The sequence below is a fragment of the Bos grunniens genome, chromosome 18, assembly GCF_055505025.1.
Source record: "Bos grunniens cultivar Pamir isolate PY7600 chromosome 18, Bosgru_T2T1.0, whole genome shotgun sequence".
Classification (NCBI taxonomy): domain Eukaryota; kingdom Metazoa; phylum Chordata; class Mammalia; order Artiodactyla; family Bovidae; genus Bos; species Bos grunniens.
The window spans coordinates 8,187,074-8,453,946 of record NC_141182.1 but is presented as its reverse complement, the minus strand read 5'-3'; the positions used below and the strand labels follow the sequence as shown (position 1 = coordinate 8,453,946).

Genomic DNA, 266,873 nt, shown 5'->3' with positions numbered 1-266,873 from the left:
GTGCAAACCACAAATACCCTAAGCTCAGCTTCCTCATCTGTCAGACAGGATCAAAGTCCCAAAAGTTTGTTCTAGGGAACATGGAATACCAAGAGAACTGACCTCTCGTTTTCCCAATGAGAGATTATTTTATGGCTCACTCTATAAACTTCTAAGCATATAGATGACACCGCCAAGTGCCTAGTGATGGGATTTAGTTGATTCATTGAGCTACACCAAGCCTATTTCAAGTCGCATATTGTATGATGTAACATATTCTTTGAGAAATATTGCTCTTTTCCTCTTTCCTGTTTCACGGAGCTGTTTCATTCAGACCTTTCATATGCATCTTGGACGTGTCCGTTGTGACGAGAGCCAGCCTTTCTATCACCTATAGAGCTGTCAGGACACGTCAGGTTCTACTCCTGAGCCACTTGACTTACAGCATTTTTTAAAAATCTATGAATGTTGCTCTGGCATATTTTCAGTATGATATCTAAAGCCACAGGGCTCATGTGCTGACTTTAGGCAAGCTGGACTCATTTGTCACTGCTCCTAGCCCAGGGTGTACACTTGCTATTTCCTATAGATCACTTATTGCACGGCTTTTTAAAGAAATCCTTGAAACCACTTGAAACCATGGGACCACCTCCCCAGGAATGATAAATCTGGGTTAAATTTCTTTGCTTTTTTTTTTTTTTTTTTAAGAACTTCAGTTTATATTTCCATCAATCCTTTTTATCATTTCTATTTTGGTACATGTTACCTAATGTACATGATACAGTGGTACAACCGTGTATGTATAGAATTTATTATTACAAAGTCCATGTGTATAGTGGACCATGTTAAATTTCTTGCTGATCAGATGAAACTAAAGGCAATTGGCTTTGGAAACCACTGTGGGAAGCCCTGGCTCCTCTTCTCGGTCCAGACAGGTGCTGATTGGAGATCTCCCTGGTCCCCGGGAATCAAGCAAGAAAGAAGAACACGGAGCACCTACTTCAGCTTACTTTTCTTGTGAGCCTACAGCATTTTTGGAGTTAAAATGTCTGTTGTGTTTGAGATAGCAGTTTGATTTTTTTCATATTTTTAATTGCTTTTCCTCTTTTTCACGGTTTTCACTTTTTCAGGTGAACAGCTAAAGGAATCCAATGCGATGAATGGGAGTGTTTGGGGCTCCACATCGCCTCTTTTTCTGCAACTCGTTTGTTCAGAATAAAGTCACTGAGATAGTAGCCCTGGTTCTGGGAAGGCTCAAATACAAAATGACATTTCTTCTCCAAGGCATAAGGGGTGGGGGGAGAAGCCACCCTGTATATTCAGATATACATGTGGTGGAAAGTCCCCATCACAAGTTAGCTATTCTAGGGCTCAAGGGCATTAAATGGGGGCGTGGGGGGCGGTGGAAGCAGAATTTGAACCCGAGTCTGTCTGGTGCTGGAGCCCGTGGGCGCACAGGCCTGTGACCCATCCCCGGCATTACTAGGAGGAATGCAGGCGGGGAGAAGTGCGCGTGTAACCACTCCGCTTAGATTCACAAATGGGTCAGGAAGTGACCTCAAAGGGTGGAGGGAACTTTCTTTTCCTTTTCATATAAAAAGAAAGAAGAAGGGGGAGGGAGGGAATAATCTGAAAGAAAACTGTGTTTTAATCAGCATTGTCTGGACTTGCTATTCTGCCCCCCACCAGTCCTCAAGGATGACCGTGTTTTTCTTCATAACCCTTTTCCATGTGCTAGCAGCCATGGCGTATGGGACCATTAGCACCCCCAACCCTGTGCCTCAGTTTCCCTCTCTGCAAAAATGGGTATAATAACTGTGCCTACCTCCCAGGGGTGATTAGAAGGATCAAATGAGACAACAAAGCGATAAAACAGGCAAAACAGTTCAGCCATCAGGATTGACTATTTTCAGTATTCTTATTGGAAGGAAGAAGAAAAAGGCCCATGCTGCAGTGAGAAAGTGTGGATTTGGAGGACATGGAGATCTGGGTTCAAATTCCAAGGCCACTTCCTTAGCTGTGTGACCTTAAGCTGGTCAGTTACCCTCTCTGAACCTTCAATTTCCCCATCATTCAACCTACTTTTGGGATACTGAGAACAGGCAACCTGTAGGGATGGAAAGTAGATTAGTAGTTGCCTGGGACTGAGGGGAACATGGGGGGTCTTGGAAGGGGTATAGGGTTTCTCTGTGGAGGGATGAAAATATTCTAAAATAGATTGTGACAATGGCTGAACAGCTCTGTGAAGATACTAAAGGCCACTGAACTGTAGGCTTTAGATGGGTGAACCGTATGTGATGTGAATTATGTCTTAATAAAGCTATTGAAAAAGAAAATAACCTACCTTAGAAGGCTGCTTAAAGAATGAATGGCTAACACAGCTTAGCACAACACAGCCTTCAATAAAGTAGCAGTTGCTCACATAATAATCATGATTAGAGAGTAGGTCTTCTGAACCTGGCCCTCCTCGCCCTGCCAGTGGCCACAGTGGCCAGGCCAAGGCCCACTGCCCTGCCCCAGAGCCTTGCCAGCCTCCTCCCTCCACCCCCACAGCCAAAAACAGCCGAAAACCCCTGAGAGGCTTTGAGTTTGGCTTCCTTTCCTGATATTGTTCAGAGAAGTGCATGTCCCCTGGGGACAAGCCGAGTCTCAGCTGCTGGGTGGCAGGACTCTGAGAGGAAGTACCACCCAGAACTGGCTTCCAGACCTGGTCAGGGTCAGGCCCGACATAGAAACTCCTGCGTGAGAGTGGTCAGACCCCCACACCCCATTTTTTCCCAGCTTTATTGAGGTATAATTAGTATACAAAAAAAAAAAAAAAAACCTGCACACAATCAAAGTGCACAATCTGATGAATTTGGACTTCTGCATATACCCATGAAACTGTCAGCGCATTCAAGGCAATAAATACCCATCACCTTCAAAATTTTCTTATGGATTTATTATTGCTGTCATGTTTTGGCCATTTTTAAAGCTGGTTCTTTGGGTTTTGTTTGCTTGTTTTTTGCTATTGAGTTGTAGGAGTCTGCTATTCAAATCGAGGGCTGCTTGGAAAAACCTCTGTTACTGTAGTTTTAATTTGGGCTTCTCAAAAAATAGGCAGGAGACCTAAATAGACATTTCTCCAAAGAAGACATACAGATGGCCGACAGGCACATGAAAATATGCTCAACACCTTTTTAACAGAGAAATGCAAATCAAAACTACAATGAGGTACCACCTCACACCAGTCAGAATGGCCATTATTTAAAAGTCAACAAATAACAAATGCTGGAGAGGGCATGGAAAGATGGGAACCCTCCTACGCTGTTGGTGGGAATGTAAGTTGGCGCAGCCACTGTGGAAAACAGTATGGAGGTTCCTCAAAAAACTAAAAATAGAATTATCATATGATCTAGCAATCCCACTCCTGAGCATATATCCAGACAAAACTAATCCAAAAAGATACATGCACCCCTATGTTCATAGCAGCGCTAGTCACAATAACCAAGATATGGAAACAACCGTCGACAGACGGATGCATGGATAAAGAAGACGTGGTCCATATATACAATGGAACATTACTCAACCATAAAAAAGAAGGAAATAATGCCATTGTTAGCAACATGGTTGGGCCTAGAGATTATCATACGAAGTGAAGGTAAGTTAGACAGACAAAGACAAATAGCATATGATATCGCTGACACTGTGCAATCTAAAATATGGTACAAACAGGGGACTTCCTCGGTGGCCCAGTGGCTAAGTCTCCACACTCCCAACGCAGGGGGCTCAGGTCCAATCCCTGGTCAGGGAACTAGACCCCACATGCCCAACTAAGAGATACTGCATGCTGCAGTAAGCCCCATAACAGCCAAATACATAAAATACATGTCAAAAATAATAATAAAAAATAACACATGACACCAATTAACTTATTTGAGAAACAGACTCATGGACACAGAGAACAGACTTGTGGTTGCCTAGGAGGAGCCGGGGGTAGGGATGGAGCGAGAGCTGGGGTTAGGAGATGCCCACTATTATCTATAGGATGGATAAGCAACAAGGGCCCACTGTATGGCACAGGGAACTATATTCAACACCCTGCAATGGGCCAAATGGTGAAGAACGTGAAACAGAATGTGTGTGTGTGTGTGTATTTATGTATGTACATGTATATATATTTATGTGTATATGTAGGTATAACTAAGTGAATTTGCTGTGCAGCAGAAATTAATGCAACATTGTAAATCAAATATCCTTGAGTAAAATAAATTATCAAAAACTATAAATAAGATTAACGAGGCTGTTTGGGCAAAGCTGATCAATGCCCCTGGAACAGCGGTTCTTGCCGTGTTGTTCTCAATTACAGTTTGGTGATTAACGTGAGGTGGTCACCCAGTGAAAATGTATGGGCCTTATGCTTACAACCTGTGCAATCTTATGTTAGATCTCAATTTAAAAATTAGCATTTTAAAAGGCTGTTCAATTTGTTAACAGGCTGTTTCTATGCTTCTGCCTTCTGTGTTTTCAACATAAGCTTCACTGAGCACATCTTAGCTATACTAGAAAAACAAAAGTGTTTCACAATCAAGGCCGTTACAGTCACAGGTCCAGCAGAGGTCAGTCTGGAAGGCGGTTGATGAGCATGAACTGAGGGGAGCCCCAGGGATGTGGCCACGTCCCGTTTTGGTGGGGTGCTGGCGTCACGGATGAGTTCTATGTGTGAGAATTCACTGAACTGTACACTTGTCTTCAGTGCATTTTCTTCATTATGCTGCGCATCAATAAAAACATTAAAATATAAGGCCTTTAGCTAAAGGGAGAAGGAAGCATTTAAAATCTTTGCAGTTGACCAAAATCGGTAACATTTATTGAATACCTACCTAGAACCAGGACCCTTCACACAGTAAATGCATTAAGCCCTCACAGCAAACTAGGAAGCTCAGTGATTTTCACATCTATTTTACTAATGAGGAAACTGAGGCTCAGAGGCGACAGATGATTCACAGAGGTGACCCAGAAGCTAGCGGCAGAGCTGGACACTGAAACCAAGTGCTTGCGTCAAGATCTGGGGTTCTTTCTGCCCCCACCAAGGACTCCTGATTCTCCTGGGGGCTCGCGGGGAGGTCTAAGACACACCCAGGGATGCCGCGAGGGTAGGGCCTGGGGAATCTGCATTTTAGCCACTCCAGTCCATGACTCCTCTGCACCCTCTAGTGTGTACATCAGTGCATTCTGCTGAAACAACAAGGAAGAAACACATCCTGGAGCCAGTGACGGGAGTGCAAAACGGTGCAGCCTCTTCAGAAGACAGCCAGGTAGTTTATTCTAACAAGTGAAATACATACTTACTATATGACACAGCAATCCCATATCTAGGTATTTACCCAAGGGAAATGAAAACATACAATCATGCAAAGATCTGTACCCTAATGTTTATAGCAGCTTGGGCCATGCTGGTGACTCAGACGGTAAAAAATCTGCCTGTAATGCAGGGGACCCAGGTTCGACCCTTGGGTTGGGACGATCCTGTGGAGAAGGAAATGGCAACCCACTCCGCTATTCTTCCCTGGAGAATCCCATGGACAGAGAAGCCTGGTGGGGTCCACAGGATCACAAAGAGTCAGACATCACTGAGTGACTAACACTGTATAACCAATAACTGGAAACAGCACTAAGGTCTTTCAGCTGGTGAAGGGATAAACAAACATTCATGCGTGGAAATAGCACCCATGGATAGAAGAAAACACTGCTAGATGTGAGACCAAGGGTGAATCTCCAATGCATTCTACTCAGTGAAAGACCACTCTGTCACTCAACAGGTATTGGCCAAGCACTCGCCACTTGCCGGCACTGTTAACAGAAGCTGGGGAGACAAGAACGGGCTGAAACTGCCCTGTGTCTCTTGCATTCTGCTGGTGAAGTGGCATGTGCTTGGCTAACGTCTGGGAGCGACAAAATGACAAAGTGCCTCAGCCAAGGATGTATGATGGTAGGCCAAGAACGTCTGGATAGGCCCTCCCGCTCTTAGGCCAGCCCCCTCATCCCACCCTACTGCTCCAAACCAGTTTTCCAAACCAGAAGCCAACAAGGTCATTCGAAAGTCCAAATGCCTGAGCAAGACTGAGCGGGCCCTGCAGAAATGGAGCCAGGCCTGCCTTCCCCTCCGGGCACATCCAGCCTTCAACTTCTGCAGAACTGAGTGGGTTCCTCTGCCTGAAATCCCGCCCTCTCTCCTTTCCTCCCGGTTCAAGTTCAACAAACATTCATCCTTTCTCTAGGCTCAGTGTGAGGACCACCGCCTCCAGGAAGACTTTCGGATCCTCGCTTCCCGTTTCTTCCCCAAACCTGCATTAATTATTCTTGGCCTCACCCTAGGCCTTATCACTTGTAAACATCTTTTTTTTTGAGTAAAACACTATTTACACTCAGTAAAACTCATCCTTTTGGGTACACAGTTCTGTGAGTTTGGGCAACTTCATTAAGTCCTGTAACTCCACCACAACCGACAATAAAACGACCCCACCCCACTCCCAACCCTGCAAATTCCGTTGTGCTGTTTGTAGTCAATCCGTCCCCCACAGAGCCAGGGTCCCACCGATAAGAGATTCTCGAAGAGGCATGAGGACCGCTTCCAACACAGGACCACAGGTTCAAGTCCCAGTCATGGAACTGAGATTCCCACATGCCCCAGGGGGCAGCCAAAAAATACAAAGAAATAAATAAAAACAAGGAAACACAGTAATAAGGTCACTGCAGATGACCTTGGGGTGAAAGGAGACAAATAAAATGGGGGAGGTGAGGGCGTTGTTAGATGAGGCACACAGAGGCCTCTGAGGGGAGGCAATGTCTGAGCCGACCTGCAAAGGAGGAGTGGCTCCAAGAGGAAGACGCCCCACTGCTGCCGAGGGTCACACTGGGGGCTCAGGACGTGGGAGCCCTCCCTCAAGCCCTGGGGTGGGTCTCCATTCCTCAGTATTTTGGAGAATAACGAGGCCCCGAGTGTGAGCGTGGAAGCACAGCCTGAGTCCACCAGGGCAGCCGTCCTCCCGGCCCTGAAGGTCACAGACGTGGCCACTGTAAACAGCGCCTGTGTTGACAGAAGCCGGGCCGCTCCAGAGGCGGGAGACGCGGGACGCACCTGGGGAGGCCGAGCTGGATTTTCATGGTTAGAACATAAGAGACCAGAGCAAGCAAACACACACCAGTGATTCGTGCGTCACCCGAGTCCCTTCCGTCCACAGAGCCAGCACCGCCCCCGTGTCTCCTGGCCCGTGACCTCCTTCGGCCACACGGCACAGTGTCCCCAGGCCTCATTCCTGCGCGTTCTGAGCCTCTGCATCAGGTCGGAATTCAGCCGCCAACCAGCCGGCCAGACCCTCAATTTGTCAGGGGACCAAATGTCACCGTCAAGTGCATGGGTCTCCTGGGTTTGCCGTAACAAACCTCCAACCGGGGAGCTTAAAACAACAGGAATGCGTTCTCCCATAGTTCAGGAGCCAGGAGTCCGGACTTAAGGGGTCCGCGGGTGGTTCCTCCTGCAGGCACTGGGGGCGGATCTGGGCTGAGCCTCTCCCAGTCCCTGCGGCTGCCGACTGCCCTCGGAGTCCTGGGCAGCTGGACGCATCCCTGCAGCCTGAGCCTCCGTTGTCACGTGGCTTCGCCCTGTGAGTCTGGGTCTGTACACTATCTTTCCTCTGTGTCCTCTCTCTCTTTTTATTTTTTTCAATATTTGTTTATTTTGGCTGCGCAGGGCCTTAGTTGCAACATGAAGGATCTTTAGTGACGGCATACGGGATCTAGTTCTGACCAGGTTTTGAACACGGGCATCCTGCACCGGGAGTGTGGAGTCTTAACCACTGGACCACCAGGGAGGTCCCTCCTTTTCTTTCCGTAAGGACACCAGCCACCCGATTTAGGGCTCACCCCAACCCAATATGATCTCATCTGAACTTGATTACACAGGCAAAGACCCTGTTTCCTAATGCAGTGACCTTCTGAGGTTCCCAGCGCACGTGGATTTGGGATGGACCCTACTCAACCTAGCACACGAGGTCACAAGCCAGATGGAGAGAACAGGGCTCGCCACCAGCTTCCCAGGGAGCTGGAATGACCAGAGAGCTCAGCTCATGGCTGAGAAGACAATCACAGGCGGTGAGGGTGAGACCCCCACCGCAGGGTACGCCCTGGTGGCTACACTGCCTTCCCGGGAGATGGAGGTTACCCAGAAGCCACCTGGGGCGACTGTGTTTTCCATCCCACCTGCTCTTCCACAAGCTGACACTGACTTTTCTCCTCTGGGAGGTGGCGTCCAGCTCCCCTTCCCTGGAACCTGGCCAATCTTTGTAACTGCACCCCAATAGAAGGGCGCAGAAGGGACAATGTGTGAAGCTTCTGCCCAGCTCAGGACACACACCTTAGGAGCCCCAAGCTGACTTAAGAAGACCAGCACCCCTGAACTCACCGTGCTGGAGAGTCTGCAGAGACTGCACCGAGATGCAAGGGAGCCCCAGCTGCCCCAGCCCCACTCTCCCAGCCTCAGTCTCCCCAGCCCAGCACCAGATATGAGAGTGAAGCAGCCTTTGAGATGGTCCCCAAACAAATCAGCACCCAGTTGCTGTTGCACGAGAGACTCCCCACCCTAGCCAGAAGTGCCCTGCCTCTCCCAAATCTCTGATCCACAGTGACTGTGACAGATGATCAATGAGCACTGTGATTCCAAGCCATGGGGACTTTGTTATGCAGCAACATATAACTGGTACAAGGGGTCTGCTTCGCTGAATGGGGCTCAGAGGTCTGGGACAGAGCAGAATTGTCCAAGACCATGGAAGCAAGGGAGGGCTTCGGAACACCGGGCTTGTGTTCAGAAGTAGGGGTGGGAGAAGCAGGTGTCAGAGGGCACGTACCTGACAAAGGCAGCAGCAGAGACACCCAGCGCTCAACAGCAGCAGGTCCAGAGGCCAGAGCCTCCGAGCCCAGAGCATCAGCTGTGCAGTCTGTGCCTGACCCTGGCGGGGGCAGCCCATCCTAGTTTTGCTTTGCTTCCTGTCATGTCGATTCTAGACCTAGATCTCTGCCCTTCCAGCGAGTCTGCAAGTCGCCTATTATCCTTCCATAAATGCCTTGGTGTTGCTAACATTGAACTGGGTTTGTCCTCCACCTCCTATAACTAATGGATACACTGTATCATCAGGATAACTCCTAACTATATAAGGAAAACTATGTAGAGCTGGAAGATAGGAAAGGAGAAAAAAGACTGGACAAGTGCCAGGTGCGAAGGCCAATACGCTATGCAGTTTAAGGGAAATCGACACGTATATGTTTATATGTATAGACCAGTTCCAAAAAAATCACCAAGAACGTGGTAACAGTGAATGTTCCTAGAAGGAGTTTGAGTGCCTGGGGTTCAGGGCAGGAGACTTATTTTAAACCTTTAGAAATTACTTGTGCAAATATTACCTGTCAGAAAATAAATACATAATTGATTAAAAGGATAAAGAAAAAAGGAAGCATTGGAATGGTTATTTCTTCACCTCTTTATACATTTCTCCATCTTTTGAATATGTTAGCATGAGAACGTATACTTCAATAGTCAGAAAATAAGATATAATGAAAAAGAACTGAAGCCCACAGAATGGAAGAAGATCTCTGAAAATCATATATCTGTATCTTGTATCAATAATAATAAGACCAATAACCCAATGCAATCTCAAAAGCGACAGAATAATCTGTTTCTTTCCAAGGCAAACCATTCAATATCACAGTAATCCAAGTCTATACCCTGACCAGTAATGCTGAAGAAGCTGAAGTTAAACAGTTCTATGAAGACCTACAAGACCTTTTAGAACTAACACCCAAAAAAGATGTCCTTTTCATTATAGGGGACTGGAATGCAAAAGTAAGAAGTCAAGAAACACCTGGAGTAACAGGCAAATTTGGCCTGGGAGTACAGAATGAAGCAGGGCAAAAGCTAATAGAGTTTTGCCAAGAGAACACACTGGTCATAGCAAACACCCTCTTCCGACAACACAAGAGAAGACTCTACACATGGACATCACCAGATGGCCAACACCGAAATCAGATTGATTATATTCTTTGCAGCCAAAGACGGAGAAGCTCTATACAGTCAGCAAAAGCAAGACTGGGAGCTGACTGTGGCTCAGATCATGAACTCCTTATTGCCAAATTCAGACTTAAATTGAAGAAAGTAGGGAAAACCACTAGACCATTCAGGTATGACCTAAATCAACTCCCTTATGATTATACAGTAGAAGTGAGAAATAGATTGAAGGGACTAGATCTGATAGACAGAGTGCCTGATGAACTATGGACAGAGCTTCGTGACTTTGTACAGCAGATAGGGATCAAGACTATCCCCAAGAAAAAGAAATGCAAAAAAGCAAAATGGCTGTCTGAGGAGGCCTTACAAATAGCTGAGAAAAGAAGAGAAGCAAAAAGCAAAGGAGAAAAGGAAAGATATACCCATTTGAATGCAGAGTTCCAAAGAATAGCAAGGAGAGAGGAAAAAAGCCTTCCTCAGTGATCAGTGAAAGAAATAGAGGAAAACAACAGAATGGGAAAGACTAGAGATCTCGTCAAGAAAATTAGAGATACCAAGGGAACATTTCATGCAAAGGTGGGCTCAATAAAAGATAGAAATGGTATGAACCTAACAGAAGCAGAAGATATTAAGAAGAGGTGGCAAGAATACACAGAAGAACTGTACAAAAAAAATCTTCACGACCCAGATAATCACAATGGTGTGATCACTCACCCAGACATCCTGGAATGTGAAGTCAAGTGGGCCTTAGAAAGCATCACTGCGAACAAAGCTAGTAAAGGTGATGGAATTCCAGTTGATCTATTTCATATCCTAAAAGATGATGTTATGAAAGTGCTGCACTCAATATGCTAGCAAATTTGGAAAACTCAGCAGTGGCCACAGGACTGGAAAAGGTCCGTTTTCATTCCAATCCCTAAGAAAGGCAATGCCAAAGAATGCTCAAACTACCGCACAATTACATTCATCTCACACACTAATAAAGTAACGCTCAAAATTCTCCAAGCCAGGCTTCAGCAAAACATGAACCATGAACTTCCAGATATTCAAGCTGGTTTTAGAAAAGGCAGGAGGAACCAGAGATCAAATTGCCAACATCCATTGGATCATCAAAAAAACAAGAGAGTTGGCAACCCACTCCCATAATCTTGCCTGGGAAATCCCAAGGACAGAGGAGCCTTGTGGGCTACAGCCCATGAGGCGGCAAAGAGCTGGACACGACTGAGTGACTGAACAACAACAAAAAGCACCAAGTGTACAACCCTAACTAGCTCGCTGATCATTTAGAAGTTGAGTGTGTTAAAGCCACAGAGAACCTGCTGATAGAGCTCGTTCAGTTAGTAACCTTTATCGAGTCCCATGTATGTTTGTTAAAAATAAAATAAAATTGAAAGCCTTTGTATAAAAAAAAAAAAAAAAGCAAGAGAGTTCCAGAAAAACATCTACTTCTACTTCATTGACTATGCCAAAGCCTTTGACTGTGTGGATCACAATAAACTGTGGAAAATTCTTCAGGAGATGGGAATACCGGACCACCTGACCTGCCTCCTGAGAACTCTGTATGCAGGTCAGAAAGCAACAGGTAGATCTGGACATGGAACAACAGACTGGTTCCAAATCGGGAAAGGAGTACATCAAGGCTGTATATTGTCACCCTGCTTATTTAACTTATATGCAGAGTACATCATGAGAAACGCTGGGCTGGATGAAGCACAAGCTGGAATCAGGATTGCTGGGAGAAATATCAACAACCTCAAATATACATATGACAACACTCTTATGGCAGAAAGTGAAGAAGAACTAAAGAGCCTTTTGATGAAAGTGAAAGAGGAGAGTGAAAAAGTTGGCTTAAAGCTCAACATTCAGAAAATGAAGATCATGGCATCCAGTCCCATCACTTCATGGCAAATAGATGGGGAAACAATGGAAACAGTGAGCGACTGTATTTGTCTGGGCTCCAAACTCACTGCAGATGGTGACTGCAGCCATGAAATTAAAAGACGCTTACTCCTTTAAAGGAAAGTTATGACCAACCTAGACAGCATATTAAAAAGCAGAGACATTACTTTGCCAACAAAGGTCCGTCTAGTCAAGGCTATGGTTTTTCCAGTGGTCATGTATGGATGTGAGAGTTGGACTATAAAGAAAGCTCAGCACCAAAGAATTGGTGCTTTTGAACTGTGGTGTTGGAGAAGACTCCTTAGAGTCCCTTGGACTGCAAAGAGATCCAACCAGTCCATCCTAAAGGAGATCAGTCCTGAGTGTTCATTGAAAGGACTGATGCTGAAGCTGAAACTCCAATACTTTGGCCACCTGATGCAAAGAGCTGACTCATTGGAAAAGACCCTGATGCTGGAAAAGATTGAAGGTGGGAGGAGAAGGAGATGACAGAGGATGCGATGGTCGGATGGCAACACCAACTCGATGGTGATGAGTTTAAGTAAACTCCAGGAGTTGGTGATGGACATGGAGGCCTGGTGTGCTGCGGTCCATAGCGTCAAGAAGAGTCGGATGCAACTGAGCGACTGAACTGAACCCAATTTAAAAATGAGCAAAAAAAATTCAAATACACATTTTTCCCAAGAAGATATACAAATGGCTGATAAGAGCATGAAAAGATGCTCTTCATCATTAGCCATTTGGGAAATACAAAGTGAAATCACATGAGATACCACTTCACACCCACTAGGACTGCAGATGTAAAAAAGACAATAACAAGTGTTGGCAAGGAAGAGGGAGCAATTAGAACCCTCATACACAGCTGGTGGGAATGTAAAATAGTGTAGCTGCTTTGGAAAACAGTCTGGCAGTTCCTCAAAAGGTTAAAAATAGAGTTACTATATGACTCAGCAATTCCACGCCCAGGTGGATACCCAAGAGAACTGAAAATGTATGTTCACACAAAAACTTGTACATGACGTTAATATAAGCATTATTCATAATAGACGAAAGGTGGAAATGACTCAGATATCCATCAGCGAGTGAATGGATCAACAAATTGTGGAATATCCACATGATGGAATATTTTCAGCAATAAAAATAAATTAAGCACTGATACATACTACAACATGAATGAACCTTGAAAACGTCATGCAAAGTGAAAGTCAGTCATAAAAGAGCACCCAGTGTGTGATTCCTTTTACATGAAACGGCTAGAATAAGCAAATCTACAGACACAGACGGTGAATTTGTGATTGAAGGTGGTTGGGGAAAGGGGAAATGAGGAGTGGCTGCAATGGGTGTGGGGTTTCTGTTTGGGGTGATTAAAAACGTTCTAAAATCGATCGTGGTGACGGTTTACAACCCCGTGAATACACTAAAAGCCACTGAATATACACTTCAAATGGGTGAATGGTATGGTATGTGAATTATACCTCAATAAAACTTGATGGATGGATGGATGGATGTGGTGGCCAACCTCCTAGATGGCTCCTCTGATCTCCGTCTCCTGGATTTATGACCGACCTTATGATGCCTCCCCCAACACTGAACAAGGGCTGCCTCTGCCTTAGCAGAATCCCGTGGGAGGGACAGTGTGTGACGTGTGAGGCTAGGTTATGAAGGCATGGTGGCTTTTGCGGTGCTCCCTTGGGCCATCTCTCAGGCCCAGCCACTATGTTGTAAAGACACTCAAGGAGCCCCTGGAGAGGTTCCTGTGGAGAGGGACTGAGGCTTCTCACCAACAGCAAGCACTGACAGCCGCTCCTGAATTCCTGACTCTTGGAAACCATGAGACAATAAATTACTGTTGTTGTTTACACCACAAAGTTTTGGAGTCAAGAAGCAATGGATTGCTGCTGCTAAGTCAGTTCAGTTGTGTTCGACTCAGTGTGACCCCACAGACGGAAGCCCACCAGGCTCCCCAATCCCTGGGATTCTCCAGGCAAGAACACTGGAGTGGGTTGCCATGTCCTTCTCCTACTAATAAAGATTTGTAAAGGGATGGATAGATGGATGATGGGTGGGGGACAGATGGAAGGATGGATGAGTGGGTGGATGGGTGGGTACATGGATGCATGGATGGCAGGATAGGTGACTGGTTGGATGAATGTATGGGTGGGAAGGAGGAGGGATGAGTTGGTGGAGCGGTGGGTGGATGTGTGGATGGGAGAAAGGATGGATGGGTGAGTGGTGGATGGATGGGAGGGGGACAGACAGAAGGCTGGGTGCATGGGTGGGTGCATGGATGCATGGATGGAAGGACGGGTGACTGGTTGGATGAATGTATGGATGGGAGGAAGGAAGGATGGAGGGTGGGTGGGTGGATGGATGGCTAGATGGAAGAAAGGACAGGTGGGTGGCTGGGAGGATAGATGGAAGGATGGGTGAGTGGGTGGATGGGTGATGGATGGTTGGAGACCGGAAGGAAGGACGGATGGGTGGGTGGACAGAATTTTCAATTCAGGTCCCTCCTAGAGATTTCCTTTTTCTTTGACTCCCACACAAGTAAAGATGCAATACTCCACCATGATTCTCATTTCAAAACTCTCCATTTCAGCAGAGTTCAGGCTCAGGGAAACATCCAGGCACCAAAGATACAAGGTCACTACACTTCCTACCACGCTTCCTCTTCCTCGCCCAAAGAGGCAGCGAGTGGAAACGCCTGGGATCTTGTACATGATCTCAGAAAACACGTGTAGATTCCTGGTGTGTCTGCTCCAGGTCCAGGCTTTCCAAGAAGGATCAGATTTGGTACAGATGGCCAAAGAAGCAAGACTAAGTGGCGGGATAGGGGGCAGGGGGGTCATTGAACAAGCCATACATCTGGTTCAGATTGCAGCTCCCTTGCTTGGGCGACTCACTGAGCCTCCCTGCGCTCCCAGTGCCTCATCTATGAGAGCCATGACACCCCTTCATGAAGTCAGTGACTCTTCAACACCAATATTAACAGAGATTTGGGTGAGACCTGGGTGCTAGGACTTACCTTTCTTCTTTCCCTGCCTTAGCTCTCTGCTTGTCCCTCCTCTGGCCCATGACAGTTATGGCATGGTCACCAGCTCTGGCTTCAGATGACCTGGGCTGGACTTCAGGCTCTGCTCCTCCCCTGTATAAACTTGGGTGCAATACCAAACCCCTCTGGGCCTCAGTTTCATCATCTGTAAAATGGGGATGGCAATAGCAATTGCCTTACAATTTTGCTGTGAGCATTAAAAGCGATAATCTTATAATCACTAAGGTGGATGACTTACACATAGCATGCTGAACGCTGGCCGTAATAACACAGACGACAAGAACATGGCACATCACGCCCACCCCACCGAGCTCTGTCTGAAAGGCAGGACAGGCGGTAATGAGTTATCTGCTGGGCCCTCCAGGGACAAAGCTGCCATCCACCCGGCCTCCCTGACTGTCCTGGACTTGGCCACCCGACACTTCACCCTGATGGAACAACGGGGGCTCCACCACTCAGCTGAGCACCACCCTTCTCAACCTCTGAAACCTTAAACAAAAAGCTCACCTTTCCTCCCAGAATTGCTGTCTCCTTCCCTGGTCTCCATGGAGACAAACTCCATGGACCACTCTGGAGTCAGGGGAGCACTGGGATGACTAGGGGCATCACCACGCCCTCACCCAGGGGACCAGGGGAATGACTGTCTTTCCATGGACTCGGAGGAACATTCTTTTCCAGACAGGCTGGAGCTCCGGAGGAGAGCCCCATCTTAGTGTCCTTGAGAGGTGTGCTCTGAGCTTGCAGATGTGGCTTCAGGAGCTTGAGGGCAGGTGCTCCAGTTACAGGCTCAGGCTGGGCTGGTCTCCCCTGGATGCCCATCTCCCTGCTTGGCGGGACAGTACCTTCCAACTTTTGCCAAGACTGACCCACAACCCACGAGAAGCAGGAGAGGGCTTTTCCGGCCTCGCGTTTACAGATCAGGCAACGGGGGCTCAGAGAGGCCAGGCACTGTGCCCGAGGACGCACAGCTGACTCTTTCCTCCTCCTCCACGTCCTCTCTTTGTGCTGTTGCAAAAGCACAAAAAAGAGATGGATGACCTTGACGAGGCGTCACCACTGCTGAGCCAGGCTGGAAAGTCAGCTCGACTCTCAGGGCAGAGTGCACATGCTGCAGTATACCTGGGATAGAGTAGGTGTTCAGTAAACATTTTTTTAAAAACACCCCCCTTTTTCACATAATTATTTTTAAAAATAACTGATTAAAAAAAAAAAAAAACTACAATGCAGTAACTAGGCAGCTTCTACATGTTATTCTGCTTAATCTTCATGGCCTATTCTATTTACTACCCCAGAGCAGGTATTAGTAATACCTGCTTTGTATTAGTAATCCCCTTTGGGGATTTCTGCAAGTATTTAAGACAGGCCTGGTTTTGACAAAGCTAGCGAAAAGTGTGTGGAGGGGGAGGGGTCCCCATTAATAAGATCTGCCAGAGGGCTGTGCAGAGTCACTCACTGAAGCAGGTCCTGAGTGCTGACTTCTTACAAGGGCCTAGACGCAGATAAACTGTGGATGCACTGCTCTGGGAATTTCCAAAGTACCTCCCACCCGGGAGGAGGTGACAGGCAAAGACAAACGGAGAGGAGAGAGGATACCGAGGAAGGCAGTGGGGGGAAGGGGCGGGCAGGGGGTTCCAGAGGCTTCTCTGGTCCCCCCTATTACAGGTGAATGCGGCAAACCTACAGGGGGTCTCCAGGACCTGGCTTCCCTGAGTCAACTCCCAGGCAAGGTCTCCAAGGACCAAAGTCCCCGGCCTGCCAGGTCTGGCCATTCCTTCCTCCTGTAATCACGCAGGTCAGCAGGGCCGTGAGGGGCACCCAGTGCAGGCCTGCTGGCCAGGCAGCGCCCTCACGGCAGCTTAGCCTCCAGCACAGGTGGGACTGTCCCGGCCTCGACCACCTCCTCTCCCTGCCCAACCGCTGCCCACCACCCGAGCCCCCCAGCTAACGCTCCTCAGGATGAGGCTCCAAACCAGCGCTCCTTTCATGTCCCGAGCGCCTCTTCCCGTCCCTGCCACCCTGGCTGTGGCCTGTCTTCATTCATCCTCCCAGGTCCCTTGTCCCCTCCCAGACTCAGGGCTCCGACTGGACCCGGGCATGGGGAAGGATACGGTCCAGGTTAAAGGGAAGAGAAGAGGGCTCCTCCTCACCTGCGCCAGGGCCCGCGTTGGTCAGCGCAGTGTCCCCTCCGGGTCCCCTCCAGTCCTGGCTCAGGCTCTCCCACACGTGGTCCAAGGCGCTGTTTTCTGGCTTTTGTCTTAAAAGGGTTAAGCCACGGCCAGGGAGACAGGGACTCCCTCCAGATGAAGAGAGATCCCAGGAACCTGGAAATGGGGAATAAGAAACCTGAGTCCTAGGGAAAGACAGAGCATCCCCCTAGGGATGCTCCACAGAGGAACCAGGCTGGTGCAGTGCTGCGGAAGCAGTGAGCCTGCAGGACTGGATCTCAGCAAGCATACACATGCACCAGTAACCAGAGCGGACAGTTACTAGCACTTTCTGGGTGCCAGGCACCGTTCCAAGTGAATCCTCTAGCCATCATCACAGCCCACGAGGCAGCGCCGCACATCCCAGCTACAGCGGAGGAAACGGAAGCACACGGAGTGCAAGGGACCTGCCCAAGGCCACAGCCCTGGTGAGCGGCAGAGGCAGGGCTGGCATCCACCTCGTCAGACTCCTCCTGAGTCCACCCTCTGTCCTCAGTACAGCTAGAGGGGCCTACCCAGTGACTGGGTCTGAATGAACACCTCAAGACTTTGGGCAACTCCTCAAAAAAGAAAAAATCAATACCATATGTCCTGGCCATTCCACTTCTAACTATACACCCCAAAAAATCAAAACGGGATTAAGAACAGATACTTGCACAGCAGCATTAGCAGTATTATTCACAATTAGCCAAGATGTGGAAGCAACCCAAGCGGCCGCTGATGAATGAGGAGACAAGCAAAACGTGGTCTAGACATAACATGAACATCACCCAGGGCTCCCCTGCGGGTCCAGTGGTTAGGAATCCACCTTGCAATGCAAGGGACACGGGTTCGATCCCTGGCCTGGGAGGACCCCACGTGCTGCAGAGTAACTAAGCCCTTGCACCACAACCACTGAGCCCATGCACTGCAGCTGCTGAAGCCCACGTGCTTCACAATAAGAGACGCACTGCGCTGAGACATTCACACACCCAACGAAGAGGAGCCCCGCTCGCCACAGCTGGAGAAAGCCCACACGTAACCACCAAGACCCGAGCACAGCCAAAAACAAAGCAATAAATCTTTTAAAAAATGTATTCTAGAAATGTTATCCAACCACAAAAAGGAGAGAAATTCTGACACCTGCCACACCAGGGATGAACCTTGAGGACATTATGGCAGTTGAAATAAGCCAGTTGCAAAAGACAAAATACTGTGTGATTCCACCTATACGCGGCACATAGAGCAATTAGATTCGTAGAGACAGAACACGGAAGGGTGGGTGCCAGGAGCTGGGAGAGGGGGCTGGGGGGTTAGCGCTTCCTGGGGATGGAGTCTAAATCAGGGAAGATTTAAAAAAAATAAAAAGTTCCAGAGACGGGCACTAGTAATGCCCGTAGAGCCATGTGAATGCACGCGATGCCACAGAGCTGTACTTAACAATGGTTAAGATGTTGATTTTATGTTTTGTAAATCTGACCACAAGAATTAACACAGGTCTTCCCTGGTGGTCCAGGGGCTAAGAATCTGCCTGCTAATGCAGAGGATACAGGTTGGTTCCTGATCCGGGAACAGCCCACATGCCACGAGCAACTAAGCCCGTGCGTCAGAGCTACCGAGCTCGATCCCTAGAGCCCGTGCTCTGCAACAAGAGAAGCCCACGCGCTGCAAAGGAGAGCAGCTCCTACTCTCCACAACTCGAGAAAGCCCGCACGCAACAACAAAGACTCAGCGAAGCCGTAAATAAACAAACTTAAAACAAAAAAAGAATTAAGATAGACCCCAGGCTTTGGCACAATACTGGGCTGGACACCCCAACAATAACTGACATTGATCTTTTTCCAGACTGGCTAGGTGGGGCTGAGATGCTGCCAACCAGAGAAAGGTGTCCTTCTTGTGGACCTGAGCTTGAGGCTGTACCGGCTCTGGGAAGGAAGCCAGGGCAGCTTCACGGGTGGGAGTGGAGACAGGGAGGCCACGAACCGGGCCGATGGCTGTGACTAGTGGGGCGGGAGGCATCCTGAGAGGATCAGGCCAGCTGCAGGCTCTGCCTAATAATGGGGCTTCCCTGGTGGCTCAGATGCTAAAGAATCTGCCTGCAGTGCAGGAGACCTGGGTTCGACTCCTGGGTCAGGAAGACCCCCTGGAGTAGGAAATGGCAACCCACTCCGGTATTCTTGCCTGGAACTTTCCATGCACATAGGAGGCTGGTGGGCTACAGTCGAGGAGGTCGACCTTTCTCTGACTGTTAATAGCTGATACCACTATTAAGAGCCTGCTGTGTACCGGGCTCTGTACTTAGCACACTGTACATGTAGTGCCTCATTTACTTCCTACTACAACCCTTGAAGGTGTTATTTCTGTCCATTGCACAGATGTGGAAACTGAGGCTCCAAGAAGAAAAGCAGCCTGCCCTAGGCCCCCAGCTAACAAGTGGCCAAGCCAGGCCTATGTCTCTGGGTGCCCACTGTCTTCCCAGGCTGCATCTCTCTGCCTCGGGGGGCAGCCTTCACTGCCGGAGAGCCTGGTGCTGCACCTTCACTTCTGTGGGTATCCCTCGGGTGGCGGGGATGTCTGGCCTCCGGGCAGGGGTCCTGGACTTGGGCCACATCCTCCACAGAAGCTGCCTGGAGCGGCTTCAGCCCAGGCAGAGCCTGAAGGGAGGGTGGGCAGCCCTGGGTCGGGGTTTTTGGTCCGTGAGGGAGCACTTGGGGAGCCCACCCACCCTCCACTGTTCTGGAGCTCAAGGCAGGACCCCAGAAGTGAAGGCAGAGAAGACCCCTAGCCAGCAGGAGGGCCCTTCCAGGAGAGCCTCCGAGGCCACTCTCTGGATAGCTGCCATGAGTGTGGTCACAGCTGCCTCCGCCCCAGGGCAAAGAGGAAGTGGTCAGAAGCAGCGAGAGAGGAGAGAGAGAGAGAGAGCCCTAAAAGAGGACGTGTCCCAACCCGCCCCGCCCCATCCCCTCGGAGGAAAAGGGGCCAGGCTGGCCCAGCGCTTCTTGGAACCTCTGGCCGGCCAAGAGGAAACCTGCTTTAACCCCACTCCGATGTCCTGAAGACACTCTAGAACCCTCCGGCCCTGGGGCGCCCGAGGTCCAGGGACAGAGGACCATGGGAGTCCCAGGGCCAGTGCCCAGCACCCAGGAGGCTCACGGCCACGAGAAGGGAGGATGGGCATCGTGGGGTTCTGGGTTCAAATCCTGCTCCCCCTTGTCGGCTCTGTGGTCAGACAGGCTGTTTCCTCATCAGCAACCTAGAAACAACAAGAGCCCCCAGCTTGTGGTGAGAATTCAGTGAAGCTTGAGATACCAAGTGCTAAATGCCATGCGTGGTAGGCGGTGAAAGTCTGACCAGTGTCAGCTCTTGTTTGGGGTTTTTTTGGCTGCACCAGATCTTCGTTGCAGCACATGGGATCTTTAGTTGTGGCACGTGGAATCTAGCTCTCTGACCGGGGATCGAATCCGGGCATGGAGGAGTCTTAGCTGCTGAGCCGCCAGAGAAGTCCTGTGTTAACCACTGCCATGTCAGGGGGATCTCTGAGGCCAGCAGGTTGCCTCTCCTCTCTGGGAGGCAGGGCTGAGGGCTGGCAGCAGGCAGAGACTGTACGTGGGGTGGGTTCAGAGAGAGGTAGCCATGCTGCTACCATGAATGGAGAGAGAATCAGAAAAATCTGAGGGACAAAAACAGATGGTTTCCATCTCTCCAGAGACCTATTCTGAATCCCCTCCGAAACACAATCTAACCCTGCACACCTCCAGACAACATGCTGGTATCACTCAGCACGCTGAACGGCATAGCACAAGGGGTCTGGGGCCCCATCTTGGGAGCTGAGCCCAAACTCTGTAGCCTTGACCTGCAGGCAGAATTAGTTGTGTCTGCCCCCCCACCACAGTGAATCCAGTTGAGCAGAAATGCTCAGCACCACCGCAGCCCTGAGTGAGGTAGCTGACGACAGATGGTTCGTGAAGTGCCCAGGACGGGCCCCCAGGAGTGAGCCCCTCCTTACCCTTTGTGTCCTGAAATTCTCCAACTCCTGAAATGTTCACTCTCAGGGTGGACCCGAGGCCGCTTCACTCACCCACCCTCGTCTTGACCTTGGTCATCAATCTCTAGTTCCCCCCACGCCTCCCTCTTTCAAACAATCCAACCACCCCCACGGTCAAACGCTGCACCAAGAACGCCCTAAAATTAAAAGGAAGAAAGAGGAGCAATGCTTTGGGCAGAAAGCTTCCTTATCTTCCAGAGCCCTTCATTTCACAGGCTAATTCATCACATTAAGATGGAGAGTGCCCTCTACTTCACGTTCAGAAACCTCTTTTCCAAAATACCCTCGTGAAGGAAGCACTGGCCATCTAAATAGAAACTCTTATGAGACATGGTACAGAATTTCACACTATTTGTATGTGACTGAACAGCAAGGGACAGTAACATTTCAGCAGTTCACACAAGAGGAAAAAAATTGGCCAACTCAAAAAAAAAAAAAAGATTAGTGAGGTCAACCTCACTAATCAATGAAAATAAAATGCCATTTTTACATTCCTGTCAAATAATTTGCTTTCTAATCTTATAAATTGTTTTTTATGTTTATTCAGTCACATATAGCTCTGTGTATATATGCTTTTAGCTGGCTTTCCCATCCCCCCAAAATGAGGTCATTTTTTAACTCACTATATTGAGGACCTCTTTTTGGGCCAGGAAACACAGCCAACTTCATGATGCTTTGCTTTGTTTAGTTTTGTGTTGAATCACCATGCCACTTGTCATTCCCTTGTGTGGATGGAGACCCACTGTGTTTAGCGGGTTGCCTTCTGATGGGCTGTTTACAGTTTTGGGTCTTTCTTTTATAAGCAATGCATCTTTGCACGTGTATGTTTGAACACCTGAGTGAGGATAATCATAGAAAAAACCAACATCCATAAGTTCTGGCTCATATAGCAAAACATATATTTTATACATATAATATATAACACACATATATGACACATATATAATACATAACATATAATCTATAATATATATATGTGTGTGTGTGTGTGTGCGAGCATTTGAAATTTTGACAGAACCAAATTGTCCTCTAAATACATTACTGCTGAATTGGTAACAACATCCATCTAATACTTTAATTTTTTTTTTAATAAAAAGACCACTTTAAGATTTAAGATTACAGAGATGGTAAAAACCAGCCCAGATGGGATCAGGTTTGAGGTTCTTTGGCTGAGTTAGCAGAGGTCCCCCAAATAAACCCCCAAACCAGTAATGCATGAACATGTAAATGCTTTGGACGCCCAGCATCAACTTCTGTTTCCTGCCTGGAGAGCCCCGCGTAAAAGCAGCAATGGGAAGGCAGCTGGGCTGGCATGCAGGCTCCACCCTGGGCCCTCTCCTGCCACCCCCAGCCCTCAGGGCTCAGACAGGTACCCTGGGGGAGGAAGGAGCCAGGCTGGGTCACTAGAGAAGACTCTGTTTCAATCCCAGCTCTGGCAGTGGCCTACCAGATGACTTTGCACCAGTTGCTAAGACTCTCCGAGCCTCCGTTTTCCAGTTTGTAAAAAGGGCCCAAGAAAACCTGCCTGGCTCACTTGTGATGAGGGTCAGATGTGGGAAAGGATGTGAAAGTAACTGGTTTTCCTTCCTTCTGTTTCGGGTTTGCTGTTGGGTCTACAGCTGGGGAATCGGGGAGCCCAGTCTGGGGTTTTCTGACCACAAGTGCTTTCCCAGAAACAATCTTCTCTGAAGTTGTTAGGTTTTTTTTTTTTTTTTTAATCTGAATAGATTATACATGCAATACAAAATTCAAAAGATATAGAAGGCTAAATGTGAGAAACATCCCTTCCCCCCTCCTGCCCCCTCACCCCCACTTCCCCTTCCCAGAGGCAGCCTTTGTCACCTCTTTCTTCTGTTTTCCTCTGGGGTCAGTCTTTGTGCTCTTTCACAAAAATGCAGCATTCTACACCTATTACTCTGCATCTTGCTTTTTAAAAAGTTCACCAACATTTGTTGAAGCTTTTCCCCTATCAGTACATATGGCGCTTCCTCTTTCTTTTTCCTCCCGACTTTCTACTTTGAAATATTTTAATGCTATAAAAAAAAAGTTGCAAGAATAGGAAAATAAACAATCATATTTTTAACTTCATGAGAGAGTCCCTTGGACAGCAAGATCAAACCAGTCAATCCTGAAGGAAACCAACCCTGAATATTAACTGGAAGGACTGATGCTGATGCTCCAATACTTTGACCACCTGATGCGAAGATCCGACTCACTGGAAAAAATCCTGATGCTCAGAAAGACTGAAGGCAGGAGGAAAAGGGAGTAACAGAGGACGAGATGGTTGGATGGTATCACTGACTCAACGGACATGAGTTTGAGCAAACTCCAGGAGATAGTGAAAGACAGAAGCCTGGTGTGCTGCAGTTCCTGGAATTGCAGAGGATTGGATGCAACTTAGTGACTGAACAACAGCAACAATTATTAATACAGGCCATGTTTGTTCTATCTTTCTTTTTTTTTCTAAGCTATCCAAGAGTTAGTATTTCAATCCTAAATATGTTATCAGGTATCTCCTGAGAAGAAAGATATTCTCCTCCATAACCACATTATGATGATCACATTCAGGAAACACAGTATCAATACAATGCTGTCATGTACTATACTGCCTATAATCACACTGCCCCAGGTATCTAATTTAAAAAACCTTTAAAAATACTCAGGTTTCAATGAAGGATTTCCCATTGCATTTATAGTCATGTCACTAAATCTAGAACAGTCCCAGCTTCTCCAGTCTTTTAGAACATTGACATTTTTAAGTATCCAGGCCAGTTTTGCAAACTATCCCTCAATTTGGATTTCCCCAAATCCTTCAGGACATTTTTTTTTTTTTTTGCAGAAATAGTACATAGCTGACATTACACCTCATTATTTTTTATGACAACCGAGTACCCAGTGTATACAAATTGTATAGCTAGTCCTCTATCCAAAGATGTCTAGATGATTTCCAATAATTTGTTTTATACAAAATGACGCAATGAACATTTTTAAAACTGTCATTTTGGAAGTTTCTGAGTATAGAGTAGGTCTATAGGATATATACCTAGAAGATAAATCACTGTACTTACTATATATGCATTTGTAATCCTGAACATTATTGCTGAATAGCCCTTTACAGAGCATATATTTATTAATACTTCCACTTACACTGTGAGGATGCTTGTCCCTGAAGCTTGTCGTACTTTCAAACTTTCTCCCTGTGTCCTGGCTAGTAGGCCACGCAGCCTTGCTGAGACACTGTCTGACAAGATTTCCTTACATTTTCCCCTGTGAGTTTGGGCTACAATCCAAAGAAAATCCCATCTTCCAAAGACAAAGCCCAAAGACTTCTCCTGGAGCAGAATTCTTGATCTTTGTTAGAAAACACATCTGTTCGTTAAGTAAGCTGCTAAGATTCAAAAAGAGGGGTTTATTAAGCAACACCTGATGTATGTCTGTGAAGTGTGCATTCTTAACACGCTCATTTTACAGAGATGCAAACAGCCTCAGGAGGTCATGCAGCCTGGTCACTACAGTTTGTGTGCTCAGTCGCTTAGCCGTGTCTGACTCTTTGTGACGCTATGAACTGTGGCCTGCCAGGCCCCTCTGTCCATGGGATTCTCCAGGCAAGAATACTGGAGTGGACTGCCACCCCCTCCGCCAGGGGATCTTCCTGACCCAGGGAGAAAGCCTGCATCTATTTAGACTACAGTTTGAGCGAGGAATAACCAACCCAGACCTGTCTGACATCCCAGAAGTGAGAATAGCCTCCTTGGATGTTGGGAGAGGTGGACAGATACAAAAAAAACAAAACCCAACAATGTAACTCCAAATCGCAAATTTGCCGATCTCTGGCTGAAGCTTTCTGCTCAGATGATGTCGTCTTGGTTTTCACCTTCCTGTTCTCAAGCTACCTGAAAACTACCTTCCCCAGAACGCATCACTCTCAGGGCTCTTTCGACCTCTGTAGACTACACTTCCCAGAATACAGAGCTGCCACATCCGCCGGCACGCTTCCGCTTCCGGCCTAGGTGTTTTCTGGGAGTTGTGGTCTCAAACGGTACTGGGGTTGAAGAGGTTGGAAAGAGTCCTGGTGGTAAGCCCACGTGGCACAAAGACTTGGGGTGGGAATAGATACTGTCTTTATAAACCGGAGGCACCAAGCAGGCCTAAAATCACTTTCCATTTCCCTTTATTCAGCAGACTGGCTCTGTGACCACACCACCCTGGGAATCTATCGGTTGCGAGTACTCTGACGGACTTCAGGGTCAGCAGAGGTTCGTTTAGGAGGATCATGGTATTCATTTCACTGCTGAGTCTTCTAAAGGCCCTGAGGTTCGGTCCTTTGGTTCCTATGGCATATTTCCTCAGAAGCACACCCTGTTTCTTCCTCCCTGAGACACCCGCACCTTCTAAGCAGTGAAGAAAAAAAGAAAAAAAGCACCTTTTAAAAGTTATCTGGTTCCTTCAGATAGTCAAATAGTTGTATTACAGGCAGGAAGTTCAAGAATAAAGTCTGGCGACCGAAGTCTGCTTCTGAATCAATAGCTGAAAGCAGAGTTCTCAACCTCCTCTTTGTTAAAACCCACATGCCCATGCCAACGGAGATCCGCTGAATCAGTCTGGACTAAGCTGAATCCGTTTGGAGAAAGCTCCTCACATGAGCTGCAGCCAAGGTCAAAGCCTCAGGTTTACAGGGGAAATACTAGATGCTTATATTCTAGATTTACCTGCATTTTCTTAAAGAAGCTACCAGACTGCCTGATTCGAGAGCAATAAATGTACGTGATTTATCACTGCATCCCCAGGACCCAGCCCATGCTGTCCTTGGGGTAGATATGCAGTTGGCATTTACCAGATGGCCAGTTGTCTGTGGAGAAGGCACTGGCGACCCACTCCAGTACTCTTGCCTGGAAACTCCCATGGACGGAGGAGCCTGGTGGGCTGCAGTCCATGGGATCGCTAGGAGTCGGACACGACTGAGCGACTTCACTTTCACTTTTCACTTTCATGCATTGGAGAAGGAAATGGCAACCCACTCCAGTGTTCTTGCCTGGAGAATCCCAGGGACGGGGGAGCCTGGTGGGCTGCCGTCTATGCGGTCGCACAGAGTCAGAAACGACTGACGTGACTTAGCAGCAGCAGCAGTTGTCTGTGGCCAGTGGCCATTCATACTTCAGTGCTCGAGTCTTCCTGGACGTTGAATATTTTGCATGCAGTTCCTAAAATTATATTCATTGTTTTGAAAGGGTGTGTGTGTGTATGTGTGTGTGCACAAGCACACTTCAGGGGGTGTAGGTGGAATTCAAGAAAATTCAAGCTGGGAGAGTCAGAGAATAGTCAGAGGCAGAAATATTTGATGGCAACACTCAGAGAATACTGGAACTCAGAGAAAACAAAGATCTATGTGGCCACAGGTCATCATGGAAGGCTTCTGGAAACCCTACCTACTTCTTGTAGGTCAGGACCAAGGAGGTGATCAGCTCATGTAATTAAGAGCACATGTCCAATCAGTGGGAAGAGGATGAGGAATGTCATTTTGGCTTAGACCAGCCAAGATTCAATCTCTGCAGCTGGACACCCTGGCATGAGGTCACAACAGAAGCAAGGGAACCTCTGACACCAAGTGTAACTGAATACAGCCCCTTCTCTGGGGTTCATTTACAACAAGCATTTAACGATTCCTATATTCTTCACCGAATGTTTATGGAAGGATGGAAAGTTTCACTGCACAATTCTTTTTAAAATCCACAACAGTGTTGGGGTTAAGATTAGACCTTTTTGTTCTAGAAAAAACAGCACTTTTTTGTATCTCCCCTTCCTTCCCTTTCCAGCTCTCCACATTTCTCTCAAAATTTAAAATTCCTTTTCCCGTCACCATTCAGAGCAATTAAAGTCTTTCGCAGCTCCTTTTCCACACCTGCCTCATCACCCCCACCACTACTACAAGTGACCCTTTAACAATGAGAGGCTTCTGGTGCCAACCCCCTTTAAGTCAAAAATCCGCCTATAACCTCACAGTCAGTTGCACCCCACCCCACAATCCCAGGTTCTGCATCCAGGCTTCCAACCAACTGTGAGTTGCGCGGTAAGTACATATTGACCAAAGTCAAACCCATGTTGTTCGAGGGTCAACTGCAGCACTTACGGAGACTACTGCTGTGCAACTGGAATCTTCTGCTTGCAAGTGAGAGAAAATTCAACTAAACTGGCTTGAACAAGAAGGGAGGTGATCAGCTCATGTAACTAAGAGCCCAGGCCTGTGGTCACAGCTGGACCCAGGAGGTCAGATGACGTCATAATACGCAGCCTCTCTCCATCTCACCCTGTCATTTCCCTTGATGGGGACTTTGCCCTCAGGCAGGTTGTCTCCCACAGTAGCCTCGGGAGCTCCAAGTTCCCTTCTCCCAGCTTTTCATCCACAAGGAGAGCTCCTGACCCACCAGATCAAGTGAAAGCCCTAAGCCCAAGTTCTCATCAGCTCCCAACGTGGACGAAGTGCCCCTGCCTGAGCCTGCTTCTGAATGGAGATGGAACAAAGGGACTAGCTTAGGTGGGATCAGATGATCACACCTGTGATCATCAGGTCAGGGACAGTCCGCACCATCAACCCACGGACCTGCAGTATGTGCGAACTTGTTCCCTCAAGGCAGGTGGGAGACGGACCGCAGACAGGAAGGTGGATGTTGGGTTAGACCGTGCCTGTCTGCTAGCATGCACACTGGGTGACACTTCACACAGATGAGCCAGTTAATCACCCAAGAACACAACCTCCACGGTGGTCCAGTGGCTAAAAGTTTGTGCTCCCAATGCAGGGGGCCGGGGTTCAATCCCCAATCAGGGGATTAGATTCCACATACCACATCTAAAAGACACCATATGCTGCAATGATGATTGAAGATTCCATGTACCTCAACACACAGCTGGCACAACCAACCAACCAAACAAAAATACTCACCAGAGGGATTATTACCCCATTGAATTGATGAGTAAACTGAGGCTAGTAGGGAGACAATGAGGTTTACACCCAGGCAGCCCTAGCTCCAGAGCCAGGTGCATTTGGGTGCTCAACGAAGGGAAGGGTCTTCCAGTCAACAGGACACCATCCCCCAACAGGCAGTTTAGTGGTCGCTGCCACTTGAACATAACTTCAGGGGTCCACCTTCCACCCTAAGCAGCTCAAGAAAGTATTTCTAATAAACATACAGGCCCTTTCCACTAGAACAGTTTATTTTGAAGATTGTGGTTAAAGGGGTCCATGAATTTGGATGCTATTTCTGATGAAAGTCTGTGTGCCCCTGATATCCTCCACATGATGATACTTAAGCGGGGGGGGGGGGGGGGGGGGGCGGGGGGGAGGTGCTTTGGGAGATGATTATAGTTAAAGGTCAAGAGGGTAGGACCCTCTATCATGGGATTAGTGCCATGTTGGGACACCGTGATAAAGCAACCGTTTGACAGCCAGGAAGTGGGTTCTTACCAGGAACTACATTGACCAGCATCTTGATCTCAGGCTTCCAGCCTCCAGCACTATGAGAAATAAATATCTGGCATTGAAGCCATTCAGTTCAATTAGATCAGTCACTCATCCTGTCTGACTCTTTGCCACCCCATGAAGTGCAGCACGCCAGGCTTCTCTGTCCATCACTAACTCCCAGAGCTTGCTCAAACTCATATCCATCAAGTCAGTCATGCCATCCAACCATCTCGTCCTCTGTGGTCCCCTTCTCCTCCTGCCTTCAATCTTTCTCAGCATCAGGGTCTTTTCTGATGAGTCAGTTCTTAGCATCAGGTGGCCAAAGTACTGGAGCTTCAGCTTCAGCATCAGTCCTTCCAATGAATATTCAGGATTGATTTCCTTTAGGATTGACTGGTTTGATCTCCTTGCAGTCCAAAGGACTCTTAAGAATCTTCTCCAAAACCGCAGTTCAAAAGCATCAATTCTTCAGCGCTCAGCTTTCTTTATGGTCCAACTCTCACATCCATACATGACTACCAGAAAAACCATAGCCTTGACTAGACGGATCTTTGTTGGCAAAGTAATGTCTCTGCTTTTTAATACGCTGTCTAGCTTGTTGGTCATAGCTTTTCTTCCAAGGAGCAAGTGTCTTTTAATTTCATAGCTGCAGTCACTATTTGCAGTGATTTTGGAGCCCAAGAAAATAAAGTCTGTCACTGTTTCCATTGTTTCCCCATGTATTTGCCTTGAAGTGATGGGACCGGATGCCATGATCTTTGTTTTTTGAATGCTGAGTTTTAAGCCAGTTTTTCACTCTCCTCTTTCACTTTCATCAAGGGGCTCTTTAGTTCCTCTTTGCTTGCTGACACAGGGTGGTGTCGTCTGCGAATCTGAGGTTATTGATATTGACTGAAGCCACTCAGTCTATGGTATTTTATTATGGTAGCCAGGGCTGACTAATACAGATGTGGGGAAAAATGACACCTTCATTACGCTGACCTTTAACTGAATTTCACATTTCCTTCCATGACGACTGTAGGCAAAGGACACAGGAGCATCAGCAAGGCCTGTGACTTCCTCACTCTCAGAGACTGCAGATGTCTTCACACCACACATAGTTGTTGCCGACATCTGAAGATATCATCGATGCTCATCGCTTCTTGGAAAGTCTAACATTATTAGACTGCTTGCTAGAGCTGGTTATTAAATATGTTACTAACAAGCATAGAATTATTATATCACAAATTTGGATGCTTTTTATCTTAACTGTATTCAATATAACCAGCGTCCTCAAGACTCCTTGAACTCTATTTTATACACTTAAAAATACTATTTGAAGAGCTTCCCTGATGGTACAGTCATTAAGACTCTGCCTGCCAACGCAGGGGACATGGGTTCAATCCCTGGTCCAGGAAGATCCAACATGCTGCAGGGCAACTAAGCCCATGCGCCGTAACTACTGAGCCCTCATGCCTAAAGCCTGTGCACCGCTAACAGAGAAGTCACTACAACGAAGAGAAGCCCATGCAACTGGAGAGTAGCCCCCACTTGCCACAACCAACAGCAATGAAGACCCAGTGCAGCCAAAAATAAATACACAAGTAAGTTAAAAAAAATGTTTTTAATTATTTGAAGGACATTATTATTCTAGGTGTGGGCCTAGAAGAAGCCTGGGGAGTAACTGTTCTCTTCCTTGTTACGACATCTCATGGAAAGAACCACTGATGGACTCACAAGGTTCTGCCCAAAGCAGATAAGCCCTGGGGACATCTGGGCCGCCAACAAATCCCCAGGGATAGTTGCAGTTAGGAGCGAGGGCCCAAGGTGGGGGTTACAGGAAACAAGCCTGGGGTTCCCACAGGCAGACTGCTCCTCACCATCGGAGAGACCCCACCCTGGAATGGACCTACTCCCACTCCTGCCCCCTCCAGTGAGGTAGGCTCCTGTAATAAGGGAGGCTCACTGTTCTAAGGCAATCTTTTGGAAAATAAATCGGATCATGTCAGTCAGTCACTTGACACTTCCACGGCTCTGCAGTGCCCTCGGGATCTCATTGAGGCTCTGTTCCACAGCCCACAAGGGCCAACCCGTGCAGCCTCACCTTGCTCTGTCACCCCATCACTCCTCCAGTGCCCTTGGCTTTGGGACGTGCTTTGCTCCCTCCAGCCTCATGGCTCCCGGCCCCGCAGGTGCCTCTGCCTGCACCATCTTCAGCTCCTTACCAGCTGACGCGCTTTCCTCTGGCGTCACCGAGACTCCCTCCAGGACACCAAAAGCACCCTGCTTCTTTGCTCAGAGACACTGTGATGGGACTGCCAGCCAGGGATTGCAAACCCAAAACACAACACAGGGACGATGAGGTACTGTGGGCTAACATGACCCAGGGCGGCCACCACCCCCGGGGCAGGAGGAACACGGGAAGCAGGTGATGATGACAACATGGAAGCTTAGAGGGGGTCTTGGAGCTGGGCCCAGGGCTCTGAGGGGCCGGCCAGCTTGGGAGCCGCAGTTGGAACATCAGCACCCTGGAGAGGGGCCCTGACGGTGGCGGCATCCCTGCCCTTGAGGATGCTGTCACAGGTGGTAACCTGGAGTGCCCGCGAGCAGGGGTGTACCTGCCCTGTCTCCCCTCCAGACCCCCAGTGATTCGGCCGTGCTGTGCCAAGTGGCCCCCACCCTAGAAACCTTGCCAACAATCATTCCTCAGGGACGGTGTGTCGGAAGCTCCTTTCCTGGCTGGACTGGGTGTCTGCCAGGTTATCTAAACTCTCCTTGATCTTTTTTGGGGGTGGGGTGGGGTGCTTGTGGGACTTTAGTTCCCTGACCAGGTATCGAATACCCACGGCCCCTGCAGCAGAAGTGCAAAGTCTGATCTCGAACCTGGGCTGGGACTAGAGTGTCCAAGCTAGGCTGCTGGCGCAGGATTTGGGGTGGGGTCACCTCGGAGCGGGGGGGCTGTGAAGGTGCAGGGTCAACCCTGAGAAGGAGCGTCACCTTAAACTCTTCACCTGAGTCCTCTCACAGCCTCATCTTGAACGCTGAGCCCTGCCTTGGACCCCGCCAGACACCTAGTAGGGGCCCCGCAACGTGTGTTGCATGAATGAATGAGCCCAGGCCTCCATTCTCCAGGGGCACCAGCCCACCAGGAGTAGTGAATTCTCTACCTCATCTTTTGGTATATCTGCCTTTCAAAATCCCCTCTCTTAGATGGTGAATTTTATATTATACATTTTTTAATGGGAAAAAAAATGCCCCCACCAATAGTAAGCCGCTGGGTGCTGTGAGAAGTACCCCTGCTTTGGAGCCAGACTGCCTGGGTTCAAATGGAAGGGATTCTACTTCCTTACTGTATGACCATGGGCAAGTCACTGCACCTCTCTGAGTCACAGCCGCCTCAGCTGTAAATACAGCAAAAGCCCCAGCACGATACCTGGGGCACGGCAGGTACTCTACACAAGTCTGTTTCCTTCTGTTGTGAGCCCTGATTGCAGCTCAGGCACAGAAGACCTGCCTCTTTGAGTGAGCAAGAGTGACCCAGTGTGGGGCTGGATCAAAACCAAGACTGGGGACCCTAGCCCATTGGAGAAGGGGACTGTCCTGCAGAAACCCTTCATGTCCTATGGAGCAAAGAAGGGATATGGATCAGAACTCTATTCAAACTTGTTTAAACAAAACAAGAGCATTAGTCTTACATGTTGGGAATCCCAGGGAGTACACGGGCTTCATGTTAGGCTAGACCCAGGGACTGAACTAGACCTTCATCAGGCTGGTCTTACTCACTAACCCAGCGACTTCCTGGGGCAATAGGGTACAGTGATTGGCCTTGCCTGAGTCAACATACCCCTTAGAGGAGGGTTGTGACTGACAGCCCCACTGAATCAGCTCCCTGAGGGATGGAGGCTTGACATCACAAGAAGGGGTGAAAGTTAGATAAATAGTAAACCTTCCTACCTGCCACATACTGTCTTAAGCACTCATAATCGTTAAGCTACTGAATCCTTAAAACAGCCCTACAAAGTGGGCACCATTTTCATCACTCCCATATTACAGAGGAAGAAACTGAGGCCCTGGGTGCCTCAGGTCACAGTCAGGGAGAGACAGAGTCAGTCTCCAGCCCCAGACCATCTGGCTCCAGACCCATGTGCGTCTACACTTCCCCAAGTCACTTCTCCCCATCAGACAGAAACAAGAGCTGGTCATCACAGGGACAGCCCCAGAAGGAGGCCCAGGGCTCCCCTGGAGTAGAATGAGGGGGCAGCTGAGGACCGCAGGGGGCCCAGCCTCGGCATGAAGCCTGTGTTGAGTGCCTCTCGATGTGTCTGAAAATGCCTGGAGCTCCTAGAGAACTTACCAGAAACCGAGGACACTCCCAGGCTCCACCCAGGGGCAGAAGGCCTAGACCCTAGCTTTGCACCACCACGAGCTGGCTGTGTGACTTGGGGCCAGTCACACAGCCTCTCTTTGGCCCAGTTCCTTCCTCTTGCAAGTGAGTAAGCTGGGCCTGAACCTCCGTCTCTGAGGGCCTGGCTCCCCCTGGGGAAGAGCTGGGGGGTGCACTGCTCTGATCTGTGGTCGGCCACAAGCTGCCCTGCCCCCAACAGCCCCCAGTGTGGGAAGCAGGGTGGCCCCGCCCAGCCCGGCCCTTAGTGTGTCACTGAGAAGGCCCAACCATGAACCCAGCTTCCGCCTCGACGGGGGCCCCTAGTCCTGGGCTGACCATTGCTGGGCGCAGCCCCAGACGCACCCATGGTGGTCTCAACCCAGTTCCACCGAGATGCAACCTCCCCATCTGGCATCTGAGCCTCCGAAACAGTTATCAACAGCTCACCAGGATGGGGGCTCTCGAATGGGTGATTCTGTCCCCAGGTAGGGTTTCCTGACTTAAACGCAATCTTTGCAAAATGATTCCACTAAAAATTTATAAGCTTTTTATCTGCGATGCAAATGTAACTGGGAAACTTGTATTTTATCTGGCAACCTTGTACTCGGGGGACATCTGTCCACATTTGGAGACATTTTTGAGGATCACAATGGAGAGCTTCTATTGGCAGCTAGTGGGCGGAAGCCCAGCAGCTGCTCAACTACCCACCACACCCAGGACGGCTCCGGTACAGGGAACGACCCAGCCCCAAACGCCCGAGGTGGACGCACCAGCCCTGGGTCCTTCCAGAGGCTGATACACATGCCCACCAGCGATCTCAGGGACTCGTCAGAGGAGTGGTGGTGGTTTTCCTCACGTGAAAGCCTGGGAAACCGAGGCTCAGTTTAAATGGCTTGTTCAAGTTCACCCAAAGTGGAGTCTTCTGCCTGTGTGTGTCCTCTCCTCTCTAACAACCTCCTCTGTCCCTCTAGACATGGAGCCACGCAAGGCCAGCGAGGAAGCACAGTAGGGGCGGGGGGACAAGTCGAGTTCTGCAGGGTCCCCAGGCCCCCGGGCAGGGCTGGCACTGTGGGCTCCCAGTGGGTGGGCAAGCCTGTCCTGGAGAGCGAGGCGCCCAGGAATGCTGTCAGTTGTGCCACCAGGGGGCAGCAGAGACTTGGAAATGAGTCGACGCGCCTGCGCCTTCTATCACTGGAAGGAAGCGGGTGTTCTTCTGGACTCCTGGGGTCCACCTTCAGAGGCGCTGCCGCTGAGGCAGGTCTGTCTGAACGGGCGCCAGCATCGGGTTTGTGGGAGTTTTTCTGTCTGTGTTTTACAGCTCCCAGGTAATTCTAATGGGCAGCTGGGATTGAGAACGAAGGCCTTCGTTTTCGTGCCTACTTTCACATCGGAATCAATTTGGAGCTTTTAAAAAATATCAATACCGATATGGAAACGACCCAGATGTACATCGACAGAGGAAGGGATAAACGAAATGTGGCATATACAGTGGATATTACTCTTTCATGAGAGGAGTGAAAGCTGACACCTGCTACCTGCATGGAGCTGGAACACACTGTGCTTCCTGTATTAATAGCTGGACACAAAAGGACAGATACTGTATGACTCCATTTATATAAGTTTCCCAGAGCAGCCAAATTCACAGAGACAGAAAGTAGAACAGAGATTTTCAGGGACTGGTTAAAATGCACCCTGCAATGTTCACTGCAGCACTGCTTACAACAGGCAAGACATGGAAGCAACCCAAACGTCCATCAGCAGAGGAATGGATAAAGAAGATGTGGGGTGTGTGTCAGAGCGAGTGGTGGTGGTTACCCTCCACCTGTGTGTGTGTGTTTGTGTGTGTGTGTATGAGCCGAGTCATTGGAAAAGACTGATACTGGAAAAGACTGAAGGCAAAAGAAGGGGGTGACAAAGGATGGGATAAGTAGGTAGCATCACTGACTCAGTGGACATGAAACCGAGCAAACTCTGGGAGACAGTGAAAGACAGGAAAGCCTGGCGTGCTCCAGTCCATGGGCTCGCAGAAGTTGGACACGACTGAGCAACTGAACAGTAACAACAACATAACATATGTAATATGTAAGATACATAATACGTAGTATATATAATGGAATATTACTCAGCTACGAAAAAGAATGAAGTAATGCATTTGCAGCTACGTGGATCAACCTGAAGATTATCACACTAAGTGAAGTCAGTTAAGTTCAGTTCAATTGTGTCCGACTCTTTGCAACCCCATGACTGCAGCACGCCAGGCCTCCCTGTTCATCACCAGCTCTCGGAGTTTACTCAGACTTAGGCCCATTGAGTTGGTGATGCCATCCAACCATCTCATCCTCTGTTGTCCCCTTCTCCTCCCACCTTCAATCTTTCCCAACATCAGGGTCTTTTCAAATGAGTCAGCTCTTCGCATCAGTAGTCAAAATATTGGAGTTTCAGCTTCAACATCAGTCCTTCCAATGAATAGTCAGGACTGATTTCCTTTAGGATTGACTGGTTGGATCTCCTTGCAGTCCGAGGGACTCTCAAGAGTCTTCTCCAATATTGTAGTTCAAAAGCATCAATTCTCCAGCACTCATCTTTCTTTATAGTCCAACTCTCACATCCATACACAACTACTGGAAAAACCCATAGTTTTGACTAGACGGGCTTCTGCTGGCAAAGTAATGTCTCTGCTTTTTAGTATGCTGTCTAGGTTGGGCGTAGCTTTTCTTCCAAGGAGCAAATGTCTTTTAATTTCATGGTGAAGTCACCATCTACAGTGATTTTGGAGCCCTCAAAAATAAAGTATCTCACTGTTTCCATTGTTTCCCCATCTATTTGCCATGAAGTGATGGGACCGGATGCCATGATCTTAGTTTTCTGAATGTTGAGTTTTAAGCCAAGATTTTCACTCTCTTCTTTCACTTTCATCAGGAGGCTCTTGGTGGTTCTTCACTTTCTGCCATAAAGGTGGTACCATCTGCATATCTGAGGTTATTGATATTTCTCTCAGCAATCTTGATTCCAGCTTGTGCTTCGTCCAGCCCAGCGTTTCTCATGATGTACTCTGCATATAAGTTAAATAAGCAGGGTGACAATATACAGCCTTGATGTACTCCTTTCCCAATTTGGAACCAGTCTGCTGTTCCATGTTGTTCTAACTGTTGCTTCCTGACCTGCATACAGATTTCTCAGGAGGCAGGTCAGGTGGTCTGCTGTTCCCATCTCTTGAGGAATTTTCCATAGTTTATTCTGATCCACATAGTCAAAGGCTTTGGCATAGTCAATAAAGCAGAAGTAGATGTTTTTCTGGAACTCTATTGCTTTTTCGATGATCCAACAGATCTTGGCAATTTGATCTCTGGTTCCTCTGCCTTTTCTAAAACCAGCTTGAACATCTGGAAGTTCATAGTTCACGTACTGTTGAAGCCTGGCTTGGAGAATTTTGAGCCTTACTTTGCTAGCACGTGAGATGAGTGCAATTGTGCGGTTTTTTAAGCATTCTTTGGCATTGCCTTTCTTTGGGATTGGAATGAAAATTGACCTTTTCCAGTCCTGTGGCCACTGCTGAGTTTTCCAAATTTGCTGGTGTATTGAGTGCAGCACTTTCACAGCATCATCTTTTAAAATTTGAAATAGCTCAACTGGAATTCCATCACCTCCACTAGCTTTGTTCATAGTGATGCTTCCTAAGGCCCACTTGACTTTACATTCCACGAGCCCATGGACTGTAGCCACCAAGCTCCTCTGTCCATAGGATTCTCCAGGCAAGAATACTGGAATGCGTTGCCATACCCTTCTCCAGGGGGTCTTCCTGACCCAGGGATCGAACCTGTGTCTCCTGCATTGCAGGCTGATTCTTTATACCTCTGAGCCACAGGGGAAGCCTTGAAGTCAGACTGAGAAAGACAAAATACTATATGATATCACTTAGGTGTGAAACCTAAAAAAAGTGATACAAACGAACTCATTTACAAGACAGAAACAGACTCACAGACTTTGAAAACAAATTTCTGGCTACCAAAGGGGAAAGGTCAGGGGAGGGAAAAATTAGGAGTCGGGGTTTAACATACACACATTACTACATACAAAATAGATAATCAACAAGGACCTACTGCACAGCACAAGGAACCCTACTCAGTCCTCGGTAATAACATGTATGGAAAGAACCTGAAAGAGAGCTAGTATATGTGATTGTGTAAGTGAATCACTTTGCTGTACACTGGAAACTAACACAGCATTGTAAATCAACTACAATATAAAATAAAAATTAAATTAAAAATGGTTTAAATGGCAACTTTTGCGTTGTGTATATTTTACCACAATAAAAAAACCCTACCACATACACACAAAAAAACCCATGTAGTGGGAACATAAATGCTGGGTTTCATGATTAAAGTTTGTTGTTTTTGCTCAGTCGCTCAGTCGTGTCCAACTCCTTGCGACCCTGTGGACTGCAGCGCACCATGCCTTCCTGCCTCTCACTACCTCTGTGAGTCTGCTCAAACGCATGTCTATCGAGTCCGCGATGCCATCCAACCATCTCATGCTCTGTCACCCCATTTTCCTCCTGCACTCAATCTTTCCCAGCATCAGGTCACAAAACAAAACACAAACGTCCACAGGTTTCATCAGACTGATGAGATGGTCTGGGGGTTGAGCCCTGAACACTGATATGTTCTAAGTGTCCCAGATGAATTTAACATACCGTCATGATGCGGGGGGGGGGGGGGGGGGGGGCAGGGGGGTCCCTGGTCTAAGATTATTCAAAGACTCCAGCTTCCAGGAGGACGAGTGGGCATGCCAATCCCTCTATGTGTTGTGATGGTTTTACAATCTGTCCCCAAATTCTCTGATGCCCTTCCTTCAAAAGATGGAGCCTAATTCCCCTCCCCCTGAGTGACTTGCTTCTAACAAAGAGGAAAAATAAATAAGAGGAGGAGTGATGGTGATGGAGAAATAGGCTGTCCACCAACAGCCCCAAGAGGGAGTCATCATGGAAGCGGAAACTGGGACTTCCCTGGCGGTCCAATGGTTAAGAATCCACCTACCAACGCAGGGCAAGCGGGTCTGATCCCCGGTCAGGGAACTAAGATCTCACATGCTGTGGGGGAACTCAGCCCTGTGCTGTAGCCAGAGAGTCTACGTGCCACAAGTCCTGAGCCTGGGTGCTCCAGAGCTGTTCACCACAACGAGAGAGACCCACGCTCCGCAACGAAGACCCAGCATGGCCTAGAAAGACAAAAGAAAATAAATAAGCGGAGGCTGCAGTCCCAGTCAAATCCCATCTGACACTCTGGTTGCAACCACAGGAGCGATCCTGAGTCAGAACTACCCAGTTAAGTTATTTCCGAATTCCAATCCCACAAAAGTGGTAAGACAGTGTCTGTTTGAAGCCAATAAACTTTGGGATAATTTGTTGCACAACAGATAGTAAACACATGCATTCAGGAGTCACTAAACCAACCCCTTATGGACAGCTTCCATTTACCGACCCGTCCACTCCCCCACCTGTCCATTCATTTTTCCATCTGTCTATCCGTTGATCTACCTAGCTATTCATTCATTTATTCACACACACACCTACCCATCCATCCACCATCCTAGAACACAGGGCCTAGCACCTAGAAGACTCATGTCAAGTGAATGAATAAACGATTTCTAAATGCGTCCTGTGTGTTAAGGCCTGAGATGGGCCAGAGGACTTACCGAGAAACACGACTCTCATATCATACGTGACTAGTACCTGGTCCTGCTAGACAAGCCTGCACCACCCGGGAACATACGCTGGCAACCACAGACGGCTGCCCCCCTCGTGAGGAGGGTCCTGCCCAGCTGAGCCCGCCAGCGTCATTTCCTCCTCTGAGAGCCACCCCCTCCCTCCCCACAGGAGAAGAGAGCTGGCGAGAGGTGCCAGGATGTAGGAGGTCACCACAACAGGTCAGGGACGTGTGAGCTTCTGGGAGTCCCTCGGGCACCGGGAAGCCAACAGGGCCCGAGACACCTTCCCAGCATCATTCCACAAGGAGACCTCTGTCCCCAGCCCCAGGAGGGAGACAGGCCGCAGGGAGAGGGGGCCGTAGGGGGCCCTGTGGGCTCCCTCACCTCTGCCCACACCCACAGGCGTCCCCCAAAAGCACATATTTGGGCTGCCCCGGTGACAAAAACAGGGACCTGCCATTTCAGTAAACAGAGAATGTGCCTGCCATTCTGAGACAGGGAATGTTGCCAGTCATCAAGCCCTGAGCCATTGCAGCTGACCAATGGTACACCCTGAGGGGATTCAAGATGGGAAAACACAGGACACTGGCCCTAGCTAGCTAAGCGCGTGCGAAGTCAAGGTGTTTGACGCTGCGACACTATGGACTGTAGCCCGCCAGGCTCCTCTGTCCATGGGGAGTCTCTAGGCAAGAACACTGGAGTGGGTTGCCACACCCTCCTCCAGCGGATCTTCCCGAGCCAGGGATTGAACCCATGTCTCTCACATCTCCTGCATTGGCAGGTGGGCTCTTTACTACTAATGCCATCTGGGAGGCCCCAAGACAGCTAAGATGCCTATCAAAGGAATTATTCCAATGAGCCTAGACACTTGCACTTCCCCATACATAGACAGACGCTAAAATCATTAACTTGAGATGTCTGCTTTTGTGGTTAGCAATAACCCTCTGTAGTCTTTCTACTTTTCCCAGCTAAAATGCCTATAAGTCCTGGCTCCTCCCTCTTTTCTCTGGAACAGTCCCTCAGAGCAATCTGAGAGGCTGCCTGTGTGGGCTCTAGTTCTCATTAATGTCCTCAAGTCAAACTAATTCTCAGCTTTTAGGTGGTGTTTTGTTGTTTTTTTCACTCGACAGCCCTGTGGCCACCCAGAGAAACAGCAATGACCAGACAAGGACAACGGTCCCTCGCCACATTCACCCCACCCTGGGGAGGAGGCAGGGACTCAGAAACCAGAAGAGGTGTGAAGTGAACACGGAGCTGAATGAGAGGCTGAAGTTCTCAGCTAGCCTGGGCATTTTGCCACTGAAGGTGTCTTTTAGAAACTGCAAAGAAAGATTTCAGAGAACAAGGTTTAAAGACGAAACACCATTTCATAGGTGCGCTTGCCCGTGAGCAGGCCAGTGTCCCTCGCTGGGATCAGAGGAGCTCACAGAGCATCTGACACGTGGAGGGCTCAGGAAATGGTTGAATGAGGAGGCATCTGAAACACAACAAGGGAGCTGGGAGTGTGGCGTTGGGAGGGGTCAGTAGAGGGAGCACACTCCACTCCCCCTCTTCTTCGGCTGCTAGGGGGAAAGGGCACAGCCTGAGCCGTTTCATACCAAGGCATGTCTCAGACTGCAGCAAAGGAGCATGTCGGGGGGCCTGGCCGCGGGCCAGATGGAGAGCTGGAGGGTCCCCTCCAAGACTGGCACCCCTGCCCTCTCGGGGACCCCGCTCAGGGGCAGGGCCGCAGGCCGGCGTGGTCCTGCTCTTTTCTGCTTCCCTCCACCCCGCGGAGCCTTCCCTGCCCAGGGGTCTCCAGCAGCTGCAACACGTGCTGATGGAAGCAGGGGTCTCCATGGCAACACTGACGTCACGGGCCTGGAGTCCTGGAACGCTGCCTCCCGCCCCCAGCGCCTGGTTCTGGTTCTGCAGCAGCCCGGGGCCCAGGGGCGTCGGAGCGGCCACCCTGCCCTGGCTCGTCCTGGCCACCAGAGGCACGCGGGTGTGAACTGGGCCAGCCAGGCCTCACCTGCGGCTGCCTGCCCGATCCTCGCTTCCTCAGGCCCCTCTTATCCTCAGTCTGCTCCCAGCCGGCTGCTAGCTAAACAGACCTTACTTCCTGTTTCACGAACAGGAAGCCCCCCTCCCTGGGAGAAAGCACATCTTAATACAATGTGGGAGGTGAGGTGCTGGCCCCTTCCGCCTCCACTGCATCTGGGGCCCTCGGTCCATTGCACAATAAAACCCGGGGATTCTGTCCTCCAAAAGGATCACGTACCCCCCTTCCCCCCACTGCCCAGCGCTTCCCATGCAGGAGGACAAAGACCTAAGGGACCTGGCCTGTCTCTCCTGGCCCCATACTTCCTCCTCCTCGGCCATTCCTTCCAAGTGCCAGGCCTCCGGGGCCTCCGCCGTTCCCTTCCCTCTGTCTGGAAGGCTGTTCCCACCTCCCTGTCTCCCTGCAGCGCTGGTCATTTCCAGCTTCTCCAGCTCAGCTCTGTGCTGCCCGGTCCTGGAAGGTGCTCCCTCCTGCCTGCACGTCCGTTTAGCTCTATACACTGCCCTTGTGAAAACGATGTGTGGGATTTGTGTAGTGGCTGGCTTCTCCGTCAGACTGTATGTAGTGGAGGACTGTGTTCACTTTTATCCACTCGTGAGCCCCTAGTTTACCTGGCACACAGTAGGTACTCAATAAATATATATATATATACACACACATATTTAAGTAGGCTATTGAGATAGAATTCACATACAATACAATCCATCCGAGTAATTTGTATAATTCCATGGTTTTTAGCATATTTACACAGCTGTGCAGACTTTACCAGAGTCAATTTTAGAACATGTTCCTCACCAAACAAAACCCTCTCAGGACTTCCCTGGTGGCCCAGTGGCTCAGACTCCACGCTTGCAATGCGGGGGCCCGAGTCCACACAATCCCTGGTCAGAGAATACAATCCCACACGCACAGACCTGGTACAGCCAAATAAATCATTTTTTTTTTAAAGAAACCTCTTCCCTTCAGCTCTCACCTTCCTGTCCCCCATCCCGTCCTCCCTACCCCCATCCCTCAGCCCTAAGCAGCCATCAGTCAACTTTCTGCCTCCCTAGATTCCCCTGCACTGGACGCTCAGACGGCTGGACTTTGGCTTATTTCACTGGGCAGTGCTTCCAGGGTTCAGTGTATATAAATTTTTGCTCAAGGAATGAATGAATGAACGGGTGATTGAATGAATGAAAGGCCATGGATAGCAAAGGTAAGGCGCTCCTCTGGGTGGACTGATGGGCAGTGGGAGGAAGAACCTGGGACTGTCATGGGATCCACAGCTAAGAAGGGACAGACTCTGAATGCGTCTGCAGCCTGGTTGCCCACACACACACTTCCTCGTCTCAGCGTGGAGATTCCAGTCTCGCTGCCCAGCTCCTGACGTAAGATGTAGGTCTGATGCCCACTGCCCCTCATTGGCACAGGCGCTTTCTGGTCTTCATATTGAAGTTTTTCACTCATTCATTCATTCATACCACAAAAATGCATAGCTATGTTAAGGGAACTGCTGACCAAAACTGCCCACCCTGGCCAGACACGATAGTCACCACCTGTATGAGTTATCTTACAACAGGAGGTCCTGGTAAGGAATGCGGAACCAACAAGCTACTAGCATCTGGAGGAATTCAGGAAAGGTCAAAAGGGTCTCACCGACCTCCCAGAATCCTCGTTGGGATCCATCTTGTCTGCGCACACCACCAGGAAGGACCCTGAGTCAGAATGACCGGCCAGAGACAACCCGGAACTGACCCCATTACCATAAACCCCGAGAATACGAGCCACAAGGCCGGGCAGTTCTCCTGGGCCCTCTTACCCTGCTACTCTCTCCATAGGCACCTCTTCCCAGCAAAGGCTCTTGCTTTGTCACAATCCATTTCTGTGAGTTAGACAAGAGCCCACTCTCGGGCCCTGGAATGGGGTCCCCCTTCCTGTAGGTTATCATATATAAGTTTTTTTCTTGTAAATGAATATGTTTCTTTCTTAAAAAATCAATTGAAATAGATGCTTGTTTTCCAGGGGGACTTAAGATCAGACCCACGAACCTAGCAGCTCTGGACATCAGTTCTGTAGGAGGATTCCCACAGGGGGTCCAACCCGGCACCTTTCCTGAGGGGCCTTGGAACTGAGTGGGACCCTGTGGGGTCCTCCCCCCTCCTTCCTTGGGTGTAGGAAATAGGCTTCATTCAGCCTCCTTGACCTTCCCTGAGTTCGAGGGCAGATCCAAACAGTGTCGGGGAAGGGAGGGGATACAGAAACAAGGGAGGAGCCATCAAGAAACAATAGTCCAGCCTTGGGGCAGGGTCCTGGTTCTTCCTCAAGAAAGGTATATAACAATCCCTCTCAGTTCTTCTGCGGAAACTAAGGCCCCCACCCAGGTGGAGGAAGGTAACTTCAGCTGTGGGCAAGATTCCTGGAGCAAGCCAATCAAATGAAAGTCACATACCCTACAGCTCTCCTGTCACATTTTGCCTATAAACATTTCTCCCCCCACCCGAGCCCAAAACCATTGGGGAATATGGGGTTTCTGAGTGCAAGCCACCCATTCTCCTTGCTGGGCCTGCAACAAACATTTCTCTGCTAGTCTCTCCTCACTGTGCATTGGGCACACAGACCTGTGTTCCGTAACAGCTTCTCATTTCACACCACCTCAGTAAAAGCCAGTATGGGTGTGTAAGTGCTGGCTCAAGTCCTGTCTTCCCGCTGCTCTCCCCACTTCCCACCAAGGTGCCACTGCCCCACTCCTGGTTTATGGAAACTCTGGAAACATGCCCACACAGGAGCCACTGGCTGCTTATGGCTGCTGCAGAGCACTTGAACATGACTGGTCCTGACTGAGATGCCCTAGAAGGGCGAATTACACACCAGGTTTTGAAGACTTTGCATATTGGGGAAAAAAAAAAAAGAATGTAAAATATCTCATTAATAATTTTTATATTGATTGCATGTTGAAATGATAATGTTGGAGATCCCCCGGAGAAGGAAACGGCAGCTCACTGCAGTATTCTTGCCTGGAAAATTCCATGGACAGAGGAGCCTGGTGGTACTGTCCATGGGGGTCGCAAAGAGTTGGATATGATTGAGTGACTGAGCATTGATTGATTTCATTGAGTATATTAGGGTAAAAAAATATATGCTATTAAAATGAATGTGGCCTGTTTTCCTTTAACTTTTTAAAATGTGGCTATGAGACCACTCCACATGTGTGGTTTGCAGTCTATTTCTCTAGGACAGCCGTAGTCTTGAAGAGACACCCACCAGGGAAGACAGCCCCTCATCTCATAGTTGTGGACACCAAGAGAACTTTGGGGCAGTGAAGGGCTTAAGATGCATTGCTGCTGTCCACAAAGAACTCACCTCCCACCCCAGCAAATCCCCTGCAGCCAGTGGGGGTGTCATGGGAGAGCCCCAGACAAGAGCTGTTAGGACCCAACGGGACGGATGGATCTTGTGGGACTCCTGGGCAAAGAAGTCTTTCTGTGGGGTGGGTGTGTGTGTGCGTGCGTGTGTATGCGTGTGTGTGTGCTCAATCACTCAGTCGTGTCCAACTCTTTGTGACCCCATGAACTGTAGCCCACCAGGCTCTTCTGTCCATGGGATTCTCCAGGCAACAATACCGGAGTGGGTTGCCACGCCCTTCTCTAGGGGATCTTTCCCACCCAGTGGTCAGACCTGCATCTCTTGCATTGGCAGGTGGGTTCTTTACCAATGATCCACTTAGGAAGCCCCAGGTTGAGGGATATACGTAACATTGCTGAGCTAAATCTTTACAGAACTGAAACCCCCAACAAACGGAAGATGTAAGCATTCTTTATTCTGGAGAAGCTCATCAAGAAGTCACCTGAGGCCAGATCAAGGGAACCAGAAAAGCCCATCAGGAGATTGGTCACCTGAGACCCTGATCCTTATCAGCAACCCAGCCCTTGAACCACTGCAAAAAAAACTCTCCATCAAATCCTCCCAAGTTGGACACAGTTTTTTAGGGCACAGACCTGCTGTGGCCCCCTTTGCCTGGCAAAGCAATAAAGCTATTCTTTTCTACTTCACCCAAAACTCTGTCTCTGAAATCGGATTTGGCACCAGCTTCATAGAGGCTGAATTTCTGGCATCAATGTGAGGGGTAAGGTGTGCCCAGCACAGAGCCCTCTTGGCTGAATCTCCTTCCCACTGGATCCCACAGCCCCTTCCCCTCCCTGGCAAATCCTGGCAAGTCAGAGATGAGACACAGCCCAGTGTTTAGGCATGTTTTAGGCTCGTTGTCCCTACAACAGAGAAAAAACAGCCAAGATGCCTGTGGCTAGGAGCTTGGCGGAGCCTGAGAAATGGAATGTTTCCTGTCAGTGACTGCAGCCCCAACAGAGGCAGGTAAGCCTGAGGGAACCTGGGAAGGAAAAGAATACCTGAGATCCAGCAGACTGCAGCCACTCCCTCCAGTGAGCCCGGAGGACACTAAAGGCAGGATGCTGGCCCCAGAGAGGCGAGGGGCCTAGCAAAGGCAATAAAGAATCTGCCTGCAGTGCAGGAGCTACAGGAGACACAGGTTTGGTCCCTGGGTCGGGAAGATCCCCTGGAGAAAGGCGTGGCAACCCACTCCAGTATTCTTGCCTGGAGAATCCATGGACAAAGGAGCTTGGCGGGCTACAGTCCATGGGGTTACAAAGAGTCAGACATGACTGAGCGACTAGAAAAGCAGAAATAGGAGACTGAAGCCACTTAGCATGCACATATCAAAGGAATGACTTCAGTGAGCCCTGAGTTTTCCCGTACACAGAAAAGCACTTACCTTGGAATATGTTTTTTTCTTTGATGTTCTGACTCCCTTTGTTACAAAAATCTATATAACCTGCCTCCTCCCCTCACCTCCTTGGATCAGTTCTCTCAGGGTTACTGGAGATGCTGTCTCCTTGGCTTGAAGTCCTAAAAATTCCCACCGAATAAAACGGAACTCCCAGCTTTGAGACTGTGAATACTTTTAAGTCCACAAGACCTTCTAGCCCATTCTCAACCCCCTGCTTCTGTGATGAACATAAGTGCCCTGGGGAACGTTTCGTTTCTGGAGGTGGCTCTGAAAGGCAGGTTTCAATGTACTGATGAGTAAACTAGGGACCATGTGGATTTCATCTCCCTGACAAACATGGAAGAGGCTAGTGTGGACCAGAGGGGAGGTCAGCCTTGAGGTACTCAAGGGCCCATTCAAATCTGGAGAGAGTGCACTGAGAAACAGGGCCAAGTCACCTGTCCCGCCATGTACAGCGCAGAAGAGCAACACATCGAGAAGTACGTATGTCTATTATACAAACTTGTGTGTTTACTATGATAATTTCCAGCAGATGGCAGTAGAAAGTCTTTTGAGGCGGGGACACAACCTTTCACCAAGAGGCTTCATAAGGATGGACAAGTATGGTTCTAACAGGCAATGTCATGGTGGCACTGGCACACTGCAGCAAAAACAGAAAAGAAGTCTTCCCTCTCTTGAGAGCAAGGAAAGTAAAAGGAAGAGTGAACGGGCTAGAGAAGGGACAGGACTTAATCAGAGCTAATCGCTCCTAGCTTAACTGTTGCTAATCTACAGTGTCTGTAACTAGAATTGTCCTTCACAAAGGAAACTTATCACCCCTGATACTATGTACATTACACCCTACACTCTCTTGTAGAAAATCAGCCCTTAGAATTGTTTGCATTTCAGAAAGAAGGTCGCAGGCCAATAACGCAGAGACAAACGGACAAAGCTGCCTAATGCCAGCTGTTACTGCTTTTAAGTAACGTGGGAAGAAGAAAAATGCAAGATGCTCATTACTTGGCGCCTTATCATTTATTTACTCTAAGCCTGAGATCCAGTCTACATAAAGCCTCTCGGTTCTCCTAGCGAGGGGGTACAGTCCTAGAGTCGCTGGTCTGCTGTGTCCTCCCCTCGCCCAGAAGAGGACTAAAGCCATCTTTCTATTTCCTCCAAACTCTGTCTCTGTATTTTTATTTGGCGTCGGTGGACAGGGAGCCAAGTTTTTGGCAACGGCCTCCCTCACCCTCCCCAGACCAGACAGAGCAGAAATGAGCAGCAACCACCTCTTCATTTAAAAAGTTCTGTTTTGATGCTGCTTTTAAAAAACTGGCACAAAATTCAAATTCAAGATATCACTTTAACATGGCATTTCGAACATTCACCATGTTCTGCCATCACCACCTCTTATCTAGTTCCCAAAATTTTTCCTCAACGGTGGGCTGCACCCCTCAGGCCTAAAAGGTTCTACAAGGCCCTACACCCCGCAGGCCCATAAGACCTGTAAGAACTGAACTTAAACAAAAAACCCTGCACTTGCCCAGCTTTAAAACAAGACAAAAGAGCCGGGAGTCAGCAATAGAGACGTGAAAAGTACCTGTCTGAAGTAACGGTCCTGGAGCAACACCCACCGTGTGCAGACGTTGGAGGCGGGCAAAGCATGGCGGCAGGCTTTGCTTCCGGGGTCAGGGCAAGGTCACCAGTTCCGGGGGGAATTGGGGTCAGGTGGGCGCCTTAGCTACCAGGGAAAGCAGTAGCAGGACTCCTCACGGCCCCTTTGAGAAGCATAATCACCAGCTGGGGCCTGGGGCAAGCGTGTAGGAAGGCAAGTTGTGTGTGCGAGCTAACGGTGAAGCAGGCCCAGGTCGGGCAGGGCAGGTGGAGAGAGCGAGGGAACCGCCATCGTGGCTGGCCTGACCATACGACAGCCCCCACATAAAACCCCACACCCATTCAGTGGTCACGCCCCAGGTGCTGGTAAATCCTAATCTGCTTTCTGTCTGTATAGACGTTCCTGTTCTGGATATTTCAGATAAACGGAACCTGTCTGGCTTATTTAACACACTGGTCTCAAGGTTCATCCATGTTGGAGCACGCAGGGGTGCTTTATTCCTTCTTACGCGTGGCTGAGTCCACTGTGAATATGCATCCCGGTTATTTATCTGTTCATCTATGAATGGGTATTTGGATTGTTTCTACCTGCTGCTGCTGCTGCTAAGTCGCTTCAGTCGTGTCTGACTCTGTGCGACACCATAGACGGCAGCCCACTAGGCCCCCTGTCCCTGGGATTCTCCAGGCAAGAACACTGGAGTGGGTTGCCATTTCCTTCTCCAATGCAGGAAAGTGAAAAGTGAAAGTGAAGTCTCTCAGTCGTGTCCGACTCTTAGTGACCCCATGGACTGCAGCCCACCAGGCTCCTCCATCCATGGGATTTTCCAGGCGAGAGTACTGGAGTGGGGTGCCATTGCCTTCTTCTTCTTCTACCTGCTGCTACTTTTTAAAAGCTGATGTTGAGGAACTTCCCTCATAGTCTGGTGGTTAAGACTTCACTTTCCAATGCACCCGATGCAGGTTCTACCTGACCCCTGATAGGGGAGCCAGGATCCCACATGCCTCGAGGCCAAAACACCAAACATAAAACAGAAATAATGTTATAAAACAAATTCAATAAAGACTTCAAAAATGGTCCACATCAAAAAAAAAAAATCTTGAAAAAAAGAAAAAGTTGATGTTGGGATTTGCTAGTGGGCCAGTGGTTAAGATACCATGCTTTCACTGCAGGGGGCACAAGTTGGATCCCTGGTTGAGCAACTCAAATCCCACTAGTTACACGGCATAGCCAAAAAAAAAAAAGCTGATGTGTACATACGCAGTAAACTACACAAGTCTTAAGTGTAGAACTCCATGTGTATAAATATTTGTGTATCGAGATGCAGCATATTTTCATCACCCCCAGAAGATTCCCTCCTGTCTTCCTGATCAACAATGCTCCCCACCCTTGCAGAGATACCACTTCTGTGACCTCTATAATTACTGATGATCTGTGGCTGTTTGTGAACTTTATATAAATGGAATCACACGGCAAACCCTCATTTGTGTCTGCCTCCTTTCGCACAATGTAACGCCTGTCCAGTGCATTTACCCGATTGTGTGTATCTGTCGGGTCATTTTTGATGCAGAACCCCATCATACGGATGTGTCATGGTGTATTTACTCTTCCTCCCGTCGATGGAGGCATTTGCGTCGTCCACTGTGTATTTGTTCCACAGCTAGTTTATTCATTCTCCTGTGAGTGGACATTAGGGTGTTTCCACTCTGGGCTATTATGAATACTCTGCTATAAACATTCTTGTTTGTGTCTCTGGTGGACATGTGAGCTCAGCCCTCTTGGCCGTCTCCCCAGGAGCAGAGCTCTGGGGTCATGATGTTGACAGATGTTTAGCTTTAGTATTGATTAGATACACTTCCCAAAGCAGTCAAACCGATTTCTAGTTCCACCAGCAATGTCCGGGAGCTCCCGTCAGCTGCCACCCCCACCTCTCAAAATGGGTGCAAGGTGGTTCTGGGGACCCTAGCTGCAGAGCCCTTCTGGCAAAGCTCAGCAGTGCCTGTGTCACCAAGGACGGGGCAGGAATACTGGGTGACCTGGTCCCCTTGGGAGGGATTTCTCAGTCTGTCATGGAGGCGCTCCCCTCCATCCCGGCCCTCTGTCCCCCGGCACGGTCAGGCACTCTTAATTTGGGGCTTCCCCAGAAGTTGGCTCTAAAACAATGATTTCCTCCGGCTCAGGTAAGCTTACGTGGGAAGTGACCCCAGAACCAGAAATGGAACCATGGGAAAGTGAGAGGAGAAGGGTAGGAAGTCTTAACAAGCAAGAGAACCCTGGGGGCAGCTGGAGATGAACCCCAGGGAAGGACTCCAGGGAAGGACAGGAGCCTTGGAGCTCTCCGCCCCCACCAGGACCCAGAGCTAGTGTTCACACACCAGCCCTGCCTGCCACGAGGGCTGCTGCCCGGCAGAGGTACAATTCTGGAGCTCACAGAGCTTCAGGAAACAAGGCAAGAAATTGAACTTCTTCCTTCACTCCTTGCTGGCCCTCCTTCCATACCAATCCCCACGTTCTGCAGTTTTACTCCTAAGCTTCTCTTGAATTTGTTTCTCCATGTGGTCTAAGCTCCAGCCTCAGCCCCATCCATTCACCAGCCAGCGGTGGATAGATCTTCCCATAATGCCTGGGTCATAAGCTTGCCTTGGTCCCCTGCTCCCTGCATGACCTTGACTGAAGGATGCAGCATCTCCTGACCTCCACTTCCCCAGTGGTCAAGAGGGATCATGTTAGCACCTGCCTCAAAGGTTTGGCAGGAGGAATGAATGGATTCAGAGTTACAAAACTGTTGCTGTGCCTGGCACATAGGAGGAGCTATATACATGCTTTGTCAGAAAATGAGTAAGATAATTGCAATGTCCTAACAGTCTCTCAGAGCCCTCGGGGTAAATCCCAGGCTTCTAAATATGACTAAGGAGACGATGGCTAGTCTCGCCCCCATTATGCAGCGTGTGGAATAATGGCCCCAGAAGGTGCCTTCACCTGGAACCAGTGACTGGGACCTTATATGGTAAAAGAAAAACTTCTTTGCAGATCAGGTGATGTGTTAAGGCTCTGGCGGTGAGATCACCCTGGATTATTCAGGATGTGACCCCACAGACTGCAGCCCGCCAGGCTCCTCTGTCCATAGGATTTCTCAGACAAGAATACTGGAGTGGGTTGCCATTTCCTACTCCAGGGGATTTTCCCAATCCAGGAATTGAACTCTGGTTTCCTGCATTGCAGGCTGATCCTTTCCCGTCTGAGCTGTGAGGGAAGCCCTGGATTATCCAGGTGGGCGCTGAACCAACATCAAATGTCCCTGAAGGAGAAAGGCAGAGGGAAGGGTGCGGTAGAGAAGAGGCAGGGCCACATGGGACAGAGGCAGAGACTGATGCGACCCAGCAGCTAGCCAGGGACTGGAGGAGAAGGAAAGCAAGGCCCCCTTCCGACATCTGGAGTTTGGACTTCTGGTCTCCAGAAACAAGAGAATACATCTCTGGGTTTGGGATACTCTGTGTGGTGGCCCAGGAAAACGGATGTACTCTGTCTCAGGGCTGCTGTGAGAAAGCAGCATGGACTAGGGGTGGGGGGGCACTTAAAATAAGAGAGGAGTATTCTCTCACGGTTCTCACAGAACACCGAATTCAAGGTGTCGGTAGGGTCTGTGAGGCCGGATCTGCTGCAGGCCTCTCTTCCCAGCTTCACTCCCGTCTCTGCCCTCATCCTCATGTGGCCCTCTCCCTGTGCCAGTCTCATCCGGTAGATTTCCCGCTGTGCATGTCTGCTTCTGGGTCCAAATTTCCCCTTTCTACAGGGACACCAGTCATATTGGATTAGGGCCCACCTTAATGACGTCAGTTTAACTTGAATACTCTGTAAATACCTTGTTTCCAAATACAGTCCTACTCTTAGGTACTGGGGGAGGGGGTTGGTTAGGACTTCAACATCTCTTTTTTTTTTTGTCCTCTTCCCCCTCCACATCTCTTTTTTAAGGGACACAATTCAGCCCCAACGATAACAATCCCTCCCGTGTCCCCCCTCACCCCACCATGCTCTCCATCTGCAGTTCCCAGTACAGATCCCGCTCATCTGTTGCCACGTCTTTGCACACTCCCCTTTCCTCTCTATTGACTTGACATACATCCTCATTCTTCACTGTCAACAATACCACCTCCTCCAGGAAGCCCTCCTGATTTCCAAAGCTTGGGTTAGCTGTCACCTCCTGCGCCTGCCATAGCTTCCTGTCATTGCTATTGCCACACAATATCAACGCTGACTCCTCACCAGCATGCTTCAGGTCACTGCGGCACCAAAGGGCAAAGGCCATGTTTCTTGCTTCTTCTAGCATGTTGTCTAGAACCTGCAAGCACCTCCTAGAAGCAGGTGTTCAACAAAGAATGGTTGAGTGCATGAATAAATGAATGAAGCCAGACCCTTTTCCAAGGCTCTCTGATCCCCTTCCCTGTGGGCCTTCAGAGAAACTTCTAGCACAGCTTAACTTTAGAGCAGTCTGGGAGGCACAAATAACAATGAGGTTCCCCCTTGGCACGACTCCAGGGTGTACCATTCACACTGTAGCCTAAGTGACTGGAAGACAGTGCCATCTGGAGCAGTCACCGTGAGCGGGGCATCAAGCTGACCTGTGGACTACAGAGTTCAGCTCCCACTAATCCAACAGCCACTCTCTTGGGAGTGTTTCTCCCTGTCCCTAATTCAGGATTTGCCCTGAAATTTCCTGATGAACGTCCCTCCCCATCTCAAGGGCCCATTGCTCCACTGGGCTCTTAGTGGGTGCTCACATCAGCTGTGGGGGTTGCCTGCGTGTTGGTGGAGGAAAGCAGGGTCTCTGCATGAAACATAAGGCCCACTCTGGTGGGCTGTGCAGTATGTAAGGAAGGGCTAACTCCTGGGGGTGGGGGGTGGGGGTGCGGGGCAGGGCTACCTGACAAGGGATGCTGAGGCCTGGGAACTTGCAGCAGGGGCTGCTTCCAACGTGCAGGTCAGCGGGGCAAAGGAAGACACCGTCTAACTCAGTTTCCGCAAGCGGAGAGCCTTCCAGTTCAGGGGGTGTGAGGCATGTGGGGTGGGTGGGGTTAAGAGCTATGAGTCACGTGGGAGGGCAGGGTCGAGAACTGTGAGTCACGCGGGTGGGCGGGGTTAAGAGCTGAGTCACGTGGGTGGGCAGGGTCGAGAGCTGTGGCTCACGTGGGTGGGCGGAGTTGAAGCAAGTGAGGCTCTTGGGACTACCGCAGATCCTGCCAGGCCAAGGTAGAAGGTGGGGGTTGTACTGGTAGCTGGAATCAAAGCTCAGGGAAGAGGAGGCTCCTGACGGAACAGCACGGGGGAGGAAACGCCCTCTCCCCCGACCCTGCCTCCGCCAGGTAGTCTGCATTCTCCCCGCTCAGCCAGAGGAGCCGAGGTGACAGCAGAGGGCAGAGGGCTGAGGTCGGTCGCTGGCAGGGTCCTCCCTTTCGTCTGGCAGGTGATGAGCGCCTCCTGAGCCAGGGCCTCTGCTGGTGGGAAGGTGGCGGGTTGCGGTGCCTCGCGGCCCTGCGTCCCGCCCTGCAGCTGGCCTTCCTGACGCCCGGCCCATCTGGCCTGAGCACCGGAGCTCCCGAAGCCCGTCCGCCAGCCCTGCCGGTCTGGGCCGTCCTGAGCCTCCCACAGGGCACCCGCTTTCCCTGATCGGCCGGAGGGCGTCCCGCGGGTCAGCCGAGTGGGGTCAGCTGCAGTGGCCTCGGGAAGTGAGAGCAGGTGTGCGGCGAGGTAGAGTGTCCTTGGGGCTTGGAAGATGGTGTAGGGGGTTAGGGGACAGAGGAGGGTGGGTGGAAGCATCCGTCGCCCAGAGCTCCTCAGAAATGCAGAGTCTGGGGCCCCACCCTGGACCCTGCATTTTCGCAGGCACCTCGCTGGACTAGAGCTTCCGCGGGGGTCCTGTGGCACAGGTGGACAGCCGGGCTGTCTCCTGGGGTGACTGTCCCCTATGGGCGCTAGGCACCCTCTGGAGACATTTTTGGTTGTTCTATCTGCTGGGGTAGGGGTGGGTGCTCCTGGAATCCCGTGGGTGGGGGTTGGGGCTTTGATGCCCAGGATGGCCCCACAACAAAGATCTGGCTCGCAAGTGTGCCGGGGTGAGGAGCCCTGGACACAGGGTGTAGAGGCTCTGCTGTGAGCCCCCCAACTCTTGGCCTAGGTCTTGGCCCTTCCTGTCCCCACACCAGGCCCCCTCAAAGCCACACAGAAAGGCCAGATGTCAATGAGTCACTTACAGTTTATTTTTGCCTGAAAGTTTTTCACATCTCTGAACACAGCTACGTGACAGTAGTATTAACCATCAGGAAAAGCAACAGTGCGAAGGGTAAAGGTGGCATGTCTCGGCTCTTCTTCTTTTTTTTTTCTTTTTAGATTTTTTTATTTTTTTTGCTTCTGCTTCTTCCTGCACCAGAGTGCTGTAAAGTATGGGACCAGAGGGGAGCAAATAAAACCAAACAACAGAAAACAACAACAAAAACAAAACACGAAACAGAACACATTCACACGCACGCACGAAATCAAACCTGGCACAGAAAATGAATTAAGACTGAAACCCAATTTCTTTTTTTTTTCCTTTTTTAAAAAAATGAGGGCATAGTTGGGGGGGGTAATAAAGTCTACCTAGCAAAGTATAAAACGACAAAAGCATGGTTTCCATTGAATAAGATTAAATATATATAAAACAATTACATTGACTGGGGGTTAGGTCTGGAGGTGCTGAAAGAGGGGGGTATTTGTGCTAAACCAACAGAAGATGGGGCTTGGGGGAGAGGGGACCCCAAGTAAACCATGAGGGCTGTTCTGTACAGTGAGGGCTTGTTTATAAAAGAAATGGAGATGGGTGTGTCTTTGGGGCAGGTCGGGGGACGGAGAAGGGCAGGAGGGAGTCTGCGTTGCAGTGGTCACATTCGTGGGGTGGGGCGGGCGGTCAGGCCGGTGGAGGAGACGTCTCTCTTCTCCCAAGAGACCATGCAGAGAGGCGGGCATGCATGAGGGACCACGGGAGGCACAGGACGGCAGGGAAGCCACGGGTGGCAGAGTCTCAGTCAGGAGGGGGACGGCAGAGGCCACCAGAGATGGCGTACTCCGCGGGAAGGGTGGGGGCAGCTCTCTTATGGGACGACGGGAGGACAGGTTAGCACCCCACCCCTCCAGATGTGTAAAAGGGGGCCGAGAGGAAGCTGGGGCCTTAGAGGAGCGAGACGACAATGTGGGGACCCCACTTCTCCTCCCCCAGTCTGACCCCCACCCCGTGAGGAAACTGGAGACATCTGGAATCGAAATGCACGGTGGCGTGGCGGGCAGAGGGACGGACGGACAAGAGAGCATTAGCGGACAGAATCCATTACAAAAAAAGCAATTAATTTTCCAAGGAGGTTCTTTTTTTTTTTCTTTTCCGTCTGTTTCCTTTAAAAAAATAACAAGAATACTACCACTACCAGCTGACTGGTTTGTACAGTACTACACGCCAGGGGTGGCTGGCGGGCAGGTGGGCGGGCGGGTGGGTAGGTCAAAGACTTCATAAATAACAGGCAGGTCCCAGACCTGCAATTTGTCAACGTTTCTTAAATAGGTGCGTTATTTAAATCTTATGTACAACAAGAATCACTTTGCATAGCAATGGCGAGGACACAGGACGGTGGGATGACGGGACTGGGTCTTGTCCGATGGCGATGGTGGGGCGAGTTCTCGGCGGGCCTTGGAGGAGGACAGGTCCTTCCTCGGCCTCTGGGCCCAGCGGGGTCACGTGAAAGTGGGGTCGGACTTGACTGTTCCCACGCGGCATTGAACACAAAGGCAAAGAAAATCCACAAAGGGTCCCCCTTCCCCAAGCCCCCCACCCCCACCCTCTCCCCGACCCACTGCCACTCCTCTGGTTGCTACGAAGTCCGTTTTAGATCAGGTCAAGGTTTCCGATTATGAAGCTAAAAGAATCAGGCGGGGGCTGGGCGTGCTTACGGACCCCCCCTCCCCACCCTCCCCCCTCCGCCCTCTGCCCCCAGAAAGACTCCCCCATCTATCTCACAGCCAGGACGGGGGTGGGACCCCGAGACCCGCTGCTCTACGGCTATTAGTCAGGAGTTGTGAGTTGCGGTTGCAAACTGCTTCCTGCCGACGGGAGCTTCACCAGGCTTCCGTGTAGCGGACATCCACCTCCTTCAGGTTGGGCAGCTTGGCCTGGGGGAGCAAGAAGGATCCGGTCCCTTCCAGAACCTGGTGGCGCGGAGCTCCCCCCGTACCAGTGACTACCGTTCCCACTTTGCCTGTCGGGGGCTCCGAAGCCCAGAGCTGGGAGACCTTGGGGAGAACCCAGCAGGTGGGATGTGGCCAGCCCCAGAGAAAGCAGGTGACGGCTGCTGGGGAGTCCACGTGCACACCCCAGAGGGGCTTCAAATCACTAGCTCTGGGGGTGGGAAGCCTGGGGTGTGTGCCCTCCGCTGGCACTTGCAGGCTACGTGCCCGTGGGCAGAGTCTGGGCCTCCAGAGCGGAATTCCTCCTCTGTGGAGGGACTCCAGGTCCAGTTGTGTCCAGATGGGGAGAGGGACCAAACACAGAGCGCCCTGTGTGAGACCACGCTGCGTGCTCAGCACACAGACTGTTCTCACTTGTCTGTGGAACTATGCGTCCTCAAGGCTGTCAGGACTTGGGCAGGGAGAGTGGAGGAGGACCCCCAAGTTACTTCGCACTCAGGCTCCCCTACAGGACGTGTCACTGGACTCTACAGTCCCACCTGAAGCTCCTCAGAGCGGCTTCCTGCTCCCCACCCCTGCCACCCAGACGCGGTCCTGCTCTGCCTTCTTTTATAAACAGCTGACTTTTTTTTTTTTTGGCAAGCCTTCGCTGTACAGAGAGGCTGCTGGTCTCCTGCCTTTACATCCTGTCTCCCCAGCTTCCTGCACACTGGCCTGCCAGGCAGGCTCACTTCTAACCCCTCCTTTCTGAGTAGGCTCCTTCAGCCCGATGAACAGAGCAGGTGGTCCCCTCCCTGCTGGCCCCTGAGCCCTGACCTCCCTTAGTTTGCTGTGCGTATCTGTCCACTGGGTCTGAGCTCTTTCCTGGGTAGAGGTAAACTGGCCGCACCTCCTTGCCCCCATCCTCAGCAGGGGCCTGGCCCACAGTGGGTGCTCCGAAGGCCATCTGGAGGCTTCACCAGCAAGTGAGCCCTGGGCTGCGGGTCTGACTGAGCTGGGGGGCAGGGGGCCACACCTGAAGTGGGCTTCCGGGATGCCCAGAGGCCGGTGCACTCATGGCACTGCGTCTCCTGGCCCAGCCCTTCCTCCCAGGGCGCTAGGCCTGGGAGCCTTCAGTCCTGATGAGACATGCTTTTTTAAACAAACGTGTCTGCCTTCTACCACTCAGATTCTGTCTTTCCCCAGTTCTAAGTTGCCAGCCTAGCCTGGCGGGCTGGTCCCAACTCTCGCCCATGTGACAACCCCAGTCCTGCAGACCTTCTCTATGGTGCTACCCTTGCTTATACTCTCCCTCAGAATCCCCGTTTTCCACCTAACAGCCAGAAACAAGCTTTTAGCATAACGTATTGCCCTTCTCAGAGCCTCTGCAAGCTTTCTACTGAACTCAGATGAAATCTAGGGGCCTGCCGCAACCTCTAAGGGCTGATGCAGTCTCACCCCAAGCTGTTCTCTCGCTCTCTAGTCACGTCTGCTTCAGAGCCAGTTCATGCCAACCTTCTCCACCTCAGGACCTTGGCACATGCAAAGGCAGGAAGGAAGGGGAAGAAGGGATTACCTTCAGGTCTTCGTAGGTGTCCGCCGAGAGCTTGGTGCTGTTCATGTTTAAGCTGCAGAGACTCTTCATGGCTGTATGGGAACGGACAGACAGACAGTCATCAGGTCAGTGAGACCCTGCCGAGGGTAGCTGCAGATATGGGATAGAAAAGCTGGGGGCTGGGTTGAGTTACCGAGGCCTCTGTTCAGGAGACAGGGCTGGGGAGTGGGGATTCAGGGGAGCAGCTGGGGTATGCGAGGTACAGAGGTCGTTTCAGGCAGGAGCTGATCTGAATCAGGCCCACATTCCCTCCCTGCCCTTGGGGCCTCCCTGGCTGCTGTCACTGCCTGTACCCCAGTGTCCCCAGAGCTCGCTGCCCACTGCCGACCAGCCCAAAGGGACCCCGCGGTGACCACGGCCCTCAGGGCTGGGACCACATGAGGGGACAGGCTAGGCCTCGCTCAGGTTTCCTGTTCTCAATGACACCAGCTCCACGAGGGCAGGGAGAGTCCCCTGCTGTGCTCCTGGCCCGAGGAGGTGCTCAGCGAGCACGTGGTGCCCCGTGTGCCATGGGGACGGAGAAAGGCCTGAGGGGATGGGCGTGTGGACTCACAGCTGAGGGCCAGCAGGCCGGCGTCGGTGACGGGCGTCTCGCACAGGTTCAGCACCTGGAGCATCGTGAGGTGTTCCGACAGGAGCCGCAGGCCGGCGTCTCCAAACTGCGGGAGAGACGCCCTCAGTCTGGGGCCTGCCTCAGGCCTCCCCCGGAAACCTGGGGCTGGGGCAGTGGCCGAGGAAGTGGCTGGGACCCGGCTCAGGCCTGAGGCTGCTCTCATTCGTTTCGGAGACTCCACCTCCCTGACCTGGGTTCACACCAGGCCAGGTCTGCTGGTGCCGTGGCCCCAACAGGGGCCCCGCTCGCCCACCAGAGTCAGTGTTGCCATCTGTCAAGGGGGGCTGTGAACCCAGCGACTTGTGGCTACCACTGGGACGGGGGGAAGCTGGGGGCCCCGGCTGAGAGATGAGGTGTCAGTGTCTGCACCTCACGGGGGCGTGCAGAGCACACGTGCCGGGGAGTAAGTGCCTAAGAGCCGGACTGGTGCGGGCAGGACAGAGCACGCTATGCCGCACGCTCATCACCACCTGGAGGAGACCCCCAGGCTGCCTGCAGTGCCCCCGGGCAGGGGCCTGAGACCCGCGTCAGCTCCCCCAGGCTCCGCCCGGCACGTCCCTGCTCTGGGCCTCGGCAGCTCCAACTGTGAGACGGGCCGCTGGGCTTCACAGGGCCTAGCCCTCCTCTGGCCTGGGACCCTGCCGGGGTGTGGGTGCTGGGCTGCAGAGGGGCATGGGGATCGAGCGGCTGGACCCACGGGTCCTGGGCAGAAGCCGGCCGTGGAGGATGGTGCAGGGCAGGCACGGAGGAGGGCGCAGTGGACAGGCCATGCATACCTGAGTGGACCACAGGTTTAGCTGCTTGAGAGAAGGCAGTTTGATGAGGTGCTCAGCGCAGGCACTGGTTACGTTGGTGAAGGCCAAACTGAGGTTCTCCAGGTTTCCGAAGGAGCCAGAGCTCAGCAAACGAGCCAAGTCGGCATCCTGCAGGTGGGTGAACGGGTAGGCGGGGTCTCGGGGGAGGCCTGGGGCCTCCCCACGAAGAGCTCTAACTGGGGGGACAGTATGGGCCAGTGGGTTGGGACGAAGTGGTGTGTCCGTGAGGGCGGGGCTGCCTCCACGTCTCTGCGGGTGGCAGCTACCTGGCTGGAGAAAGGCTTGGGAGTGCTGAGTCACACCCTGAGTCAGCACTGGGGGTTCCGAGGCCATGTCCCTCCCGCAGTGTGAGTGTGTGTGTCTGACCCTCTCTCTTTCCCAGGCTTGTGACCATTCCCCGCCTGAAAACACTGAGGTCCCCTCAACACTAAGGCCTGTGGGGATCAGCGAGTATGAGCACTAGATGCTGAGGTCGCTGAGGGTCCCTTCCATCTTTGTGGTAGAATCCTTGAGTGCTAGCTGCCAACTGGTTGCCCTGAATTAAGGCTTATGTCCTAGCTAGGTGGGGCCATGTGCTAAACCCGGACAATGGTATATAAGCAGATGTGTCCATTGGAACGTCCAGGAAGGTCCATAAAGGGAAGGGCTGGTGTTCTTTTTTGCCTTTTCCTCACGGCTTGAATGGAGATTAGATGGCTGGAGCTTGAGCAGCTCTTTTGGACTGTGAAGTGGAAGCTATGTGCCAAGGACGGGGGAGTGGGAGGACAGAAAAAACTAAGATCCCTGAAGACCTTGTAAAATGGGGAAGGAAAGAGGCATTGACCTGATAAGGTTTAGTGTCAAGATAAAATGAACTATTAGCACAGAATCTGACACATGAGCGCACAAGTATGTGAGCTATTAGTGTTGCTATTGTGAATAACTTGTAACATATTAACAGTAATCTTTATCACGTTTGGTTTCCTGCAACACAGTTCTAGCCTAGAAAAGCTGGCTTGTGAAGCACCACTGAGTCCCTGTTCACCTCTCCGCATCACCTGCAAGAGAGGCTGCCTGCTGTTGCCCCCAACCCCAGGGAGGACTAGCCCACCTTCCTCCCTCCACCCAGCCCCCAGGAGGAGACCAACTCACTGTGGACTTGGAGGGCAGTGTTAGCCTGGTGGGCCCGCCTTTCCTTTGCTGCAAACAGAAGCCAGCTGGTTACGACCCACTTTTCCCTGAGTGTTCACCCTGGACCGCCCCTCTCCAGCTAACACCTCTCAGGACGGCAGTGGCAGACAGCATGATGGTCTTGGTCTCAGGGCAGACCCCGAGGCCAGGCCTGAGTGCAGGTGGTTTATCAGAGAGGTGATTCCAAGAAACACAGGGAACTGAGACCATGAAGGTCCCTAAAGGAAGAGGCAGTGGCCAGCCCAGCCAGATTCTGGGACATTAGAGGAGTCAGGGAGGCAGAGGCCCATGGGGTGGGAAGGGGGTCCCGGGGCGGGATTCCCTGTGCGGAGCCGCGCGCTTACCAGCTCCTTCAGCTCCCGCTGCCGGTCGCACAGCTGCTCGTACATGCGCTTCCCCACGCCCGTGCTCTCCAGGGTCGAGATGATCTGCAGCTGCGTGTCGTTGTTGTCGATGATGTTGTACTCCAGCATCAAGCACAGGATCTGCCGAGACCAGGAGGCACGTCACCACCAGCCAGGACTCTGGGCAGGGCTGCTCTGCAAAGGCTGGGGAGCCCAACCCTCGCCTGTCCCGAGTGCCCCGAGAGCCCTGTGCGCCTGCGGAGGGGCTGGGGTTGGGGTGCCCTGCGATCAGAGGTCCTTCTCCTCCCACCCTCTGCGCGATGCTGGGGAATTGCCTGCCCCGGCACCCCCTGGCCAACACTCCACGCACGATGCGGCTGGGCTCGGGGGCTGGGGAGCCCGAGAGACAGACCACGCTCTCTCCCCTTGGTCTGATTGCTTGGTGCCCTCCCCGCCGATAGGTGAAGTGCCTTGCTGACTCCCTTCTGGTGGCTAGAAAGTGATGCTGCCTGACTCTGAGGCGGAGGCCAGAGGAGAGACGTGACGTCCATCTGGACAATGGCTCTGGGAGCCCCAGGCTGCTGGGGGCTCTGGGGGACAGAGAGGTGACTGAATGCCTGAGGCTGGCGAATGGGCAGGTTAAGGCCAGGGCTGCGCTGCTGACAGTGGCCTGGGAGCCCCAGCTGCTCCGTCTCCGTGGCCTGAGTCCCCTCAGGTCAGCGCTGGACATGCAGAGGGGGCAGCCTTGGGAAGACCCAGCCCACCCGCCCCCATCCACCACCACCCCATTAAGAGACCACAGTGAGAAGCAGTTGGCGGAGCCCAACCATCTGAAGACCCAGGAGAAAAACAGATGAGCATCACTGTTTGGAGCCCCTGCTTGGAGGTAGTCTGTTCTGTAGCAAAAGGCAGGACAGAACAGAAACCTGCTCAATCCCTGAGACCAACAGACGATCACGAGTTAAATGAAGGTGGAATGAGCAGACAGTTTGATCAAGGTCTCCTGCTCCGCCAAACTCGGGAGGGCTGCCTCGTCTGCTGCCGTGGCCCAGCTCCTGCAGTAGCTCTGTGCGCCTGGAAGCTCCTGGAAGGTGCTCCATCGGCAAGGATGAGGGCCCGGGAGAGTCGGCCGCCTGGCCAGGGCTTGGGGCCGGCTCCTCACCTCCACCATGGTCTGGTTCCCTCTCAGTGCCAGGAGCATGCATGGTCCCAGCTTGTTCTCCGCCAGGGAGAGCAGGAATTTTTTGGTCTTGTAACAGGAGCCCATGAGGATGTGCACCTGTGAGGAGACACGGGCCAGGTGAGGGGCCGTGACCGCCACGGGCTGTGCCCCGCAGTGCCTGCCTGTGGCCCAAAGACTGTGAGGCCGGAAGATACTGACCAGACGCACCCCACACCCTGTCTGGATACCAGATCTGAAACCATCACCAGACCCTCCCCGGGGGTTCAGAGGACCCCTCTCTGACACTGGCTCCCACGGGGATGAACCTTGCGGTCACCGCACTGCCTGAGGTCAGCCAGTCCCAGAAGGACACATCCTGCAGGGCCCACTCCTGGGAGGGATGCAGAGTCAGACCACAGACACAGAAGGGGGCGGGGTGGGGGCCAGGGCTGGGGGCCAGTGGGGAGTGAGCGATTACAGAGTGGGGCCAGTTTCCGTTCGGGAATATGAGGTCTGTGATGACTGCAGACTGGCATCAGTGCACTTGATGCTACAGACCAGACACACAGAAAGGGCTCAGGCGGGCGGAAATGAACACAGCCCTGTGAACCAGCTGTACTTCAGGAAAACATAAAAACGCGGTGGAGGTAGTAGGATTCACGGTGTGTACATTTTACCCATGCCCTGTACACGTACACACACACACACACACGCACAGGAGCCCCTCTCCCGCCGTCCTTGTGGCTGTGCTGACATCTGGCCCCCTGGGTTCTAGGTACGGTCAAGCCTGGCAGGAACTCCTGGAGGTGCGTGCTCAGGGTGCACAGGGCCCGGCCGCACACGCAGGGCAGGGGACGTTGTGGAGCCCTGTCTCCCCGTCCCCAGTGCTCTCTGAGGCCCCGAAGGCACCTGCCCCAGAAATCCAGGAACGGGTAAATTCTGCTCCATCTGGGTTATATGCGGGACAGCTTTTAAGAAAACTGTGTTTCTTGGATGGACCTAGAGATTGTCATATCGCGTATATGTGGAATCTAATAAGAAGAAGGTACAAATGAACTTACATACAAAACAGGAATCACCGATGTAGAAAACAAACAGTTACTGGCAGCGAAGGATCAGGGCGGGGGATAAACTGGGATATTGGGATTGACACTGCTGTATATAAGACAGCTAACGAGTGAGGACCTGCTGTATAGCACAGGGAACGCTATGCTCAGTACTCTGTAATGACCTAGTTGGGAAAAGAATCTAAAAAAGAGTGGATTTGTGTGTACGTGTAACTGACTCACTTCACTGTACACCTGCAAGTAACCTGACACTGTAAACCAGCTGCACTCCAGTACAAAGACCTGTTTCTTTCTAGCGCACCTGTGGGTGGGCCTCAGGGTCGAGGGTCCCCAGCCACCTGGTTTGCCCTTCCCGACTTCACAGTGGAGCAGATGCCCTTCCACGGCTGGAAGCGGCAGCCGCATCCAGGGGACAGCGTCCGTGCCACGTGTCTCCATGGCAACACTGCACCGCCATCCAGGGGCCGCCTGCTTCCTTCTCCACATAGACCCTTTTCCGCTCCATCATTAACAATTCTGGCTCACAAATGCAATCTCTCAGGCTGGGGAGCTGCCAGCTGCCAGCTTCTCTTGTTCACAGTCACTGCACTGGGGTGGGCGGGGCACACCACGAAATGTTGCCATGGTGACACTGTGACATCAGAGGAGCCCAGGAGAAGTGAGAGAGAGGTGGTGCAGGCAGGCAAGGCCAGCATTTCCAGGATGCACAGGGCACTCTGAAGGGGGCCTTCAGGCAGCAGGTGATGAGGAGTGGTGAGTGAGCGCGTAAGAAAAGGAACTTAAAAATAAGCCCCTTTCCAAGCAAGGATCCAGAGGCAGCGCTGGGGTCTGCTGTCACAGCACAAACACCACCCTAAGTTCACTGCAGAGGGCATGACAAGCGGCTCACTCCACTGAACCGGCTGCCCAGCAGAGACGAGAGAAACCACAGCCATCACTTGTGGGCGCTGACGGAGCGCCAGGCGCCTCGCACCTAGTTTCGCCATAACCATAGTAACCCCAAGACGCCGGGACTACGACCCCCATTTCACAGACGAGGACACTGAAGGCTGGAGAGGGAAGATACTGGTCCAAGGTCATCAGGCTAGCGTGGGGCAGGGCGGCGACCTTAGCCACGGCCGGCCTAGGCTTGTGCCTTCCCACGCTCTGGGACACGCGTGATTGTGGAACAGAGCTAGCTGTGTCAGGAAGCAGGCTCGGTGAGAGCACCGGCTGCCTGGAGGGGCGTCTGCCCTGGGGAAGGGGCGTCTGCCCTGGGGAAGGGGCGTCTGCCCTGGGGAAGGGGCATCTGTGCTCCCTCTGCCACTGCAAGGAGGGTGGCTCCAGACAGGATGGGCCAGCGCAGGGAGGGTCGTGTGTGACCTCGGGCACGCCCCTGCACCTCTCTGCGCTTGTCAACATAGAAGTAGTTAAGGGAATGGGTTGCCCTGAAGACGAAGAAAGACGGTGCGTGGTCAGGTGAGGTGATGGCCGCAGCGTGCAGGGAAAGGGGAAGCCACCAAAGGGTGTGCTTACTGGTTTGGTGACCTCTAGAGCCGTCATCTCCAAGGTGGGCCGCTCATCCTGACCTTGACTTCTCAGTGCAAGGATAAGACGAGTGGGTGGACCTGCAACGACTTCTGGGGCCCCTGTACCAGCAAGTGCTCAGTCCCCTCAACGTACACAGCGCTGGAGTGCAGAGTGAACCCACTAGCTTGAGCAGTTAACTCCTCGACTGTAAAATGGGGCGACAGGACGTGTCCCTCCTCACGTTTCTGGGGGGCCCTCTGGCTCAGTGCCCACTCGGGTGAGACATGGGAAGGTGACACTCAGGGCTGGCGTCACCATCAGCGTCTTCATCACCAGCATCCTTTCAGCCTGGAAATTTCAGGGCAGGCCCCAGCGGGCACGGGGTAGCTCTCTCACTGCTCAGAAGGGGTGAACCCAGCGCCCTCACAGAGCTCTGGTGCTCCCCATACCCCACGTACCATGCTGGCGAACAGCTCCCCGTCGTCGTCGCAGGCCACCCCTCCGGGGCTGTAGAGCTGAAACCAGCCGTCCTTGCCGGCTCGCACGCTCAGCAGGCACGAGTGGACCTGCGGCAGAGGAGACGCGCTAGGTCAGTCCTGTGCACCCACGATGACGGGGGCCCATGGTCCACGCAGGCCAACACCCAAGGCCCAGGCGAGCCCCGTGCTCATGCTTAAGGAAACTGTTCAACCTGGTTTAGCCCAGACACGCCCTGCCTTCCCCTAAATTCCAGGAAAGGCCTTTAAGGAAAAACTGATGACCACACACAGGGGGAACTCCAGCCATCTGCCACCAGCTCCTGGAGATGGACGGCCAGGCCCTGGCTTGTCTAGTCACCCAGAATGAAGCCAGTCTTCACTGAATGAAGCCAGACTCGCCCAGTCTGAAGCCCCAGTGAAGCTGGGGCAGAGGGGTGAAGGGACCCCCACAGCGCTCTCCTGTGCCTCTGATGGGGAAGCTGCTTTTCCCTCCTGTCTGGGCCTCTCCCTGCTCGTGTCTCCAAGTCCCCCCTCTTGCACTCTGCTCTCCTTTCTGGAACCTCCGCCCCGCCCCCTCACTACTGTGGTGTCTGCTCTCCGCATCCCTCACCCTCACTTTTGGGGCATCTGTCCCTCCAACCCTGGGGGTCAGCCTCTCCCCTGCTCTACCTTCATGGGCGCCATCCTCTGGGGTCGGCTCTGCCCCATTGACCCCCCACCCCTCTCTGGGACCCTGACACCCTCTTTTAGGAAAACCAGTCTGTGCAGAGCACGGGCAATCTCAATGCCCCCAGCTCTCTCCGCAGCTGTCAGCTCCCCTCCCAGAGTGCCGTGTGTCCGCCTGTGGGTGCGTGCGTGTGTGCAAACACGTGTGCGTATGTGGGAGGAACCCCACATCCACCCTGGCCCCACTGTAACTGCAGAAGGAGACAGAAACAAAGGCCTGTGCTGCTCCTCCTCCCCGTCCTCAGCAGAGAGCGAGGCGAGAGCCCCATCACTTCCTTCAGGAGTGAAGGCCAACCTGCTGCCAAGAGCCACTTGCTCACAGACAGTCCACTGATCACAACCCCCGCACAAGTAAACAGCACGCAGGGGCGGCCAGGCTTTGATTCCCCTCCGAACGTCAACTGAGCTACTTCAAAGAAACGAGAGATCCAGAGTACGGAACTCTGTGCAGCAGATCCAGCAAATGATTTATAAGCAAACAGCCACTGGCTCCATCTGAGATGGAGAAGGTGGGAGGAGAGGGGAGAGAGGGCGAGCGCAAGGAAGGTGGAGGGGCATGGGGGAGAGAGGCGGGTGAGGAGGGGAGAGGGGAGGCGAGGCGGGGCGGGGGCCTGCTGCGGGCCATGTCCTTGCGGGGCAACCCCGCCTGGGAGATGCCGCTCCCGGCACTTGGGCTGCGGCTCCGCCCTGGGAAGCAGTTGGCACCACTTTCATTCATCAACATCAAAGTCTGTTTGAAATAAAGCCTCCCTTTCCGGGAGGACTCAGACTCTGCCTCCAGCAGGGAATGGCTCAGGTTTAAGGGCGGCGGAGGCCTTCCCTGGGACCCGGACTCTCAGAAGCTCAGTCTACTGCTTCTGCCTGAGGACCGCTTTTGGAGTCAGGGTGGGATCATGGTGCTTTAAAATTAGATCCTTTCGGATCCTTCCAGAACAAGGCTTTACAGCGTGGCCTTGGCCCCACAGAGAATAACCCCCTCCTCCTCTGCCTTCCTTGTCCTCCGGCTCTGCTGGGGGTGCCTGGGTCCCCCTCTGTACCTGCCCGGGAGCCAGCCCCCTCATGTCCCAGACTCCATGTGCGGAGAAGAGGCCTGAGCTCCCCAGGGCGGTCCCCTGCAGCCCCTCTCCCCCTCGCCCAGTGTGCGTGCTGCAGGGCTGGGCCCTACGCAGGCTCCGGAGCCTGACTCCCGGGGTATGGTTCCCGTCCCGGCCAGGGCACCCGTCTTGTGACCCTGGGCAGGTACCTCCAGTTTCCTCAACTCCAAAAAGAAGGTGATTCTGGTGCAAAATAGGAGTGATAAAAGCACCTACTCATAGGGCTGCCATGAGGATTAAACGAGAACGTGTGTGCGCGATGCAGGGTGAGCCCCTCATGAAGGCTGGTTGTTGCCCTTACGCTTGTGTGATGGGAGTACGGCTGGGGTGGGCGCCCAGCCCGCTCTGAGTCCCCATTCACACACAGGGGCCCTGGGCTGCAAGGCTTCGCTCCCCTTGGGGCGGCCCTCGGCCACCGCGCCCGGGAAGCATCCCAGCGCAGTGTCATCCCTGGCCCGCTGATCATCAGAACGGCAGAGAGGATGTGCCATGATCTCAGATGCAGTTAGAAGCCCTGGTGCCGGCCTGGCTCTAAAGCGAGGCCTATGCTCCAAGGAGAAACTGCCTTAGGAAATACCTCTGGTGAGCCCGCGTTTACAGTAGAATGCTGGCATCACGGGCCGGGCTCAGACACGCGGGGCGGGGGCTGTGTCTGAGCAAAGGCAGGGGAGGGGGCCTGTGTGAACTGTCGTGATGCCCGAGGGGGTCAGGGAGGTGCCAGCAGAGCCATGGGCGCCCTGCTGCAGCTGGGACAGCATGCCCGCCAGGGACGGGGCAGCCTCACCTCTTGTCGAGGGTCTTCAGCGAACCTCTGAATCACGTACTTCAGTTCCCTGAAAGAGACGGGGTGGGGACACAGTCGCATCCGGGGTCCTGGCTGGGGGTGGACCAGGATGGGGAGGCTGAGGATGGGGTGGGGTGCCAGCTCAGCTGGCAGGATCAGAAGATGCCCGGGTGGGCCTGGAGGGACACGTGTCTCGGGAGAACTTCCGGGGGGCGCCATCCTCGCCTCCCTGGATGCACGTGCAGAGGACTGGCCAGAAGGATGGCTGGTCGCTGGGGGATGCCTGCAGGACAGGGCATGTGCGTACTGGAAGAGGGTAACGGGTGTTGCCCGAATACTCACTTGGTGAACTTCTCGTGCGCGAGAGCTCTGGAATAGAAACAAGGGGAAGAGCGCAGTGAGCGAGGTGCTCGCGACGACAGCACGGTGGCCCGCAGGCCTGCCTCTGGGGATGGCAGGCCTGGTTCCAGGAACGAACAGGAAGTTGAGCAGGCAACACGGACATCGTGTCCCGACTCGACAGGACATGGTCAGAACGGGAACAGGCTGAGCCCCGGGCCCCTCCCCGCTGAACAGAAGCGGCGTTCAGCGGCGTGCACATGAGCGTGTCTGCACGTGGGCACCAGGGACCCAGGTGTGTGTGTTAATCACTCCACCGCTGAGGCACAGCCGCGCTAATTGCCGGCTGCATCAGAGCGGCGGTCGGGGACCGCCCCTGGGGCAGAGTTGCATCATGGATTGTTGTCAGGTGCGTCCCCCGGGCCGTGGGGCCAGGGCTGCCGCCAGTGACGCCACTGCCCTCGGGAGTCGGATTTCTCCGGTCTCACGTCCTGGGGGCTGTGGGGACCAGCCAGGCCGGCAAATGGGGCAATTACCGAGGGTAATGTCCCCTTGGAGGGCCGCATTTCATAAACATGGCCTCTTTAATAGGCTCCGCAGAGGGCTCGGGGTGGCCTCCCGGGGCCCGCTGCTTCGCATCTATCAAAACAGAGGCCTGCAGGCATGTTAGGCCCTGGTTACCTCGTCCAAGGTAAGGAGCAATGGCTGCACTTGGCTGGAGCAGCCATGAAGAGATACCCCATGCCCAAGGTAAGAGAAACCCAAGTAAGACGGTAGGTGTTGCAAGAGGGCATCAGAGGACAAACACACTGAAACCATACTCACAGAAAATTACTCAATCTAATCACACTAGGACCACAGCCTTGTCTAACTCAATGAAACTAAGCCATGCCCGTGGGGCAACCCAAGACGGGTGGGTCATGGTGGAGAGATTTGACAGAATGTGGTCCACTGGAGAAGGGAATGGCAAACCACTTCAGTATTCTTGCCTTGAGAACCCCATGAACAGTATGAAAAGGCAAAATGATAGGATACTGAAAGAGGAACTCCCCAGGTCAGTAGGTGCCCAGTATGCTACTGGAGATCAGTCGAGAAATAACTCCAGAAAGAATGAAGGGATGGAGCCAAAGCAAAAACAATACCGAGCTGTGGATGTGACTGCTGATAGAAGCAAGGTCCGATGCTGTAAAGAGCAATACTGCATAGGAACCTGGAATGTCAGGTCCATGAATCAAGGCAAATTGGAAGTGGTTAAACAAGAGATGGCAAGAGTGAATGTCGACATTCTAGGAATCAGCGAACTAAAATGGACTGGAATGGGTGAATTTAACTCAGATGACCATTATATCTACTACTGCAGGCAGGAATCCCTCAGAAGAAATGGAGTGGCCATCATGGTCAACAAAAGAGTCCGAAATGTAGTACTTGGATGCAATCTCAAAAACGACAGAATGATCTCTGTTCGTTTCCAAGGCAAACCATTCAATATCACGGTAATCCAAGTCTATGCCCCAACCAGTAATGCTGAAGAAGCTGAAGTTGAATGGCTCTATGAAGACCTACAAGACCTTTTAGAACTAACACCCAAGAAAGATGTTCTTTCATTATAAGGGACTGGAATGCAAAAGTAGGAAGTCAAGAAACACCTGGAGTAACAGGCAAATTTGGCCTTGGAGTACGGAATGAAGCAGGGCAAAGACTGATAGAGTTTTGCCAAGAAAATGCACTGGTCATAACACCCTCTTCAAACAACACAAGAGAAGACTCTATACATGGACATCACCAGATGGTCAACACCGAAATCAGATTGATTATATTCTTTGCAGCCGAAGATGGAGAAACTCTATACAGTCGGCAAAAACAAGACCAGGAGCTGACTGTGGCTCAGACCATGAACTCCTTATTGCCAAATTCAGACTTAAATTGAAGAAAGTAGGGAAAACCACTAGACCATTCAGGTATGACCTAAATCAAATCCCTTATGATTATACAGTGGAAGTGAGAAATAGATTTAAGGGCCTAGATCTGATAGATAGAGTGCCTGATGAACTATGGAATGAGGTTCGTGACATTGTACAGGAGACAGGGATCAAGACCATTCCCATAGAAAAGAAATGCAAAAAAGCAAAATGGCTGTCTGGGGAGGCCTTACAAGTAGCTGTGAAAAGAAGAGAAGCAAAAAGCAAAGGAGAAAAGGAAAGATATATCCATTTGAATGCAGAGTTCCAAAGAATAGCAAGAAGAGATAAGAAAGCCTTCTTCAGCGATCAATGCAAAGAAATAGAGGAAAACAACAGAATGGGAAAGACTAGGGATCTCTTCAAGAAAATCAGAGATACCAAAGGAACATTTCATGCAAAGATGAGCTCGATAAAGGACAGAAATGGTATGGACCTAACAGAAGCAGAAGATATTAGGAAGAGATGGCAAGAATACACAGAAGAACTGTACAAAAAAGATCTTTACGACCCAGATAATCACGATGGTGTGATCACTGACCTAGAGCGAGACATCCTGGAATGTGAAGTCAAGTGGGCCTTAGAAAGCATCACTACGAACAAAGCTAGTGGAGGTGATGGAATTCCAGTTGAGCTATTCCAAATCCTGAAAGATGATGCTGTGAAAGTGCTGCACTCAATATGCCAGCAAATTTGGAAAACTCAGCAGTGGCCACAGGACTGGAAAAGGTCAGTTTTCATTCCAATACCAAAGAAAGGCAATGCCAAAGAATGCTCAAAGTACCACACAATTGCACTCATCTCACACACTAGTAAAGTAATGCTCAAAATTCTCCAAGCCAGGCTTCAGCAATATGTGAACCGTGAACTTCCTGATGTTCAAGCTGGTTTTAGAAAAGGCAGAGGAACCAGAGATCAAATTGCCAACATCCGCTGGATCATGGAAAAAGCAAGAGAGTTCCAGAGAAACATCTATTTCTGCTTTATTGACTATGCTAAAGCCTTTGACTGTGTGGATCACAATAAACTGTGGAAAATTCTGAAAGAGATGGGAATACCAGACCACCTGATCTGCCTCTTGAGAAATTTGTATGCAGGTCAGGAAGCAACAGTTAGAACTGGACATGGAACAACAGACTGGTTCCAAATAGGAAAAGGAGTTCGTCAAGGCTGTATATTGTCACCCTGTTTATTTAACTTACATGCAGAGTAGTACATCATGAGAAACGCTGGACTGGAAGAAACACAAGCTGGAATCAAGATTGCCGGGAGAAATATCAATAACCTCAGATATGCAGATGACACCACCCTTATTGCAGAAAGCGAACGGAACTAAAAAGCCTCTTGATGAAGGTGAAAGTGGAGAGTGAAAAAGTTGGCTTAAAGCTCAACATTCAGAAAACAAAGATCATGGCATCTGGTCCCACCACTTCATGGGAAATAGATGGGGAAACAGTGGAAACAGTGTCAGACTTTATTTTTCTGGGCTCCAAACTCACTGCAGATGGTGACTGCAGCCATGAAATTAAAAGACGCTTACTCCTTGGAAGGAAAGTTATAACCAACCTAGATAGCATATTCAAAAGCAGAGACATTACTTTGCCAACAAAGGTTCGTCTAGTCAAGGCTATGGTTTTTCCTGTGGTCATGTATGGATGTGAGACTTGGACTGTGAAGAAGGCTGAGTGCCGAAGAATTGATGCTTTAGAACTGTGGTGTTGGAGAAGACTCTTGAGAGTCCCTTGGAGTGCAAGGAGATCCAACCAGCCCATTCTGAAGGAGATCAGCCCTGGGATTTCTTTGGAAGGAATGATGCTAAAGCTGAAACTCCAGTACTTTGGCCACCTCATGCGAAGAGTTGACGCATTGGAAAAGACTCTGATGCTGGGAGGGATTGGGGGCAGGAGGAGAAGGGGACGACAGAGGATGAGATGGCTGGATGGCATCACTGACTCGATGGACGTGAGTCTGAGTGAACTCTGGGAGTTGGTGATGGACAGGGAGGCCTGGCGTGATGTGATTCATGGGGTCGCAAAGAGTTGGACGCGACTGATCTGATCTGATGGAGACAGAGCCTTCCCCTCGGGCCATTATCCATCAGACAGCTTTCTCTCTCTTCCCCAAGATAAAATTCAGTATTGGGATGAGGACCATCCACAGAGACTGAAGGGTCCATTTCTGGCCCAGCTCACTGTGGAGCGAGATCACAGTCACGGGGATAACAAGGGAGTGTTCAGCATCTGGCTGTACCCCAGACGGAGCGGTCCCACTCGTGTTATCTTCACTCTGGTCCTCAGAGACAGGAGGGGCAGGCGCCCAGCTCCATCTGATGCTCCGTAAGCATCGCTAACTTGACTGCCTGAAGGCCAGTGCAGAGAGCTTTGTATTCGTGGCCCAGTGAAGCCATCCAACCATGCAATGAGGTGTATCCCCATCCTTCGGGGTGGGGGTGTGAACATTCCCGGGTCCCCGGCCGAGGACCAACGCTGCCACCTCCCTCTGTCATCTGTGGTGTCCCCAGGTGCGTCCCACGACCTGACCAGTCCCCCACTAAGGCCAGGGTGGACGGTGAAGGTTGTTCTCTTAGGCCAAAGGTTTCCAGGGACATGTGGGGGACTTACTCTTTGGGGAATGGAATGGGTTGAAGCAGGCTGGCCAGAGACGGTCTCCAGTCATCATAGTCCGACCTGGAAAGAGAAGGGGTGACAGTCAGGTCTGGTCTGGACCTGGGGAGGTTAACGGTGTGTCATCACTGAGGGTCAGAGATGGGGCGAGAGTCAGGCAGGGACCACAATGGTCTGATTCTTCTCGGTCACCTTGGCTCCCAGGGACCCTGAGGGACAAGCACGTGCCATCTGCAATGTGGTGGCGGGGCCTGTCGAGCCTGTCCAGAGACTTGGCCGCGGCCACCGAAGGGGCCAGCCCCCCAGCTCCCGGACTCTACCTCCCGGCTGCTGCACCCAGCTCTCAGACCACCATTGCGCTGTGGGCTGGAACGTGCCCCTGCAGATTCACACGTTGAAGGCCTAACCCCGAGGCCCCAGACAGTAGCTTTACACAGGTGGGGCCTTCAAAGATGAGAGCAAGGTAAACTGGGGTCACTAAGGCGGGCCCCGATTCAACCCGACCAGTGTCCCCATAAGCAGAGCTCGGGACACAGATACACAAAGAGGGGTGACCGCCTCCCAGCCGAGCAGAGAGGCCTCAGGCAAAACCAACAGTAGCCACACCTTGATGCCAGAGTGCCAGCTCCCTCAGAAATGAGAGAAAATGCACTTTCGTTGTTTCTTAGCCCCCAGATCTCTGTGGGAGCCTGGCCTAGGCAGAGGGTGGCCCCAGACCCCAGACATAACTCTTGGTCCTATGGCCCCACGACTCGGTTGTGTATAGAGTTCGATGGTTTTTTGTTTTGGGGTGGTTTTTGCTGCACCCCGCAGCTTGTGGGATCTTACTTCCCCAACCAGGGGTTGAACCTGGGCCTGTGGCAGGGGTAGCACGGATCCTACCCCTGGGAATTCCCAGAATTCAGTTTCTCAACCTTCTTTCCCAGAGCTGGGCCTTCCTGTTCCCCGCCCCAAGGGGCTTTCTCAACACTTTCCCTAAGTGTGCTCCCAGCATACAGTATCTGTTTATATGCCGCGTGTCTGCCTGTACTTTATCCCCAAAAAAGGAGGAAGATCTTTTCACCCAGCACAGTGTAGATAACCCCTGTGTCGGAAGTGCTCCCAGCCCTCCTTCCTCCACACAAAGGGCGGTATCGGGGTCCAGCGCACACACTGCAGTGTGCTGAGGAAAAACACAAGCCCCGGACGCACGGGAACGGATTCCCAGACAGGCCTGTGAGCCTGAGGTAAGTCCTTGGGGTGGGCCCAGCTGAGGTTTACTGAGCCCTTTCCCAGGCCGTGCGCTGGGCACAGCCTGGCTCTCTGAGTCCTCAGGACAGGCTCCTGAGGACGGGAGGATCACACCTGCCCTCCAGGTGAGGAAGTGAGGCCTGGAATGCCTCCCCACCCAGCCGAGCTCAGGCAGCCGGGAGGCTGGGAGCAAGGATACCCAGCCAGGCCCTCAGACTCCAGTGGCAAGACTGGGTGTCCACTGCCCGGGGTGGGGGGTGCTGGGCTGAGGGAGCCCCTGTCAGGACGTGGAAACCCCTCTGACCTCAGACCTGCCGTCGCCGATTTCGGTAGCTGCCTCGTCTCCCTCTGAACCCATCCCCCCGCCCCAACATGTCACTGACTCACTCATGGTTTCTAGACAAATTTAAGAATAATCGGTGCAAATGCTGTAGACAGCGCCCGTCACAAGCCAGAGGCTATTCCAGGCACATGTGTGGATCAGACCTGCGTTCCTCCAGGGTACCCGGTGAGCTCATCATTCTACAGCCAAGAAGACTGAGTCTCGGTGAGCACAGGCCCAAGGTCACATGGACACTGTGACTCGGGAGCCTGGCTCCTGAGTCCGTGGTCCGGCCCACTGTTTCCATCTGCAGAGGCAGGCCCATTCCTGTTCTCAAAAAGGGGCACATACTAGTTTTTCTTGTGCTTTAAGAAAGATGATAAAAAACGCTCAGTGTGGAAAGGCTGCTAATACAGAAAATTCTAAGCAATGTTTAAATCCTCCATAATCAGAGTGGACACGGACTTGGGCAAGCTCCAAGAGATAGTGAGCGACAGGGAGGCTGGGCGTGCTGCAGTCCATGGGGTCGCAGAGTCGGACACGAAGGGGCAGCTGAGCAACAACCACAAACCAGAGTAGACGTCAGAGGCCCAGGCCAGGGTCGGGCCGGGACTGTGGGTGCCTGCCGGGCCCCTGGGCGGGATCTGCCTGGCCCGGGGCTCGCTCCTGAACGGAAGGGGACGTCATACCACTGCTCGGTGAACAGCATGCGTCACCTGGTGCCAAGTGGGCAGCTGGGCTGGGGTCTGGGTGGAAGCGGGCGGGACCAGGAGGAGAACCGGGGGCGAAGGACGAGGGGGAGGGCCTGTCCTTCCTGGCCGCGGCCCTGCCCAGCTCCAAGTCTGTGGCCGGCTCCTGGACCTGCTCCAAACGCCCAGTGTGACCAGTCTGGAGGCTCCAGTGGCAGTGTCAGGCCACGGCCGGGTGCGTGAGCCGGGGGGCTGGCCAGGCCCATGGGATGGGGGTGGGACTCCCGTGGTCAGCAGGGCGCCTGTCGCGAGCACCCTGAGAGCAGGGCCGGCCTCCAGGCTGGCAGGCCAGGCCGGCCTGTTGGGGGCAGGGAGAGCTGCCAGTCAGGCTGGGAGGACTGAGCCCAGCCTGGGAAGCACAGGACAGCCAGGCCTCCCCAGGCTCAGGGAGGGAGTGAGGGTGGACCAGGGGCCCTTAAACATCCTCAAGGCTTCTGGTGCGCCCTGGGGGCCAAACAGCATGCACGGACTCCCCTAACCCCTGCTTACAGAGGCGAGACAGGCCCAGAGAGGCCAGGACGCCTGCTGAAGGTCACGGAGCTGACGAGGGAGAAGCTGTACTTGAATGAGGCTCTCTGAGCAGCAGACCCAGGCCTCCGGCCCTGTGCTGCTCCACGAGGGGTTCAGCGCCGACGTGACCGAGGACTTCCTTTCGCGGGCGCGGGAAGATGGCGGGTGGGTAACACCGGGGTCAAGCTGGGCTGGGGAGGCGGGGGACGCAGGAAGTGAGGGCGGGGTAGCTCTGAAGGTGTGGACAACCGCCCTGACCCGGCAGGAGACGGTGCACTTTGGCAGATCTGCGGCCCAGCTCGACCGGTGCCATGAAACTGGGGCTCTGCGCCGCCCCGGACGAGGTGCCTGGGGAGACGCCCCAGCCAGAGACGCTGGGGCTACACGAGCCTCTCAGAAGCACAAGGGTCTGGGTCAGGCAGGCCTGGTCCTGATGGTGGCCTGCACGCAGCGTGCAACCCGAACCCTGGTCTCTTGCAGCCACACCCTGCAGGGTGGCTCCCTGGGGTGGGGGTGGGGTCCTCAAAGGGGCTCCGGGGTTGGGGGCGGTGAACTAGGGCAGAGCGAGGCCTAGGGGACTGGCGGGAGGTCCACGGCCTTCCTAGAGGACTGTGAGCAGGGCACCTGGGGTGAGGCAGACCAAGGTGCCAGGAGGGTGTGTCGGGAGGCTTGCCCTGCCCTGCTCCTGCCATCACACGCACAACCATCTGCTCTCTGAACAGGCCAACCAGCTGGCCCAGGGATTAAAATCTACAGTGAGAAATGAGTGGCCGTTATCTCTGCGGCCGGCGACCTGGGCAAAGCCCCATTCTCGGCCCCATCACCCCACTGGGGACCTTCCCGGGCTGCGGGCGGATCAGGGTTCTCGGGTGCACCAGGGAGCGTGTGGACTCTACTGAGCGGCCACGAGCCCCAGGAGTTTGGACCTGCAAGGTTCCAAACAGACGGGTCCGCCTACTGGAACACGTGCACTGCGCACACACGTACAGATGTGAGTTTCTGCTGCTCTGCCAGCAACATCTACAACCCTCGCCAGAGGCCCACGTGCAGAGACGCTGACTGTGGGGCCCGGGTTCCTGTCCTTGCCACAAGCCCGCAGATGCCAGGTGCTGTGGTGAACACGAGGCATGCAGGAATTCACTGAATGCTCAAGGCAGCCCTGGGGGCGGGAACACACTGACCAGGAGGACCATCCTCAGTTCACAACTGGAAAACCAAGGCCCGGAGAGGCAGACTCAGAGTCCTAACGCAGCTCATCAGTTAGATGTGGACTGATGTGCAATCAAGGAGGTGGTCCTTCCACCCCTGCCCCCCAGGGAACCCAGCTCGCGATCCGGAGTCCCACTGGGAGGACAGCGGCTGGTGGAGGGTGAGCTGGTAGTGGTCGCGTCTGGGGCCTGGGGACCCCCATGAGGACAGAGGATGCTGGCTGGGCTCTAGTCCACCGCGCCCCAGAGCCTCATCAGACTCTGTGGCTTCATCCTGGCCCCTCGCCTATAACAGCCCCTCTCTCCATCTCTCAGCCTGCCGGAGGCTATTTCAGCCATTCTTATGTCTCCAGTCTCCCCGCTTCCTTGCACCAAACCCTTGATGTTTCCCCTCTGCAGAGCTGTGCCATCCGACACGTCTGGCTGAGCAAGTTCTTCACCGAGCAGGGCTGTCCTGGGCCATGTCCCCAGCACCTGCCTTCTACATTCTGGTCACCAGTATGTTTCTTGGTCACTAGAACAACCCCAAGTCCATCTGCATTTTCCCTACGGGCCCCAGAAGGGTGAGGCATCTTCCAGCTGACCCCCAGCCCACTGAGGCCTCTTTCAAAATCCAGGTGTTTGCAAAAGTAACAAGCAGGCAGACAGGTTCGAGCTGATGAGAAAATGGCCAACGTGCCCGTCCAGCCCTCGTGACGGCAGCTTTTCTCTTCCTGGACAGAAGGGCATCCCTCGGCCTGCCACGGCACTTGTGCCTAGAGATTCCCACGCTCCACCCCACCGGGCGATGCCGCTGCTTTCAGCACTTGGCACTACTGGGACGCAGAGGCTTCGAGCAGAGGGGCCCTGGCATTTAGCACAGAACCCAGCCCCTCTGGGCGTGCAGTCAGTGTTTGATGAAAGAATGCATAGAGAGATGGATACACAAATGTGTGACTGCACACACGTGCCCAGCAGGCTAAGAGCTGGACTCCAGATGACTAGAGGCTAAAGCTGGTCTGTCTGACTCCCAAGTGCATGTTCCTCCCATCGTCCCACCCAGCCTGGCCCTCACACCATGATTTCAGTGTCAGCCCTGACCTGTGCTGGGCTCTTCCTTTGCAAGAGTCTCCGGGGAGCTGATTGTGGCCTATGTTCCTTTCTGAAGGTGTCAGACTCTAACGGTTTGCAGGCATTCCGGTGGGCAGACCACTAACCAGGACCCTCGCCCACTCTCTCAGGATAGAGAGGTGCCTGCTCCTTGTGGATGCGGTCTGCCAGGCTGGGCCCTGGCTCTGGGCAGGGCTTCTCTGGACCCCACAATGTGCTGAAAAGACCCCTCAATTTCACACGAGAGCCTCTGTTCTTTCATTGTCTACACATGACTCTCATCTAGCGAGCCGTCCTATTGATCACAGCAGTCCACTCTTACCAAGTCCTAAATTCTTCTCTCTGAGGAAAACACCCACTTTACAGATGAGAAAACCGAGGCCCCAAGAACACAGCAGACTAAGTCCTATGGCAGCACTTCCTCAATTCTCAGATGTACGTTTCTTGCAAACTGAGTCTGCACTGAATCCCATAATTTTTTTTCCCCTCCCTAAGTGCTGTTATTAAATAGATGATGTGTCTCAGTCCCAACAGTACCTTAAAATAGAGGAAAATACAGTTGTTCTTATTGAAAGTACAGTAACCCCCATCTGCCCAGTACTTGTGCCTGGGGGGTACTTATTCTGTGCTGTACCCAGGCCTTCTCTGCTTGGAGGCAGCTATGACTCAGAGAGGGTGTGTAACCAGCCCCCGGTCCCAAGTTGACATGGACATCCCCAGCCCCTGAACCCAAAAGCCTGACTCTGAATGTGTGCTTCTTCCAGCGGATCATACTTCGGAGGTTTTGCGGATTTGACAGATGTGAGGCCCTCTGGTGGGCCAGGGACTCAAGCAGGCGGCAGAGTTAGCAGAGGAGAGCGGCCAGGAGAAGTAATCAGGCCCAAACTGTGCTCTGAGCACCCCCATGGGGAAAAGGGCCTCAGGAAGTGTGCACCCTGCTTCGTGGAGACCCCCGAACTTGGCGGGAGGGGCTGCTCCAAGCAGCGGTCAGGAACACTGCCCGGTGGGCCCCCCAACCCCCACCCACGACCTGGCAGCTGGGCGGTATGGGCAGGCAGGAGGTCTGGAAGCAGATTAGGAAGAACAGAGTCTTCATTCATGCATGTGTTTACGAAGAAGGGAAAAAAAAATGAGTGTCAACTGTGTGATGAAACTCAAACCCTTAGTGCTTAATGAGAAATATGAGTCAGGGCCCAGGCCACCACAAGGCCCAGGAGCTCCAGGTGTCTGCAGAGAACAGTTGGACTCAGGGGTCCGGGGAGGAGACCAGGGCCCAGCCAGAGGAGGAGACGGGACCGCGCTGGTCTGTCCCTCGGAGGGCTGGCTGCCACCCCGGGAGGAGGTGGGCAGTTCTTCAGCCTCAAACTGAGATGCGTTCTGGGGGGTGCTCTCTGGGCGGAATCTGGGATTTGCTTTGGGTGGGGGCATTGCTAAATGCACGTGCACTCTGGGCTGGCCTTGGCTGCCAGAACTATGAGCCAGGCTGGGCTGAGCCCTGGGAGACCACTGCCTCCTCTTCGGGGCCAAAGCAAGGGCTGAGGAAGAGTCTGAGGGGGCTGCATTCAGTCGCCTCCAAATATGAGAAGCCTTTGCTTAACGTGTGCATATGTGCATGCATGTGTGCGCACAGGCGTGTATCTGTGTGCACAGGTGTGTGTGTGTGTGCCTGTGCGTGCATGCACGTGCTAACCCTCACAGACACCACAGGCTCCTCAGAGTCCCACAGCCGAGGCTCAGGAAGGGGCATGCGCGGGCCCGGAGCACCCAGCTCAGAAGCACCACCCAGAGCAGAACACGTCTCCTGGCTCCCGCCCAGGGCTCCTCCCACCAGCCAGGCACGCAGACCCTCATCTGCATGGCACACTCCTCCCTGCCCACCGGATGAGGCTACAGGACACAACACCACATACACACCATGCACACAGAGCATGCATAGATCACGCAACACACTCACGTGCCGGCTCATGGGCACCTCTGCACACATACACAGAGAAACACACACGTACTCCAGCTCTTGTGCACAAGTGTTCACACCCACACGTGAGCACTCAAGAGCTACGCATGCACAGAAGCAGCACAAGCACCCAGACACAACCACACTTGTGTACATGCACTTGAAACACACATACGGGCTTCTTAGAGGCATCCACATCCATCCCGCACCCAGCTCGTGTACGCACAGTCACACACATGGAGGTAACCACTCACACGCTGCCTTCATACATCCAAAGGCACTCACACGCACACGAGGACAATCACAACTCAGAATGAGCCCACACCTTACACAACACGCCGAGGTGTCCACACACAGACACACTCGGGTACCGCGTACTGCAGCACAGCCTGGGCAGGCGTGTGCACTCACAGATTCTCAGACTCATGGACACACGTGTGGACATCCTGCTTGTGCCATGCCTGACTCATGCACACAGAGCCTGGCCTGCACTCCCAACACTCCCAAAACCTGTGCCCTCATGCCCTGCGTCTGCATCCTGTGCACCCACACTCATGAGTGTGCACACTCAACTCACACCCCCAGCTGTGAGCCCCTCCCCCCACCCAAGGCGCCTGGCCGGCGGGGTCACTCACAGCAGCTTGAGGATCTCCACGTAGCAGCCGAGCGTGCGGTCGGCCTGCGGGCCCAGCTCGATGCTCATGGTGCTGCAGGCGGGGCTGACCATGAGGCAGTCGATGAGGTTGGGCTCGTTGTCGTCGCCCGCGCTGGCCGTCAGCGCCGGCTTGGCAGTGCTGGCGGGCTCCACCTCCACGTGGATCTCGCTGGAGGCCACGACCACTGACTTGAGCCGCGCCTCGGAGAGCGTGGCTTCCTGAGACACCAGGTCCGGGCTTGGGTGCAGAAGGCGCAGAGGTAAGGTGGGCTTCCGGTCGCAGGGCTGCTGGCAGCCGTTCCGGATCTCCTTCAGGCTGGGGGAGTTGTCACGGCTGCGGGAGAGGCGGGGAGGGCCGTGAGTGCAGCCCTGATGGGGGTCCCGGACGTCACGGGCAGGGCTGCACCTGCTTAGTGCCCCCCGCGGCCCCGGATCGGGTGGGGGGCCGGCTCCCACCCACCAGCGAGCACACAGGCCTGCTCAAGGCCTGCAGACAAGGAGAGGCGGAGGTTCAGAGGTGGCATCTGAACTGGGCCGCCTGTCATTAAGGCACATGCTGGTGTCCCCACACGCAGCAGGTGATTGACACACGATTGTGAATGAGTGAATGCTGACCTCTCTACTGACCTGTAAGGCTCAGTACTGACTCAGCGTCCACCTCCACCAAGACGCCTTCTGGACATACCTTGGAGACCTCCTAGCGATCTGGCTTCCAGTTGCTTCCTGTGGTCTAACTGTCCCCTCCGGCTGAGGCCACAAGGTTAAGGTCCTCGGGACAAGCCCCAAGCCCCGCCTCTGCCACCCTATCCCTGCCGGCTGAGAAAGCTCAGCGTCTGCTCTCCACCGCAGAACCCCCTTCCAAGGGACCCCAAACTCAGATTCCGGTCCCCTGTGGTCCGCAGGTCACTCCTATCTGCAGCACCCACCACTCTTGGCTAACTCCCCAGAATAGTCTCTCCACCACCTAGAGGAATGACGCGGGTGCAGAGGGTTAATAGGTGCTGGCTGGGCAAAGGGCGCTGTGGCATCACTGAGGTCACACGTGAGTGGGAAATGCTGGGCCTCTTTACGGCAGGACTTGTCAGAGCGTCGTGGAGGTAAAATGCCCCCTCCCTGGGTGCTTCCAAATACTGCGAGGTGGCACTTCAGAATGAAGGGAGCTCCAGCAGTGGGCGTCCTTTGTTGGTGCCCCTGGGCTGGCACGGTGCCGAGCGCTTTCACACAGACATTCTCAGGTATCTCTGAAGAGGAGGAATTTCTCTCTCCACATTACAGATGAGAAAAGATGCTACCAGAGGTCAAATGACTACCTAGATGGCACAGCTTCTTAGTGGGGAGGCGGGACTGGGATGTGAAACCAGGCTGCTGCCTCCACTTCTAAGACGCAGGATGAGCCTATGCAGGTCCACCTCCTCCAAGAAGTCTTCCCTGATTTCCTCCACCCGCCATTCTCACCCTTCCTGCCCCTGTACCAGAGCTCTCCATCCCTGGCTGGACACCAGTGTCCCCTGGGGCACTTCTAAACATCCCCAGGTCCCATTAGGTTGGACTCTCTGGGGTGGAGTCCGGACACCAGTAAGGTTTGGGGCTCCCTGTGTGTGCTGTCAAGGTTGAGGCTGCTGCTCTCAGGGACTCAGAGCACAAGGATGTGACCACAAACAGCTGCTTGTCCCAACCCTCCCTATGGGCCACACGCACGTGGCTATGTGTCCAAAGAGACGTGCACGCTCCTTGTGCAAGTGGGCGGGGCGTACAACTCACACCCACCGCATTCAGAGGACCCAAATGGTCTAGCACATGCCATGAGCCAGGTCTGAGCAGAGCCCACCAAGGATGTTTGATAAATACACTCTAAGCTTTGCTGCGGAAAAAAACAAAACCCTTGAGCTGAAGTCCAAGAATTCTATGGCTCATGGAACACTGTGTGTGGTCCGTGGGGGAGGCGCGCTAGCTGACTCCAGGGGCTCGGAGCTGACTTGCTACCCAAAGCCTCAGCTCCATCCCTTTCGCCTCTGCTGGGATTTAGGAGTGGATTTTCAAGGCTGTTTGGCTCAGACTGGGTGATTTTCCAGCGAGCTACGCTAACCTGGGTCAGCTTGTCTGTTCTTTTGTGTATGAGGACATTGTGTACCCACAGAGAGCGCCGCGGATGGCCCCGGAGGACGGCGTGGGGCTCTATCTTCCAGGGACTGACCAGCAGGGTGGGGGAACCTGAGCCCAGGAAAGGTCTCGCAGCCCGTGGCGTGACTTCCTGGAAGGGCTCACGGTGGCTCTCAGAACCCAAGCTACTTTGGGCCTCGAAGCGGGGCTGTCTTGAGTAGGGAGTTGGAGCCGCCCGTGTGGGCTGGGGAGGGCACCAGGGCCCGCTTCACCCTCCCCAGGCCTCCACCCTGGGCACCGAGTTGCAACCACTGCCTAATGGTATGCCCAAGGTTACGCTTGGCCTCTGCAGCAGTGGCGAGAGGGGATTCCAGAAACGGACATTAAGTCCTTTCTCTACTTAAAACCCACAGGTGACTACAATGCCCTTAGAAGAAAACCTCTAAGGCAGGCACAGCCCTGCCACTCAAAGAGTGGTCCCCAAGCAGCGGCCCCGGCGGTCCTGGGGGTCTGTCAGGTAAGCAGGCCTGGCAGGAGGACCCCAGGAGCAGCTCGGAGTGGGAGGTGGGAGACGCTCAGCAGTGCAGGTCCCTCTGTGGCCCGGCCTTCCTTTCCAACTTTGTCTTCCGCCTCTGTCCCTCTCTCTGCTCGGGTCACAGCCAGTTTCCCTCACTACCTTCCCTGCAGGGACCTTTCGCCTGAAGCAGCTCACCCGTGGAGCTTGCGAAGAATGCAGATTCCCGGGCCGGGCCCAGAGACGCGGCATCCAGGAGTCTGCATTTGAAATAATCTGTCCAGGGGACTGTGAAGCAGGCGCTTAAGGACCACCAGTAGAGGACACGTGACCACTGGCCGGCCCACCTGCTCCGCCAGGCCTGGGCGCCTGCCGGTCCCCTGCCTGGGTCCTCCTGTCCTGCCTCCAGCCCCGCTGACAGCCAGGACGTGTCAGTTTAAGCATCAGCGCTCCGCAGAACCCCTTCCTCTCTTTCCCCTAGAGCAGGGGTTCTCAGCTCTGGCCACACACGCCATTTGCCTAAGATGTTAAAAAAAAACAAAACACCAAACAGAACCTGATGCCAGGAGCATTCCAACTCAATCAGAGTTGCAGTGGGTGGGGCCCAGGCACCCTTTTTTCCTTTTCCTTTTAAAGATATAGCCAGTGGGACAGGAGAAAACAGGAGCCCTGAGGAGTAGTGCCTGCCGATTTTCCTGGAGTAAATACTCCCACGGTGACCGATTCAACGGCCAACGTGCCATCCCTGACTGTGGGATTCGAGCATGCCAGGGCTCCAGCACACCCCTGGGGTGACGTCAGTCCAGGTGAGCCCACGGATCTCAGGCGCAGTGCTCTGTGACTGTCACAAGTTCCGTGGTGTAACAGACAGCCATCAGACCAGGGTTCCTCCATGCGGACATGCCTGATATTTGCTCCCAGATGGTTCAGGTAACTCCTGGGAGGACGAGGGGGCTGCCCCATGCATGGCAGTGAGTTCAGCAGCATCCCTGACCTCCAGCCCCTCTTCCAGCAGCACCCTCCTTCTGCAACTCAGGATGTCTCCAGATGCTGCCAGATACGCCTTGGGGGTCAAAGCTGCCCCCCAGCTGAGAACCACTGACCATGGTCAAGACGTGAAACTTTCCTGAGGCCCAGAAGCTCCTCTCACGCCTAACTCCCCACCTGCCAGCAGCCACTATTCTGGCCTCTATCACCCTGGATTTGTTTTCCTGTTCTTGCACTTTAAGGAACAAGATTTAAACTCTATAGCTTCTTCTGTTCCACACTGTGTTTGGGAGATTAGTCCCCGGCTTGCCGGGTGCACTGGTTCGCTCCTGCTCGCTGCCCTGCGGTATTCCTCCGTGTGAACAGACCACAGCTTATCCGTGTGTCTGCCCTAGGACACTGGGCTCGAGGCAGATCTCAGTTTGGGGCTGTGACTAACAACACTGCTGTAAACCTCATACCTGTCTCCCGATGGATGAAGCCCAGCGATGAGAAGCTGCATCCCAGGGTTTACTTTATGCTTAGCTTCATGCAGGCTTCAGTTCGTAGCGCCCTCTCGGGTGACTGAAGTGCACCCAGGGTTGTAGACCACGTGAGTGATGCCTCTGGTTCCTTTCATCACAGCCCTGACCTCGCCGCTCGCTTTCTCACTCCCTGCCCCCTCCGTCCACCGTTTCACCAGCCACTCGGGGGGCGGCTGCTTCACTCTTGTGCCGTCAGCACCTGGCACCCCATGGACCCTCACTAAACAAGTATTGGAGGGCAGGGGATCTCCTTGTGGGAAGAGTGGTTAAGACTCCACGCACCCAATGCAGGGGGCCTGGGTCGATCTCCAGTCAGAGAACTAAGACCCTGCGTGCTGTGTGGCACAGCCAATAAGACCTGCCCCCACCCCCCACCCCCCCAAAAAAGAGAAAGGATGAAGGTGGTCACTGCTGTCTTCAGGTCCCTCTGTGTACAACAGTGTGCCTGGTTTGTAATTCTGGTTCTTTCTCCTGGGGGGCATCTGGGAGAGAGATTCCATTCTGCATCCCGAGTCAGGGAATCCCTGCTCCAGGGCACCCAGGCAGAGCCATGGAGACTCAGAGGGAAAGCTCTGGGAGGTGCCGTTTCCTGCTCCTGCCCCGAGACCTGAGCCCCAGCTTGGGTGTCTGTGGAGTGAGCCAGGGAGGGAGAGGCTGCGGGAGCAAAAGGAGCCTGAGAGTGTGTGACACCCCTGATGTGCCTCCTACTTCCTGGGGTGGGCTGCGTTTGACACGCATGCGCATCAGCTCCAGAGGCACAGGCTTCGAGGCCAGGGCACGTGACCATCTGTGTACACAGGGAAGCCGAGGACGGCTGTACAGGCTGTGGACTACTCTCAACCTCCTCCTCCTCTTTTTTTTTTTAAAAAAAAAAACATAAGCTGCTGTAGAGTGTGAAACAGGCACTCAGGAATGACCGGCAGGACATCTTCATGTTGCCCAATTCACTCAGGCTTTCGATGCTCCAATGCCTCTTCTTTAAGGACTGAAATATATTCCTGTGGTGGCCCCGGCTCTAGTGGTGCCTGGACACGATTTGGCCCTCCTGGAGTTGTGCAGTGCACCGCCTGAACAACTGGACAAGGCTGCTGCGGCAGATGCCATCTGCGCCCTGCATGTCACATCTTCCCTCGTGACCCCAGAGATCGCCATACGAAGTTCATGTGACTAACGGCACCTATGTCACTCTGCATCCTAGGAGCCAACCTCGACCCGGGAAGAATGGGAGCTGGCAACTACCCACCCTGGCGTCATCATCCCTCAGGGGGAGGGCTCTGAGAACGTCGCACGGTCTCCCGGGAGGCCCCCGAGGGTGTGCTCAGGGGCCTCCCGGGCTCCCTCCCACGGCTGTCAGGGGGTTAGCTTACTCACAAGCCGACGCACCCAAGCCCTGGGGGACCCAGGACAGTGGCTCTGTCACGCCCTCTTCCCGTCACACGGGCCCGAGGCTGAGCAATCTTCAGAATAGACACGTGTCCCTAAAGCCGAGCCAACACGACAGCTTCGGTGTCGGCTTCTCCCGTCACAGCCTGGGTCTGGGCCCTGGCACCAGGGAGCGTGGGGGTTTGGCAGACGCACTGGGGGCAGCTCCAGTGGAAGCCACTCCACCCTCCCGGCTGGCCAGGTGTATACAGACCTCCGTCCCTGGACAGAGCGTGTCCCACCCAAGCCCTCCCGAGGCCGAGGGCACTGACCTGTTGATGAACTCTTCATAGCAGGAGTAGATGGCAGCCAGGCACACGGCCACCAGGTTGGGCAGGACCCGGGGATGGGGGCAGTGCCCCGTGGGGCCATGCATGCTGGAAAAGAGGAGAGGGCCGGTGAGTGAGCGGCTGTGGGGGCGCCGCCCAGGGCAGGGAGGTGGGGGGTGGGACAGGGTGGCCCCAGTCCTCTGCAGGGAGGTGGCAACCCTGGGATCTGGGTCCTGGGCTCCGCTGTGCACAGGCATGAGGGCCAAGTTCCGGGCCGGGGATCCCTGGGTTCAGGGAGCCTGGGTTCCAGCCCAGCGGCGCACCCTGGCACACTTTGTAAACTCTCCACTCTTTCCTCGGCTCTGGAATGGGGACATTGGCCCCCTCCTCATTTCAGGACCCAATTCTCTAACTCAGGGGATGACGTCGCCTACAGGAGCCAGGCGGCCTGGGACCAACACGTTTATGCCCAGTGGTTCTGTAAATGAGGACTCACAGCACCTCATTTTCCTGTCCATGTGGGCTGCTTTGAAAGAAAAAGTTATTATCGGCATCCTGGCCTGGCACGGGGTCTGGCACACGATCCTCTGCAAATGCCAGCCACTGTTACTTACCACAGCTATCTCGTGTTTGCTTCCTCATCTGTAAAATGGGTCTCGTACCCCCATTCCCAGTGCTGTTTGGGGCCTGGGGACAGTACCCAAAACGTTGCTGGAAAAACGTCATGGCTGCTGGGGCTAAGAGGCCTAACCTGAACCAGTTTCATAAACCACGACTGGGTGCTGTAAGGGGGCCCTGGAGTCCCCAGGGCTCTGGCAGAAGGACAGTCCTCTGGGTCTGGAAATGCTTTGTGAGTTTCAGGTACTGAGGAGCTTTTGGAACCGGCTTGAACAGGCTATTGTAATTTTCTTAAACAAAATGAGAAGAGTTGTGACGATGATCACTAATGTTCCTGCCACACTTAGGCCCCATTCTTGGTGTTTACATGTGTGAGTTCATCGAGTCCTCACGGTAACCGGATCAAGTGGGTACCATAGTCCTTATCTTACAGACGAGGACACTGAGGCACAGAGAAAAGTTTAAAAAATTCAGAGCGAAAAAACCCCCCTTCCCCCACCACCCCAAAACCGGAAGTGACTCAGAGGATCTGACTTCCTCGAGGCCAAGTTTGGGAGGTGGCTGTTCAGTTCCCCATCGAGGACTCTCCGGGGCTACCAGGAGAAGGTTCCTCACACCCCCAGCACCCACAGGAATACTCTTATCATTTACAACTGCTGCCATTTCCCGAGTTCCTAGTGACCATCAGGCACTGTGCTAGGGGCCTCCTCAGATATTATCTGATTACTTGCACAAACAATCCTGGGAGATAACAGAGGAAAGAGGATCAGAGAAGTACAGCAACTGACTTGATGTCACACAGCAAGTGAGTGCCTCAGATGGTACATGGTCAAGAGGACCCAAGAGGCCCTTGTAGAAGATGAGGTGCCTGGGGCCTCTTAACGCCAGCAGCGCCTCTCCTGGGTGCTAGGGAAAGCTGGCCCGCCGGCCAGGAGAGGAGGGGCCCCAGACGAGAGACCCACCTCTGAATGAACTTCTTCACCACCTCCATCCCCGCGTTGAGCTCGTTCAAGGCAAGGATGTACTCCTGAGTAAACAGCCTCAGTCGCGGGCACTTCCCAAAGTCCTGCAGGGAGCGCAGAGGACAGGGGTTGGGAGGAGACCAGAAGGGGTGTGGGGTCCCACTCTGCCCCGGGTGTGTGAGCAACGAGGTGCTGCCAGCGACTCCCTCCTTCTAGAAGCACATACGTCTTCCACATGAAGGAACAGGCCTGCTCACTCCTGAGCTCACACCCTTCCATGGCTGCCTGCGGAGCTGGAAGATGACCTGGCACAGGAGGGTCCCTGGCCCTGGTCAGCCACCCTGCGATGGGGCAGGGGTCAGCACGCCACCCAGACGTGCTGGGAACACAGCCCAGCTGGGCCGCGTGGGGGCCTGCTGATGCCCAGCCGGCCTCCAGCCATGACCACAAACGCCTTTTCTGCAGCCCCCAAGGGATTCTGGGCCCCCTGCTTCCTGTGTGTGGGCATGCGTGCCTGAAAGCTGTGGCCTGGAAGGCAGGTGTGTGCCCTGGACAGGGAATGTGTGTAGGGAGGTGGCTGGTAAGTCCGGGGTCAGCCCAGCAGGGGTGGGGCAGGAAGGAGGAATCATGTGTCCAGAGTGAAGAGCAGGGATGGAGAGTGTGGGCCGGGCCAAGGACTGAGCCCCTTTCCACGTCATGTTAGGGACCCGGAGTCGCTGGGCTTCTGAACCCACGAGCTGGGGTGCCAACAGTCAGGAGGGCTGGTCAGGGTACGGAATGAGGTTGACCAGCACGACCTCAGCGGGGAGCCTGGAGGTCTCCAGCCTCCTCGGCTTCTCCTCCAGCCCCCACTCGGGGGAACCCACTTAACAAAAAGCAACCTGGGCCAGGACTCTAATCTAAACAGAGCCCCTGGGGACTTCCCCTGCGGATCTCATGGATCCCACAGGCCCTGGGCAAAGAGCTCGGAGTAGGATGCGGCCCGCCGCCTCCTCTGGCCAGCTCACAGGGTGGGTTTCCAGACCTGCCTGGTGCTCTGCACCTGCAGGGAAGGGCTGAATTAGGCTCCCCAAGGGGTAGGGGCTCATCTCCTCCCACCCTGCCTGCTAGAGTTACGCCTCTGCATGAGGAGGGCAGCAAAAGCCATGGAGAAAGCTCAGAAGGAATCTAAACACGTGCGTGTGTGTGTGTGCACATACGTACCTACGTGCACACATGCGCACTGGGCTTGAAGACGGGGCCCCTGCCTGAAGCCTGACTGTGCTTTCACACCGAGGTGGACGCCCGCAGTCCCCGGGAGAAGGCGGCAGGAACGCCCCTCCCTGGGCCCACTGTTGCTCCCTGTGCAACAAGGGCTCCAAGAAATCACCTCCAGGACCCTTCCACCCATGAGGTTTTATGATTCTATGAAAACTGCTTCCATTAAGCCATGCTAAAGATAACTGCCATTATCATCTCTATTAGATTTCTGCAGAGCCAAGGTCATTTTTAACATTATAGATTGGCCTGGTGGCCTTTGAACATGTGGGTGAGGGACATCTCGCCTCTTTGGCAAAGTTGAACACGCTCCCCTTGGAAAGCAGGAGGTCTGATCAGCCAGCGGCCCACTAGGACCATGGCGACATCTTCCTGCCACCTTGGCTACAAGAACATGCCAGTGAGTGGCATGTGGGCACAGGAACTAGGATTATTCTTAGGGACGCAGTGAACACATTGTTTAGAATCTCCAGGGGAACGTACTTAATGACTGCTTCCATATCCAATTTTTATTGCGGCCCAGGGAGCAACACTCTGAGATTCTTAACCTAGGTTAGGACTGCTCATCCACGAGATGGAACACGTGATATACCGACAAGAGCTGCACTCGCAGTATAGGAACTGCAGAGTAGGAACACTCACAGGTCCATGGCTGGCGGCCAGCTAGGCACTCACTGGCCAGTGAGTGATCAGGCGCTCCATGCCAGCTCCCAAACAGCGTCCCGGCCAATCACTGAGCTTTAGGGGGTGTTATGTGGGTGACACCGAAGGCTCGTGGTGCTTCCCACACGGGGCGTGAGCCACAGTCACATTTGCCTCTCCTGCAGGAGGGCCTCACTCCCGACCCGGTCCTGCCTACAGCTCTCCTCACACAGTTCGGTGTGTAATCAGTGGACTTCAAGAGCAAGCGGACTGTGAAGCTTTATAGCATCCCTGGACGCCGGGACCACAGGGGGGAAGTTCTATAAACATGAAGAGAGGGTTCTCGCCTGAGGGATCCCGGGCTCTGCCAGACCACAACAGATGCTATAAATTCTGAGTCTGCCCTGTAGCTGTTCTGATTTTTATCCAGAAAATTACATGGTCAACACTCTGGGCCCATAAAACTAACCAGACATAAGGGAGACGCTGTACAGTCAAGCCTTGGGAGGCTGCCTGAATTTTGACGTTTTCCCCTTTGAAGTCAGACGTCCTAAGAGAACCCTTATTAAGTGCTTCTGTACCTGAGGAGGGTGGACCCAGGCCAGGGACGCCCTGGGTGGGTGGTTCCGTCCCTGACAAGTGCGATGAGATGAGGTCTCTTCCCAAAGGAACTCCAGTACCTTTGCTCTGGGCTCCGAGAGAACGTGACCCTCACCTCACACCACATCCACAGTGACTTTAAAGTTAACAGTCAGGGACCCTTTTCTCCCAGCTGGCCAAAGCCAGAGAGTGCCCTTGAAATGATTAAAGCCCAAATCAGGCAGAACACCTCTCAACCCCCACCCCTCAGAGAACTTTCTTTCTTAGTCCTGGAGACAAAACTGGATGGAGGGGACCCACCCCCTGTGCTCAGAAAACAAGAAACACATGTTCATCTCAAACCATGGAGGAGAGCTCTGAAACAAGTGATAGTTCAACGGCGGTGTGCGATAGATCAATCAGAGAGAATTCGCACAGCACCAGCAGGGTTCCCCGCTCGTGGGTGCCTGGAGGAAGATTCTGCAGCTACTCTGGGCTCCGCGGGACGAGCGCTGTGATCGACTAAGGATGTCTGCCCTGGGAGTGGGATGCTGGGCGTGGCGCACGTGTCCTGCGTTTCCACCCCTTACTGGGGAAGGGGATGGGCTGCATCTTCCTCTTTGGGGGCCCGGGGTCAAGGCAGGAAAGCTCCCTCACAGATCAAACTGTGAGCAGGTCACCCTTCTTCAGAGCTGTTTTCACACCTGCCCACAGGGTCCCAGAGTGACCCACGGGACTCTCTGGGTCTCCTCGTCTGCAGGAGGCCACAGGCCATCAGGAGAGCCATGTGAGACAATACATTGGAGTGTCACTTGGCTCCGAGAGGTGCTCCGTGCGTAGCTGAGAGCAGGTGTTCCTGTTCCGGTTCCCAGCTGTGGTCCTGGGGCCTGTCGGCCAAGTCTGCTCAGCCCCAGCTTCCCCGCATGCAATGCAGAGAAAACAACCACATCCAGGGCTGTTCACACTGGCCCGAGGCGAGACTGCAGAAGGGCTGGCGGGTTACGGGCGCCTGGACCACTGAGTGTGCAATGAAATGCTGCCTCTGTGCTTTTAAAATGAACTACAGGGCAGACTTGACGCGGATTTCCCCACGGTTCCCCCAGGCCCTTTTCCTGTCCTGGGATCCCCTCCTGAACACCTGTGACACTGAGTTGTCAGGTCCCTTGGGGCCTCGAGGCTGTTCCCTCCTCTCAGACTCTCTTTATGTTTGAGCACCTGGCCGTTCAGAGGACCATCGTGTGGAACGTTCCTCAGCTGGGACTGGTCTGAGGCTTTTCTCACCATCAGACGGAGGCGGAGGGTTGGAGAGAGAAGACCCCCGCGGGCCGGGGCCCTCCTGCTCACATCACAAAGGGTGCCTGCCACACCATGACTTCTTACTGTTGGCCCCAACCTTGCCCAGCAGGCTGAGGTCACGACCGTCAGGTTCCTGCACCGCTCGGCCCTGCTCCCCACTTCCACGGATATTGCCCCCGCAGCCCCCTCCTACGGAGTGAGGGGTTCACCCCCCCTCCTCGAAGGCCCAGTTTCCCAGGTATTATCTGTGATGCTATACACACGAGACCTATCTCTTCTCCCCCGACCACGTTATTTTTGTCATTCTTACTGTGCAAAGATTCTTCCTGTTGCCTTTTACCTGCAAAGCATAGAGCCAAGCAGGGCAGGCTGCACGAAGACCCCAACTTGCAATCCCAAGTCCAGTCCCCTGGTCCTTGGCCGCCAGCCCCATCTCCCAGTTCTTTGGGAAAAGTGACAGACTGGAAGCTCGTGGCCCTCGGGGGGCTCTGCAGGGGGGGGCCCTGGGCAACTCACCATGTTATGCTTCAGGATCCTCTGGACCACAGGGGTGAACACCTCGATGACCACCATGGACCGGGGCCGCTCTCTGCAGTGCTGGGGAGACAGCAGCACATGGTCAGGGACGGGCCTGGTGGGGTCCGGTGGGGCCCCAGCGAGCCCTGACCGCGGTGTGCGGGGGAGGTGGGGACCAGCTCTGCTGCCCGGGGCTCCGGGAGCCCTGACCACCATGTGCAGGGGAGGCGGGGGCCCAGCTCTGCTCCCCCGGGCCCCCGGGAGCCCTGACCGCGTGTGCGGGAGAGGCGGGGCCCAGCTCTGCTGCCCGGGGCTCCAGGAGCCCTGACCACCATGTGCGGGGGAGGTGGGGGCCCAGCTCTGCTCCCCCGGGCCCCTGGGAGCCCAGCTCTGCTGCCCGGGGCCCCCGGGAGCCCTGACCACCATGTGCGGGGGAGGCGGGGACCCAGCTCTGCTGCCCAGGGGCCCCCGGGAGCCCTGACCACCATGTGCGGGGGAGGCGGGACCCAGCTCTGCTGCCTGGGGGCCCCAGGAGCCCTGACCACCATGTGCGGGGGAGGCGGGGGCCCAGCTCTGCTCCCCCGGGCCCCCGGGAGCCCTGACCGCGTGTGCGGGAGAGGCGGGGCCCAGCTCTGCTGCCCGGGGCTCCAGGAGCCCTGACCACCATGTGCGGGGGAGGTGGGGGCCCAGCTCTGCTCCCCCGGGCCCCTGGGAGCCCAGCTCTGCTGCCCGGGGCCCCCGGGAGCCCTGACCACCATGTGCGGGGGAGGCGGGGACCCAGCTCTGCTGCCCAGGGGCCCCCGGGAGCCCTGACCACCATGTGCGGGGGAGGCGGGGCCCAGCTCTGCTGCCCGGGCCCCTCGAGCCCTGACCACCATGTGCGGGAGAGGCAGGGCCCAGCTCTGCTGCCTGGGGGCCCCGGGAGCCCTGACCACCATGTGCAGGAGAGGCGGGACCCAGCTCTGCTGCCTGGGGGCCCCAGGAGCCCTGACCACCATGTGCGGGGGAGGCGGGGGCCCAGCTCTGCTCCCCCGGGCCCCCGGGAGCCCTGACCGCGGTGTGCGGGAGAGGTGGGGCCCAGCTCTGCTGCCCGGGGCTCCAGGAGCCCTGACCACCATGTGCGGGGGAGGCGGGGGCCCAGCTCTGCTCCCCCGGGCTCCCGGGAGCCCAGCTCTGCTGCCCGGGGCCCCCGGGAGCCCTGACCACCATGTGCGGGGGAGGCGGGGGCCCACCTCTGCTGCCCGGGGGCCCCAGGAGCCCTGACTGCGGTGTGCTGGGGAGGTGGGCCCAGCTCTGCTGCCCGGGCCCCCTGCTCCACACTGCTGTGTGGCTTTCTGTTCCCTCTGGGGAGAGGACGAAGAGTGGGCGGGGATGGGACCTCCTGCTTGCTCTCGGTTTTATCTGACAGTCTGCGGTTGTTGCCGGTGCTACAGACAATCCTATTCAATAGGACAGCCCTATCACACAGTCCTGTTTAACAGCGTGAGATTCCTGCAGCACGAAGGTCCAACGGAAGTCTCTCTTGAAAATCGGGGGCTGGTGTTTGGATGCCAGAACCTCAAAAATTCCGTGAGTCTTCTGTCGAGGGCTTTGAGAGTAAGCTTACTGCCGTGTGCAGGGCACACATGGCTCTCAGCGTATCTATCTCACGGGCATGGGATTTTGTTTTTCAAAATGAAATTGAAGGCCCTTGATTGGAGCAGATGGGACCCACTGCTCCAACACATTTAAACCTGCCGGGGCCTGAAGGTGCTGTTTCCAGAAGGCCTGGACTTGGGATGTGAGAAACCAGGGCTTTCCTGGATAATCCTTCATAAACAAACCCTCTCCAGAACTCAGGGTTCTGGCTTCCAAGAACTGGAGGCCCCAGGACCTCCCTAGCCATGCTGCGCCTGTCTCCCTGGTGCACACAGCCCACACCCCCACGAGCTTGGGGAAGAGGCTCGGCAGGAGGAAGACCAGAGGAGCTGGACGAGCAGCAAACCCAGGCCCAGCAACTGTCCAAGGACATCAGATCACTGCGTCAAAAACCACCCGGCCAGGGACCAAGCAGGACGGCCTGCTGGTCCGGCCCTGAGGCCACCAAGGTGCACTCTCGGGCGAGGGGTGACTGGTCCCGACGTGCTCTGGGCGTGTTCAGTGCGAATCCCACTGCGAGGCTGGTGCTGGGTCCCTGGGAGCAGAGATCCTGCTCCGAGGCTCCTCCAAGTTCACCTGCACCCCCACCACCCCATACTTGCCCAGCTCAGGGAAAGCCCCATGGCCAGGCTCCCACTGTGGGCCAGCCGGTGCTCACGGGAGACCTGGCTAATAAAAGCCCAGCTCTGATGTCAGGAGCCAGAAAACGTGCTGCAAACTTCTCTCAAGACGGCCAGGAAGATACTCCCAGGAAAGCTCAGTGCTCCCCCTTGACCTGCTGGTCTGGACCCTGGGCCTCACTTATCACCTGGCTGGTAGAGAGGAGGCCTGGCTCGTCTCTAACTCTGTCTGGGGCCCTGATCTGTTCGGGGAGGAGTCTGGGTTTCCAGGAAATTTCGCAAAACCAACCCCCACAACGCACAAATGGAGACAGTCTGCTTCCTGCAAACACAGCCCCGCTTCGGCGATGCCGTACCTTGCAGAAGAATTCACAGAGATCCGGTGGCGGATGGTTGTTTTCCAGCAAAGGAGCGATTGCCTGAAAGAAGAGGAACACACGTCAGTCGGAATCTCTCGGAAGGAATCGTACGGGGGTGTGTCAACCCACGAGGGCTGATTCATGGTGGAAAACCCGACCTTCTGGTCGCTGTCTGGGCAGATAAGGCCAGTTACATGAGCACCTCAGTGGGAGATGAAGCCATGGAAACTGAGGCTCTGTTCACAGCAGCAACGGGCAGGCTGACCCACAGGCGGAGAAGGGGCCCAGGGTCTTACTTGCCTGGGGTTGTGTTGTTCAATATAGTAGCCACTGGCCATGTGTGAATCTTAACATTTTAAGTGACATGGGAGAAAACTTTTTTTTTAGCCATGCCATGTGGCTTGCAGGATCTTAGTTCCCCAACCAGGGATCGAACCTGCAGCAGAAGCACAGAGTTCTAACCACCACTGGACTGCCGGGGAAGCCCCAAAAAAGTAATTTTTCAAGGCAATAAAAGTTCAGTTCCTGAGTTATGCTAACTACATTTCAAGTGCTCACCAGTGCCATGAAACCAGTGGCCACCACCAGGTACAGAGCAGACAGAGGGCATGCCCATCACCACGGGAAGCTCTCCCCCATGGTGTGGGAAGGGGGTGGTGGGCTCTAAGCTGACCGCGAGGCTGAGCCCACTGCCCTTGCGCCGCCCCCCACAGCCACGTGGACCAATCACCACACTGGTGATAATAACAGCACACCATGAGCAACATCCCAGCGGCCGCTGCTGTAACAGGGTGCTTGTCTGTGCCGGGCTCCAGGCTGTGTCCCGTCATTCACTCTTCACTACGCGCTGGCAGGCGGGTGTGTGTCCTGCCCTTTCCTTAAAGAGGTGAAGTCTGCAGCCCAGAGTCACATGGTTAGGAGGTTCTGGAGCCAAATTTGAACCCTCAAGTGTGACCCAAGAGCATGAGCTATTCACCAGCCGACTTCTCAGCCTGAGCTCTCCACAAGACCGGGATATAGGCAACCCATCTGGGGACAAAATGCAGAGGAGGGGAAAGGGGGTGATGAGAGACCCCAAGTAAGCCAGGCCCACGGTTTGGGCTCTGCACTTCGTTTTCAGAAGCTCAGCGCCTGGCCTGCCGGATGGGGATGCTCCTCTGCCCCATGTGGGTGACCACGGGAGAGGCCAGGTCGCAGCAGGGGGAGGGGACAGGGCGAGGGGTTCCCCCAGCCCTCGAGTTACCACCTGGCCCTCAGCACCGCTCCCTGCACTGATCTCTGGGAGGGGGGACCACGAAGCAGGGTAGAGCCCCTTGGCTCCAGCCCCTTCCATCAAGCTGGCCCCCCTCTTCACAGGAATGAGTCAAAGAATGAAGGAGTGGGAACAGATTAAGTGTCCACTGTGGATGTCAGGCGTGGGCTCCACGCTTCCACGGCTATTATCTCATTTGAGCCTCATGACAACTCTGTGAGGTCAAACAGGAGTGATTTCCACTCGTACAGATGAAGAGACAGAGGGTTGGGGAGGCTGTTACAAGCCCTGCACCAGTCACAGAGTAGTGATCATTTTAGATTGTAGTATTAAAAAGAAGAGTGTATGTTCTTGTGGAATCTTTCCCAGTCAATTGTTCCAGCAGCCCTGCAGGAAAGGCTGTGGTCACACCCATTTCACAGGTGAGAAGACTGAGGCTCAGAGTGTCAAGGCAGCTGAATGGAGTACAGGGTGGACCAGGGGTTCTCCCTCAGGGTTGCTTTGTCCCCCTCCCAGGGGGAATTAGCATGTCTGGAGACAGTCTGATCGTCAGGACAGGAGGATGTGACTGGCATCCAGGGGGTTGTGGCCAGGGATGCTGTGACATCCTACAATGGGCGGGACAGCCCCCACCATGAAGCACCATCCATGCACAAACGTCCCTAGTACCGAGGGCAAGAAACGCCAGGTTAGACGTGCAAGAAAGGACTTAAGAGAATCTCCAAGACATGTCGTTAAGTAAACAAACCAAACACAGAACAACACATTCAGCTTCACATCGTTAATGTTAAAAGCAAAATATAAACACACAACCGTATCTCTCTGTAGGAGTTTATCACCCCCTGAAATGCCCCAGGGCTGGGATGGGATGAATCTTTTCCTTTTTGTTTTTAAAAACAGTGAAAATATACTCATGAAATTCTTAAAGATATTCTTTAAGTAAAATTAAAAGCTCTTCATTATTTGCCCAAGGTCTCAGCTGGTATGAGGTTGGCCCAGGGTCTACACTTGTCTCTGAACTTGAACCATACTTGGCTTTAAGCCCATGCTCTTTGCCGGTATGTGGGAACCCTGCCAGGGTCTGGACCCCAGGTCCCCGCTTGTCCAGCGACAGGCCAGCTGTTACCAGCCAACAATTACCTACAGCACTGACTGATGGGTTGAATAAAACCAACTCAAATTACTTGTGAAAGTATTTCTGAAAACTAAGTACATTAAAAAAAAAAATACCTAATACCAATCCCCGTGGGGAGAAGACTCATCATCAGCAGGTCAAATCGGATAATGTAATCGCTGGGATGAAAAGGAGGCGACAGAAGGCTGGGTGGTTATTTTAACAGCACTGGTCACAGAGAACACTGGACACGAGAGAGGCTGTAAAACGGTGGGCTCAGGGTCAGACCTCGAGATCAAATTCTTTCCCGTTCTCAGGCTTCCCCGCTGAGCAGGGAAACTCAGCCCAGTGCAATTAAGGGGTCAGCTGGCCAAATTAGCTGGATAAACGCAGCCCAGATTTCTCAGATCAAAATTCCTTTCCCAGGCTCCTCCCAAGTCCAAGGCCCTGACCCCGCTTCGGGAGACAAGGTGCAGAGTGGGACCCGGGGTGCTGCCAGCCGGGAGGGGAAGACGCCAGCGCCTTGCTCGGTCACCGCCTGCTTCTCCAACAGACGGAGCTTCTTTGCCTTCGCCCGTGCTGGGTCCCCGCCTGGACTGCCTCGCCCTGGGAGCGTCCTATCCGTCGTTAGGACTCCAGGTCCCTCACCTCCTCCTTGAAGCCCTCCGTCGTCTTCCTCCCAGTTCCTCTGTACTCCCCTAACTCCCTGGATGCATCTCCAGCCCAGACCACGTGATTTCCAGATTATCTGCCACGTTCCCCCAGCACACAGTAATCCCTCAATGGCAGCTCTCTCAGTGGAAAAGAGACCAGTGTCTGGCACATACTTGTACTCATGGGTCAACAGATGTCTGTTAAGTTAAATTATTAATTGACAGTATGCCAGAGAAACGAGGTGGTGGGGAGGCCCAGGTCAATGCTGCCCCTGTTCTAGCAAGAGAAGGCGAGGGGTGGTCAGGGCAGAGCGTGGGGAAAACCTCTACATTCTGAGTGGACACTCAGCAAGCAGCTGCGGTGAGTGACTACATGGGGGGGACCTCCACAGAAGCTTCTGCCTTTGCGTTCTGTGATTAAAACGCAACTCAGAGGGGCATGGTGTCTGGGATGTTGCCCTTGTATGAAAAGCTGTACCCACGGGACCTCCTGGGCAGGCGAATTTTCTAGACCCTTTCCCAGGCATACAGAGCTCTGCCTCTCACTTCCATTTCAAGTTCTGCCTTCCTGCTTCCCACTGCCTTAACGTTTCATGCTCCAGCAAAGCTGACGTGCCCAGAATATCCCATGTTGCTTAAAATCTCTGTTTACACTTTGTTTTCTCTCTCTGGAAAGACATTCCTCTGTTTCCCCATCTGGCAAACTCCTATTGATCCTTCAAAACCCAGCTCAGAACCTCACTGCCTCTGGGAAGCTCTCTGGCTTCTTTCCCAGGTGAGTTCACCACTCTACTCTCCAGATTACAAGCCTCTGTCTTTGCAATGATCTCATTTAACAGATGAAGGACTCCTTGGGAGCAGGGGGTGTCTTAACTATCCATGAATTCAAACACACAGCACAGGGCCTGCTGCCCAGAAGGGGCAACTTCTTTTCTTTCTTCTCTCTGGTGTTAGAATCACCCAGGAAGGATGTTTCACCTCAAACACGCTTACAACTATCCCTCACTTTGCACGTCAGAGAGAATTATATCCAGGTTCTATGTGTGGATTAGGAGACAGGTCCTGGGGCAAGAAAGAGCAAGTTTACCTTTCAGCTAATGGGGTGACGGCTGAGAATACATCATACGGTCTCTGCCATCTCCTGCCTCTGACTCTGCACAGCAGACTCAGGAAGGAGGAGGCGATTAAGACACATTTGCTACAAGCCTCAGAGACTGATAATTACCACCCTCTCCCATCAGCTGGGGCTCTGACATGTGCAAAGACAGGAGGGAGGCATGTCTGGCCTGACAGAAGGGACGAAACTGAGCAAGGCCGCTGTGCTGGTAGACGGCACTCGTGCCTGGGGGATCCACTCGGACCCGGGTAGGGCTGCGGGTGCGGGAGAGGGGTGAGGGAGGGGGCCGCCCAGGACTTACCACGATGATGTTCTCGTGTTCCTGGGTGGTCAAGTTTGTGTTCTGAAGGGCGAGCAGGGACGGCAGGAGGAAAACAGAACAAACACACGGTTAGTAAGATGGAACATCGGTATCTCAAAGGGCCACATGGTTTCAAAACCGCTTTCAGCCTCTCGGACAGAGGACGGCTGTCACTTTTTCCTAATCAAATAGATCAGAAGCTGATCAAAGTCACAGTCGGGAAGTGGGGGGTGGGAGGAAGTGTAGCCTTGGGGCAGGGAGAAGAGAGCTCCAAGTCCCTGTTTCACCAGTGGAGTGACACGCCCTCGGGCGAGTCACTTCTCAGTGAGACGGTTTCTTCGTCCACGGATGGGGTCCACTTTGGGCTTAAACCTGTGCTTGGCCCTTTTCATGGCGACACACGCCCCCTGGAAGCCTGGAGGCAGGTGTATAATAAACACGTAAAACCCTCTGTCAGCCAGTCTTTGGGAAGTATTTCAGTGGCTCCCCAGCTAGGTTCCCAGGGAACACTAGAGTTCCACGATGTTGGCCCAAGATGGTTTAGCTATGTTAGAATTCTAGTGACCAACCTGCAAAAGTATTAAGTGGAATGGATTAAACTTGCTAAATTTTTAGGTTTTTTTTTCCTCTCCTCCCTATCTGAATTTTCTTACGTAACTGGTGCCTGTGACCACCATCCTGTGTATAAGTAAGAGGATGTGAATGAGGAAAGGGACAGATATGCAATAAACAAGAGACAGTCTCCTTTAGCGAAACAAGAGTCTTGTCTGTTTCGCTAGCATCCTGGTGTGTTCTGCTCTGAGCGTCTCTGTGGACACAGACTTCCACCGGTGTCGACTCTCTCCAACAGGTGTTCGTAACACACCTCCTCACTGGGCAGTAAATGGCAAGACCGACACGGTCCCCAGATTCTGGAAGGAGCCCCACGGACTGAACAGGTTTAAGGAGTGTCTGGTATCGAACGCGTTTACACCAGCCAAAGCGAAGGAAAAGCGAGGGAGCTATCCTTCTGCTTTGGTCCAGGCAGCTGGCTGCCAAGGGAGGCGGGGTGAGCGCTGGGAGCATCCCAGTTCCCATGGCAACCACCCGACCTGTGTGCCCAGGGTCCAGACCACGCAGGGGGGATGCTGTTTGGATTCTAACACCTTTCCTTTCTGTGGATGTGGGTGGAGTCTGAGCAGCCACGAATGGCAGACTTTTAACCACCAGCCATTTCTCAGCCAAGGTCAGGTAAAAAGCCTGGCTTTCGCAGCTCTGCTCACCACGCCTCAGGTGCTGTGTCAGGGCTCCGCAACACTCCTTCCACCCGCTTCCTGCGCCCATGACAGGTCCTACGGCCAGGGGCTCGCCCAGTGGTGGGGATGACAGGGTGGAGTGGGGCTGTGACCCCGTCTGCCCTGTCCCTGAGCCCCCATCTCCCACCACTGAGCTGCAGGGCTTAGGCCACACAAGGGCCAGTTCCCCCTTTTGGGCTGCTGTGGGCACACTGAAGGGACCACCGGGCCTCACCGCCCCGCGCATAGTTCCAGCAAGAGTCTCTCGAAGGTACGGGTGTGTCTCTTTGGTCCCCGTCGCCGGTGACAGCCCCTGCCCTTCTCAGGGAGCCTTCTCTCCACTGAAGCTCCTCCTGACCCTGGGTGGGGAGTGCTCACTAACAGCCACTGTGTTGGAGGGAACAACTGTATGCCACACAGAGTGGGCAGTCCACACACTCGACCCAACAAAAGCCCGGGAGGCAGGGGACACCGGCTTTCACAAGCCCGTCCTCGTTCTCCCTTCTCGGGATCCTGCCCGTCTTCGGGCCGATTTGGTGATGATGCCTGGAGCCTCTTAGGAGGAGGAGGTTTGGGCAGCAACTTAAGTAAAGAGAACAAAGAATCTAATCCACATGCTCGAAACAAAAAAGGGCAAGGAGTGGGGAGAGCTTGCTTTTCCAGCCATCCCCTCTACGTATCCAGCTGACGGTGCTGAAGGTCAAGTTCACAGCCATCTCCCACCATGAGAGAAATGTGACTGTTCATCAACTGGTCCCCGTATATCAGGCACAGAGCCAGGCTCTGTGTACACATGAGGACATCCAATCCCTAATTCTAGGAAACGGGTGCTAATCTTAGCCCAACGCACTGAGAGACCTAGCTCCTTGTGTAAGGCCCGTGAGCTCCTGAGGGTAGAGCCACGACTTGCCGACTCCGCACACTGCTGCCCTAGGGGCCTGGTCCCTCGCTCACCAAAAAGCCTCCTCCAGTTCAGGTAACATCCCACCCACCTCGCAGTGGGGCAGACCTGGGCCTGGGTCCTGCCCACCCCTCATCCAAGTGACCCTGGGCAGCCGACTTAACCCCGCAGAGCCTCCATTTGTGATTCCGTGAGCTTGCCGTGCAGGGTCGCTGGGAGAAACGTAAAGGGGCTGGTGTAAACGCCTGCCACCCTGATCATCACAGGGCATGTGCTCAGAGAACCTTGGTGTCACTGGCAGAGGCGTGAATCTCACTGGAGGGGGCGCCGTCTGGGCTGCAGCCCCAGCCCTGTCCCTTGCCAACGGCTGCTCTCATCAGTGCATCGGGGACAATATGGCCTGCCTGACACCCAGCAGGTGCGGAGGAGACACAAGCTCCTTCCACTCTTGTGTCTTTAAATGCCTTCGTCTCTCTACCCTAGCTCTTGGGGTCAGCTGACTCTGAGACCCTTGATCTAAAGCCTGAGAAGTGATGTGAAGTCTGTGAGACTGTGGCCACGGGAACCACATCTGAGATGGGCAGGAAGTCCCAGCAGAGGCCAGTCACAGGGTCACCTGCCACCGTGCCCACCACGCTGACCACAAGCCTGACTTAGAGATGGTGGCTGAGACCAGTGGGGCCGACAAAGTGGTCAGAGCGACTGTGCGGTGGGAGCCAGGCCGCCCTTCGGGGTGGACTTTCCAGCCCCACGGCCTACTCGGCAGGTCACACGGTGTCTCTGGGCCTCAGTTTCCCCATCTGTGAAATGGAGGCAGCGAGGCCCATCTCTCAGGGGGAATGTGAGTGTTAGATGGAAAGCTGTGTGCACGGCACCTGCTCGGCACATGAGAGGTGCGTCCTGAGGATGAGCCGCTCCGCTTTCGCCTGCGAAAAACCAGCCTGGGCCTGCCAACTGGCCCCACCCACCACGCTGGAGTCCTGGACTCAAGGCTGGGCTGACGGCGCCTGGCCTCAAATCCCAGACTGTGACCGTGATCCGTTCCAGAGTCGCAGTCTTGAGTCTCCCATGGGATGAGGCTGGTCTCCCACCTGACTGAGGACGGTCACACCCTCTGCCCACAGCCATCTCTGCCATGCACCTTTCACTGCCCGCCCCCACCTCCCCCCAGGGTGGGGGACCCTCTCTCTTCAGCAGACGTGGAAGGCTTGGGCCGGTTTCCTGAACCGATGGGCAGTGACCAGCCTGTGCCTGGGAGAGGGCGGAGGTTCTAGGTAGCAGGGACCTTGTGTGGGGTCTGGGGGGCTGCAGAGGAGCCACCCAGGGAACCAGGGCCACTCCCAGGGAAGAGGGACAGAGAGACCACTCTGGTGGCCATGCATAGCTGAGACCGGGAGTCATCAACCCCAGCAGCCCTCAGGGGCCAGGGAGCAAATGAAAGAGGGCAGCATTGACCTCTGTGAAGCACTCAGAATAGCACGGGGACAGAGGGGACAGTGAGACGCTCCCGAGTGCCCCTTGCTCTCCCATTGGGCAGACCAGCTAAGATCAGGCCTCATGTCCCGCCATCTTTCCTGCCCCGGGAGGGAGGCGACCACCTTTATCCAGGAGCCCGGGGCCACACCTGGCACACGGCACATGCTCACAGCCTGAGGCTGCCTGGTGAAGCCGGAGGCTCGGCTGGGTGGCGCTGCGCAGCCAGCTGCCAACTGCTGCTAGGCATTCTGATCGTTTCTAAACACGACCTGCAAAGTCCTACTTTGTGGTAAAGCCTCTTGATTTTTCAAACCCTGTGTGAGCTAAACAGTGTGGCTGTGGGTGCTGAGAAGAGCAGAAGCCACGTCTGCCCGGAACCCCAACGCTGGGTGTGGGGAGGCGGCCGGCGCAGGGGGTGGAGGAAGGGCGGTCTGGGGGCTGCACGATGCACTCCCACCCAGGATGAACGAGAGGATTCTGACAGCGGCCGCCAGCCCAGCTCGGGTCCAAGGCCAGCCCCTGCCAGGTCCTGTCCCAAAGCAGGTCCTGGGGCACGGTGGGGTGACAACCACTCTCCCCTCGACCTGACCTCCTTCTCAGCTCCCTCATGTCACTGGGGGATGGCTCACCTCCTCCCGTGATGGGGAGACACACAAACTCGAATTCAATCTGCCGCTTGACACAGGGTGGTGCTCAGTGGACCCCGTAAAGGAATAAAACTTCCAAGTGTTGGAGGGGCTGGGGTGGGGGCAGGTGGCACAGAGCGGGATCAGGCCAAGGGGCGGCCTTACCTCTGAGAGCAGTTTCGAGACGATTTCCAGTGGGGCCTGGTTGATGGAGTCGTCCTGCAGAGGGGACGTCAGAGCCATGTCCACCAGCGTCCGGATCTCCTTCAGGACGACCTCCCAACGGCTCGGGTTACTCAGGACTTTCTTGTATTTGTAAATCTTTTTCTGGTTGGGAGAGAGAAAGAGACCCACGCATGTGATGGACAGGCCGGGGGTGGGCGAAATACACAACACAATCGGTGACTCCGCTGCTTCAGGGTGGACGCCTCCCTCCCTCCCCATCAGAATCCCATCCCGGAAGAACAGAGTCTTGCCCCAAGTCGAAGGCTGCGGCTGCAGACAGCCAGGCCTCCTGACAACTAGGAGAGTCATTTCTACTATGCTTCCAGTGACCTTTTGAAAAGGATGAAGATAGTTATCCTTCAGATCGCATCTTATGCCAAACTCGTTCCCCAGGTATTCCAATGCAATCACAGCAGGAAGGTACTTTCTTTGTGTTGGAGGCAATGTTTCTGCTCACCCTGGTCCTACGAGGCCACCTGGAGAGTGTGAGCAGCTGGGAAACCAGACAGACAGGCTTGGCGCCTGGAATTCAGCTCCAGCCAGGCAGGGACTGAGCCCAGAGTGGTCCTCAGACTGCAAGTGGGGGGTAAGACAGTGCCTTATCGCCTCAGGACCCAGAGCTGGGGAGCGGCTGGGGCAGGGGCCAGGCTGGTTCCGCCCTCTGACATCATGGAAACAGAAGCCCTCTCTGAAGGCCGCGGTCCCAGCAGCTGCCTGCCTCGCGGACGCCCGGCTTGCCTGGGAGCCTCTCTTTCTAACTGGATAAACTCCTTCATTAAGTGTCCCACTCCCTGGGGAAAACCTAATTTTAAAGTCACGGAACCAGCAGCCAGCTGGGTGACACGTCACAGCCTCAGAGCCAAAGTCTGGACAAGGGGAGGAGGCGGCGAGAGTCTCACGCTGGCCCCCGAGGCAAGCTCGCAGGCCTCCAGCGTCTCCCTGACCACTGCGTTTCTGAGTTAACAAGGATGAAGGGTCTTGGACCCCAGGGCCTAGAACAGAACATCTGGGGGACAAAGTCCACACTGGACTGAGTAGCGCACAGTGCTGAGTGAGGCGTCATGGTGGAAACCCCCAGGCAGACTGTGGAATCAGACAGACCCGGTTCTTCCTATAAAGCATTCCACCTCCTGAGCCTCAGTTTCCACTTCTGTAAATGACACGTGAAAACAGCCTGTGGCCTCGTCCACTGTATAAGCCTTATAAATCCTGGACCCGCGTGGTCCCCTTTCTGGACGGAGTTGTGCTCAGAAGCACAGTCCAAGGATCACAACCACGGAACAAAGAGGGAACTCAGACACTCAGCTGGTCTCCTGAGAAACTTGAAAGGGATGAAACCTACGAGCCACTGCGATCCAGACATCACAGCATCCTAATTTTCTTTCTCCCGTTTTTGTTTTTTTCTCACACGCCACAGTGTTCTGGAGCCTCTTCCTTGCTAATCACGCCCGTCACCACCGCCATCCCCCACTCAGTGAACGCACACCTGGGAGTACTTCCCCGTCTTCATCCCAGCCCTCACTCATGTACATACGCGGTCTGTCTCCCCACTTCCCTCTCTCTCCACACACCCTCCACCTCCCCCACCTCCCTCTACTCTACACCCCCAGCTGCTGCTGTGAAGACAGCACAGTTCTCCTCAAGTGGGGTACGGAAGAGAGTGGAGACATTTACTTGTCAATCATGTTAGATCCTACAAGGGCCGGAAGAAACCATGGCAGCGTGCATGCGTGTGTGTGTGTGTGTGTGTGTGTGTGAGCGTGTGTGTGAGCGTGTGTGTGTGTGTGGTGGGGGGGCGGTGTTTATTGAACAGTACATACACCATAGATGGGGATGACGGTGACTGGCAGTGTTCACCAAACCGCGTTCTCTCGTGAGGAGGTGCACCCAGCTTCCAGAGGCTTCCCTGGGACGGTAACCAGCCTCAGTCCCAGCGACTGTCAGCCAGGAGCACAGCCAGGTCCAAGCAGACACACAGCGCCTGAAATCTCAGGCAGCAGAGACACTTTGCAAGGCAAGAACTTGACCCAGCCCTGAAAGACGAATGCTCCTTTGAGTCCTGGACGTTGCGGGTCGGTTCTGTGACCAGAGAATTGCTTTATTTTTTAAATGACCATGAGATGGCTGCAGAAACTTGCCGTATATTAAGCCCCAAAGAAAACCACAAGGACGCATGGGCAGGTCTTCCCATGGTATACTCTAGATGGGCCTACGGCCTGGGCTTTAAGCGCCCTCTCTTCTAATCAGCTGCAGGTTATTTATTTTGGAAAGAATAATGACTTCATTCTTTTTGTGAAAACGGGGCATGCTCACTGTGAGAAATGTAAACCATGCTGAAACACACAGACAAAAGGATCAATGAAAAAAGGGCCTCAGAGATCCCACCACCTAGAAATAGCCATCGTTAATCTTCGGTGATCACTGGTCAGCCAGCTCTCCTTCAGACTTGGCCCGTGGGGGTTGGTGGCCGTGAGCGTGCTCCCTCCGTCCCCGGGTACCCACACCTGGATGTCGCCGAGGCTCCGGGACACACGGCCCAGGGGGAGGGCCCTCCGGGTGCCCCCGGCCCCTGCACAGCTTCCCACGAGCCCTCTCCCAGGCACGCCCAGCCTCGGGCTCACAGACACAGCCCCCCTCAAAGGACCAGGGGACAACAGCTTTCCCACAGGCCCCTGCCTGAGAGGCGTCCCCGCTGGAAGTTCCCAGGGCCTGACGAGGGCTGACGTTTAATGAGCATGTACTGTGACCCGCCGGGCACCGTGCAGGGCACTTCCGGGTGTCAGCTCACGCCACCCTCCCGGTCACCCCAGGAGCCGGGGACCTGCCAGGAGCCCTGGGAGGTGATGGAGGGCGCAGGAGACCAGGCAGGGAGTGGGGCTGGGGGGAGCGGGCAGCAAGTCACCAGGGCATCGTGGAGCGTTAGGATCCGGCAGCCGGCATCGCCACCCCTGCGGGGACGAGACGGCCAGGGCGGATCACGCCAACGCACCCAAGGGCCAAGGAGGCTGGGCTGCTACCCACCAGCTTCCTGGGCTCCTGGCTGCCCTGTGCCCAGGCTAGAGTGCTTCCGTAGACACGTCCGTGGGCGGATTGCCTGGGCTTACAGGGAGCAGCCTTCAGGGCAGGGTGAGGCCGAGAAACAGGGGGCCTGCCGCTTCCACCATGGGCTCTGGTAGCCCCTTTACACACGTGGCTACTGCAGCCAGGAGGTGACATGACTCACACCAGGTCACACAACTAGAAAGGTGGCAGAGTCACAAGTACGAACGGGCTCTGAGGAACCCGAGAGGTGTCTTATCACACAGGTCAGGGCCAGAGCAGATGGTTCACTAGAGACACGGTCAGGAAGCCATCAGGAATGCTTTGGGGCCTGGGACGAGGGCTGGGACACATTTCCAGGGCTCTGGGGGTCGTGGGAGCAGCCGTGGGCAGGGTGGCTGTGACAGCTGTGGTTACAGGGTATGGACCGGCAGTGGGCTCCCAGAAGGGGCTCTGAGCCCTGGCAGGGCACGGCCACAGGGCAGAGGCAGGACCAGGGGCCTGGTCACTCCGCCTCGGGTGACAAAACGGCACGTTTCATCCCAGGAGCCAGTCTGATGAGCTCATGTGGTGATGAATCATGGCGGGGCTGGGCTGGGGCCGCCTCTGGAACCTGAACTCCCAGGCTCCTGGCAGCCCGGCCCTGGGCCCTGCTGCGCGGGACCCCTCCACCAAGCCCTCTTCACCAGAGGGGTGGGCGACCTCCTGCCCTGTCTCGAGTGCATGGGCCGAGGGGTTCCTTTGACAGGAGCCTCGGAGCTGTCTCCCTGCTTATTTTTGTGCAAGGAAGCCAAGAATGGTCTCATTATTTTTTTTTAAGGGTTGGGGGGAAAAAAAAACAGAAAAGAATATGCCACAGGCTCGTATGCAGCCCGCAGAGCCCCAGACATTTGCCATCTGGCCCTTTCAAGAAAAAGTTTGCTAACCGGGAGGCTGGAAAGGGTCAAAAGCCCATCCAGCCGAGAGGTCAGAGCATATGCAGCTCAAGCTGGGAGGCTGCCGGGGAGACGCAGGTTCCGACGTGGAGACGCCGCTCCGCACCCACCAGGCTGGACGGAACCAAGAGGTCCCACCACGTGCTGCGAGGGTGTGGATTCAGTGGGACCCTTGTCACTGTATCAGTACAGCACCACTGGAAAACAGCTTGACAGTGCCTCAAGTCGTTAAACGTAAATTTATCATATGACCTAGCAATTCTGTTCCTAGAAATCTACTCCAGAGAAACAGAGACAGACTCTACATAAAGACACACACATGAATGTGCACAGCAGCATTGCTCATAACAGCTCCAAACCGGAAACAACCCGAACGTCCATTAGCTGATGAATGGAGATGCAAGAAGTGGTCTCTGCGCGACAGTATAGTAGTTGGCAGCAAAGAGGATGGAACCTCTCACATGTGCTACCACACAGCCGAACCTCCCCAATATGCTAAGTGAAAGCAGACAGACGCAACAGACATGCTGGAGGACTCCTTTTACATGAAAGGTCTAGAAAAAGGCACATTTATAGAGACAGAAAGTGCCTGGGGCTGGGAGGTGGCAACAGGGACTAGAACTGCAAACAGATATGAAGACGTCTTGCAGATGATGGAACTATTCTAAACCTGCACTGTGACGGCTGCACAACTATAAATTTACTACAATCGCTGAATCCCTCACTCACAATAGGTGAATTTTTGAATCTTATGCCACGTACATTACACCTCAATTAAGGTATATGAGAAAAAAAAAAATCCCCACCCATGCAGATGGAGGGTATCAAAGTCAGAGGTAGTATGGCTTTGCGATTAGGAGTGCAGGCTTTGCAATCAGCAGACTTCAGATCTGAGCTCTGCTTCATCTACCCGTTCACCTATTCACTCCTCCATTCATCCACCCATCCACCCATCCATCCTCTCCAGCCGAGAGTTATCCATCTTTCCAACCAGCCAGCAATACTGCTGGGCACCATCTAGTGTGGTCTGCCAAGGACTGAGTTAAGTGCTCACGGTACCCGTGGGGAGCAAGGCAGACAGACCCTGGCGCTCACGGAGCTTACCGACACCCTGCTGCCCTCGTCTGCAGCGTGCCATGACAGCGACCACTACCAGAGGCTTGCCATGCCCAGCCCATGAGAGGGTAATACATACAAACACTCAGCCCTGTTCCTGGCTGAACAGCAGCTCTAATTCTTATCGCCCGAGTCCCGAGGGTGAGTGACCCAGAGCAGGCACGGCCGAGGAAGGCTCCCAGCTACCCAGACCACGGAGCCGGCAGCTCCACTGCAGTCCTCGCAGTCCTCGCCCTCTGCTTATCAGGGAGGGGGCGTTACCTGGGCAACCTCCGCCATCTCTCTGGCAAACAAGACGCCCGGCTCCTCCGGTCTGGGAGAGCGGAGCCCGCCGGCGCCTTCGCGGGAGACGAGCTGTCACCAGGGAGGCGCCCCTCGGCGTGACTCAGAAGGGGCTGGGAGCACGCCTCCCAGTGACAGGGTGGCCACTCCGGCGCTTGCCGCAGCCTCCGAGGCTGGGCTCACAGGAGCACGCATGCTCCCCCGCCCGGGGCGCTGCGGGGGGCGGGAAGGGGGAACGGGGGAGGAGCCAGGCTGGAGCTGGGCTGGCTTCTGCAACTTCTTTTGTGCCAGGGGACGTCCAGAAGCTGTGCTGCCCAGCTTGAAAGCCACCAGCTTTCGAAAGCGTGTGGCTACTTAGGCTGAAACAAATTAAAAGGAAACACAGCTGAGCATTCAGTGTCTCCAAGGCCACACAGGGCTGGGGGCTGCCACAATGGGTACTGCAAACAGAGGATGTGTGCGGCGTGGCAGAAAGTTCTACCGGGCAGGCTGTCCTCAAGTCTTAAGTGTCCCCTCGTCACCCCCGCCCCGGAGGACCAGCCATGGGCTCGCTGCCCCTCCCACCCCTCAGGGCCGGTGTGTGAGCAGCACCCCGACCCACCGCCTGCCCAGGCTCCGCGGGCCTCCCCTCCAAAGCCTACAGAGGCCTCTCCCTGATGTCTTCTGCACTCCCGGGCAGAATGACCACGTGGGTGACCTCCTTGGCGTCCCTGATTCCTAGACAGGCCTCTGACCTCCTCCTTTTTCTCAAGCTCACCGTGAGTGTGCACGCTGACTGTGCCAGGTGGCCAACCACCTGCACTTCTGGGCTGGGGGTGGGGGTCCCCGACATCCGGGTGGGGGGCGTTTCTGACCCTCTCTTTCGCCCTCCGGAACGGCCTCTGTTAAACCCTTTCTGCATGAAGCACCATCCCTTTGCCTTCAGAATCAACCCAGGCCTGTGGCTGGCCCGCGTGTGTCACTTCCTGACTGCCCACCTGGGCCCAAATCTAGATCGCCACCCTGAGACCACCATACCCTCTCAGCACCCCCCGTACACTCCACAGAGACTCCAGCTTAGCCAATACAGTTACCGTACTGTTACTGCGGGACCGACAGACGGATGAATCAAGGTACACCCTCCAGGACTTGGGTTTGTCAGGATGGGAGTCGGGACACACACTCTGAGTGGGTGGGGCCTTTGGCTCTAGTACCGAGGGGCAGGGAGTAGAGGAAAAGACAGAAAGCGAGACTCAAGCCTAGCCCTGGGGCTCCCGTCGGCTGGAGGGGAAGGCATGGCCTTCTCACCCTAACAGAGCCACTGTTCCCAGCAGTACTGGCCAGCCCTGTCCAGGGCGCACCATGTGCCAGGAAAATGGGTTGTGACAAGTGACACAAGAGCACTAGCCGTCATCGCTTTTGGAGGGCTCCCCACAGATCAGCCCCTCTTCTGCAAAGCACCTGTAATGGCATTCCCGTTACACCCACTTCACTGACAATCATGTCAATGTGAATGGCATGATTAGCTCCATTTTACAGTTAAGAAGACTGAGGCTGAGAGAGGTTAAGTCGAGGAGCTGGTAAGAGCCAGAGCTGGAGCTGGACTCAGGTCCAGCTTTGGATCCCGAGTCCCCGACCGCCAGGCCACTCTGAGGGGCATACCCGAGTGCTTCCTCTGCCTCTATCGATGCTGCTGCCTCCTGCTGAAACAAACAAGAAGCCCTTCAAATTGAGGCGCTGAGCCCAGGGGCAGGTGCAGACTGGCTGCAGCTGGGCACCTAGCTGACATCTGCCCAGGAAGCCTGGGGAGTTGGGTAATCTGTATGAAAGAGAGCGGGAGAGATCCTGGCACTCTGCCCCGAGTGCCCACCGGAGGCGGTCTCCCTGCAGTCATTACTGCTTCCAAGGAAACAGCAGACACACGGGCACAGTGTCCCGCTTGTCGTCTCCAGAGCATCAGCTGGTTGCCTGGGAAACCAAGCATCTGGCTGGTGAGGTGATGAACTGGTCATGGTGCCAGACTGGCAGCTGGGTACCACATCCTACTTAGCTCTTGGGGACTGCTGCACCCTTGGCAAAATCCAATCAACCCATGGATCCGACTGACTGCACTGAGAAACTTCTCGGTGGCTGTTCTCCTCTCTCAGCTCTGACTCCAGGGGAAAGGGTCAAGCCTTGTCTGTCTCCTCACTGTTCTGTGTGGTGGTGGAACTGCTGGGGACACCTGGAAGGTGCTCTCAGTATTTGTCAAAGGGAGGAGATTCAGAATCAGAAAGACAGCTACAAACAGCTTGCTTTTCTCAATTTGCTGGCATACTGCGTGCAGCACTTTAAAGCATTATCTGTTAGGATTTGAAATAGCTTAGCTGAAATCCCATCACTGCCACGAGCTTGGTTCGTAGTGGTATGTGTTGGCCGTCATCGGCTACCACACCAGACCCTTAACCCTCCCTGCCCACTGCAAACGCAGGAACCACCTGCAGTGGGGCTTGTTAAAAGGCAGGTTCTAACTCAGTAGAGCCCATGAGGCCTGGGAGTCTGCACTTTGAAGCAGCTTGCACATAAGAGTTGCGTGAAACCGACCCCGGGGCCTGGTCTGCTCCTCCCCAGGGCACAGGCACGCTCGCTGGTTCCTGTGACACACGGAAGGGGGCACGGAGGGGTTAAGGCCTCGCCGGAGGTCATGCAGCTGGCCCTGCGGGTTATGTCCCCCACGTGGTATGTCCTAGTCCTAGCCCCTGGTGTCTGTGGCTGTGACCTTCTTTGCAAATAGGTCTTTTCAGACGCCATCAAGGGAAGATGAGGTCATGCTGGAGCAGGGTGGGTCCTCGTAAAAAGGTCAGGGGAAGACACACACAGGGAGAAGGTCAGGTGACGACGGGAGCAGGGACAGGAGAAAGGCTCCCACCAGCAGAGGGACGCCAAGCAGCACGGCAGCCCCCAGAAGCTGCGAGAGGCCAGGAAGGCACCTGCCCACACCCTATATCCGAGAGATGGCACACTTGTGCTGATGCCACCCAGTTTGTGGTTCTCTGTCACAGGAAACTCACACAGCTGGCGAGTGTGAGAGCAAGGCGGGCCCCTGGGAGCCTGGCTCCTGGCCTCCCTGCCATCCTGCTTCTGCCGTCTCAGCTGGCCCTTCCCATCCTTTTCTCATGCGGAGGCGGTAGTCAGGGCCCCTGCTCTCAGCAGCCTCTCCCAGCTTACCCTTGGAATCTGCTGGGTTGTCTCTTCTTGAGCTTCCCTGGTAGCTCAGATGGTAAAGAATCTGACTGCAAGGCAGGAGACCCAGGTTTGATCCCTGAGTCAGGAAGATATCCCGGAGGAGGAAATGGCAACCCACTCCAGCATCTTGCCTGGAGGATTCCATGGACAGAGGAGTCTGACGGGCTACAGTCCCTGGAGTCACAAAGAGTTGGACACAACTGAGCGACTATCGCTTTCACTTTTCACTTTCTCCTCTTGGGAAAGGCCTGACTCCCTGTCTCTTCCTTGCTCTCTCGTTGATGCCCACCCCCAGCTGATGACCTGAGCACAGAGCTCTGGTCCTGTGCTGCCTCAAGGAAGGCCAGGCGGGGACGCCTGTGCACCTGGGCGCCTGCACCATCACTGCCATCGCAAGGAGCGGGCTGGACACTCCGGGAAGCTGCAGAGGGAACTCCCGGGAGGACCTTGGCACAGGGCTGACTCGGGGTCCTCGGCACAGAGGAGTCACGGGGCAGGCTCAGCCCCACCCCTGCTTTGGCCCTGAGGTGTGTGCAGAGTGGGGCATCTCTGCATTCAGACTTCTGTTCTGAGGCTTGTGAGCTGTGCAGCCTCAGGCAAACCATACCACCTCTCTGAACCTTAGTTTCCTCATCTGCAAAATGGGGCTAAGAGGTGTGCCTGCCTCTGGCAGCTCTGACGAGATTAAATGCGGGATTTCATGCTGAACCTTCTAGGTGTTTAATAAATGCTAGCCATTGGGCCAGTGGGGCATTGATTCAAGATAGTTAAGTCTGGAGAGAAAATAAAGGTGACGAGAAACCCCTACATGCCCATTGACAGGGAAATGCCTGAACTAACCATGGCCACGTGCAAGATCACACCAGCAGCAGGTAAAAGGAACGAAGCGCGGCCAGCAGCCCTGCCGTGGACTCCAGCCCCGTGAGTCACGTGAAGTGTAGGAGCACACACGCGGGTGGGCAGGGGAAGACCACGGTGGTGGTGGTGGGTGCAGGGCCAAGGAAGAGCTTTGGCTTCATGAAACGTTTCAAACTGCTGCAGGAAGCCAGAACTGTGCTGTACATTTAACCTCAAAGCAGTGAAGAGAAACACCCCCAAAGATTTCAGAAACTGGGATCACGGAGGTGGTGGTGTCCCTGTTCACAGAATCCTTAAAATCGGGCAGAACCCCACATTCTTAGAAGGAGCTGGGAAGTATCTGAGAGATCGTGTTCTCCTTGATTTTTCACTGTTCCAGTCGATCACCTTGTTTTTGAAATGATAAAGACGCTGACCGGAAAACCAGAATCGGACAGAGCGGTGTTTGGGAGGGGACTGCTACAGAGCACGAAGGCTCACGGAGCGCTCACCGCTGGCACGGTCGTGAGCTGGTGTCCATCGTTCCACAGATTCCCTGAATGCACACCCTACCCCCCTTAAAAGGGTACGTGAATCCAGCCCACATCATACAGGCTGGCTTGTTTTTAACTTCACCTCTGCCCCCCACTGCACCCCACCCCAGCACCCATGCCAAAACCATGACATGTGGTTGGCGAACGTTTTCTGGGAAGGGGCCAGGTGATAAATATTGCAGGCTTTTCTGGCCACGCTCTGTTGTTGTAGCATGACCGGGGTTGGGGGTGGGGTGGCTGGGTCCCCCTGAATCTCTTATTTAAAACAAACAAACAGGCGATGGGCCAGTCTGTCAACCCCCAGGGGTATCAGTTCCGACCGTCCTCCCTGGCCACGCGCAAACAGATGCAAACGTACAGAGAGCTGGGTTTTGCTCCCAGCCTTCGTTGTTCAGTTCCTCCTTTCATTTTACACAAAGGGCATCACGCTGTACATGGGTCTCTGCATCCACACCCTGTGGGTGGAAGTGGCCCCACATCGATTAGATTTTCCCATGCTGAGTCTTGTCGTAAGCCACCTCAAATGTCACCGGGCAAAGGCAGAATGTACATTCAGAAAATGAAAATCAAGCAAACGGAAGTCTTCTCTCCTGACCTCAGCCAGAGCTCTGGGCAACTCCTTTGCGTGGCCTTTTTGGGCAGTGGTCATCGGGTGCTGTGACTGCCAAGCATCAGGGACCCCGGCAGGGCCGTCCCCTGACCAGACAGCCAGACTCTTTCCAGGCACTCTGTGTCACGGAGCTCTTCTCCAGGGTCTACTGTCTGCCCCCAAGAGGGTCCCCTCGGTCCAACAGGGTCTTCCACGGTCCCCAGGATCAAAGCCCACCCCGCCTCCAGGCTCTCGCATACCCAGAGACGTGTCCTGCTTCCTCATAACTATCAACTCAACTCAGGGTGTGTTCGTCACTAACAGGAAAGGCTGTCTTTGAGGAATCACCCCCAGTAGACTCAACAAATAAATTAAAAAATGCAAATACAGTACCGAGGCTGCTCTTCTTCTGCTGGGTGGGAGAGACGTCCAGAGCAAGTTTCGCTCCCCTGAAAGGCAGAGGACAGCACGGGGCTGTTTGCCTTGGGCTCGAGAAAGGGAACTCTCTATCCCAAATAAGGAGTTCCCGGGCTCGGCTTCAGGCGGTAGCATCTCGACAGGGGCCTCCACTGTTTATTTGACTCAGAACTTTATCTGGGGCTCACAGGACTTCAGAGGCATCTGATCCGCTCGGGCCTCGTGCGGGGAGCCTCGAGGCCTCGCCAGGCTGCCTCCTCTTGGGCTGGAGCCATGGCTCCTGCTGCCAAGGGCCTTAATTTATGAGTGCCCTGGAAAAGGACCCAGCTCCTCAATTAATTCACCTGCAGTGGATCATCAATGTTCGTGTCCAGGCAGGCAATGAAGGTGCGCTCGAATCAAAGGGGCAAAGTGTCCTGTGTTTCTGAGAAGGGGGTCTTTCGGGGAGCAAGTGTCACCAGTCACTCAGGCAGGCCCAGGGCAAGGTCAAGGAAGATCCAGGGGTGGGACCTGGAGTGCATTCACCGCCGTGAAATCTGAGTGGCCCACATGGTAGAGGAGACGCCGGCAGAGGCAACCCAAAGCCGTCACGCCTGATCTCAATGGTCTCGAGCTAAGAGGGACAAAGAGAAGGCTCAGACTGGGGGCTGAGTTCTGCCTGAGGTACGGGGGAAAGTTCTTTACTCTGAGAGTCAGTTTTCTGGTCTGCAAAATGGGGACATGAAATTAAAAGACGCTTGTTCCTTGGGAGAAAATCTATGACCAACCTAGACAGCTTATTAAAAAGCAGAGATATTACTTTGCCGACAAAGGTCTGTCTAGTCAAAGCTATGGTTTTTCCAGTAGTCATGTATGGATGTGAGAGTTGGACTATAAAGAAGGTTGAATGCCGAAGACTTGATGCTTTTGAACTGTGGTGTTGGAGAAGACTCTTGAGAGTCCCTTGGACTGCAAGGAGATTCAAAGTCAATCCTAAAGGAAATCAGTCCTGAATATTCATTGGAAGGACTGATGTTGAAGCTGAAGCTCCAATACTTTGGCCCCCTGATGGGAAGAACCGACTCATTGGAAAAGACCCTGATGCTGGGAAAGATTGAAGGCAGGAAGAGAAGGGGACGACAGAGGATGAAATGGTTGGATGGCATCACTGACTCAACAGACATGAGTTTAAGCAAGCTCCAAGAGTTGGCGATGGACAGGGAAGCCTGGTGTGCTGCAGCCATGGGGTCATAAAGAGTCGGACACTACTGAGCCACTGAACTGAACTGAATCCTATCTCCCAGGAACACTGTACCGCCTCAAAAGGGCAGCAGATGAAGTGGCTGGAAAACAGCGGGCATGCAGTACGTTGTCTGCTGCGCTTTCTCCCTTTCTTCGAGATACTGCAGGGGCTCTCAGACTGCGGTGTGTACCAGAATCACCTGGAAAACACACCTTGCTACACTCTCCTCCCCCACCTTCCAGTTCCTGAGACAGGGGTGTGCATTGCTAGTAAGTTTCCAGATCCCATACAGGCTGCTGGTCTGGGAACCCCACTTTGAGAACCAGTGAGACATGGTGGGTCCACTGTGGTGGAGAGGCCTAGAAGGAAATAAAAACTGTTCTAGACGGAAAGTTCATCGCAGACGCTGTCAGAGGCTCTGAGAGCCAACAGTCACCAAGGGTCTCCTGCAGCCCACCACCTTCCCTCAGAATCGAGTTTGTCCTGGACCTCCTGGGTGTGCTTTTCGGGTTCCATGGACTCCTGGACATCTGTTCCAGCTTAGAGGTCAGCCAAAGGATGACCTCAGAATGGCATCCATTCTGCCAAAGGCTCCTATCCATGCACCCGCCTGGTCCCTGCCGCCTCTCCAGCTCCCACCTGGACACAAGCCACTGTGGCCTCCAGCCACCAAGGTCGGCAGGCTCCATCTGGGTGGCTTTAGGACCCTGGACAGGGGCTGTCTGTCCATTTCAGAGTTTTCTGCAAAACCACCCTTGGGTCTAAGAGGGCACCAGGGGAGCAGGTGCAGACGATGGCCACCGGGGCCATGGCGCCTCCGCCTTTGTCTCAGGATCAGTCAGCCTCCCTCCCAAACCCCATTCCATCCAGAGAGCAGGCTGCTCCCGGGATATTTTCTGATCCCTGGGTGAGGTAAGGACCTAGTCCCTCTGCAGGGACAGGCCTGCTCTTTTTGGAGGCTCTGTTTGGCTTCGTCTCTGAGCGAACAAGCAGGCAGGAGCCTCAGAGGCAAACCCAGAATGGCAGCGCCCCCCCCCCCAATGCTGCCAAGAGCTGCCAGCCTCCCCAACTTGGGGGGCTCGCTGCCCACCCCCCAAGACAGACTCCTATAGAACAGAAGGTCTTCCTGGTAAAGAGACAGCCTCCCATTTACGTTTTATGGACTTATTTGAAGAAAGAGAAACGGAAAGAAAAAAATTCTGCCTTAAACGGCAGAAAACAAATTCACCCGCAAAGCGTTTACGTGGAAGGCTTCCTTGTGTGGTGGGGTGAGTCACCAGCCCCGTCAAAGCGTGCGTGGGATGACAAGCTGAGCCCCCGGGCCCCCTCCTCGTCTGGGAGAGAAGCAACCCACAAATGCGCTTCTTTCCTGGCTGTGTGGCGAGCCGGCTGTCACTCGCCCCTTCTGAGGCCGGGGGAAGGCTGTCACGCGGGCGTTGTGGGGTGTCTGATGTCCCCGAGCCCAGAGCTGGTGCAGCACAGGGTGGGGGACAGGCTTGGGGTCCCAGGGATGTGCTGCAAACCCCAACCCCTGCTTCCTGCCCTGGGGCTCAAGCACATGCTTCCTCCGGGCCCCCCGGGGCTCTACACTCCTGACCTTTCGGGTGCGATGGGCAGAGGGCTCTGCAGGGGTGAGGCTATACTAGGTACCCCTCACTGTCCCTGGTCCACGGACGATGGGCACCTGCATCGCTGTCCTTTCTCTCAGACACTCAACTTCCCGTCTGAATAACAGGGTTTCACTCAAAGATTTAGGTCCCACCGGGCTTGACCCTTGTCTGAACGAGCTACTACAAAACCGTAAAAAGCAATGAAGTAGGCAGACCCTAGCGCGCTGTACAAGCTTGTGTGTGAGATCAACCACGGGACGTGACAGAATGCGGAGGGAGCAAGGAACGCCCAGCGTGGGTAATGAAATCCGTGTGGGGCTTTAAAAGGAACTTTGATGACAACCTTCTGAAGGGCTCCACAAAACTAACAGGACTGCCTCTGGGAAAAGGAACTTGAGGGAGGAGAGACTGTGCATTTCAAACCTTTCAGAATTTCCCCAAGGACCGAGTACATGTGTAGCTGTCACTGGTCTTGGCTGCCATCAGCAGATATTTGGGCAGCGCCAGACTGAAAGGGAAGACGGCAGGAGGCAGCTGTCCGGGCTGACGGGAACCCGGGCGCTGAAGACTCAAGTGAGGACAGCAGTCAAAACCCAAGCGACCCGACAGATTTGTGCATTTTGTTATGTCTGAGTTACAGCTCCATTTTCTTTTTAAACTTAAAAGTGCTTACAGAGGTCTATGGACGGTGGCACATTTTTCCCCCCCAGTTTTCTCTGTCCTTTTTACTATTCAGAGGAAACTTTAATAAATGCAATTTTAAACATCCCACCTCAGTACTCCTGTATTCTGTTGTCAGGTGTATAAACTGGTTTCGATCCCTTTGGGTAACTGTTGGGGAAGCGTCCACCAAAAGGGACCCTCTGCCTACCCAACGGCCTGACCTCAAAAGGATGTAAACGTCTGTTCACTCAGAGACGTGTTTGTAACGGTTCTGTTCGTAATAGCCCCAACCTGGAAATCTCTGTCTGTAACAGAATGAACAAATTAATAGTCTATTCATTTAACAGAACACTATCGAGTGAAGCAAATCACTACTACACAGGATATTATATGTTGCACAGATAAATCTTAAAAACGTAACTTTGAGCCAAAGAAGCCAGGCATGCAGGAGTTTAGGCTGTGTGACTCCATTTACCTGAAGTTCAGGTCCATGGCAGACAAATCCATGCTGCGGGAAGGGAGGAGAGTGGGTCCACTGGTGGGCGGTGGGGTGCACAGGAGCCGGGGGAACTCTGTGGGGAGGGGAGCTCCAGGGAGGCAGTCACATTCTCTGTATCGATCTGGGCAGTTACAAGATCAATTCTATAGGCATCTGTGGCATTTTTAGCCAGTAGTATCGTTTGATCTGTGTACTTTTCTTTTTTTTTTTTTTGATCTCTGTACTTTTCTACATGTATGCTACCCCTTCAGTGAAAAGTCTGCTTCAAACACAAAGAAACGTCTGGTTGAGGAAGGGCCTGATGCTCACTGGGGCTTCCCTGCCTCCGTGGGCTCAGACAGGGGACTAGGCCACCCACCCTCTCCATGCCCAAGGTGGTGCCCCCTTCTGCCAAATGAAGTGGGCTGGAGACCCACCAACCACCCAGGGTTCAAATCTCAGCTCCACCTGGTTCTAGCTGTGGACGAGCTCCTTGGCCCTCTTCGCTCCCCCTTCCAAACGAACCTGCCTTTGAGAAGACTGGCAGAGAGTGTCCACCGGAGCCCCCGGCACAGCCCCGGACACTAGTAGGCACCTAGTAACTGTTCTCTCCGGCTACCATGAGGAGAGCCCACAGGAGCGTGAGCTCTCCTCCCCAGGGCGCACCGCCCTCTGCCACTTGTTAGTTTTAATCCCTGAAGCTTCCCATGTTATTACTTTCAGGGCCCCTGATGGCCCACCAGGGGCCAGGAGCTGCGGTTGCGAGTCACTGGAGACCGTGGCCTCCCGCGGGTTGTGATGAGCGCAGGTGCGGAGGCGGCCTGGCTGGACTCTCCTCGGGAACAGCCTCTGCTCCCCGGGGTCGGCTCTGCCACCGGGGCACCTCCCGATGGGCATCCCCTGGAGTCTTGGACGGTGATGGGCCCCCTGCCTCGTGGCGGGGGAGCCCCCCTTTCACAGTTCTCTGTGGAATCCCTCTGATCCCTCTTAGGAAGTCACAAAGCCCTCTTTGACCAAGTGCCAGAAACTAATCTGGACGGAATTCCTGCCTCTCGGACCTGGAGGAAGCCGACCTGTGGCTGGGCCTGTGAAAGGACCGAAGAGGCCACTCCCGGCTATTTCCAACCTGCTTCCCGCCCCGGCTTCACCTTCCCGCTCAGGGGCAGGAGGGCTGACACTCAAGACCCCTCAGGCAGCTCGGCAAAGGCTCCCAAGAACACGCCTCAAAGAGACACGGGCCGGAGCTGACGGGGCTGGACGTGGATTCCCAGTCGCACCAGTCTCCACAGGTCCGGGAGGTCACTGAGGCAGGGGTCGGGGGAGCTTTCGCTCCCTCTGTTAACTCTGCGTGACCCACAGGGGCTGCGTGGAGAAGGGGTCTGCCCCGGGGGGACTGAGTGCAGTGACTGAGTAGCGAGGCCTGCCAGGGGCTCCCTGGGGGTGGGTGGCACGCCTGCCGTTCGCACGTGCCTTTTCTTCCAGAGCCCCGTCTTCTGGAAACTATCGACACAAAGGGAAAGAGACCTTGATCACTAAAAAAATAATTAACACTGATCCCGTGCTTATCCACACGGTAGGTGCCATTTCTAAGTTCTTTCCTGCTATTAACTCATGTGACTCTCACAGTGACCTAAGAGGTTTGGTCTTAATGTGACCCCCACTTTATTCAGGAGGAAAAAAAGAGGTCCATGGAGGAAAGTAGCCAGTCCAGGGGTTCCACGGCCCATGGGGCGGGAAGCCAGGGCTGGAACCTGGGCAGTCTGGGGCTAGAAATGTTTCTCTTGGGGGCGAATTAGCAATATGTGGAAAGAGTCACCAAAGAAAATACATCCCTACTCTCTGTCTAGCACCCACTGTTCTGGAAATCTGTCCTGAAAGAGGAGTTCTAAAGAAGTGAAAGCCTGGCTACAGCGGACGGTCATGACTTCACTGTCTGCAGTTGAGGAGAATGGGCACTGACCAAATGCCCAACAGCAGGTCCTGTGGTCAGCTGTGCATGACCTCCTCACAGGTGTGACAGACACGCTGACACGTCTAAGGACCTGGCCACAGCTGCCAAGAGGCTGTGCAAAGGGAGACAGAGCCTGGAAGGGCATTGGGGGGTGAGACCAGGGAGCAGGGCGGTCACTGGTCTCGCTGTGTCCATAAGGGTGCTTTCACCACGACTAAAGAGGGGAGCAGGCAGTGGGGCAGGGGGGTAGGCCGTGTGGAAACGGCAGGAGGGGAGCACGGGTCGCCGCCTTCTCTCCAGACACGTCGAGCCCAGTGCGAGTCACCCAGGAGCCCGTGGCGCGGGGCCCGGGGCCAGCAGTGAGGCGCGGGCAGGTGACAGCCGCGAGGCTCGAGTCTGGGGACCTGGGTGACAACGCGTGTCTGGGGAGGTGTGTAAGCAGCCGGTCCTGAGCGTGACCTTCTGGGCCCAGGCCCAGGGGGTCTGCCGTGTCCCAGAAAATCAGCTCTCCCGTGAGAAGCAGGGGATTGCCGTCAGAGGTTAATTCACGTAATCCTCTCGGTGACGGCTGTGAGGCTCAGAGAAAAATGTAAAGCTCTCAGGAAACGCCTCTGGAGACAGGACGCCACGGCCCCTGGCACACGAGGCGTGAGGGCAGACACGCGACAGGACGCTGCGGAGCGAAGCCCGCAGGTGTGGGGGTGCTGCTGGTGCGTGTGCGCATCTGTGTGCACACACGTGTGCAGTGGGAGCCCCGCTCCCGTGGCTACACTCCCAGGTGCTGGAGTCAAATGAGCCCCAGCTCTGCCACTAAGAGCTGCAGGCCCTTGAGCCAGCGTGTTAGCCTCTCGGCCTTGGTCTCTGCATCTGGGAGACGGGGAAACGGGAGGCTGAGACCCCTTATCAGGGCTGTGGGGATCCCCCAGGGTGCCAGGCAAGGTGCTGGCACTGGCTGGGCACAGGAGGAGCGCCCTGGGCAGGGTGGAGGGGCTGGACTCAGCCTTGGCACGCGTGTCAAGAATGCATGCTCCGGGGTCTTCAGTGGGCACAGCGCGGCATCTAAGGGCCGGGCACTGGGACTGGAAGTGGCTCCCCACTACCCAGGAGGAGGGTCAGAGTCGGGGGTGAGGGTCTTACCCTTCCTCCCAGGCCCCCGTCGGGGAGGGCATGAGCTCGGGGCCTTCTGTCCCTCTGACCTGGTTCCTGGGGACCCTGCCACATGCCGGGCCTCTCTCCTTGCATGGGAACAGGGGTGACAGGCCAGCCTTCCAAGAGGGTGCCCGGTGGGAGCACCCAGGCTCTCAACCCCACATCCGGCAACCCCAGTTCCTCACCTACCCACTGGGGGCCCTCACGGGGGCTCAGCCCGGGGCCTGGTGTGGAAGCTGGATCGTGACACCATGAAGAGCAGCTGTCCTTGGCAACGGCCTTCGTCCCCTGCATCCCTTCTTCCATGAGACGGGAGAGCTGGGACCATGCAGAACCACTCTAGCAGGCATACTGACAGGGGCACTCCCAGCCAGGCAGCGCCCTCCGAGGACAGACTGCACCCCCCACCCCGACCTTACAGACACTCCATGGGGGGGCCCTGTGAGGGCTGGTGAGTACCCACTGGCTGCTCTGACCAGGGCGTGTGTGCTGAGGCTCCCACAGCCCTGGCAGGGCAGCCCATCTTCACACTGACCTGTGAGCGAGGCACTACTTAGTGATCTCCCCATGAGAAAACTGAGGCCCCAGTAAACACAGCCCACACCCAATGTACTCAAAACACGGTCTCCCGACAGCACACATGCACACACAGGCACGGACCCCACCTTCTTCTCGACATACCTACTCTGTCCAGCAGAGGGACAGGCCCTGGACAGGGGTGACCAAGCAGTGGGGGCCGCCTCAGGGGCTGGGGAAACTCTGCTCAGGGATGCAGGGGGTGGGCAGCCGGCCGGGGAGGATGGGGGCCTGGACTGGGATTACCCCAGCTTCCCCCAGGGGGAGAATCACCTTGGTTTTCAAGACTTCTGGGCAATGGCCCAGGAACCCCTCTGAGGAAGTGAGAAGGTGTTTTTCAGAGTCGGAGGCATCAGAAATGCCAGCTACATGAAGCAGGCATACCGTGCTTCCCGGGCCTCCTTCGGGGCAGCTCAGGGCATGTCTCCCCCCAGCCGGGTCCTCAGGTCCAGGGCCTGGTGCACCAGACGGGCCTGTCCCGCACAGCTCGAGCAGCGGCCTCTCGCCTCGAACCCAGGGACGGGCCAGTCTCCTCCCAGCTTTGTAAACACACCCCGGACCCTGCCACCTGAAGCACACCCTAGCTCTATCACACAGACCCGGCCTGGCCCCTCACAGCCTGATGCGCAGGAACAGGCCTGTGTCCACAGGACAGGGCTTCCAAGTTCATCCAAAACAGAAATGAGGCCTCATTAACGCAGGATGACTGTTTATGCTTCCACACCCCTGGGGACTGGCCTCAGGGGCCAAACCCCCAAACCCAGCAGGGTAGGGCCGGGCTCCCCGGGGAGCCCCAAGGACACTGCTCGGCTCCAGCACACCCTGGGGGGCTGGCTGCCATCCCAGCCCGCTCCTGTTGGCTCCTGTCCTCCTCCTCCAGGCCCCGGGGCCCCCCAAATCTCCCTGACCCACCTGCCCCAGGGCGGGAGGCCAGGAGGAAGAGCAGAGCTGCCTGCAGACTGGAGGGGGCAGGGAAGGGGGCCCGGAGCCGGGGATGTTGAGGGTCGCCCCCTGTCCCCTTCTGGGGGCTTTGGGATCTTGGACAAGTGGCTTGGAGTCCCTCACTTGCAAACGTCAATGACAGCGGGCCATTTGGTAAGCCGAGACGACGCTCAAAGCCCAGTGCCCCTCGGAGGAAACGCTCTCAGTGGGCTGGGACGGTCGGGGTACGCTGGAGATCAGCACTGAGGCCAGAAGAGCAGCAGGACCCCCAGGATGGAGAGAGGCGAGGACGTCACACGGGTGTTGTTCTCAGACTCTGCCTGTTCCACAGCACACCTAGAGGTCGATTCTAGAGACGTGGTTCTCAAGCTTTTTTTTTTTTTCATTACGGTTCCCCTAAGGAGCCTTTTAAGACACTTCCATCCCAATCCGTCCTGATCCCACTGAGGTTAAATTCTAGAAAACAAGATTCTGTTGAGTAGACTGAACTACATTTTCTGCACACCACTGGAATAACTAGGTATATTTAAGCCCCAAACACTGATTCTGGCCCCCTTGCAGGCAGTGGCACACCTGTGGAGAGCGCCCGGGGAGGGTCCCAGGACCACTGCGTGAAGACTCCATAAAGCTACGGGACACAGCAGGTAAGAGGCAGCGTTCTTTACCAGCAGAAGAATTTCCCTATGTTGTCCTGCAGCCACAACACGCACACACGTGGGGTGTAAGGGAAAAACGATAAATACAACGCTTAGAGAATTTAAAAACTCAACCTGAGGTTGTGGGATTTCGAATGTCCTTAATTTTGATGTTCTATTGATTTTAAGTTAAAGGTAGAGAAAAGCAAAGGAAAGAAAAAGAAAAATCCCAAACGGTCGGTGGTACATACGGAGGAGAGAGTGGCGGTATCAGGCAGGAGAACCAGGACACAATCCAAGCCGGGCTGAGAGGCTGGCGCGGGATCGGGCGCAGGTGGATGGGGCAGGGGGCACGGCGGCCCCTGGATCCATATTGAAATTGCTGTGAGACCATGCACAAGTCGCTGGACCTCTCTGAGCCCCCACATGTGCTGAATGACAAGCTACAGGAAAGCGCCGAGACATACCCTGTGTGTGGCAGATACTCAGCAACTGCATCTGACGGAATGAACTCTTGCTGCAATCTATGCAAACCATAAGATGGATCGGCTACAGAGCCTGGATTCAAACCCCGGGTCTCCTGGCTCATTTCACCAGCCAGGAGTCCCTCAAAAACACCTTATGTTTCTTTGCCATTTTACAAGGAAGGAGAGAGTGCCTCCGTCAATCTCATCAACAATGAGTGGCAGTCATGGGAATGACATCAGGCTGCTGCCACTGAGATACCACTGCCACCTGGCGGCAGCATACCTAAACTACGGGGGGCGGGGGTGTCGAAAGGGAACGACTACCAGCACCACATCTGTGCTGCGCTCAGTCGTGTCCGACTCTGCAACCCCGTGGACTGCAGCCCACTAGGCTCCTGTCCATGGGGTTCTCCAGGCAAGAATGCTGGAGTGGGTTGCCAGGCCCTCCTCCAGGGGATCTTCCCAACCCGGGGATCAAACCCAGGTCTCCTGAATTGCAGGCGGATTCTTTACCATCTGAGCCACCAGGGAAAGTGAAGTCACAATCCTAAGCCTACAACAAAAAGTGCTTAAACAGTAAGAACACAGGTCACCATCCATCACCGGGCAAAAGGGCCACTGACTACTGGGCATTTGATGATTCCTTGACACCCTGACCAGAGTGTGCTTGCTTTTGTTTTTTTGGGATGGATGTGTACACACTGCTATATTTAAGAGGGATAATGAAGAAGGACCCAGCAAACAAATAAAACGATACTATGGAAAAATAATAAATAAAATTTAACTGATTTAACAACCATCAACAAACCAACCACCACCGAAATGGAGCAGACATCCAGGTCTTGATGAGAACTGCTAGAAGCCCAGGGCTCCCCATTTCGGTACTTGCTCAATCAACTGTCTGAACCCCACATGCGCCTGAATCCGTACATTTCGAGCCTGTCACCTTTAAATCATCCTCAGGCTGTCACAGTCTCCCAAAGCTCCACTTTCCATGTCTACCATCTTAGTCATCGCTTGTAGCTGCGTAGAATTCACACATGTCACAAGCACTGCCTTTCAGGAGTTCCCAGAGATTCCGGAAAGCAGCTGGAGACAATGCGGACCAGGGCAAGGCGGCAAGCAGAGTGGAATCCACTCAAGACCACCTCTTCCTTGACACTGACCTTGGCCATCTGTTCAAAGAGACATTTCCCCAACCTGTTGGGCGGGCAGTAGGTCTCCATCCTGCGCTAAGAGAAAGCAAGGTACTCACTCACTGAGGACTCACGAGGAAAATACGCACGAGAGGAGGGAACAGAAGAGGGGAGCTCTGGACAGGCAGCCACCGATATCCACAGCAGCGGGGCGGCCTCTCCTCGCAGGGGCCGCATCACGCCGCCTGTATTCCTCTCTCCCATGACTGGTCTGGTGTTCACCTCCCAGGGCCCGCCGGCAGGTCCTGATGTAGGCCCCGCCTGTCCCGGGACACCCGGCTGCAGAGATCAGGCCTCAGAAAAGATGTCCCTGCAGAAATCATGGTCTGAGCAGCACCTGCCAGCTCCACACACGGGTGCCTCCCAGGGCCTTCTGCCTGCGTTCAGGAAGCCCCAGGAACGGGCGAGGCCTGGGTCTGAACCCAGCCCCAGGCTTGTACCAGCTGCGGGAGCTGGGCTCGGGTCTGGCCTCGCCTTCCCCACGGAGAAAACGGGAGCAATGATAACGAGCATCCTGACAAGGGTCAAAGAGGCACGAGGCGGCAGGCGCTCGGTGCCCACCAGTCCCTTCCCAGTGCAGCCCCAGCTTGGAGACCCAGGCTCAGCCTCGGAGACAGCCACCCGGGCACAGGAGAGGCCTGCCGCTGTCGGGGGGCTGGGGGGGGGTGAGGGGGGGCCGTCCAGGGCACCTGGAACATCAGTTTCCAGGGCTGGGTTTCTGTCCTCTGCCTAGCTGTGACGAGAACCCCTCCAAAGGCGTGACAAGAATGCGAAGTGTCCCCTGGTCCTCCCCAAACGATACACGGCCTCAAACCCCGCCCAGGTCCAGCCGCTCAGCCCCACCGCGCTCCAGCTTACTGTAAAGGTGCCGGCTCGGGACACACACCGCTCATCCTAGCCACACCCTGCTGGTTCTGCAAGGCCTGCCGAGCTTGTTCTAAGCTAAAAGGTCAGGAGGTGGGGGACAAGGGGCAGGGAGTGAGGGTCCTGAGCCACAGAGCAGAACGTGGACTCTCCAGGGTGGGGGACACTTTGCACAGATCTGGCCCCGGGTCTTGAACACGACCAGCCGGGGACTAATTCACCGTTTGTGCTAGAGAGCTGGGGACCATCTCATGTGGAGCTAGAACCCAAAAATCAAGCCAAAGAACCAGAGAGCAGAAAGGAAGGGAAGCCTGTGGAAATAGAGCTGGACTTCTGCATCTCTGATAAATTTTCCTCTGCTGCCAACTTCAAAAGTTACTTTCAACTCATCACTTGGAATCCCTCAAGTCCTGCCCCCCAGAGCCACTCAGGTGAGCTCCTGTTCTGAGAGCAAGCGGGTCTACGAACCTTCTGGAAGCTGGCACGCCGCAAGGTTCCCAGGCAAAGTCAGAGGCCAACTGGGCGGAGACACAGCTTTGGCATCGCAAGGGGGCAAAGTATCAACCATCAAAGAGTGAGGTAAGGGCTTTCGGACAACAGGGCAAAGAGCTCGGGAGGTGAAAAGACCCCTGCTCTCCAGCCTCCGGGTGACAGAGTGGCCCCTCGAATGAGCACCGAGCCAGGACTCACCTTCCACTGCAGAGAATGGAACCACTGGTCTCGCAGGTAGCTGTTGGCGGCCTGCAACGAGAAGAGGACAGTGGGGGTCAGTCACTGGCCGGCAGCATCTCAGAGCATTTTACAGGCCAGCATGAGGTCCTGCACCAGGCTGAACCCCTTGTGTGTAAAACCAAACCAGAAGCGGTCACCTGGTGGACTCATCTGAAATAAGACACTGCTCTTGCCTAGCACTTATTCTGTTGGGCAGACGCTGGTGGCTGCAGGAGCTTCAGCAGCACATGTTATGTCAGCTTCTGCAGGATCAGAGAAGGGGCCGGGATGAGTGGGGAAGAGGCACGGGGTGAGGGAGTGATGGGGATGAGCCGCCTGGATGCTCCAGGCGCCAGGCATTTGCCATCCGTGTAATGTGTCCCCCGAGGTGGGCAACGCTCTGTTTCACAAAGGGAAAAACTGAGACCCTGAACGCTCACGTCAACTGGCCGCATTTAAACCCGCAGCCTGTTTTCCAAGCCTGTGGGTTTAACCACTGCACCCCTTGCCAACTGCAGACAGCCACGGTGGAGACCAGGCAGCCTTGGCCTCAGGCAGAGCTAGTAGATGTTACACATCCCCGTTCGGGGAGCTCAGCCTTCCATGACCGACACCACGCCAGCTGCGAGCCTCCGGGCCACTTGGGGTCGGACGGCTCTCACCCCCGATTCCAGCACGTCTGCTGATGACAAGGGCAGTATTCACGGCAGGTCTGCCAGGTGCTGGACGCTAGGCCCTACTCCTGGAAGAGCTCATCCCGTCCTTCAGTCAACCCTGGGGAGCAGGCACTGCCGGCCATGGTGCAGATGAGGAAACTGAGGCTCGAGAGCTTGAACTCATCCCCCAGGGGCTCACAGGCAGCATGGGTGGGGGGCCAGGGCCTGGACCCAGCGGTTGGACTCACAGTGAAACCACTGTATGACAGCGTCTCAAATCTGCTGCTGGCCACGCCCAAAGCAGAAACGTAGCGCCCCTCCCCTGCCTGAGCCCCAGCCCGCCGTTCCAAGTGGCCGACCCTGATGGGCAAGGGACTCTGACAAAGGCCAGCGCCTCTCTCCAGGCAGGAATGCCTGCCTTCTTTCCCTGAGCCACACACACTTGCACACACGCACACACATACACACACACATGCACAAATGCACCCAGCATGTGCATCCTGGGGTCACTTTCATTCAAGGAGATTCAGCTCTTACAAATGAGCTCCTCTGATCCCCTGCAAACCACAGATGAAACTCCAGCTGCTTGTCCAGGTCAGTTTGGGGAAGTCTCTGAGCTGCAGCAAATGAACCAGTTCAGTGGCCCGTGGAGCTGGGAATCGGGCTTCCACGGGCAAGCTCGGAGACGCGTTTGAAACCCCAAGCGGCTCCACACAAGCACCTGGAGGCCATGTGAGTCTGTGCTTCTGCTCTGAGTAGGGGAGTAGGCTGGGGGACTCCCTCCATGGGACGCAGGAACCTCTGCAGTAGCTGAGTCTCCAGAAGCCCTGGGTTCAAGCCCCCTGAGGACCCAAAGCCTGTGACACCTGACCAGGGCTGGGCAGGCCATGGGAGAGTCTGCCACAGGGCCCAGCAGCCCCCTCAGAGGGCCCATAGGGGTCATCTGCCGGTGCTGACCAAGCTGTGGTCTCAGGACAGCTCGTGGATGTTAGGGTGACTGAACACAGCCCACACTCGGGAAGAGTGGGGCAAGACCCCAAACAATGAAGCCACGGAAGATGCCCACGGAGCACGATGCCCCGCACGTGCCAGCAGCAGGGATCAGGGTGGAGTGGCCTCGGCCAGCACGGTGCTGACAAACGAGTAACAGCAGGCTCCCCTGGACGAACAGCCCTGATTGTGGTGTGCGCGGACATCCACACTGATGCCCCTTGGCCGAGTCCAGGCTCCCAGGGGACATCCCTGGACCAGAGCTAAGACAGGATCCTGGTGGCTCTCAGGAGCTCGTACAGGCGGGAATGAGCTGTTCCAGCATGCTTCAGGCCCACAGCCATTTCTCTGCTTTTCAACACACCGAGGTGATCAGGGACAGGGGAGGTGTGGCAGGTGGAATGAGGGGCCTCCAAAGACTGTCCATGTCCTAACCCCCAGGAATGTGTTCAGTGCAGTTCAGTTGCTCAGTTGTGTCCGACTCTTTGTGATCCCATGGACTGCAGTATGCTAGGCCTCCCTGTCCGTCACCAACTCCTGGAGTTTACTCAAACTCACGCCCATCAAGTCCGTCATGCCATCCAACCACCTCATCCTCTGTCGTCCCATTCTCCTGCCTTCAATCTTTCCCAGCATCAGGGTCTTTTCAAATGAGTCAGTTCTTCACATCAGGTGGCCAAAGTATTGGAGTTTCAGCTTCAACATCAGTCCTTCCAATGAACATTCAGGATGGATTTCCTTTAGGATGGACTGGTTGGAATGTGTTACCTTGGTGCAAAGGGACTTTGCAGATCAAGTTAAGGACCTTGATGTGGGGAGATTACTCTGGTCCCTCTGGCCCCTCTGGGTGAGTCTGTGTAGTTACGAGTGTCTATATAAGAGGAAGACAGGATCAGGTGAGAGTCAGTGACGGAAACAGAGGTCGGAATGATGAGGCCATGAGCCCAGGGATGCAGGCAGCCTCGAGAAGCTGCAGATGGATTCCTCCCTAGGGCTTCAGATGAACCAGCCCTGCCCACACTTGGGAGTTTAGCTCAGAGGGACACATGTTGGATTCACATCTCCAGAATGGTCAGGATACAAATCTGTGCTGTTTTTTTTTTTTTTTTGTAGAATCTTAGTTCCCTGAGCAGGGATCAAACATGGGCCCAGAGCAGGGAAAGCGCCAAGTCTTAACTCCCGCATCAGCAGGGAATTCTCAAACCTGTGCTGTTAACCACCACAGTCAAGGAAATCTGCCTTTCGGCAGCAGGTGTGACCCTACCACCTGCTCTCTGTACCGCCGGGCCCCTGGGAACCAGGCTGGGGAACCCGAAGGCGCCACGCTCATGAAGGGACAGGCTCCGGTCAGGGCGAGGCCCCCACCCCACAAACAAAAGGGTGGGCCAGAAGTTTGCTTGGGAGAGGGGAAGCGACTTGTGTGACACCCTCGCAGTCGCGACTCCCGTCTCGATGCTAGAGACAGGGAGGCCATGGCAAGAGCAAGCCCTCCTGCTCTTTCCTCTGGCTGGTCAAGTTTCGGAGAAGGACAGAGGCCATGGGGGGACGTCCGGAATCCCAGGGCGGGTAACTCAGGGTGCCGTCCGGGGGTAGGCAGCGTGGAGTACACAGAATCCCACGCTGCCGCAGGGAGGGCCGAGCTTGGACGACGGCCCCCAGCCCCACCGCGGGGGACCCAGGGCACATCTCCAAGTCCTGAGGGTCGGTCGGCGGAGCCGGGGCCCAGCCTGGGAAAGAGGCCCTGGAAGTAGGCTCTGGCAGGCGCCAGCCTCTCCTGGCGATAAATCTTTCGAATCCTGCAAGGGCCTCGTTCCAGGCAAATTCTGCCTAATTTCCTCTTTGAAAGTTGCCAAGTTCCCTCTCATTGTTGTATTGTCTGGAGAGGTGAGAAAAACAGCCAAGGGTGCACGGTGGGTGACCGTTCCCAGGTTCGCCCTCCCCGCCCCACTTCTTGGGGAAAAAACAGCACGTGCTGTGCAGCCGGAAAAGGTCTCTCTCTCCAGCTTCCAGTAAGGAGGGCACCCGCCCTGTCCTGCCCTGGCTGCCAGCATTTGGGGTAAACAGTGGCCTGGCCTCCCCGGGGGCTTTCAGGAATGTCACTGAGATGAGCCGGTCTCGGAAACTGTTCCAGAAAGCAGCAGCACTCTCGAGAAAGCAGGGTAGGGTGGGGAGGGTCCCTTTGCTCCTGGTCTCGCCTGAACCCTTGTTGTCCGAGCAGTGGGCTTTGTCCACGTCTCATCAGTGACTGGACAGCCACTGGGGAGGCAGAGATCCCTGGGAGATGATCCGGGTCTTCATCTCTGCTCCACGACTCCACGGGCCGGCAAGGAGCACCACCCCCACCTGCTGCCCGGCACCGTTCATGGGCTCGTGGAGTTACTCCTCACGATGAAATACCAGCAGACAGGGCATTAGGGGAAGAAAGAAGATAAATAGGTCCTTTCTGCACCCGGGGACTCTAATAACATGCCATTAGGGAGCTCACGCTGAAACACACAAAACATCCATAAACACGCCAGTCGGGCCCAGGCTGGAGGGCTGGCGCCTTTGTCTGCTGACTCGACCTGCTGGCGTGTTGCTTGGTGTCTCTGAGCAGGGGAGGAGGACCATTTGCCTGAGAGCACTTGTGCTTTGTTTTTTAATATTCATTTATTTATTTATTTGGCAGCGCCAGGCCTTAGTTGCAGCAGGCGGGATCTTTTTTGTTGTTGTTGTTTTTTAGTTTCAGTGTGCGGGGTCTTCAGTCCGTGGCATGTAGCATCTAGCTCTCTGACCAGGGATGGAAGCCGGTACCCCTGCCTAGGGGGCCTGGAGTCTTAGCCAATGGACCACCAGGGAAGCCCCCTGAGAGCGTTCCTGAACTTTCCCTGAACTCAGGTCAGTTCCCAGGGGGTCTGAGTGAGGCACCGGCTCAAATTCTCATCAAACAGCTACGTAAGGATGAGGGGTTGGGAGCGGAGAGAGAAAAAAACGGAAAGCGGAAGAGAGACTTAGGTCAGGACGCACAGAGAGAAGGGGCCGGGGGGTGGGAGAGAAAGGCCTGGAGAAAGACCCCGGGGGGAAAGCAGAGAGTGAGGTGCATCAGGGGACAGACAGAGACAGGGGAGGGGAGGGAAGAGAAGTACCAGAGAGACAGAGAGCCTGCAGAGAAGGCGGGCAGGGACCCCCAGACACCGCCCCGCCACAGAGACACGCCGCAGGACGGACTCCTCTGCAGACAGGCAGGGGTGCTGGGGGCCCGCAGGCCGCCTCTCGCTGAGGCTGTTCCCGCGGGGGCAGCAGGGGTCGGGATGACACGTCCCGGGTCTCAGCCCTGGTGTGCGGATGGGAGCCATCTGCAGAACTGAGCCACGAGCACCCGGACATCCTGAGCACCCAGAGCAGCTGCTGGGCAGGAGAGCCGCCCTCTTGATGCATTGACTTGGACTGAAGTGCAGATGACCCTGTGCGTCTGGAGGCCGCTGTGGGGGCAGCACGGCTCGGGACGGCACCCGGGTGTGGCGTGGTCTTGATCCCCAGCGCCCCTCGCCGCCGCGCTCAGCCCCCACCCCTCACCCCCGCCAGGGCACAGGGACTGCCGTCACACCCCTGCTCTGGGCCCGCCCTGTGACTCTGCACAAGCCCCCAGGCAGGGGATCCCGCTGACCAGCAGGAGAGCCTGTGCGGGGCGCCCTGCCCGCCACCTCGGGGGCCGCCCCGTCACCACGTAGGCCTGCAACCTGCAGCCCAGCCCCACGGCGCCTCGAGTCTACTTAAGACAACCGGGCGGCCTCTTGCTGCCCGTGAACCGCAGGAGGGCGAGGAGGAGGGGACGACACAGGGGAAGCAAGCTGGGAGGGACCCCAGGGACGGCGGGGCTGCACCCACCTGGCTGCCGCCTTGGCCCACCTGCCCTGGTCAGCCTTGCCCAGGGAGCACTGACAGGAGGCCCCCGCAGGATCAGAGGGACACTTGGGTGAAGCCCGGCACCCCGCATCCTCCAAGCTCCCTGCCCCTCTGTCTGCGGGTCCCTCCTTGGGGGACGCTGCCCGCTCTAGCCCCAAAGCACTGGAAAATGCCCCTGCCGGGGGTAGGGCAATTACAGGGCTTCCCTTGGGCCCGCCTGCCTGGGGGGCTCACGGATGCGCAGTCCGCTCGACCAGCAGACCGGTCCCTCGACTGTCCCCGCCCCACTCAGGAGCTCTCGGCGGCTGCAGCTCCCTCCCTCTGCTGACGTGACCTGTGGGGCCTGGCTGCCTGCAACCCCACAACTCTGGGTGCGTGTTTAGGGCCTGCACTGCCGCCCGCTCCTGTCCACGGCAAGGAACCCCTGCCGCGACACTCCCAGGCTTCGCACCCCCTCTTCCCTCTGCCCACAGTGGGCATCCCATCCCGGCACACTCCTACGCACTCCTCAACACCCAGCTCTAGCATCACCACCCATGGGGAGCCTTCCTGGGAACTCCAGGGTGAAAGCGAGTCCCCAGCCCTTGGGGACAGACCTCCATCTCAGCTGCTGCCTCTGGGGGGTTTGTCTGTGGCTGTCTCCCCAGGGACCTGACTCGCCTCCTCACCCCCCGCCTACACAGGGGACAGCAGGCTCAGGGCTCTGAGATTCCAAGGGCATCTTCTCAGCACCTTCCTCTCCGCTTTCTATGGACTCCTAGTACTGCCGCCTCGCCCCGAGTACCCGCCACTGCTCCCCACCAGCCCAAGTGGGCCAGAGCTGACCACTCCCTTCACAGAAGGTGCAACCATCACAGAGGGGCAGGAAGAACAGAAAGGAAAGCGCTGCTGGCTGGAGGTGAGGAGGGAAAAGGGGAGGGCAGCTAGGAGAAAACCTGCGGGTGTGAGAGATTTAGGAAGAAAACAGACATGCAGTGTCCTCTGCAGGATGACGGTAAAGCTGGAGTCTTCCTGAAGGACCATGAGCAGTTACACTCAGCTTCTGGTGCTCAACATTCCTCAGAGGCCAAACTATGTGCCTCTCAACTCCAGCATCGTTGAATAATCCGGTGGCCACTTTTGGGGAAACAAATTTTAGGGATCATCTCTATGGGCTCAGAGCAGTGTCTCCCAGGAGAGACAGAGACAGAAAGAAAATGTTCCTGAAAGAGAGGCGAAGGAAGACCATCCTCTCGGAGGTGAGAGTCCATTCCCTCTGGACGAGCAGTCCTGACTTGAGTCCCCGCTGGAAGCCCAAGGGAGAGCGATGATGGTAGGCCATTGAAAGCCAACAGGAGGGGGCTGAGAACACCCCCCTGAGTCATAGGGGGCGGAGATCCCAAAAAAGACAGTGTGTGCCACGCATATGGGCTGCGGCGGCTGTGCCATGAGCTCTGCCTCAGTCCCTTCCTAGGCGGACCCGCCTCTCCCCACCCACGAGGTCCTGGCAGGGCTGTCAGAGTATAGGGCTGCCTGTGCTAAAGGTGGGCGTGGCCCCCCGGGGTGAATCAGATCACAGCCCAGCCAATCAGGACCTTCCAGGAGACTTGATAGGAAGACACTGAAAGGAAAGTGGGCTCTCACATTTTTTAAGGATTACAGACTCCAAGAATGCAGCCTGAGGCTGCCAGACATCCGTCTTTCCCATCACATGGGGAGCCTCTGTCTGACAGCGAAGCCAGCACACAGAAGCAAAGCCAGGAGATGGAGAGATTAGACATTCACGATCGCGTTTGACTCCTGGGTCCAGCTGTGCCTGAAGTCCACTCCCAGACTGTCCAGTTACGTAACGCAGCCACAGCATCAAATTCTCTTCCTGCTTCAAATCATTTGAACAACATCTGCATCATTTCCAACCAACAGTCCCTGATCAGTACACACAAAACCTGCACTCTTTCCCAAGGAGAGGGCTCCTACTTCCATCAGGGCCTCAACAGACCAAGATTAATGAAGAGTGAGAAATCTCCTCACTCACAGTACAACAGAAGGTAGTACATCTGTCTCATACTTGCTTTTTATAGCCTTTTAAAGCCTGTGTCTGTGTGCCTCGGTTTCCTTATCTGTAAAATGGGAGACAGGAAAACTGACAGTTTGGTTTTGTTAGGAGAAACAAAACACAGCGCGGGAAGCTCCTTGGTGGGGACAGGCGCTCAGCAGGAGCCCAGCCTGTGCACACTCCCTCCACCGCTCCCCCAGTGAGCCCCCATTTACATCTTTCTTGTACTTGGAGGGAAAAAAAAAACACTCCAAGTCAAACAGTCTTTCCTCTTGATAGCTGGCCGTCTCCTAGGGGAGGAGGAGGGCGTTGAGCGGGGACGGAGCAGAAAGTGCTCGTTCCTGTTTACATGTCCTACCTGCAGCAGGACAGTTCCCCCAGGAATTGTGAGCTGTAAACAGTACTTCGGGGCGTTCTCCCAGGACAGCAGCTGAACGTCTTCAATTGCGCTGTAGGAGACTGAGTTTTCCATGTACCCAGTTGGCTGCAGCAAAAGAAAAAAAGAAAAGACATACATCGGTTATGAGATGAGGCACAATCACTGCCTCGGAAAACATTCTCGGTTTAGCAACGAGCACGCGGAGCTGGTACAGACACCTGGCAACTCTGGAGGCCAAAGGAGTTGTCTTTCCTGGCTGGCGGCGCTCAGCTGGAGGGGAGGGGCCGGGGCGGACACCCGCCCACGTGTTTCGGGAGGTGCGGAGTCAGGACTAGACCGGGGGCACCTTGGGGGTGACGCCTGGCCACTGCTCCTCCAGGCATCTGCAGGACCCAGTGTGGCCAGAGCCGGAACCGCTCCACCCATCACCGTGTCCCAGCCACCACCCTCCCCTGCCCAGGAAGTGGTCATAGCCCCCTGCCCTCCAGACTCCCCTCCTGTCTCCCCCTGCAGACACATGGTCCCCACTTGGCACTCAGGGCCGCGTCCCGAGTCAGCAAACTCGACCACTCCACGCCTCTGCTTGCATCTGCCAGGGGTTCCTGGTGACCCAACCACTAACTCCACCCACAGGCTCCCCGCATCTGGCCTCGCGCCCGCTCCAGTCCCACCCCACCTCCCTCTCCCTCTCCATGCACCCCGACACGGGCCTGCGGACAACACTCGGCCTGCCCTGTGTCCCCAAAAGGTGGGGTCACCCCCACCCCACCCTGCCATCTCCTCTTCCACTCTCCAGACCCCGAAACCCACAGGGCCGCCCCCTCCCCGGGTCCCGCATGCTCACTACATCCGTCTCCATCCCTGTGACCTGTGCGGGCTGTCTGTCTGCCGTCTGCCTCCCCCAGGCCGCGGCTCCATGAGGTCAGGCCACGGCTGTCTCGGTCCCCACTCTGTCTCCAAGGTCCGGTGCCCGGCAAGGACCCAGTGACTTGTGTTGAAAGGGGGCGACTGGTGAGGGTTATCACCAGTCAGTGCCGGGGTGAGGGTGGGGCGAAGGAAATTCAGTCGCTCATGGCTGAGTGAGCTCCTCTGTGACGGAGAGGAGGTGCCAGGCACCCAGAGGCCATGTCCTTGGCACTCAGGGCCCGGGAAGCCAGACTTCAGCAGCGTTGCAGGCGAGCGTGGCCCAGCTGGGAAAGGGGACAGCTAACACCCCCCGCAATGTGACACAGGCCAAGGCTCCCTGAGAAGGGTGACAGCTAACACCCCCCACAATCTGACACAGGCCAAGACGCCCCGAGCGTGCGGCAGGAGCTACCGCCTTTGACTCTTATAACCATGCCCAGAGCAGGTGCCGGGCTGTCCCCCTGCACGGATGAGGAAAACGAGACTCAGGAGGTCACCTGACTGGCCCAGGGCCGCCTGGCTGCTGGCTCAGGGATCTCCGACCTGATCAGTAAGCTCTGACACAAGCAATGTAAAATCTGGGGCCCAGCAAGCGAATTTTCCCCTAAGGACTGAGGACCTCCATGAGGCTTTCTTTTTTTTCTAAATTAAATTTATTTTTTAATTGCAGTACAATTGTTTTAGAGTACTGTGTTGGTTTCTGCCCACCAAGTTGTTTATTTTCAATTCCTATCTGCCAAAGCTGAGATACGGTGGTGTTGGTGGCTGAGGAGCAGAAAAGGGTTGAAGGCCTAAGCTGCCTCAAATTTCCCTGATATGATCAGCTCCCACGCTCAGGCAGTCAGAGGGACTGATCGATCAATTCATTCATTCACTCACCCAGTCAGTCACCTAACAGACACTTAACTGAGCACCTGTTACCTTCCAGGCCGCGTGCTGGCTGCTGTGGGATCTAGCAGTGAACAAGACGGAAGCCCAGTGGGGCAGAGAGACAACAGACAGACAGACAGAAACACCCAGCGACTGCAGAGTGGTGAGTGCGGCACGGAAAACCAGGACCGGCCGTGGGGCACCGAGGAACGAGGGCGGCAAAGTGCGGCTCGGCGCAAAGGGCCGGGGGCGGCCACAAGATGGGGGCACTCGCTCGGGGAGGAGTGAGGCAGGACGGGTGAGAAAGGCCGTGGCGAGGCGGGCCAGGCCACACCCGGAGGCACGGGCAGGCCCGGCTGGGCTCCAGGAACGGGTGCCCATGGGCGGGAGGGGCAGGGCTGCGGGGCGCTCTCCAGCATCACTGGACTGCTGCATGGACCGAGAGGGCGGAAGCAGGAACAGCCTGGAGCCTCCTCCTCGGGTCCAGATGAGCCAAGAGGCCGCCCAGACTGCAGCGGGGGTGGGGAGCCAAGTTCACCCGGCCCTTCTCTCCGGCCCATGGCCCACCCCTTGGCACCAACCCAGGCAACCTCGGTGTCCAGCCAAGACGGTTTGCCAATGCATCCCAAAGGCAAACGCGTGGGCTCCCCATGGCCCCTCTGCCCTGCGCCACAGCCGTCACGTTCTCAATATTCTGCATAAATGACTCAGCCCCGACCGCACGTCCTGTCCTGAGCAGACCAGCAGCACCAGGGGCCTCGGGGATTCGTGTGAACAGGCTTGTGCTGCCTGCTGACTGTCTCCGTGCTGGTGTTTTCAGCACAACGCGATGGGAACTTTCACCTGCCCTGTTTCACATGCCTGATGTTTAGGAGGTGATGGGTATACCTCCCTGACAGACGAAGGAAGATTTTCCTAAGTAAAAAAATGCCTATCCATGCATAACATACTTGGGAAGAGGCTTTGGTGACTAGTTTTACGTATTAAATTAAAAATAAATTAATAAATTAAAGAACTCTCCTTTAGAAAGCAATGGCGCCTGCATGCCTGGACGCGCTGAAGGTCTTTCTCTCCTTGGTGGCCCACAGCTACCCCTTTGCCTTTTCATGGTCTGGCTGGTTCCTAAACCCCAGCCCACGGTCCCCTTGGTGCACAGAGAAGTCAGAGAACACGGGCCAGGACGCAGTTGCTTTGGCATCTAGAAAATCACCTGGCCACACCCAGCGACGGGTACGGAAACCCATTCGAAAATCCCACAGTGGTACAGTGTGTGAGCACATGGAAACCCATTCGAAAATCCCACAGCGGTACAGTGTGTGAGCACATGGGGCGGATCTGATTATCGAGGAAACGGCCAGTTCGGAGTCACACCTTGGGCACGTGAGCAGAAAGCCTGGATGCTTCTATTTCCCACCACGGTGTCCTGGAGACTGAGGCATGGAGAGGCCCTGCACTGCCCGGAGCCCACGCCCACACCAAGCCCGTGGGAACACGCTCCAGATGACCACGACAGGTGGGACTTAGTGTGACGGGGGGACAGCTGACCACCATGCCTGCTTTTCTCATGACCTGGCTGCAGCTGTCTCAAGGTGGCCTTGATTAGAAGTTTCAGCACAAGCATTTTCGGGAAACACTGGATATAAATAAACACATACTGTTTTTTGTTTTTTTTTTTTTAAAGCAGATGTATTGCTGTTTGAAGTAGTACTGGCAAAAAGCAAAACTTGGAGAATTAATGAGTTCTGTGTTTGAGCCACTTACTTGCGGGTCTTTGTATAAGTTACTGCACCTCTCTTGATACCACTTCCGCCAATGGTAAAATGAGAATTTATTACGTAAAATAGAATTTAAAGGGGATCCAATCTGTTAATGGCTCAGCACAGCATCTGGAACACACTGAAAAACTCAATAAAAATAAACTATTGTGAGAAACACTAAACTTTTTTATCTCCAGGATCCTCCTCCCCTAAAGCCATAATTCTAGTCTAACCGTGAGAAAAACATCGGACAAACTCCAACCGAACGACAGTCCTCACCAAATACAAGGTGAGTCTGAGCATCTGTCCCTGTCAAGTCTACGCAGACAAGATGACTAAATGGACTGGAGGCCCATATGAGATGCTGGGACAGAAAAACGACATTAGGGGAAAACTAAGGAAACCAAAGTGTGAACTTCAGTAACAGCACATCAGTATGAGTTCATTAGCTGTGACAAACATCTTGTGCTTTCATAAGATGTTAACATTGGGGGCGGGGGGCGGCGGGCAGAGAATTTTCCTGGCGGTCCAGTGGTTGAGACTCTGCACTTCCAAGGCAGGGGGCGTAGGTTCGCTCCCCGGTCAGGGAACTGAAACTCTGCACGTTGCACAGCAAGGCCAACCCTCCCCACCCCACCCTGCAAATGAAAAACCACCGCGGAAGGCGGGTGTGGGGTCTGCAGGAGCTCTCTGTGTGTCCTTGCAGCTTTCCTTTGCCTCTCAAACAGTCCTGATGCAAAAGCCTCACTAAGAAAAGCGCCCCGCTGCTGCTACCGCTACTGCTGACGCTCTTGTCAGCATCGTGGACGGGCCCTGGAGCCCCTGAGGTCTCCGAGGGGTGCGGGCAGCCCGGGACTGGAAGACCCCCGGCCCTCTCTGGATGCAGGTGTCAGCCTGTGCAGGCCGAGGACCTCCTTCATCCTGGGTACTTTCACACTGCCGGGACGCTTTCACAGAGGACTGATAATTCCCTGGTAATCTGAACACGATGATCAGGGCTACAGCAGAGGAGATTCCTGCATGGGGTAAAGGCTGAGTTAGGTAGAAAGGAAAAATTAAATTCTCTGCTTGAGGAGAGCGAGGAAAACCCGCTCTAAGAGGAGTTCTTAAGAGAACATTAAGCAGATGACGAGTTATCGTACCGTGTGGCTCTGTTTGTATGACATCCTGGAATACGCGAGAACTACAGCGACGGCTCCGACCAGTGGTGGCCAGCAGGGGGGCGAGGGGACTGGTTACCGAGGGGCACGGGAGTGGGGGCACCTCTGGGGCGATGGAAACAGTCTGTCCAACGGTGGTGGGTTACCTGACCACACACACTCATTGAAGTCCACAGATGCACACACGCAGGAAGTGGATTTCACCAAATGTAAATTACAACTCAAACCCGACTAAGAAAGGCAACGCATGAACGTTCAAGGTAATTTGGGAGAAATGATGAATAGGACGAAATCTCTCAGACAGAATCGTCATCAAGACCGCTCACAAGCACTCTGGCAGACCGCCTGTGTTATTTTTTAACACCTCACTTTTTGAAGGTCCATACAGTTCTGTAACTTGCCTTTTCCCACACAATGCTGCAGCATATGCCCACCCCATCTTCGGAGCTGTTAAATATTCGACCCCTCGAGTCTCATCACCACTCCGGCCCCTCCCCCAGACGGCACGGTGGTCCCGCTCCGTGCTCACACACAGCGCCACAATGGACGTCCCTGTGAAGAAGCACGTTCTCCTGCCCCGTGTTTAGGATTACTTCCTTAGGCCGGATTCCCAGAAATGGAATTACTGGGACAAAGGGTAAGAGCATATTTTATGTTTCTGCCAAACTGCTCTCGTTAAGGAGAAATTAAGGAGAACTGGGGAGCCCTGGCTAAGACCAGGGGCCTTTACCCCGGGCCACCAGCTTGGCTGGGTCCTGTGGGCTGCGGCGGGCCTGCGATGTAACTGCAGGGCAAGGGTACTGGTATCTCAGAGGCTGCGGGGGGCCCTTCTGCGGGGCGGGGTGGGGTGGGGTCGGGGGGAGGTCCTTCTGAAAGCAGGGTCCTTGCACCTGGGGAAGCTGGGGGACAGGTTGGGGTGCCTCTGTCCTCTTGCTCTCAGAGACTGATGAGGAGCCAGGTGGGGGCCCTGTTGTAGACAGACCGGGAAGAGACCACGGCCGCCTCCCTACCCCATCACGTAGCACCTGGGCTTGTTGGAGGCAGCAGGGTCTGGAGAGATGTCATCAAGGTCCCCAGGGACCCCCAAACGCCCTCAAAGTTGACATTCCAAACCCTGGACCTTCTCGGGTTTCCCGTGAGGCAGGGAGCAGGGTGACCACAGGCGCCCCGCCCCCTCCCACCCCAACAGCCTCTGACCTCGGCCCTAAGGCCGGCAGGATGTCTCCAGGCTCCGCCTCCCCTGCCTCTCCGGGGAACCCCTCCCTCCCGCCCAGGGCTGCCTGCCTGCTGGTTTCCATGGGGATTTCTGTAGAGGCAAGTGAGAATCATGACGTCCGCAGGCCCCCAAGATGAGGCTCTGGGCTGATTCAAGACACAAGAAGGAAAACGGCTTCATGCACAAACACTCTCCAAGGCCCTGCATCACCATGGATCGCTGCAAACAGGTGGATCAGACAGAAGCACTCTGGCGTGCAGGGCCTGGCACACAGGCGGCCACTGGCCAGCTCCAGATGCCGACGCCAAGCAGGCTTTCATCAGTTATGGACATTTGGTCTGGGGTCTGGTGGTACCCCAGGAGCTCTGGGCCGCCTGCCCCGGGCCCACCGACCTCGCTCTGTCCCATCAACCACCCCTGCAATAGCCCAGGCCTCCCTGGGGGCCAGGAGGAGTCGCCCAGGGGGCCGTGGGATCGGCAGGACAGAAGGAAGAGCCACCGGCCCCTGGTCCCTGCTGCACAGACCTCGAAAGAGCAGAGGCCAGGCCGAGAGGGCAGGCCTGGAGTCCAGGGCTGGCCAGGGCTGCTCTGCAGAGACAGTCAGGAGGCCCTTTTGGGCTCATTAATCACGAGTCCAGCCATGGCAGCTGCCCCCTTTTATGGCCAAACAGCTCAAGAAGTTTAATAATAGAGCTGAGGGCTGATACTTCCACGTTCAGACCCTTCCAGCCCCGGCCACTAGCGTGGGCATGGGAAGCCAGATGGAAACCAGGGCCCCAGGGGTGCTGTGCCACCCTGGGGCGTCTTTGATCCGAGTGGCTGATGGAGGCTCTTGAGGGCCAAACGCAAGAGCAGCACACAGCCAACCAGCAGGTGGGCAAACGTCCCAAGGATCACAGACGCCCCAGGCGCCTCCTCACTGACTCTTCACAAGGCCCCTGGGAACCGGGAGCGGCTGGTGTCCCCGGTAGAGGGGGCCTGAGGCATCACGGCCTGCTCAGCACAAAGGCCACGTCGCTGACTCAGAGGCCAGGTGTGGTCCACGGTGCCACATCCCCTGCCCGTTCCGTGAGACGATGGCCCAGGAGCCCCAAGGTGACCAGAGGGTGCAGGAGGGGGCCTCTCAATTAGGGCGGTGGGGGGAAGGGGTGTGTGTCACGGGTGCACACAGCTAACTACGGCACGGGGTGATAAGTGCCCCGGTGCCGACGTGAGGTACAAAGGGCAGGCCCAGGAGGAGGAACACTCTGGAACACTGGGGAAGGCTTCCCAGAGGCGACCTTCGACCCAGTGGGCAGGGCAGTGCCAGGCACTCCCGGCAGAGGGAAGGGAGGGTCTCCGGGCCTGCGGTGTGCGGACCCCGGTCTCAGGACAGGGCTGGAAGACAAGGACTCCCAGGGAGGCCTGGGACAGGACCCCGAGCAGGGCTCAGCCTTGACTGTCCAACCCTCTAATTTCTGACATTCCCCTTTTTTTTTTTTTTTTTTAAACGAAGGCAGACCATATAAACAGCAAAATGGAAAAAAGCACAAATACTTGACTGCATTTACTTTTGTATAAGTCTAGGCCGAGCCTGCCCAGGTCAAACCATGGGCCATCTGCGACACCCCATGAGGCGGGCCCCCTCAAGCCCATCCTGAGGACTGCCTGGCAGTGTCTGCTCTTCTAGATCTGTCGCGAGAGCTGGGCCCCTGGGCTGCTGCAGCTGGAAGCGCACGCCCACGCGCCTGTGTTCTCCTGCTCGGCATCCTGTCTGTGTAGACGTGTGCCCAAAGCTTCTTCCATCGCACGCCGTCTTCCTCCCTATGCACCCCCGCTGTCTGCGGACCCTTGTCTATTTGCAGTTTGGGGCTGCCGTGTAGGAAGATGCTGCACGGGGGGGGGTGGGGGCAGGGGAACAAGAGCTCCCACTTGGGGAAATACCCGGAGTGGGGTTGCTCCTGGGCCACCGAGTAAACTGCTTTAAGTCCAAGAACATCGGCGTGTGGGGAGTTCCCGGGAGGTCTGCTGTAAACACAAGCTCGTCTAAGGGCCAATATTCTCACACACCCACGCCTTAAGGAGAACACAATTCCTGAGTCTCGGGGGTGGGACCAGGTGGGGATGGAGCGCGGTTTTCTCAGGAGTCTTTCTCCCGGCCTCTGAGGACCGCAGGAGGCAGCACCCCCCTCAAAGCTGGACTCAGAGCTGCCGAGGACGTGGCCGGGCCGCCGAGAAACTTTCTCTGTGGCTCACGTGGCAGAAACGGACGTCCCTGTTCCCTTCAGGCCTGGTCTCCTCGCCGAGCTCGCACAGACGCTGCTCCAGGAGGAAAGGGCGTGTCTGTTCAAGACTGGAGCGAGCGCAGAGCTAAAACTAACACTTTGGGATTGACGTGAGCGCTTAGCTCCCAGATCACAGGCCGCTGTCACGCAGGCCTTAATCCGCTTGCTGTTTCAGATGGAAGGATGTCGGCAGAGACAGGGGGGCACACGGCCATGTCCTCGCAGATGAGCCAGTTGATGGTGCGAGTCGGCCAGGGAAAGCTGTGACCTCGGACGGCCTAGAAACAGGGCCCCCTGGCTCTAGGGCCCTCTAGGCTGGCCCCACCCCGGCACCATCCTGTGCAGTGCGCTCCTGAGGACAGGGACCTGCCCCTCTGCCTGCGTCCGCAGCAACTGTCCTGGTCGAGGGCCGTCTGCGCGCCCGTGCAGGTCGTCTTCCCACTGACTCCTTAGAAGGACCCACGAGATGGGCGTCACCGTGATCCCACGTTACCGCTAAGAAAACTGAGGCCCAGAAAAGCCACGCCGCCAGGCTTTCCAGGAGGCGCTAGCGGTAAAGAACCCGCCTGCCAATGTAGGAGACATAGGAGACCCAGGTTCAATCCCTGAACTGGGAAGATCCCCTGGAGGAGGGCATGGCAACCCCCTCCAGCATTCTTGCCTGGACAGAGGAGCCTGGTGGGCTACAGTCCATGAGGTCACAAAGAGTCGGACACGACTGAAGTGACCGAGCACACACGCAGGCCGTGCAGCCCATTACTAGTGCAGCCCGGACTTGCACTCCAGCCCTTCCATCTAAACCAGAGGTGGGGAAACTTTCCTGCAAAGGGCCAGACAGTAAATTCTTTAGGCTTTGTGAGTCACGCGGCCTCTGTCCTAACAACTCAACAGTGCTGCTGAGGTGTGCTGCAGCCACAGATGGTAGACAAATGACCGTGCCCGCGTTCCAATAAAACTTGATTAACAAAGACGGGCGGGGGACGGGGCAGGTGTGGCCTTGGCGCTGTTTCTGACTTAAACCACTCAAGAGGAGTATAAACAGGTGATGGACAGATGGACGGGAGAAAATGAGTGGACCGTTCTCTCTCCTCACTTTCTATCTAGGGTGATGTCAGCATATAACCTTTACACGTGGAAATTGTCTTTCACTTACGCTTTGTCATCAAAGAGAACTTCAGGCCCGGGTTCACCCCACTCTCAGCCTAAGAGAGAGAAGGAACTGGGCTCCTTTTTACGAAGCCTGACGATGCAAAGGTCTTTGCAAGCATCAGCGATCAACGCACTGAGGTGTGCGGTCCCGTTCCTCCCATTTTACGGATGGGCCTGCAAGGTGCCAGGAGGCAAAGTCAGCTGCAGGGGAGCCGTGGAACCCAGACTGGGGCCCCGACTTGTCTAATCCCCGGAATCGCTGCTCTGCCCTGCGATGCTGGTAACAAAGAAGGCCCTGGAGCAGCCACTGGCTTGCAGCAAACGGAAGAGGAGGGAAGAGAGGGCAGGGGAAGGAAGAGGCTTTTGGGGACGCAGAGCACGAGGTGCCACTGGGTCTCCTGCTCTGGACACCGGCTCTGACGCTACACAGGCCGCCCCGGGGGGCCTACTGTGATCCGCTGAAGTCACCACAGGCATGCCCGTCAAGCAACAAGTGGACTAAGGAAAAGCTCTAATTAGACATGCAAACATAGCAAAGAGAAAACGTGTGGCTGGTGCTGGCCCCCAACACATTGCAAGATCTGAAAGGCGGCCGATGACACCCTTGGGGGTGGGGCTGGGGCAGAGTTCTTCTCTCTGTCGGTTGTCATTTCCAGAAGGTGCTGCCCCGTACTAGCTGCAGCAAGGTGGACGTGGCCCTGTCCGGTCAGGGCTGCGAGGATGGCCTTTCGCATGCCGCTCAGGAGTGTGTGTGCTTTTGGGGTCCCCGGGAGGGGGCGGCACCGGGGCATGGCCGGCAGCTACTCTGGCCCCAGACGTTTCTCAGCTCCTGCCGTCTCTGACACTCTGTGAGACAGAATGTCCCCGATCTGGAACAAGAACTTGCGAAAGGTGAGCAGGTCTTTTCTTGCAAAGAAAGAGAGAGACAAGAGACCCTACAGGCTGGGGGTTGTGGGGGTTAGTATGGCCTGGGGGTTGCGGGGGTTCTGCACTTGTCGGGACAAGTGCGGCTCTGAAGTTTCCACAGTTCAACTCCCTGGAATCCCAGCATGTGGCTGGCTCTCTCAACAAGGACTGAACGCCGCGAGTGAGTACTGGGCACCTACTGTGTGCCAGCAGCCTCACCATGGCCGAAGAACGCTGACAGTGACCCAACATCAGCTACCACAGCCCAGGGTAGAATAATCCAGATTCTAGGCAGATACCCGGACAAATCCACTACACCTTCATGCTTCTGAAATCAGATTAAAACCACCAAAGGATCGCTACACACCTACCAGAATGGCTCTTAAAAAGAAGATACTATCAGCACCTCACACACATCAGTATGGCCACAAGCAAACTAAAACCAAAACCCAGAATATGAACAAGTGTTGGTGAGGATATGAAGAAATCGAAACTCTTGGGCATGGCTGGTAGGAACAGAAAATGTTGCAGCTGCTGTGGAAAACACTTGGAGTTTTCTCAAAAAATGATACACAGAACCACCATACGATTCAGCAGTTCCACTTCTGGTATATACCCCAGACAACTGGAAAGTAGTTACTCCACCAGGGAACAGATATTTGTACAGCAGATTCACAGGCGGCTGTATTCAATATCCTGTGGTAAACATAACGGAAAAGAGTATGACAAAGAACGTGTGTGTGTGTGTGTGTGTGTGTGTGTGTATAAAACTGAGTCACTTTACTGTACAGCAGAAATTAACACAGCATTGTAAATCAACCGTACTTCAATTAAAAAAAAAAAAAAAAAACGGATCTAGAAAATTCCAAAAAGCAAACCAAAAAAAGGACGGAAATTCGAACACACGCTGCAACATGTATGAACCTTGAGGACATTATGCCAAGTGAAATAAGACAGTCACAAAAGAGACAAACACCATATGACTCCACTTACTTGAGAAATCTAGAGTAGTCGGATTCGTAGAGACAGAGTGTAGAAAGACTGCCATGGCTGGGGGTGGGGGCGGGTGGTGGGAGTTGAATCAGTATGGAGTTTCAGTTCTGCAAGATAAAGAGCTCTGGAGAAGGATGGTGGAGAAGGATGGTGGTGACGGGGGCATGACAGCGTGAATGGACGGATGCCACAGAACCGTATGGCTAAAATGGTCAATTTTACATCATGCATATTTTACCACCACAACAAAAAAGACTTGGGGAAAATGATAATAGTCAGTGACAGTGCGATGAGGGAGACCGGCACTGCTAGTGAGAGCAGGAGCTGGTCCCAGCCCTTTGGAAAGTAACTTGCAGCGTTTGCGAAAGCCGACTCTCCCCTACCTTCTGCATTCCGGGACCGCCACTCCCAGGTCCCCCGAACCAGACTGCCCCCCACACGTCACCATGTCCCCTGCGTCACAGCAGCACTCCACAGGCACCCATCGATAGCAAGTAGCGAAATGAAGGGGTATTCACCCAGTGCAAAGCTACGCAGCCGTGAGAACAGGGGACTACACATCTATGCAGCAGGGTGATGAGTTTCACCAACAGAAGAGTCTGTACTATGAGAGTCTGTTTACAGAAGGTCCAGACGCTGGCCCAGGCAGGGCAGGGGTCGCTCTGGGGGAGAGGGGTGGCTGGAAGGGGACCCAGGAGGGTCTCAGGAGTGGCCACCCTCTTGGCCTAAGCCAGGGCACAGTGACAGGGACATGGCCGATGTGCAAATCCACTGAGGCGCAGGCTTAGGAGCTGTGGGTTTCTCTGTAGGTATTTTACACAACTCAACAGAAAACGTGTCCTTTGAAAGACAGGATTCCTTTGGACTGATGGTTTCCAATAACAGGACAAGACCCTGGTGGGGGCTGGCAGGATGACTGTGACACCTCCTCGCCAGGCACGCTGTATCATTCGACAGAGAGTGCCCATGTGTGCTGGGCACACCCCAGACTGGGGGGCGGTCATGGCGTGAGTCCCACCCCTGCCCATCGGCACAGCCCGCAGGCTGAGAAAAAGCTCTGTCCATGTGCACGCTGCACACGTCCTTCCAATGTGGGCAGATGCTGTTCCTAGGAATATAAATTTGTTGAGGAGCAAGACTGAGTTCGGGTATTTTATAAGCAAAATACATAGGGTGTCAAGTGGCTGCAAGTTCAAGTGAAACAAAAGCAGGGCGGGAGGGAGGCTGGGCTTTGGCGTGGCCACACAGTTTCGAAAGAAAGCTCAGAATGAGGACAGCATCACACGGAGATCCACTGGGACACGCCGGTTCCCGAGGCGAACCACCCCAGCCTGAGACAAGACCCCCAGATGGTGACAAAAAGGCCAGGCTAACCAGCTCCTCCTACTAAGGGTCAGAGTTCATGGAGGCAGCCCTTTCTAGGGGCCCCGTTGATTGACAGTCCTACCTAGAGCCTCTTAAGGAGGTTTAATCCATGAACAGGGAAGAAGAGAGAGAGAGGAGGGTGAAGGCGGAGGGTCTATCCCGCGAGATGGACTTGTGTGCTCTTCCTGGTCAGAAAACAAAAGCAATGCAAAGCCATGTTTCCATTTTTCCGCCTAAACAGAGAGCCGGGGCAGCCAGACAAGGCTCGGGCTGATCGGCATCTCTGGGGATTAAGGAGCCCCTTCTGTGAGACCCTTACCTGCCTCGTCTCACACAGCGGGCATCTGAGATTCTGAGAAGCCACCAGCCTCCGGGAGGCAGGCAGGCTTAGGCAAATAAGCACAATCGCTCTCAGGGAAGCATGGCTGGCAGCCACCGCCAGCGCCTTGCAAATCACAAGCGGGGACTCCTTGATTGTTCTGCCTCAGATCCTGCCTGGGGGCTGCAGGCTTCCACCCGAAGGTTCCAGGCTGTGTGACAGGCCAGCCGCTTACGCACAGACCTGCTGACCCTTCTCCAGGGAAGCTGGGCCACAGGGCCAGAAGGGTCTCTAAGACGCGTGCAGGCTCCTGCTCACCACCCAGAGGTGGGATCTCGAGGACCACGGCTTAAAAGTCTGCTTCTGAAAAACATGTGTCCGCGTGAACACCTACACTGGGGTGCTTCCAGCAGCTTTCTCTGTGACTGCCAAAACCTGGAAGCAATCCACGTGTCTTTTAGCAGGTGAGTGGATATCGTGCGGTACATCCGGCACTAGAAGGAAATGAGCTATCAAGCCACGAAAAGACAAGGAGGAAGCTTAAATGCCTGTTACTGAGGGAAGGAAGCCAACCTGAAAAGGCTGCATACTGTGTAATTCCAACAATCTGACCTTCTGGAAAGGGCAGAAATCTGGAGACAGGGACAAGATCAGTTGTTGCCAGGGGCTGCGGGGAGAAGAGGTGAGGAAGGGATGGATTTTTTAGGGCAGTGAGAAGTGTTCTGTGTGATACTGTAGTGGTGGACACACGGCCATTACGTATTTGTCCACAGAACGTACACCACCAGAAGGGACCCCCCCCCCCCGCCTCAGGCAGGCGACGGGCTTTAGGGGATTGGGGTGGCGTGTCTGTCAATTGGGATGAATGAGCCGCCTGGGCGGGGGTGCACGGGACAGACACAGGTACACAGGAAATCTCTGTACCTTCGCCTTGATTTGGCTGTGAACCTAAAACTGCTCTTAAAAAAAAAATGAAGACTGGAAAAAAAAAACCCAGAACCTGCTCCGCTGGCAGAAGAGGCTAGTCACTTCAGGAAGCCAAGTTATCTGGGATGTGGACTCCAGGGGTCTGGATCCCCATCCCAGCTCTACAGCTCACCGGCGGGGAGGCCTTGGGCAGCCAGCTCGCCTTCTGTCGCCGCTAGAACGGTCACTGGGACCATGATGGTTACGACGTGGACGTGGACACTTGGAAGCCAAGGAGTGTCTATGCAGTGGCGCTGGGGGTGCAGAGGTCAAGTGGTCCACCGAGTCCCGGTCCCTCGTGTCCAGACGTGACGCAGGGAACCACCTCACAATCTGACCCTCAGGCATTCTCCCTACCAAACAAGACCTATCTGTGACGTATTAAACAGAAGTGATAGTAAAAATATTTAATAGCCGAGACAGCCTGGGAATGAACGCAACGGAACAGACACCAGCTGGAAGCAGCTGCTCCCACGTCCAGGTGCAGCCCACGGGACTCCCGCCCGTGGCAATGGGTCGTGCACAACCCCCTTCTCGCCCGTCTCTCTCCACCCAGCAGCATTCTGGACCACTGGTGTTGCCAAATCCAACGGAACACACTGTACTGAAAACCCCAAACCAACCAACTCTGTAAGTTTGGTCTTGAAGACTGTTCCCTTTTCCCTGGGTCCCAAGGGATGTATGTGAATGCCTGGAATTCAGCCATCGCCCCTCTATGGGTCATCTATCTGCTTGCTTCCTTTACCAACTTACAGCACCCACATTGACACCTTCTCATTCACCGTCAAGCAACTGCTCCAAGGAAAAAAAAAGTCTAGAATTAAGGACCTCTCAGTTGAGTGGGGCAATGGCACCCCACTCCAGTACTCTTGCCTGGAGAAGACCACGGATGGAGGAGCCTGGTGGGCTGCACATGGGGTCGCTGAGGGTCGGACACGACTAAGCGACTTGACTTTCACGCATCGGAGAAGGAAACGGCAACCCACTCCAGTGTTCTTGCCTGGAGAATCCCAGGGACGGGGGAGCCTGGTGGGCTGCCATCTATGGGGTCACACAGAGTCGGACACGACTGAAGCGACTTAGCAGTAGCAGCAGTTGAGTGGGGGAGTCATAGATCATCAGAAATCCACGGGTATGACATCGGCAGAATTGAAGGCATGGGAGTCCTGGGGAAGGTGAACTAAGCAATGCAAATACAGGGTCATTCAAGAAGCTTTCAGAGATTATGAGCTACCTGACTTGGGTTTTGAAGGGTGAATAGGAGTTTATCTGGCAGAGATGGGAGACTGAGGGAGACGAGTTAGAAAAAACTATTACGATCCAGAGAGTTCCTCAGACGTCTGGCTGTAATTCCAAAGGACAACTGAGGAAGGTGGGATTCGATTCCCCAACACAAAAGACAGCGAGGGAACCAACATGCGTGAGCAGGCCTTGTAGAGAGTGACTCATTAGGTTGCCCCCAAAGATGGCTGTTGCTATGCGTCTGCAACTGGGCAACCAGGTGAGCCATGAACAAACTATGCCCCTCCGTTATCGACGCTGCTATCAGAATAGTCACATGTCGTCACCTCTACAAGGAAGAGCCGCACAGCAGTCCCAGCAGGTCTTCCCTCTCAGGCATAAAGGACCACGGGGGGACGTCTTGCCCTGTCCATCAAGAGCATTTCTAAGCCTGACTTACCAAAACAGTGGTGTGAAAGTCACCTTCCACTACTCAGCACCCTACTTAACACAATAGATTCCAAAATCCGACCTCTGAGGGACCCCTGAAGTCGGAAGGTTAGGTGCAGTGACCCCACTCACTACAAGCAGCTGTTTAGACCCAAGCAAACCCCACATCCCTTCTGGAGAAAGACAGACTCACACATAAATGACACAGTGACGAGCCGCAGGTGCTGGTGAGAGGGGGCAGGGACAGCCGAGGGCCAGAACGCCAGCTGCTCGTTCACTGGGCCCCTCGTCCACTCAACAGACCAGCAGCGCCCTGAGCCCTGTCCTCCAGCAGCTCACAGAGGACGGGGGCCTGGCGAGCTTGGTGTGGGGTGACACTGCAGAGCCGCACGAGGGCACAGACTCTCCGGCGGGCGTGAAGGAGAGGACGACCACGGGTTCTGCAGAGCTGACTCTGGGGAAGCGAGTCAGGAGTCTGCTGGGACAAGGAGATGGAAAGGCCTCTGGGGCAGCTTCCGGGGTGGTGGGGAGCGGGTGTCACTGCAGGGCGGCTCCACAATGGGGGGCAGCTGTGAGACCAGAGAGCTGGGCTGGGCCGGGCCGGGAAGGCCCGGCTACAGACTCAGGCGGCGTCCTAAGCCTCTAGGCAGGCAACGGGCAGGCTGGCGACCCGGGCAGAGGAGCCGCCAGGGGCCAGGGAAGAGGCCTGAGCGCTGCTCAGTGAAGGGCATCTGCAAACTCTGTGGTTTGGCATGAACTTCTCTACAGAATGGGCTGAACTCATACTGACGCAGGCGACAACGCAGATGAGCCTGGAAACACCACGCTAAGTCAAAGAAGCCAGACACAAGAGGCCTCCGAGCGTATGGCTCCATTTACACGAGACATCCAGAATGGGTAAATCCAGACAGACGGAAAGCAGATCTGTGGCTCTCGAGGGCTGGGGAGTGACTTAGCGAGCGCCGGGTAGGGGGAGGCGGGGTGGCAGGGGGAGGCAGGGTGCCTTTGGAGGTGACGAGACTGCTGTGGAGCCAGATAAACGGGGTGTCTAAGACACCGTGACGGTACAAAAGGCCACCAAATGGCTAATTGCATGTTATGTGAGCTTCACTTCAATTCCTAAAAAGTTCTGAATACATGTAATGAGTTCCAAGAACTTTCTAGACTGCAGGGCGATGGTGGAGCAGCTGGCCTGAAGCCTCTGCCCCCCTTCAGGTCTCACGTGAGGGTGTCTGGGCCCAGCGGCCGGCAGCGTTCCTGCTCTGGACGGGGCATCGGGGCAGGGGTGTCTCAGGGGACTCTTTCGGAGGCCATCTCAAGAGCAGAAAATCATCTCTTGGCACTGAATCACGTGTTGATAATTCAGATGATGGATGGCGCCGGGCTGGTCTGTACAGGATGAAGCCATGGTTATTTCCAAGAGCACCGGCTGGCCGGGTGGGACGAAGCGAGCCACTGCGTGTGACTGCAATCGGTTGATGTCAACAAGCTCTTAACTCCAGATCAATGGCCTCATCGATTTCCATGGAAAACTCTATGACCACACAAGGTAGAAACAGGGTCATTCTTCTGGCAGAGAGAAGGATGGTTTTATATGTGCACACACACACATGTGCATACACGCACGGGCACACACACATGGACACACATACACACACACATACTGCCTGTACTCTGCTCAACATAAATAATCCCAAAACTGGATTAAGAGTCTGTTTCCTGAGCTTCAGACTCACAGTTTATTCATTCATCAAATATTTATTGAAGGCTTCCTGTGTGCCACAAAAGTGCTTCCAGACTGTTCTGAGTGTTTGGGGACACATCATCGAACGGAACAAGGCCCTTTGCCTCAGTGGACGGCTTACGCTCTAGCGATGGCCTGAGGGCACCACCCCCTTGATGTCCTCCAGGTTCCCCCAGATCACCACCCAAGCTGTGCCCATCCAGGGGGTCTCCCTGTGGTCTTCCCAAGCCTGCTATGTGGCAGCACCTCATCTAGGTGGCCTCCTGCAAAGTCTAATGACTGTATGACTCCCAGCCCTAAGCCCCGAAGTCAGTTCATCACCAGGGCCAGATCTTGCTGCCGCTCATCCCATCAACTGACCCGCACCTCCCCAGGCTCGCTCCTCCAGTTCTGCTGCCTCTCATTTTCCTTCTAGAACACGGCAAAGACTTCCCAGCCGGAGCTCCTGTTTCCAGCTTCCTCGTCCCACCTCTCTCTGAGGGGACGCTGCCACCAGAGGATGCTCCCGAAACGCACTGGCTTTCCTTGCCCCTCTGCCCCATGACTCTGGATAGCCCTGCTCTGCCTTCAGAGAAGAGCCCAGCCCTCTGGCCCTGCACCCAGGAGCTACCGTGAGGTGTCTCAGATGCTCTGGTGTCTCCCGGAATCCAGAGCACCTGTGCAACATCTAAGAGCAGAGAGGAGCTTGGGTCCAAAGAAACTTATTTCCTCAAACCCCAACTGGGGGCAGTGGTGAAAAGAAGGACTCGGAGACAACAGGCCTTCTCTGGGGGCTCACCCCATTGCCCCCTCCTCCGAACTTCTGACCCGACTGTGGGAAACTCTACTGACGACTTTCATGGAGGGCTGGTCCCTCGCTCTGCCCAGGGACCAATATTCCCCATGATTTATTTTTAAGAAGCAAAATTGGGCAATGATTGAGAAAGAATTCAGATTTAGCCCCGGACAGTTGCTCCACAAATAACAAGAATAGCCTGGTGGCCGATCGCAGTCAGGGTCAAGGAACAGAGCCTCCTTTGCTGCCGGCTGGGACCGCAGCTGCCGGAGAGGCCCCCAGCCCCGACCTCGGGGCAGGACTCGTGACACGGGTGGGGGGGGGGACGTTCACACAGACGAGAGGCTTGGGACTCTCCCGACGCTACTCGCCGTCAGTGGGGAGACACGGGGACCAGGCAGCCCAGATGTTGGCAGGGTCCTGTTTGCAGCCCCAGGAACAATTCCCTCTTTCACAGCCCAGGCAGGCCGCCAAGGTCAGAGGCAACACCAGCCAGGGCTTACCCTCCGTGCCAAGGCCCTTTAGAAAAATTTAAATAATTTTAGATAGAAATGCCTCCTCTTTCCTTGCTGTAAACAGACCATTCAGAATATCCTCTGCCCTTTTCTGGATGACATTAATTGCCATTCTGAGCATCCGTGACCACACACTGCCCCTGTCAGGAGCTCAGGATGCAGCGGTGAGCGGCAAGCTGGCCCCGCACTCAGGGCCCCAACTGCCCAACCGCTGCGCATTTCTGCACTCTCATCTCCTTTCCATCAATTGCCCCCCTCCCCCAGCCTAGTGCTCCAAGTGTTTGTGCTCCCTGAGGACTGCATGTCGGTTCGTGAAAGCCCTGCCCCGCTCCTCCCACCTCCCAAAGTCGCTGTTTCTAGTTCGTGGTCTCGGGAACCCAAGCAATACACTTGTTGGGGCAGTGCCCAGGGTGTGAGCGAATGAGACCCATGGGCTCGCGGTGTAGTGGCCACTGCTTCTCAGCACGCGGGCCTTTGATTCCTGGGTCCCCACTTGTCCAGACCCGCCTGCCCTTCTCAAGCTCGGTCTGGTGACTGATTTTTTAAAAGTATCACCTTGGCCCCGTCAGGCTCAGAAAGACAGACAGGGGCTGACCTGTCAAGACAGCACATAACCATGCCAGGCAGGAATTCCAGGGTGCTGACCGAGCACTTGGAGTGCCAATGTGGGAGGAGCATGCCCTGGGTCCCCAGGCCCTGAAGGGAGGATGCAGAGAGCAGGAGACAAAGGCCCTAAGCTCCGGGAGTTAGACTCCCTGGGTTCAAATCCCAGCTCTATCGCTTCAAAGCTGTTGGATGTGAGGCAAGCGGTTCCATCACTCTGTGTCTCTGAAACATCTCCACCTACCTCAGAGTGTTATTGTGAGGAGTAAAGAAGACAAGGTTCTTAAAACGCAAGGCTGACAAATTCCCCTCCAAGGTACGGCAGCCAAAAGAACTGAAAACAGGGACCCAAATAAATACTTGTACATCACTGTGCATAGCAGCGTATTCACAATAGCCAGAAGATGGGGATGACGTAGAAGTCCGTTGATGGACGAACGGACAAACCAAGTGTGGTCTGAATCCTATTCATCCATAAAAAGAGCCCGTTACACATCGCAACATGGATGAACCTTGAAAACATCAGGCTAAGTAGAGCCAGACACGGAAGGCCACGTATTGTACGATTCCGTGTATCTGGAGCATCCAGAATATGGAAACCCACAGGGGTGACAGAGCACAGAGCGCTGGGGCGGCAGGGAAAAGTGAGGAGTGACTGTGAAGGAAGACAGAGCTTCTGCTGGAGACGGTGAGATGTCCTGGAGGTGGACAGAGGTGGCGGCTGAACCACAAGGATGTATTAAGCGCCTCTGAACATGTCCCTTTACAATGGGTAATTTCACGCAGTGTGATTGTCACCTGAGCTTAAAAGAGCTTCAGCTCAGCGCCCAGCACACAGCCCAGTGCCCGGCACACAGCCCAGCGCCCGGCACACAGTCAGCGCCCAGCACACAGTCAGTGCCCAGCACACAGCCCACTGTGTCAAAGGCTCCAGCAGTGGGAGATTCTGCGGCTCCCTTCTTGGAGTCTCAGATTCCTCACCAGTCCACCAAGTGGGTCTTGCATGGCCGTGACCTCATGGGGCTGCTGAGGTGAAGAAACGAGACAGCGTGAGCAGGTGCTTGACACGGGGCCTGGACGGTGGCCAAAACATTCAGCTTGTGATGCTGGGGGTCCTTAGAGGCAGGAGGAGGCGGGGACGGGATGGAGACCCAGTGCAGGGGCTGGTAAACGAGGCATGTCTGAAGGCAGACACACCTTCCTTGTTTACAAGGATCTGAAGAGGAGCGAGAACCCTTCCAAACCCAGAGACGCGGGCTCAGTTCTACGAGGAACAGCGCCGGTTCCTCAGCAAGTCTTAGCTGCGTGCTCTGCACACCCGTCGGGTCATTCTGTCTTTTTAAAGCGCCAGACCCTTTTTTCAGATGCAACCTGTGCCCAGAGTCCCAGTGGGTAAAAGGTAAGGCGGGCACCTCCGAGGAGGAGCGGCGGGGGAGGCCTGGGCGGAGCCCCCAGAGCCGGCCCCGCCTGGCCCTGGTCCCTCTCCTCACACCCTCCTAGGGACACACGCAGGACCCAGCAGGTTCCTGCTGATCCCTTCAGGAAGGAGGCTCAAGGTGAACCATTTTCAGTACAGGACAGAGGTGCTCTGGAGCTGGACACTGCCTTCTAAAGTCTGGAGGGCTGCTCGTGGGGCCAGGAGAAGCAGCTGCATCTGTGGGTGTCTCAAGAGAACAGAGCGAGGGCTGAAGGGTCTGAGGCAGAGGGGTGGCTGTGAGAGCTGCCTGGGGAGGCGAGCAGCCCCAGGGGGGCCACTGCACCTGTCTCGGCTGACCTCAGCGGCCCTCACTCTCATCTTCCCGCTTGTTGTTGAAAGTGAACGTCGCTCAGTTGTGTCCGACTCCTTGTAACCCCGTGGACTAGTCAGTCCATGGAATTCTCCAGGCCAGAAATACTGGAGTGGGTAGCCTTTCCCTTCTCCAGGGGATCTTCCCAACCCAGGGATTGAACTCAGGTCTCCTGCATTGCAGGCAGATTCTTTACCCACCGAGCCACCAGGGAAGCCCAGGTAGATGACTATTCATCTGCTCTATCAGGCAGGGGCACCCTCCCCATTTCTGGGCAGAGGAAACAGAGGCACAGAGAGGTCAGCGTGCTTGCTCAAGGTAAACTGGACCTCTTAGCTGAACTCGCAAAGAAAAACTGGGGCTCAGGAGAGGAATGTCACTTTCCTGAGCTGACGGAGCTGAGCAAGACCTGGGACACTTGTCTCCTGACTCATAGCCAAGCGCCCCTTCTACCCTACCACCCTGGCCTGTCCAGAGAGGTAAGAGAGACCCAGCTTGGAAAGTCAACAGGTGATGCTGGGCCTTGCCATCCAGGGTGAAAGCGTGTGGCTTCGGGGGCCCGAGGTGGCCTGGGCTCGGCTCCGCCATCACCACTCCCCGAGGACCAATGTGCAGGCAGCTCTGACTCACCTTCAGCGGCACCTCCCTGCAGCCACCACCGGCGGGGAGCAGGTGTTACTGCTTCCAGGCCACCGTCCCCAGAGACAGCCATGGAGCGTGCCTGCACACAGCTGTCTGTGACGTCTTCCATGTGTAAAAGCCCAGGGCATCCCTATCTAACTGGTCCGGAAAGTTATCTGCCCATCAGCTGATCCAAGAGGATGTCACACCTTCAGGGCTGAAGGGACCAGGGGGAAGGGATGGGAAATTCACAGGGACAGCCCTCTCTAACGTGGGTTCCAAGCTGAGGCTGGTTTCGGACAGAAGAGAAAGGTAAGAAGGAAGGAGGAAGACAGGGAGGGAAGGAGGGGTCTCACAGACAAACACACGTGGAAAACTGCCTCCCTGGTATTCTCACTGAGGGCTGCCATTCATGATGACCCATAAAGGCCCTGGGAAGGCCCATAACCGAAACAGCTGTCTGTATCATGTCCACACTGCAGAACCTTCGGGTGTGTTTGTTTTGCAGTTGCTGTTACTCTTACTTTTTGCTGGCACACCTATTAACATCGTGGAACAAAACTCACTTTAAGCAACAGAACTCACTTTAGGCTAAGATATGCCTGGCACCACCAGGAAAGGGGTGGGAGCAGTTTGAGTTTCTTCATTTGGAAGGAAGTCCTTCTCAACAGCAAGGAGATCACCGGCCTTCTAAAGAAACTCTGATGCAATGCTGTCACGCTCAGAAAAAGTCCAAACTCCGCAGGACGGTATTTGACACCCTCGACAACTGGGTGCTGTCTCCTCAGTATCACCTCCCCTCCCTTCACCACTGATCCCGATGTTCCCCGCTCAGAATCCGCTGAGCCTCCAGAAAAAGCCCTGGTAACAATCTCGTGGGCTTCCCAGGTGGCACTAGTGGTAAAGAACCCGCCTGCCAACGTGGGGGACATCAGAAATGTGGGTTCAATGCCTGGGCTGAGAAGATCCCCTGGAGGAGGGCATGGCACCCCACTCCAGTATTCTTGTCTGGAGACTCCCATGGACAGAGGAGCCTGGCGGGCTACAGTCCACAGGGTTGCAAAGAGTCAGATAGGACTAAAGCGACTTAGCATGCGCACACAACAATCCGCTGAGCTCACCAGGCAGGGGGAGCTTTTCAGAGCTAAGAGAAAAAAAAAATCACATACGTGTTTTCCCGCAAGGAAGAGGGAGCGTGCTGAGGGACTGTTAATGAATTCAGTGCTGTGGTACCCATTTTACAGATGAGAAAACAGAGGCCGGGACCCCTTCTCAGGCCTCTCTTGGGGTTTCCTGCTCTTGAGCTGAGCCAATGCAGGTGTGCTGGCAAGCTGGATGGAGGCATCACACCAAGTCTCCTCTCAGCGCTCCAGAAGGACTCCATCGGGTGAACTGTTTCTCCTACTTCCTCCCTGCACCCGCCTAACTCCAGAGCACTCTTATTATCCAAGTTGAATTTTATGGCCCACTAGTCCCCAGGCTGGGGTTGAGCACTTAACATTCTCCCCTGACTGTCATCTCTGAACACTGTCCAGACACCCCTCTGCCTTCATCCAGAATGAAAGACGCACAGCTGAACCTCCCCTCCTCTAAAGCTGATGTGATAATGAAGTTTGGGGTGCACTCTTTTCTCTCTGAGAGCACTTCAGAGAATTCTTACGAGCTGTGGTCTCTTATTTGCTGAAAGATGGGGGTCCCCACCCCACAGAGCTGTTCCAGGGACGAGGTGAGACAGTATCTACTGAGCGCTCGATATCTACTGCACCAGCCACTCAGCAAGCGTTTCCAAGCATCTGCTCTCATTCTGAAACACAGCCCGTCTATAAAACGTATTCAAGGGCTAGTTAAGTGATGTAACTGCCCCTCCCCTGTGAGACCATCACAGAGTCCTGCCCACTCGGGTTGGACCCCACGCTCACAGGGCTAGGAAGGGCCCAAGGCAGGACTAGAACTTGGAACTCCCTAACTGCCCACACCCAGCTCGGAGAGCTCTGGCTCAGAGCTTCCCGGCTGTCACACTGGCAGAAATTCGGCATCCCCAGGGGCACCAGGGAGGCGGAGGCAGGGAGGGGCCGTGTGTCCCGGGTTGCGTGTCCCAGGCCGTGGCTCAGCCCCGAGGGCCCGCAGTCACGGTGCTCACTTTGCAGTAACGGATGAAGTCAGCCTCCACATGGGACCTGCTCTCCTGGGGCTCAGATCCTCACTCTGGAGACCCACTGGCTGGACTCGGGGGGTAAAGAACTCTGTTCCCCGCAGCCCTGCGTGGGCCCTGCTCTGAGTCTCCTAGAAAACCTGGGCCAGTGACAGCTTTGGAACCGACCGCAAGCGTGGTGGGTGAGGGCAAGGAATTCAGTGCCAGGGTCAACGCAGTCCAAGCTGGCGTCTTGGGAAAGTTCCAAGCCTCATAAAGCTGAGGAGGAGATGGAGGGGTTGCTGCTCCTCTGCTGTGTGCCTTAAGTTTTCTGTGCCTCAGTTTCCACCTCTGTATAATGGGAATGATAATAATAGGTCCCTTGTTTGTATGAAAGGTAAATGAGGGCATCAGGGTAAAGCGTTCAGCAGGTACCGGTGGCGCTAGTGGTAAAGAACCCGCCTGCCAATGCAAGATATGTGGGGGTTCAATCCCTGGGTCGGGAAGATCCCCTGGAGAAGGAAATGGCAATCCACTCCAGCACTCTTGCCTAGAAAAGTCCATGGATGGAGGAGCCTGGCGGGCTACAGTCCCTGGGGTAGCTAAGAGTCGGACATGACTCAAGTGACTCAGCGTGCACACACAAGCACACAGTAAGCTCAGTACACCTAAGTCCATCTTAGATATTATGCTATCGGGCAACTCTCCTTGAGAACATTCCAGAAGTGGCAGGGGTACCTCTTTGAAGCCCATGCTGCTAAGTCACTTCAGTCGTGTCCGACTGTGTGTGACCCCGTAGACGGCAGCCCATTAGGCTCCGCCGTCCCTGGGATTCTCCAGGCAAGAACACTGATGTGGGTTGCCATTTCCTTCTCCAATGCATGAAAGTGGAAAGTGAAAGTGAAGTCACTCAATCGTGTCTGACTCTTAGCGACCCCAGGGACTGCAGCCCACCAGGCTCTTCCGCCCATGGGATTTTCCAGGCAAGAGGACTGGAGTGGGTTGCCAGTGCCTTCTCCATGAATTGGGAGCAATCAATATCCCCTCTCAGGAGGACATGAGAGAGATTTCAGCAGGTGACAACATTATATAGAATACAGAAGTGGTCCTACTTCAATAGAAAATAGAAAGTTGGAAAAAAAAGTTCCTCCAGCAACCACTTAATGAGCTCCTACCGTGCACAGGGCCCTGGGGACGCTCTGGGGACCACACAGTCCCTGCCAGGGTCTGGGACCTGTCAGTGGGGACGGTGCCCTGTCCCCCAGGGGTCGCCCACGTACCTCCCGGTGTGGAGCACAGCACCCAACACCCCAAACCGAACAGATGGGTGAAAGAAAAGAGCAAAGGTCAAGCGCTATTTCAGCTCAAAGTCAAAGCCTCCTTCTTACAGAGAAACACCCCTCACCTTCCCCTCCCTCCGCGTTCCAGTGAATCAAAGCTTCCCGACTCATACAGGACAAAATCCTCCAGCGGTTCTCCACTTTTGCCAGAGCGTTCTCTCTTCCTGGCAGGGCGCGCAAACACCGCGGGCCCAGGACAGGGCCTGCCCGGTCTGACTAAGCCAACATGCCAGGTGCCAGGCCTGGCACCCTCCACGCGCCAGACCTGCCAGCAGGAGGACTCCCGGCGTGGGAAGGCTGCCGGGCCAGGCCCCAGGTGGCCGGGATGGGCCAAGAGCTTGCCAGGGAGCCGCAGGACAGGCACTCCCGCAGCCTGCAGTCTGACACTGAGTGCGGGGAAGCGGGAAGGTGGGCACCCTGGCAGTGCCAACACCCCCACCCCACCCCCAGGATCAGTGCCCCAACACGGCAACCAGGAGTGGCGACGGGGCACCTAGTGTGACTGCAGAACTGAACTCGCAGGTTAACTCTGCTGTAATTAATGTGAATCCACCGCCTGTGGCTGCCATACTGGGCTGCCCAGGTAGAGCCTCCAGAGGTCCAACCTGGGATCCTGAGGTTAAACTGCAGCCCCGGAAACCAGCCGGATGAAGCAAAGCACATCAGGTCCCTGCTCTCGACACACGGTCTCCTCTCTGCACCAGGGGCTTCAGACAACTGACAGCTCGCGTTTCCGAACCCAGGCACTGCGTTAAGCCCCTCTTGGGCATGACCACTGGGGGAGGTGAGCGTGGTGACATCACCCATCTCGCAGATAAAAAGGCTGGGGCTTGTGCTGCTGGAGGGACAAAGGATTTGAACTCAGGTCTGAGTGTTCTGGAGTTTCAGCCCCCATCCTATAGAACCCCATTCCCCACCCCCAGCCAATCTCCACGCCGTACCCGCGCCCCAGCTCCCGGAGCAGGCCGGCCCTCCTGCAGCAGGCTGTGGAGCAGTGCGCTTTCTCCCTGTTTTGTCCATCTGGAAAACAGGGACACAGAGCAGGCGTGGAGGGGAGGAGGGTGGTGAAAGCCTCCAGGGGGTGTCCGGTTCCTCTCGGATGGCCCACCGCCCGCAGGAAATGGGAGGCGTTGCCAGAACACGTAAAGGGATAACTCCACCGACATCGCTTCCTCCGATTAAAAGTGCACTTGAGTCCACGCCTCCCCTCAAAGCCCTCCCTCCAGCCCGGGAGAAGCAAGCCTCGGCTCTCAGGGCCAGGGGTTTGTAGGTCTCCTCTCGATTTCACAACGCTCACTGACACCCCGATGTGGAGGCACCCCCACCTGGACCTCCCCACCTCCCGCGTCCAACCTCTGGGGCGCCCACTCCGCAATTTCCCCCACCCAGCAGCCAACGATCCAATTCCTCACTCCTTCTTCCCGAAGCCTCCCAAGGATGAAGTAAGCAGGGTGCACACTCCTTTAAAAAGAAAGTTCCCGTGCCATGGTTTCATTTAAAATCCTGGCTCTTCCTATAGAGGAATTCCTCTATCATGGCTTTGATCATTAGGGACGGGAGGTCGTTTCACTGTGTTATTTCATTATCTTCTGCCTACACTTCTCTCTGGACCCGAGACTCACTGACACCTGAAGAAACTGGGATGTGAACGACCAACCAACCCACCAACCACACGGTTTGCCTGGGGTGGAGCAGTTTCCCAGAATGTGGGCCTTCCCACGCTGGGACAGGGAAGGCACCAGCAGGTCACTGACCTCCGTCACGAGGGACTGACTCTTCCTGACCCGTGTCGCTTTCCAGGAGAAGCTTTGGGCTGGTTTCCCAACCATCACCAGGGACCTGGGGGGGCACCTCTGACTGAGGGGCCAGCAGCCCCCAGGCAAGCAGGGGCACCAAGAGAGGAGTCTGGATTTGAAGCCAGACTGATCCTAGCCCCAACCCTGCAAGCTGGCGCCTGGAGCAAGGAGTTTCTTGAAGCCTCAGTTTCCTCATCTGTATGATAAGGACAGTGAGGACTCCCCTCCCAGGGCAGCTGTGGGGAGAACGAAGGAATAGAAGCATAGCAGGGGCTCATAGCACACTGGTCCTTGCCCTTCTGTGCTGCCACTGTTAAAAGCCCAGAAGAAGAACAACTGACTTCTCCAAATGATTGCAAGGAAGAGCTCAAAATGTTTGATTCACATCCCCACACCCCACATCCCATTTTCTGCCGTGGGAGAGACTCTTTCCAAGGGAGACCCCAGATTCCTGTGCTGGAATGGGGGGAGGGGTTCACATTGTGCACACCGTCCACAGAAAGAGCTGACCGGGTCACATGCTGCTCTGAGCAGGGTCAGGACGCACACGCAGGACCCAGGCAGGAGGCTGATCTGATGGCAGAGACCAGAACTTGAGTCTGGCTGACTGCTTGAAATCACCACTCTGGAGATCCAGGAAAGAGATGGCCACTTGATGAGCTCAAGGTTTCTGAAGCCTTGGGAAGAACACGCAAAAAAGCCCCGGGCAGAGAAGGAGGGAAGCTGGCCCAAGGACCAGCCAGAACACTACATCAAAGTGTCCTGGGCTGGTGCCCAGGGCTGGGACCAAGGACTTCCCAGTGATGCGTCCAGGAGGGTCTGACAGCGGGGCACGCTCTTCCCAGTGCTTTCCTCTCCGAGAGGAAGGCTGAGTGAGGGGATCCAGGTGGGGAGGACCAGGGAAGAGGTCGTTTCAGCACAAGCTCACCAGTTGGTGCAGGAGGAGGCTGGGGTTTTTCCTGGCCATCTCAGGAAGGGCTCAGAACTGGGAAGCGATGCCGGCTTGGGAGGCACAGTTGGGACTGCCACACTCAGCTGCCACACTCGGTTGGGGAGGGGTGGGACCAGCCAAGGTGATGAATGGGAGGCCTGCCAGCCCATGCTGTGATCTCTTAAGTACTTGCAAGCTCAAGATGAGGGGGCTAACTGATTTCTTTCTCAGTCCTTTTTTTTTCCCTTTAATGGATTTCTTTTCAAATAGCTTCAGATCTACAGACAATAGGGAAGATAAGAAAGCCCCCATGGTCTCCCCTGCTCACACTGGTGTGATGCCTTTGTTACCACAAGTGAAATAACAGTGATGCTTTCTTATAACAAATGTCCACGCCTGTTTCTGATTTCCTTAGTTTTTACCTATTTTATTTAACCGAACATTCCTTCCCTGCTCCAGGATCTCACATCGCATCTAGTCATCATGTTGCCTCAGGCTCCTATAACTGTGACAGCCTTAGATTCTTCCTGTTTTTAATGACCTGGAGTTACAAGGAGCGCTGGTCAGGTGTTCTGGAGAAGGTCCCTTGGTTGGGAGGTCTGATGTCCATATGGGCACACCTCTGCCCAATTCTGGAGAAGGCAATGGCACCCCACTCCAGTACTCTTGCCTGGAGAGTCCCATGGACGGAGGAGCCTGGTGGGCTCCATGGGCAGTCCATGGGTCGCTAAGAGTCAGACACAACTGAGCGACTTCACTTTCACTTTTCACTTTCATGCATTGGAGAAGGAAATGGCAACCCACTCCAGTATTCTTGCCTGGAGAATCCCAGGGACCGGGGAGCCTGGTGGGCTGCCGTCTATGGGGTCGAACAGAGTCAGACACGACTGACGCGACTTAGCAGCAGCAGCAGCAGCTGCCCAATTCTGCCCTCTGTGGTCTTGCTTTGTGTACACCGGTGGTATTTACACTGGAAATTGGCAAACTCTACAAATCAAGGCTTTCCCCCCAGAAAATTCACCACTTCCCAGAAAGCAGATTCTCAGACACATCACTGATTCAAATACAGGGAACCAGAATTCTCACCCGTGTTCTCCACCACCAGGCCGTATCTGTTCTCTGAGCATGAGTCTATGTGTCTACGGGGAGGGGTGCGAAGCCCTGCCCTTCAGGGCTCCCAGGTTTTGTTAAAAACCCACATTCCCACACTGAGAGTTCAGATACTTATGGGATGACTTGTCTCAATGAGCAAAGGCCCCAAGCAAAGGCCCTGTGGCAAAGATATGGATGCCCACCCACAGCCAACCGGCCTCCTGGGCAGGACTGCCCGGTCTAGTCAGCCCCTGCAGACTACAGCGGCGACGGCAAGGCCGAAACGCAGACCAGAGATGCCAGGACCACTTGGGCTCCAGCCAGTGTCATCTCCCTCTGAGAAAGGCAGGAGCCAAAAGCGGGGAGGCAGAGAGGAGGAGAGCGTAGCCTCTGGGGCTGGTTACCTCTTGGTTCGAACTCTGGCTCCACCACCCACTGTGGGGCCTTCCCCAAGTCACTGCACCATCCTGAGCCTCAGTTTTCTCATCTGTAAAATGGAGCAATAGGCCGTCCCACATAGGTTGCCCAGAATAGGACAATAAGGGCAGAAGGCCTGATCCAGAGTAGGTGCTCGTGGGTGGTGGCTAAAACGTCTCAGCGGACATGGGACAGGAGGGCAGAGGGAACAGGACAAGCCCAGGGCCTACAGCGATGCTGCAGGCGCCTCTCTTTCTTGGAGGACGCATTATCATGTTCAGATCTCCATGAGTTTCAGGTGAAAAACTCTATCCCATTTCCTCTCTAACGCACATCTCTGCTTGTCAGGAGGTTGACTCTTCTCAGGAGCTTACTGGCCATCATGTCTCCTGGTCTTTGCACTTTTTCCCTTTGAGGCAGTCATGCCTTCTCACTGATTCACACACACGTTTTGCACATTAAGTTTTTTTTTTTTTTTGTCCTTTATTTGCCAAACATGCTGCAACTGCATCTTCCTGGCTCATCATTTGCCTTTCAAATGGATTTACAGCGAGGCTGATCTGACTGTTTCTCCATGCTCGAGGGTCACTTCTTATGCAGCCAAATCTAGCTCTCCCTTCTTTTGTGGTTTCTCGAACAGAAACAGCCAAGGTTCAGGGCTGTTGTTGATCTGAGGTTGATCCCTGCTAATTGGCTCGCACAGTGAGAAACAACTGTAAAAGTTTCCGCTCCCCTCTCTCCTCCCCCAGCAAGCCGAGGGCCATGCCGGGGCCTCCTCCCGGCCAGGCCTTGGCTCCATGGGGTCACTCCCCTGTCCCCTGGAGCTCCTGCCTGGCCCGAAGAAGGAGTGACTCACCCCGAGGCACGGCGCCTCAGCGGCCCAGCGGTTACAGGGTTTTCGTGGAGCAGCCCCTCACCTGAGGGTGGGGGACCCAGTTCCTTCTGATTCTTGTGCAGGCTGGACGGACATTCATATGTGCACACACCCATGTGACCACTGCCCTGCTCCCAGGAGGCTCTCTCATGCCTCTTCCCTGACAACATCCCCCAGAAATAAGCACTCCTGTTTTTTTTATCACTACAGGCTAGTTCTGCCTGCCCTTGAACTTCATTTAAATGGAATCATGCAATATGTACTCATCTGTGTCCAGCTTACGTTGTTCAACATAATGCCGGTGAGACTGATTTGCAGGATCTGTTATTTTTCGTGGCTGTATAGTACTCCCCGGTGTGATTATGTCGTGATGTGCTTATCCATTCTACTGTTGGGTTGTTCGTTTCCAGTTTCAGGCTGTTACTCTGGCTATTCAGAACTCTCTTGTTCATGTCTCTTGGTGAATGTCACTGGGAGTAGGATCCCTGGGCACCAGGAGAAGGCAGAATCACACAATGGATCCTTGCCAAGACCCAGTAGGCAGGCAACATGAGCCTCATCATATAGATGAGGAAACAGAGAAGTCAAGTAATTTGCCTGAGGTCACACAGCTAGAGTGTAGCAGAGCTGGGCTCACACTCAGCTAGGCACAGCTCCCCTCTCGCATGGGTGGGTGCCCTGGGTGGTACCTGGCAGATATGCCCTAAGAGATTTCAGACAGAGAGGACAGGGGAGGACAATGTTCTTTAACTCCCTGAAAGAGCAGCAAGGCCCCACTCTGTCCCCAGGAGGCCGGGAGACCGAGGATGGGGCTGGGAGGGCTGAGCAAACAGAGACGCATGAATGAGGCCTAAGTCCAGCAAACCCCAAGCACATAATTTCATCTGGAAGCAAAGGCGTCCCGCCGCCCAGCGCGCCCTCCTTCTTGGGGAGAGGGCAGCCTCCGATCTGAAGCGCCTTTGTCTCCCCGGGGTGTCCGAGACAGGGTGGCAGAAGCCTCGCTTGTGCAAACAGATGACAGTCAACGGCCCCCATGTCCCCCAGTGCCCGCCTTCAGCTTCAAAGGACCAACTATGTCTCTGGTCTCTCAAGTTTCTCGTCTGCAGCCTCCCACTGGCGGTGAGCACCCGCTCTGTCTGGTCCTCGGTCTGAAACCTGCAGGGGGTGGGGGGCGCCCGCCCCGCCAGCCCCTTCACAGGGCTGGGAGCCGACGGAGGGTGCCGGCAGGGCCGGAAGGCGCTCACGTGCGCAGAGGGGGCTGCACACAACCACAGGCTGCTTTCCCACTGACCAGACGGGCGAAGGGCTGTGGAATCAGACAGGCCGGCAGGGTCCCGCACTCCTCCTGGGGGTGGTGCTCCATGGCCCTCCCTCCTCTTTCAAAAACTCTAAACTTCCCCTCTGAACATCCCTCCTCTCCAGGGGCTACACAGCCACCACGGTTACACAGGCAGCTCCCTGTGGCGGCTGGGACCCCGCCCAGCAGCCACGGGGATGGTCCAAGGGTCAGTACAGGCCCTGAGCCTGGCTCTGTGGGGTCCTTTCTTGGGAATCTGGAAAGAGGGTGAGAGCAAAGGGGAAGCTGCGAAGAGGAAGCTGGGTGCACGGGGGCCGCGCACCAGCCCGAAGGCGCAGGAGGGAAGCGAGGAGCAGAGGGAGCAGGGACAGAGGGGCCGGGCCTTTGGGTCCTGCTGTCCCGTGGCTTCTTGAGCCAGGCTGCCATGACGCGCGCCTGGCCTTTGGCAGGTTAACTGGGGACGGCGCATTTCAGTGGGTCCTGAGGATGCACAGGCGTTCGTAAAGACCTGGAGAAAGGCTCGTCTCCTCTGAGCAAGCCCGGTGGCACCCGAAGGTGCGAGTGTCCGTGTGGAAGGTCCGCCACGTAGCCAAACGCACCCCCTGCACACCCAGCGGGGGCAAGGACTCCGGCCTCAAGTTCACCTGCTGCCCCGACCTTGGTCTAAGTAGGGACTTTCTGCAGACTCCACCCACGGTGACCGTGCCATTGCTGCCTCACTCCCGGAACTGAGCCCGCCACCAGCTGGATGTCCTGTGCTCCCTCCTAGATCGGCCAGACCTCACAGGGCCCCCCAGAGTACCGTCCCTGCGTGCGAGCCAGGCGGGAGGCCGCCGCTCCACCCTCATCGTCCTGGAACCCCGACCTGCACACGTGCACCCACACACGTGCTCCCCCGCTTTGCTTCGGCACGTTATCAGCTGCAAACTCACGGTCCGCACACTCATTCAACACCATGTGTGAGTCTTACTCTTCCCTCTGCTCCTGCCTCCTTTCATCAGTCACCTGTCAAGTGCGGATTCTTCCCCCAGCCCCGCGTTTCTCAGAGGGGGTGACTCGCAGGGCCACAGCCTCAGGCCCGCCTGGGCCTGCCCGTCTGAAATACAGAGCCGCCGGCACGCCGCCAGCAGCCCCCCGAACCACACTCCTGTAACAGGCTCCCTGAGCTCTACCCCTCCCCAGCGACCCTCAAAGATTCCAGGAAGGGGCTGAGAACCCCAGGACGCGGAGACGAGATTCCTCTCTAATAGCTTTATGGTTTATTTCTGCTCTGAGAGCATTAAATATACAACACGCACCCACCACAAAGATCTATCTCTATTTTTAACCGCGCCTATGTATACACACGCTTTTAAATTGACTGTCTAGAGAGCTTCGTGAAACATCTTAGGGAAGCACCCCCCCAAGAAAGGTGGCTTCAGTGGGGGTGTGGGGGGCAGTGCGGATGGCCCAGTGGTGAGGACTTTATTTTTTTTTACTTTTTATTTTTTAGGCCATGCTGCGTGGCATGTGGGAATCCCAGTTCCCTGGCCATGGATGGAACCCGCGCCCCCTGCAGTGGAAACGCAGGGGGGTCTTAAGCACTGGGCTCCCAGGGAAGTGCCCCAATCAGCCGCTGACTCGCCTTCCTGCATGGGGGTCGCATTCTCTTCTCCCTCGGGAGACCCATCTGCCCAATTGAGACCCGGACTCTGCTGTGATGTACCAGCCACCTGCTTCTCTCCCACCCACCCCGAACTCTCTCAGACCACGTATGTCCATCTGTCTGAAAGCTGCCGGCTTGGGGCGAGGAGGGAGGCCAAGCAGCTGGCCTCCGGGCCCCAGGCTCGGGCTCTGCGGCTCCGGCATCCGCTGGGCGCGAACTCTGCCGGCTGGAGACGGCCGGGTCACAGCAGGGCTGGTCGGCCTCCAGCCTGTGGTCTGCGATGGGAGCCTGGCTCTCCCAGGCAAGGTAAACGGCCAGATAGCAGCGGGAGCGGGGCCAAAGGCAGAGACTTTTCTAGGTATTGATCTGTTTTCCAGGGCACCTCATCTCTGCGCCATGAAGCCCGGGAATAACAAGAGCATGAGAGAGGCAGCCCGACACCACACAGCTCGGACAAAGGCAGAATGTGCCTGCCTCTCGCTGCTACACAATCACCTCGTCCGGTTCACCCCAAGCTGCTAACTTTGAATGCTTATGGGTCACCCACGTGCCTAGTGAAGACCCCCAGCACTGTGCAGCAGGCTCGAGCAGGGTCTGAGCATGTGCGTTCCCAGCACACTTCCAGGCGAGGCAGAGGCTGCTGTGCACGGACCACGCATCAGAGGCAAAGTGATTTCCCACCAGACAGAGGAGGAGGTTATCACCAGCATTCCCGCGTTAACCACAAACGGGGAACTGCAGCTTGTAGAATTCACGGTCTGCCTGGAGTCACAAAGGCGGGGGATGCAGAGGCGGGATCTGAACCCGGGCTGGGGGCCCCAGGGCCCGAGGGTGTGACTATACCCTGGGGGAGCCTCCCCCTGGGCGCCCTCCAGGCTTTGCTTCCTTCTCGCCAGTTCCCCGGGTCCAGGGTGCCAGCTGGGCTGTGGGAACTGGAAAATGAACCCTCCTCTCAGTCAGCACGGGTCATGGCCGGGTGAGCTGGGGACGCCTTTGTGCAAAGAACAAGATGCCCTTTAGTCAGGGTGGGTCAGTTCCTTGCCAGGGCACGTGGGATTCCAGCCCACTCGACCCTTGGCCGTGACAAAGGCTGAAATGAAAAGCTGAACAGCGCGCCGCCAGCTGAGGGAGGCCCTGCCCCCCGCGTTTCAGGCTGAGGCAGTGAATTCTAGGAAGAGCACGGGCCCTGCGTTCCAACGGTCTGGAGTCCAAATCCCACCTTTACTACTTGGCCGCTGTGTGACGTTGAGCAAGTGGCTGCACCTCTCTGAGCCTCAGTGTCCACATTTGGAAAAGGGGGGAAATACCTCCCTCCCTCGTGGAACTATTGTGAAATATGAACTCTGTGCCCCTCGACGCTGGCACAGAATTGACACTGGATAGGGGAACGAGCCAGGCAGGTGCTCAGGGGCCCAGCAGGGCAACCCGCCTGTGGTGAGAGAGGGCATCGTCAGGGAAACGGGAGGACTGCTCGGTGGCCACTGCCACGGGCCCCTGCGCAGTGAGACCGCCCGGCCCCAGAGGCCCTAAAGGGCCTCGCCTGGGGTTATGACAGCAGCCCCCAGACACGCTCTCCCCACCCCCGGCCACAGCCCCGTCCATATGGTCTGACTGTGACGGCAGAGACGTTCTGTGTCTGTGCTGGCTACCAGATGCGCGAAACGTGGCCCCTGTGGCGGAGGAGCTGCACTTGCAACTGCATTTCTCTTCAATCCACTTACATTTCGATGGCCACCTGTGCCGAGTGGCGCTCTGTCAGACTGGAGGCTTAACCCATCCTCCATCCAGCAGCCAAGGGATGGATTTTAAAGGCAAAGTCAGGCTGTGTCCCTCCTCTGCTCAGAAGCCCCCAGAGGCTCCCTTCTCACTTGGAAGGAAACGCAGAGCCCTGGCGCTTGCCTGTGAGACACTCCGTGACCCGCCGGCCTCACTCTCTGCAGGCTGAGCACACACCACCCTCTTCCTCGCTCACTCTGCTCCACCCCGAAGGCTCACCCCGGCCAATCCCACTCTGCCACAGGGCCTTGGCATGTGCTGTGTACACACACACCCGCTAAACATGTACCGATGCCACGAAAGGACACCTGAGTCCCCAGTGCCTCGCCACCCCCGCCCCAGGTTGGCTCCTTCGAAACCCCTATGCTCACCTGAGATATGTGTCACCTGTTCACACATCTATTCTCCCCTTCCTTACCAGAATGTAAGGTTCACAGACACAAAACCTTTGCCTGTCACGCTCACGGTTGTGTCTCCCGGGCCTGAAGCAGCCCTGGCCAGGCACACAGCAGATAAAGTTGAGCAGAAGTGTCGTTAAGATATCCGGCGCATAGCACGTGCTCTGCTGCTGCGGAATCATTCTCACTCCAAGCCCAACCACCCCATGTCAGGGTTTGATGTCACATCACCTGGCCCACCCGGCCGGGCCTGGCGTTCCCTTTAATAAAAACCCACGGGGGGACGACACCCTCTCCTCTGCCAGTGTGCCCCGCCTCTGGGTGCCAAGAAGCTGGAAGTCCCGCAGAGGAGGGAGTGCTGTGCGGGATGGCAGCAGGGGGCACTCGCAGGCCCAGCTGCCATGCAACCACACCCCATCCCTCATGAACCCGGGCAAGCGGGTTCCACCGAGAAAGGCTGCGTGTTTACACGGCTGTCTTATCTGCCCACGTGGCCGCCAGAGTCTGCGCCCTGCTTTCGAAAGGACAAAGTATCCTGGGGAGCGACGCCGAAGGGGACCAGCGTCACGAGGGCACGTGTCTGTAGCGGGCGGGGAGGCAGGTTCAGGTTACTGAGAACCTCTGTGTGCAGCCCCGTTTCAACGCTCTGGACTCACCCTTGCGGTGCCGCGGGTTTAAGTGAGAACACACGACAAAGTGCTTCCCGGCCGGGCGGGCCTGGCATCCAGGGAGAGCTCAGTAAATGCTAACCGCTGCTGTGGTTACCAACTTTATTCCCTGGGACACAGCAGCCTGCCTGGCCGGCGCGCCTCCGCCTCCACCGCCTCCCTCGTTCTGATTCTGTGTCTCTGTTCCCCTTGCTCACTCCAACCCAGGGTTTCTCCATCTGGAGACATCTGGGGCCAGACTGCCCTTTGCAGTGGGGACCTGTCCCGAGCGTGGTCTGGTGCTGAGCAGTCGCCCCAGCCTCTGCCCACTGTGGTGGGCAGTGGAGATGCAGGCTCCTCAGAAAAGGAGAAATCGATTTTCAGAGGCTCCAGCTATCCCTCTTCTGGGCACACGCCCCTGAGAAGTGAAGGCGGGATCCCTAAGAGACATGTGTACACATGTGCTCACGGCAGCACTGCTCACAGTAACCAGAAGGCAGAGGCTGCCCAAGTATCCACTGGAGGACGAACGGGTAAAGGAAATGCGGTCTCTGCTCATGGCGGAACAGCTCAGCCTTGAAGAGCAAGGGATTCAGACGCGTGATGAACCCCAAGGACGTCAGGTGCGGTATGCCAGTCATGAAAATACAGATGTCGCATTCCACCTGGATGAGCCACCTAATGGAGTCACGGTCAGAGAGACAGGGTGTGGGTCAGCGCCACTGGGGACCGCGTCCCTCACCAGCCCAGGCTGCCTGCTCATCCACGCTCCCCATCCCCCACGCTCCCCCATGAGGGTGGGTCACCCTCACCCCATCACCAGCTCCCGGGTCAGAGGTAACTTCCAGCTGGTGGGTGGTGCTGCTTGTCCCAGCCTGCAGAGCTGAACCCACAGGGCCCAGAGCCCCTGAAAGTTCCCTGGGTTTTTAGCATAACGAGGATTACCCAGAAAGAGGACTGGGATCTCCCAGGGATCCAAGGAAAGGTTAAAGATGAAAAAAAAAAGCCTGGAAGAATATTCCCCCAAATATTAACCGTGCTATCTCTGGGTTGTGGGAGTCCGAGTAATTTCTATTTACTTTGTTCTGCTTTATCTCTTATAAGCAAGTGTTTTGTTTGCCTGATTGTGTGTGTGTTGCTGTAAAAGTTGATTTAAAAAAGAAATAAATAAAGGCATTTCACTCAAAGAAAAAAGCTAATACTCAAAGTATTACAATTAACACATTATTGACCAGGGGGGTTTTGCAGAAACACTTAAGGCCTGAGATTTGTTATGGAAGTGAGTAACGTTTGGGGTAACAAAAGATATATTAATATGTCTCTCATCAAAAAGTTGTTAAGAACCCAGTGAAATAACGAACAGGGTTTTGGCACTTGCAAGGGAAAAAAACAAGCTCCAGAGACCGAGAATACTCTCTTGGGTGGAGAAGCAGTTGAGGCTGCGGAATTCAGCTCTCTGGGGATTCTAACTGTGGGGCTGCACTCTGAGCCCCCCGTGATTGCTGCTCCTTCTGCCCCAGCACTTGTCCCTCCATACTCGCCCCAAAAGGCAATGCAGTACTTTAACCGTCTCTCCTCCTGGAAGCCAGACCCACACAGAGCAGACACCTCCCCACTTATAACAACTTTTTAAAATTTTAAAACGATTTTAGTTAGATGTTAACACCCATGGAACATTCATCACAACCAAGAAGCCAGCACTGGGACATGACTACCAGCTAACTTGACCTTTTACCTGAACTTGGCTGCCCGCCCCCGCCCTGCCCCAAGGTCCCTTTCCTGCCCCGGGACCCCGGCCAGGACCCCAGATTACACACATCCTTTCACCCTAGCCGCCTCAGGTCTGGACGTGTGGCACACGCCTGGTCTCTGAGGTCTCGACAGGCTTGAGGAGCACTGCTCAGGGGTTTTACAGAACGGCCTCGAATTTGGGTTTCTCCCGTGGGGCATCCCATTTTTCTTTACTGAGGTGAAATATATATAACTAAGATTTATAATCTTAGCCATTTTTAAGTAGCATTAACTACAGGCACACTGTTGCACAACCACCACCATCCACCTGTCTCCAGAACCTTCTAGAACTTTCTCAGTCTTCCCAGCTGGAACTCTGCCCCCATGACACGGTCACTCCTCATTCAGCGCCAGGCAGCCCCCTTGCCCCACCCTCTGCCCCCATCATCATGCCTTGGGGTGCCCATGATTCCACCCTGTCTCTCTAAATGCAAACCAGAATCACCACCAAGATGCCACTTCACACCCATTAGGATGGCCATTATCAAAATGAGAAAGTAGCAAGTGCTGGGAAGACAGAGGGTTGTGTTACAAAACACAGCTGGGGAGGTGGGAGACAGATCAGTGGTTCCTCCAAAAATTAAACATGGAATCACCACACAACCCAGCAATTCCATTGGGATACGCTCTCAAAAATCCACAGAAGAGACTTGCATGGGTATTTGGACGTCTGTGTTCATAGCAGCATTATTCATAGTACCCAGAAAGCGGACGCACCCTGCACTGACTTCCTTTTACAACGGGCCTCCCCCTGGAATAGCGCCCCAGGGCATCCCCGCCCCAGCGACGTGGGCGCAGGGCACGCTGGGGCCACCTGCGGCCAGGTGAGCCGGCCCGGCCATGGACTTCCCGGCCGAGGCCGCATCCCAGGGCAGGGCTGAGGCGCCAGAGCGGACACCCAGGGCCCCAGGCAGCAGCCGGCCCCATGGAGGAGACCAACCGGGGCCGGTGGCCCGGCTGACACTGCCAGCCAGGGGCTCTTGATAGTGGGAGAGAGGCTCCCCCACCCCGTCCCCAGCACACCCACCCCTGGGGAGTCACAGAGCAGCACCCACCGAGAGAGCAACTGCCTGCTGAGAGTCACCCTCACGGGGCTGAACAGGTGCTGAACAGCACAACCAGCCCCGCTCCAACCCCCGTTTCACCGCAGGGAAACTGATCCAACTCACCCGAGGTCACACAGGTGCTGGCCTGGCCTGTGTGACTCCAGAACCCGAGTTCTGATGCCAAGGGGACGTTCTCAGCCCACCCCACCCCCGCCCCCAGCTGGAGGATCAGGACCCATCACCACCCATCTCCAGGTCTGCGGTTTTTAGGGAAAAACAGAGGCTAATGAGAGAGAAGGTGGTGATTCTATTGGGTGGGACCGTACTCAAGTTGTGAGGAAAGCCAATGGCAGCCACAGTGGAGTTCCTGCTTATTAAGCACCTACTGTCTGCTAAGATTTAACCTCCGGCCACCCTCTCTGTGGCCCCCACTGGCAACACTATAACTGACCCACTCTAGAGACAAGGAAACTGAGGCTCAGTGGGCAGAACCACTTGGCAGCAATCTGGCACCTCAATCAGGGCAGAGGGTAACCAGCCCCACTCCGCACGGAGGACCTGGCCCTGGGGAGTGTCCCTGACTCTTCAGTGTGAGGCTGGATGCATTAAGGCAGGAAGGGGCCTCAGAGCCCCTGTCTGTGCGTGGGGACAACTTTCCTGAGGCCATGCCTGGAGCTGGAGAAGAGGGCCAAGAACACAGCCCTTTTGTCAACCCTAACCCACATCAAAACTACCTCCTGGAGCTCACATTTTTGGCCTCTTGTTAATCTTCAAGTTTCTTCTCTGGCACCCGCTCTGTTCCTCAAACTTGGGAAGTTCCAGCCATGGTCCAGGATGTGTTCCAAGGAGGCACCCCAGCCCCCCTGCACCTGCGCTAGCGCCCCGGGAGCCGAGTGGCCTTGGGCAAGTGGCTTCACGTCTCTGAGGTCAGTCTCAGCCACGTGGGGCAAGCAGGGGACTCATGTGTAGCATGCAGACTGGAGGCTGTGGGAGCACCTGGACAGTCGGGCACGTGCGGCTCCGCAGCAGGCCGGGCAGAATCGGAATGGGAGGGGAACACACGGCAAAGGCTGCATGCTCCCGGCCGGGGTGAGGAAGACGAAACAGGCCTGCCCAGGAGACACGCCTGCCGCTGCACGGTAACAGCGGCGTGGGCCACAGAGGGGCCCCGGCCCTGGCTGGCCGCCTGGGGCCCCTTCCACCCCCGTGCAGGGCGGCAGGCCCGTCTGTTCCGGCGACCTGACCTGGGGCCTGCTGGTTCTGCTCCCATCTGCCTGGGGCCGCCTCTCAGGGAGGCCTGGCAGTGGTGTCGGCAAGTCTTTGGGGGGGTCCCCATCTCCCTGTGTCCCCTGCCAGGGTGTAAAGGTCTGCTCCCCAAAGGTAAGTCAGGAAGGAGAAAACGTCCTCATCTCAGCCCAGGGCACCTCGATCTCCCCAGAGGCAAGAGACCACTTCGGAGAAAAGGTCAAGAGGGATGTTTTTCTGAGCTGCTCCATCGTGTTCCCATCCCTCAGTGATGCCTGCTGCTTATTATACCTATGACAACATAGGAAATGTTTCTTGTGGATTTCCACAAGGCGGTAGGGGGGTACATCTCTGGCTTTCTTTTCCCCCTGGCTTTGCATTGGGTGCGGCAGACCAGAAATGAGATCTTGAGGGGCGCGGTGGTTCCCTGGGCCAGGAAGTGTGAAGGCAGGGGTGTGGCATCCAGGTGACAGGGTGCCCCCGCCCGCCACAGGGGTGTGAAGAGCGGGGCTGGCCAGAGATCCGGGATGGGCGGGCCTCCTCGGGTGTGTCAGCCCAGGGCCACCTGCTGCCGGGGCTTCAATCTGCTGAGGATTTAGGTGGGGAGACAAATGTCTTTTAAAATTGCTCTCATTTCCTGAGTGCCCATTAGATGCTGGCAAGTAAGTACTGTACCAAGTGCACTAAGCTTTGTTTGGGTCTCAGGGAGTCTTGCCAGACACTACAATTATTTCCATTCTACAAACAAGGAACTGTGGTCCACGAGAAGGCTAAAGCGACCTGGACCAGGGTCACACGGTCAGTGAAGTGGCCAGGGGAAGAAAGACACCTACTGAAGTCGATGATTAAAGAAAACGAGAAAGTGCGTTGGCCATCCTGAGTCAGGAAGTAGAAATTTGGAAGTAGGGCACAGATGAATTAGATTACATGGAGATGTTTGTCCGTTTGGGATTTTGCAAACATCTGATGCGCCTGGTGGTGACTGCCTGGAGTGTGTTGTGAAGGATCCTGCAGCGGGCATCTGGGCTCCACAGGAGAGCAGTGATTGATTATTGATGTCTGCTCTGGACACAGCTGTGGGACGCTGTAGAAGAGATGCCTCATTTCTCATCACGAGTCGACAACACATCCTCTCCTGATGCTGGAGAAGGACTTCCTGCTCCTTCGCGTCCTCTTCCATTTGGTGAGCTCAGTACAGAATAACAGGCAGAAATGCTTTTAGAGAGGGAGCTATTTTCTCCGAACATTAAAAGGCACACTTGGCATTTCAAAGATAAGATTCAGTTCTTACAGGGAAGGTAGGCTCCACGCAGTGCACACTTACTAGGCACCCACTGTGTTCCAGGGTGTCTGCCCTAACTACGTTTAAGCAAGGAAGACAAACCATCAACTTAATCAAATGCAGTTGGTCTAAATGCCTCCAGTGGAAAAGTGCAGGGGGCCACATCACGCCTGCCAGTCCTTGCCTCCCTGGCGGGGATTTGATCCTGATGTGGAAAATTACTTTTCTGTCCACAGCCCACTGGGAACACTTGCACGTTGGCTCTGGTGCCTGGGAGAGTGTTGAAGGCTGAGGAGTGTGGGCACCAGACGGAAAGACCGCTGGACGCTGCAGCACACGAAGCCCAGGGTGGTCCCTCCACAGGCCACGGGTCCCTCTCTGCTAATTAGAAGCTCATGTCTCCTCCTTTGATTTTTCCACCCCAGAGAGGAATCTTGGCCACACCGCTAGAGCTTTTGGCAGGGGGCGAGGGCACAGGAGAGTGGGGAAGGCCAAGGGCACGGCACAGGGCTGAGAGGGAAGGTGTGTGTGAGGCGGTGGAGTGTGTCCAGCTTCTATCTCTAGGCTGTACTTAGAGGTCGCGCTCTCCCCTCAGCCTGAACAGCCTCACCCGCCGTCGTGGGGGCAGCCGCCACACGGCACAGTCGCCCCTGTCTGAGGCTGGCATCGGGACCGGCAGCGGGGTTTGTTTGGAGTATCTGTTCTTCATCAGAGGAGTGGCAGACAATCCCCCTTTCTGGCCTGGCGGGGGAGGAGGAGGAAGGCATCCGAGGGATGGGCGCTTCCCCAGCACAAACAGTGAGCCCAGCCTGTCCGCCCAGCTTCCCACCGGGGCTTCCGCCAACAGGTCCCGGGTCCTAATTCCCACATTCCTGCAGCCAAGTTGGACCGGCATGAGGGGAAGGCAGTCCGCCCCCGCCACCTCCCAGAAGAGTGGTGGGCGGAGCGGTGGGTGGGCCCCAAATGGGGCAGGCACGGGGATCAGGGCAGACTACAGCAAGGAGCCACCTCCAGAAGCCAAGCGGCCAAGGAAGCGCTCTGCATAACATGCTTCCCAGCTCACTGCCCGGAGCCCTGCTCACTGCTCAGATCGCAGCTGCTCAGGCACTGCTTGCCCCCATCCCAGGCCCAGAAGGTGCCCACCGGAAGGCCTGTTCACACCAGATGCCCCTCTGGGAGGTGCTGCTGGCTCCAGGGAGAAAAGGACCTGGTGGTCCCCAGCTTCCAGCAAGGAGCTGGAGAGCTGGGAAGCCAAGAGCGAGGGAAGAACAAAGGAGGCAGGGGGTGAGGTGGGGGTGGGGACACCTGGTTTCTCCTCCCAGGGCTGGCCCTTTGTGGTCAGCAGAGTAATGGTCCCCTAAAGACTCCCACACCCCAACCCCCAGAACCTGTGAGTGTGTGCTCTGATGTGGCACACGGGTCCCTGCAGGCGGGGTCATGACCCCCGAGCTGGGGAGATGACGCCGGATCATTCAGGCAGCCGCACGTCACCGCGTGCTCCTTATCAGGCAGAGGCAGGGGGACCAGAGGCAGGGGTCAGGGTGATGCCACCGCGAGCCAAGGGAGTGCGGGCAGGCCGATGAGCCAGAGGAGGGAGGGACCGGATTCCCTCCTGGACACCCTGCTGACACCTTGACTTTAGCCTGGGGCACCCACGTTGGACTCCTGACCTCCTGAACTACAAGACAGTAGATGTAAGTGGGTTTAAGCCGGTAAGGGAATTTTGTCACAGGCCAAAGGAAACCAGAACAGCAAAGGAGGGCGCTCTTGGGCCCCGGCCAGTGATAATCTGGGGCAGGCAGACGGCACTAACGTCCCCAGGGTCCTGGTCTCCCCCTCCTCCGTTGGGCACCCGAAAGGGGAAGATTCCTGCCCCCTTGAAGCCAAGCTGTGGCTGAGTGACAGAGTCCAGCGGAACGCATGGAGTGAAGCAACGTGAGTCACTTTCAGGGCCAAAGGACCGTGCGGAGGGCCCTCCCCACCCCAGAAGCCTGGCGCAGCGCGGATATGTCGCTGGGTGGGGGAAGCCCTGCGCTGCCCGCGTAGGGCAGGGTCCTCCTGCCGGACTGGGCAGGCCCTGAGGTCGGGGACTCTTCATTACGACGCACGACCTCCCCCGTCCGACGGGCACCTCGGGACACCCCTACGTAGCAGCAGCTGGCTCCTCTCCTGCGTTGGTGCAGCTGTCTGCTCAAGGGCTCCCGGCCACCTCGGGAAGCTTTGCCACCGGCCCTTACAACGTCCCCAGGGTCCCCTCGACAACTTCCCCCGGGGATGGGGGAAATCCACCTTAGTCATCAAATGACCACGATGTGAAATCACTCCTTCCAGACAGTATGGAGGTAAAGGGCGAGCCGGAGCCTCCCGAGCCTGCCATGCGTGTCCTGCATGTCTCTGGGGCGCGTGCCCGCCTGTCTCTGGGGTGTGTGCCTGGACGCCCGGCGCAACGTGGCCCTGGGCACGTGCCTTCCCGTTTCCCTGCTTCTCCGCCAGGCCCTCGCCATGCCTGTGGCTGGGACTCCAGGCAGGCAGTGGATGTTTTCCCAGCTTTATTGTCCCGTCTATCACGTGCTAATCAGCCAGGAGTGACTAATCAGAAAACAGAGGCAGAGAAAATGCTCCCATTTCCTTGCCTCTGGGTTGCCCATGGTTACTGAGAACCCTCTGGCTTTATCTGATGGAGCTGGGGCTGAGGGGGTGGGGGGGTGTGTGCAAAATGGGGGTGGGATGTTCTTTGTCCGGGTCTGGGCCAACGTGGAAAACCCTGGAGGCCGTCGCCAGGGGACAGGTGGCAGCTTCACATCGCAGTGACAGTGTCGTGGTCACCCGTGGGCGCAGTCAGGGCCTCTGGAGCCCCAGACCTCAGGCCTGTAGTAACTTCTTGCCCTGAGCAGAAGAGCTGCAGTAGCATAAACAGCTCTGCTGAGTTCTGGCCTCTCCGGGCACCGGAGGCCACGTGACTGGGCCACACCGAGAACACACAGCCCGGCCCGCGCAGCTGGGGTTCCAGAGCTTCAGGCTGGGGTGTGGTGGTGAAGAGAACTGGGGTCCCTGCCTCCCCACAGCGGGGGAACAAGCTCTACCGGCTGCTCCCAGCCAGGCTCCCAGCCACAGGCATGTCGTCACACGTGGTTTCCTCATGTTGCTGGCTTTTATCCTCCCACTGCACAGACTGGAATGCCAGGCCCAGAAAGCATGCACGGCAGGCCTCAGGGATAAGCAACTGTCATCCAGGTCTTTCTGTGTCCACACACGGTGACGAGGGTAGAAGGTGTCATGTCACACTCAAGTGTGCGATACACACGCACACACACTGACGACACACGTGCGTGCACAGATTTAAACACACACAAGCACACAGATGCGTGTACACGCAAGTGCACACAAACGCACACACGGAGAGGCACGTACCGCAATCCCCCAGACACAGGCTAGCGGGCACAGGCACGCCCAAGCACTTGTGTGCGTACACACGCGGCTCAACACACGGGAAGGAGGACACATGGTCCCCTGCGCCCTGCTGGTCTGGCCGCCTCTGGCCCTCAGGCATTTCATCACTGATGATGATTTCCAAAGACAGTAAATCAACAAGGAGGCCTCAGGCCTAGGTCTCAGGGCCATTTGTTCAACACGTCCCGGAAACACACACACATACACGCACCATACATTACACACACACACACACACACTCATACTTCATAAAACCCAGCCCTGAGAGACCCCCACGTGGACAGCTTCCCAGGGCCCAAGCGACAGACCTGAGCTGGCAAGGAAGGAGGGAGGGATCCACCTGAGACGCCCAGCGGCCCTCCACCCCGCCTGCGGCCTCGTAACAAGTCGATTAAAAAAGAGCATCTGAAACGACGGCCCCACATCTGCAAGGCTGGCACTTTCCAGGGTCAAGTTCTGACTCTTGAATGAGAGACCAGCCCTGCCTAAGAACTTAACCCCCTAAGAATTAACCTCCTGGTTAATCTCTGCCTAACAACAGGTGGCTCCCTCATCCCTCAAGCTGGTCCCTAGGTGCGACTGCAGGTCTGGGGGTCAGGGACCAGCCGGGGATCCGAGCCTGCCCTTCCACCCTGCATCTCCAGGTCCAAGGGCCTGCTTTACCGACTGAGCAAGCAAGCGCTCGCCCATCCAAAGTGCCCTTTCACCTACAGCCTACTACATGCCTGGCCTTGGCTGTACCCGTGCCAGCCCCATGAGCTGTAACACAGCGTGAACGGCCAATTAACCCAGGCCTGAGCGGACGGACAACCTGGGTTCAAACCCCAGCATGGACACTTGAGCTCTGACGCCAGCCGGTCCCTCGTCTGTCAAACAGGCCGTTGTGAGAATACACGGGACAATAAGCCCCCAGTAAATGCCGCTTGATCGTCTCAAACTGGTCCCCAGCAGCCCTACGGCCTGACACCACTGTCGCCAGGCTGCAGAGAGGGGAGCTGGGCTCCGAGTGGCTGAGACTCGCTCTGGCGACAGCAGGAGCAGAGTCACCCGGGCCGCCTGGCTCCACCTGCGTCCCTGCCCCCACTGTGTCCGGGGCTGGGCACAGCCTGTCAGTCCACCCTCCTGCCCAGCGTCGCGGGCCAGGCCCTCCGCCGCTGTCCTCCGGCCCGTTTCTGCAGCTACGTCCTCAGGGGCGGGACGGGCGGCTTCGGACCTTGACCCGGCAGGGGGCCCAGAGCAGACTCCTCCATGCCTGCCTCCTCCCTCTCCCGGCCTCTCAGCGGCTGCTCCAGCTTTTTGCCAAGAGTGCTCCTCTGAGCAAGGTGCCCAGGCATGCAAACCGGACCGTCCTCTCACCGCCCCCTACCCCGCCGAGGGGTCTCTCTCCAGAAGTGACAGAGGGTCCCACAACACAGCCAGCTCGGCCTGGGGTCGGCCCACCTCCCCGCCCGCCCGTCCGCACACCCCCCTCCCCACTGACAGCCACAAGAACACACGGGGCCATGACCAGCTGCACGGAACAAGCCCAGGCCGTGACGCCTGTCCCTCCCTCGTCCTGGCACAAGGTTCCTCACACCCTCTCCACAGTAGAGGGTTCCCTGTAACAGCCCCGGCCTCCAGGGACCGGGCTGGGCTGGGCTGCCCCGCTCCGGTGCACCCACCTCTCACCGCCCACTTCCCTGCATTGTAACAGAATGCCTGCTCGTCTCCATCCAACACCACACGACCGGCCCACCAACTCCAAGGGCAGAGCCTTCCCGAGCGCCCCGCTTTCACAGCCCGGCGTCTGCATTCCCGACAGAACGTCCCACAGTGATGGAGACCATCCGCACGTGCCCCAACCAATACAGGAGACGGCGCCCACACATGGCTAAGGAGCATGAGAAACGTGGCCTGGCCACCTAAGGACTGCATTTTCAGTTTTAATTTTAATTAAATGTGAACAGCCACACGTGGCTCGCTGGCTACCACAGAGGAGGTGCGGGCCCAGAACAATGCCTGGGCCATGGTGAGTGCTCGGTACCCGCTCGTTCAATGAATGGATGAATGGCATTTACTATCCTACTTCACCAACCTGCATGGTAATGGTCCCACGGCTGTCTTCTCCTGCCGAGGGCATCCTGAGTGCAGGACAAACTTCTTGCTCAGCACTGCATCCCCAGTGTCTTTATAAACACGTGCTTCCTGTGACCTCAGTAAGTATCCACGGGAGGAATGGACCGTAGCTCAGTCCCTCTCCCCCTTCCCCATGACACTGAGGGAAAATCGTCCCGCTGGGCTGGTTTCTGAATGTGTCTCCGGCCCGGTTCCTCCTGCCTGCTGCTGTGCCCATCTCTGCCTCACCCTGGTGGCACCTGCGAGCCTTGGCTGCCGGTGGCAGCCTCCTTCCTGTGTGCCCCGCCCTCCCCACCAACTCCAAGGGAGGAGGAGGGTAGGCCTGGTGCCCCAGACTCAGAGGAAAGGACCTGGGACCCCTCCCCTCCCTGGGGCTGTGGGTCCCCGCTCAGCCGGCACAGGCCCCCCAGGAACGTTCAGGAAAAAAGCCCAACTCTGGAGAGTGAGGGTGACACTCACTCATTTGCGTCTGTGCGACAACAGATGCTTTATCTCTGAATGTTGGCCGTGAGCACTCCGACACTGCTGCGCTCCCCCTGCTCCGCTGACCCACTTCCCTCCAGCGTAGGTCAGAGGACGCTCCCTGCCTTCACTAGGTGTGCTGGGGGTAGGGGTGGGGAGAGGTGCTTGAAGCAAGTTCACGAATTCTCTTAAGGGCACGTAGGAACGTGGGCTTCCTCGTTCCGCTGACACCCAGACTTCAACCGCAGGGGGAAATCCTGTGCAAGGGTCCTGGGGCACATGGGAAGGTGGTGCCCGTAGCCAAGGAAGTTGGATGGGTGGACCTCAAGAACCATTGTCACAAGAAAACTGATCCCAAGGAAGGTTTCATGTCCAGAATAAAAGCAGATTGGCTGAATGGGGACTGGCCCCACTTCATTGTGACCTGGAGCAAGTCACTTCTCTCCGCTAGGCTGTATGTTCCCATCTGTAAATAGGGGCGGTCATGGCAGAACTCACCCTCAGAGTGGTATGGGCTAAATAGATCACAGAGGTCCAGGGTTTAGAGGGCGGCCCAGAACAGAAGCAGCCCTCAATACACTACATTACCAGTGACACTGATGAGTCCGCCAGCCTCTTTCAGCCACAGGACACGAGTGTCTCATGACAGATCCTGGGCTGCCGTTCCCCAGTTCCAACCAGCACGGAACGTGAACCGCTGCTGGGCACCCCACTAGGTGCTGGGGACACAGAGATGGATCAGACTCCGGTCTGCCAGTTCTCAGGCAGCCGGACGCTTGCTGGGGTGACAGATGCAACGAATCAAACAGAGCGGTGCATGTGACGAGCGGGTCTTGTGAGGATAAGAGAAGCTGAGGAGTCCCACGGAGGAAGGACTCAATCTGGGCAGGCCTGGGAGGTTTCACACCCATGTGAGCTGGCCCCGGAAAGAGGAAAGAAATGGGATCTTTGGCCGTGGGCCTGCCATCCTCAAAGGTCTCGGAGTGCACAAGATCATGGGCTCTTTGGACAACAGCAAAAGGTTGCTTGTGACTAGAGCAGAGGGTGCCTGGTAAGGAACTGGCAGGGGATGAAAATGAAAAGATTGAGTTTGGGCCAAATTTGGTCTCCTCTGCCAGGAAAAAAACGAGCTGAACTTTGTCCTGTGAATGATAGAAGGGTTTTAAGCACCACTCATAAAGTTACTCAACCCTGGAGACTGGGAGCGCGCACACACACACACACACACACACACAGTCCTGGCCCCGTGCACACACACACGCACACACACACTTCTGGCCCCGTGCGCACACACACACACACCCCCTACACACACACAATCTCTCCTGGCCCCGTGCACACACACACCCCCTACACACACTCCACACACATGCACACACTCCTGGCCCCATGCACACACACAAACACACACACTCTCTCTCCTGGCCCGGTGCACACACACACACCCTACACACACGCACACACTCTACACACACGCACACACTCCTGGCCCCGTGCACACACACACACACCCCTTACACACACACACATACTCCTGGCTCCGTGCACACACACACACACCCTACACACATGAACACACTCTACACACATGCACACACTCCTGGTCCCATGCATGAATGTGCGTGTGCACACACACAGTCCTAGCCCCATGCACACACACACACCCTACACACACACACAGTCCTGGCCCCGTGCACACATACACACACACACACACACAGTCCTAGCCCTGTGCACACACACCCCCCCTACACACACTCCACACACACACTCCTGGCCCCATGCGCACACACACACACACACACACAGTCCTGGCCCCATGCACACACACACCTACACTCAGGCACACACACTCCTGGCCCCATGCGCACACACACACACACACACACACACAGTCCTGGGCCCGTGCACACACACACCTACACTCAGGCACACGCACTCCTGGCCCCATGCGCACGCATGCACACATACACACACACACACACTCTCCTGGGCCCGTGCACACACACACACCCTACACACACGCACACACCCTACACACACGCACACACTCCTGGCCCCGTGCACACGCGCACGTGCGTGCACACACACACACACTCCTGGCCCCGTGCACACACACACATCCCTTACACACACACGCACATACTCCTGGCTCCGTGCACACACACACACGCCCTACACACATGAACACACTCTACACACATGCACACACTCCTGACCCCGTGCATGCACGCGCGCGTGCACACACATACACCCTACACACACACACCCTACACACACACACCCTACACACACACACACTCCTGGCCCCGTGCACACGCACGCGCACACACACACACTTCTGGCCCCGTGCACACACACATACAAACTCCTGGCCCCGTGCACTGGACCCAGAGCAGAAACAGGAGCTCCCAAGCACCAAGAGCTTTCCTGATGGCTCAGATGGTAAAGAAACCGCCTGCAATGTGGGAGACTAGCATTCGATCCCTGGGTCAGGAAGAGCCCCTGGAGAAGGAAATGGCAACCCACTCCAGGACTCTTGCCTAGAGGACCCCATGGATAGAGGAGCCTGGTGGGCTACAGTCCACAGGGTCGCAGAGAGCCCGACGTGACTGAGCGACTAAAACTTTCACTTTCACTTCAGGGACCAAGATACAGCCAAGAGGACGCGCTGTGAGAACCACGGAGAGAACCGGGAGGCCAGCTTCAAGCTGTTCGGAGGAGGAAACATCCGTAAGCAAGCGTTTCCTGCATGCGCGTGCACACATGCGCACGTGCACCTTCTGAAGACGCAGGTAACTCCAGCGCGATGCCTTTGCCAGGGCGACCACATGCAGCACCAGAGACTTTACAATAAAAAGGTTTTCCCTTGCACAGCTTTCCAGCCTCATCCTCATTAAAAAACAAAAACCAAAGCTTCCTCCCTTCTCCATCACCCACATTTAAAAGGAGAGTGTGAGTGTGTCTGCAGGAACTCAGAGCTGGGGTACAGGACTGGAGTGGCGGGGGGCCCAGGACGGATGGAATGATGTGGCAGGGGGGGCTTTACCACATGGACCCCACACTTGGTCTCTCCTTTCCTCCCACTCCTGAGCTGATGGAACGCTTTCCGCGGAGAATGGCTACCCCGAGGAGGCTCAATCACAAGGAAGATTCCTTGTGGCAGGCTGGTGCAATGAAGACATGCTCATGCTGCTTAAAACAGCAGCACTGTCCTTGGAGGACAGACCTTTGCCCCTGCAAGACAGTACCGATCAGCAAGGAGCTCAGTAAACCCTCTTCTTCAGAGAGAAAGTAGCAGTTGAAATGGAAGGGACCTCACAGGGTAGACTGGAGGGAGTCAATTTTTAAAAAAATGAATTCAAACTCAATTATTTCTTCGGAAGGAGAGACTGCCTGTGCCAAATAAAGATTTACATTTACCTCAGAGAATTAAACCATCTCCGCTAGGCTTGACACAGGAGCCAGGTGCTGTTCTAAGATATGTGTGTGTGTATGAGTGTGTGCTCCCTCCCTCAGTTGTGTCCAGCTCTGTGCAACCCCATGGACTCTAGCCCACCAGGCTCCTCTTCCCAAGGGATTCCCAGGCAAGGGTACTGGAGTGGGTTGTCACTTCCTCCTCCAGGGGATCTTCGTGACGCAGGGATGGAACCGGAGTCTCCTGAGTCTCCTGCCCTGGCAGGGGGGTTCTTCATCTCTGTGCCACCTGGGAAGCCCACGTTCTGAGATGGCAGCTGGTTGCATCCTCGCCACGGCCCTCAGCGAGGAAGCTGAGCAGGGAAGTGACGTGCCCAGGCCACTGAGCTGAAGCCAGCGCATGCACCCTGGCCACCAGGCTCTGGGGTCAGGCTCTCACCCCACAGCCCAGCCCTCCTGTCCCGGCACCCCGGGCCCCCTCGCTCCACTGGGACGAGGCTGGGCCGCACACACACTTCGCGGGGCCTACGAAGACGCAGCAGCGTCCCGAGCGACCCTGAGCTGTGACGTGGGGCTGGCCGGCCAACGCAGGCTTAGCAACAGGCAGTGATCTATGGGGGCGGACGTGATTGTTTCCAAATGTTCTCCTGGGGCCAGTGGAGAGGACTCTCTGGCTATCGTGTGGCCTTGGCTGTGACTGGGGGTGGCGGGGGGTCATCACGCTCAGGGCAACGACGGTCACCAAGCCTGGCGCCAGGTGCCACTCTGCATCTTCTCAGAACTGGACGGCTTAGAGACTCCCCAAACCCAGCCCAGCCCACCTGTCGGATGGGTATACTGAGGCCTAGAGAGGAGAAGCGACTTCTCCAAAGCCACACAGCAAGCGCAAGGCAGGATCAGGATACACCCAGAGGTCCCGTGACCCTTCTCCCCACCCCACCTCACAGTTTCCCAGTCGTGGCACGGGGAGGCGGTCAGATGGATGCTCCCTGGAAGGCACTTTAAATGCACCTTTCACTAGGCCTTGGACTGAATATCCACAGCCCCTGCAAAGAGGCAAGACACAAGTGAACTTATACATTTTCTGCTCTTTGTAGTACAACGTTCCTCCTCTGTTCTTCCATGCCGGGGATGGTGTTATGGACTTAATGTGTTTGTCCCCAAAACCCCTACACTGAAGCCCTAACCCCCAGTGTGCTGGTGTTGAGGAGGAGGACCTTCAGTAGGCCATCAGGTGTAGACGAGTCAGAGGGTGGCCCCACACGATGGGATTAGCGTCCTCACACGACAAGAAAGAGACCAGAGCGCCCTCGCTCAGCCGTGTGAGGACTGGGCAGAAGGGCGTGGGGCGGGCGGAAAGGTCGCTTAAGGAACGGGACAGCGCAAAGGAGCAGCATGAGGCAGGGCTGCAGCCCGCAGAGCCAGCAGTCGGTGACGGACCCAAAACAACTGAAGGAGAGAATCCCTTTGGGTTGGCTAAAAAGCTTGTTTGGGAGTCTTCCCAGAACGTCTTTGGGGGAAAATCTGAACAAACTTTTTGCCAACACGATAAAATGAAACAGACATTTTATTTCTACTGAAAATATATGAAACAGGTATTTGTTCTCCATCTTTTGCAGCCGCAGCAGGGTCGTGCCCCTGAAGATGGCCCCCAGTCCTAAAGCGCCCCCAGTTTTGTTTTGTTTTTTTAGATAAACCCCAAACAATTGGCAGTTTGCAGTTCCTGTTTCTTTAAAGACCTCCACAAGGCCATCTGGTTATTATGGCTTTTTCTCACTCTTTGATGGCCATCACAATAGCTATTGTTTCACCAAGACTTTCTTAAGCATTCCCGTTTGGCTTTCATAAAAACAACCACTCTCTTTTCACACTCGTATGGAGTGAATTGTGTAATTATGGGAACACCTATAGCCAGCATAATCAGGCCTGGGAACAAACACACCGGCTCCTGGAAACACACAACGTGATTCGCCAGGAGAAAAGCTCAGGGGCTTCCCGGTGCGCGGGCCGCAGAGGAGGGGTCGTCACCTCTGCCAACCTGTCAAGCAAGGCTTCTGACATTTACACTCAGGAGTCCAGTTAGCACAGTTCACACAGCTCTACCGAACGAACACGGACACGTGCCCACAGTCTCAGGAGTGGGGAGGCGAACTGAAGAGGTACGCATCCGATCGGACACCTGAGGTTTATACACTTCCCACGGAACTGCCTGTTTAGGTGTAAACCTACAGAAAAAAACACTGGAAGGATGGGGTGTGGGAATGGGGCTGCTGGCAGAGGAAGAGGAACATTACTCTTTTCTGTAAGGTGCTGTTTCTCAAAAGGATTTATGTCTAAAAGACATGATTGGATTTTTTTTAATCAACAAGATTTAACAGAAGCCTACAGCGCATTAGACAAATAAGCCCAGAGCCTCATATGAATGCAGGTTAGAAAAAGAATTAAAATAATGCCAAAATAAGAAACATTCAACTGGCTTCAAAGAAACAGCTGTCTGCCTCTCAGTCAGGATGAGAAAGTGAATGGCGTGGCCAGCGGCTCCTCAATGGGCAGGGCTAGTAACAGTCGGCGAATTCATCAAACCAAAGGGTTCGGAGCAGACACAAGGTCACTGGTGGCGTTCAGCTGCCGCAGCAACCAGCGTGACCCTTGATTTGTTCTTGTTTAGCTGGATATGCTGTACGTCTGACAAGTCCACCGAGAAGCAGCACTCAAAGGGAGCTTTCAAGGTGGCAGAGGTTATTCTGTGAGTTGGACAACCACTTTCAGCCTCCATCAGTGCAAACGTGTTTCCATCCTTCACCCCCAGTGATCTGTGTGGGCCCCTCGTTCACGTGAGGCACCGCGTTCGGAGCTGTGGGCCGGCCATGAACCTGGAGCTTGTGTCTCGGCACACAGGGACCCAAAACCACCGACAGACAAACTATTCCACCAGAATGGTGATCGCGGCATACAGCCCATGAGGATAATGGCCTGGCCGATCCTGGGGGTTGGGGAGGGGCCCCTGAAGCTGAGAACTGGGGGGAATCGCGGTGGGAACATTCAACTGGTTTCAGAGGAGGAGCTGTCCACCTTTCAGCGGGGGTGAGAAGGTGAATGGCGTGGTGAGCGGCATTCCCAGGCCAGGGACCCGGTGAGAACTGGGGGGTGTGGGGGACTGAAGGTGGGGGAGAGACTCAGTCTTTGCAGAGCGGTCAGAGTGCACCGGGCGGTCAGCAGGCTGGCCTGGCTGAGCAGAGGACCCCTCAGCTGGGGCAGGGAAATGAACTCCAGGGCCTGTGAGCAGCGGGGAGAGACGGGTCGGGATGGCAGCATGCAGAGCTGTGAGGCTCAGGTCAGGAACTATGCAGGTTTTCCTGAAACGCACTGGGGCACCCTGAGCAGGGTTCCTGAGTGGGAGGGTGGTATTTCGCCACGCACGTGCCGTCCATGCCCAGCCAAGCACCAATTTTGCAGCCTATGCTGCCAGCACCGCCCTCATTTTCTTCCATCACCGTGGGCCTTGCCATGGTGCGCATCGGGCCCCCAAGGACAGCGGGACCCTTTGCAGCTGCCCTCGCCCGTCATGGCCAAGGACACCTGGTTAAAACCCGCTCAAGGGGCTGCAGAAACCCTCAGACCGCCAGGCTGATGGAAACATTCCCACAGTTTTTCTCTGTGCAACGGAGACGCCTGCTCAGAAGGTCCCTGCTGCAAAGCAAGGGTTTCTTCCTCGCAGGCAGCTACACCCAACTGTTCTGCTGCAGGGCTTCTGCGTCACGACGGGGATCTCCCCAGCTAATAGGATGTTCGAGTGAACTGGAGAAATCTGGGCCGCCTGAATTCAGGGCAACCGCGTCCCATCTGCGTGTGCTCTTCCTCTGCTGTATCTAATCAGATTTCCTGTGTGCATGAATGCAAATGCTGTTGTTCTGACCCGTGATGATCTGGTAAACAGACTGATTATATCAACTCTGATAGATTACGGTTTCCAAAAACAGAGGGACGCCGTTACTTTTATTTTAATTGAAAATGGACGCAATTTCCAGTGGATATGGATAAAACTAATGACCTCAGAAGGAATCAACTTGCCGTGGGGGCAAAAAAAAAAATCAGACGACTTGTATCATCATCCGAGATCATGACAGTCTTAGTTGGAAATGTTGCACGCTATTTTGCCTTTTCTCTGTTTTCTCGGAACGAGGCTAGCCCAGCACATTCTTCTGGGTACACTGAGCTTCAGCGGGACTTGGCTCAAATTGGCAGGGGATAGGTCACCACCCCAAAATTACCGAAACCGAAAGAAATCCACAGGATCAAGACCAGACCAAGAAAATCTTATAAAACAGTAATCAAATCAACTTCCTTCCAAAACCAGGCTCTACTTAAATTGCAGTTATCAACTTACTCCATTTATGAAGTAAAAATATGGAGACACATGCCAGCCTCAAGCAAATCCTCTGAAAGAAACTCCAGCCAACCCACTGCACAATTGCTAATGATGATGAAACTGGTTTTGACCGTTTCCACTTGGTCCCGACAACCCCTCGTAGGCAGACAGAATATTCTCTCAGTGTTTACGGCGCTCGGGCTCCTGGAAGCAGGAAAGCCCATCACTGACTCCCTGTGTGTCTTCACTGCATGAGTTCCGTGGGCAGGTCACAGAGTGTGGGGTCAGGGAGGACATTCTGAGAACCAGACTGCCCAATCCCACGCCTGCTCCTTGCAGACACCTGACCTAGGGAGTCACCTCACCCACCGAGCCTCAGTTTCCTCGTCTGAAAATGGGCACGGTGACAGTTTCCGCCTCCTCGGGAGGATACAGGGAGGCAGGAAAGCGCATCACCTGCTTATTCCGTGCTGGGTCCGGCACAGGGCAGCCCCTGCCAAAGGCCAAGTGTTACCATTCCTCACGTTCTAATGCTTATTTCCTAGCTGACTAAAACGGTTTGTAGTACTCTGTTTATGAAACCAGATCACAGCTGTAACACTCATGTTTTCTGTGATATTTTCATGGTAGTGTCTAGGCTGAAGTAACTTCAGTAAAATAGCAGTAACAGCTTTAAGAATGCTGTTTGTTGATCAGTCGCTAAGTTGCATCTGACGCTTTGTGAAACCGTGGACAGCAGCCCACCAGGCTCCTCTGTCCATGGGATTTCTCAGGCAAGAATGCTGAAATACTTAATTTAAGAATACTTTCAAATTAAGTGAATAAGATAAATACTAATGTTGCATGATTATAGATGAAGCAAGTTCAACAGGAAATTAAGACAGTATCGTTGCAAAGCAACCACTCTGAATAAATTAACCATCTTTAAAAAGTTATTACTGTTCGATCCAGAACACCTGGGCTCTTGCCCGTGACGCACACAACTCCCACACCCATCCCACGCTCCTCTGGGAATCCTTGCTCCCTCTTCTAGGGGACCGTTGCCCAGTGCTCCCTCCGGATAGCTCTCACCACCCCGGGGTCTCACTGTCACCGAGAACACAGGTCGCTTCCTAATCAACAGGAGCTGTTTCTGGAACACCTGTGTCCGAAGCCACTGAACATTCATGGAACTCCTGATCTGGCTGTATCTAGCCAACTTTATTTCTCGGGGTCCCCCCACACCCTAGGCCAACTGGCATTCCCGCGTGCCCCCTGAAAGGCAGGCCAGTGGAGCAGCCTGAGTCTGCAGCCCAGCTCTGTCCCTGAGGGCTCCAGTAAGCTGCTTGCATAAATCACACAAACATCAAGTATGCGAAAGTCGCCAGAAGAGAGGGTACGTGCTGGATGCGCCGGGGTGAAGCTCCGGGACAGGCAAGACTAGTGAATGCTAATGAAGGTCAGGAGAGCGGTTACCTTGGGGTTGAGGCCACGGCGATGGCTAGCCTGTTTCTTGATTTGAGTGCTGGTTACAGAGCCATTTGGTTGGCAAAAATTCACTGAACTGTACAATATGTGTGCACATTTCTAGATGTATATTTCAATAATGTTTGCCCCCCAAAAAGAAAAGCAATGAATGACAATCTGTGCCTCAGTTTCACTATCTGTAAAATGGGCGATACTAGGGAGGTACCCAGACCTACTGGAGAGGCCTCTGCCAGTGCAGCTCCTCCTTCGCCTCCCTGTCTTAAATTCTCCCTGCCTCACCTGGAGGTCGTGAACTAGCTGCCCATCCTGAGGTCAGCTCTAGGGCTTTATTTAAGATGAAGGATTAAGTTTTGGAGACTGGCTGCAGAGCAATGTAAACATACTTAGCACCATGAAACTACACACTTTAGGACAGTTAAGATTCGTAAGACAAATTTCACACTGCATTTTGCCACAATCAGGGAGGGGCTAGGATGAACTATAAGGAAATACTCTAATTCTGAAGATCCATTCTTAATGCCCCAGAGGTAAAGACTGGAGGGGAAGGTACCAGGCTGTACCCCAGGGCTTCTATGTTTCAAAACTCTTGCCTTAAGGCATGGGAAAACGAATTAACAGCCATAGCTGTTCAAAGAAAAAACAGGGTATACATTTTTATGTCTTTGGAAAAGTACGTTGAAATAGGCGGGGATTTAGACAGAGAGCAGGAAACAGAGTCACAGACAAACAGCATTTACTGTTCTGGGGAGCAGAAATCCTGATGATTTTCTATTTTTCAACACTTCGAATATTTTACGCTCATATTTCTTGATTATAAAACTACATGAAAGTAACTAGCCCTCTGTGCTTCAGGGTCTAGCTCCTCCCCTTTTTGGCCCAGTTTTGCTTTTGTTTTCACTCTGTGGGCTCCTGCGTCTCTAAGAGGCACCACTGCCGCTCTCCTCCACGTGGAAGCAGCTTCTGCCCTTTTCCTGCTGAGCTGAACGCCAGGCCCGGGATCCTTCCCAACACAGTGTCCAGGGCAGGGCCACCCAAGCACACACACCGACACCGCTGGTTACACTCGCCCTCCCTGAGGCTGCCCTCGCCCCCTGGCGTGAGTGCAGGACGGGGCGCTGACGCGTACCCACGTTCCCACGTCTCGCTTCTCAGCAGAGGTGGCGGGAGACTCCACAGCCACACCTGTGTGGACCACCTCTCCAGTGATACCACCGCTCTCACTCTCAACTCTGTTCCAAATCCAGACCAGGTACCTCTTTTCAAGCCAAGGAACTGCCCAGCACAGGTTCCTCTAGAGCCTGACACAAGGGGCTTCCGCTGATGGTTAATACTGACATCAGCCCCCATTCCAGAGTCCAGGCACTCCGAGGGGATGCACCTCTGCCCACGTGCAAGACGGCGACTTCGGCAATAAGGATGGGGGGCGCTTCCAAGTGCCTTTGGTTGTCACCTTGCAAAGGGGCTCCAGGAACCAGCCATTTCACAGGACGGGGCCTCTCCTGGGTGCAGTGTGAAAGGAACTAACAATTTACCTGAGTGCAAACATTTGACACTGCTCTGCAGACCCTGGGGTTGGGTGGGGGTGCTCTGAATCCCGGCCCACAAGTTTGTCCTGCACAGGGACCCTGTGGGCCCAAAAGGGCCCGGGACGCTGCAGACACGCGGCCCCTCGTCACTGAGGCTCTCTGCGCCCTCGGATGGCACGACTCTGGGGGAAGAGCCGGATGGACCTGGAGTGCCCACAGCTCACAGGAATGTTCGAGAGCGTGACTTCTTATCACTGTAAGAGCCCATCAGCCCCTTTAGAATGTGGGGCCGCCTCAATAACGTACTGGCTTGAGGAGGGGGAGGTGGACGTCAGGGTCAAACTGGCCACTGGGAGTATCCTTTAGCATCAAGGACACGCATTTATCACGAAATCTGCCCAGAGGTGGAAGGTCTGAGAACTACCTTACTTCTTAAAGAAGAATGTACGTTACAGAAAGTCAATTACACCAATGGGAATAAAAATAACTGTACTATTATTAATAGATTAAGGGCTTTTGTGTGCCAGGCATGGTGCTATGAAATTCACATCTGCTCTCATTCTTGTTAGTAACTTTACATAGCAGATACTTATGGCTAGTTCCACTTAGGGGAGACAGAACTTACTAAGGCTGCAGGAGAAAAAAACAACACCTCAGTGATATACTGTGAGTAACAGTGACGATAATTTAAGAAGCACAGGAAGGCATCATGAGACAAGGCCGACGAGGAGGTTAAATACCCTGGAAATAATACACACATGAGATTCAGAGCTTCCGATCAGCTGGGACATTCTGGGGAAGTTACTTGACCTCTCCAAGCCTTAGTTCCTTCATCTTTAAAAAACGAAGGTGTTTAATTTCACAATACTATGAACCTACAATTAACAAAACAGCACAGCGCTGGAGCGAGGACAGTAAGTCAGCAGGAACTAACAGAAGGCTGAAAAGAGACTCGAGCACATACGTGAAATGGTCAGTATATGGTATAGTGATGTTTTACAGTAGCGGATAAGGGAACATTTTTCAGAGAATAATACTAGACACTCAGTGATCTATCTGGAACAGCACTATGCCATGCCTCACACCAAAAGTTAATTCTAGGTCAATTTTACAGTTATATGTTAGGGAAAAAAATGGGGAATGTCTGCTCAATCTTGAAATTCGGAAGAACTTTGATAAACCACTAAGACAAGTCATTAACAAGCCATGAATACAGGCTCTGAGATCCAACCACCAAAAAATGTGAAGCGTCTATACATCAATAAATACCTCATATGAAATTAAGAAGCCAGAGGAAACGTAGAAAAAGCTAACAACTGTTACCTATTCGATTTGAAAAAAATTAGTGATTCTTCTATATTAAAAATGAAAACCCTTATAAACAGCTTTTCTTATTTAAAAAAAGGCATATTCTCCAATTACAAATAAAATATATAAGAATCTAAACTGCACAAAAGAAATGCAGATAACTGATGAACTCACGGAGTGAGGGGAGAGAATGAGGTTCAAGGTGGCCAGTCTTCACGGAAGGCGCCGTGTGAGGTTCACGCTCCTTCAAAGAGTTCAGAGTTCACTATAATCAGGCATGTGTGGCCTGGCCTGTGTGGTCAAAAGGGTGCATTCCTGAAAGTCCTGGCCACGAGACACAGCTGACCGCAGGCTGCCCGGGACGTGCCCAGGTGCAGGAACCCTGACAGAGACAGGAGCCCCAGCCCCAGCCTGGTGCGGACATGCAGGCCCACGAAACGGGGGCTTTGGAGTTGTGAAAAGAGCTTCCACGGGGCCCCTCTTCTGCTCTGCCTGGAATCAGACAGGGGGACAGGGGGAGAGGAAAATGCTAGTCTCCAGGATGTTCCCCTCCCTCTGGCTGCCAGAGGACGCCCGAGATGCTCACGGTCGATGGGCAGGGGCAGAACGAAGGGGGTCTCCTTGCCGTCAGGCTAGTGCTCCTCTGCTGTCCTGCACACACGCAGCCCCTGCTCAGCCTCTGCGGAGACTTCAGCGGCAGCCCCTCGATTTTAAAGGTAAAGCATGGAAAGATAACATAAATACTGTCACTCAGCGAGTGTCTATAGTTTCAGAACGCCAACCACGTACTTAGTAGGCTGACTTCACTCCAGTGAGTAAAGTGAGGCTCTGCGTAAAGTCAAATTGATTGATTCATTCATTCACTTAAAAGGTATTTATCCAGCACCGACAGGCACAGAGCCCTGTTCTAAATGCTGGGAATACAGCAGTTGGGAGGGAGGGAAAGGAGAGGAGATAAAATTCTTGCCTTTCTAGCAGGAGGAGAAAATAAACAAAATAACAAACACATAGTCTGTTAGATTATGGTAGGTGCTAAGGAGAAAGAATAAGGTGGAGAACGAAAAATAAAACAAAACATTGCGGTGGTGGGGTGGGGTGTCAACATTTCAGATGGGTAGCCAAGGAAACTTGACTAGGCGACTTCCGAGGAAAGAGCAAAAGGAAGTGAGGCCGTGGGCGGTGTGGCTACTTAGGCAAAGATGCAGACTGAAGGCCTAGCCGGGGCAGAGGCCTCCAGGGGCATTGTGGGCATGACCCAGGAGGCAGCCCAGGTCGGTCCCAGGGTGAGCGACGAGGTGAGCTCACAGGCCACGCTGCCTCTGCTGGCTGTCCGGGAGGTCGTGTGGCGTGCCCAAGGTTGCACGGCTAATCATTGAGAGACCAAACAGACGCTGATGGTACTCTGAGAAGGGGGCTTGGAGCCCCGTGTGGGTCACCCTGCCTCCACCCTCCTTCAGGGGCTGGTGGCCAGAAGCCCAGGGCCTGTCGATGTCCCCCTCGCCCACCTCGTGGCACGGGGTCCCAGAGCATTGCCTCCCGCTCGCATGCATGCGATCACAACACTCTTCTCCTAAGCGCACATCTCAGCGTGAACACCCTGTGTTTGTCTTCTCTGCCATCTAATTATGAAGTTGTCCGCAGTTAACAGGAAGACAGGTGGGGCAGGGCAGACTCGAGTCTGGAGACGGCAGTTTAGCAGCCAGCTCGCACATGTGTGAGGTGCATGACCTCGGATCCTAACTTCCTTAGCTGTCCTGGCTTCAGTCTCCTCATCTGTGAAGTGGACCTCACCAGGTTACTCTGAAAACCACGGACACGGTAAGGAAAGCACCCACTGCTGTGCCTGACAGCATCAGACAGCCAGGAAATGGAAGCTATCAAATCACAGTATGGTTCTGGAACTACTTTGCAGTGCAACTGTTTCCTTGTAGAGGACAAACCAGACCCACGTAAGCAAATTTATGAGCCATTTCTAAATACAAATGGCAACAGAGGTGAGATAATCAACAACTAGCCCCAACCAGTAATTTTCTACAGAAATGAATGTTTCTTCGTCAATAATCTGTTGGCTTTTTTTTTCTTTCCTGGCTATGGCAAGGTTTGAATCAGCTGGTTTGGGAAAAGCCACAGCGTGGTTTGACCTTTTGAAATCAGCTAGCCTGTAAGGAGAGGGAGCAATTCTTGAACCCAGTGAACTCAGTTCTCCAAGCAAAGGTCGGACAGCGAACCCGAGCCTGACTGGATCTGCAAAGGCCCTGCCTCCAAATAAGGTCACGCTCCCAGGTACCAGAGGCAAGGACTTGAACAGACCTGCTTCAGGGACACAGTTCAACCCACAGCAGTGACGACGGTATTGGCGTAAGCTGACCTCAGCCAGCGGTGAACATCCCAAGTTCAGCAGTGGAAGGGGTGCGAGCTGTCGGCGGGTAAAGGTGCTGGGTGTCAGGTTCGGCTTTCCCCATTATTAACCCTGAGATGTCAGGATAACACATTTACTGCAGGGGGTGTGCTGCTAAACAAGCTGACGGATGGAAAGGCGGGCCAGCACACAGTCCCACCTAGAACTGCCGCCCTCGGTGGTGACAGGAGGAGGCTCCCGGCTCCATCGCCGGTGACGCTGACATCCCGCCAGGGACACAGGTGTCTAGGGGGTAGCAGCCACACAGGCCCGGCTCTCCCCGAGCCGTGTGAGGGGGGTGGGGTGGGAGAGGCTCTGCTCTGCTTCCCGGGGAGGGAGGCTTTTGTGAGCGGGAGACACACGAGGACGGATTGTCTGGGTGTCAGCGGTAGAGGGTGCGGCTGGGGGAGTTGCTGAGTCAGACGGGCTGCACCCGTCCCACGAGAGAGGAATGCTCCCACCCAGAGAGATCTGTTTGACTTCAGAAAAGTGCAGGTCCCAGTGATACTCACTGAACTCCCCACCGCCCGCTCAGCAGACGGGAGGATGGGCAACAGGACACCTGGCAAGGCCCCCGGGGGGTGCCCTGTCGCTGCGATGTTCCCCCCAGAGCAGGGCCCTGCTCACCTTGTATTTGCCTGGGACGAGGTGTTATCAGAATCCCCCTAGAAAGAGGCTCGAAAGGCAGAACACGCAGGTCCTGGGCAAGAATGTATCAGGAGCAGCGAGGCTCCTTGATCCTAAAGGAGGCGAACTTCCCCCTGAACTTGAGTGGGACCACAATCGACCTACCAAGAACACAGGATGGAAGAGGGACTCTCTAAGAATGTTTCCAGGTAATGGTGATGACCTCACCATCCATTAAGGCTAGGCCAAAAAGTCCTGCCCGGCCCCTCTTCACCCAGGCCCTTGCACAAGGGCTTTCGGGTGAGTCCACACTTTACCAGCGTGTCAGGTTCCTGAGGATGCTGCAATGCATGAGTATACCTCCGTGCGTTCAAACACCACAAACGTGTCCTCTGACAGGTCTGGAGGTCAGAAGTCCCAAACAGGTCTCACGGGGCCAAAAACCATGGTGTGGCAGGGCTGCGGTCCTTCCAGAGGCCCGAGCGGAGAGACTGCTTCCTGGCCTTCCTGGCCTCTCGAGGTGCCCCGTCCCCAGTCTTGGGGCCCCTCCAACCGTCGTCAAAGCTGGCAGCAGCACCCCCTCACCTGTGCTCTGTCCCCACAGTCTCCTCCTCTGACCTGTCTCTCCTGCTTCCCCTTCTCCTAAGGGACCCCTGTGGCTGCAGGGAGCCCATCTGGGTAACCCAGGACAATTTCCCATCGCAAGATCCTTGACTCGATCACATCTCAGCGGCCCTCGTGCCATGGCAGGTCACACAGTCACAGTTCTGGGGGTTAGGATGCGACATCCTTGGGGGAGAGGGCACTGGTCTGTCCTACCACCCCATGGGAAAGCTGCCCCAGCAACCCTGGGGACCATCAGGTCCCGACTAACCTGCTTGTGACCCTGTCAGAGCTCTGTCTACCACCTGACCTCAAAAGGGGTGACCGAGGTCCACTCCGGGCCCCAGGCTCTGTCCCTCCACCAGGGAAGCCAGATGCCCACTCTCTCCATCGCCCTGCCTCCCTGGGCCCATCCCAAGACACTGTGAAGACGAAGCTTCAACCCCGTGACCTCCAGGGAGCTCTTCCTGGGGCCGCTTACCTGGCTGCCACACCCTGTTTCTTCCCTCTTCCTGACCCACCATGCACGTCACACTCTTCCAACAGGAGTGTACCCCCCGTGGTACCGGGGGGACCACGGTCCATTCATCTGGGTCGGGCCCGAGGCCTGTCTTGCAAAGGATATCCAGTCAGTGCTGGGTGGCGGCATGGATGGGCAGATGGGATGGATGGACAGGCAGACAGATGCAAGGATGGAGGGAGGGAGACTGTGGCCACGCCTGGCACAAAAGTACACACTCAATAAACACTTGTCGAGAGAAAGCCAGGAGGCAGGGAGAAAGAGAGGAAAAGGAAGTGAAGTGGGGGCACCATCCATGTTGGGAGAATGCAGCTACGCAGCAGCCAACGTGAGGAAGAAACTCAAGACAGGGGCATCTCCGGTGCCGCGTTCAAGAGCTCCCTGGTGAGCGGACACACGGTCAGCTAGAACCTGCCAAAGGTCCACCAACTGGTCTAAGCTCCGTGCTGACTCCTAAGCACACCTCTCTGGGAACCAGTGTGGGTGTCCGGACCTCCTCTGGGCCAGAAACCAGCTCGGGGTCCACCCCCACCGCCCCGTGCCACCGCAGCTCGATGCACAGGCGCGGTTCTAAGGTGCCTTCGCCTCACTCGGGCCCCACCCGTCTACATCCAGCTTTATTAAATGCTACCCAGGACCTGCCGGTGTCTTGTGGGGGTGGGGGTGGGGGGGGTGGATCACAGGACTAGGGCAGCCTGGGCCCTGTCCACTCCCAATGGAGAACTGCATCTTCACCTCAAGGCCAGGCATGCACCAGTTTCAACCACTTGCCTTAAAAAGACCATTTTTCCGTGAAGTTGCCGCATGAGTATGAATGGTGTTTTTCCGGGATTTTACTATGAAAAATTTCAAACATAAAGAAAAGCTGCATACTGCTCTACACCCGTGAGAATGGCGAGAATTTTGAAGACTCACAGTAATGAACATGGGCATGGAGGTGAAGCAACTGGAAACTTCATACACTGCTCCTAGGAGGATAAGCTGGTACAACCACTGTGGAAAACAGCTTGGCATCACCTACAAAGGCTGACTCTATGCATACCCTGTATGCTCATTCCCAACTCTAAGCCAACAGAACGTCACGCACAAATCCCCAGGCGGCATGTGCAAGCGTTCCTGAGGATGGACACAACCCGATGCCCACCGCTAGTAGAATGGTACAGTCGTAAGCTGAAACACAATCTGGCAACAAAAACGAACATCTCACAAGGGAACCCGATCACACTGAAATATGGTTGTCAAGACACTCCTTACGACCTGTGGTAGAGCAACAGGAAAAGAAAACGTCTTACCGCATCACATAACAAGCTCTAGCCAAGGGTCTGATAACTACCGTGACTCTGGAGTAGCGACAAAGGTAACAATATTCCAAGATGGTCTATAACGCCGGAACGGGCCTGGAAAGCTTCCGGGCCGTCCACTAGGGACCGGGGCCGGGGCCGGGTCCCGGTCACGGCTCACAGTACCGCCAGCGGGCATCCTGGACGGAAACGCTGTGTGTCAGTTACAGGCCAGTGACAGCAAAGCTGCCGTTGTTTTTTCACGTCCAGGGTCACAGATACCCTGAATTCTATCCATGGGCCTGAGGATAAGAACTGGAAACTGGGGGTTTTCTTTCTGTCCCCTTTACTCTATTCCTGGTGATAATATGCTCCCTGAACCTACGTGTATATACGAACAAGGGAGGGTCTCAGATACCTGCACACGAGCATGCACAGCGGAGCTGCTTCCATCAGCAGAAAGGTGCAAACAACCCACAAGTCCACGATGGATGAATGGATGGACACACTGTGGTGTGCGCACACACACAAATATTATTCAGCCTTAGAAAGGAAATTCTGACGTGTTACAACATGGGTGAAGCTTGAGAATTTTATGCTAAGTGACGTAAGACAGACACAAAAATACAAATACTGTTTGATTCCACTCATGGGAGGGGCCTAGGCTACACAGATTCATAGAGACCGAGAGGAAAACGCGGTCACAGGGACCTGGGGCAGGGAGCATGCGAAGTCAGGGTATACTGGAGACAGAGCTTCTGTACCAGAAGATGCAAGTCAGGCTCCGGAGACGGATGGTAGCAATGGTTCCACAACAAGGGGAAGGTACTTAACACCACTGAACTGCACGCTTACAAACGGCTAAAATGGTAAGCTTTGTGCCATGTATATTTGACCACGATCATTTGTGGCTCAGCTGGTAAAGAAGCCGCCTGCAATGCAGGAGACCTGGGTTCAATGCCCGGGTTGGAAAGATCCCCTGGAGAAGGGAACGGCTACCCACTCCAGTATTCTGGCCTGGAGAATCCCATGGACTGTATAGTCCATGGGGTCGCAAAGAGTTGGACACGACTGAGCGACTTTCACTTTCATAAATAAGTAAGTAAACTCCCTGCAGAACACGGAAGGCACTGGCTTTCTGAGGACAGGAACCGCCTCCCCGTGGCTGGGGGCCAGCTGCCACACACGCCTGGGCTTGCGAGCTGCTGGGCCACCATGGGCAGGCTGCTTCACCTCTCCGGTCTCAGTTTCCACCTCCACGGGGGGCTGCAGGCACAAGGGCAGCTGTGGCGCGTCAGGCATGGGTGCCATGCCAGCAGGGCGGCGGGCCCGCTGTCGTGCGGAGACTTCCGTGACCCCGCGGGGTTATGAGCACCGTGCCTACCCCAACAGGGGACTTAGCTGACTTGCCCAAGGTTGCCGGCAAGGCCGGGCTGACAGAGGAGCCCAGGTCCGACCTGTGGTTATCTGCCTGCTGCTTGTTTATCGTCTCTCCCACTGGGCAATAGGCTCCAGCGCGACAGACCCTGAGTCTGTTCCGTTGGCCACACGGTCCCCAGGGCCGCACACAGGAGGCTCAGTAAATACCTGCCCGGCGACGGGAAGAATCCAGTTCTGTCTGGTCCCAAAACTGGCTTCCCTATAAAGAGCGGGATGGTGGCGGCCACAGGGCCGGGGCGCTCCGGTCTCCGTGCGGAGCTGCGATTGCTGCTATTATTGCTCAGTCGCCCAGTCGTGTCTGACTCTTTGCGACCCCCTGGACTACAACACACCCTTCACTACCTCCTGGAGTTTGCTCAAACTCATGTCCATTGAGTCGGTGATGCCATCCAATCATCTCATCCTATGTCGTCCCCTTCTCCTCCCACCTTCAATCTTTCCCAGCATCAAGGTCTTTTCCAATGAGTCAACTCTTCTCATAAGGTGGCCAAAGTATTAGAGTTTCAGCATTGGAGTTTCAGTTTCCAATGAACACCCAGGACTGATCTCCTTTAGGATGGACTGGTTTGATCTCCTTGCAGTCCAAGGGACTCTCAAGAGTCTTCTCCAACACCACAGTTCAAAAGCATCAATTCTTCGGCGCTCAGCTTTCTTCACAGTCCAACTCTCACATCCATACATGACCACTGGAAAAACCATAGCCTTGACTAGATGGACCTTTGTTGGCAAAGTGATGTCTCTGCTTTTTAATATGCTATGATACCCTCCAGCAGAGGTGGGGCCGGAGGCAGCCGCAGTGAGAGGGACAAAAAAGAAAAAAAATACACCTGTGTGCCTTCTGGGGGCCGCACCCGGCCACACACTGTGGCACAGCCCAGGCGCAGCTGGCGAGGACACCGGTGACCCAGGCCGCGGCCCACGTGCTGCTGCCAGCTCACGTGGGGGATGCTGACGGTTCAAGGGGTCCTGGCGCTGAGAGAGACGGGGCACAAGCTCAGCCCTATGGCCATGCTCCCTGGATGAGGAGGCTGCGCCTGAGCAAGAAGCTCAGGGGTCCCCAACAGTGACTCAGCACAAGAGGCAGCTCAGGGCGCCCAGCGGCCCAGGGACCCCAGTCTGCCTCTGCCACCCCGATGCCGAGGGCACCCGACTGGGAACGAGGGTGGTCGGGGAGGCGGGCAGTGGGCCCCCACCACCGAGAGCACATCAGCGGGTTTCCTGTGCAGACGGCGTTCTGGGCCACAGGGCTCTGTGGGGGAGTGGAGTGGGTGGCAGTGACCTAAATCAGGCCAGGGCAGCTGGGCTGGGTGACTCGGGGACCTGGGTTCCTCGCCGCTGGGCCGGGCGCCAGGCAGGCGTGAGGTGTGAGAGGGACACCCTGCCTTTGGAGTCCCACCAAGATGGGCGCTATTCAGGGGCTTATGCAGCCCACTTTGTAGCCAGGTGACCGTGGGTGAAAACAGTAAAATGGGGTGAATCTGCACAAGAGGGCAGGCGCAAGGCCCCTGCACAGTAGGGAAAATGAAGAACTAAACAGGAGCCAACAGCTGCAGACCCCAAACCCAGGAGCAGATGGTGCAGAGGGGAAAAGGCAAGCTGTAGGCACGTTTTAAGAGAACACATGAAGCAACGCTACACGTTGTTTACTGTTCCTTACGGCGACGTAAGTGTGCGAAAGTGCTTAAAATCTTACGGAAAGATCTACACCAGACATACAATAAAGGGTATCTGGAGGCGGGTGCTGAGCCAGAGGTCAAGGTAATTAATTACCACTTTTCCAGGGATGTTTTATTCCTTTTACTTATATCAAAGAGGATATAGAATATAAACAGGGGTCAGTCTGGGTGATAGAAATGTGGTTTTTACTATTAGTCCTTGACGCTCTTTGTTTGATTACTGGCTAATCTGAAAGTCATCCAGGTATCAGTATATGGTCAAGTAATGAATCTTCTTGATTGCATGTGTCCTAAATTGTATTTTTCTTTTTAATTCTCAAAATTCAAAAAGAAGAGGTCTCCCAGAGCACAGAGTGCTCCTTAAAAGTGCTCACTAGACTGCAGTCCTCCCAATAAGAACCCAGAGCTGGGGCGGACAGCACGCCTCTGACCTCTGGAAGAGCTCGGGGTGTCCAGCGGCGGAGGCAGCCTCGCCGAGCCCCCCAGCCCACTGCCTGTGGTCCAGGGGTGCCCACTCGGATGGCACCTCTACTAGCAGGGTCCCCTCCGCCAATCACGCTCCAGCAGACCCGGTGACGGCACCGGCCACCAATCGGAGCGCTGGCCGGCGTGAGCAAAGAGTGTGCCACGCCGGGCTGACAGGCTGTCAGCTGGAGGCAGAGACGCTTGCTTCCTCTCGGGGAGCCTTCATCAAGGTGCCTGTGCAATTTATGGACGCACTGCCCAGCACCGAGATCGGCGGCCCCCGTGCCTGCCCACGCTGAGCTCCCAAATTTCAGATTTCCTCTTGTATCCTAACGGTGCCCCTTGAATCCTGCTTACTCACTCTGCCTCCCTCATCTCCAGATAAAAAAGAGGTGACACCCCGCGAGCTATGTCTGTGTCATCCGTTCATCCTTCTATGGAGAAATCCTAGCTGCAAGATTCAGACGCCAGAGGAGAGAAATACTCAGGATACTGTCTTCCTTTCCCTGGGGCTCGACAACCCAAGCGACCCCCACAATGTGGCCGTGTTGAAACCTGGATGCAAGGTGCCGAGTCAGTTTTCCAAACCGTCTAGTTTCTCCTAAAAACCAAGGCAAACTCGGATGGGAAATAATTCACTGCAGGGAGCCACCAGGAGGAGCTTATGAGTTCCCCCACAGGCCCCACCTGCTATGCTCCAGGTGAGCATAAAGCCCCCTCCGCAGCGGAAGGGTCCCAGACATTCAGCACCCTCCCCTTCTGGAAGCAGAAACACCCCAGCACGACCCTGTCTTTCCAAGCAGCAGCAGTGGCGTTTCAGGGAGGCGGTGACCTCAACAGCAACCATTCTGCAGAGCAGAGCGGCAGTGGGGGCAGTTCGTGCTGTGCTGCTCAGGGGGGCGGCGAACGCAGAGCCACCGGATAACTAAAACCTCTGCTGTCTTCCTGCCACTGCCGACCATCACCATAGGAACCACATCCTGCTGCTACCATGGCAACCGCACAGTACCATCCACTCAGCAAGCAATGATGCAGAGGCCACTCAGGAAAGCTTGCTTGCAAAAGGCCTTGGGGCTGACAGGGTCCTGCGGTCCACAGTCACGGGGACCAGGAAGCGGCAGAAGCCTTCTGAAATGACTAGCTTGGGAGTTAAAAGCCCTCCTCCTGCTCCTCAGGAACTAATGTACCCCCCCAAATTAAATCCTTTCTAAAGTACCTTCCTGTCCCTGAGCTGCAGAAATTTCCAGAGCAAAACACCCGAGATAGGAACTTCACAGGTGCCTCTCTCCACATCTGGCCACGGCTCAAATGGAGACAACAGCAAGCCGTGACACCACGGGGCTTCCACAGTAAGACCACAAGCTCCCTGTGGCAGCCTCTACAGCAGACCAGGAGCGGGCAGAGGCCCTTTCAAAAGCAGCATGTGATTTCCTCCTCACAACTCTGCTCATCAACTGAATGTCCCATTTCCTACCCACATTTTACAGAGGAACGAGGCTCAGAGAGGGTCAGGGACCTGCATATGGTCACACGGCACACTAGGCAGGGCTGTCTGGATCTGACTCTCCGGCCCTGAGAGAGTCTGCTCACCTTTACCACCTCCAATGCTGTGCTCAATGAATCGGGCCCCACTTAAGAACAGCAGCTAGTGGGTAAATTTTAGTAAGTGTTATCTTCAGTAAGCATTCACACAGCGATTGCTTACTTTGTGTGAGGCCTTGTGCGAGGTACTTTGCATGGGGCAGCGTGTGAGTCCATGAGGCAGAAGCCACTGCAGAAGAGGAATGTGAGGCGCAGAGAGGTGGGGGTGCGTCTGAGGGCTGCAGACAGCAAGCAAGAGGGAGGCCTGGGGTTCAAACTCGACTCCAGAGCCTGGGCCCTCAGCCAGCCGCTTCCCGACTACGCCAGCAGGTGAAACGCAAGCACGGATCCAGCCACCCAGCCACCCTCCCAAGGTCCCCACGCTCCGGCCTGCACCTGTCACCCCATGGCACGGGTGAGAAGACCCTGCCTGGCCTCACAGGAGCATGTGGGTCACGGCCCATGGCTGGGTGCCTGGCGCCCCTCCACGCACCCTAATAACGGCCCACCCCAGGGAGTCACGGCTTCAACGCTCCCTCTTCATCCCGAGGCAACAGTTTCAGAAGCCACCTCCCGTTCACTGCAGTCCAGGGAGACAGAGCCCCCAAGGCCGAGGGCATGAAGGGAGGAAATGAGAGTCTAGTCGGTCCCTGCAGCTCACAAAGGTTATTTCCACGCCGCATATATTGGGTACAGCTGTATGATACTGCCTTATGATAAGGTAAGAGTGGCTGAATGCCGGCAGTTGCATAAGGTTTGTCTCAGTACCTGGGCCTCCCCACCCACACACCCACTTTACAGATGAGGAAACTGAGGCTCCGTGAGGTTACTTGACCTGTCTTAAGAAGCCACTGAGACGGGAAGCAGGGGCTCCAGAACTGGAGCCAGGTCTGTCTGGTCTCAAAGTCCTTTCCCTCCAACAAGCCCTGCTGTCTCCCCCAAGGGCCCCAGGGGCTGGGAAGCCAGGCGAGGGTGGGGCTGAGTGGGGAAACAGGCCAGAGGAACCGACTGCTGCGCTGCGTGAGATCTGACGCGGGGGCCAGGGGCGAGGACCTTCTCCAGGGACCCAGCTCACTCTCAAATGGATGCAGCTGAGACCAGCAATTATAGGGATTTCATCTCACTTTTTAAATCAGTACCAACAGACACAGAACACGGGAAAAGACCCTGATGCTGGGAAAGAGTGAAGGCAGGAGGCGAAGGGGGCAACAGAGGGCGAGATGGTTGGATGGCATCACCGGCTCAATGCACACGAGTTTGAGCAAGCTCCAGGAGATGGTAAAGGACAAGGAAGCCTGGCATGCTGCAGTCCGTGGGGTCACAGAGTCGCACACAACTGAGCAACTGAACCACAACACAGGAAGCAGGCAGACAGTTACTTAGTCGCTAAGAGCCCAGCTGGCCAAGTGAGTAAGGGAGGGTGCTAACGCCCACTGCACACACTGGCTGAGAACTAAACGTCATGCTGGGAGCCGCGAGCCCAGCACCGCGCCTGGGATGCGGGCGGGGCTCCAAACCCGTACTTCTGCTGTGCACGGCTGGCCTCTGGACCGCCCGCCAAGCTGGACGGGTGCGGCCCAGCCTGCTCCCCTGGGGGACTTTGGGAGGAAGCCTTTCCCAAGCCTGCGCCCTCCTCTTTCCCTGAAAGGCCCAGGCATTTCCTGTACTCCATCCACCACGAGAAAGCCCCTGTTTTCATTCACGACCCTGACACCTCTCTCCGCTTCCCCAAGTCCATGGTGTCAAAGGTCCAGAGGACACACAGTGGGCCAGAGCAATGGAGTCCTTCGCAGATGGATGGTCATGGTTTCAAAAATGACCCCAGATTTCTCTGTGCTTAGCGACCTTCTGACCAAAGAGAGAGCCAGACAGGAAATGGAAGGGAGAAGATCCACTGGCTTTAGCCACGGGAGTTTCCAAGGTGACTCAGGAGACAGCATCCCATCCACTGCAGCCTTCCAGAGCGTGGTGCGTCCTCCGATAGCGGCATCACCCGTTCCGCCTTCACTGCCACAGCGTGCGATTGTATGCACACGTGTGCACACACACACACACAGAGACACGCACGCACACAGACACACAACACACACGCGCGCGCGTACTCAGAGCTAACCGCGGCGCAGTGAGGGGAGGGGACATTCGAAGCCAATGCTTTTCATTTACTTTGCCGGCAAAGAAATTCCACAGACCCACTGGCACCCATTTTCCCAGAAAACCCAACAATTACAAGAGGTTCCCATTGTTGTGGTGGGAGGTCAAGGTTGAACATGTATGTTTTAAGCCAACTTTGCACCATGGCTGCACCTTCCAAGTCTCCAGGGAAGGTCTAACTAACTCCAAAATGGCATTCCCATAGGATAGGACTGTTCCCGACATATTCACAACAGAATCAAGGCTGTTCCATGCTTCTTCTGGAGAAAATGTTCCCAGGCTCCCTCCACTGTTTGTGGGGATACTCCAAGGACAAGATACACTAGCTTAAACGTGGGGCTGTCTTTTCCTTGACAGACCATTACTTATTTTACAGTTACGCAGCTGACAAGTGAATATGATGTCATCATAAAAACTCAAACAACCCAGAAATATGAAGAGCGAAAAACAACAAAGACAACTTTACCGGGATTCAATCCCACTGGCTTCCCCACAGATAATCCCCTTGGTCAGTGGGAGGTGCTTCCTTGGGAGTCTTTTTCTAGGCATTTATGTACATGTAAAAAAATAATCTTTTGTCTTATGCTTTGGTGTGACGACGGGTCTCACACAACGGCACGTGTTGGGCATCCTTCCACGGCCAGGCATTTTAGACGGTCCTCACTGCTCTTCACCATGCATCGCACGCTGCAGAACCAGCGGGCTGGCGGCTACTGAGTCCTGCACGCGGCCTCTAGCTTTCACTCTGCTCCCTCATGCGTCCCCGGGCGTGTCTCTAGGCACGTGAAGGAGCACTTCTTTGGAACAGACACCTAGATGGTCTGGTACCTGTCGCGGGCCCCTGGACTCAGCAGTGCACAGCCAGATCCGGGCCCAGCGTGAGCGCGGGGTGCCCGCCATCCCCGGGACACCCAGCCTGGGGAGGCAGGGCCGGCTTGCTCTAGGGAGGACTAGCGTGGGGTCCTGGTGAAGCTTCTGAGACAGAGGGGCAGAGGCCTGAGGGCTCTGCCAGAGACCAACTGGGTGGCTGTGGGCCACTCTGGGCCTTGCGCTGCAGCTCTAGGAAACAGGAAGGGCAGGATCTCCCTCCAGGGATGTTGGGAAATTCACTGAGATGGTGCCTCGTTCTCAGTGACCCTTGGGTGACCCATCCGCTGCACTTCCTGTTACTGAAGCAAAGGGCCCCGTTGTGGGACCACGGAAGCCACCTTGGACAGAAGGACAGGAGATATTTAAATGATTGAATGCCTTTGGGTAGAAATTGTTATTAGAAAGAGACGGTGGGGGAGACGTATTTTTATCGAGTTAGAGCAGAAATGTAAACTTCTGATGAGAAAAATTCAGTTCTTCTTTATTAGCCAGCACTGATCCAGCACAGACACGGGCCAGGTGTTACCCTAGGACTCTGCATCTATTGAGGCACTCAATCTTCACAGGCCTGAGAGCCAGGAAACATAATCATGCCCGTTTTACAGACGAGAAGACTAAGGCATTGTTGGAAATGTGCCAAACGAATTTTCCAAGAGACGTTTGGAAATGAACCCACGAGCTCACCATTTGTAAGAGGAGGTGCCAGAACTCGTTTGTGGGCACCCCAGAGCCCCTATGAATAAGCACCATGCTGACACTGACCATTACAGGGGCCCGCGATGTGCCAAGAACAACCAGAAGGGCTCCCCACTTTGTGAATAAAGAAGAGGAGGCTCGAGGAGGTGAAGCCACTGTCCGGGGTTACAGGCTCACAAGTGGCCATGCAGCTTGGGGCCCACGCGGTCTCATTCCAGAGCTACTCGCTGGGCCTGAGGGCTCAGCCTTGCCGCCAAGTTCGGGCTGGGCTGCCCCTTCCGCTCTCCGCACACCATTTCCGGAGACTTCTCTCAGCCTCATCCGCTGGGGGTGGTCACACGCGCCCCCTCCCCAGAGGGGAAGCTCCGTTGGTCCTCCTCGTTGCGCGCCCTCCCTGGATTTAGCTGCATGGGCTGGAACACCTGCCCTCCCACACAAATCCACCCTCAAATAGACCAGGAGTGTCACTGGATTCTAGCCTCTTGTCTAGTAAATACATGAAGTCATTCTCCATAAACAAACAGTATTTCCGTATCTCTGGACATCAACAAAGCTGGCAGCAGCATTTTCCCTTTTTCGTTTTCTTTTGTTTTTTAAACGAGCAGCAGCAACCAGGGCAGAAGCCCCGAGGCCCACTAGGGGCTCCGGTCACAGGGCCTTCCTGGTGCTCAGGACGGCGCTGGGCGCTGGGGACAAGCCCGGCCAGGGCAGGGGGAAGACAGCAGATGCTGACAGTGCTGCCCGCGGCGCTGGGCGCTGGGGACAAGCCCGGCCAGGGCAGGGGGAGAGCAGACGCCGACAGTGCTGCCCGCGTGCCTGAGGCTGCGAGGCGGGCGGGTGGCCAAACCAGAGGCTCCCTGGAGGTGGGTGGCAGAAACCCACCCAGGAAGGAGCCCTGCTGCGGGGCAGGCACCAGCTCCAGCTCAGCCTGGCCCCCCAGAAGGCCGGGTCTCGGAAGCATCCAGGGCCGGCCCTCACCTCCTCTCGGGACCGCAGGGCAGGTGGCTCCCACGCCAGCAGCCTCAGTGTGACCCTGGAAGTTTCGCCCCTGCTTCCCGCGCGCCTGGCTCTGAGGTGTCCTGAGGCCGTGGGGAAGCGGGGGCCAGCTCTATTTTAGCGCTGGCCTCCCGGGAGGATCCCTGGGTGGAGAGGAGCCCAGCCAAGCCAGGTGGCGTGACGGATCGGCTTTCAGGCCCTTCATCCACCCGACAGCCGCTTCCGGAACACCTACTACGCGTGGGGCCCGAGCCAGCGGGGCTGGCCTGGCTCGGCCACTCTGCCACCTGCCATGGCCTTGGCAGCGGGAACAGCAGGAAGGTGGCACCTCTGAATAGCCCGCTGGCAGGGAGCCCCCACCTCCCAGCCTGGGGCGCAGCGGAGAACGCGGGCAGGCCCCGCTCCACAGAAGACTCCTTCTGGAAGCAAGGAACTCTCTGTCCCGATGAAAAAAGGACAGAACTTAAGAGATTTGTTCACAAAAGGTCTAACTGAGGAACTCACCGGCCACGGGTGGGGGACGATCTGGGCATCAGAAAGAAGAGTAAACGACTACCCTGGATTCAAACACACCAAGTAAAAATTTAGATCCCTGAATTCATATTGACGGTAAAAAAAATTTTTTTTAAATAAGCCTTGAGAAAAGTGCTACAAGATCAGCTCATTGCTCTAAAACTTAGCAATAAAGGTGAAGGAAGACTAAAGCTTTTTTCCCTGCCTCCCCTTTGTAAACTGAACTTCGGTGCAAACAAGCAGTTGATGAAGTCCCCTTCAGAATAATTCCATCTAATAATCGAAGAAGGAAAGGTGAACTTCAGATAGCTTCGCTTTGCAACCCTGATTTAATACTGGACCCAGGCGTGGTCACTGATGACATCTAAAAACTTAGCAGGCCGGCGGTGGCTGCTGCATTAGAAGCGCGGGCACAGGATGGACCAGAAAGTCGTGGGGTGAGCGTGGAACTTTCAGGGACTACAGGGCACTGAGGAACGGGTTCCCTGACACCGCGAGGAAGCAGTCAGCAAGGCTAGGAATACGGAAAATTCCACAAGCCACATGCCCTGATTCCAAAAGAGGTTTTAAAAACCCTTAAGAGACATACCAAGCAAACATGATGTACTAACCCATGTTTGGATTCTTACCAAACAAATCACGACCAAAATCATTTATGAGACAATTGGGGAAATGTGACTGAGCATTTGATATCAAGGAATTATTGTCAGTTTCTTAGGCATGAGAATGGTATTACATTTATACGTATCTTTTTTAAGATACCTTGTTTTTTTGGAGATACCTGTTTCGGTAAGATAAAATGGGGATTGCTTCCAGATAATTTCACGGTTGGAGAGGAGGGAAGTGGCGGCGGGGAGGGGTTACTGGACAAGACCGGCTCAGGGTTGGTGAAGCCAGTGATGGGCACACAGGGGGTCACTGTACTCTTCTCTGTTGTCAGTGTATGTTTTTAAGTTTCCCCCAAATATTGGTTTTCTTCTATTTCTTTTTTAATTAGGGGAAGAAAAAAAAAAGATCCACGCATGTCAGGCTGATCTGGGGTAGGAGCAGAGAAGAGTGGCGTCGGCGTGCCGAGAGCCAGCCCAGGAATCACGTCTCCAGGACTGAGAGCCTAGCCCTGGCGCGGGCTGGTCACGGGACGGCACATGTCCCTTCAGCCAAGCCTCAGTTGACGCCCTGTTAAGTAGGGCTGATCGCCACAGTGCCTCCTCGGGAGCCTGCCATGAGGACTGAGCACAACAGCCCAAACGGAGGGCTTTCTCAGGCCCACAGCAACGTGCAGCAGCCACACCCCCAGCTTCCCCGTGTCGCCAGCACCCAGACGAGGTGGCTACGTGAGCACACTCCCACCTGAGCTCTCAGGGCCTCGCCCTGGGAGACGGAGCCCCAGACACGTGGTCTCTGCAGCTCCGGGCGGCCATGAGGAGCAAGCGTCTGCTGGTCCCCGGACGGCCCTGAGAACCAGGAAGGCGGCAGGACGCTGACGGCATCACCTAAGACCCACCAGGCGGGCTCCTGCCTAAGGGCCCGTCAGAGAAGCAGGAGCATCCTCCCTGAGTGTGACGCCGACTGATCAGAGCACACTGCGTGTGCCAGCCAGACCCGGCCGAGAAGACGTTCCTCCAGGGCAAGACTTCCAGGTGGAGGCCCAGGCAGCCGGCCTCGCTGTAGAGAGGCGGGGAGGCCCTGCACCCTGTGCTCCCTACACACTTGTGCGCTGCAGCCCGTCTGGTCAGAGGAGACGGGGGACCGCGGCCTGGGGCCCGGGAGAGACCCGGCCACAGAGACAGGAGCACCCCAAGAGCAGGCTGGTCAGGCCGTGCCCTTGGGGGGCCCAGGCAAGGTTTGGGAGCTACCCCAAAATGTGTCCCCACTCCACTCACGGGACAAGCTCTGTGTTGGGGCCACACTGGCCCAACCTACTCAGGATGACTGGAGGAAGATGGACAAATGCAAAGGCGGGAAAGACAGCCAGTCCACGACTCCCTGGGTGCCCCTATCATGACGGCCATTCCCGTTGAGTGCTGACGAGGCTCGAGTTCAGAGAAGCCGGAGGTGACGCAGGCAGGAAGCAGGGGAGCCTCTACTTCAAACCCAGTGACCATCTCCAAAGCCATGCTCCATCTGCTGCAGGCTGCTGGACCCGGGGGGGCGGGCAGGGATGGAACCCCAAGAGCACGCGTGACCCTCACAGACTTGCAGAGCCCGCTCTTCACTGGGGCCTGGGGGCTCTTCTCCCTGAAGGTGATCTTTCTTTGAAAAACAGTAAGTCAATGATTTCCTTTCTCATCATGAAAGCTGCCACTCTCTGAATGAAGTGAAAAGAACCCCGGTTTGATGGAAAAGCTCACTAGGGTGTGTGAGGAGGGGCTTCGCTCCAAAAAAGAAAAGGGCTGTACCTCCCAAATATCCAAATTCCACTTCTTTGGAATGCACGTATCATGCGCTCAATTTTGCAAGCCACTGGCTGCAGGACCAGGGAGGCTGGCTCTGGACCAGGGCACGTGTTCTCCTAAGCATTTCCCGGCCCATGTGGCAGGGCTCACGGAGCACATGTCAGGCCCTGGCGCGCGGGGCCCGGCCCACCCATCCCGGCACCTGCCTCTTCCACGGGCTGCCCCAGGCCTCCACCGCAGTCCTGAGACCTTCCTCAGAGGCACCCTCTCCCGGCAGCAGCAATTTAGAAATTTGTATCAATATTCCAAAGGCACACAATCTTTGACCCAGCGACTCCACCTCTAGGAACTGATCCCAGAGATGAGCTTGAGTGTCTCAAAGATGTGTATACGTGGCTGATCACCACAGCAGCACGTGAAAGAGCAAGAGGCTGGAAACAAACCCATCGTGAGGGAAGGGTTCCATGAACCTGAATGGGAATCCTCTGCAACAGCACAGGGAGAACGAGAAAGCCATACTGATCGGGAGCAATCCCTTGAGACTGCTCAGTACGGGGAGGGGGGTGACAACACAGGAACCGGGAGTGCGGGATTCCATCATCTGCTTAACAAAAAAGAAAATAAAAATATGCGTTCGTTTGCTTATGTGTACCTAGGCCACCTCTGGAGAAAGGATCGCTCTGTCCTTCAGAGACCCTCAAGGCTGGCCTGGTGTCCTGGGCAGCAAGAGGACCCCCAGGCACACTCCCAGCACTGCTGGCACTGTGGTTAGAAACCCTCCCTAGAACCTAGGCCTCCTGATTCTCCAAGAACCCCACATACAATGGGCAAACACTCAGTAACCCACATCCATTCTGCCTGGAAATCTCACTCGAGCCTTCGCTTCTAAGAAGACTTGTGAGTTTTGCATTGCACCCCACATCTGTGACTTCCTAGGTGACTCAGTGGTAAAGAATCCACCCGCCAAGGCAGGAGACATGGGTCAGGAAGATCCCCTGGAGGAGGGCATGGCAACCCACTCCAGAATTCTTGCCTGGAGAATCCCCATGGACAGAGGAGCCTGGTGGGCTACAGTCCATGGGTCACAGAGTCGGACACGACTGAGCGCACACACCATACCCACGCCTGCTCTAACAGTGCACTAATATTTTAAATGACTCCCTGGTTAAACTTCTCCCCTGCCCATTTAGTCTGCTACTAAAATGGATGTTTCCAGAAAGAGGTGCCATGTTAGAAACTACACACCGGTGAAATCATGTAACCTTTCCCCCTTCAAGTACAGATCAGCTAAGAGACTTAAGCTCTTCCCTCTGAATTGAGAAGTCAAGCAAGTGTGTGGGGAAGACCCACCAAGTTAGCCTATGGATTCTGGAACTCCTGATTCCTGGTGGGCTACGCGTGTGCTGTGTGAGAGGAGTAGCTGGGAGCCCATCTTTAAAATCTGCAGAGCGCAGGCACCTGAGAACCCCAGAGCCAGGCCACAGGGCTGAGCCTCAGGGCACACTTAGAGACAAGCGTGAGCCACTACAACTCCACTTGCTTAATAATCTTCACATTTGGAAAACCTCCCCTGCCCCTAACTAGTGTTCTTAAGCCATTACTAACTTTTATTTTCCTTTTATTTCCATTTCCATTTCCATAATTCCATTACACAAAGACAGTAAAAAAAAAAAAAAATGTAAATGTCAATAAAAGGATCAGGATTCTCTGTGTAGAAAAAGTGGCTAAACTGAACCTAGGATCCAGGTCTCAAGAATAAACGTCAAGACTGTACTAGGCTTTCTCCCCGAAGGGCTGAAGAGTTAGTTCTCTGCGGAGCCCGTCTCTTTACTATCTTCTGAGACCCCCGCTCAGTCACTGGGACACCACTGAAACACTCAGACTGCGGGTCATCACAGCGGCTGGGATCCAACCCCAGTGCAGCCAGCCGTGAGACCCGGAGGACATGCCTTAACTTCTCCTCGCCTCGATCACCTCATCCACAAAATGAGGCGTCCAGGTCCCCTCTGTTACAGGTCGCCAGAGGATGAACCGAGACAATGTGTGCAAACTGCTCAGCCTGCTGACTGGCACAGAGGAAGCCCCAACAAAGGGTAGTTCGTACTACACCCGATCCACACCGCCCGCGTCTCAGCAAGGACAGCCCCGAGGTCTGGGGAGGGAAATTATCTCGGCCAGCATGTCAGAGCAGCTTCCTGACGCCGCTCACCACCTCTTCCCTCGCACGGGGTTGGCGGAAGTCGACAAGACTTTCAGTTCCCAAACCAAGAAAGCACTAAAGCTCCCCTGCAACATGCCCAGAACCCAAGAGGGCCCCGCGGATGCCCTGAGCTCACGAACCCCACTGACTGAGGACCAGAGGGAGCACAGTCTGTGGGGCAGAACCCGCAGCCCCAAGGCTGCGTGAGACCGGCCGGCCCAGAGGGCTGGGCACCCCACACAGGAGCGGGAAGCAGGGAGGTCCCCAGACACGCAGGGCCCTTCCCTCACCTGGGCACAGAGTAAGACTCCACCCCCCGACCCCTCCTGAAACTGTAGGTGTGGCTGTGTGACTTGCTCCGGCCAGTGCAACGGCAACAGGGGTGTGCGTCACTTCACGCCCGTGTGCAAGTTGCCACATCTCTTGCCCTGCCTCTCCTGATGGTGGAGACGCACATTTAGATGGGGCCTCCGCCAGCCTGGGGCCCCGAGTATTCTAGAGGCACCTGCTGAGGTGCCTTGATGTTCAGCGCAAAGGAGAAATAAACTTCAGTTGCCTAAAGCTACCGGTGGGTGGGGCTGTTTGTTACTGGGGCATAACCTAGCCTAACTGGCTGATACAAGGAGTCAAAGACATTCTACAGCAGCACTTCTCAGCATACCTGGGAAGAGAGACCACTTTTCAGCTTTAATTTAAAATCTGCTGCAGACCGATACTTTTGGAAACACAACAAAAACATCATTCCAATGTTAAGTTAGAAAAGTGTCTGTGCTCTTACTCTCTGTACTCGCCTCCTCCTCGCAGAGCAGCAGATCCTGGGCCACCCTGCAAGTGGATCAAAAGGAAAGCAGGCTCAAGCCCCGGCTCCTGCTTTTTCTGATGATGGGGATACAATTTAACCTTTCCAAGTCTCAAGTCTCCGTTTGCAAGGTAAGAATTTTCATGTGAGGACTTAAGGATGAAGCACGCAGACCACAACACCAGGTGCGAAGAAGGGCTCAGTATGCGTCACCTCCTCACGCACATCCGGCCCTGTCCCTAGGTGACACTCCCGTCACACGCAGGCCCAGGGACAGACTCAGGGGCTTAGGCAGGGCCGCAGGCTGCAAGCAGCCTCCCAGGACCAGGCAGCAGGCTGGGATGCAGAATTCACTTGCAGATGCCCTCCCTGAGATAAGGTGGTGAGACTGGCATCTAAGGGGGACTGGGCAGGCCTCCTGGGGGGTCCGCTAAGACCAGAGGATAAAACCTGCCGCCTCAGTGGGGCTGCCTTGGTGGTTCAGTGGTAAAGAATCCACCTGCCAATGCAGGAGACACGGGTCCGATCCCTGATCCAGGAAGATCCCACCTGCCGTGGAGCAACTAAGCCTGTGCACCGCAACTATCGAGTCAGTGCTCTAGAGCCCGGGGGCCACGACTGCAGCCCACTTGCCCAGGGTCCATGCTTTGCAATAAGAGAAGCCACCACAATGAGAAGCCCGCTCCTTGAAGTTAAGAGTAGCCCCAGCTCCCTGTAACTAGAGAAAAACCCACCCAGCAATGAAGACTCAGTACGCCCAAAGATAAACAAATAAAGAAATACAAAGCAACTGCCTCAGCACCATTAGGATAACCAGGACCGAGCCATATATCACTTTGACACCTCGCAGTGACCCCATGAGACAGGCACCGATAAGCCTCTCTTGCAGGAGAGGAAACTGAGGCTAGTGTGGTTGAGCCACGCACCTGCCCACACACAGCAGAGCCAGGCGTGGGTGCTCACGGCTGGCTTCACTCCAGAGGAGGGGGACCAACTGCTGGCCGTTCCTGGGACTTGGGGAGTTCCAGTTTTAAAAGGGGGCTAGTTGCGGGCAAACATGTGTGAGCGGGTCACCGGGCCCCAGAGCCTGTGTTCCTGAGCCACCATATTTAGCACGTGCGGCACGTCTTTAATAAAATATCTACCGGGAAAGTCACATCCCACGACATCCCGCCAACACTTCTGAGAACAGGGAGACGGGGTGCGGTGGGTACACACTGAGGATAAACCAATTTACCAGGCATCTCAGGGCCAGGATGGCTCCACACGGCCTGGGGACCAGCCCTGCCCTGAGGCCTGCTCAGAAATGGAAACTTCTAAATACTGATCCCACAACCAGAAGCAATTCTGGCCAGCTTCTTCTTAAAAAAAAAAAAATCAAACAATAGGCAATCAGAATGTGCTGGGTCAGTGACATGTTGTCACAATTTGCCAAACAAAGCAAGGGGAGTAAGATCCCAACGGTAATGCTTTGCATTTCTTACAAGGGCGAGTCCTGGGTGTGACTTCTTTTTCCAGAGCTGCTAGCTGTGCCCTCTGTCTGCCTCCAGCCTCATCACCCCCTCCCCAGCAGGACACCCGAGTGCCTGGCGTGTGACAGATTCCCAGCACGGTCACTGGATGAGCCAACGGGGGACGACATCCCTGTTCTGTGCTGACTCAGCCACCGCCCCAGGCGCCCCCAGCGGGGGTGGTGGCTGGGTCACCTTCCCGCCGCCTTCCGGACTATCCTGAGTGCTCCACGCGTAAGCCGACCACATCCTCCCTCCTCCAAACGGGACACTCTGCAGAATGACGTGAAATGAGGCACATTCAGTCGCTCAGTTGTGTCTGACACTTTGCAACACCATGGACTGCAGCACGCCAGGCTTCCCTGTCCATCACCAAGCCCCGGAATTTACTCAAACTCATGTCCACCGAGTCAGGGATGCCATGAGGCACAGGTGGTAGTTATACCCGGACTGCAAGTGCAACCCTGGGATTGTCCCAAGTGAAACAGGACAGGGGTCACCCTGCTGAAGGACAGCACCTCACCTGAGCCTGACCCTGGAGCCAGCCCCTCGGCCTCAGGCCCAGCCCTGCCGCCTACAGCTGTGTGGCTTCCTTAACCTCTCATCCGCACAAAGGGGCTGGGTACCAGCGGCCGCCCAGGGGCCACTGTCAACGCCGGGGAGGCCTTGATGCAGAATCCAGCGCGGAAGGTGCGTTATCTGTTTGCTGAATCAGAGTCCTACCACCCCCAGGGGACGTACTCGAATCATCGCTGACAAACAAGAAGATGGCTAAGGCACAGAGCGGTTACGCTGCCTGCTAGCTCATGTCAGTCTTAGGAGTCGAACCTAAGACTCAGGTCATGTCTTAACCACCTGCAGTCCTTCCCCTCTCCGCCACTGGGGAGCACAGCACTTCCTCTCCCGGTTTGGGAATTCAGGACACAGGTCAAGCAAGACATGCAGGGAGGCCTGAACCCACACCCGGCACGTGGTGCTGCCGGAGCTCACCCGGGCCTGGGGGCTGACTCGCAGGAGGGGGCCTGGGTCCCCTGAGGCCAGGTGGCCATTTGCAAAGCCGGGCGGCCTTCGTCCCGTAGGACGTTTCGGTAGAAGGGCACTGTGCCTCAGTCACAAGCCAGAGTTCCCCTTTCCCGTCTACTAGCCAAATTACTCGAGTTCAGAAATTCCTTTGCAAGACACGACTGAAATGCAATCTCCAACCCCATCGGGCCCAGTGGAATTTCACCAACACAAATTGCCGAGTTCTCCAGGAAAACGCAGGAAGCTTGCCTGAAGTTTCAGATTCTTGGTAGGTCTTCGAAAGCTCAGGCACTCGGGCTCCTGGAAGCGGCAGGAAGTGGTTTGCCTTTGCTTATTTTCCAAAGGATAACCACCAGATTTGCTCATAAAAACTTTTTAACCAATTGGCAAAGGGCACCTGCACAATTGAGTGATTTCCCAGCTCCTTGGGGCTTTCTCTTTTTTGTTCAACTTGCGGGGCTTCAGGGAGGCAATGCCTGGGGCTGGACACAGCTCCAGGCACGTGGAAAGAAAGAGGAAGGGGGCAGGGGACGGGGAGGGGGAGGATGGGCATCTGGGTGAAGAATTAAAATCCACCAAGAGGACAGTCGCAAGCTCAGTGAGAGCCCTCGGCACCAGGCCCAGCGGCGCCCAGCACTGACCACCAGCCCTGACAGGCAGGGGCTGAGGACGGCTGAGCGCAGGGGGGCACCTGGCCCCTCCTCCTAGGCTGGGGGTGTTTTGCGGCAGGAAAGAGACGCGCTATGGGGGTGGGGGGTGGAGGGGTGGGGACAGCCAAGCCAGGTGCAGAGACAGGTGACCATGCCTGGGAGCCAAGCGGCTCAGGGCCCAGAAGTCTGGATGCTTCTGATGAGGACAAAACAGGAGAGACCCGCCTTGGCCAACAAGCCCAGACTTGAATCTGAGAACAACGGGCAACAACGGCAGGCCCTGGGCAGGGCCAGGAGCCACAGCAGTCAGATCAGATTGGAAGGCCCCGCGGGGCGGGGGTGGGGATGAGTGGGGGCGGGGTGGGGGAACTGCAGGAAGTGAAGGCCTGGAAGCGGGAGACCTGAGCTTCCTCTGGACCCATCACTCCTGCTCTGAGATGTGGTCCCATCCACCACCCAGTGCAGTGTGAATGTTCCCAGATTCCTGTGTCAGCCGAGAGAATGGATGCGCGGGGGGCCACGGGGGGTCCTGGCAGAGGAAGGGCCGCGGGGTGCTCGAGGAGCTGCCAGGACAGGGTCGCCTTCCGTACAGAGGCCACAGGCCCGGGAGGTGGGGCCTGTGGTGGACTGTGCTGGGCGAGTCAAGACCTGCAAGATCACTCTCCTCTCCAGCAGAGCACGTGAGAGGAGCAGAGAACAATCCAGAAGGTGGGAAAGGGAGCTGGAGACGAGGGCAAGGCTTAGGACGCGGGCGCAGGATATGTGTGTATGCGTGAGAGAGAGAGTGTGAGTGGTGTGTGTGCGGACACAAGCGTGTTCTCCAGCACGAGTCCTGCCATGCGTGCGGGAGGGGTGTGCACCCATGACCTTGAGAACGTGGGACCAGCACCGTGCGGGTGCACATTGCGTCTGCACACACTCGCGCGGGGAGGCAGCGCACGCCGCGTACCTCCAGAGAGCAGCATCCTCGCGGGTTCGGAGCCCTGGGCGGAGCCGGGCGGCCATCGCGTCTTGGCCTGCCGTGGCCCGGCTCGTGACCCGACTTCCCAACCTCCCAGGCCTGCTTCCTCATCTAGGGACGGGGCTCCTGGCGGCCCCCAGCTCAGAGCGCCGGAAGCGGGGCTGAGTGAACTCCCAGTTGTAAAGCGCTGAGACAGGGCCTGAATAAAGGCGACCTATGTGGGAGTTAAAAAAACAAACACAGGCCGGCAGGCGGGTACCGGCACAGCTGGGCACGGACACCTGTGCACACAGAGAGGGGCGCAGAGTGCAGAACTGACTGGGCTGCGTGCACACCTGGAGCAGCGACACACGGCTGGGGGTGCCCGGGGGTGCAGTGGTGGAGTGTGTGTGCAACGCACGTGTGTCCCGCGTCCCCACGGTGCCTGAGGAGTGCGTGTGACTGCCCAAGATGCGCTGCTCCTGGGCCCGTGCACGTGGGGCATGCAGGCGTGTGCGCGAGGTGGACGCGCTCGGTGGGCGAAGGCCTGATGACGCCGGTGAGGATGGCAGCTCTGGGCGGCCTGGGCCAGGAGCGGCCAGAGGCACCCATCGGCCAACTGTAAGTGGGAAAAGGCGGGACCCACTCCAGTAAGGCTGACGGGGCCCTGCGTCTCACACAAGCAGGGGAGGGACGGACACGCACGACGGGGCACGGATCGGCCGCTGCACGCGCTCTCACCAGACCCCCACCCTCCGGACAGCCCCAGGAGGAGCACCACGCCCGCCGGGTTGAGCGGTTTGCCCCCAGACGCCCCACGCGGAGCAGGGGCGCTGAGCCAGCTCTGTGACTCTGGGCCTGCCCTCTCAGCCCCTGTGCTGCTCTAAGCAGAGAATGAATGAGTGAACGTGCATGGGGCAGGAGTGAGTGAACAGACAAAAGACAACGGGGAGGAAACCGAAACCGAGCCCAGGGGACTGGCACGAGGGAAGGGCTGGCACCGCAGGCACGCCACAGTCAAGGAGCCGCGAGGCCATAGAGCCGCTCCCGGCAGTGGTTCTGACGGCGGCCCAGGGCCCACGGGGCAGAGGAGGCAGCCTGTGCCAGGTGGAGGCTCCCGGGCCGACCTCCACCAGCCCAGAGCCCACACGGGCCTGGAAACTGCACGCTGCAAACTGGCATCCCGTTCACCAGGGCTCCCCTGGGATTTCAGATTAGCCAGGTTCCAGCTGCCAAGGCCTGGCCACCCTACCGGGGCTGGGACATCATGGGGAGGACGAGTGAGCACCATGACCTCTCCACGCTGGCTAGGTCACAAGGCCCCCAAGGGCTCGAACCCACAGTGGTGACTCACAGTGTCTCCAAGGCCCCCGCTTTCCGTTGCTGGCTCTCTTGCCCAGCCCCCACCCATGCTTGGAACAGGACCCTGCTTCCCGTGATCCTCCCCTTCCCACCACTGTCCCCGGGCCTGTAAGTCTCAGCACAGGAGGGACGGGGTGAGTGCGGGCAACAATCCTGCAAATGTGCACAGTCCCGAGGTGAGGAGACGTGCGACTAGGAGCATCCTCTCTAGGTAGGGAATGAAGTGGAAAGGAAGTTGCTAAGTGGGGCTAACCCCACTCTAAGAAGAATGAGTGCCCACCACGGAGCATCAGAGAGGGCTTCCAGGAGGCGATGGACCTCAAGATGGGCAGGCTGGAGCGGAGTGTCCTCCAGCTGGGAGGGCTGCATGCCATGGCCTGAGAACAGCAGAGGCCGACAGCTCTAGGGTCTCGGCCGCTCCTCCCACTCACACAGAAGGAAGGGAACTGAAGTGGACTGAAAGTTGCTGCTCAGCTGTGTCTGACTCTTTGCGACCCCATGGACTGTAGCCCTCCAGACTCCTCTGTCCATGAGGTTCTCCAGGCAAGAATACTGGAGTGGGTTGTCATGCCCTCCTCCAGGGGATCTTCCCAAACCAGGGATCGAACCCAGGTCTCCCGCACTGCAGGCAGATTCTTTACTGTCTGAGACACCAGGAAGAAAGCCCCCCAAAAGGAAGGGGGTCCAGGCTATGTGAGAGTAGAGGAGAAGCCGACCCACCCTCTGGAAGCAGGTCTGTGACTCCCGCTGGCCTGTGGGCAGTGGCGTGGGGGCAGGCCCTGACTCAGCCCGCGGGTGGGGCAGAGCTCGGCCGGCTTCCCCCGTCCTCTCCATTCACACAGCGCCCCCGCAGCGGGTCCCATCCTTCCCTGAACACCAGGGAGGAAACCCATAACTTCCCTCCTTGCGGGAAACGGAGCAGCGACCGGGCTGGGCCAGTCTGCTGCTCTCCCGGAGGCCCCTCCGCCGCCCGCCCGCACCCAGGCCCCTCAGGAGCCTCGCTCCCTTGCGTCTGCCTGGCTCTCACCACCACTGCGCCCAGCCTGCCCGGGAACACCCCCGGGGGCTCCTCCGCTCCCCGTCCAGGCCAGGGAGATCCACTCTGACCATCAGCGTGGATTCCTCGGGAGACCCTGTGTGATGGAACAGTGACCATGACGACAGGGACGCCAGCTGACACCATGCAAAGCGCTGCTCATGTATTAGTTCACAGAATTCAGAACTGTGCCACAGGGGGCAGGGTTAGGTCCATGTATAGAGGAGGAAACTGAGGTTCAGAGAGCTCACCTGACTTGCCCAGAGCCTTGGAGTGCCCAGGGATAGGACTTTAGTCATCAGAGAAGGGGGAGGACCCGTCCCTCCATCTCCACACCAGCTTGGTGATGGATGGCTAGTGACGCGATCCAGGCATCATGGTGGATAAAGGGGCCCATGTCAGGGCCGGCTTTGGCGGATAAGTGAGAGACTGCAGAAAAGCGCCTGCGTCTACAGGCTCTGGATAAGCGGCTGCTGCTGCTAAGTCACTTCAGTCGTGTCCGACTCTGTGCGACCCCATAGACGGCAGCCCACCAGGCTCCTGTCCCTGGGATTCTCCAGGCAAGAACAGTGGAGTGGGTTGCCATTTCCTTCTCCAGTGCGTGAAAGTGAAAGTGAAGTTGCTCAGTTGTGTCCGACTCTTATCGACCCCATGGACTGCAGCCCACCAGGCTCCTCCGTCCATGGGATTTTCCAGGCAAGAGTACTGGAGTGGGGTGCCATTGCCTTCTCCTGGGTAAGCGGCAGCTGCCATTATTAATAAGAACATTCAAGACAGAAGTCAATTCTGTGTTGCTTGGGGACAAGAGGACCCAGTACCGAGAGGCATCTGGGCAGCAACGGGGAGTCAGAGCAGCCCAAGATGACGAGCTGGAATCCGGTCTCAGCACTCCTCACTACGGGGCCCCGGGCACCGTGAGCAAGGTGAGGGGGCCGCTCGGGTCACACCGCAGCCCCGGGAACCCCGCAGAGGAACACCGAGAGGGCTTGGCACCAGGGGCCGCCCTGAACTCTCGGCCTGGGCGGACACCAGCCAGCGCCCCTCTCTAACCCACTCTTTTGACGCTGGCTTCCTGCAGGAAGTGCGTCCTGTTTGTTTCCTCCCTGGGGTGAAAGGAGGGCCGTTCGGCCTTCCCCTGGAAAGTTCCCGAGGGGGCCAGCCCTGCCTGCAGCCCCACTCCTCTCCCGCCCTCTGCATGCACGGAGCTCGGCCCCGGCCCTCCTCCGCACCTGCCCTGTTCTCAGCAGGTGGCGGCAAACACCCCCGGACAACCGGACCCGCTGCGGGTGCCCCAGTGGAGGGCCGGGGACGGGGAAGAGGGGGGCCACAGTTTGAGGGGGGCCTGGCCGAGGTCGGGGCCAGAGACAGGCTGGAGACCCAGGAAGAGGCGGCCCCAACAGCCTGGTGCCAATCCAACCCAACCCTGCTTCCCCAGGCTAATGAGGACGGCGCCTGGACACAAGCTTCTGGAACGTTCCTCACCCAGGTGGCATGGCTGCAGCCTTTGGGTTGGGAACCCTGGCTTCCACCCTCAGGTCCCACGTGGGATCACAGCTCCACAGACTCACAGACCTTTTTTTTTAAATTAAGAGATGAAACATGGCTAGTAAGGAAGCCAGCTCTCCTAAGCCTTCCTGAAAAGCTCCAGCTCACCGGCTCTGGGCCTGGGGACGAAACCAGCGCCCGGAAGGCTGGGTGCACCCTGCCCAGGTGGGTCCCAGCCCTGGGTGGCCATGGGGCCGGAGCAGCCCAGGCTCCTCCTGGAGCTTTGGTTTGCTCATGGGTCAGTCCCATGGTTTTCAGGATGACAAACAGCATGGGCACCGTGGGATGGGGGCCTATGACCACAGCGTGCTGAGCGCCCAGGCACCCCGGCCACAGGGCCCATGCCCATGCGCCACCCCATCGGCCTGGCCTCTGCTGCCGCGGGGCATCCGGGAGCACCAGGCAGGGGGCTCTGTCACTGGGAAGCAGGCATGCCTGTGTGCCGGCTGCACGGGCCCTGTCACCCTGCGGGGACGATACCATCACCGGAGACAGGAATGGCATCACATGCCTGGGAAGGGGCAGCCTGGGGCAGAAAGCAGGTCCCAGACACAAGTCATGGCGCAGAGCTCCCCATCCAGTGCCACGGGGATGACACGGGGGTCCCAGCCTCCGTCCCCCCGCCTGATCCCACCCATCTTGTAGGCCACCGCCCTCCCCCGCAGAGAAAGCGACCACCTCCTAAGAAACAGGGGTTTCTATCTCGCCAGCAGCCACCTCTCCCTGCATTTCAGCCCTTCTCACACCCTGTTTCTCTCTTCACCCTCCCTCCCTGCTCCTCCCCTGGAACCACCCGACTGTCCCGCACCACCTCCCGCACCACCATCGGTCCTGCACCCTGCCTCGCCCCTCGCCTTTGTCTGTCTCTCTCACCCCCGTCCATCCTGCATCACCGTCCGTCCTGCACCCTGCCTCGCCCAGCGCCTCTCTCTGTCTCTCTCACCCCCGTCCATCCCGCACCACCGTCTGTCCTGCACGCTGCCTCGCCCCGCGCCTCTGTCTGTCTGTCTCTCTCTCACCCCTGTCCATCCCACACCACCGTCCGTCCTGCATGCTGCCTCGCCCCGCGCCTCTCCTTGGTCCTCGCTGCTGCCCGGGGCTCGACTCCTGATGCCCTGTGCTCCCCTCCTCAGGTCTCTCCGGGGCCCTCCCTGCCTGGTACGCCCTCCTCAGGAGCCACCGAGCCCAGACCCTCTCCCGCACTCCTCCGCTCCTCGGCCCCCCAGCTCTGCAGGCGGAGGGGAGGGGGCCCAGGTCAGCGGTGGTGCTGACGGCCAAGCATCAAGGGGCAGAAGGAACACGAGCTGAAGGCCCATGAGCAGGTGTCTCAGAGCCGATGGCTGGCTGACGACACAGCGCCACACCGCTTCCCACCCATGAAGTCAATTTAAGACCAAAAAAAAGAAAGAAAAAACGACACCTGGAGAGGACTCAGTTGTGGGAAAACAAGGCCACGTCGCCATCGATGGTATTACAAATGGGTTCAGCTCTTTGGAAAGCTACAGAGCCTCGCCGCTATCAAAAGCCATCAGAACGCTCATACTCCTTTGACCAACTAATCTCCCTCCTGGGAATTTTTCCAAACAATTATTCATCATCACAAGGAAAAGGGGGAAAGAACTAGGAGCATGCAGATATGCACGGTGACAGACTCCAGTGAAGAAGAAAGGCTGGAAGTGGCCTTAACCTCTCTCACCAAAGGGAGAGGGTTTCATAAAGACATGGTGCAATGACTGTTGCTGCTGCTGCTGCTAAGTCGCTTCAGTCGTGTCCAACTCTGTGCGACCCCATAGACGGCAGCCCACCAGGCTCCCCCGTCCCTGGGATTCTCCAGGCAAGAACACTGGAGTGGGTTGCCACTGCCTTCTCCAATGCAGGAAAGTGAAAAGTGAAAGTGAAGTCGTTCAGTCCTGTCCGACTCTTAGTGACCTCATGGACTGCAGCCCACCAGGCTCCTCCGTCCATGGGATTTGCCAGGCAAGAGTACTGGAGTGGGGTGCCATTGCCTTCTCCGGCAATGACTGAGGAGCCACTAAAAACAGTGACTGTGGAGGAAAAAATGAAAAGGAAGCTGGCGCGTTCGACCAGCGAAGACATCAAAACACACGCATATATGTACAGAAACCAAGAGGAATACTTAGAAAATCGATACAAGAAATTCTTGATGGCCAAATCCATTCGGCTCCAGGTCAGATGGGAGAGGATACCAGATAAAGGAAATCCGTGCGGCTCTGAGCGGGGGATAGGAATGAGTGCAAAATTTGGTAAATACAGAATTTATGGGAAAACACATCCCAAGCTGTACAGCTGGGGCGTGTTTGGGCAGGACAGAATATTCGTGGCTACGCTGAGGCGGTAGAACTGTAACTAAAGGATTTTTCTTTTCCTTTTATACTCTTTTTAATATTGCTTTGATACCATTCTTGCTATTAAATAAAGGAAACCATCAGAATTTTCATGTGCCATCTTGAGGGCTGACAAAGAGCTTCCTCGTCTATACTCTCTCTTGGTCCTCTGGAAGGGGAGGCAGGGCAGGGAAGTTGCTGACCCTGGTTTTTACGGAGATGAGAGCGAGGGCTCAGAAACAGAGTGACTTCTCCAGCATCACACGGCCACGTGATGGCAGAGACAGAGCTCCAACCAGGGCCACCAGGAGGGAGGCGCCAAGCCCCACACGAGGCCCCCAGGCCCGTCCTCAGACACCAGAGCTCCAGCCCCTGGACATCTCTGGCCGTGACCCCACTCTGAGCCAGACCCCCCTCACAGAGGTAACCCCCGGGCCTGCAGCTGACCGTACACACAGGGGAACCTCCACCACGCGTCCCTCACCTCAACCCTGCAGCCGATGGGCAGGATGGTATAAATGCGGAGCTGAGGCTGTGAGTCCGGCTCCTCCGCTTGCTGAGCCGCCCTGAGCCTCAGCGTGACCATGAGCAACGTGGTCAGGACCCCAAGGGTCGCTGATGAAAGGGGGCAGTGCGCCACGCGCCCAGCCACAGCGCGCGCTCCTCCACGCCTCAGGGCCTTTGCACGTGCTCCATCTGGAACGGTATCTGCGTGACTGCCCTCTTCGTGGCTCCAGGGTTCCCCTGGCATGGAAAGCCTACCGCATGCACAAGATGCGCGTTCCTCCCCCTCACCTGCCTCAGTCCCCTTCGTGGCCCTCGTCCACACCTGACATGCGGCGTGTTCACAGGTTGGGGTCAGGCTCCGCCCACCATGAGAACAAAGATCGTTTCTGTTCTTTGTGATGCATCTTTCAAGCACGTAGCAGGAACCCAATAAATGCTGAACTAAAGATGAAAGAAGCATGGACGGTGGTAACTTTGCCAGAGAAACAGGAACCTTCATTCACATGTGACTAAGGGCTGACACGGCCTTTACAGCCCCCAAGGGGCACCAGACGCCCTGGACGCCGCAGGCCTCCGGCCAGGCCACCACAGTGCCCACTGGCCTACGCCTTCCCTGCTTCCCTGCCCCCTCCCTAGGGACCGAAAGGGCCTCAGCCCAGAGGCTGCCACTGAGAAGGTGTCACTAGTCCCACTGGCCAGAAACATGAGAAACTGCCTTGCTGCAGCGGGCATGACAGATTTCAAGCGCTGCATTCCGGAGCTCCTGGAGAGGCCAAAGCCAGGCTCCTGCTGCTGGGTGGTTGGGGGAGTTCCCCAGGGGTGGAGCCCCCCACATGACTGCTGCTGGGGGAAGGGGCACCAGGCCAGGACCAGGGCCGTGGGCGCTGGTGTTTGCAGAAGCCGCCCCTGTGCGGGCACTTCACAGTCGTCCCAGCTCTGCCCCTCCACAGCGGCGTGGACAGGCGTGGAGCAGGCCTGACGTAGCCAGGCCACGGAGCACAGGGCTCCAACCCGGAGGGAAGGGCCACCAAGGCCACCCGGGGGCTGCGTCCTGGGAGAAGGGTGCCGTGGGGGTCGCTCTGGTGACAGAGCTGTCCCAGAGGGCCACCAGACCTCTGGGGACAGCGGCATCTTGGGGATGAGGGACCCACACACCAGGTCTCACCTGCAGGTCTAGCACCTCGGCCCCTGGGCCCAATGGCAGTGCCTCTCATGACGGGGCATAGAGAGCACAGCCCCCTGCAGCTCTGGAAGCCCATGCTTGGCCTCGGGAACCCGAGGCTCTGCAGGAAGGTCCACTCTACACGGAACGAGCGCCACCTCCCCTCCTCACCTGGCTACCTCCAGCCCCACCCCGGGGGTCCACTGAGATGCTGCCTCCTCCAGGAAGCCTCTCCTGATCCCTCAAGTCGGCCTGAGGGTCCCCGCAGCCCCTGTGTGGGCCCTGGCCACATCTCCCACACCTGAGCGTGAGGCCAGGACACAGCACACGCTCAGAAAGGTGGTGAGTGAGTGACGACAAAAGAACAACGAAGACAGTGAATGAGCAAAAAGAGTGGGAACAGGGCGAAAAAAAACCACGAGCGAACGACAGACAGAAGCGTGAATGAAACGCGGGAACCACAGAGGGGCCCTCTCCCAAATGAACGACAGACTGAAGCGTGAATGAAACGCGGGAACCACAGAGGGGCCCTCTCCCAAATGAACGACAGACTGAAGCGTGAATGAAACGCGGGAACCACAGGCAGCCGCCTCCCACCTCAGCGGCCGCCCAGAGTCAGGAGCCAGCGTCGAGAGTCTCACAACAGCGGCGCCAACCTGGGCTGGACAGTCCCCTCCTCCTCGTCCCCTGGAGGTCACTCTGGGTCACAAGGATGGAGTCGGGCCCAGGGCAGAGTTCCCAGAGTAGCGTCTGGGGGCTCCAGGGCCCACCGGAGGCGCTTCTGGGCATCTCGGCGGACACGCCAGGGCTGAGGTCAGGTGGGGGCGAGGGGGAAAGAGCCCACCGAAAGGGGACGGGGGCGAGACTGGCCCCAGGCCACCCAGCTAGGAAGCAGATGAAGAGGAATTTAAAACCCACGCAGGCTGGCTGTGGAACCTGAGCTCGTAACCGCTATGGTTGACGTCTCTCAGCTTTAAGGTGCTTTGGTCGTGGAGACGATGGTCACGATAATCTAACAATACTCTCAGCGTTAGTGTGCAAAGGTCACATGGCCAACAACAATCATAATTAAAACAGTGCAACAAAGGCTCCTCCAGAATGTATATGAAGAGGGACTTGAGGCAGTAAGTCAGTGAGACGAGGGCTATCACGAGACTAAGAGTGGTCTGCAAAACTAGCACCTTTTCTGTCTGGATTGCACCTCAGCTGGGGTGTGGCTCGTGCCTCCCCCCACTAACTACTGTTTGATACTGTAACTCTGGAGCCAGTCTCTTCACTGTAGATTTTCTCCTTTGAAGATGCAGCAAATTAAAGCAAACTAAGGCTCAGAGAGGTCAAGGGACTTTCCCAGGGTCACACAGGTAGGAAGGGACCTCGGAACTGAGCCTCTGTGACCCCCTCGCCTGGCCCCTGGCCCCCAGGGTCCAGTCTCCTTCAGTACGAAGGGGAGGAAGTGCCGGAAGCCAAGAGGGACAAGCCCGGTGTGCCCCTTCCCGCCCAGTAGGCCCCTCAGCTGCCACGGGACCCAGAACCCCGTCACTTTAAAGTGATTCACCTTGAGGGCTGTGGTCTGGTCTGGGCCGAGGGCAGGGCCTGGAGGAATCAGAGCCGTGCTAACCCCTGACCACCCAGGCTTGAACCGGGTTCCCCAGGACCTCAGGAATCCAGGTGCAGCCCGCGCGGCTGCCCAGTGGGAGCAGCAGGACACCGCCGTGGCTCAGGAAGTCGGGCTGGGGCTCCCGCGCAGATGCTGGGGGTGTGGACGGGAGCCCCCAGGCGCCCCCACACCTGGCTGCTCAGGCGCTCTCGCCTCTGCTCCAGCGCCTCTGCTCCAGCAGAGAGGGCCTGGCCGCTCTCCCTGGACCCCCCGCGGGCTTCCCCTCGCCTTCTCCCGCTGCCCCCACCCCGGGTCCCACGCTCCCTCCAGGCACGCCCCTCTCAGCGCCCCCGACGGGGTCACCCCTGCCTTGTGCCCCGGCCTCCAGGAGGCCGGGGGAGGCTGGAATGTGCGATGCCTGAGGTCACAGCCTGAGCCTGATCTGAGCTGGGCCGAGATGAGGGGAAAACGGCCAAGAACAACTCGCTCATTTACTGCATTTCCAGACTTGGCGGCTGCCGAGGCTGGGCTTCCAAACCAAGCTGGCTTTGGCCAGGACATGTGCAGCAGCGCCGGCCACAAGGCGCATCTGGATCCGCTTAGGGAGTTAAGAGCCATAAAGTTCTCTTAAGAAATTAGTTCCTGGGGAGCCTGGGTCTCTCCGGGGGTTGGGTGAGGGGCCCGCTGGGCTAAGGCACCCGGAAACTGCCTCCATAGGGAGCATGGACCTCTAGGTGTGCCTGGAGTCTTGGTGTGCGCTCACCCGCACAGCGGCTTGAGAGGGCAGCAGGCCCAGCCCGGGCACTGCCTGCTGTGTGCCCCTGGGCACCTCTCCTGCCCTCTCTGGGCAAATCATCTCACCTCTCCCGATGGAGAATGAACCCCAGAAAGGACCCAAAATGCCATTTCCTAAGTGGCCCCTGTGTGCTGGGGTCCAGCGAGGGGAATGAGTGGAGGAACCTGGGAATGAACACCCAGGCCTTGGTTTTCCTCATTTGTCCAATAGACATGATCATTTCTACCCCCCAGGCTTCCTGAGGGCAGACGGGGAAACAGACGCAAGGCCCTGGCAGAGCATGTCAGCACGCTCGCCCCTGCATTTCTCAGTCTGTCCACTCCAGACTTCACAGCCTGAGTCCTGGGCTCCTGAACACCCCCGAGGAAGCCAACAGCCCCCGCACCCACTCACGTGAGGTCTGACACACGTGTTCGCTCTGACCAGGCAGGTAACAAGAATGAACACCCAATGGGCAGAGAACACAGGGTGACAACCTTGACCGTGACCTTGGCTGAGCGCCCCCAAGCCCCAGGCACGGAGCCAGACTCACACCCAAAGGCTCGCCTCTCAGCAGCAGGCCTGGGAGCTCTGAGCCCCATGACGCGGCTCAGAGCAGCGGGCTGACACGGTGGAAGGAGGTGTGGGTGCAGACAGACCCCAGGGCCCTGCCTCCGTGTGGCGGCCCAAACACTGATAGCACCTCCAGCCACTCCTCCTGCTTCGACTTCCCTGTCTACACCAGGGGTCACAGGAGCACCACCTGTCTCACCAGGTCGCTTCTTACCTGTGTAAGACGGCACCCACACAACTAGACAATACCCCAAATGCTCTGGGGTAGTGTAAATGCACAGCAAACGAGAACTCTTACAATGATGTCCACTGTTTGTCAAAACCTACAGCAAAACAAATAAGCCATTGGTTCCCATCAGGGCCAGAGGGATGACAAGAGTCTGTGGCTGGAGATGACCTGGAACCGTCTAAGCTGGAGATGCCCACTCTGGATGCACAATAAAGTCACCTGGGGCGTGTTTACAAACGATGGTGTCCAGCAGTAACCAACTGCATTCCGTGGGCACGCTCAATCGGCACTTCTATGAACAAGAATCATTTACATTATCATTAGCTTTCTACAATAGAGTTGTAAAATAGCTCGAAGACAATGAAAGGCAGAAAATAGCTCAGATGAGTGAGCCAGACAAGACACCCAGGAATCTTTCCCCACCCATTTCAAAGTCATTTACAGTGTTTCCTGACAGACACAATCTCAGAAAAAGATGGATGTAAAACGTACTATAGTTGGAAACTTCAGACAAATGAAATGTCTGTCAAAGGAAACAATGCTGGTACATACGTGCGAGAGACGACTCCGCAGCTGTTAGATGAGATGATGTCACCATAATGACCGATGCCTGGGACCCACCAAACACCGCAGGAATCCCAGCCCCCGGGGGTGGGGCCAGGCATCGGCACAGTCTCCTAAACCCCCAGACGTTCTGAAGGGCAGCCCAGGATGAAAGCTGCCGCCTTGGACAGAAAAGGGAGGCCATCAGGGGCCACCTGCAGGCAGGAGAGGAGGGAAGAGGGTGTCCTGAGCAGAGGCCACTACCAAGAGGGGACAGAGGAAGAAGGAAGCTGGGAGTCAACTGAAGGCCCGCGGGCCAGGGAGCAGGAGAAGGGGGTGAAGTCCCACACGTTCTAGAAGCCACCTAGTATCTTCAACGGCATCCAGAGCCTCAGAGGATGGGGTCTGCCCAGTATCTCCATCACTTACAAGTTCTGAACTGTGGTGTTAGAGAAGACTCTTGAGAGTCCCTTGGACTGCAAAGAGATCCAACCAGTCCATTCTAAAGGAGATCAGTCCTGAATATTCATTGGAAGGACTGATGCTGAAGCTGAAACTCCAATACTTTGGCCACCTGATGTGAAGAGCTGACTCACTGGAAAAGACCCTGATGATGGGAAAGATTGAAGGCGGGAGAAGGGGACGACAGAGGATGAGATGGTTGGATGGCGTCACTGACTCAATGGACATGAGTTTAACTAAACTCTGGGAGTTGGTGATGGACAGGGAGGCCTGGCAGGCTGCAGTCCATGGGGTCGCAAAGAGTCAGGCACGACTGAGCGACTGAACTGAAAGGTCTGCAAAAATGATCAATGGCCCTTAACTAGCTGCTCTGTGTACACGCCTCACCTCCAGCTCCACTCAGACCAAGGGGGAGGGAGATGGTTTTTACCGTGAGGGTTTCTAGAAGCGAGTGATCTTTTTTCTCACTAAAGTCAAGGAGGACTTGCACCCTCTCCAGGACCTCGGGGAGGCAGGGAGCCATGGCAATTGCACCCTCAAGACCCTGGCCCAGGAGGAGGCCTGCTGAGAGCTGCTGGCAGTTTCTGCTCCTGAACCCACAGAAGGTGCCCCAGGCTGGCAAGTGCAACCGCCGGCCAGAAGGAACGGGGGCCAGCAAGGCCCAGGAGGGGAGGATGGCTTCCGCCAGAAGGGCCTCCAAGCTGACCTGGGGTGATGACATCGAAACAAGACAAAAATCATTTTGACTTGTTTTCTCGCTTCCTATAAAGCCACTCAGAAAAAGAGAAGGGACCCTTCCGTCCAGTCAAATCTCACATCTACCAGAAAACTGCGCGGAGGGTAGATGCTCAACCAACGTTAACCAATCCAGTAACCCTGAAATGATTACACACAGACTTGAGCTAAACCACATGCTACCTTACACGAGTCCATTGCAAGTCCAAAGAATAAGGGAAAACATAATGGGTGGGAAGCGTGAAATGCAGACAATTCTTTCTGTGGTCGCTGACTTGGAGAAAGCTTGCCGTTATGCACCTGGAGAGGGAAGGTACTGGAGGAGAGACTGTGACGTTCCAGAAGCAGAGCTTGTAAACCACGTGCTGTCTAAACAGCAAAAGCCGTGTCAGATGGGTGGGAGGCTGGCTGGAGGAGCGGACAGCTGAGTGAGGTCCCCAAACCAGAGAGTGAGTGAGGCTCAGCTCGGCGGAGCAAGGCCTTGACGGGCCAGCCCTTCTCGTGCAGCAGAGCGGGTGGTAGAGGAGGGGACACGGAGGGGCAGGGAGGGCAGGAGGCAGGCGCTCAGGCCTTGAGAGCTGCCGGGCTCTTGGATGTCTGCTCCTGCACGGCTCTCTCCTCTCCCCGCAGCGCCCTAGGCCGTCTGGCCCCTCACACCCACCACCCTCCTCAAGCTGAGGGGCTCCATCTCCACCACACTAACCTCCAGGCCCCACCAGGGTACGCCAAGCTTCCACCCCAGGGCCTTGACACGTGCTGAGATGGCTGCACAGCTTGCTCCCTTACGCCCTTCAGGGCTCTGCTCAGGTGTCCCCTCACCCCCATCTCCCCTGGCCACCTTATCTAAAGTGCCACGACATGCAGACCCCGCCCCACTCAAGCCGGCACTCCCGTGCCCCTTATCCTGCTGCATTTTTCCGAGGTGCGTTTTCCAGAAGCTCACAGGGTTCTCTGTTCTCTCCTCCTTCCTACCACGGCCGGGCAGCCCCGTGGGGCCCAGGCTCCCGTCTGCTCTGCAGCCCTACTGTCCCGAGGTGAGCCTCGTCTGGCACCTGCTCACAGGTGACCCTGGGAGACAGCCACCGCCGCACCCCCGTTTTACACTAGAATGGGCTCGAATTAGAACGCGGCGGATCCCGCGTCCAGCCAGCCCCAGGCTCCAGGGCCCGGGCGTGTCGCAGCGGATGACGCACGCAGCACGCGGGGCCTGCCTGACCCCACGGAGCCAGACGCCGTCCTGTCTCAGAGGCCATGGGCACCCGGGGGCACTGACGCCCTAGCTCTCCACTCTCTGGGCTGGAGACCACTGGGTAAAGGGCCCCCTCTCCCCCGGGGCCCGGGCCAGCCTGTGGAAGACACAGCAGCGAGGTCCCTGTCCTGGGAACGTGCAACAGTCGGTGGTAACGGGGACTCTACAGATGCCGCTAAGCCAAAGATCCTGCCCTGGATCACCTGGGTGGCCCCAACATCATCACGAGGGTCCATATGAGAGGGAGGCGGGAGGATCATGGAAGGAGAAGTGACAACAGAAGCAGGGGCTGGACTAAAGGCACTGGGAACCAGGAAACGCCAGCAGCCTCCAGAGACTGGAAAAGGCGGGAAACAAATTCTGCCCTACAGCTGCTAGAAGGAGAGCAAGCACCTTCTGCAGCCTGCATGAGAACCATTTTTGGACTTTCAACCTCCGTAAGCATATGAAGATAAACGGGTTCTGTTTTAAGTCACCAAGTTTGTGGTCCTTTGCTACAGTAGCCATAGGAAAACAACACACCCCCCCACCCTGTGGTCTGACACCGCACAGGCGCTCTAGGGACTTCCTCTTTCACAATGATCCATCAGCGGTGGGGAGCCTGAACCAGGAGGCCAGGCAGCCCGATCAACTTCAGCCTCCACCTCTCACAAGCCGCGCAACTTTGCAAACGGTTTCCCAACTTCTCTGCCACCTCCTCATGTCCCACACGGAGCCACCCCAAGGGCGTGTCCCCTACAACGGCCATGAGAACCCACGCAGAGATGGTCCCAGCTTGCAGACCTGGCGAGGGTCTTCACAACCATCTGTGTCCCAGGAAGAAGCCCAGACTGCGGAGAATGGAAACTGTGCCCAGCCTTCCCACTACGCACCCAGAGCCCCCGCAGCGCCAGGCTGTCGGGCGTCAGTACTATTTGGTGAATGAATGAACGAGTAACTGAGGCCCACAGCATCAAAAGAGCTAAGACACAAACCACATGACCTGACACTCCTGAAGGAAGCCAAACCAGGCCCTTGAGGTCACAGTGACTTCTCCTGGGTTGATGCCAGTGGCCCCCAAATATCTCTGACTGGGCAGAGGGAAAATCGACCACCAAAGCCCTCCTGTGAAAACGCTGTGCCCAGCTTCAGGACCAGGCTCAGACTGCCCTCCTGCGGAGACAGCTGCATGACAGCTGGCAGGGTCCCACCTGGCTCTCCAGGAGTGTCTCAGCAAATCACGTGCCCTTTGGCTCCAGCTCCTGGGCAACGTGTCCCTGTGATGTCTCTTTAGCCCAGGGCTCCCGCAGGGGTGAAACCAGGGAAGCTGAATGAAGCGCGTAGTGTCTGGTATACAGTTGGTGCTCCAAAGATGCTAGCGAGAGAGTTTTCAGCTATTTTAGCCCACAGTACACATTTCAGTAGCTACAGGTCCCCCTTTCAAAATTGCCTACAACAGGGTATAATCAGGGGAGGGTGAGGCAGCAGAGAGGCTTGGGTCAGAGCTCTGGACTAAAGACTGGAATCTGTGTGAGCCTAGGTAAGTTGCTTAACCTCTCTGAACCTGTTTCCTTTTCTATAAAATGGAGAGATTGTACGTAGCCCCAAAGGAGGGCTGCAGCACAGTGACACGCTGCGTTATCGGTCATCCTCACACCGGAACACTCCAGGAGTGGTCTGCAAAAGGCTAGTGCCCAGGCCTGCCCTGGACCAATGCACTCGGCGTCTCCAGGTTATGAAAACCGCCTGGGCAGTTCCACAGCACAACCAGGGCAGAGAAACACCGATGCCTGCATGGACAGTGCTCAGGAGATTCAAGCTTCCTCGCTATTTCATCAACTGGCAAGGCCTTTCCTTCGTTCATTCAACACGCATTTTGTACGTAGGGTGCCAAGCACACACCTAGGAGACATCTCAGCTTTAAAACCATCTGCTGGTTGCCCAGGCTAGGGGCAGGGCGTAGGGCAGCGACTGTGAGCGGGCAGGGGGTTCCTCTGGAGGTGATGAAACAGTTTGGAACTAGACAGAGGTGCTGGTTGCCCAAGACCGTGAATGCACTAGATGCCACGGAACTGTTGGCTTTAACATGGCTGGACTGTGTCAATCTCACCTCACTAGGACACAAAAATCATAATCCAGACACACAAGGACCAGCACGGTGCAATATACGATTCCACCTTCACGAGGTACCTGACGTGGCCAAACTCAGAGACAGAAGCAGAAGGGTGCTTGCTGGGAGCGGGCTGCTGGGGAAGGGTGGGGAGGGGACGGGGAGTGGGTGAGTGGAGGGGACAGTGTTTCTGCTGGGGAGGGGAGAGAGTTCTGGAGATGGGTGGTGGTGATGGGTGCACCACCAGTGCACGTACTTAGCACCACACACACATACAGATGGCTGGAAGGGTAAAACCGTATGTCCTGTGTTGTTAACCACAGTGACAGAAGTCACAAGCTGACCGTCCAAGACGTGGATGCACACAACTCACTTCTGTCCGGGCGACACTGTCCCAGCTTCTCCAGGCCCGCGACCTCGAGTGCCCGTACGCCCTCTCTACAAACAGGATGGAGACTGTCCATTTGTTTTCTCTCCGGGGCAAGGCCAGATTAAGTAAAGAAAACAGAGCCTCCCTCCCCTCCCCCCAGGAAAGGCTCTGCCGGGTCAGTAGCAGAACTAAAAGGGCCGGCGTACACTTTCACTTCCCGCTCGCCCAGCGCCCCGCGTCCGGGCGTCCAGCCCAGCCTCGGCGTGGGGGCAGGTGCGGCTTTCCAGCCAGCTACGGGGGACAGGGGTACACTGGGCCCCGGCAAACATGACCCAGCCATGCCAGCCCCTGGAAGCACTGTTTGCAGGCCTGGGTTTCACCGAGGAGGCACACAGCGGGGCTGACAGGGGCCTGAATCTGGGCGTGCTGGCCCGCACTGCACACCGCTGGGCACATCATGGCCCTGTCTCGCCCTCCTCGTCCTCAGCTGACAGACTGGACTCCTGCAGGAAAGGCGACTGAGCCAAGGCCAGCAACGGGGGGCTCCGGGAGAGGTCTCAGGTGGCCCATGGCTCGGCGGTGCACTGGGGAACCAGTGATGACTACCACAGGCGGGATGGGGGAGGGAGGTGAGCATGCACGGTCCAGTCCTGGATGAGATCCCCTGGACAGCGATTCTTCCATGAGGTCCCATGAACCTTCCTTCCAGATCTGGAACACACTCGGTGGCCTCCCTGACTAACACACGTCCATTCAACTTTCACTTGCGTACTTCCTCTCTCAGGGGAGCTCACTACCTCACCTGGTAACCTACTGCTCCACATACAGGAAGCCAAAATCTCTGCCTTCAACCCTTTCTCAGGGATCTTAGCTCTAATCTCGTATACCATAAAGAATAAGACAGTTCTCTGGTCTACTCTGCTTTACCAGTCTACTTTACTTCTCTGGTCTACTACCCTTGAAGAAGAAAACTTACTGCTCACCCTGGGACCCCGGAATAAGACTTCCTTCCACTGCTCCACGTGTGAGCAGGCTTCCCAAGGATGGCCTGAAACATATGGGCGTGTCTGTGCCCTACTCGCCACATGCCTTCCTGACTCATTTCCCAGACTCCCTCGCAGCTAGGAATTGCTGTGTGACTCCTTATGACCAAAACATGACAGCAGAAGTCTCCTTAAAAGAGAAGTCCTTTTCCACTCTCCCTGCCCCCACTCCCTGCTATTACAAACTGGAATGCAGACGTGATGGCAGGAACTTAAGCAGCTACTTGGACCATGAGACAAGGTGCTAAGAACAGTGAAACAGCAAGATAAAAGCAGCAGAGTCCATGAAGAGCAAAGAGCAACCACACTAGCTCTAACATGATAGCCTGTCTTACTATGATAGCCTATACCCTAGACTTTTATATGAGAAGGAAAAAAAACAAAGTTTCAGTTTATTTAAGCTGCTGGGAGTTCTTTAACATTTTATGAACCCTGAATCCCAGTACAGGATAAACCAAGTCTTACTGCAGATGATGAAAGAGTCTGGCTGCCTTCACACAAGACAAGCACCCTGCCATCTTCAGCAGGAAGGGAGGCAGCCCCAGTCATTAGGCCCTTGTGATTTCGACATACAGCCCCCACCGTGCCCTGATATCTTCCCCTCGGGAATTCAGGGCCAGCGTTTCCAAGGTTGACATGTTTCTGCCAAGTCAGTGGATGGACTGGTTTTACCAGTGAAGGGTAATACAACTAGCCACCATTTAGCAAGTACCTACTGTATGCCCCTGGTGCTCTGCTCAACTCTGCAAGAATTATCTTAGCCCTACAAGATGGAAACAGCCCTGTTACAGGTGAAGTCCAAAGACATCCAGCACTTTGGGGCAAAAACCAAAGACCCAGCCCTTTGGCCTGGAGTTCTTTCCATTACTCTTCACTGTACCCTGAGGATTTCCAAGAGGCCCAACGGGCCAAACTTGGCTGCCTCTGGGATGTGAAGACGTGAGGAAGGGAGGCGTGGGGAGAGGAGGGGAGGATGGGTCAGCAGGGGAAATGCCTCGCTCTGTGAAGGGGGATATTTACAAGAATTCAGGGCCTGGAGAAAGGCCAAGGAGGGAAGGCACAGAGGGGCTGTTCCCAAACACGGAAACAGCAGGAGTCGAAGCTGGGAGGGTTTACTGCTTATGCTGGGGGGGCCACAGTCACAGAACACTTTACACACTGCTTCGAGCCACTGAAATTGTTCAGCATCTTAAAAGGAGAGGGACACTGTGCAGTTTATTGTACGCCAATTACACTGCAATAAAGAGGCTTTTTTTTTTTTTTTTATAATGTACCCAGAGAAGGAGAGCACGGGGCAGGGGGTGGGGTGGGGAGGATAGGAAGGAGGGAGGGAGGGAAGAGTTAAGGCCTCCAAACACAGCGGCTTCTCATCACAACACACGCTCCTCTCTGCCCCGGGGAAGGCTAGCCACGCTGACCACAGCAGCTCCATCCACGAAGCCACAGGCTCTCTGTGAAAAAGGCCACTTCACCTCCATGCTGCTGAAGCCTCCTTAGGTGCAATGCCATCTCAAAGCTTCCAGAATGAGTCAGCTCGAGCCTGGCCACCCAGAACCACGTCCCGCCCGCCAGCAGTTTCGACAAACAGTGGCCGTCCCTCACCACCCCCCCGCAGCAGGACAGGATGGCCAGGCTGGCGGGGCCGGGGACAGACAGCACCCTGGGCCTGCTCCCTGGCACCGAGGCGGGGGTGGGTGGAGGAGGCGGGGGCACCCCACAAGGAGGCGCCCTCCAGCACAGCCCCCGTGCAGCTCTGTCCACAGGTGAGCCACGGATTCTCGGCCACCCTGCCAGCTCCCTCTTTAGGAAGGCTGGGTCCCCTGCCCCTGGGACTTGACTCCGGTTCACCCTGGAGATCCTCATGGGGCGCCTCCCCCGGGGGTGGCAGTGGTGCGCGATCGGCCGGTCCAGGTGGCCCGGCTGACTTGCCAGCTCCTGGGCGGGAGGGATGGGTTGGTGATGAGTGACTCAGTGCTGAGATGAGCAGCGTTCCTCCCCAACCCGTCCTGACCTCTCTATGCTCAAGAGGGTCCAAGTCCAGTGACCCCCAGGCCTGGGCCGGGGCAAGGAAGGAGCCCGAGTACAGAGAGCAGGCGAGGCTGGGGTGAGTGGAGGGCATGTGCCCAGGCCACCTCCAGCCCGGGCCCACGGCCACCAGGCGGGAACACACACCACCAGGAACAGCCTGGGTCACCGCCTCGGCTGCCCCAGCTGCAGAAGGCGACTAAGAGCAAGATGAACGCCTGCAGCACAGAACCTTCCCAGGGAGTCTGGGGAGCAGAGAGACGTGAGCCGTTCAGGGCACCACGCGCAGTAAGCGACACAGAAATGTTTGCTTTTTTATTATTATTAGAAAATGGAAATCCCATTTTTTTAGGGGAACTCTCCCGAGTTTTAAATGTGGACAACTCACTGGAGATTTTTTTCTTTTTTCCAAAATACAGTGTGAGCCAAACAAAACAGATCGGCAGACTGGACTTGGCCCACGGATCCTCGCCTGTAACCTCCGTGCGGCGGGCTCCCTGCTTCCCGCCCAGGCAGGCCGGTCGGCGGGCATCGCAAACCACTAGCCAGGCCTTGGGATCGCCCCACTTCCAGCACCAGCTTCCAGCCCGTGAACCTCTTAATGGGAAATAAACGTTTAAATCAGCACTCCCCCTGGCCCCCCGCCTCCCACACCAAAAGGACAGAAACTACTAATTCCTACCCACCACATCCAAGTCGCCAGATTTTTTCATGGCAGGGGGGTGGGGGAAGACCTCTTAAAACAAGAAGAAGAAAGAAAAAAGGAAACCAACAAAGGCAGACCGGGGGACGCACTGCTGTTGACTCGGGCGACAGCCGCCCCGTCGGAGCAGAGCAGCTCGGAGCGGGCCCGTCCCAGACATGAAAATTACAGAGCGGTGGTGCAGACACGCCCCTGCCCTGTGTGCCATTCACGCAGCAGGAATGCACCGCGACGCCCTCCCCCGGGACGGACGGGAACGGAGCTGACCTCAGGAGAGGATGCGGGGGCAGGGCCCCAGGCAGAGGGGTACTGGGCTGAAGGCGCCCACGTTCGGCTCACTGCACAGGTCAGGACGCCGAGGAGACAGGCCTGGCCCATCAGACACCCAGGGACCGTCTGTGCGCAAACCCTTGGGATGAGGGCTCCACTGGCCTGGGGCAGCCGCCGGGCAGCTGCCATGTGGCCAGATCCAGGAGGCCCACAGGGGCAGCAGGAGAACAGGACACACGGTCCGCCCTCAAGCCCTCTCCCACCAGCCTGAGAAAAAGGCTGACCTCACCACGCCCCTGCTCCCCAAGACACTGGGAACAAAAATCCCAGCTCCTTGCTGAGGTCACCATGCTTGCCCCACGAGCCTGCCACCTCAGGGCCTTTGCACCCGCTGTTCCCAACCCGGAAACGTTCCTCCCCAGACCTCACAGGACTGGCTCAGCATCAGCGTCACCACCTCAGAGAGATCCTCCTTGACTGCACCGTCTACAGTGTGGCTCCTCCCCCGTCCCGTTTCTGCCCTAGCACTCGGCACCCCTGAAGGGACCATGGTGACTGCTGACTAGTTCGGCTGCTATCATCACAGCCGCACCATGAGCTCTAAGCTTCCTGAGAACAGAGGCTGTGCGTGGCCCTGGGACAGAGCGGGGCACGGAGCAGCCGTCTGGCAGTGCTGAGTGGGTGGCAGAGTCACTGTGCAACCAGGAGAACCACAGGCCGGACGGGCCAAATCCTCCAGCCGTGGGCAGGCCGAGGGCCGTGCGAACAGCAGAGAGGACGGCCAAGGAGACGAGGAGAGATGAGGAACACAACAGCTCATCTGCACTGAGCCACTTCCAGGCCCTGGGCCTCGTCACAAGCTTGCTGCGTGAGTGCTTTCACTGCATCCTGACCACAATCTTGGGACATCAGTAGTCCTGCCAACCTCCTCACAGAGATGAGGACTCATCAATAGTACTGCCGATCTCGTCAGAGACAAGGACTCAGGGCAGAGGTGGGACGACTTGCCCCCAGTCACGCAGACCTACCCGGTAGATGTGAACACAGGAGTGAAACACCAGTCTTTGAAAACGTGTGTATAGGAGCGTGTGCACATGTATGCATGTGCCCACTTGTGTATACGCCCGTGTGTGTATGTGTATATACATGCTTGTGTACATGCACGCGTGTATCTACATGTGTATACGTACATGCATAAGGACACCAACCATTACGTTGCCCATTCCTCCCCAAGAAAGGGCCTCCTCCTGTTACTGATCTTAGGAGTCTCGGGGCCATAGCCAAGAAATGACACCAGAAAGTCAGGAATTGAGTTGACTTGCAAAGTTGTAGTTTGAACTTTGTGAAACCAATATTCAATCATTTCTGCCACCAAGTCGCAGTTCCCTGCAGTCTCCCCAGGCTCCCAAGAGTACCCCGTGTGTGCAGTCTTAGCAGGCGGCCAGGGGCTGAGGGGACAAGACCCAGGCCAGAGTCCCAGGGGGCCGGCCAGTCACTGCAGGGTGGCCCAGCTTATCTTCAGCACCTTCTTCAAACACTGGGAGGGGAAAAGAAAGCTGCTTTGAGGTCAAACTTCTAAAACATCATCTCCGCAACCTGACGTCTGTGCAGATACCACAGCACACAGGACAAGGAACCCGGGGCAGAGCCCTGCAGCCCTGGCCTCTCAGCCAGCAGCCCACACACAGAAGGCTCCCAACTCGTACGGCTTCTCGAACCTGAGGGCATCCCCGCAGCCTCCCACAGATGGGCGCCCTGTCCAAAGGCGGGGCGCAGGGAGCAGAGGCTGGAGGCCGCTGTATTTATCTAACGCTTCTCAACATCGTTGCTTGCGTTGTTTTCTTTTTTTTTTTTTCAATTCTCTTCAAACTGAAACTGTCAAAAGTTGAGCCTGATAAATCTGAAGACTGTAGAGGAAGTGGTTTGTCCTTCCTCCGGCTCATGACTTCTGCAAAAGATAACACACAGCTCTGGGTGAAATGTCATGAGGCCAGCGCTCCCACCGGGGCTGAGCCTTGGCTTCCCTGCCCCCAACCGTCTGCGGGGGGTTTTCGGGAGACAGGGGGAGCTGCGGAAAGCCCTGCTCAATGCCATCCCCTCAAACGTAGTTCAGACTGGAGCCTCCACCTGGCGGCTCTCGTCCCCACCGTGGCCTGGGAGTAAAGGGTTGTCATCCCATTTTTCAAGCCAGGCAACTAAGGGGTGAGGATGAGGCTGTAAATAACGTGCTCAACTTTAGCTCAGAGATTTGCCCAGGGTCACACACAGGGCACAGCCTGTCTCCAAAGCGCCAAGTCTCCTGCCCTGGGAAGCCGTCTCTGGCCCCTCCCTCCCAGGTGCAGGAGTCAGGCCCCTGCTCTTCGTCTTGGGGGGAGGACTGCTAAGATTCCCTCGTTGTCTCGGGCACCGTTTACGTGCCGGGCACAGCTCTAACCGGATGTGCACTGTTCTCAGCAAATCCTCTCTGGTGCCCAGACGATTGGTACCGAGAGCCACCCTACTGTACCAATGAGAAATGAAAGCTGAGAAAGGCTAGGACACTTGCCCAAGGTCACAGAGCTGGAGCCTGGAGGAGAACTCCCAACCTGCTGCTCTGATCACTGGCCCCGGGGTTCCCTTCACCCTGGAAAACTGATCCCAGCCTTTCAAATACCAGGCAGTTCTCTCCACCGTCTTGGGCCTAGAAGCTTGTGGCCCAGGGAGATCTTAAGGGCTGGCCCTGTGAGTCTCCCCACCAACACCAAAGGTTCAGGGGGAAAGGCCACTTCCTCGCTGGCAATGAATCGAGCCCCACCCTGGTCACCAGCTGGCCTTCCCCAGGTTCTCAGGCCTAAGGATGACCAAGTGGGGGCAAAGAACGAGGTCCCTGCAAGGCTGAGCACGAAGGAGCAAGATGTTCAGGGACATTCCAGAGATTGGGCTTCCACGTCCGAGTCCAAAGTCCTGAGCCCGGCACATGGACAGCTCGCCTGGGCCCACCCCGCTCACCACAGTCCTGGCACAAGGAGAATCTCCCTCTCCAGCTGGGCCGGCCCTGCCACGCCTCCAGGCCTGGAATGCTGCCCCTCGCCTCTTCCAACCGGCCAGAGTCAACTCCTTCTCTGATCAGCAGCTCTCTCCTCGGGGGACCCTGGTGCTCCCCCCGAACCTCCAGCACACAGGGCGTTAGCTCCAACTGTCCTCAGCTCTCTTTCTCTTGAGCTCTTGTGTTCCTGACCCTTGCCACCACACCTGGTATCCAGCAGACACTCCCTAAGTGCGTGCTTCGGGCACGGACACCTAAGTGCCAAGCGGGAGCCCCCAGCACACAGGCAGGAGGGTCTTCTCACGAGGGTCTTCCCTCGTGCGGAAGGCTCCATCCCATGAGGAAAGGCAGTGCAGGGCTGGGGCTGGAAGCCGCCCTTCCCCACTTGGCACAGACCCGCGGCCGGGTGGGAGAGGCGGGCGGGAGGGGAGGGGGTGAGCCCAGCGGAGCATCTTTCAGAGCCGACCTGGGAAGGAGGGAGCAGCTCCCCATGCAGCCCTCGCCCACCTCCCCACCCTCACGTCGTCTCGGACTCGAGAGCCACCGCACAGCCCCAGTATGGCTGAGCCCCTCACGGTCCTGTGGAGCAGGCCCAGGCCCGGGACCCCTCGGGTTCGAAGAGGAGCACAACAAGGAGGCCCAGAAAGCAAGGCCCCGTGTCTGTTCTTTCCAGACCTGAGCCAGGGTTCAGGTGGTGCTCCCAAGGGGACCGCATCCACACGGCAGGCATCTGGGGCGCCCCTGCTGGGGCCACTCTGTCCCCCACCCCGTGCCGCACCTCCTGCGCAGGTGAACCTGAGGCTGGACTCTCAGAGACACTGAAGGGCTCACCCAGGGCCCGCAGTGAGGGGCCATGAGGGTTCAACACCGATGGCCACACTGGCTGGGCCCACCTGGGCCAGGGGGGCACCCTGCGATCTTGCCAAGCACTGTGCCTGATGACCTGGAAACTGGCTCAATTTAGAAACCTCTCTGAACCCAGGGAAGCCCCTGTCCACGCCCTATGAGGATGGGGATGCTTCCAAGGGCATTCTGGGGGCTTCTGCTTATTCTCCTGTATGCTCTGAGCATCCCAACCATCTAACCAGAGAGCCCTGGCCCCATCTGAGGCAAAGGGAAAGGGGCGGGCCCTGACGCAGAACTCCCGGCGCCGGCTTCCCCAGCTTGGTGAGGCCCGGGGCCCGTCACGCTGGACCCCTCTGTCCCTGCTCCCAGGGAGAAAGGCAGGCTGGACAAACGTGATTCAGCCTCACATCCAGGGAAGCGAAGCTGTGTCGAGTCCCCCATACTCAATGCTCCTCTGGCTCCTCTGCTCCGGATGGGCTGGTTTCGTCGTTTTAAAACCACAGAGCTGGCAGCTTCATTCTGGGATCGCAGGTTCGTGGCGAGAGCAGCTGCACACCAGGCACTCACTGAGCACGGCGTGCTGCGGGCTGCGCCGCCCCCGGGCCGCACCACAGCCCAGAGAGCAGACACACCACTGTCTTTCCTACACAGGTGGGAAGACGCAGGCTTGCCAAGTGTAAGGGCACTGCCAAGGGCACTGCCAGCAAGAGGAGGAGCTGGGATTCGAACACAGTAAAGTGCACACAACCCTGGCCTCAAGCAAGCAAGAAAGTGCCGGACTGGATTAAAAGAAAGGGGCGGGAGGAGAAAAAGATGTGTTTTTCTTCTTCACACTTAACGACTATCTGAAGTCACCGTGTTCTTTTGCACACGGATGTCCCCCTACCCTGGAATGTGAGGTCCTTGAAGGGGCCCTGTGTTGGTCACCCCACACCCAGCCACTAGTCAGGCACTTGATACACAGGAGACCCGCGGCAAGCACGTGTGCAGGGAGGGGACACGCACAGGGGGCGTAAACGGGGCCATGTGAAGGCAGCTTTGGGGGAGAGCATCCACAGCAGGGGACACAGAAGAGGGACGACGCGGCGTGAAGCGCGCCGGGCGCAGGGTGCGGGCGGAAGGGCCCCCCGAAAAGCCCTTCCTTTATCTCCGTGAGTCTCAAGTCAGCAGGCTTGTCAGTCTCACTCACCCATTCATTCAGCCCCTTCGCTACGGAACAGGAAGCACCACCAGGCGTGGGGCTAGGCGGACTGGCCAGGGGGCAAGTGACAGCAAGGGGACTGGGTGAAGGAGGCCCAGCAGTCACAGGCAGGAACGGGTCCCCGAGAGGGGCTTCCTAGAGGGAATGCACGTTCAGCCCGTGGCAGAGGCTGGCCGGCGCCTCCTCCCTGCTCCCGGCGCCTCACGCCGAGGCCTTCCCATCCCTGCACGAAGACCTATTCACAGCACCAAAGACTGCAGATACAGAGTGATCCCGGATGGACGGAAAAAACAGCCCACGCCAATGACCGACCTACCAAAAAAACACAAATTATCATTCCTGGATGTTCTCGTTCTGGTTATTTTATTTTCTTCTCTTGTTTGACCGTATCGACTAAGTATTCTACAGTGCACCTGAGTTCCCTTTGAAATAGGAGAGGTGGAGATGACCGTCCTTCAATAATAAACGTCTACAACGAGGCATATAGACAAAAGAACTGCAATCAACCGCACTTTCCATCCGGGGTGAACGCTCAGAGGCCCAAGGACCCCTCTGTGGTCTGGCCTGGGCCCCATCCTGCGTCCCTTTGCTGGAGAGGAGGAGGAGGTCTGGTTTGTCCTGCGTGGGGAAGGGGAAAGAAACATCAGAGTCCCTCTGGAGCTCAAGGCTACCCACCCACCCCAGAAGAGAATCGTGTCTCTGATAAAGGCTTTGAAGTGAATAACATTTTAAAAAACAAAAAAAACCTGCAACCAACAGCCCTAACCAACATTTGCCCCATGTTCACAGCATCATCAATCGCACAACAAAAGTTCATGGAAACAACCCAATGTCCATCAACAGATGAATGGATAAACGAAATATGGCCCGCCCATACGACGGAGTACTATTCAGCCATGAAAAGGAATGAAATTTTGATATATGTTACAATATGGGCAGGGGCTTCCATGATGGCTCAGCTGGTAAAGAACCCACCTGCCAACGCAGGAGACGCAAGAGACTTGGGATCAATCCCTGGGTCAGGAAGATCCCCTGGAGAAAGAAATGGCTACCCACTCCAGTATTCTTGCCGGGAAAATCCAATGGACAGAGGAGCCTGGCAGACTACAGTCCATGGGGTAAAGAGTCAGATATGACTGAGTGCACGCACACACAACATGGGGACACTGTGAAAACATTAAGCTAAGTGACAGAAGGCAGACACAGGAGGACAAGCACCGTGTGATGCCACTCACGTGAGGTACCTAGAAGAGGCAAACCCACAAAGACAGAAAGCGGGACAGCGGTCGCCAGGAGCTGGGGGGAGGGCGGAAGGGGGAGTTATAGTTTAACAGGGGCAGGGTTTATGCTGAGCGTGATGAAGATCGGGGTACAGTGGTGGTGATGGCACCATTACCCCAACAAACAGCTAGAATGATAAATGGTGTGCGTGTTACAGCACTCACACACAGAACTCAGATGCCTAGATAAGACCACAGCAGTACACTGCAACTAAAGAGAGAAAACCAGAAGCTGTGCTGGGGAAGGAACGGTGACTCCGTTTGCCCAACTGCAAAATGGAAGCACCAGCCCAGATGATCCCACCAGACCAGAGGTGGACTGAGTGACCACACAGATCCGTTCCTTCCTGCAGTGACTCAGAGCTGATTTGAGGAAGATGCTGGCAGGTATCTGCCTCCAGGTCCTGACACCAACCCCCAAGAGGCATCCGTTCCAGGTAAAGGGGCGGTGCACGCCTACCAGGAACAACTCAGGCTCAGCCTGGACTCCCATCTGTCTGTCTGAGTGGCCACGCCCAAGCCACGCCCCCAGAGCCCAGGCCTCTCCGTAAAACAGGGAAACTGATGGGAAAGCTACCTCCTCTGCCCTTTTTACACACCAGCCCCAGCTGCCAGGAAAGGTCACAGAGGTGAGGCAGACGGAGCCCCAACTTCACCCCAGAGCTACTTACTTGGAGAGGGGTGGCCTGGCCAGTGGCTGGATGGCAGAGATGACCCCAGCCACATCTGAGCTCAGCAGGGAGGCGGCTGAGCTGGAGAAGCAGAACTCTCCAGACCTTGCCTTGCTGTCCAACCGATGCCTACTCATTTTTCCTCCAGTGGAATCTTACCAGGGTGGAGACAGAAAGAACACTCAGAAAGTCCCTCGAGGTCACAGGAGAAGCGTGGGACTCAGGGAAAAGCCCACGGACTCAGGCCAGCCGGACCAGGTGTGACTCCCAGCCTACAGCTGTGTGAGCCCAGCGGCCAGGGGCTGTCCACAGCCCTGTAACATAGGCTGTAACTGGGGGGTGGGGGGTGCTGCAAGGGTGCAATCAGGTGCCCAAGCGCCTGGCACACAGCAGGTGCTCAAGAAACGGCAGATTCCATTGTTATGCCCAGCTGGACAGTCGGTTTGGAACTCCCTACGAAATCTTCAAGGATGCGAGAGGCCTCCAGGCGCACAGCACACTTCTAAAATCGAATCTGAGAGTCATAAAAAAAAAACACAACCACATCCCACCCAAACTGCCAAATGTGGTGGGAGTGATGAAGCAAACAAGAGGGAAAGTTCAGCTCTTCTCTCTGGCTTAAGAACACGCAAGTGCAACATCGTGGCAAAGGAACCAGCCCGGCAAAATCCCAGGTCTACATGTGAAATGCTCCCCTGGAACCTTCTCTCTCTAGTCACCTAAATCATGCTTCTCCAGGGCGTGGCTACAGAGAGTACCCAGGTTGGGGGAGGCAGCATCAAAGAGTCAAAGACAATGAGGAAACCCATTCCTGGGGTTCTTCTGCAAGCTGCCAACCAAGGAAGACCCTGGCCTTCTCCTCACTCTGCACGTCAGCCTGCCCGAAGTCCCCCGCGTCCAGGGGAGGAGGTGCTAGAACTGTACCCACCCTGCAGCTGATAGAGGAACTCAGTCCCCTTCAGCTGAATCTGCCAGGCAACCTCCATCACACATCACACAAAACACCAACCTTTCAGAGCGCAAAGCATCCACACTTCTGAGTCCAAATTCCAAAAGGAAGTGAATGCAAAACCCACTGCGGCCCATTTGGAGGTCCTCCAGGCCTAGACTGTCAGGCTTACTCTTCTTTAGTTCTTGACCTCCAGGGGTTCGGGGTCATTCTGTCCCCAGCTCCGCAGGTCAGAGGTGAGGGGCCCAAGGGCACTCTGTGTGCTGGGCGAGCTGAGTGCTGGGCCACCATGTGCGATGCCGGCGCGATCGGCCTGGGCTTGACCACAGCGTGTCTGCAGGGATGCTGTCTGCCTTATCAGAGTAAAGCACTGTGCTAAACCTTAAAATAAACACTTTAGGGGCAAGAAGTACCAACCTTGAAACTCCAGACTAGGATAAAAGAAAAAATGTTTTACCATAACCAAGAAGACTAAACACAGCTTAACAAGCATACGAAGTGCTACGTGGACAAACCCATGGGCCCAGCCATGGAGCGGAACTCCTAATAAAAACCTTGACCTTTCAAATAAAAACCTTGACCTTTCATAATGAAACGTCCTTCTTTTGTCACTTACACGTTTATTTCTGGGCAGAGGTCCATTTCCTGCTGGTGGAGTCTCACAGGCCCCCTGGACTGGTTTATAACCTGATGGGGGGGGGGAGGTGGTCCATGAATCAATTCCTAAAAATGCCTATACTCTAGATGCCAAACTTTATGATCCTGTCTTCTTACCATTTTGCCTGAGGAAGGGTCCACAGCTCTCATCAGATTTCCAAGAGGAGGGTGTCCCTCTAAACAGTCTAAAGGACCCAGTATCCTGGCCCATCCATTCGGTCTCCCTGACCCAACCCGCCTTGATACAAGGACAACAACGAAACTAGGGAGGAAAGAAAAAAATAAATTCCTTGTGATGCATAAACAGGCCAAATTTAAGTGGATGTGACGGAAGAGTTGTTAAAGAAAAAAAATAACCATACCAGTACAATCTCACAGGCTTCCAAGAAGCGGAGGGGGAGAAACCCAGCGCTACTTGAGTCAGGCCTGGTCTCTGAGGTCACGGAGGGCGGGGCCTCGTCCACGGGGCTGACACCACATGCCGGGACCAGAGCAGTCCCCGTGCCGCCAGGCCCGCAATCGGCATCTGCAGGAGGCTGAGTGAACCCTCCGCGGCACTCGCCCCCCACAGCCCCGCGACGCCGGCTCACGGAAGCCACGTGGCCTGCCTCAAGTTGCAACCAGAAGCAGAAGTGGGATTTAAACCCAGATCCACACACTGCTATGCAAAACCCAGGTCCTTCCCCCACACTGGCAGGCTTTCAACCCCAAGTCATCTCCCAGCGAGTCCCCTGAAGAGTGAGCTCCACAACCCCAGTGGCTCCCATGAGGGTCATGTAACTTCTCTGGGCCTTGGGTTCCGAATGTGTGCAGTGGGACACATGCTGCCTGCCAACAACTGATTGGTACTGACTGTCTCCAGGTTTAAAGGGAAGGAGTGATTCTGCCAGGATTGATTAGTAGTATCTACCAGGGGCAAAGCAAAGAGAAGGGGCTACACATGTGTCACATGCATTTGCCATCCCAGAGCTAGATGACCTGCAGACTCGCTTTCAATTCTGGCTGCCTCTGATTTTAATTACAAAAATTTTAAAAGTGGGGAGGGACGGAAAAGGAAAGAACAGACTAACATTTTCCAACATTGGCCATAGCTAAATTCAGCAAAGCCAAAACCGGCCGCCCAGCCAGCCCTGCGTGCTCCATACACACAAGCCCCGCCACATGAGAGGAAGTGGAAAACATCAGATCTGCTGCCTGCACACCCAGCGAGACAGCCCGTCCAAGCCAGGAGGAGTGCAACCGTGGGCTTGCCTGGGTTGGCCCGGGCTGCAGAACACCTCATCAGCGGGCACAGGGACCTCGCGGGGAGGGCCTCTGGGGTTCAGGCCCTGGCCCGACCTCGGGCCCATCCTGAGCTCCGGCAGATTACTTCATCTCACTCAGCCTCAGTTCTCTCATCCTGGAAAAGCCGCTGAGGGTTGTCATGATGATTAAACACATCAGTGCATTGGGGTTCTTAACACAACAACAAGCTCGTAGTAAGTGGGCAGAGCCACTGCTTTCACCACCACCACCACCACCACCACCACCACCACCACCACCACCATCACCGTTTGTCTTTGAAGGGGCATATTTTCAGAAAAAAAAGGTCTAAGTGCAAAAGAGTAACTTCTTTCCCCACATTCAGCAGTACAGCCCCTTTGGTCACTCCGAACTCTAAGGGGAGGGAAGCTCTGCAAACAGCTCCATCCTCCTGGAGCTTCTGGGGCCTCAGTCGGGGCCCCGGAAAGAAACAGATGGCAGACACAAACTGGTGTCCTCTGAAGAAACTGCGACAAAAGGCCAACACAGCAAGGTCTGGGCAGAGCACGGGCAAAGCACGAGAGGGGGTTTCTACCTGGGGCGACCCACTGTCTTGACCGGCTTGGGGCCGGGGCTTTCCCGGGACACAGGAGCGAGTGGAAACGCGTGGGACAGTTTCGGTTGCCTAATTCCTGCCCTGCAGCCCAAAGGGACACGGAGAAGCCCCAGCTGCAGAAGCCGGGACAGGGGGCAACAGGACAGGGGCTGTGGCTGAGGGACGCTGCCTGCCCACGGCAGCCCGAGGGAGAAGCTAAAGGGCCCATCTCCCTCCAGGGTCCCTACCGATGGGCCAGACCCACCTGGAGGCTGAGGGCATGGAAGCCTGGGGGTGAGCTGACACACAGAAGAGTGCACGAAGGGGAGCGTCAGCCCTGGGGCAGCCAGGACACCTCCCCTCTTAGAAGGCTCCACAGAGGCCCAGTGGGGACGCAGAGCTCCCAGGCCTCGACCGACGGGAGAGCGCCCAGTTCCCGCTCGGAGACGGGCACGCTGGGAGTGAAGAACCAGAGGCAAGCCCCGTGAAGCCACAGAATTGAGCAAGGGGCTCAATTCTCGGCAGGGGTCCAAAGGAGGTGCCCCCTCCCCTGGCAGCAGGGTTACTGCCGACGCTGTCAGCGAGGCTGAGACCACACGGTGAGCTACCTCCAGAGACGAGGGCCTGCCAGGGCCCTGTCTAAATCGCATGCCCCTGCACTGCAGACCCAAGTTGGGGGATCACAGGTGGGAAGCCGGGGTGCGGGGGTTAAGACGTGTGTACAGGCATGCCTCGCAGAAGCACCATGCGTGGCCTCCCCACCGGCAGGCTCAGCCTCAACGCCAACATTTAGGCCCTGTGCATGTGTCAGGGGCAATCTCGTTGAGAAAATAAAAGCGACTTTCATTTCTGTTTTTAAATCATATTTTCCAAGATCAAAATCTTATTTCCCAAGCACTGCTGCTGAAAGCTGAGGTGAAAACCACCAATAATAGCTTAATCCTCCCAACTGCCGGTTTCCATCTTGCCCGAGTCGGTGACGCGGCGGCTGGGGTTGAGTCCAGGGCTGAGGTCCATTCCAGGTCCCAGGGTCTGAGGTCACAGGCACACCCTGGAGGTTCTCCCGACAGCTCCGGGGTCACCAGGCAGGGCTGGGGTTTCCCACAAAACCTGAGACCCATTCCATCCCTTCTCGGCCTGTGATGCCCGGGGCCTCTACACGTCAGGCAACTGGATTCTGCCAGAAGCCAGCGCTGACATCATCGGGTGTTGCTGGATGAGACCCCTGCCTTCAAGAAGTTCCCAGTCGAGCAGAATCAGGAGCGCGGCAGGCAGAGCAGGACAGGCTCGAGCTGGCAGTGACGACACAGGGGTGTCTGCTGAGCGCTGCTCCCTGCGTGACACCACTGGGCACTTTCCATGCGTGCACCATGGCCCTTCATTCTTTAGAGAACCCGGGGGCAGCCCCCCTTAGCCCCATCTTACAGACAAGAAAACCGAGGGCTGCATCACGCCACTGCTCCTGTGGCCTAATTAAGAAGTATCTGGATCCAAAATCACTGGGCAGCAGTTGTAGACAATGAACGTCCCCATCAGGGAAGGCTGGACCCGGGAGGCAGGGTCATGAGCTACCTCTTCCCCAGGGTTTCGCTCTGCAGCGGGCACCCCTTCAATCAGGACCCGCCGTGAACGCCGAGCGGGTCGTGCCTGACACAGGACCACCTGGCCAGGCGCTGAGATCCACCAACGCTTGGCTGTCCCAGCCCAGAGGGCGCCCTGCTCACCACTGGGGCATCAGAGGGCCCCAGACCACTGCCCTCCGCAACAGTCTCTGGCCAGAGACCCTCACCCCGTCACTGCACCTGCCAGCAGAACCCACACAGGCTCCAGAAGCTTCCTCTGGGTATCCTTGCTGGTGGTGTGGTCACCCGGCTACAAAGAGCAGGGGAACCCAAAGCACAGCCACGGGTGGGGCTTGATTCAAGCACAGGAGGCCTTTACAGGAGAGCCACGAAGCCGGCCGCCCACTGCACCCACCCCCTCCTCTCTGTGCCCACCACTCCCTCTGCGCCCCATCCCCCTAAAACACAACTTAGACAGGATTCAAGAAGCGAGTCTCAAAGTCGTTTTCCCCACACCAAAACCTTCTAATGCTAATTTTCTCTTCTTTTTTTATTGGCATGATGCAATTCCCCTTCCAACAACCCAGATCTCTGAAGTCCTGAGTCATCAGGCGAAGGCAGGGACAGTGGGGGGTGCCCCGCAGCAGGGATCAAAGGTGTGGGGAGCTCGGGATTTCCTTCCGGGGCCCTCGGCTCTCGGCCCTGCACCACAGACGCCGGGGTCAGGGCTCCTGCGGCCCCACACAGCTAGCTCCTGGTTCCCACCGTGTGCCAGGTTCCAGGGGGGCAAGGTGACTGCAGACGGAGTGCAGGCTCCCAGCTCCGCCAGGGGCCAGCCCGCAGCTGGGGCCGCTCCTCATGTGGGACCTCTGGGGGCAGACGAGGCCCCTGCCGGGTCACCACGGCGTTCTCAATCCGCCCTGTGCCCCCCAGGGGACTCCCAGCTGCATCTGCGGGCATCGGGGGCTGTTCTAACTGTGGGGAGCAGAGCGCTGGCATCTAGTGGCCCAGGGCCAAGTGCGCAGCTCAACATCCACAAAGCCCAGGACAGTCCCCACCAGCAAGCAGGATCTGGGCCCCGAGACCCACGGGGCCAGAGCGCACACACACTCTGAGATGGTGCACGAGAATGGCTCAGCACCGGTGACTAAGAAGGCCTGGCCCAGCTCACTGTGCACACGACCGCGTGTGTCACACGGACTCATCCAGGGGAGAGCAGAGACACCTCTACCCCAAAGCGTCCACCTGGGTGGTTTCTGGGTGGCGGGGTTATGGGAGAATGATTTCCTTCTGCATTTTGTAAGATCATCATCGTCCCCGGGGGATTATTTTTGTTTTATTTTACAAGTGTGGAGGCGAACAGCGGACAGAGAAGATAGGTGGGCACAGACGCCATGGTCCCCAGCTGGGTAAGCACCGGGCCAAGTTTCCCCTCATCCCACCAGCGGTCGGAGAAGGCTCTGGGGGCCGAGCCAGAGCCCCAAGGGCGGGGGAGCCCAGCCACGCTCCACAGTGGGCTTTGGACCCCAGGCTTGCCACCACCGAGCCATCAAAGTCAGCTCTGGGGACAGGCCATCTCAGGTGAGCAAACAGGCTCTGAGAGGTTGAGTTCATGATCCCGACACCTTACCAGGGGCAGGTGAGAAGCAAACCTCCACAGGTCTGCAGGGAGACAGCTGAACCCCCCAGGGTGAGACGCTCGCTCAGTCCCCACCCTCCCCCACTCCACGGGCACCACCCCCTCACACAGCCTTGACCACCCTGGCCCTTTCTCAGCCTCTGCTCCTGAGCCCTGCTCACCGGCGCTCGCAGTTATTCTCTGGAGCCAGATGCCCTGGAGGCAAATCCCAGCTCCAGCACCACTAGCTGGGTGAACAGTGACCTCATCTCTCTAGGACCCAGTCTGACCATCTGCAAAATGGGCACAATGAAGGCGGCACCTCACAGGGGCATCGGGAAGTTTAAACAAGTTCATCTACATCTGACCCAGCAGTGTCACTCCTGGGAATATACCTGGAAAAAAAAAAGACAACTCTAATTTGAAAAGATAATGCACCTCAATGCTCACAGCAGCACTGTTTACAATAGCCAAGACACGGAAGCAACCCAGGTGTCCCTCAACAGACAAACATTAAGAAAATGGGATGTATGCTTACGATGGAATATTACTTAGCCATAAAAAAGAATGAAATTCTGGCATCTGCAGCAACAGGACGGAACCTAGAGAATATTATGCTTAGTGGAATAAATCAGACAGAGAAAGATAAATACTACATGATGTCACTTATGTGTGGAATCTGAAAAACAACACAAATGCATACATACAGCCAAACAGATATAGACTCAGATGTGGAAAACAAACCAGTGGTTACCAGCAGGGAAAGGGCAGGGCTGAGGGGCAAGACAGGGGCACAAACTACTGCGTATAACATGGATAAGCAACAAGGACACGCCTTACCGCACAGGGAATTACAGCCGTTACCTTATAACGTCTAACTGAGCAAAAGCGGTAAAAACATCGGATCACTATACCTGATACACCCGAAACTAATACAATGCTGTAAACTGACTATACTGTGATCAAAACAATGAAAGAGAGAAGCGCTCGTGTACGTGAAGGACTCAGCACAGAGACGGGGTGGGTGCCAGCTGCAGTTCTCGCTGCCCTGCGGGCGCCGTGCTATAAAGGAAGGAGCCTGTGGCTGTGCAGCCAGGCCGTCTGGGTCCCAGTGTCGCTGAGGCTCTCGGAGCCTCGGTTTCCCCACGAGTAAACAGAGGGCTGGTCTGAACGTGCAGACACACCAAGGGCTCAGTGCCACTGCTGGCCGGCAGTCCCCTCCGCCGTCTGACTCCGGAGGCCCCCCTGCTGGGACCCCCTAGCGCAGGAGTCACCAGACGGCAGGGGGTCAAGCTCTCCCTTTTCCCACCCCCAAGGCAGGTCGCTGGGTCAGGAAACACAAACCCACAGGAACAGCAGACAGACGTCAGAGAGGGGCTGTTCCTCTTCCCAGAGAGCGGCCCTGCCCCCGCCACCGCCTGGCCCGCTGGCCTGAGGGCCCATGATGGCCCCCGGGGGCCAACACGGCCACCCAGCCTCGGCTCGATGGGACCCCCTTCCCAAGTGCCCGAGAGCCGGGCTGGGCCTCCCCCCTCAGGCCTCCAGGAAGGAAGCTTCCAGAAGGGGAGCCCTGGGAGCCACAATGCCCTGCGGAGGGCCCAGGCCCAGGATCTGGAAAGCACCCGAGGGCCCTGGGGGCTGCGGGCCAGGAAACGCAGGCCTGTCCAGCCCTTTGTGGGGCAACTGCAGGGCACGCGCTGCCCTTCACTGGAGGCGATGGAGACAGGCAGGGGACTCGTATGGTGGCGGTCTTCCCCGCCCCACCCACACGAGGGCCCACCCGACCAGACGTTCGCTCCTTCCTTCACTCAGTCATCCACCCGCTCAGCCACAGAGCATCTACTGAGAGGCCTGGCCCCAGGGCCCCCTCTGTGAAAAGGAGGGGTGACAGCAGTGTGGGGGTGCCTAGGGGTCATGGCAGTGTCCACCCAGCCCAGCTCCTGAAAGTGAACCCGGGGCGGTGAATTGCGGTCCAGCGGTTGCTGCTGGGGCTGAAGCCTGGCCTGGTGACGCAGACCCCCGCTCTCCTGAAGCTCCCACTCAGGGGCACCTTGGGCTCTCAGCCGGGCCCCCCACCCCCACGTCGTGATACGGGCCCTCCCACCCCACCCGCGCCCCGGTGAGCCCCCCCACACTGAGGAGCAACTCTGCCTGTCCTCATCCCCACATGCTCTCACACTGCCCACCGCCTGCGGAGGACAGCACAGTGTTCCCAGGGTGCTCCCACGGCCCTGGCCCCTACCCCCTTTTCTGCTGCTGCTAAGTCACTTCAGTCGTGTCCAACTCTGTGCGACCCCATAGACGGCAGCCCACCAGGCACCCCTGTCCCTGGGATTCTCCAGGCAAGAACACTGGAGTGGGTTGCCATTTCCTTCTCCAATGCATGAAAGTGAAAAGTGAAAGGGAAGTTGCTCAGTCGTGTCCGACCCTCAGCGACCCCATGGACTGCAGCCTACCAGGCTCCTCCGCCCATGGGATTTTCCAGGCAAGAGTACTGGAGTAGGGTGCCATCGCCTTCTCCGACCCCCTTCTCTGCCAGTCCCCAATCCCACTTCTATCTGTCGAGATGAGCCTCTCTGACGAAGTCCTTCATGAAACCCCCTGTCCTCCAGCAGCAGCACCTCTTCCTGCCTCCAAACAGCAGGACAAGGCACAAATCTCTCTGAGGAGGCGTGCTCCTATAGTGCCCCCTCATTTGAAGTGCACCCCAATCTGACTGTGAGTCTTTGGGGGGCAAAGGGTGTATCTGACTTTGTACGTGCGGTACCAGTGAACACCCACCTTGTCCAGCCAGCGCCTGGGGTGGGGGGGACCTGCTCCCAAGGGCAGGACCTGGAAACCCCTCTGCACACACAGTAGCTGGTACTCCATCCAAAAACCTAGTACCTGGCGCTTACTCTGTGCAAATACTTGGCATTCACGTTCCAACACCAGTTCCCTGAACTCACTTGACAAATTCACCAAGGGATGTCTGCCAAACACGAAACTGATAAGCGCACTGGTTCCCAACTGAGAAGCTTCTGCAAGAGGCTGAAGTCATTCTGGACCTCCAGCAGACAGACGCGTGGACATTCACGGACAAGCACCCCCAGGTGTGGCGCAGACCCGCCTTTGCCTCGCCACTCCGCCTCTCCCCAGTTCTCCCCGTTTGAGTCTCCACCTCAGCATCTGTTCGGAAAATCCACTGAGCACGCTGCCTGGTCCTCGGCGCACGGACGGTGAGCCTCATGGTGATCATGAGCGCACTGCTCAGCCCGTGCGAGAGGTTTACCTTCTCTGTTTTATCCCCCACCAGACAGCAAGACTGCAGACTTTCCTGACTGGCCCCCACGCTCAAACCCAGGAGCCAGACAAGACCAGGCCGTGTGGATTTCCCTTCCAGGGCAGCAGCTCCACTCCAGGTACCCTGGAGACCCCCAGACTGCTGTCGCGTCTCAGAGGCCCCAGGGCGGGAGTCACCATTGATCCAGGGGCTCCTGTCTCCCACATGTGACAAACTCTGCTCCCCAGCTTCCCCCGCCCTCCGGGGTCACCCTGTGACTGAGCTGTGGCCTACAGAGTGGCCAGACTCACAAACCAAACCTCCGCATGGCGCTCGCGCCCTCTCCCCAGCCCCTACTCCATTAGGCCCTGGACGAGGCAGAAACCCCCCACTGGCCCAGGACAGGAGCCAGAAGGGATCCGTGCTTTGGGAAGCACAGGCTGGCTCTCCCGAACCCCCTACAGCACCCCAGGCTGTGCACAGTGAGGCCCCAGCCCACGGTGAGCCTCACGCGGGCACGCGGAGGAGACCAGACTCACCTGGGCTGGACAGTGAGCCGAGAGAGGCAGCAGACAGGCCGGGAGGCAGTCTGGGCTCTCCCCAGGCTGTGCGCTCCTACCTGCAACTCTCCCGGACCTCTGAGAGCTGGGGACCAGCCCAGGACCCCAGGAAACATGCCAGGGCCATCTCCTCTCCCCTGATGACCCCAGCCCCAGGAGCCTCTGCTGCCCTGCCCCACGGAGTCCCACTGGTGACTGGAGAATCTGGCCCTTCTCCTTCCCTCCGAAAGGAGTTTGCTCAGCCTCATCTGTGCACGCTCTCCCGGTCACATCATTTCTGACAGCAGCCTGAGAGTAGGAGAACCAACGGGAAAGGCAGGTAGCAGTGGCCTAGGGTGCTGGGGGGTGGGAGCCCCAGGGTAAGTGCCAGCCCAGCTGCTGGGTCAAGTGCAAGGGTCTTTGGGAATCACGCTGGCCCTCAGTGCTTACTCAATGGAAAAAAAGCCTGAGGCGAATTCAATGATTAGTAGGTTCTAGGTCTGAGAACCTCTGTAATGCAGTATGGACAAAGGGAGCTGGTTTTGAAGAGTTTGGCTGGGTTTTGTACTGAATAATTTTTTTTAAGAGTCTCTTACAGCACTGCCATTCTCCACTAAGGGAGGGAGTGGGTTAAATAAAACACACACACCCCAGAAGTGCTAGAAAGAAAGGAAGGAGCTCCACGGGGCAGGGAGCTGCCGGTGTGCCCCCCTCTGAGCACGTCCGATGCTCACAGATATTTTTTAATAGATGACGGCAGCTCCTGGAAGGCAGGGGTGGATCGCTAAGCTAAGGCCAGCCTCAGGGCCTTTGCACCTGCGGTCCTCTCTGTCAGGAATGCTCTCCCACCAGACACCGCCTCCTGCCCTGAACACAGCATGTAGATCAGCAAGTCCTGAGCCCCACACAGCTCGCCCACCCACTGCTGCTGCTTTCTCAGGGGCTGGACAGACTTGATATTTCCTTACTCAGTGGTTTCTTGTCTGTCCCCCACCCCACCGACACACGCTCCAGGAGGACAGGGACTGGTTTTCCTCAAAGTGCCTACAGACAGTGATATTTATCTGCTAAATGAACTGCCAAGCCTTAATTCACCTAACCCTGACATCATGCTAAAAGGAAGTCCCCATAATGTGAACTTCACAGATAACAAGAGAGGGGAGGTGGCCTGCCCAAGGTCACCCACCATCCAGGGCGCGGCAGGGGCTGGACTCCAGCCTGCCCGTCTGACCCCTCTGCTGCGTCTGGCTGCTCCCCTCCACCCACCCCACTGACATCCCAGACAGTGGGATGTGCCAGGTATAAAAGCTACTGGACATTCACTTTCAGCACAACAACCCATTTCCGCACCAAAAAATATGTTCTCCATGATCCCCTTAGTCTCAACAGACGCGAAAACCACCCGCATGCGCGCGCACACACACACACGCACACACGCACACGTGCGCGTGCGCACACCCTTCGTAGGGCCCTGCTGGTATCAGCCCAGCTATGCGCACGCACACGCACGCACGCACACACACGCACGCACGCACGCACGCACGCACACCCTTCGTAGGGCCCTGCTGGTATCAGCCCAGCTATGCGCACACACACACACACGCACGCACGCGCACGGGGCCCTGCTGGTATCAGCGCAGCTATGCACACACACACACACACACACACACACACACACACGCATGCACGTGCGCACACCCTTCGTAGTGCCCTGCTGGTATCAGCCCAGCTATGCGCACGCACACACACACACGCATGCACGCACGCACACCTTTCATAGGGCCCTGCTGGTATCAGCGCAGCTATGCACACACACACACGCATGCACACATGCACGCGCGCACACCCTTCGTAGGGCCCTGCTGGTATCAGCGCAGCTATGCACACACACACATATACGCATGCACACACGCATGCACACCCTTCGTAGGGCCCTGCTGGTAGGGCCCTGCTGGTATCAGCCCAGCTATGCGCACACACATACACACGCACGCACGCGCGCACACCCTTCGTAGGGCCCTGCTGGTATCAGCGCAGCTATGCACACACACACATATACGCATGCACACACGCATGCACACCCTTCGTAGGGCCCTGCTGGTAGGGCCCTGCTGGTATCAGCGCAGCTATCACACACACACACACACACACACACACACACGCACGTGCGCGCGCGCATCCTTCGTAGGGTCCCGCTGGTATCAGCGCAGCTATGCACACACACACATATACGCATGCACACCCTTCGTAGGGCCCCGCTGGTATCAGCCCAGCTATGCACACACACGCGCGCGCACCCTTCGTAGGGCCCCGCTGGTATCAGCCCAGCTTCAGCCTCACACGGCCCCCCTCGACGCCCCACTGAACACACTGGGTGCCTTGTCACCAGCGCCGGGAGCTGGGAAGAGACACTATCACTTCCTGCTTTTCTCCCCCACGGGGCTGGGCAGCCTGGCCTCCATCCTGGGGAAGCAGGAAGCTGGGGGACAGCAGCGATGCTCGCAGGTGGAGCAGGAAACGGCCCGCCTGGCCACATAGACCCTTGTCCTCAGGGCGGAGGTCAGCAGCTCTGGCCGGGGCCGGGCAGCCAGGCGCTCAGGAGGCTCGCTGGCCACTGAGAGTGAGCCAGACCCAGGCGTGACTCAAGACAGCAGTGACCCCAGGCTGCAAAGCCTGTCCCCGCCGTGGGAGGGTCAGCACACCCTCCCAAAGCACTGTGGGCCTGAATATTTTAACACTTGCCAGAAAAACAGGCGAAGAGGACTCAAATGATAAAAACAGCAACTCCGCTCCATAAAAATGGCAAGTTGTCTGTCTGGAAACAGCAGAAGCCTGGCACTAAGCTAAGTGTCCAGTGGCAGGGGACAGTCTACTGACGCCGTTGCGGTGCCCCTCTGCCATGCCGCAGAGAGGAGCAGCTCAGCTGGGACGGATCTGCACAGAACGACCGACAGAGAGCACACCACCCGGCCAGGAACGGCAGCACAGGACCCTGTGAAGACACCCCGAACACTCAGCAAGGACGCAGGGCCAGCCTGCAAGCAGAACTGGGGACTGTAGGGACGCATCACCTTCCCCATATGCCCTGCCGTACCATCTGAAGGTACTCGACGTGCGTATTAGTATTTCAGTTTTCAGGAAAAAAAAAAAGGTGGTGGGGGGAATTCTGTATTTTAAAAAAAAAAAAACTAGACTGTTCCCCTTGAGGAATTGTTCACAAACTGCTTCCAACAATTTCTCTTCCTTCATACATCCCAGATCCACTAAATAGCCCTAAGTCTCCCAAACACACCGCTCGTCCCCGGAGACTTTCCTCTGGACTTGGCCCGTTTCTAAAGAGCGGTCGCCCCTGCATGCGTCCAGGGTTTCACGACGCTCTCTCAGGCTAAAGAGGAGAACCCCAAGGGGATCACAGGCCCCCTGTCACACCCCTGCTGCGTGCTGGAACATGCCAGGTGCCAACGTGACCGATCTCCAGTACTCACAGGAGCCCTGGACATGAGGCAGGCTCATCCCCTCTTCTAGGGGGAAAGCAAAGCCCAGCAAGGGAAAGCAACGTTCCCAAAGTCACACAGCCAGGAAGTTTACAATCCAGACCCTAAGCAAACCCTTCTGTGCTGCTCTGCAGTGGAGACGCCTGAACCGCGAGGCTGCCTTGCTGAATCTCATGTAAGCCTTTCATCTAAGGCATAACTTGACCACATCTGGAGGTCCATTCCACCAAACTACCAAGTGGGTACCACGCTCGCGGGCCAAGCTGAAGCCAGCAATGAGGTACCCTCGGGGAGCTTCAGTTTTTCAGGGTGACTTGGCCGCCAGGGTTCCCCTAAGCCTGGCTGAATGTGGTGCCCCACAAATGCCCTCTCCTACTGCCAGGTGAGTCAGCGGGCACCCCAGTTGGCACTGAAGAGTGGGCACGCCGGGCATGGCCACCTGTGGGCACAGAGCCCACGCTGGCTCAGTAGCAGAGCCCAGTCGTGAGTGGCAGGCTTGACACCTTCAACCTGGACCGGCGTGATTCTGCCTGTGGCCAGAAAGGGCACCTCAGATCGCACCAGGTGAGTGGCAGCGTCAAAACTATCCCTCCTGAAAACGCACTTATTTACTACAGCCTGGGGGGCAGACCACCTGTGCTGTTTACAGAGAATTCAGATTTTCTCCTCCTCTTCTGTCTCTGCCCCTCCCCTCCACCCCCTCCAAACAGACAAGTTACCTGGGAAACAAATTTGATATACTCCAAAATCTTATGACAAATGGCACCGAAAGAAGAAAAAAGAATTCTCTGTGTTTACTCACACCACGAAAAGCACCACAGAAATCAAAGGCTGGGACGGGCCCAAGGAAGAGGTGCAAGTGACGGGAGTGGAGAAACGAACACACGCGTGCATGCACACGCAGGCAAGTTCCCACGGGACCTGGGACTTACTCGGGAGGACGCAGAGTTCAACTCCCAAGAGAAACCACCATCCAAACGAACCTGGCACTCGACACCCAGTAGGTGCTTAGGAAGCGTGAGTCCAAGCTCAGAAGGTCGGGCCCTGAAGAAAACATCAGGCCAAAGAAACCAACAAAAAGTGCAGGGACTCCTCTTTTCCCTTTCGCAGCAAAAAGCCCAGAGAGATTTCAGCCAAAGCAGCAGAATGGCTGAGAATTTACAAACAAGTCTCATTGATGAATCGAGGCTTAAGAATAAAGAAGGCCACTGTTAACCTGTGCTCTGATCCCTCTTTGGTCAGACTAGACCACCTCCCCCAATTCTAGACCTCCTCCCCCAATTCTAGACCACCTCCTCCAATTCTGAGATGTCACATGCTACATGTTATTTAAAAAAAAAAAAAAAGGTAGAATGAAAGGTTAGCAGCTGACCCGCACTTCTCTGGTGCAGAGGAGACAAAGCGCAGGACAAAGCCCTCTTCCCGCGGACAAACATGCCCAGCAGGTGATCAAATTCAGCCCAGGCAAGACAACAGCAAAATGGATTCTGGTCCCTCAGACCCGAATCCTGCCTGCTTCTGCAGGACTGTGAGCCTTTGGCTACCACCGACACCGTGGGCAGCAGCCACGAGAGGCCCAGGGAGGCGGGGGACTGGGAAGTCCGGACATGAAGCGGCAAGGAGGCGCCGTGTGCAGGCCACAGCCTGGGCAGATGGGCCCTGCCCCCGCAAGGTGCGGCCATGTGTACCCCAGGGAGGGGCAGGCGCCTGGCAGGCACCCCCGCCCACCCCTCGCAGCCGCCGGGCGCTGTGGCCTTTGTGTTCCCCTCTTTGTTTATGAGTCTTCCGGATCCAAAGTCTCCTGCACGCAGTGCATCAGGCCTGGCGCTGTCACCGCCATGTCAGGCACACTGTTGACTCTGCAAGGATTTAATCAGTAACCGGCCCAGCAGATAGGCGCGGGGGCAAGCTCCAACCTGACCCCACCGAAGGCAAAGTTTACAGCCAGGCCAGGGGAGGAGGCTGCCACCATCCAGCCCATCCTCCGCCCACCCCAGGGGGCCCCGGGCTGAGCCCACCTCCCCAGCAGGGAATGGAGAGAGGGCCGTCCATCTGGGGGGTGGGGGGCACCCGGCTGGAGCTGCCGCCAGGTGGGACTGAGAGCCTGGATGCCTCCCCGCCACCCCCGCCCCGCCTGAGACAGCTGTGGTCCTGGACGCCTGGTCTGTATCTCTGACCACCATCCAGCTAATTGGATGGTGTAGACAGACTACAAAGAGGGTTTGGGCAAAGAGTGTATTTGGTTTGTTTATTGGTTTGAATCCAGATCAATCACTCTGAGTCTTGTGCCTGAAGCCCACACAGTTAACCAGATAATCACCAGATGGTTCTGAGAGGAGCTGTGTAGACGGCTTAATGAAAGGACGATGCATATTTTACAGAAGGCTGTGACCGATACGAAACACTGCCCCACCGGTCCATCGAGGCTGGGCCGCACGGGGCTTTCCGCCGCTGCCGTGAGCTACTCTCAAGTTCACCTTTGTTTCATTTGGGCTAACGTTTCTCAATCGAGGGCTTGGGCCACGCTCTAAAACGCAGACAGATTACATAACGCCCGGGCCTCAGGGAAGCCCCTTGGACTGCTTTCCTTCCCCGGGGCCTGGACACCAGCACCAGCCAGGTGTCTGGTGATGGGATAAGGTGCCCGTCAACCCCACCTCTGCCCTAGAGGCCGCTGCCGTAGCTGGGCCTGCCTCAGCAGCCCCAGTCCGTGCCCACGGGCCCTGGCACAAGGAGACCCGTGCACCCCCCTGGAGCCCACCGTGGCCAAAGTTAGGGACAACCCCTCCCCTGCCAGTGGGGCCTGCTGACAGGGGAAGAAGGGGGGCAGCCCATGGCACACCGGCCCGGAGTACCCCCCTACGTGTTTCCCAACGCCAGGGCAAGGCTCTGCTGAGACGCATCAGGCCCTTGGCCCCCAAGCCCAAAAATCACGGCTCTTCTCCGGAGGGGCCTGGGCAGGGGAAGGTGCCACCCACTCCAGCTGGGGAAGGTGGTGTGGGGCTGGGGGCGGGGGGCGGCGGGGAGGAAGGCGGGCTGCTTGAGAAGCCCAGGGCGAGTGGCTTCACCCTCGCCTCCTTCCCTCTCTCTCTCCAAAACACACCTCTTGAGCAATCAGAGGTAAACTGGGGGAGGGCGGGGAGGGGGAGGGGCACCCTGCGCCTCCCAAGCTGGCTCCCCTCAACCACGGGCAGCACAGCACAGTGCCCGGCTTCCCCCAGGGGGCCACAGGAGCTGGGCCCGTCCTTCCCACGGAGGGCCACTGTGCCTCCCAGACGCGTTCTCCTCCCCAGCTCCCCTTCATGTTAAGGGGTGGCAGAAAGAAAGATAAAGGTCCCGCACTATGACCTCCCCCCACCCCCACCCCCCACCCCCCACCCCACAACCCCCCGCCAGCCAGGGGAAAATTCTGAAGCCAGATTCGGAGGCTGCAGCTCCCAGGCAGGGGACCACTGAGGGCTGAATCTAAAACGCTGTGTGCTGGCGGGTTTTCCGAGGCTCCCCCTCTGTCAAATGAAAAGCCCAATGCCGCGGCCTGGGGCTTGGGACAGGGTTTGAGAACGTGCGCGAGCCTGAAACTGGGGCTAGAAGGCTTCACGGCAACCCAGGATCCTCCCCGAGAAGGCGGTCATTGCAGATTGCACCAGCGTGCCCACAGGAAAGAAAAAATAGGTGTTCTGAGCACGTCGGACCCAAAATTCAGAATAAGAGTCCTCGTGTGTTTCAATGCTCCCGGGAGGTGGGGGGGAGGGGGAGCTGTTTCAAAGAGTATGGTTTCTTCTGCTAACTTTTCCCCCCTCCCCATTCCTTGGAGCATGTGTCATGGCCTGTGACACACTGCCAAGGGAACATGGACGCCGGGGGGATATCTGCACACGCTACACGTTTGTGACATGTCTTGTAAGTGACACCCTGCTTCCTGGCTGGGTGTTCTTGGCACAGGTGTGGGCAGACATTGGATTCAGCACACCCCCACTGCCCCACAGGCTTAGTAAACAGGATCACGGATGCCCCTGCGAAGACTGCATTCTGGGGAAGACCTGCCACCTCTCCAGAGAGGATGGGACACCCCCCACCACACACCACCCTGCACCCAGCAAGACTCAGGCCCAAGCAGAGCTGGTGCTTTAAACTGTCCTTGTTTCAAAACACAAAGCATCCTGTTCACCTCCTGCCTGCTACCCTCCCCCGCAACGACCCCACCACAGCCTTCTCTCTCCACCTTGCAGATTTGATTTCAGAAACCAATCCGCGACTTCTCTCTCCCTCTCATCAGGGTGACCCAGTCCCAACCATACATTTTAAAACAATAACATAAATACAACCTCCAGCAACAACACACACGTACCAAATACTACACAGACAATGCAACACCAGAGCCCCACAAGCCAGCTTCCGCACTGGAACTTGACCGCCCTCGGTGGGGAGGAGATAACCCAGGACCCCCGCCCCCTCCCCCTCACTTCTACCCTCCCTGTGTTGCCAACGATGTGGGGTTTTTTTGTTTTGTTTTGTTTTTCCCCCAGAAAGGGAAGCACCCAGTTTTGCCTACCAGCCCGGGCAGGAAAAAGACGGGTAGAGCAAAGAAAGGAACTGGCTTCTGGAAATTTTTTGGGTTTTGGGGTTTTGAGGTTGTTGGGGCCTTTTTTTCTTTTTTAAAAAAATTGTTTTGTTTTCCCCTCCGGCGCAGATCCAGATGTGCCTTCAGAAAGGGAACCCTCACCACCATCGGGGCCCAGCCTCGGGTCTATCCCAAGGTCCCGGCCGTAAGGAACACAAGCGCTGGGCCCGGAGGTGCCCGAATGCTTAGTCTGGGGACAGGGCCAGATCCTCTCCAGAATTCCAGGGTCTCCCCGGGCCCGCCGGAATCCACAATGCAGCCAGGAGCCCAGCCGAGGAAAGGGGTGCCTGGTTCTCCCGTTGCCCCCACCAGCCCCCCGGCGCCGGGCAGGCCCCGAGCTCCAGGTGCTGCGGCCGGTGGGAGGGGGCGCCTCCTGGGCCCCGAGGGGAGGCGCGGGGGTGCGGGCGCGCCGACGCGAAGAGCGACTCACCGTGGCGGACGCCAGGCTGTTGTCGGCCAGCGTTAGGTGGTGTGGCTCCCAGCGCCTCAGGAATTTCGAGGTGAGGATCTTGCTGAGAAAGGTCCGCGGGTGCCGGATGACACAGACCTGGATGTCGCCCTCCTGCAGCAGCTTGTACCTCATCCCGTTGCACAGCAGCAGGGCCCGGCGGCAGGGCACAGCGCCCATCTTCGTGCCCTCGGGGGCCGGCACGTCGCCCCCCAGCAGCGGCTTGGTCTCCTCGATCTGCCGAGGGTCGCCGCCGCCCGAGCTGCTGGTCAGATCCATGGCCGGGCCGGAGGGAAGCGGGGAGAGGGGCTGGCCCGGGCTGCCGGGGCGGCGGGGCCCCCCGGGCGGCGGCCCGCACCCCCCCAGCCCCCGGGAAGGCGGCGGGCGCGGGGCTGGGGGCGCCCCGCAGGGGCGGGGCCCGGGCGGCGGGCGGCGCGGGGCTTCCTGCGGGGCTCCGGCTTCCTCCTAGCTCGTCGGGTGCATGCTCGCGGCGGCCGGACCGGCTCGGCGGGCGGCGGACGGGGGCGCGGGGGCGCGGGCGGGCGGGGGGCGGCGGCGGCGGGGGCGGGCGGCCGCGCGGGCGGGCGTGTCTCGGGCCCGCCGCCCGCTCGTGTGCACGGTGCGTGTGTCCGGGCGGCCGTCCGCGGGCGAGTGTGCGGCGGGGCCGCGGGGGCCGGCGCGGCGGGGAGCTCGCGGAGCCGCGCGGCGCGCGCGCGATTGGTCCCCGGGGGTCATGTGCCCGCCCTCTGACGTCAATGGCGGCAACGCCGGCCGCCGCCGCGGCTTGGGCCTCGCGCGGGCGGGGTCCGCCGGCGGGGGGGGCGAGGGGCGGGCGCGGCCGGGCTGGAGCGGCGGCCCCGGGGCGGGGGGCGGGGGCGGCCTGGCCCGCGGGACCCGGGCGCCCCGCCCGGAACCGGGGACGGGGGCGGGGCGCCTGACGTCACGCCGGGCCGCGCCCCCCCGCCGCCGGTGCCCGGGCGGCCCGGGCCCGAGAGCGGTCCGCGCGGTGGCAGAGGGCCGGCCGGGTGCGAGCCCGAGGGGCCAGGGCCGGGGCCAGGGCGGGCTGGGCCGAAGGTGCTGGGAGAGGGCTGCCCGACCTGGGACCCCCGCCCAGCTCTGGCCGCCCAGCTGGATGGCCAGGTGACTCCTCCACCCCCGCCCAGCTCTGGCCGCCCACCTGGATGCCCAGGTGACCCTCCACCCCCGCTCAGCTCTGGCTGCCCACCTGGATGGCCAGGTGACACCACCCTCCTCGCAGCTCTGGCCGCCCACCTGGATGACCAGGTGACCCTCCACCCCCAGCTCAGCTCTGGCCACCCACTTGGATGGCCACTGGACACAGATATTCCCTCGAATTGCAAATGTCCCATCAGGTATCCAAATAATGAGCCACACAAACACCCTGTCTCAGCAGGTCGGACTCCACGGGCCTTCTGGTCATTTACAGATGTCTGTCTGCCCTTGGAGTCCTCAAGCTTCTGCCGGGGGTGCGGAGACAAGCCTCCCCAGCCACCATCCCTCCTTGCTTTCCTTCTCCTCCT

The 266,873-nt window shown here is 55.7% G+C and overlaps 1 protein-coding gene and 1 long non-coding RNA gene across 7 annotated transcripts; both read right to left on the bottom strand.

The window, feature by feature from the left end:
* Positions 1-2,898: 2,898 nt before the first annotated feature.
* LOC147352991 (uncharacterized) lies at positions 2,899-47,223 on the bottom strand. 3 transcript variants are annotated; one of them, XR_015145291.1, is made up of 6 exons: positions 47,123-47,212; positions 17,117-17,290; positions 15,477-16,088; positions 15,208-15,286; positions 14,943-15,114; positions 2,899-4,732 (listed from the first exon to the last, which is right to left on the bottom strand). It is a non-coding gene; the product is annotated as an uncharacterized LOC147352991 (long non-coding RNA). The 3 variants fall into 3 exon arrangements; XR_015145292.1 differs by lacking the exon at positions 14,943-15,114; XR_015145293.1 differs by lacking the exons at positions 14,943-15,114; positions 15,208-15,286 and having other exon boundaries at positions 47,123-47,223.
* A 6,143-nt stretch (positions 47,224-53,366) lies between these two features.
* On the bottom strand, positions 53,367-265,793 carry CMIP (c-Maf inducing protein). Of its 4 annotated transcripts, XM_086350047.1 has the most exons (21): positions 265,315-265,793; positions 133,938-134,063; positions 125,993-126,043; positions 102,517-102,678; positions 98,075-98,116; positions 93,635-93,697; positions 91,021-91,101; positions 86,731-86,834; positions 85,154-85,258; positions 79,315-79,668; positions 71,615-71,680; positions 67,039-67,065; positions 66,697-66,745; positions 64,072-64,179; positions 61,038-61,154; positions 59,876-60,016; positions 59,493-59,540; positions 58,323-58,469; positions 57,487-57,592; positions 56,895-56,965; positions 53,367-55,324 (listed from the first exon to the last, which is right to left on the bottom strand). In XM_086350047.1, the coding sequence occupies exons 1-21, from the start codon at positions 265,609-265,611 to the stop codon at positions 55,271-55,273; spliced, it is 2,319 nt and encodes a 772-aa protein (XP_086206173.1). In that variant the 5' UTR covers positions 265,612-265,793; the 3' UTR covers positions 53,367-55,270. The 4 variants fall into 4 exon arrangements, with proteins under 4 accessions (XP_086206173.1, XP_086206172.1, XP_086206174.1 ...); XM_086350046.1 differs by lacking the exons at positions 125,993-126,043; positions 133,938-134,063; positions 265,315-265,793 and adding an exon at positions 113,526-116,264; XM_086350048.1 differs by lacking the exons at positions 125,993-126,043; positions 133,938-134,063; positions 265,315-265,793 and adding an exon at positions 107,928-108,073.
* Positions 265,794-266,873: the final 1,080 nt, after the last annotated feature.

Coding starts and splice junctions, on each gene's coding strand:
- CMIP (XM_086350047.1), bottom strand. CDS start 265,611: ATGGATCTGACCAGCAGCTCGGGCGGCGGCGACCCTCGGCAGATCGAG. Junction 134,064..265,314: donor ACAGCCTGGCGTCCGCCACG/GTGAGTCGCTCT, acceptor CTTTTGCTGCAG/CCAACTGGGTACATGGAAAA. Junction 64,180..66,696: donor CTGAAGACCCTCGACAAGAG/GTGAGGCTGCCC, acceptor CCTCTGCCGCAG/GTCCACTCGTGCCTGCTGAG.